Below are 288358 nucleotides of genomic sequence, written 5' to 3'. Positions count from 1 at the left end.
TTGGGTCTCATACACTGGCCTGTGTCATCTGAGGAAGAGCTGCTTTGGCCAAGGTCACAGGCAGGTGGAATAACAAGGCACCGCTGTGACCAGCCTTGCAGACAGGAGGGCTGTGAGAGGTGGTCAGAGGGATGTAAACAGCCTGGCTGAGGAATGTTGAGTCATTCTAGTGGGATGTTGTGGGGCTCCAGCTGGCCCGGTAACCTCGGCATTTGTCTCACATGGACTTTGCAGGGGACATTGTAGCAGCTATAAATCTTAGTCCGTAAATATTGGGCAGGCCAGAAAAAGAAGTAGCACATTTCTCTACTTTCTTTCACTTCAGCTGGTGGCAAATTCAATCTCGGTCATTAATGGGGTTCTCTATGTCACCTCCCAACTGCCAGGAGTGTGCCGAGGACCTGGCAGATCCAGAGCAGTGGGAAAGCCCTGGCTTTTGACCTGTGTTTGAGCCATAGGTATCTTCACTGTGGCTGGGATCTGACCTTATCATCCTAGGACAGTCATCCTCAACTCAGGGCAATCTCCCTCCCCTCCTCCCACCCCCTGGGGGTGTTTTTCTGGAGACATTTTTGGTTGTCACAACTGGCACCTGGTGAGTGGAGGCCACACACACTGCTGAATGCTCTGCAGTGCATAGCACAGTCCCCCGACAAAGCAAAGAATTATCCTGCCCCCAGAAGTGCTGACATTGAGAAACCTGCCTTAGAGACTCACAAGCCTCTATTTTCCCAGCTTTCTGACTTCTGACAACTTCACAGTCTGGGAACCTCTTTTTCTTTCTCTTCCTGTTGTTCTGAATGTAACTTCCCTTTGCATTCTTGTTATCTTCTAAGGTACCTCACCCTTCAAAGAGCTTAGTCTTTTACCAGCCACAGAGATGAACTGTGACAGGTCTAAGCCAGTTGTGTACACACCCCAGCGCTAGATAATTCTTGCTTCTCTTGCAGCTCAAGGTTGCCATGTGACACAGTTCTGGCCACTGAGATGTAAGGGGAGATGTGCTGGGGGCTTTTGGGACAGAGACTGCTTCTTTCCTGAGAATGTTCTGGAGAGGAAGCTGTCTGGTGTCAGCCCCTACAGCTTCCCTGCCTGGAGTACCTGTGTGGGGATGTGATAAATAGGGCTGTGGCAGCCATCTTTTTTTTTTTTTTTTTAAAATAAATAAATTTATTTATTTATATTTTTGGCTGTGTTGGGTCTTCGTTGCTGCACGCGGATTTCTCTAGTTGCGGTGAGTGGGGGCTACTCTTCGCTGCAGTGAGCAGGCTTCTCGTTGGGTGCTTCTCTTGTTGCGGAGCACGGGTTCTAGGCACGCGGGCTTCAGTAGTTGTGGCACACAGACTCAGCTGCTCCACTGCATGTGGGATCTTCCCGGACCAGGGCTTGAACCCCTGTCCCCTGCATTGGCAGGCGGATTCTTAACCACTGTGCCACCAGGGAAGCCCTGTGGCAGCCATCTTGAGACCATGAGGTAAGTCAGGAGACTCACAGAGATGTCTGACCTTGGTGAACCAATGAATAAAGCCTGGAAGCATCTACCTCTAGGCCTCTTGTTAAGGCACAAATATCCTTAGAGTTTAGACCATACTTGATATACTTGGGCAAGCAACTTAAGCTGTCTCTGTCTTGCTCTTGTGTGAGAAGGGAAGAATAAATACTTACTGCATGAAGTTGGTGTAGAGATTTAATGAGATGATGTATGTAAAACATATGACTAAGTTTCTAAAATATAATAAATATTCAGTGTATTGTAAATGCCTTTGTTACTGTCACTATTAACTGAATTAATCAGGGATGATATTGCAGGTCTTATGGGAAGTTTCTTCTAATGATTGATCCTCACTGGATTATCCAGCAAATATGTATGAGAGCCTGCCATGCTAATATACTGGAAATAGTAGGAAAATATTGAAAAGGAATAAAATTAGAGGGAAACAATACCCGAGAAGTTGTATATTAGATTCCATCAAAATTCCCTTTTATTTAAGAACAATATTTTGCAAACGTTAGTTTTCTGCATTCCTTATATTTGTCATATCCATTTACCATGTCCATGCCATAGTAGAATACCTGTGCTATTACTGACCAAGTTTTTTTTTTTTAACAATTCTTTTTGACGAAATGGATTTATTTTAAAAAGAAGCTTTAACAGAATCCAACAGCACATGAAAAGGATCATACACCATGATCAAGTGGGGTTTATCCCAGGAATGCAAGGATTCTTTAATATACGCAAATCAATCAATGTGATACACCATATTAACAAATTGAAGGAGAAAAACCATCTGATCATCTCAATAGATGCAGGAAAAGCTTTCGACAAAATTCAACACCCATTTATGATAAAAACCCTCCAGAAGTAGGCATAGAGGGAACTTACCTCAACATAATAAAGGCCATATACAACAAACCCACAGCAAACATCATTCTCAATGGTGAAAAACGGAAAGCATTCCTCTAAGATCAGGAACAAGACAAGATTGTCCACTTTCACCACTATTATTCAACATAGTTTTGGAAGTTTTAACCACAGCAATCAGAGAAGAAAAAGAAATAAAAGGAATCCAAATTGGAAAAAAAGAAGTAAAGCTGTCACTGTTTGCAAATGACATGATACTATACATAGAGAATCCTAAAGATTCTACCAGAAAACTACTAGAGCTAATCAATGAATTTGGTAAAATAGCAGGATACAAAATTAATGCACAGAAATCTCTTGCATTCCTATACACTGGTGATGAAATATCTGAAAGAGAAATTAAGGAAACACTCCCATTTACCATTGCAACGAAAAGAATAAAATACCTAGGAATAAACCTACCTAGGGAGAGAAAAGACCTGTATGCAGAAAACTATAAGACACTGATGAAAGAAATTAAAGATGATACAAACAGATGGAGAGATGTACCATGTTCTTGGATTGGAAGAATTAACATTGTGAAAATGACTGTACTACCCAAAGCAATCTACAGATTCAGTGCAATCCCTATCAAACTACCAAGGGCATTTTTCACAGAACTAGAACAAAAAAATTCACAATTTGTATGGAAACACAGAAGACCCCGAATAGCCAAAGCAATCTTGAGAAAGAAAAATGGAGCTGGAGGAGTCAGGCTCCCGGACTTCAGACTCTACTACAAAGCTACAGTAATCAAGACGGTATGGTACTGGCACAAAAACAGAAATATAGATCAATGGAACAGGATAGAAAGCCCAGAGATAAACCCACACACATATGGTCACCTTATTTTTGATAAAGGAGGCAAGAATATACAATGGAGAAAAGACAGTCTCTTCAATAAGTGGTGCTGGGAAAACTGGACAGCTACATGTAAAAGAATGAAATGAGAACACTCCCTAACACCATACACAAAAATAAACTCAAAATGGATTAAAGACCTAAATGTAAGGCCAGACACTATAAAACTCTTAGAGGAAAACGTAGGCAGAACACTCTGACATAAATCACAGCAAGATCCTTTTAGACCCACCTCCTAGAGAAATGGAAATAAAAACAAAAATAAACAGATGGGACCTAATGAAGCTTAAAAGCTTTTGCACAGCAGAGGAAACCATAATCAAGACAAAAAGACAACCCTGAGAATGGGAGAAAATATTTGCAAATGAAGCAACTGGCAAAGGATTAATCTCCAAAGTTTACAAGCAGCTCATGCAGCTCGATATCAAAAAAACAAACAACCCAATCCAAAAATGGGCAGAAGACCTAAATAGACATTTCTCCAAAGAAGATATACAGATTGCCAACAAACACATGAAAGGATGCTCAACATCACTAATCATTAGAGAAATGCAAATCAAAACTACAGTGAAGTATCACCTCATGCTGGTCAGAATGGCCATCATCAAAAAATCTACAAACAATAAATGCTGGAGAGGGTGTGGAGAAAAGGGAACACTCTTGCACTGTTGGTGGGAATGTAAACTGATACAGCCACTATGGAGAACAGTATGGAGGTTCCTTAAAGAGATAAAAATAGAACTACCATACAACCCAGCAATCCCACTACTGGGTGTATACCCTGAGAAAACCATAATTCAAAAAGAGTCACGTACTACAATGTTCATTGCAGCTCTATTTACAATAGCCAGGACATGGAAGCAACCTAAGTGTCCATTGACAGATGAATGGATAAAGAAGATGTGGCACATGTATACAATAGAATATTACTCAGCCATAAAAAGAAACAAAATTGAGTTATATGTAGTGAGGTGGATGGACCTAGAGTCTTCACCAGAGTGAAGTAAGTCAGAAAGAGAAAAAGAAATACCGTATGCTAACACATATATATGGAATCTAAAAAAAAAACGATTCTGAAGAACCCAGGGGCAGGACAGGAATAAAGATGCAAACGTAGAGAATGGACTTGACACGGGGAGTGGGAAGGGTAAGCTGGGACGAAGTGAGAGAGTGGCATGGACATATATACATTACCAAATGTCAAATAGATAGCTAGTGGGAAGCAGCCGCATAGCACAGGGAGGTCAGCTCGGTGCTTTGTGACCACCTAGAGGGGTGGGATAGGGAGGGTGGGAGGGAGGAGATATGGGGATATATGTATACGTATAGCTGATTCACTTTGTTATAAAGCAGAAACTAACACACCATTGTAAAGCAATTATAAAGATGTTAAAAAATAAATAAAAAGCAGCTTTATATCATCACTATGGTAAATGGAAAACCAACATCACTTGGCATAAGTAAAAAACAGCCAGATATAAATGCAATAAGATTCCCTAATGTTACTAAATTAAAACAAAATATTGATTTGTGTGCTACCTAAAATCGCCTTGTGCACCACAGTCATACCTATACTGCACTTAGAAAACCCTGAAGAGAATAATCGTACTTAGTGAAAACACTTAAAAACCACCTGAGCTTCATAAATGCTGCCAGCGTGTCTCGATATAGAAGTTAGACATAAATAATATGACTATTATACCTAATTATTCTCAGCAGATCACCATTCTTCGAGGAAAATCACTATGAAATATAGTGTGGCTTTCTGGTTAGCAATATTTTCCCCCTCCTTATTAACTTTATGAAACATTTCATCATAATCCCCAAGATATTTCACTGTGAACGTAGGAATCCAGTAATCCCTTTCAACAGTAATTTACTCTGCATTCACATTTACTTAATTTTTGCAGGTTATGGACTTTCTGAAAAATCAGTGTTACTGAACCAGCCTGTTTATGTTCGAAGTTATAAACTTTTTTCTTTCTTGTTCTGGAAAACTCTTAATGCTGCAGCTTCCTGTGAAATTCAGCATAAGATTCTGACACCTTTCAAATTGTCGACAGAAGGTTTACCCCCCGCCTCCACCGTCCCTCTGCCCTGGGATTTGGGGGTGTATGTCTCCCAAATACTGTAGGATACTGTAGGATACTGTAGGTCCCCAAACGTTCAGCCTCCCTGAACTTGTTGCTGAATTATTGCAGTTCCTTTTCTGATGCTGCCTCCCGCCCTGAACCAAGTGCATTTCTCACAATACGTTCCGATTCTTCTCCCGGACTCTGTCGCTCTCTATCTCCCTTTGAAAACAGTCTGAACTCAGCGTAGCATTCAAGGTTCTCCACAATACGATTCTGACCTGCCTCCCTAACCTTGACCTACTCATCTTCGGCACCTGGCCGCAGACCGAATAAGTACACTGGTCTCTGCACACAGCCCCACTCTCTCGTGTCTGACCTTTTTGTCCTTGTCACTCCTTCCTCCCGGACACTCCCTCTCTCAATCTTCTCCATCCTTCCAGAGTGAGTTTTTTAAAAAATAAATTTATTTATTTTTATTTTTGGCTGCATTGGGTCTTGGTTGCTGCACGCGGGCTTTTCTCTAGTTGCGGCGAGTGGGGGCTACTCTTTGTGTGGTGCACGGGCTCTAGGCACGAGGGCTTCAGTAGTTGTGGCATGTGGGCTCAGTAGTTGTGGCTCGCGGGCCCTAGAGCGCAGGCTCAGTAGTTGTGACGTATGGGCTTACTTGCTTCACGGCATATGGGATCTTCCCAGATCAGGGCTCGAACCCATGTCCCCTGCATTGGCAGGCGGATTCTTTTTTTTTTTTTTTTTTGATAAATTTATTTATTTTATTATTTTATTTTATTTTATTTTATTTTTGGCTGCGTTGGGTCGTCCTTGCTGCGTGTGGGCTTTTCTCTGGTTGCGGCGAGCAGGGGCTACTCTTCAATGCGGTGCGTGGGCTTCTTGTTGCGGTGGCTTCTCTTGTTGCGGAGCACGGGCTCTAGGTGCGCAGGCTTCAGTAATTGTGGCTCGTGGGCATTAGAGCACAGGCTCAGTAGTTGTGGCACACGGGCTTAGTTGCTCTGCAGCATGTGGGATCTTCCCAGACCAGGGATTGAACCCGTGTCCCCTGCATTGGCAGGCGGATTCTTAACCACTGGGCCACCAGGGAAGCCCTGGCAGGCGGATTCTTAACCACTGTACCACCAGGGAGGCCCCAGAGTGAGTTAATAGTCACTTCCTACAGGAAGACTCCCAGATTCCTTGTCTGTTTACTGCTTTTGGTCAATCTTGTCACTGGCTATACTGTACATTATTATTTGTGTACCTCTGAGGGTTTCTCCAGCCTGTTTCTAAGCTTCCTGGGTAAGGAAGTGCTTGTGATTCATTTCTGTATATCTGGGCTTGATTACAGGGGTGGCACATTGGGGTGATGACAGGGAATGGATAGTAGTGTGAGTGGGAAAGGGTCTGACTGAGATACAGCGGGGGTATGGCTAGCTGCCCCTGGTGGGGAGAAGGGATTCGGCCAATTATTGCCACGAGAGGATACAGCCCAGCGCTGTGGAGCCTCTGTTTTTCCCAGAGCGGGAGGCTGAAATCTGGAGTTTAATGTGAAGCCTCATCCAATGGGCCATCAGCACAGGGTCTCTGGTTTGACACTGTTGATATCCCAGCCTGCTACCTGCCTTCAGTGTACGTTATGGAGCGTGTGGACAAAGAATGTTGCCTGCAGTTTCAGTAAACAAAGGTTGTTGTGGGCATCAAGCAATCGGCCACTGCAGCTGCCCCTGACATTGCGCCCTGAGGGGACTCAGGTTGGAGAAAAATCGGATACTGGCCCCAGATAGTGAAGGTGCATATCCAAGGAATAATTTCAGTGAGCCCAGACTCTTGCATCTTCTCATACATGGGAAAACACTGTAATCATTAACTTGAGATGTCTGTTTCTTATGATGAGGAGTCATTTTTTGATCTTTGACTACATGGGTTTTTTGTTTTGTTTTGTTTTGTTTTTTCAGCAAAAACTCATATATCCTTGTTTCTCCTTTACCTCTTTAGAACAGTCCCTCAGAGCTATTTGAAAGGCTGCGATACCGGGCTATAGCCCTCAGTGAGGCTGCCAGATAAAACAATTCCCAACTTTTAGGTGGTGCATTTTTTTCGGTCAACAAGTGAATAACTATATATTGAATAATTTAGAAATGGAAATCAGCTCACCCCACTAGCTACCTTATCTGTCATGTGACACCACTGATTTGCTGGTGTGTTTTTTCACGCAGATGACTGAATTTGGCAGTAATGTAGGTGTAGTATATGGGGTGCTTACTCTGGGCGGGCCTGGTTCTAGGTCCGTAGGGGAGCGTGCTCATTTCGTCATCTTGACAGCCGTGAAGCAGACACTATTATTATGCTTGGAGGGATGCGGTGACCTGCAAGGTGGCAGACAGGGCTTGCATGGGGCCCAGGTGAGATTTGAACCTGGGGCATCACGTTGGAGTCAGGACCGAGCCACGAGGCATCAAGTCAAACCCCAGAGGACCCTGCTGGTCGGGAACAGAGAGCACAAAGCTGTCTTCATTCCAGTGTCCAGTGTAATTGTGTTGATTTAGCCCCATTTTGACCCTTATTTCTGGGTCCTGTGCTTCTGAGAGTTACTTAGGCCATCTGGATTCGTCAGGTTTGTTTCAGCATTCAGGGAAGCCAGGGCCTTGCAGATAAGAGGCTGGGGAAAGGCTAGGTAAACACAATTAAGCACCGTTAGAGGGTTTTGAAGGGCGAGGGGAGTGACAGTGAAGTGAGAGTAAATAATTAGGTTGGAGAGGAAGACCACAGACTGTGAGACTGCTGCTGTCCTGAGGCAGCTCATCTGTGAGATGAATCACAATTCAGCACCTGCCTTGGCTTCATGTCCTGGAGGAAAAACTCCCTCTGCAAGCCTGGCACTGGGGGACCTACGTTATCTGCCCCTGTTCCAAACAAACCCCATCTCCTGGAACAATTTTCTTTAATCTTCCAACTATTTGGACTCAGGCTAATAATAATAATAATAGCTAACATTTATTAAGGGATTATGTGCCTGGCACTATTTTAAGGGCTTTCTATGTTTTAATTCATTTAATAATCCTAGCCATTTATGAGGTAGGTCTATTATTTCCTTCTTTACAGATGAAGGAACAAGAGGCACAGAGAGGTGAAGGTTGCTCAGTGGGATATGAATCTAGACAGTGTGGCTTGAAAGCCTGGGCTCTTACTTCCGGATTGTGGAGAGTGTCCCCTTGGCTTACTGGCTCCTCTCTCCACCCCCCCATCAGTTGCAGTCTCTTCCCCCAAGGTAATGACTGCTGTCAGATAAGGGTATTGTGACCTGGCCCTTTATCTGTATTTACAGTAGTATCTCCCTACTTATTCCTCTCTAATCCTCTCTTCGAGGTAAATTTACATGTTAATTACATGCAGGTCGATTTCATTCTTCTTTGTGGTGGTGCTGGTGGTAACATATATATAGCATAAAGTTCACCATTTTAACAATTTTTAAGTGGACAGCTCAGTGGCATCATACTCACATTGTTGCACAACCGTCACCACCATCCACCTCCAGAATGTCTTCATTATCCCGAACAGACACTCTGTATCCATTAGACGCTAACTCTCCCAAGCCCATGATAGCCTACAATCTCACTCGTCTTCTGTAGCTCTAGCTGTGCCAGTGACGCCCCACAGAACATGGCAGAGCCCCCTGCTGTTCCCACCTACTGAAAGGCAGAAACACAGCCCTGGTGAGCTAGCCTTCGACTTTCTTCGTCTGTCCCAAGGCTGTGGCACAATAGCAACACTCCAGCTCCACCGTCTGCGTCTCTTGAAAAGTCCCCTCCTTTCCGTGAATACCAGCAACCCAGTGGTCATCCTTCCACAGTTTGTGCGATTTCTTCTACCAGAGTTACTACCTTCAGTAGTTTCTGCTTAATTCATCCCATCCATTTAGTTATTCCTACCTTGGTTCTGCCTCTTCCAGGAAGCCTTCCCTGCTTACTCCCACTAATTCTTATCTCTTTCTTTTCTGAACTTAATAATAATAATACTAAATAATAGTTTCAGGTGTGGTAAATATATAACCTTTAAAAATCCTTACACAAGCTCTTTGGGGGAAAACAATATGGTTATTTACATTTTAGGAGGACGAAACAGGCATAGAAAGGTGAAGTAACTTGCCCCAAGTTAATGCACTGACCAATGGCAGAGCCGGTTTCAAGCTCAAGCAGTAGGGCTTCTGAGCCCTGAAATTCATACGGTGAATTTCATGCCTCCTGCTTTTGCCACCTTGCTGTCTGAACTCTTCACTTTGTCACATCATCAGAAACCACCCAGCATCATTTCTAATGCAAAACAAGGTTGATGCCCTTCCCAAAGAAGCTGTGTCTTTTCCTTCCCTAGTGTTCTAGGTGGATAGCAGGTGCTTGTCTTTGTCTCATTGTCATCTGTTAGTCAGTCTACAGGCTGTTTTCCAGGAAGGAGGGTAAGTAATTTCCTGTCATCAGTGGAAGCAGGCTGATGGTAAAGGATTCTTAAGAAGACAGTCTTTCTGTTCGTGAAAAAGAGGAAAGGAGATACAACCAACTCAAGAGGCAGAATGAGTCACTGACCCTCACTTCCACAGGGGACTGATGAACAAAATTCATTTATTGAAAATGTATTGATACCTATAGATGTTAGACCCTAAAAACAGGCAAACAAAAACTCAGTCCCTGACTTCAAAGAGCTCACAGTGGGCAAGACTGGGTGGTCAAAATGCAGTGACAAGAAAGTGTGATAAATTCTAAGAACAAGACGTTACAGAGAAGGGATGTTTCCTACTCACAGGTGTGTGAGTGTACGTGAGCGTGTGTATATGTGAGAAAGTGTGTAAGGACCGAGGCATTCCTGGAATGAGGGAGTATACGGGAGTGTGTGAGTGTGTGTGAGAAAGCATGAGTAGGTGTGCATGTGTGTTATGCGTATGTGAATATGTGTGTTTGAGTGTGTGCTTGCCTGTGTGTGTCTGTGGCTAAGTGGTAGGGAAGTCTTCCTAAAGGAGCTGATTGTTTTCATTATCTGTTGCTGTGTAACAAGTGACAAAACCCAGTGGCTTAAACAGCAAACATTTGCTCACAGTTTCTGTGGATCAGAAATCAGGGCTTACTTGAGTGCTGGCTGCCATCAAGGTAGGGTCTCATCTGAAGGCTCAGCTGGGGAAGGATCGGCTTCCAGCTCCCTCACTTGGTTGAGGGCAGGACCCAGGTCCTTGTGAGCTACAGGACTGAGCCCCCCACTCAGTTCCTTGTCACAGGAGCCTCTCCATGGGACATCTCACCACGTGTCAGGTGGCTTCCAACAGAGCAGGTGAGCTAGAGAAGGTGACAGTGAGCAGGATGGAGACCGGAGTTTTCTTGTCACCTAATTTCAAAAGTAACATTCCATCACTTTTGCCATATTCTGTTTGTTAGAAGGGAGTCAGAGGGTGTGACCTACACTCAAGGGGAGGGGATTACACAAGGGTGTAACACCAGGAGGCAGGAATCATCAAGAGGCATCTTAGAGGCTGCCTGTCATCTGTACTTTAGCTGAACCTTTAAGGGTGACCAGGAGTTAATCAGGTGAATAAGGGTCAGAAGGGTGTTCTAGGCAGAGAGAACAGGGGAACGGAAGTACCGTTGGAGAAGAAAGCGCACAGCATCAGGGGAAAGCCGTGTCCTGTGTGACTGGCGTCAGGTTGTATGTGTGCTTGCACACATGTGTGGTTGCATTCACAGGCATGCACATACCTATGGTTACGGGGAGGCATGCGAAAACAGAGCTAGAGCGCGTATTTGTCATAGAGGCGGTATCACCAACAGGGAGGGAAAAATCTTAGGTATTACGATGATAAATGGTCCTCCAGAACTCAACCCTAGGTAGTGTATCTGAGGTATTAAATTTCATGTGGAAGTGGGGGCCAATTAGGAAAACACTGTCCAAAAGGATCCTTGGAGTGGGAGTGATAATAAAAAAAAGTCAAGAAACTCTGATCTAAAAAAAGTCAGAGAACCATTTACTGAATACTTATAATCTATCAGACATCGTGTTAAGCATTTTGTGTACGTTATATACTTCAATCTAGTAACAACTCCATAGTTTGCACTTTAGGGAGAAGGAAACTGGGGTGGGCAGCTTCTGATGATGTGGCCCCCAGTGATCCCCACCCTGTGGTGTTCACGCCCCTGTGTATTCCTCTCCCATTTAATGTGGGCTGGACCTAGCGACCAGCTTCTAACAAATAGAATATTTGTTAGAAGGTATAAGATGTCTTGTCTGAGATTAGGTTACAAAGATGGATTTCTTTTATAACCTAATCATGTAAGCGACTCTTCTGCCTCTTCTCATGTGGTTTGTCTGATGAAGCAAGTAGGAGGGACCCAGGTGGCAAGGAACCCAGGGCAGCTCCTGCCAGCTGTCAGCAAGGAGCTGAGGCTCTTACTCCAAAAGCTCCTGAGGAGCTGAATGCCTCAAACACCAGAGGGGTGAGCTTGGAAGTGAATCCTTCCCCAGTTGGCCTTTCAGATAAGACCACAGGCTGACACTTAGACTGCAGCCCATGAGAGACTCTGAGCAGAGGACCCAGTGAAACCACGCCTGGATTCCTGATTCCTAGAAACCATGAGGTAACAAATGTGTGTTGTTTTAAGCCTCTAACTGTTGTGGTAATTTTAAAATGCAGTAATATGTAATACAGAAACAGGCTCAGAGAGATGAGGACACTTGTCCAAGGTCACAAAGCTATGATCCCAAACCTGGTGTACTAATTCTCAGGTCAGCTCTCTTGATCATCCCCTCTGCGTCTCTAGCGTCTAGATCACAATGGCCTTAAATGCTTGGTGCAGGAGTGAGGTCCTTTTCATGAAGGCGATGGGAAGCTATGGAAGGTTTTGGCAGGGGGGCAATGTGGGGTAAGGAAAAGCATGTCTTCTTGAGTTGAATGTCCAGATTCTAGCCAGCAGTGGCCAGCTTGGGAGCCAGGGACATCTGGATCATGCCAGCAAGACCTTGGAATGTTCTCAGGAGTTAAGCTGAGGGTCAGAGGTAGAGAAAGAAATACCCCCTTGGTCTTCTTCCCATCACGGTTTCCTGAAGATGCGTGAGTGTTCAGAGGGAAGGCAAGGAGTCCAAGGCAGACTCAAGGCGCCGGCACTCTTTCCTGTGACAGTCCCAGAGACCCGAGGGTAGTGTCCTCTGAGTCGGGTGGTCACTGCAGTGGCCTCCATCACCACGCTCAGCCCATGCTCCCGGGCATGCAGCATATCTGCGACCACCCGTGGCCCCAGACGAGAGCCACTTGGGAGGCTGGCGCCTTTCATTTCCTTGTGACAATAGTGCAGGAAAATAGCTTTCTGGACTTGGCCCCGAACTGATAATTAAAGGAACGCTTTATCGCCAACAAGAGCAGAAGTGTCCACCAGTGGCCTTTCAGAAAAAGGAAAAAAAAAAAAAAAAAAATAGCCTCACTCTCTTAGTGTCTTTGTGTTCATATGGAAATAGCTGACAGGTTTGCGAACAGCCTCAGCTCTGTTTATCTCCTCTATGTTTCTGCCAGGGATGCAAAGGGACATACTTTGCAGGCTGAGAGTTTTAGTTCAGTTTCACGTTTCTGCATGAACCCAACGGTCCCATCTGTTCTCTCTTTGTCTTCCTGGGGCCATGTCGTTAGAAGATGCCGTGGGGTCAGCTGTAGAGGGACTAGGCAGACCTAGGCAAGGCCCAGCCATCAGAATTCGGGTGTGAGAGTGCGGGCTTTGCATTTAGATTGCCTCGGGTGCCAGCACTGCTTCCGGCATTTTCCAGCTGCCTAAACCTGGGCGAATTACTTGAATTTTCCAAGCCTCAGTTTTCTGACCTGTCAAATGGTTGCACCTACCACACAGGGCCCATGAGGATCAAAACGGAAAATGCAGGTAAAGCACTTGGCCTGGTACCTGGCACACACTGAGTGACCCCCAAATCTTAGCAAGATATTGATGCTAGTGGGGTTGGGGTGGGGGGAGTTGGGAGGTGGGATAGGGCAAGCCCATAACCCCCTAAGAGCACATGCATGGACGTCAGTCTGCTTAGTTGAAAGGCTCGATGTCCTGGGACTTCCCTGGCGGTCCCCTGGTTAAGACTCCATGCTTCCATTGCAGGGGGTGTGGGTTCGATCCCTGGTCAGGGAACCAAGATCCCACATGCTGTGCAGCATGGCCAAAAAAAAAAAAAAGAATAAATCTTTAAAAGAAAGGCTTGATGTCCTCCCAGGGACACCAGCTCTTGGACCTCCCTAAAAATCGGAGCTTTGTTGTCCTGCCTGTTCTCTACAAAGGGCAATAGCAATTGATGGTAATCAGATTATTAAAATGGGTGCCACGGCTCATGGAATCCATGTTTGGGATTAAGGAAACCGCCACAGGCTGGTTTGTATTTATCTTGGGTTGTTTGGAATGAAAGATCCACTTTGGGGTGTGTGTGTGTGTGTGTGTGTGTGTGTGTGTGTGTGAACATGAGATTTTTTGGTTTTGCGCTTAAAGATATAATCCTGACTAGAGGCTAAAAGGTCTGATGTGATGGAAGGAGCACTGCAGTGGGGTCTGGATGTCTGGTCTGAGGCTGACACATGTTCCACCGTCCTCTTGTCTCAGTTTCCCGAAGTGTGACAGGAAGGCATCTCTAACAGTTGTGTTGGTTCCACCACCTATGTCTGTATGCCTTTGGGCAAGTGGGTTCACCTCTTTCAGCCTTTGTGACATCACCTGTAAAATGGGGCTAATAATCGCCCCACCTCATGGGACTGTTGTGAGGGTCACATCAGATAATGCTTCTCCCTTCAGTGGGGTGTCATCCTTGACTGAGAGCACGGATGCTGGTGGTGGAGGAGAAGCTGCCTCTTAGTGGAGCTCCCCGAAGATAGAGCCTGAGAGGGGATTGCGCTGCCTGTGATTTATTGAGGGTGTGCCCCTGCAATAAATGGGGTGAGGGAAGGAGGATGGAGCAGGGGAAGAACTGAGTAAGGTGGTGGTCTCAGCTTCAGCTGAGCTTCAGCCCGTTCCCACTGGGGATGGGTGAGTGGGGTTCTGGCATGTGAACTGCACAGAACTGGTCCCACTTTGGGGCAAGAGGCTAGACTTTGTGACCCTGTGTCAGCCAGTGGTTGCTCCTGGGCTGCCTCCCGGGGTGGAGATGGGGGCTTCCTCGTGCAAGAAGGTAATTTGCTGGATTAGGAGGCAACTGGGAGCTGTTAGAAGCCAGTCCTTACTCATCCACAGTAGGGAGGGGTGGGTGCACGCCTGGTAAGGGGTGATCAGGGTGGGCACCATCAGGGCCCTCGGCACTTCTTCATTCCTAAAAGATTGAGGCTTGGTGGTCCTTGCTCTTTCTGTGAAAACTCCTGTGGGATTACGGCCTGTGACGGGGGCAGTGGCTGGCATATTGATGGACTTAGCCCTCCCAGGGGCGTCATCTACCTGAAGTCGATGTTTCTTCATTTCCACTGCCCTGATGGTTTCAGGTAGTGGAGATGAAAAGGTGTCTCAGCCCTTTGCACTGTCCTTCTCGTCCTTTGCTGTAAATGAAAGCAGGCAGAAACATTGCTCACACAGAGGCCAGAGAGATGAGAGCCTGGGGAAAAAGCACATTACCACAGAGACAGAGAAAAGGATTGCAGTCCCCAGGGAAGTGTGGGACCTTGGCAAGTCATCAGAAGGCTTCCCAGGGGTGTGACTAGAATTATCCTCTGTGCTAGAGGTTGAGCAATTCCAGTCCATGAGATTTGTTGCAATTTGGTTCTGTCCTTGCAGATAAAGTGGATGGGTGTTAGAATTTGACAGATGAAGTCCCCCTGGCTAGGGACATAACCGCAATGGGCTAGAAGAAAGCGTCTCGGGCTGTAGGGTGTGGGGGAAAGCTCTTGGAATCAGGGGAGATGCAGAACTGAGAGAAGCTGTGTCTCATAAACTAAAGACCTAAAATTGAACACAGCACCAGCCACCCTCAAATCAGAGATTAGCCTGGGAGCAGCCTATCCTTGTGTAGTTGGGGCGTGGAGCCCAAGGGGAAGTATTGTGGAGCAAATGTGTGGAATGGGAACTGTGCATAGACTCATTTTTTTGTCCACCCATCCATTCATCCTCCACCCACCCACCCACTCATCCACCCATCATCCATCTATCCATCCATCCATTCATCCACCCGTTCACCCAACCATCTTCCATCGATCCACCCACTCACTCACTCCCCACCCACCTACCCACTAATCCACCCATTATCCATCCATGTATCCATCCACCCATCCATCCTTCCACCCATTCTTCACCATTAATAAAAAATTTTTTTGAATAGTTCATACATTCACGTGGAAAAATTCAAATAAAACAAAAGAATAAAAGGTAAGCCCAAGACGGTAGCAACTTGGTTTTCCTCCCTAGAGAGTAACAGTTACCAGTTTCTTTTAGTTCCTTCTGGAAATGTTTTGCGCGCACACAAATGTATCTGTATGTACAAATGGCAGAAAACTATACTCTTTATTGTGTGCCTTGGCCTTTTAGCATATCTTAAAGACACAGATGGCAACTGTGCCAGCCTGGGCAAGTTTGGGGTGTGCCACGGGTGTTTCAAGAACCAGGGTGAGTGCAGTTTAATCACAGACACACGCTTTGAAAAGTTCTGCCGAGTGGCTTCACAGAAATCAAACATCAGTAAGATCTAATTTTTCACTTTCTGTCTGAGTAGGGACAGCTGGAGTTTCATTCATCTGCAATACTTGGTTTTAAATTGTTTTCTTTCCTGCTTCTCCAATCCCCCAAATAAATTAAGAGGGCATTTTCCATTTATGTTTCTGAGTAACCAGTTTTTCACAACAAAGCTGTTAATAACTTACCTGTTGGTATTCTAACAGCGTTCACACCTATTGCTAAAAGAGGGCTCCCTTTATCCACAATGTAATTGGGTTTTCATGCCCAATTCTTCATTTTCCCCAACTTTTATTTCAAACCTTTTCAAGTCTATAGAGAAAGGAAAAGAATTGTACAATAACCAGCCTTATGCCCTTCATTTAGACTCACCAGTTGTTGGCATTTGACATTTTGCCACATTTTTCATTTTTTCCCAAACTATTTGAAATTAGATTGCAGACATTATGATCCTTCATCTTTTAGGAGCCTGCATCTCCTAAGAACTAGGACGTTCTCCTACAAAGCCGCGATACCGTCATCATGCTCAGACATTTAATAATTGGTATAATAATTTTATCGAATGTAAAATCCATATTCATATTTTCCCAATTACCTTCTTATTGTTCTCTAAAGCAAATTTTTTTTCTTCCTTGACCCAGTCAAGGATCACACACTGCATTCAGTTGTCAGGTCTCTTAGGGTTCTTTAACCTAGAATGTTTGCCACATCCCCCTCCCCTAGCCTTTGTTCTTTCCACCCCCATGACATTGGCGTTTTAAAAGAATCAGCCAGCTGTCTTCTAGAATGTCCAATAACTTGGATTTATCTGATTATGTCCTTATGATTCGATTTAGGATAAACCTTTTTGGCAAATGTCATACACAAGGAATGTTTTTCACTTCCCACTGGTTCCCACTGGCAGGCACATCATGTCAGTTACTATCCATTATTGGTAATGCTACATTTGAGCACTGTTCAAGGTTGTATCTACTAGTAAAGGTACTACTTTCCTTTTATAATTAACAGTTGAGGCCATGTGACAATTCTGTTCCAAACAGCCTTTCCTCTATGGTTTTAGCATCTACTGATTATCCTTGCCTAAATCAATAATCATGTTGGCAGTTACAGTCTTCTAGTTGTGTTGTTCTTTGTACATTTATTATCTGGTATTCTTGTGTAAAGAAGCGCTCCATCCACCTGTCCATCCCACTCACCTTTAAGTTTCTTATTTTCAGTATCGTTGTGGAATTACAGAGTCTCTCCACTCCCCACAAGATTTGGCCAGTGGGAGTCCCTTCAAGGTGGCTTCTTTGACCTTGTGACATGCCTCCGTCAGTTCTGAGCACTTCCTTACTCTCTGACACAATAAGATGTTGCCTCAGGAATTGAATCAGTCATTTCTCCTTTTAGAAGGGGCATGGTATTTAGAAACCAGGATCTGGGTGCTAGGTGTGCTTTTTTTTTTTTGTGGTACGCGGGCCTCTCACTGTTGTGGCCTCTCCCGTTGCGAAGCACAGGCTCCGGACGCGCAGGCTCAGCGGCCATGGCTCACGGGCCCAGCCGCTCCGCGGCATGTGGGGTCTTCCCAAACCGGGGCATGAACCCGTGTCCCCTGCATTGGCAGGCGGACTCTCAACCACTGCGCCACCAGGGAAGCCCTAGGTGTGCTTTTTTGATACTGGAGTGTTATTAAGTCTAGATCTTTTGAGTGGAGAGCTAGGATATGTATATATTTATATCATGAGTTCATAGTGATACCACCAATTTTTCCTCATCTCTCCTCATTTCATATTTATATCTTCATTCTCCCACAGTGGGAACCCTAATTTCCAAAAAATTTAATATAGGTACTCATTTAATCTATTAAACAACACACACAGAATACTTTCAGAATTATTGTCCTGTTACCACAAATGTACTAAATCAAGTTCAGAATTTCTTTGCAGTTCTTTTTGCCCACCTGCTAAGGGTATCCAGTTGGAATGTGTGTCTAAAAGTTACTTGAATCAATTATTTTCTCTGTGGATTACATTATTTATTTGATGTAAGTTAGAGTTATTTGTTTCTGCTTGTATTCAGTCTTAGGGTTTGCTTCTTTCTACCCCTTTTAATTTAATTTACCTGGTTCCAAAGCAAAGCTATATGAAAAGTTATACTCAAAGTGATATCCCTCCCATCTCTACCTTTGACCCCATTCTCATCTACACACTATAGCAAATAATTTTCATTAATTTCTGGATTTTTCTTCCCATGCTTTGTTTTGCCAAAACCATCACACACACACACATACACACACACACACACACACACACATACACACTACTGTTTTGCACCTTGCTTTTTTCTCTTGACAGTGTATCCTGGAGATAACTCCCTATCAGCTCACAGGCTGATTCTTTTTTTTCGTTCAATCACTCTCCCATGATGGGAGAGATTTTTTAGATAATTTAGATTATTTTTCATATTTTACTATTACTAATAATACTATTATTATTATATAATAGTAATAATAGTAAATAGTATAATAGTATAATAGTATATATACTAATAGTATAATAGTATAATACTAAATAGTATTATTTAGTATTATTATTACTAGTAAATAGTATTATTTACTATTACTAATATTACTAATAATGCTGCAATGAATAGTCTTGTGCATATTTTTTCATATTTATGGCGTTATATCTGCAGGATAAATTCCCAACAGGGGGCTTTGGTGGGTCAAAAAGTAAATGCACATGTAAATTTGTTAGATATTGTCAAATTGCCCTTCCTAGTGATTGTACCTTTATGTACTCCTACCAGCAGTGTATGAAGTGCCTATTTCCCCCTAGTCTCGCCAGCAGAATTTGACGTTAAACTTTTGAATTTACCAATTTGTTAGAGGAGAGATATCTCAGTGTAGTTTTAATTTGCATTTCTCTTATTTTGAATAAAGTTGAGCATCTTTCTTTATGTTTAAGTCTCATTTATATTTATTTTCTGTGAACTGTTCATGTCCTTTGCCTATTTTTCCAAAAGGCTTTAGGTCCTTTCCTCCCCCCCTCTATTTTTTTTTTTTTTTTTTTTTTTGCGGTACGTGGGCCTCTCACTGTTGTGGCCTCTCCCGTTGCGAAGCACAGGCTCCAGAAGCGCAGGCTCAGCGGCCACGGCTCATGGGCCCAGCCGCTCCGTGGCATGCGGGATCCCCCCAGACTGGGGCACGAACCCGTGTCCCTTGCATCGGCAGGCAGACCCTCAACCACTGTGCCACCAGGGAAGCCTGAGATTTCTCTTTCTTTTGCATGTCTTTATTCAACTAATTTTGAAGACTTGATGTTTCCTTCTTCCCAATATTTCTTGAATCTGGTATTTCCTTTCCACAGACCCATGACTAACATCCTAGTCACTGTGCCCACACGGCTGTGAGATCCATTCTCCTGGATCCAGGTTTTTTGCTCCTAGGCTGCCTGAATGATCTTCTTAGACCTCTTAATATTGCTCTGAAAGTTTCAGATGTTCTATTCATTTTTGAAAAAAATGGGTTTTTTTTGTATGTTCTTCAGATTGGATAATTTCTGTTGACCTGTATTCAAGGTGAATACAACTCTTTCCTCTGTCATTTCCATTCTGCCATTATACTTGTCCATTGAGTTTTTTATTTCATATACTGTATTTTTCAGTTCTAGAATTTCTGTTTGGTTTCTTTTTGCATTTTCTTTTCCTGATGAAGTTTCCTATCTTTTTATTTATTATGATCATATTTTCATTTAAATCTTTGAGCAGTTATAGTAGCACTTGTGAATGGGCTACATTTTCCTATTTCTTTGCATGATGAGTAATTTTGTTTTATATCTTAGACATTGTGAGTATTATACCACAGAGACATAAGATTGTTTTACTTTTCCAAAGAGTGTTTGGCTTTTGGAGTTTTTTGTAGGCAGTTAACTTGGTTGAACTGAAATTGTAAAATCTGTCTCTTGATTGGTGGCTAATACCTCAGTTTATTTATTTATTTTTTTAACCCATACCTAGACTTCTTGGAGTCTTCCCCATGCTATTCAGGGATTAGACAGAGATTTGGGCAAAGTTTATATACAGAATTTTGGGGCCTTTCCTCTCTGTAGCTCTCCCTTTTAAGATTCCCCACATTCCTCACTTTCCAGTGGCTGTAGTTGCTTTGAACTCTGCCTTCCAGTTATTCAGGCCAGAAGGATTGTGGTTTTTCTATCAGAGTTTTACCTTCCCACATAGCACTGACTGTGGCCTGACCTTAGGCTAAAAAACATAAAAAGTCAGGAAACCTACTTCCTACCATTTCTTTCTTCCAATGTCACCTCCTCTCTAAAATATGCCTGCATTGGCTGACTTTCCAGTGCCTTCATGTAGTTGTGTCCTCTGCCCCCTGAATTGTTGTTATTTGTGGAAGAGTAAGTCCCATAGGAGCTGACTCAGCAAGAAGCAGAACTCTGATTAATTTTTTGAAAACATTTTCATCTTTTCCCTCTTTGTCAAGAACTGGCTCCTCTTTTACTTGTCGTATGTTATAGGTCAGGATGCACATGGCTAACACTTCAAACTACTTGCAGTTCACGTTGTCTGTTCCTCTGTCCATGGTGCCTTTACTGTGGGGATGAATCCACCCACAGAGTCTTTATTTAACCATGGAGAATGAAAATACCAATGCGCTATTTGAAAATAAAGATAATATTTAGAAGAATAACAAGCATGTCTAATTATTTCTAATGATTAGTATTTATACTTACTCAGTGGAGGATGTACTTAAGAGCATGTTCTAAAGGAATACAAACTCGTCAATACAATTTAGTATCATCTTATCATCTTGCATTCTTTATTACCCGATTGCTAAAATTAATTCTGGTTTTTCTTATTTTGCTTAAAGAAGTGCCCTTTTACCTACCTATACCCTAGCTTTAGGCTTGCTCACACGTTTCCTAGCAACTGGGCTAACGAATGCAGTAAATTTTTTTTTTGTATTCCAGTATACTATGCTATTTTTAAATACCAAAATACTGCCTTTAAAAAATGTAATACCGTTATTTTGGTATTTTAAGAAATCTGAAAGCTGAATCATTTACATCTTGAGATTTTAAGAGAGTTTTATGCTGCCTTGAATGTTCTAATTGAACAAAAGATCACTTGTTTAGAAAACATCTTTCTCATCTCCCTTATCCTCAAGAGAAGGAAAACAATATATGTATTTGACAAAGCAAAGCATGTGTTACAAAGATACTACTAATAAAAATTCTCCATGTAAGTGGGATGTGAACATGATAGCTTCGAAACTGATACAGGACACTCTGCAGCAACAGCTGCATCAAATGATTCTGTAACTGTATATGAAGAAATGAAAGAACTTGAAGGCGAGCTGGTAAAACAATTTCCTTAAAACAAAATTCCAGGCTCCTACCAATAAAAAGTTATACTCTGTGAAGAAATCAGTTATTCCAAAGGATCTCAAAGATATTTGAATATGAAAGTGTCAGAGGGAAATATTTGGATTAGCTAACTGTTTCCTCTCCATTCCTCTGAGTAGATGTTTTTAACACCTTGAAAATTTTTCACAAGAAGATGCTCGGGACTCAACTGTGACATCATTGATACACACTTTTATTTTTTATTTTAATTTTGCGGTATGCAGGCCTCTCACTGTTGTGGCCTCTCCCGTTGCGGAGCACAGACTCCGGACGCGCAGGCTCAGCGGCCATGGCTCACGGGCAGAGCCGCTCCGCGGGGCATGTGGGATCTTCCCGGACGGAGGCACGAACCCGTGTCCCCTGCATCGGCAGGCGGACTCTCAACCACTGCGCCACCAGCGAGGCCCCTCACACTTTTACTTTTTAATGATTGCATTTAAAGAATCATAATATTTTATTTAAAATTTTCCCAGTTACTAAAAATTCCTTTTAATTTTTTTCAATGTTGACTATGTTATTTCTGTTATATTTTATTAAATTGTATCTGCTAATAATTTGTATTAAAGTATAATATGTATTGCTTATATTTTCTGTGCTCATTGTAGTGCTTAACATTTTGTAATGTTTATACAGTTATGTCTTCAAATTATAGTGGATGATTCGTTTCGGTGGTTTAAAATAATTTTATTAATTCCAAACACTTTTTGATAAAATAGCCGTATTAAATACAAAATGCAGGTATAGTCATTTTCTGTTGGTACCTGTACTCATTTATCTGGCCACTAGTAGTATTATATCTGCTGTTAAATTCCTAATAGCATATATTTATCTGCACTCAATCCCAGGAAGGCAGGCTGGCAGAGGACAAAGTGCTCAGATCACTGTCATAAGAGGCCGTCTGGTGAATGAGAAAGAATGGATTCAGGTGTTAGACAGAATGCACCCTCACATTTACATCCCAGATAAGGAGTTCACTCCTCTGAGGCTCAGTTTCCCTGTCTGTAAGGCGATGATTGATTTTTGTCTACCTTGTGGGGTTATTGAGATTATTAAACAAGCATGTGTGCTAACATGGCTGTCTCCTCAGAGACGCTGACCTTGTTTGGGTCTTCTCCTCTCCCTCCTTCCCTGCAAGAGACTCTTTCTCTGCTAGAAGTTACCTGGCAACAGACAAGGAGTCTGGCGCCATTGCTAGAGTTGGGGTGTCACATGTTTGATGACACGTGGCTCCACTGGGGTCTTTGACAGCCCAGAGTGAGCTCACTACAGTGGGGTCAGGGGAGGTGAGACTGACAGAGGAAAATGTAGTAAGGAATCTAGAGTCAGAAAGCAACTACCCAGATTCACCTTTAATGTTAATTTTCTCCTTTGAATGCATCTCAACTGGAAGCGTAAATTGAAACGGTGGGAACTGCAATGTGGGAGCCTCTTCGTTTGTTTTTGGAAGTGCTATGAGGCTACCCGGAAGGAACCAATGGGGCTGTGAGCAGGTATTTGTTTTGAAGGACATTTCTGCGGAGTGGTAGGGAGGGGTGGAGAAGGGGGCATTTCGGCTGTTCCTTTGGAACTGAGTTGGACCTTGCAAGTGGCTTCGGGAAACCTCCAGTTGACTATTCTCCAGTGATACATAACACACTGTACCATCTCTTCCCTTGCTAAATAATTCAGAGGTCAGCAAGCTCAGCGCCAAGAAGGCGAGTATGTGGGTGTCATTGTTTGCAGTGATTCCAAGTTTATCCGATTTTTGCAAACCTTGGTCTGTTTATCTGATTCCATGCCATAAATCTAATTGGTTTGAAATTTTCAGCTGACAAACCGTGTCTTGTTCAGATGCCACCCAGGCTGTGATGAGCTCTCTCTACAACGTGCCATGCATCACTTCACCAAGTCCGTTTTAAAAATACTGGTGACATTGTTTATTTCATTAAAGCTTTGTGCCTGGGCTGGTTAAACAGACTCATCCACAGAATGGAGACGTGGATTACGAAGCTTTAACCCCCCCTCCGCCATGTCAAGTACATTTGTTCCACTCTGTTGTGAACAGGAACTCTCTCCCCTAACCACAAACACAATACTGGGCACATTGTAGGGCTGGTGAATCTACTTTTAGTCAAGATGCCTGAAAGGCTGATTATATCCAAATGTTATGGATGACTTTTATGGACATTCTGTCCATTCGTTCAAATCAGGACTCAATTCAATCGATATATATTACCCAGCCTTAGGATGGCTACTGTCCCTGCCCCCCAGCAGTGGTCCACTGGTCAAGTGATGTTGGTCCACCATTTTGAATGGACCAATTGTCTCCTAGGACTTGGACTGAGCATCCTTCACTCTCCGGCGAGGCACTTTCCTTGGCACTAGGATCCCAGAAGCTGGAACTGGAAGGGATCTAGATGGTCTGCTAAGTTGGTGGTTCATGATCTCTTTTGGGGTACAGGTCCCTTTGAGAACTTGATGAAAATCCTCTTCCCAGAAAAATGCGCATGTGCCTGTATTTACCTTTCATTCCAAAATACACACTGAGCCCCTGCAATGGCCCCACACCCTGTTCCAAATGCTGAGATACAGCAGAGAAGAAAGTGGTAAAAAGCCCTGAACTTACTTTCTAGGTTTAGGCGTGGGAAGGATAGACAAAAGTAGTAATTAATAAACAAATATATTGTATCCTAGAGTGTGATAAATGCCAAGGAGCAATGTATAGCCTGGGAGAGTGGCAGACACGTCGCTGGAGGAGGGCGGAGACGGTACCATGTTCTGCTGGCTCCATGGACTTACTTACCCAGAGCCCGACTGATAGATACTGACTGGAAGCCGGGCCACTGTCTGCAGGTCAGGACGGCGGATTAAAACCTGGCCAGAGGTGGGTGGAACGGATATGTCACAGTGACCGTGGGACTCTCTGTGCCTAAAGACTTCCTGGCGAGGCAGGGCAGGCCTGGGGAGAAGTAGGCAGTGGTTTAGGAGTGTCGAGACCACCCTGGCATCTATGCTGCGGGGTCTATACCTGCTCTCTGTCTTTCTCCTCCTCTTTCTCTGGCTAATGCTTATTCATTCTTTACATCCTAGTTTAAACAGCACATCCTTGGGGTGGGGTGGGGGGTTGCTGTTCCCCAGACTAGGCTGAGACCCTCCTCCCAGGCTTGCTCAGCACCCTGCACTTTTCTGTCATCACCATGTACCTCGGCAACTTTCTGGCACTCCCGTGTTTTCTGCTTGATTCCAGCAGCTGGACCGTGGCTTCGTGGCCCAGGGGCTGGTCTTGTTCTCTGACCTCAGGGTCTTGCTCGGTGCCTGGAACACGGCAGGGCCTCAGTACATCTCGAGAGGAGGAAAGAGTGAATATTGACAAAGCCTAACAGAAATGCAGGGAAGGTGGCTGACTCTGGGGAGGTGCCGGGGAGCGCCAGGCGGGGAGTTGATGTCAGTTACATACAGAAGGATGAGGAAGCATTTTCCAGATGGAGAACGAGGGCGGGCCTTCCAGGGAGAGAGAAGAGCAGGTGCGAATGCACGAAGGTATGGAACTGAACAGTATGCTTGCAGAGTGATTTGTGTAGCAAGTCTGGGGAAGGACGTCAGGGGACGGGGCAGGGGGTGGGGTCAATGAATCCAAAGTGGTTGGCAGAGATCAGAGTCCAAAGGACCTTGTGAGCTGTGTTTGGTTGTGGGCTTTACCCTGGGTCACTGGAAGCTACTGGATGTTTGTGAGCCCGTGGATGAGATGGTGAAATTTGTGTTGTAGAAAGATGACTGGGGGTGGTGGACTGGGGGAGGCTGGACTGGAAGGGTATTAATGCTCACTGTGATACATCTGGAAGCTAATTCCTGTCCTTTCCCCCAACTCCTGGGACAGGAAGCTGGATGATGGGCACCCACCATTATACCAGCCCTCTCTCCATCATGAGGGTCGTCATGGATCAGTGAAAGGGCTTCCCCATCCCCCTGGCTGCCATCTAAGTGGCTGGAAGGGGATTTACTTGGGGAAATCTCCCCTACTCCCAGCAGATGCGGGGGGCTGACCAAGGCTCCGCTCCCCTGCCTGGCTTCCAAGACAGCTTGAGCCGGGTCAGGAGAAGTCTGCATGGATCCAGGAAGGGCATGGCAGTCAGTGGGGCTGATTAAGCATTCAGGATAGGTTGGGCCTCCTCGGGGAATCAGCTGCTAGTTTCGGTACCTGTGGAATCCGTAGGAAGCAGCTGCCTGGCCACTCGTGCCTGGACATCAGGCTTTCAAGTAGAGCCAAACTTGAAGGTGGACAAAGTCTTGGACCCACCGTTTCTTGCGGGTCTGTTATGTGCCAGGTGTTGTTCCATTTCGCCCTCATGCAACCCTCCCCGGGACGTATTACAACTCCAATTTTCCAAAGAACCGAGGCATGGAGAGGTTCAGGACCTTGCCTGAGGTCACACCGCAGGTTCCTAGTGCAACAGGCAGAGCCTGTACTGGTTCTCCTGGACCAGCTGCAAACTTCTGATTTTGTCCCGATGTGTTGTCATCGCTCAGCCTGGTCCCTCTGCGAGTGAAACGGCCAGTGCTTATTAAACACCCTCACAGTGCCAGGCACTCTGCATTATGTTACTTTGAATCCTTGCAACAATTCATTTGAGGTGAACGTACTTATCCCCATTTCACAAAGAGCTGAGGCTCCAAGAGCTTGGTCAGGGTCACACGGCTGGTAAGCAGTGAAAGCAGGTTCGAACCCAGGCGGCCTGACTGATCTCAGGGTGGGGGGTGGGGGAGAGGGAGTGAGAAGGGTGTGGCAGCTTGAAGCAGGCCCCCAGTCCTCGCTGAAGGAAGAATTCAGCAAAGAGACAGAGCTTGTGAAGCAGATGAAGTGTTTATTAGAAGCGAAGAACACACCGGGGAACTTCGGGAGTGAGTTACGCCCAATGAGGGTGGCTGAGATCGTTTATATGTGGGCAGTCTTCCGGGTTGTCTCTGGCCAATCATCTTGCTTGTGCCCATACTTGGCCTGACAGGATCCTTCCTGGTGAGTGCACGGCATTCCTCAGTCAAGATGGATTCTGGGAGGTTGGCAGGTCACGTTGTGGGCTGGCAGTTCGTCCTTCCTTTGGCCCCTCCCTAGGCTGAGGACCTTCTCTGCACGTGGGTCTGCTGGAAAATCCCCTTGACCACAAGAATGAGAAAAATGTGGTTGCTTTGTCTTCCACCCAATCAGGGCTCTGCTCCTGCTGGTCTCTTATCTCAAGGTGTCAGCAGGAGACTGGCTGCAGCTGTTCAGCCTGGGGCCCATCTATCTCCTACCTCCTGACCTCAGCGTGGGAGCCTGTCTCACTTCCTCTTTCTCCCGCTATTGCTCTCTCTGCAGACAGCACTTCTTCCCATCTAAGTCCTTCCCCAGCCCTCTCTTCCTCCCCATTCCTTCCAAGCAGAATCTCCACGCTGGCACTTCTGCTCAGACCTGTCTGTTAAGGAGCATAGAAAGTGAGCGTGCGTGTGTTAAAATGAGTTAGCAGGTTGTTTCAGCAGAAGTCTCTAGACAGCAGTGTGAGATGCCGTTGACAGAGTCAATTACCGAAGCCCCAGGGACGGGCTGTTTAGCATCTTGAAAGAATTAACCAACCAGTGCATAACATTGCAAATGAACCGCCTCTTAATTATATCCGTGTTTCCATTACACACCCCATTGGGCTCCAGCCCCAGGCATCCGTGGCCCCAGGTTTATTAAATCCCCTTGGCCACAGCCAACTTCTCAGGGAGGACAGCGACACTGCACATGTGGGAACAACTACTCTGCTTGAACTATCAACTAAAATGTCATGTCTTTGCTTGTGGACATGTCTGCCAGAAATACAGGAAAAGAGCAAAGTTGTTTCAACAGGCTCCAGCCTTTCTGTGCTCCCGGGGAGCTGTCCTCTGCCAGATTCAATTCAGTTCCATAATAGTAGCTACCTTTGCTGGCATATCTCCTGTGCGCCAGGCACTTTCTGTAACTCTCACCTGCACGGTAGGTGTTGTTATCTCCCATTTTACAGGCAGGGAAACTGAGGCTTGAAGGTCATGGGGACTTGCCCAAGGTAATGTATTTGGTCAATTGCAACCAGGGTCTACCTGGTATCTGCGTCTGTGCGTCAGATCATACCACCCACTGCCCCCCGAGTCAACCCAACGTGTGTTTCAAATAACTCAGTTCTTGTCTGTGGTGTCCATACCTCTTACCACATAGTTAGAGTTTGTCTCAAACCCTATTTTATGCCAGTGGCAGTTTGGTGCTTGGCCCCAGGTTTCTGAGAAGTTTCTAGAGGCGTTCACTTCTGTTGTGTTGTGTTGGGTTCTGGCCTTTCTGGCCAGCTCTCTCAGCTGCCCCTTATTACATGGTGCCGATTCGGGGTTGACTCAGAAGGAACAGTCAGTCTTTCTGCCCACTTCCCACAGAATAACCCCACTCCCACCAGGCATTTTTACATGAATTGCAAAATTCAGGGTTGACTCGAAGAGGAAGGTGCATTTGTTTTTCTGGGTTTTTTGGGTTTTGTTTTCACTTTTTGGCCTGCCATGCAGCATATGGGAGCTTAGCTCCTGGATGAGGGATTGAACTCGGGCCCCTGGCAGTGGAAGCTCAGGGTCCTAACCACTGGACCGCCAGGGAATTCCCTAAGAGAAAGGTGCTTTTGTTATCCCCATTTTACAGATGAGGAAATTGAGGCTTAGGTTAATTTGCCCCAATTTTTTCTGCAGGTAAGTGTAGACCCAGGGCTTGAACCTGGGGCTGCTTGGCTCCAGCATTCCGATTCTTAGCCTCTAGACTGGGAAAGTATCGTCACACACTTGATTCCTCTGTGTATGTTCCAAGTCCTCACTGAACGCTGACTTCACTTTCCGAAGGTGGGGTCTCGTAGTGGTCTTTGGTGTCTGATATGGTGCAGTGCATCCAGAAGGCATTTAATAAGTGCTGGGCGGATGGATGACTAAACAAAATACGGTTGTTTGAGGCATAAGTTGTCTACTCAGATCTGCCTTGGAGAGAAAATGCTACCTAAAAGGGGATAGTTTGTGGCTCTTTTCTAGAAACCAGCCATTTGCACACCTCTCCCTGGGAGGCAGTGGATTGCAAAGCTGAGCCATCCTTTGGTCTGGTTTCATCAACATTTCCTTGTCTTTTAATTTGTGCTAAGAGGGCATGAAAAGAAATAAACAGAGCGATGTTGGGGGTGGGGGGGACTTCTTCTTGGCTCCCATGGTGGGGTAGGCATATAAGATGGACTGAGTGCTCTGCCATCCTCTCAAAGTTCACGCTGTTTTTACTCCAAAGTTGTTTTCCCACATGATTTATCGTGCTCTCTGGAAAATCAATTTTTTCTTCTCAAGACCACAGAAGAATCTCTGTGTTTCAAAACATGTTTGTGCCCTTAAAACTAACATATTCAGTCTTACTGCCTCTGGTTTCTGTAAGCAGGCCCATTCCATGCTATTTTTAGGGTGATTTCCAGAAAAATAATTTCCTTTTCACTGTGGACTCTGTCAAGCTGAGTGGAGTTATTTTCTTTGTGAAGTTGGATGAGTAAATTCAGTCCTAAAAGATGGGGATTTAAAACATTTCCTGCAGAGATGGGGCTCGTCGCTGTGTTTATCTTATGGATTAGAATAAAAAGAAGCTACCAGAAGGTCAGCGTGTCCATTATGCTTTGTTACCATCTATCAGGTCTATTTTCTTAAGTAGTCAGAGCTGTTTGCATGAATAATAATAATAGCTCCAGCAATAATTGCTTTTGGGTGCTAAAAATAGCCCCTTTCTTGGGGTTGGAGTTAGATGAACCTAGATTCAAATCTGGATAAGTTACTTAACCTCTCTGGCTTCAGCTTCCTGCTCTAAAAAGCAGGAAGACTAATAGTACCTACACCATCAGGTTCTGTTAGGGGTAAAGCAAGATAAGGCATGAGTATATCAGGATGGATGGATGTCTCCATTAGGTGCAGAAGGCACAGGACCCATGATTCTTTTAGGGATCCACAAAATGTTTCCATTTTACTTTTTTTAAATCATAAGAAAAATATGAATATAATAATAATAGATGCATAATAATGAACCCAGTCCAGATATACTTATCTTTATACCTGCATAGTCATACAATATAATCTTAAACATTTTTATGGAGGAAGGAGCCCATGAAGGCATGGGTGCTGAGGATCCATGAGTCATAATGCAGCCCTGATGTGTATCCATTGGAATTAGATTACCCAGTGACAGTATCTTCAAAGAATAGAAGTATATTTTTCTTTCGTGTAAAAGAAGCCCAGAAGTCAGCAGTCTGAGGCTGGTTTGGCAACTCCTTGGTCTTCAAGGCCCTGGACTTCTGTTTTTCTGTAGCACCTCCTTCAAGTTTGCCTCATGGTGCAAAATGGCTGCTGGAGCTTTAGCCATCATGTCTGCATTCCAGGGATCATGAACAAAGATGGGGCAAAGACAAAAGGGGCCTACTTCTCAGCTGGGGAAGCTCCCTTTAAGGAACATTCTAAGAATTTTTTGCACAACGCTGAACTTGTGATCACAAGGTGACAGCTTAGCTACAAGGCAGTGGGGGGAGGCTGGGAAATGTCAAGTTTTGGTTGGATGTATTGCTTTTCCAAACAAAAAGCTTATACCGAAGAAGGGAAGAATAGGGCCACGGTACACAACTCAGAAGTGAGGAGGCAGTAGCTCTCTCTATGGGCAACACCTCAACCAAGAGGGAGATAGGAGAGAACTGGGCAGACAGATTCCTCCTGCCAGGTACCCCACCTGTGGTGTGGTGCTTGAGCCAGGTCTGAAAGAGGAAGGGCATCCCTGCAGAGGTGGGGCTCCAATCACGTGAGAGGGTCAGGAAGGAAAGGATGGAGGGAATCCATCAGGTACATGAGCTCCGTATCCCATACAGCGGGTTCCCTCACTCCATAGGTCTCTGCTTACGTGACCCCTCCCCAGAGAAGCCATCCCTGACCACCGGCTCTCAGTCTCAGGCCTCCTTTCCCTCTCCTCCACTCCTTACTACCTCGGGCTATTTTTTCTTTATGGCGTATGTCATCACCTGTAGGTTTACTTCTGTGCTGTTTAGCTGCTCTGCTGGAATGTAAGCTGTCTGGGAGGCATGGATCTTACCTGTCCTGCTCATCACGGCATCCTGCTTCTGGCATCTCCAGCATGTCGTGCCTGGCGTGTGATGGGCGCTCATGCATATGGAATGACTGGCCTGATGTATGAATATTGAACACCGCGGCGGGGACCGGACTAGCTTCGGCTCTGGTACCCAGGCTCTCACACTCTCTTCTACACTCTTCACCTCTCTTGTTTCATTCATTGTCATCCAACAAAGGCTTGCTGAGAGCCTCCTCTGTGCTAAGTGCTGTTCTGGGCATGGGAACCCTGCAAGAAACAAAGGAGAAAGAAATCCTTACTCTTGTGGAGTTTGTTTTGTTTTGTTTTTTGGCCACACCGCGCGGCTTGTGGGATCTTAGTTCCCCGACCAGGGATCGAACCCGGGCCCTTGGCAGTGAAAGCGCAGAGTCCTAACCACTGGACTGCCAGGGAATTCCCAAGTTTATCTTCTAATGGGAGTGGGGGACAAATAAATATGTCAGCAGATGATACGTGGTGTGGAGAAAACCAAAGAAGAGAGGGGGCTAGCTTCTGGGAGTGGGGTGTGGTCATTTTATAGGGAGTGGCCGAAGGAAGGCTTCACTAAAAAGTGGAGCAAAAATCCAAAGGAGCTGGGGAGCCAGCCATGTGGACATCTATTAGAAAAATGTTCTAGGCAGCGGGAACAGTAAGTGCAAAGGGCCTGGGGCAGGAGTGTGCCTGGAGTGTCTGATGAACAGAGATGAGCCAGTGTGGCTGGTAGAGAGAGTGGGAGCCAGGTGGAGGGTGCCAGGGTCAGGGAAGATCACTTAGGGCCTGTAGGTCACTGTTGGAACTTTGGTTTGTTTTCTGAAGGCTTTGAGAAGCCATTGGAGAGTTTGGGGCAGAGGAGTGGCATGATTTGACTTTTGTTTTAAAAGGATTCCTCTGGCCGTGTGTTGAGGATTGACTGTACAGAGTGGGGGTGGAAGCAGGGAGATGAATGAAGAGGCTACTGCCTTATGAAGGTTAATTTTATGTGTCAACTTGACTGGGCAAAGGGATGCCCAGAGAGCTGGTAAAACATTATTTCCGAGTGTGTCTGTGAGGGTGTCTCTGGATGAGATCAGCATTTGAATTGTAGACAGAAAGATCACCAATATCAACGTAGGTGGGCATCATACAAGCCTTTGAGGGCCCGAATAGAACAAAAAGGTAGAAGAAGGTCAAATTTGCCCTCTCTGCTTGAGCGGGGACATCCATCTTCTCCTGCCCTTGGACATCGATGCTCCTGGATTTTGGCCCTTTGGACTTTGGACTTGGACCAGGACTTACTCCCTACTTCTCGGGCTTCAGGTTCGAATTGGAACTACACCACCAGCTCTCCTGATGGCAGGGCTCAGCTTCTATAATCATGTGAGCCAATCTCTCATAGTAGATCTCTTTCATTATATATCTACGTGTATATGTATCTCCTCTGCTTCTCTGGAGAACCCTGACTAATGCATGCCTCTTCTAGGGGAAAGATGACCAGGGTTTGGACCAGGGTAGAGGCAGAGGGGGACATGGGAAACTGCAGTTTAGTTTGACAGGACGGAATTTTCCCTTCTTTCGCTGAACACTTTCTTAGTCATGCCACGGATTCCCCCCACCCCCTGGCCCCACCTCCCCCGACAATCAAGTTCCCATGGGAGAGGCTCTGTTCCATTAGAGGTATATCCTTGTTAATGCCACACATGGGCAAGGCTCAATCCCCGCAATTCTCAGTGGGTGCAGATGTAGGAGTTTCAGTGGGCAGGCTCCAAGGTGAGCCTGCCGACAAGGTGTTAAAAATATCTGAACTTTCTTTACAGGACCTTTGGGCTGTCTGTTTGCCCCCAGTGCCCTCTGCTGCCTTTCACACCCTGTCAGTTTCACTAATTTCCATTATCCGGTTTCTGAAGAAGACACAGAAGGTTCACGTGAAGTAGTGTTGCTAACTCTACTCTGTCCCAGCTGGGATCCCTATTATACAAATAGGGATCTTGTTAACCCCATTTTACAGACGGGGGTAAATAAACTGATTCAGAGTGATGAAATGACTCACCCAAGGCCATGTGGTTCTTACTTGCTGATTACAACTCTTGGCTTCAAAGCTCTCTCCACTCCCGTCTACTGGGTTTGTAGTTGCAGAGAGTTGAGAGAGAATTCTCCCTACGCCAGACAGATGTCATACCCTGCTTGTCAGTAGATGATCCCAGAAACCGAGTAAGAGACGAGGGACTGTGTTTGTATTCTCTTCCAGCTCTCCAGTAAAGAAAGGAAAACATTCACCTGTGTGCTCATCATTTGCACCGTGAGACCCGGGCAGCACGCGGCATGGTCCTACTGCTTACAGCAAAGCGTTCACAGAACGGGTGCACTTAAGTTTCCCCAAATGAAGGGCTTCTCTCCAAAAGACTATCTGTAGCACGTGTGTGGTTGTCAGCACTTATTGTTACATTTTTACACCCAAAGTCCTGTACCTTCTTACTCCACGCTCCTGCCTAGCCCTGGTCCTTGAAAACAATCCTTAGAAGGTGGTTTTTAGTAAAATTTGTCATATTCAGAATTAAATTTCAGTGACTTGATGAAACCCTTGCTGGGGAGTGGGAATGCAGCAGAGTTGGAATTATATTCTCAAGTGTTCCTGGAGCCTGCCCCAAGTACCAAGGCATTCAGAAATGAAAAGGCATTTGCCCTCTGTGGGTTTCCAGGAAAAAAAGACACTGGGCAGTCATTTACCTTTTTCTGCAGTTTCCTAATTTTCTCAATCTGTTCCTATAGCAACCCTAATAGGGAGTGGGTTGCTAGAAAAACATTCGTTTCTATAGAAACAATTTGTTTTATAAGAGAAAAAGTTTACTTGGTAGCGCATGAAATCTAACATTAGGATTTTGGTTTTGTTGGTGGATTTTTTTTTTTTTTTTTTTGTCAGCCTGGAGAATATTTCCCGAGCCACCTACAGACGTATGTTGCATCTTCAAGCTCACATTTTCATCTCATAGTGTGTTCTTATATGGATTCTGGATGGAGGTTGCTGAATCTTAGTCCCTAGGGATCTTTGCTAAGAATATAAAATAAAATTTAAAAAAATTAGAGCACTTGCATGCTTATATACAAGGGGAAAGACTAAATGATCTCTTGAGACTTTTTTGTTGTTGTTGTAGCAATTTGCTGTTTCTCTTGACTTTCTTGTGAAAACCCTGAGGGGTTTTTACTAGAATCAGATAGGTGGTTTTGTTGCAGGTGACAGAAATCTAACTCAAAATTGGTTAAGAAAAAAAAAGGGGGCGTTTCTATTAGTTTTCATATTTTAGAAGTCTGGAGGTTTCAGGTAAGGCTGGATCCAGGGCTCACTAATGCCTAGTTGCTTTCCCTCACTCAGCTCTACCTTCCACTGTGTTGACTTCATTATCAGGCAGGCTCTTCTCATGAGGCCCCAGCAACTCCAGCCATATCCTCTGCAGCTTCCAGCTAAGTGTCTCCAGTGGAAAGGGAGCACTGTTTTTCCAATAGTTCCTGGAAAGGTCCTGGGAATGACTCTAACTGGATGACATGCCCACCCCTGAACCAATCACTGGGGACCTGGGGAATTAAATGAGCTGATTGGCCAGGCCTGGGTCAGGTGCTTACCTGTGGGGTCAGAGGTGAGGTCAGCACCTCCCAGCCCCCACGGACTCAGAGAGAGGGAAGAAATCTGTAGAGAAAAATCAGGAGGCAGAGCTAGATAAAAGGGGGGTTGGGTGTGATCCAGGCCCCAGTCAGTCACTCCAGTGGGTGATTCCAAATTGCTGGAGTAGACCCATTTCACCACATGCTGAAATTAGAGGGCTGGACCTTAAAAGCCCACTTCTTCCCAGCCTGGGCAGAAAGAAAGAGAGAGAGCCAGTTAGATTTTCCCTTTCCCAATCATCTCATTTTTCTAATTAACCTGCTACCAGCTCCACCTCGAGAACATCTTTCAAGATTTTTTTTTTTTTTCTCCTTCTGTAGGGAGTTGAAAAAAATCAGAATACATTTGCATGTTACCTAAAACATTCTAAACCCGTGTCTTATCTTTGTCACTGCACAGCCTTTTCTTTTCAGTGTTGGTAGCTGTAAAATTACCGTCACCTTCAGCCTCACCGATTCCTTCTTGAAAAGGTTATTGTGGACAGGGGTCCAAAAATCATTTGGAAACACAGCCTAGGTCTGTTTTTCAATTGTCTTTTTAACCCAAAGTTCAGCGATTTCTAGAAAATCACATGTCAGCAGAAGCAGCACATAAACAATGTCACATAGTCTTTTGGTGGGGGGGACATGTTCCCCGAGATGACTGAAGGTGTGAGTTATTTCAGGGAGGGTGTTGGTGTAATTACTGTTGGCCAGTAATTTAAATTAACTGGATTTCCAGGGTTTATTAAGAGCTTAAAATAGGATTGTTAAAATTCAGAGAGCATTTTAGTTTGAATTTAATTTCTGCTCTGGGGTTTCTTTCATTTTCAAAATGCTTTGTTTTCATTGTCATTAGTTTGCAGAGATATTTAAAATATCCTTAGGATTTTTTTTCCCTTGTTAATAAATTGGGTTAATGATTTCCATGGAGATTACTTCCAACAAAACTCTTGTATTTTAGCAAGGAGCTCTCCTGTTGGGATCAGATGGGAATCATTTGAAACCTTTAATCTCAAGATAAGACTAAGTGTTTCTTATGAATGAATCCCTGGGTCTCAGCGGGACATCTGAAAGGCCCTTCAGGATAGAAAGGCTTGTGCTTCAGAAGAGAAAACCTTTCAAGTAAGGCTCACAAGTGAGGGACTTTGGCAAGCCTGGTCGTAGGAAGTGTGCTCGTGTATGTGTGTGTGTGTGCATGTATAAAAAGGCATGCATGCATTGGAGGTGAGAAGAATTTGTGTTCTGCTAGGTGAAGCTGTCCTTTGTAATACTGAGAATGAAGGCTGATGTTCAGCTTGAAACTCACTCCAGAGGCCTTGACATCAGGGGAGATACAGAGTCACCCGGAGAAGCAGGGACCAGTGCTGTAAAGCAGGGACCAGTGCATCACAAACCTGGATGCACAGCCACATCGCCTGGGCATCTTGTTCAAATCCATGCACTGAAACAGTAGGTCTGGGGTGGGTCCTGGGATTCTGGATTTCTAACAGACTCCCGGTGATCCCTGGGCTGATGGTCCACGGACCTCACTTTGAGTAGGGAGATTGTAGATTGCGTCTTCATTTTGCCTTGATTGGGAAAGGGTCTGAAAATCAAATTCTGGATTCTACCAGACCTTAGCAGTGCTGGCTTTGGTGTATCTTGGGACTTTATGTCACACCAGAAAAAGAACTCCCATTTGAAGGGTAAGGCCCAAACACCGTCTAAATCAGAACTGCGAGGTGATGTCTTAATCCTGGTGAAAGAATCTGGCTGCAAATGGAGAGAGAGGGAGAGAGGGGACAGCTCAGCAGTGATTCAGACAAAACTCATCTTTCAAAGCAGGAATGGAAATGAAGCCTGTTGTTCCTTCAGAATTTCTTTAAGAATCTTTCTCAGCTAAGGGGACTGTATTCCCCGAGGGGGTGGAGATGTTCGGTAATGTCTTTGTTCATTTAGCTGAAGGCAGATTTCTCTGTTCTCCTTACTGGGGATGATCTTGTACCTGACTCTTTAGATAAGAGGAAGCCACAGTGAAGCATTTCATCAGAATTCTTGATGAGGTGGCAGATTCGGAGGGGAGAAGGCAGCGGGCACCTCTGAGATCCTGGGTGGGACAACAAGGTCGGGCAAAGAGTATGGACGCAGGGAGGCCTTTAATTGGGGCCACTGGTGAAATTAATCAATTGCACAGCCCGGACTTACAGCTTCAGCTTGAAGCCTATAAATCTCTAAGGACAGGAGGGACGATTCCATTCATTCACTCATGAAACATTTACTGTCTTTCTCTTACGCAAAGCACAAGCTCGTCAAACTTAGCTTGCAAGTTTCACTTGCTCCTCCAAGATCCACACCCACCTAAATTCCACCTCCCCACTGTCTCCACGTGGAAACCGTGAAAAACTTTTGCTCACTCCTCTGGGGAGCTGTGGGGCCTGTGGAATCATAGTCCGTGGAGTGAGGGAGAGGGTCCCCTTCCCAAAGTCCGTGAGGGCAGCAGCTGCCCAATGCCATGAGATGCCTGGTAGCTGTGAACAGAGCCTACCTGCCATCTACTCCTGGGGCTGCTACCTTTCAAGATAGAAGGGCCTGGTTAGAAGTCAGGAGGTCTGTGGTCCACTGAGGCCCTTGGGTTCATCACCTATGGATCCTGTTTTCATTATTATCAATGCAAATAGTTCTTTTTTCACAACCGTGGGTTTTTTTTTTTTTTGATGGATTTAAAAGCACCGTAAACCCTAAAGTGCCATGAAAACATAAAGATTTCTTACCATTTTGTGTAGGAAGGAGTGCCCAATGTACCCTCCTAGTTTGGTAGTTAAAGATGTGCTGGGACACTGGCTGTGGGTGGGGGTGAGGTGAGGTGGGTGAGGGGAGAGGGGAGAGAGAAAGTCCAGATTTGTAACAATTGCAGATTTCCTTGGTGTAAATACTCATATCATGGCTGATTTCTACTGTGGTTGCCACCAATGATTTAATAACCTGTTTGTAAAATTCTTGAATAGGTAATAATCAGAATTCCTGGATATTTAACAACTTGCCTTCTCAAGCTGGTAAGACCTAGCTCCAGCTCACCTGGTCCATCTCAGGTAACAGACAGCCTGGAATGGAACCAGATCTGCCTCGAGTTCTCTCTGTGATTTTGCGTAAATGACTAAATTATGTCTATTTCCTCATATGTAAAATGGGGATATAATAGTACCTGCCTCGTAGGGTTGAAATAAAGATTAAATGAGATAATGCATATGAGGCATTTGCCATATAGTAAGTGCTCAATAAATGGCAGTTACTATTATCTGTGCTGTGTATCTTGGTCAACTGATGGTGCCAGGGTCTCAATGGACACACTCTCACTGCAAGGTTACCAGTCCTGTCATCTGAAAGTTGTGGGCTCATCTCTTTTACTGCCCAGGCCCATTTTAAGAATCCAGCCTCTTACGAATCATTCATTCATCTCTCGCAGAGCTCGAAGCACTCCCCTTGGGTCAGGCTTTTTACGAACAGCATCCCAGTTAGTCCCCACAGCAGCCCTATGAAGGAAGGATACTCTCAATATTCCCATTTTACAGGTGGGACAGTTGAGACTCAGGGAGGCTGAATAAGTCTTACAGCTAAGAGTAAGGAGAGGTGAGATTTCAATCTAGAGTCCTTGGGTCTACACCCCACTCCTACTTTTTAATTTTATTTTATTATTTATTTTTTTGCGGTACATGGGCCTCTCACTGTTGTGGCCTCTCCCGTTGCGGAGCACAGGCTCCGGACGTGCAGGCCCAGCGGCCATGGCTCACGGGCCCAGCCGCTCCGCGGCATGTGGGATCTTCCCGGACCAGGGCACGAACCCATGTCCCCTGTATCGGCAGGCGGACTCTCAACCACTGCGCCACCCGGGAAGCCCACTCCTACTTTTTCAAAAGGAAAAACTTTTATTTAGAAGAATTTCCTGATTGTCTCTATTCTTAATTTAATTTCCATGCATAAGAGTCACCTTTTAAAGTATGCAACTGGATTTTTAACATATTCACAGGGTTGTGCAACCATCACGATGATCTAATTTTAGAGCGTTTCCATACCCCTAAAAAGAAAACCCAGACGCCCCCTCTTCTCTCCAAAGAAACTTAGAGACACTGGACATATCTCTGGGCTTCCACAGAAACCACCCTCCATTCAGCCAGCTGGGCCCATGGGTGTGTGTGTGTGGTGGGGGGGGTGAATGGGGGAAGCAGTCAAGCAGAAGCGTTTTGCTCCCATCCCAGGTCCCAGAAAGCTTCACCTGATTATACTGAGCTCTTTAGTCTCCCCTCCCTCCCAATGTGAAGAGGGAATTTTTAACTATTTCCAGGGCTACAGGCCATTCTCATTTTATTGCCTTGTCATCCCTCCAATCCCCCCAAACTTTCTTGGTTTGGGGAGAAGGCAGGCATGTGGAGGGCGCTAGTCCCTCCTTGCCTTTGTTCAAGCTTTTGCTCTCTTCCTTTATTCCCTCTGCCTCCTTTCAGCTGCTCATTCCAGTCTTCCACTATCATCTGATTTTAGGCACCAGGATGAAGGAGCAGTGATTGGGACCCCCTAGTGTGTCAATCAAAAATAGAAATTAATGAGTGGTTTTTCCAGACAAACCTGGAGGCAGCTGTTTGGTACTAAAAACTCAGGCTGTGTTTAACCCCTGGGGGGAAAATATGTATCAGTTGCAGTCTGATCATAGTATTGTCTAAACAGCCCTTTGAATTTGTAAATGACACGTTACACAGGTATTTTTAGCTCCTGTTATTTAGAAGCTGAACAGTTCCCCTCAACTCTGTGTTACACTTCTAACTTGATAATCTCTGGTTCTGTTAGTTTCACCTTCCTTTGGGCTGTTAGATATGCAAACTGCATTCATCTCCCTCACCTTCCAGACCTTTTCTTTGTTCCATGGTGGAAGTGGGTGTACAGGAAAAAAAAAAAAAAAAAGGTGGTTGGGCAAAATAATTTATCTTTGGTTGTTTTTGAGGCTTGAGATTCTTTGATTTGAAGACCCAGTGGTAGACCCATCTCAAGGCTCATGAAAGGTCTTCTGGGACCCTCATCCCAGTGCCCTTCAGTATTATTTCCTGGGTTGCACATTTAGACTTAAAGGCCAGTGCTTGACCTTGTTCACAAAACAAGACATTTCTCTCCTTTGTGGGCTGCAGGCCCTTTCCCAGGGAAGGAAGTCAGTGACTGCTTAGTAAATGAATAAACTTTGGAACCAAAGTGCCTGAGTGACTTCCCCGTTGCAAGAGTGCTGTAAACATATCACTAACCCAAACAGTAAGAGCTGGCTATGCGGCAGGTGCTGTTGCATGTGCTTTACGCTGCATGTGCTTTACGTGTACAGTCCTGTTATCTTCCTGTGACCACAGGTTTCTCACCCTCAGCACCGTTGACATTTGGGGTTGGATAATTCTGTTGTGCGGGGCTGCCCCGGGTATTGTTAAGATGTTGACAGCATCTACTGACCTCTACTCTACCCATTAGCACCTCCGTGTCCAGAATGACAACCAAGTATTCTTCAGACATCATCAAATGTGGCCTGGGGGAGAGGGGTTACCTGCAGTTGAGAACTACTGGAATGTTTGAGGGGGCAAAAAAAAAAAAAAAAAAAAGTAGCAGGAAAACAGTAGGGGAAGGAGAATTAGGGACATAGGAGTGAAACCAACACAGAGGAAAGGCGACGTGAAGGCGACGTGTGCGCACAGAGGGAGAAAGATATTGGGAGTTGGGATCAGAAGCCCTGGCCTTGGTTCTTGGCACTGAATTGGCTGTGGGCACCCTGGGCAAGTCTTTACCCTTCCTGTGCCTTGGTTTTCTCATCTGTAAAATGGGTATCTGCAGCACAGGATTAGTTGTAAAGAGCAAATAAATTCCCCGTTGTGAAAGTGCAATGCAGATCCAAGTCATTCTTTTCACTGCTACGTGTGTTAATGACACGTCTGTACACTCAGATCCATTTGCCTCTGTCAGCGTCAGCTGGGCTGTGGAAAGAGGGGACTCCTGAATTGAGTGTCCTCCCTGTGACGATTAGTAGTACAGCATTGCCTTCTCATTTATGATCAGAGAATAATTTGATGAAAAGCACGTTTAGATAAGGAACACGGCAAAACACTTGGTAGGGCCAGCCAGAGGTGAAAGCGTTTTTGTGGAAGGGAAAATTGATTTGGGATTTCCAGGTCTAGGTGCCTCTGGATTGCCCCTTATTCCTTTCTTCTTTTCTCTGCAGAATTCAGCTGCAGGAACTTTCAAGTAGTTTGGAAAATGCAGCATTGAAAATGACACTTGGCAAGTATGGCTTGCTGTCCATGGACTTAAGAAGCAAGAAATAGAGTATTTCTGTATTAAAAAAAAATCTATTTCAAGCCCGCCTCACTGGTTATTGGGGGCTCCCTGCACCACTCCCACCCCCATGCCTAGGGTAGAGAAAGCTTTGGGGGCCTTATATAGCCTGGAAGCCCTGGCCAGGCCTCTGCTCATCTGTCCACACGTCTTAGCCCTGCCAATCCCAGGTTTGCTGCTTCCTTCCTGCTGCTCTTGGTCAGACTAAGACCCTGTGACCATTCCTTTCCAAGGGCACGACACACTCCCACCCACCTACAACATGGCTAAGGTCCCAGACCCCTGCTCTGTTGAAGGACCACGGTCTCAAGACATCTTTCTAGGTCATTTCTCCCACTCCTCTCCTGTGTTCTTCAGGGGCAGTCATGTCCTCTTCTGATTTTCCAGGTCATATGACTGAATCCTGTCCACAAGCGATTTGTCCTTTAAAAGAGAGCCAGTGGCAAGATCGTCTTGCACACCCTTCCAGCTTTCCCTCTCCTGCAAACTCCCCCTCCTCCCTTCTCCCCCCAGCCCAGACAAGGAAGCACAGAACTGGTCTTGCTAGAATGGGGGACAGGAAAGTGAATACACAAGGAGAAACCCAGACATTAAAATTCCAAAAAATGGTCCTGCAAGTTATTTGTCATCTCCTGAATTCTTGGCCCACCTGGCCAAGGTTCCAAAGCATGGAAAACCACCCAAGGCTAGAGCCAGGAGGTGTGGACATGCTGACACTTAGCAGATGCTCAGTGCATGTTTGGTAAGTGAGAGAATGAATGGGGCTTTTTTTTCTAAGTTAGAAGGGTCTGCGGCCCCAGCCTCCTGTGTTCCATGCCCTCAAGTGGAAATTCACCCAATGGGTAAGATGTGGGTTTTGACATTCCCCCCAGCTACCTTCCTCATGTAACAAAGAGCCTTTTTTGTTCCCTGCTGTGCTGCTTGGTACAAGTTGGGGAAACTGCTCAGCCATGCCAGAGGGGCTTTTGCTTCTTTAATATAGCATTGCTGCTCTGACATTTCCCCAGCTCTCCGTCCCCCTCCATCCTCCTGGTTGTCAAGGAAACAGTTTCCTGGACAACCTGTTGACTTATTTGGTTGCCGAGTTTGTATTATCCAGTGTGGGGAGCTGTAGTGGAGAATTTTTTTTTTAATGTCACCAAGGTAACCGCCAGCAGCCGCTTAATTATAGTTTAGGTAAAGATGAATTCTCTGTTGCAAATGTTAGTGTATTTTTGGGGTGGGGGAGGGGGTGGAAAACCACCCAGAGATTAACATTCTCTAATTACATGCTTTCAGTTGTGGACAGTTCAGTTTTATTTGCAACTAAACTTGGCTTCATTCAGGATTAATTTTTTTTGTCCACTAAAAAATAAGGAAAACAAATATAACAAGGAGGAAGAAGGAATCAGCTTGGTAGGAAGCGGGCGCTGAGTGTGGAGGGTATGGCTGAAATGTAGGCATCGCCAAAGTGATGTCACTAGCGGCTGTTCCCTGAAATGTGAATTTGTTTGTGGCTCTGAGAGGTAGTGCGGTGTAGTGGTTGGTTATATGCCTGACCTCTGGAGCCAGACTGTCTGGGTTCAGGTCTCACCTGCAGCTTGCTGGCTGTTTGACCTCAGCAAGTGACTTAACCTGTCTGTGCTTTAGTTCCCACAGCGGTAAATGGGGAGGTGGGAAGGAGTTAATCTTTTGCTATAGGTGTGCCGTGAGGGTTAAGGTGTATTTATTAGGCCCTTAGAAGAATACCCAGCGTGGTGTAGGCACTCTACAGGATCAGGCATAATTACAGAGCCTCCTAGTAAACCATACTTTGCATATGATGGGCTACTGAGGAGGGAGAGATTACTTTTTTTTTAAATTAAAAGATCAAACCTTTAAGGAATTTATGAGTAACCTCCTTTGAGCTGTGTGTAACTTTGTTTTATGCTCTCTCCTTGGCCGCATGGTATTGATCAAACCAAGAATCAAAGTGGAGGCTTTGGGAGTTACCTAATGTTCCGAGAGTTTGGATTTGTTCCGGGTAAGCTCTTTGGGAGACTCGCAGATTTCTTGGACCCCGAACGGCTGGGATTTCAGGAAGTCCTCGGCGTGCTCAGCCTCCTGCCCCCAGGCCCGCTCCCAGGTCTGGGGGGCAGTCAGGCTGCAGAAGCACAGCGCTGAGGAGTGGGCTGCCTTGGGGGTGGGGACGGTCCTCTGGGTCATTCTGCAGACAGGTGAGCCAGAGGTGATGGTGATGACCCAGTTCAGCCCACAGCGGGGCATCAGAGGTCCAGATGTGTGAGCCCAGGCTGGCCTTCCCTTATGTTCCCAAGTTTCCATACCTATGAAATCAGGGAGTTTAAATAGATGGTCTCCAGTAGTTTTTCAAAGTTTAAAATACCGTGATTCTATAGGGGAAAAATGAGTCACAGATCCAGCATTCGCACCCAGGTCGCTCTGACTTCGAAGCCTGTACTTTCAGCCATGGTCCTAAACTCCTGCTGTCCTGATCGTTACTGAAACCATGGGCTCTGCAGGCAGAGTCCTTGGGTTAGAACCTGCCATTTTCTAGTGGAGCCACCTGGGCAAGTAATGTGTCTGTCCGTGCCTCGGTCTCCTCATTGGCCAAATAGAGCCAATAACAGTACCTACCTCTCAAGCTGTTGGAACAGGAAATAAAGACTCATAAAGTGCTTCTAACGGTGCATTCCTCCAACAAACGTTAGGTATGTCCTAATTAGTTGATTACACTGTAACAGCAGCTGCTCGTCTTAGCTAGTTGGTGGCATCGTGATGGCAGAAATAGCTAACATGCAGTCGGGCCTAGGCAGAGTATATTGTTTGGATATTTTCTCACTTCCCCCTAATCACCATTATATAGTGCTTCTAGAATAGAGTTCCTACATAGGTTTACGTATCATTAATCTCATTGTTTTATAACTTACGCTGTGTAGGCAGGTTTCTCTTCCTTCATCTTTATAAGTCTCCCAGTGGGGCCCTTTTGAGAAAAGAAACCTCCTTCAATTGAAATTCAGCTGCATGGGCCAGCCCCCATCAGATCTGCTCGCTAAGACCGCTGGGGAATACATGTTTTGTGTGTTTTCTCCCTCTTCCTGTGGATTATGTATACTTTCATCATTTTAGAACAAAGACCTGAGTAGCAACGAACGTGTCGGTCCAGAGCAGCTGGAGCAGTTGAGTTTGGCATCAAATGCTCTGTACCCACTGGGATGGATTAATTAAGGTACCCAAGGTTGCTTCTCAGGTCAGTGGCTTCAGAGCACGTGAAGAGCACGCAGTTACCCGGCTCTGTCTGTCTGCCTGCTCCCCGCCCCACCCCTGCCCCGTATTTTTTATTCATTACAGTCTTTCACAAGGAACAGCAAATCAATCAGGAGCACAAACATGATATCCGTCTCTGCTCACTCTCCCCTCCAGGGACCACAGAAGGTTCTTTCTGGGCATTGAAAATACATCTCACCCATTCCTCCATCCCATTTTTTAAAAAGCCTCAGTGTTAGGTTGAAAAGCACGTATTCCACCGAGATGATTGAAGAAAGGTAATTATGTATTATTAAATGCAAAAAAGAAAGAAAAAGAAAAAAGTGGTTCTATGCAACACCCCTGTGGCTTGGCAGAAATGAAAATAGCGAAGTGCTTAAATGGTTTTTCTGCCAGTGGGATGAATGGATGCTTGATTTGAGGTCATCAGCCGTGGGGGACTGTGCTCAGTGGGGTGGGGGGTCTCTGAGGACTGGAGATGGCTGACTCCGTTGTTGGGGCCTTTGCGAGGACTTGGGCTGCAGAAGGGAAGGGAGGATGGAATTTACAGAGGAGCTGCCTTCTTGTGTTTTGCTTGGCTCAGAAGGTGGGCAGTCTCTGTGTCTTTGGACAAGTCACCTAACCTTTCTATGTAAGGGAATAATAATACCTGACAATCAGAATCATTGTATAGGTTTCCAAGTGCTTTAGTGCGGTGTGGAAATAAGCTTGGGCAGAAGGGCCAAAGTGCCTGGGTTGGAATCTTAACTCTGCCTCTTATCAGCTGTGTGACCTTGGGCAAGTTACTTAATCTCTCTGTGCCCCCATTTCCCATCTGGAAAACGGGGATATTAATGATATATACCTATGTCATAGTTGTTGCAAAATGAGTTAATCCTTGTGCAGCAGTGAGAACAGTGCCTCCCAAGTACTCTCTTAAATGTTGGTTATTGTTATTACATCTCTTCCCATCACCAGTATTCAAACAGATGAAGGCAGTGAAACTGGCTCAGCTTCATCACCGAACTGCAAAGTGGAAAAAGACAGCATTTAAACTCAGGGCTTGGGATTTGAAATCTTGCTGAATTTTCTTTATGCCCTGCAGCTGCCTTCTGAGGGAGTTTTTAAAACAAATAAACAAACAAAAAACCCAGCACTGGTGATAGCTTGGTAACCAGGTCTAAACCCGGAGTTACGCACATGGTTAGATGACCGCGGGTTGAACTTGTAGAACCCGCCTTCCGGAACCTCTGCTTTTCTCTGCAAAAGAGACTTAGTGATGAGGACCTTGACCCAATATGGCTCAGTTACAAACAAAACCAAATGGTGAGCGGCAGGGAGGCCAGAATTAACCAGGCCACTGTCCACTGACCCTGGAATGTCAGAAGGTTTGGGACAGGAGGTGACCTCTACCCTGTATCTTTCCATAAGAAGCTGGCAGGTGAAGTTCAGTTTTCAGAACTTCCAGGTTCTCCGGGGCATCCTCCTTTTTGACCCTGGAAAAGGAAGGCAGCTCAGACTTTTCCAAGAGGGGCTTTCTCAGCTAAATTCACAAAGCGCATCTGCTGGGCGTCTACCTGTTCTGCTCTGCAGAACTCGAAAGAAGGCCGAAGCCTCTTCTTTGAAACAGAGTCGTGAGGGCCTCACATTGCCTTTTGATGAGTCCCAGGCTGGGGTCGAGGATGAAAGCACCTGGTGAAGTCGGAAATCCGCCCCCTTGGATGGCTGTGAGCTACAAAGAAGGGAAGGCGGCCTGACCGTTTATTCTGGGATTTACCTCTGTACCTGCCTGGTCCCAGGAGGCTTACGCATTGATGAGTGTCAACGCTTTCCTTGGGCCCCCGTGAGTCAGTTCCCCGGGGACCTGGATACTCTGCACAGCTCAGGAGACTGGCTCCGGGGAACCAAGGATGCTGTGCCCCTAGAAAGCTGCCCCACCCCCACTCTGCGTGGGGTTGTTTGGCGTCTGGGTGCCAGGAGTGTGGAAGGGAACCTGCCACTTGTCTGCTCAATACACATGGATGAGATGCGGGTGAGAAAACTGTTCACATTTGGAGGGAGTTCACTTCGTGTAAGTGCTTTTATTCATGTAACAAACAGTGTGGAGTGCTGCTGGGATGCTCTTTGCTTCCCAACATCCATCCTTTCCTTCCTTGCTAAACAAAATGGATTTTATGCTGTGTGGCAACATGCCCAGCTCCGGGTGAATCATGCTTGGTTTAAGGCTTATACCTTTTCTGTTTCTCATTTTTCCATCTTCCTGTGAAGCTGTGGATGGCTGTGAGGCCCATTTTAGACCAACGAAACCTATGTGGATGTCTGTTCTGCTGGCTCATGAGAAAGCTTCATTTTCTTAGATAGAAGAAGTAGATATGGGTGGCATACACCTCTGTCATGCCTTTTTTGTGCCTTGCCTGCAAATGTGATGGTTGGAGCTGGAGCAGCCATTTTGTAGCCGTGAGAGAAAGGCCAAGTGTCTTGTTATTCAAAGTGTGGTCCGAGGGCCAGATTGTTAGAAATGCAGAATCTTAGACTCTACCCCAGATCTACTGAATCAAAATTTGCATTGTAACGGGCTCTCCCAGTGATCTGTGTGTGCGTTAGAGTTTGAGAAGCCCTGCTTGAGCTGCTTGAACCATAGCCAATAAGAACCAACCTCTGAGTTTTTGGTCATGGGTTTCCTGTTACTTGCAGCCAAAAGCATTCTTAGCTGATTAAGCACTTAAAAGTTAAACAGGCTTATGTGAAAAACCACCCTAATTTACCCAAGAGCCCTGTGAATGAAGAAAGGACTATTATTATCCTCATATGATTTCCCAGCATAAGACAGCTGGTGACCTTGGTGAACCCAGGTCAGCCTGGCCTTTGTACCCGGGCACTGAAGTGGGATGCTGTGCCACATTTTCCACTGGAGCTCTGATGGAGGCATATCCTCTAAGCCAGCTGCACAGAGCCATCACTGCCACTCGCACAGGCCTATCCACTTGCCCTGAGCTCAGGTCTGTACTCAGCTGTACCCTATTTGTCTTGCTTTGTATCACTGGCCTTTCTCTTCCCTCAGAATCCTTCCATTTGGCTATATTGCTCCCCAAGGGCATCCTCTTGATGTGTCATTAATTTCAGAGTTCAGGGGAGAGTCCAGTACCCTGTGATCCCCCTCACCCAAGGCATATAAGCCTTTCTCGTTTATCACCTTCAGGTTTGTTTTTTTTTTCCCCGTACGCGGGCCTCTCACTGTTGTGGCCTCTCCCGTTGAGGAGCACAGGCTCCGGACGCGCAGGCCCAGCAGCCATGGCTCACGGGCCCAGCCGCTCCGCGGCATGTGGGATCTTCCCGGACCGGGGCACGAACCCGTGTCTCCTGCATCGGTAGGCGGACTCTCAAGCACTGCACCACCAGGGAAGCCCTGTCACCTTCAGGTTTTAAAGTCGGAGACCACCGCTTTAAGGAAGTGATAAGAATCACCTGGGGGAAGGCACAGGCACATTTAAAATCCAGGTTCTGGGGCCATAATGCTTGGAGGGTCTGAGCCAGTAGGCCTGAGGTGAGGCCAGAGGAATCAGCCTTTCTCGGTGATGGCTCCCCAGGTGCCTCTGAGGGTCACACCTGGAAGAGCGCTCCTCTGAGCTGGGAAAGTTTGGCAGAGAGATGAGGGTGACAGATGAAATGTCCTTCCTCCATCTTTCCCACATTTTCTACAGCCGCTTGATTAATGTGTTCTTTGGGTAGTTGCAGCCCGCTTGGTGTTGGCTGCATAAAAGTCCATGGAAATTCTCTGTGAATGCAGTTTTCCTGGGGAGAAAACTATCAAACACCTCTGTACCGCCCCCAATTCAGGCAGCTGAAGTTGGTGGGTGCGTTCCAGCCCTAGGCAAACGTTTGGAGATGGGGTCAGCTGGGACTCATCTGGGTTGGATGCAGAGTAGGAGGCCCATTCTGATGTGTGGTGTCAGGCGATCAAGAATTGAGGTCAAGAAGTTTCGAAATTAGGAGGAAAGAGTCTTGGGGTCTGTGTGAGGCAAAACAGCCCTGCAAAGGAAACCATGCCCTAATCCCTAGAGCCTGTCGGTATATTACGTTATCTGGCAAAAGGGACAGCTTATGTTGTTAAGGTTATAGACCTTAAAAGAGAGATTAGCCTAGAGTACCCGGGTGGGCCCAGTCTAATCACCTAATCCCTTGAAAGCAAATCAATGTCTCCAGCTGGAGTCAGAGAGATGCCACAGAAGGTGAGGTCAGATTTGAGGCCTGAGAGGGACTTGAGCTGTCGTTGCTGGAGGGGCCACATGAAAAACAGAAGGAAGAATGCAGGCAGCTATTAGGAGCAAAGACCAGCCCTGGGTGACAGCCAGCAAGGAATGGGGACCTCAGTCCTACAACCGCAAGGAACTGAATTCAACCAGCAACCTGAACGAATCTGGAAGTGGATTCTTACCCAGAGCCTTCAGTGAGGGATGCAGCCCTGCTCACACCTTGATTTTGGCCTTGTGAGACCCCAAGCAGGGGACCCAGTCCAGCTCACCTGGACTTCTTACCTATGAAAACCATGAGATAGTAAATTTGTGTTGTTTTAACAACACTATGGCAGACATAGAAAACCAACCAAGTCCCATTTCAGAATTCGGGAGAGGACCTTTGCCATGACGTCATCTCATTCTGACCCTCCAGTCTCACCTGTCCAGGTGGGCTCTTAAGGAATGAAGTCATAAAGCACAGGAAAGTCCCACCTGCACCTCACATGCTACCTTGGATTGTTATAAAACCCTTTTTCCTGGCTTTGTCATCCTTCCCCACTCCCCTCCTCCATTTTAATGTATTTCCTTGCAGTTATTTTTCTAATGCATTTTATTCACACGTTCGAGATGTGCAAGTTTGTATCCTGCTTTGCTCCCTCACATGAAATATTCTCACATCACTGAAGCCTTTGCATAAACCTCACTAATGGCTGCCTAATAGTTCATCTGATGGATGTACTGTAATTTACTTGTCCATTCTCCAATTCTTGGCCTTCAATATATTTCCTTCCCTCTTTTCCCTAATTATCAATAATTTAATTTTTTACCTAAAGATCCCCCAGCATTTTATATGAAATCCTTATCATAGATTCCCAGAAGGGGAATTACTAGGCCAAAAGGCACAACATTTTTTGAGGCTCTTGGTACAAATGCCAAATCACCTCCAGTTTCTGGGCACCATCTAAGCCCCTTAATTTCGCTCTCTAAGAGTGGGTGGGGCCACCTCTTCTCTTTTTGCCTCTTCTACTGCGCTCTGCGGGGCTGGGCACACACCGGGTGTCCCACTAGCTCTGGGCAGCTTCATCTTGTTCTTTGTCATCCTCATGGACTCATTACGACGTCTGATCTATAGACAGAAAGGGAAGGCGCTGGAAAGCTGTGTATCACTCACCCCATCTTGGAGACTCATTCCGCCATTAGCCTTTGTCGGAAACAGGAATCCCAGCCCACAGCCTTCCGGTGTGCACCAAATACTGCATTTTGTTGTTATCGATGCATTTTTAACCCCCTTCTGCCTTCTCTGAGCATTGGGCTGGTGGGAAATCCGGTCTTGGTCATCCTTGGGCTTTTTCTCACCTGGTTCTGTAAAATGTCTTGGGGGGCCTCTCAGAGAGCAACAGGCATTGTGTATGGAGGGGGCGCTCCTAATTACCAGGTATCATCTGAGAAATCCCTCCTTATGTCTGGAAGCTCTGTTGCCTCCAGAGAATGGAATTCTCTGTGAGGCACCCTACTTCGTTGGAGTCCCGCCAGACACGTGGAGCGGGGCAGGGACTGCCACTTTGCAGAGCTCTGAAGCCACGGGATGTCTTCTGTCTCTAGCTTTGCAGATTCTTTCATCTCTCTCCTTGTCTTGTGTTTAGTCCGTTTGGGCTGCTGTAACAGAATGCCATAACTGGGTGGCTTAAATAACAGTTATTTCTCACAGTTCGGAAGCCTGCAGAGTCCAAGATCAAGGCAGCAGCAAATTCAGTGTCTGGTGAGACCCCGCTTTCTGGCTCACAGATGGCCGTCTTCTCACTGTGTCCTCACGTGCAGAAAGGGTAAGAGGGCTCTTTGGGTCCCTTTTATAAGAGCACTAATCCCGTTCATGAGGGCTCCACCCTCATGACCTAATCATCCCAAGGCCCACCCCCTAATGCCATCACACTGGGGGGTTAGGATTTCAACATATGAATTAGGGGGGAAGGGGACACAAACATTCAGTCCATAACAGCTCTGAAACCCATCGCCCTTTTGCTGTGGCTAGGACATCCTGCACTCCTCTGCTGTTTTACCTGACTTACTAAAGGCAGAAAGAGACTTTGCTTTGAGGCAGCTTCTCTTCCCACCCTGCAACCGCTCCCCTCCACCCCAGGGCAGGAAGCACAGACGTGTCTTTGTGCCTTCCAGGTACAGGACCCGCCGAAAAAGGTAGGAAGGAAAAAAGCCACAAATCTATTTTTCAGGAAAAATTATTGTCATTCTCGGTAAAGACTCTGAGAAGTCCTGCAATAAAGAAACTTATCTAACTTCCTTTAACCCAGTTTTTCCCCACTTATTTTATCACAAGGTCCTGCCTCTTTCTTACCGTTCCATAATTTTCTTCAGACTTGTGTCAAATACACTGGAAAATACTGGTTTGACTTAATCACTGTATTGGTTGACAAATGAAGATACTGGGTAGATCATTTCACCCCATACCCATAATCTGACCCCTATATGAGGCAGAACATAAATATCTATCATCTGAGAGAATTTTCTAGACAGGGTGAAGTCAGTCAAGCTCCTTTTCAGGAAAGCCACGTTTTTGTTCCGTCAAGGGCTCACTGTTTGAAGGCATCCCATTTAAATTCTTTTTTACAAAGCAAAGAATCCAGTTTATCACTTGTGTATCTGGATCTCATGTTTCAGCTTTTGCATCAGCCTGGACTGTGGGTGTCTCAGAGGACCTGAGAAGCCATTGTAGAATCAGGGACCTGACCTCGCCCAGCCTTGGAGCCCAGTTTCTCTCTCTGAAACCCCGAGTCACATGGCCTTCCTTGCACAGGGCATGTCAGTCTGCAGGGCTTGGCAACCGCTCTCAAGATGTGAATTGTTGATAATGTTCAAGGAGACAGAATGTGACAGATAAAGAAATATCCTGTCTGAGGCTCTCTGAGAATAACTTTGACAGTGGGGAGGAGGGAGCGGAAATAGAATTTACTGAGACTGTTCCAAGCCAGAGAGTGAGATAGGTGTTTATTTAAAAATTATATTTACTCTTTAAATAAGTAATACATGCCCAGGACACAAAATTCATACAAAAATGTAAACATGGAGTGTCTCCCTTCCACGTCTATGTCCAGCTCGCCCATTACCCTCCCAGGAGGTGACAACCATCACGTCTTCTTGTGCCCCCAATGACATCCGATACCCAAAGAAGCAAATATGCAAATTAGGTGAACAGAAAATTAGCTCACTACACATACTGTTCTGCACCTTGGCATTTTCGCTAGAAGATCGTCCTGTGTCTGTTCATATAAGGGCTGACTTATTCTTTTTTTACCTGCTGAATAAATTCCACTGGATGGATGTGCCATGATTTATTTAACTGATCCCCTCTGAATACAATTTTACATTGTTTTTTAATCTTTTTTACACTTGGTCAGTGGTTCTCAGCTCGGGGTTGATTTGGCAGTGTCGGGAGAGATTTGGCAATATTGGGAGAGGTTTTTGGTTGTTACAACTGGAGGGGGCGATGCTACCGGCTCGTAGTGGGTGGAAGCCAGGGATGCTGGTAAACGTCTTATGATGCACAGGACGGCCCCACCACAGAGAATGGTCCAGCCCACAATGTCAGTCGTGCCGAGGCTGAGAAGTTCTGTGCTGGATGATCTCTCCAGCGTGTAGGTTGGGCTTGGGGAGTCAGGAGAGAGTGAAGTGTCAAGTCCAAAGTCACAGAACTGGAGCAAATGCTCGTGCCACGAGAATGCTTCCCTTTTCGGAAGGGGTGGGGGGCGGGAAGCTCCCGAGCGTATACCCCCACAGAGTCTAGAGGAGACGTGTCTGGACCACCCCCAGGGGGAAGGGCTTCTCTTGTCTCTCATGTACCATTTTTTCCCCCTAGATGCTTCCTGGGAACCCCAGAAGAGTGGGTAGAAGATGCAATTATCCTCAACAAACCAAATGCAGTCATTAAACAGAATCTTGAAGCTTTTAATTACCAGCATATTAGCATGTTACAAATGGGGAAGCAGCATGTCGTATATCATAGCAGAGGCATCGGGAAGAAAAACCTATTTTTACCCCTAATTAAGAGAATATTATGGAATAGTTAGAGAATTAATTGTACTCCAGTACATCTTTATAAGGAAGATAATTGGATAAAGATTGTTTCTTCCCTCCGACATCACAATATTTGCAGGCAGATGGCATTGTTCGGGCTGAGACAGTGTGGTGTATCAACACACGCCATCTCCTCCCTCAGAAGTATTTAATATGTTAATTGGCCTCCTCTTCGCAGGATATTATTATGATTATTTACATCTGCGCAGCACTTCATAGTTTTCAAACACATCCATGTGCACTGTCACGTGGCCTCATATGGGATGGCCAGGAGATTATTATGCCCTTTTGACTGGTGATAAAACAGCTCTGAGGGACTGAAGTGACTTGTCAAAGGCCAGGGGCTGCAAACAGGTGCAGCCAGGGTCTGAACGTGGGCCCACCCCTGAAACGTCGACTTCTGGACTGTGGGTGATTCTTCATTTTCTCTGCAACCTGGATGGTCCGGTGCAGCCCCCATCCCCAGTGGATGTGTGCAAAACATCCACTGGGAAGGGGGTAAGATAACGAAGGGGGAAGAGGGTAAGATAAAGAAGGGTTGGGGCACCACCTGTGCAGTCAAGAAGACCCAAGTTCAAATCCCAGCTCTGTCACTTTTGGCTGTTTGACTTTGGGCAAGTAGATGAATCTCTTTGAACCCCAGTGTCTTCATCTGTAGAAGAAGTATCATGATCCTTATGTCGTGGGGCTGCGGTCAGGATTCAAGGAAATGGTGCCCAGATGCTCAGCGTGGCTCCTGGGAGGAGGTGGATCACAGCTATCACTGTTACTCTGGCCTGAATTTGTGGGCTTGTCAAACGTTTCTGATTGTATCTGGGCTTCACGTGTGCACACAGCAGTCCCAAACGTGGGTGGCTTCCGTGGCCATGGTTTCTGACGTGTCCTCTGGGCTGCTGCTTGCCTCCAAGCCCTGCTGGTCCTGCCCGTGCTGGGTAGCAAGTCCCTTTGGTCTCTCTGGCCACCAGAGCTTCCCACCTTCATGGTAACCGGTCAGCCCAGCAGCTAAGACGGGGATGGGCCCTGCCTTTGCAAAATGCTCTAGTGGGGGATGGCCACAGTGGGCTGCGGGGCCCCCGATGTGCACTGTGCTCTGGTGGGGGGCACGTCTCTCCAAGTTATTCCCACAGCCTGTGCCTTCTTAGGGAAAGCCTGGCACTGAGCATGGGCTCACTGCCAGATGCGCATAGAAGCCAGCTTTTGAGAAAAGCAAGCTTTATTGCTAGGTGACGGCAAGGAGACAGGAGGCAGGGCTCAAATCTGCCTCCGCGATCCGGGGTTTGGGACAAAATGTAAGGGTTTAAGGGAATTTCAAACCCGGAAGCTGATCGGCTAGCCTCTAATCAGTCCACATAAGTGACGCGTGCTGCTGGAAGCCAGATTTTCCTTATTGACGGGCTTCTTGCTTCGTAAAGGGCTCTTGGTGGCAACATTTCTATTCTTGCCGTATTGCCGTAGACTGAAGATTCTCAGTTCCAGGGTCATGGTGACATGGAGACAGCCTGGAGACGTGGGTTCCCGTCTTGCACATGTGCTGTGCTGTCTCTGTGAAATAACTCAAGGTTTGGCAAATCAAGAACCTATTTAAGGAGGCAAAACCAGTTTAAGCTGGTCATTGTCTTACGTGCGAAGCCCACACGGTCAAGGCCACCTAACTAAGGTGCGGTCGAGTTCTAGATCTCGCGCTGTCCAAGAATAACGCCTTCCTTTCGAATCCCAGGCTCAGCTGCCGAGCTAGATCCCTTCCTTGAGATGAACTCTCCGGGAGCCTACCCCGGGCGGCAGTGGTTCTTGTCTGCCCAGAATCCCTTCCTCTCATTTCGGTAAACAAACCTCGCTTTTACCGTAAACTGGTGGTTTCCAGGGGAGCTACGTGTTCTTCACTGTCAACCTCTGTGGTTCAAGAAGGGTCAACTTCAGGGTGGTCCAGGTTGAGAATGGCAGCAGCAGCTGCGTCCTGGGTTTTTGGGTTGTGAGCTCGGTCCCGGCCACAGCTAGGGTGGCCTGTGTCGGGGGGCGCCCACGGCGAGGAGGGCTCCGCTCGCGTGTGGAAGGCCCTAGCGTGCCTCACGTGCTTCGTAGGGTGGGAGTGACCCTGCCGATCATCCTTCTGAGTTTGCAGCATGGAGCGCATAAGAGACCAGGTTCATAGTCCCTCCCCGTCTCTGCATCAGGTCCAATCCCTTTCCCTGGAGACAGTCACCATACTCTATGCCATAGCTCTCATGTGAGTCTGCTTGCAACTGGCAATGAAGATGAATAAGGAGAGCCTGGACCACGGCACCAATGATTTAGACCATCACTCTGCACATGGACCAGAAAACTATGTGGGACCTTAAGCTTACCTTCTTTACTTGCATCAAATTATGACCAGTAGACTGAGCTTCTATCCCTTTGCTTATGGCAAGGGATGGCTTAAGTAAATAACTTAGGTTGACCATGAAAAAAAAAAAAAAGGGTTAACTCCAGGCCCTTGGTTCCAAGAGTGGACACATGATCAGTGAGAATGCTTGTTTTCCTGGCCACAGATTGATTTACGGATTGGCGTGTGACCCATCAGGCCAATCAGAGCCAATCCCAGGACTTTTTAGGGAGTTATTTGAGAAGGGATGATCTTTCTGCTGTGTTTGTTCAGCGATAGTGTACACACCTGGGACCGTAGAGGCCATTGTGCAAGGACATGGGGCATGCCTTCTGAGAATGCAGCCAACACAGAGGATGACAGAGACCAGACATGGCCAGAGACAAATTCCTGATTATATCATGAACACCTGGATCCATCCATGCTTGAAGGTTGCAAGTGTGAGTTGAGTTTCAGTCATTTGCAACCAAATGAGTTCTGACTAATTCAGGGTCCCACAGCTGCCCCTAGCGTTTAAGCTTCTCTCAAGCCCTCCCCCTCCATCGACGGGCTGACTTCAAGTTCTTTTCACAGGCAGCCAAAAAAATAGATGCCTTCAAGAGGGGGATGCAGAGAGAGGGGAAAGAAAAAAAAAGTCTCCTAATTTTCAATGCTGAATCTCTCCAGCCTGGAGAGATTCACTGGATCTCTGGATAAAATTATCAGAGATTATCTCTGGATAAATCATCTCTGGATAAATTTATCACTGGATAAAATTCACTGTCTTGCATTTTATTAGGCTTCTTTTCGCCATTTATTTTCCAAGACCATCTTTGAAACTGGCCATTTTCAAGAGGCAATGACCTAGATTATTTTTTCATGATGGCTGCCCTTTTGCAACCTGGCAGATGTTAAATTAAAATTTTTATTACCTCCTGAAGTTAACATAGAAATTCATGTATTATGGCAGCATAAAGACCCATCTTTGGAATTCTCCTTTCATACCCCAGTCGAGAAAACTATCATTAGCCACATCCTAGCATCTCCTCCTTCAGCATCTCTAGATAGAGCTGGTGCTGTTTGTACAGCCCTGAACTTCAGCTCAGACACAAACTCCATTATGATACTTCTCTTGAATGCCCCCACCGCCCGGACACAGCCCCAAGCATGTCTTCATTTTTGTTTTGTTGTTCCCTGCCCTGAGCCCTCTCTCAGCACCTGTGACACTCTGTGCTCCGACTCGTTTATCTGTCTGTCTCCCTTTCCCAGCTCCTTGTGAGCACGGGGATTCTATCTCCTTCATACTAGAGTGTATAAGTATTCTGGTCTGGGTTTTATTCATTGGCTATCTCCCCTCAGCTTAGAACACTACCTGATACCTAGTATGGGCTCAATAAATACTAAATGCATCTCTGCATCCCTCATGCCTTACAGATGGCTTAGTATAGCAGATGGATGCAGGACCTGTAAGAAGGAAAGTTGTTTCCAGTGTCCCCAAAACCATGTTCTCCAAGGCACGTCCATCATGGGCTCTTCTCCATCCTTCCATCCGCTCAGACACCAGCTGCCTTTCTTTTCATTCATTCATTTCACGTATCCCCCAGACATGGGGGGTTTGACGCCTATGCTGTGTCAGGCGCAAATGGATGAACACGCACCTGATATTCTACATGAATGCGTTCAGTCTTCACCACAGCACTGTGACGAAGGTACACTGCTCCCCTTTTACCGACATGGAATCTGAGACTCTGAGAAATAAAAGAGACAGAGATCACCAGATTTAAGTGGTGGAGCTTGGATGAACCCTCTTTTTCTCCAATTATCTTACCCATGCATCTTATCTACCAGCTATTATAGCAGTTTCTGGAAAAGCAGAAGTTGGTGTCTTATATTTTGAGGGAAAGACGTAGTGAGGCCCCCAGTGGGCTCTCAGGAATAAACAACTAAAACCTCATTGCATGTGTTGCTCTGCCTTTTCTCCCTGCAGCGGGGACCCAGTCATCTCACCCTTTCTGGGAAGCAAAAGCCCCTCTGTGTTTCCTGATGGACCTGATTCTGAACCTTCTGGGTCCCTAGCGAACACCATTAGCTGTTCCTGACTTCAGGATGGAAGAGATGCCAGAGGGGCAGGAGAGCTTGTCACACTACCTAGAATGTGGCCACTTTCTACAGAGTTAACGTGAATCTAACATACCATTATTGCACATACATAACTGTACGTGACGGTGCTAAATAATTCAGAGAGGAAGTTGGCAGCTCAGTGCTTTTTAGTAGTAAATAATTCAAGTACTCTTTATATTTCCCCCACCCGTAGCTCAGTCTACCTGCCTGCTGTGGAGAGAGAAGCAGGAGTTAGAGAATAAAGAATGCAAGGCCCATGGTGACTAGAACATTCTCCCCCAGGCATGTTTACATAGTGTGGTGGGCAAGATGATTTGCACTTGCCCTTCGATTTAGGGGCAGCGTAGTTTGGGCTTTCAGCACGCTGGCTTTTGTGACATATTTTAAAGAGCCGGGGAAACAAGAAAACAATTTCCCCGGGCATTTACTCTGATTAAAGACTAGCAGGTGTGCCATTGTGTACCCACGCCTTTGTTAGCAATTTAAGTCTCTCTCAGCCAACTGTTCAAAGTGAGTTAGAGGCTTGAGAGCTGTGGGTGTCTCGAGCAGAGCAGCATCCTGGTATATAACGAAGGAGTCTGGGTTCTACCGTACTACCTGTGCAACCCTGGGCGAGTGATGAAGCCTTCCTGTGCCTCAGTTTCTTCTTCCATTAATGGGGTCCATAACAGTACCCCCATAGGCTTATCAGGAAGACCAAATGGGAGTATGCATGTGAATAGTTTAGCTCAGATCGTGAATGGGCCTGGAGGGTATTATGCCTAGTGAAATAAGTCGGTCAGAGAAAGACAAAAACTGTATGTTTTCACACATATGTGGAATCTAAAAAATAAAACAAATATAACAAAAGAGAAACAGACTCATAGATACAGAGAACAAACTAGTGGTTACCAGAGGGGGAGGGGTAAGGACAAGATAGTGAAGGGGATTAAGAGGTACAAACTACTAGGTATAAAATAAATAAGTTACATGGATATAATGTACAGCACAGGGAAAACAGTCTATATATATATATTTTTTGAAGATGTTGGGGGTAGGAGTTTATTTATTTTTGCTGTGTTGGGTCTTCATTTCTGTGCGAGGGCTTTCTCTAGTTGTGGCAAGCGGGGGCCACTCTTCATCGCGGTGTGCGGGCCTCTCAGTATCGCGGCCTCTCTTGTTGCGGAGCACAGGCTCCAGACGCGCAGGCTCTGTAGTTGTGGCTCACGGGCCTAGTTGCTCCGCGGCATGTGGGATCCTCCCAGACCAGGGCTCGAACCCGTGTCCCCTGCATTAGCAGGCAGATTCTCAACCACTGCGCCACCAGGGAAGCCCAATAGTCAATATTTTATAATAACTTTGGAGTGTAATCTATAGAAATATCAAATTACTATGGTGTACACCTGGAGTTAATATTATATTGTAAGTCGACTACAGAAAAAAAAAAAAGGTTTAGCACAGGGTCGGGCAGTTAGAAACGGCTCCATAAATAGGACCCAATGCCAAGAGTAAATCAAACTCCTCCCTTTACTAAGGAGGTCACTAAGGCTCAGAGAGGGAGATGATAAGCCCAAGGTCACACAGCTATAGCTAGCATGACGGGGACAGAAGTCAAATCCTTCAAGTCCTCGGTTTCCCATAGAAGTGAACTTATGACAGAAGGGAGGGACAGTGTTGCCTGGTGGGCTGGCATGTAGTGAGGAGACATTTTTTTAGCTAAAGAATTCTTTGGAGTATTAAGTTTTATCATATAGACTTTGCATTTCTCTGTTTTAGTATAAAATAACATTAATTTCTTTTACCGAACACGTATTTATTTAGCCACCATTAGGTACCTGGCATGGGGACTATAGCCATAAACAAGGCAGACTAGGTTCCAGTCGATAAGTAAACCAGTTGACAGACCATTTTATATTGTGGTAAGTAAAAAGGAAACCCTAAAATGGGGTAAGGAGCTAGAGAGTGACTGGCAGCTCCTTCTACTGGGGGCCTGGGGTCAGGGAAGGCTTTTGAGCAGGGACAGGAATTGTGAGAAGGAGCTGGGCATCGGTGAGCTGGGACAGAGCACGGTAGCAGAAGGGTCAGCATGTGCAAAGGCCCTGGGGTGGGGCAAATTCAATGACTTAACTTTCCTTTTTAAAATCCAGAATAATTTTCATGGCTGTATTACTTTTCTGTGACTGCTGTAAGAATTTATTACAAACTAGGTAGCTTAATAAAACAGAATTGAGTTCTTTCATAGTTCTGGAAGCCAAGAAATCTGAAATCAAGGTGTCGGGAGGGCTATGCTCCCTCTGGAGGCTCCAGGGGAGGATCTGTTGTTTGCCTTTTCCAGCCCGGGTTGCTGCCAATATTCCTTGACTTGCAGCTGTATCACCCCAATCTCTGTCGCCATCCTCACATCACCGTCTCTCCTCCCATCTGTCAAGCCTGGCTCGGCCCCAGTCTTGTAAGTAGATTTATAAGAGTGATTTTGTCATTAGATTTAGAGCCCAAGCAGATAATCCAGGATAAGCTCCTCCTCTCGAAATCCTTAAATTAATCACATCTTTTGCCATATAAGGTAATATTCACTCTTTTACCAAATAAGGTCGTATTCACAGGTTCCAGAGGAGAGGACATGGACATATCTTTTGGGGGCCACCATTCAGCCGACTATAACCATTGAGGAAGATGTGTCAGTTTCCAGACATTAAATTCTGGGGCAAAATTTGACCTGTTTTGAGTAGAGTCAAAAGGAAACTGTTTCCCGTTGTGTTAGCTATTTCTGACAACTTCAGCTTCTCAGTATTCAGAATTAGCTCAAAATATGCTGCGTGGACCCAGCAGTGTGGCTGAAACATGGACGTTTGCATTGAAGTCCTTGCAGTCTGTGCTTTCTCTGGTCCTGTTTTTATCTATGGAGGGCTTATGATGTGGCAGGCTCTGTGCTAACCAAACACACCCCTCGGGGAGCTTATTAAAGACAGGTTCCGCTCCTCTCATAGGAATGCTCCTTTAGTGAGGCTAGTTGAGGCCTGGGAATCTGCATTTTAAACACCCCAGCTGATTCTGATCCAGATGCAGGCACTCTGAGATCCCCACCTGGAGAGATGCTGATGTAAAGGGCGGGGGTGGGGGGGACTCCTGTTTAATTATTGGGGGCAGTGTTGGAAAAAATTTCCAGGTTCGCACTCTATTTGGTGGAGACACAATTGAAGTAACATATCCATTTGCAAGAAGGCTCAGGCGTCCTGGAATGCTTTTCTCGTGCAGAGGGCTCAGCTGGTAGAACGAATCCAACATAGGCATCTAAGGTTGGAGAGAGCTTTGTGGGGAGCCACCCAGGACAAGAGCACTGGACTCAGCTTGGCTCTACGTTTGCTGGCCCTGAGGTCTCAGCAGGTCGTTCCCCTCTGTGAGTCTCAGTTTCCCCCTCTGTGAACAGGACCAGCTGGACTGCCTTATGCACCTCACACCCCTGCCTTGAAGAGTCATTGAGATTATTGGGAAGTTACAAATCCCGAGCGTGTCTGGACTTTCCTGCTCTCTGAGGGCTGCCGTGTTAGCCTGAGTTGGCGTTTCTCAGAGGCTGTGACACTGGTGGTGCATAGGGTCCCCGAGACCACTGCCTGGGCTGATGGTTCCCTAGGAGGACTCAACATATGGTCATCCTTGCGGCTATGATTCATTATAGTGAAAGGATGCAAAGCAAAACCAGCTAAGGGAAAAGGCATGTGGGGCCAAGTACAGAGGAAACCAGGCAAAATCTTCCAAGGGTCTTTTCCCGCGAAGACCCCCAGGATGCGATTCGTTCCTCAGCTACGAGTTGCGACGATGCCTATGGAGGGTTGCCCACCAGGGAAGCTCCTTAGAGACTCAGTGTGCAGGGTTTGTACTGGAAGCTGGTCACATAGGCAGCCTCTGCCTGGCACCAGATTTTCAGACCCCCAGAAGGAGAGCAGGGGTCCAGCACAAACTATATCGTGTGTACAAATACTTCAGGTGTAGCAAGCCACCGTTGTCAGTTCATGGGGGTGGGACCCCTGCCCACATCTGAGTTCCCGTGTGTTAGCCCAGGATTGTGATGGCGGCCTGGGCCAGTGTGGGCCTCCTGGAGTCTCCCCTGGCTCAGTTTTGCAGGAGGCTTTGAGCACCATGGCCCCAGCCTGAGTCTCTAGTCCTCCTGGAGTGTTGCTGGGTTCCCTAGTAACCGCATAGCAGACTATTGCCTTCCTGAAGTTGGACAGGGTTGGATTTTGTTTTTTAACAAGGAAGGCCACTTTAAGATGAGGCTAAACAACATTGTACCACGGAGTGAAATGTTCCCTTCTCTTTTTCAGCCTGTCTGGTTATTTAGGAGAAAGTCTCTGCTCTTAGCGTCCTTAGTCTCTTTAGCCTCTTTCTAATAGTTGTGAATCAACTTTTATTTATTTTTTTAGCTTGATTGAGGTACGATTGACATAAAATTATAAGATATTTAAAGTGTATATTGTGGCGATTTGATATTACATATACATCGTGGAAGGATTCCCCCCCCAAATGCGATCTCCCTTTTATCTCTATTTATTTATTTAGGCCGTGCTGCAGGGCATGTGGGATCTTAGTTCCCTGACCAGGGATCGAACCCATGCACCCTGCAGTGGAAGCACAAGTTCTAACCACTGGACCGAAAGGGAATTCCCAAGATCTCCTTTTTTGGGGGGTGCTGCATTGGGTCTTCGTGGCTGCATGTGGGCTTTCTCTAGTTGCAGTGAGCAGGGATACTTTTCCTTGCGGTGCGCAGGCTTCTCATTGTGGTGGCTTCTCTTGCTGCGGAGCACGGGCTCTAGGCGCGCGGGCTTCAGTAGTTGTGGTGCACGGGCTTAGTTGCTCCGCAACATGTGGGATCTTCCCGGACCAGGGCTCGAACCCGTGTCCCCTGCATTAGCAGGTGGATTCTTAACCACTGTGCCACCAGGGAAGCCCAAGATCTCCCTTTTAAATGAAGACAGCAGACTGGAGGCCCGGATCAGCGTCTAGCTAGAATTTAATAATGTGGATATTACAAAGTGGTTACCTTCTATTTATGGCAAGTACTATATGGTATCAATATAACGTTTCCTCTTAAAACCAAAGCATTTAAGAAAAAAAATCACAATCCAATTCATGAAAAATAAAATAAATAATAGTACAATAGTCTATTGTGAACATGGTTCTCGAATGAGAGAACTGGGGGAAACAATGTGGCTGAGGCTCAAATTAGACCCAGAAGGGGTCCACAGAAGTTAGTGGGGGGATTCTCAAAAAGCACAGCCAAGCTGTTTCCCCGAAACCTGACAGCTGTGGGTAGGGCTGTTCATTTCCCAGTCCCTGCGCTGGTGAGCTGGGGGCCCCTCAACTCTTGCAGGGGAAGATGTAGCTGGTGCCTCCACTTTCCCCAGCATCCCATCCATGGTACGGGGCCAAGAGTGACCTGCCTGGGCTGGCCAAGCCCTAGAGCTGGGCCCAGCTCAATGCTCGGCAAGAAACTTCACTCAACAGGCAGGGACGGTGGGCCCTTGTAGGCCCTGGCCCCTCTGCTGCTACACGGTCTGCACGCCCTGGAAAGCAGCCCTGGCCAGGAACTGTGTCTCATTCACCGCTGTCCCCCAGGGCCTGAAACAAGCCTGGCACATGGCAGGCCGTTACTAAGTATTTGTCGACTGACTGAACTGATGAATGAATGAGCGGTATGACTCCAGAGCTGATGGCTTGAGCTGCTACTTCATCTGCGAAAGAGAAATAAAATACTTCTAACCATTTATTACTGATATCAACTTGTCCATTAAGATTTAAAGGCAGGGTCGGGCCAGGAGGCCTGGCAAGGGCAGGAGGTTTATTTTCAGAGCAATTCTAAGAGCCTCTGAGACTTTGCTGTGGGGCTGTGATGAGTTGGAGTCACGCTGTGAAATTTCACCCAGGTGGCCACGGGCAACACAGTGTAAACTTGGGAGGAATTGGAGCAAGAAGACCCCTGCAGTGGTCCAGATGATGGAGAGATGAAGAGAGATGGGGGATGCTGGTTTAAACCAATGTCAGGTAGACCCCTGCATCCTATCTTACTCCCCACAAATGCAATGGAGCGGATTTAAAGCCTTCAGAGAAATATCGTTCCCTGCCACGTCCCAGACCTTCCCCTGATCCTGGGGGACGGAGGAGATGGTCTACGCCGACAGCACTTACACACCCCATAAAAGTTAAGTGTATTTATACATAACAGGCAGGCCTGGAAAGCCCACAGTGCAGTAGTTACGGGAAGAAATGTAGCCCTCGGAAGAAACCTCTTAGAACAAGTGACATGTAGCCGGGGACTCTGTTTGGAGGAAAGGTGTCCCCTCTGTGGAACCTGAAAAGTTATAGTTCTACTTGAATTACTTCTAACTCACAGTGGCTCCAAGGCACGAGGTGAAACGGGTAAGGTGGCAGCATTTCCAGGTGAGTGAGGATAAACCATCATCCACAGAGCAACTTCCCGGCAAAGAGCAACTTCTTTTGGAGATCACCAGACATGAAGTGAGAACAAATAATAATATGAGGAAATACCTCTGGAGTGTTTGTATATGCCCAGCAGCGTTCCAGAGCATTTACATGTACTCACCCATTTAATTCTGACCACAACCCTGTGAGGCTGATACTAGTATCTTAGGCACACTAATAATTCGGCCAAGAAGGCTGCACAGCCAGGGTTCAAACTTGGGCATCTGGCTCCAGGCCCGTACATTTACCACCATGTGAGGTCAGGGACCAGTGCTGTCCCCGCCTGGCATCCCGATGGCCCTGGCAATGTGTTGGCCCTGCTGGCCAAATGCTTGGTGGCCTTTGCAGATGCCCAGAGCGCGTCTTACTCCTGAGAAGTGACACCCAGACCAGCTTGGTGGAAGCACTTGACGTGGATGATCACATTTGATTCTCACACCTACCCTTTGCGGCAAGGGCTGCGATTGTCTGTGTGTTACAGACAAGGAAACAGGCACAGAACGCGTATACACTTGGCCCTAGTCCCCACAGCTACTAGGCAGCCAAACCAGCCTGGACTTCAGGGCTGACCAAAGCCTTCTCTGTTTTTCTGAAACCTCCAGGCTGTAAGCCTTTGTTTCCCTATTTCAAAGCCAGACCAGCCTCGTTCATTTTTTTTTCTTTCTTTTTTTAATTGAAGTAGAGTTGATTTACAATGTTATGTTAATTTCTGCTATACAGCAAAGTGACTCAGTTATATACACATATACATTCTTTTTTAGATTATTTTCCATTATGGTTTATCCCAGGATATTGACTATAGTTCCCTGTGCTATACAGTAGGACCTTGTTGTTTATCCATTCTATATGTAATAGTTTGCATCTGCTAACCCCAAACTCCCAGTCCCTCCCTCTCGTACCCTATCCTTGTTCTTTTTATAGGCATTAAGACTCAGAGAGGTTAAACACTGCCTGAGTAAGTAGGGAGATGGGACTCAAATTCAGGTTGGTCCCAGTCCAGTGCTTACACTCTTTCTTCCCTTCCAAGCAGTTTAGACCGACCACGATTTAAAATTATGGGGCATCTCCCTTTTGAAGCAGATTTCCCATGGGGAGGTGTATGGTGATAGTCTCTGGCCAGACCAAGAACTTGGACTGGGGAGTCAGGGAGATGGGGTTCTAATTCTAGACCTGGCTCTCACCAGCAGCATGGCCACAGCTGGTCATTCTCCTCTCTGAGCCTCCGGGATGACAGTAAGAGCACCACTTCCAGGCTGGTCATCAGGACGAAGTGAAATAATCCCCTAGGGAAACACAGACTCCCAATGGCCCGGATTTGTGTCTGTGCTCCCCCAATATCCAAATCAGTAAGTGCTTGACAAATACCTCTACAAGAAAGGGAAGAAGGAGAGGGGAAGGGGGAAGGAGGGAGGAACCCATGTAAATGTGTCTATTTATCTGATCTCATCCATCTTCTGAAGAACAAAGGGGCAAAAGTAAGTCTACCCATTTCACAGGTGGAGCACTGAGTCCCTGGATTGTAAGGGACGGGCTGGCCAGAGCGAGCCCAGTGCTCACTCAAATAGATTTCTTTGCCTCTTTGTTCTTTACCATGACCTTTTTTTTTCACCACAAAATTTCAGAACTTCAACACAATGAAGTGCAGGACAAATAGGAGGAGAGGCATGGGCTCCCTCGGTTGCCCTGCTGTGCCCTCCCCGGCTGGGCTCCAGGACTGTCTGAGGGGAGCCAGGCATCTGGAGGCTGGACAGCCTCTGCAAGGAGGAGGAATTGACAGCAAATTCCTCCAAAAATACCACCTGCTCCTCCTGAGTCCTGGGCTCAGAGGACACACAGCCCTTGTAGACCCAGGAGTCGATTCTGATGGACTCTGCGTTTCATCTCAGAAATGCAAGACTGAAATGTCCATCTGCATGTTGGCCCCATGGAAGCCAGGCCTCCACAGGGCATTTCCCCTGGGAAGGGATACCTGTATGACTAATTTCTAGCTAATTCATCTTGATTAAGTCTAGTCTTGTTTCTAGAAGCTGAAAACCTGGTGAGGAGGCAAGCCTTAGCTGGTACGAACCACTTGGTTTTAATACTGGTTGTTAAAATACTGACAAAAAATTGTTTCGTTTCAAACCTCTTCCTCCACCCAGGCTGATCCCCTGGGAACTCCCCATTATCCAGCAGTGAAGGGGTTAACACCTCATCATTGTCTATTCTGACTGGTCAGTCCCCTGGTGGCTCCCACCTGTTAAATATTTAGAATATTACCCTGGAGGCGATTTATACAATAAGGAAACAAGCCACAGTATAAAATACTGCAGAATGTCACAAGGGGCAAAGCAAGTTGTAATGACCACTCATCCAATGGGCAGCAGATTTCTTTGGAAGATGTCCATCCTCACCACCCTGGGCCAGGCCCCTTCCTGTCTCATCTGGATTCCTCCTTCAGCCTCCTCCCTTCTTAGCCTTCTCCCTGGCCTCCTTGCCGCCACCATCAGCCCCCAGTCAATTCGTCTTCCACTCACAGGTGGAAAGACAAATCACCAGGACTTGGCTTAAAACCATCGGATGCCTTCTCAGGGTCAGGGTCAGGCCAAAGCTCCCTTTGGAGCAGTTCCTGCAATTTGAAGTTATATATTTTTGGGTTTTTTTTTTTTTTTTTTTGGTTTCCCCCGTAGGACCTCAAGCTCCACCAGGACTCCCCAGTGTTTCTATCCAGTGTCTAGCTCAGTACCTGGCACTCACGAGATGCTCACTAGATATCTGTTTAAGAACAGGAAGAATAAATGAATGGATGGATGAGGACTCCCTGTGAGGTCTGTAAGACCCTAGAAAGGACTGAAGTTTTTTCCTGGGTGGCTTATGACTTGTAGGCAGAGAAGAGACTGGCATTCAAGGCAAGGGGACAGCCTGGCAAGGGCCAGGAGGTGGGAGGCAGGTCACTTTAGCCCCTGCCCCCACCCCACCCCGTAAGGGTCCTTTAAGCAGGAAGATGGTATAAGGAAGGGATTGCAAGCCTGGGGCTCTGGCGTCAGAATAGCTGAGCTCAAGTCCTGGCTCCACCATTGCCAGCTGGTAATCTTGAGAAGGATGTCACCTTTCTCTGCATCTTACAAATGGGGACAATGGGGATACCTACCTTATACAGCTGTTCTGAGGACTAAATGGGATAACAGGTATGTAATAAATGTTAGCTCTTGTGTTTGATTCTAGGGAAAGAAGTAACACTTGCCAACCACTTTCTGTGCGGGGTGCTCTCTGAGCTGATCTTGTTAACTTTTCAGCAATCCAGCAAGTTTACCTGGTTGTCTCAGTTTGACAGATCAATTAGACATCCACCCCTGTGAAGCCCACTGTCTTCAGCCTCTGGTTTATTAAGGTTGGTCCAGCGCAGTGATGTTTGACCCTCACTGAGCCATGGGAATCACCTGGGGCGCTGTGTAAAATACCCACACTTGGGCCCATCTTGGCCAAATGAATCAGAATATCTGGGAGTGAACTGAGTGTCAGTATTTTTTGAAACTTCCCACGTGATCCTAATGGGCAACCAGGGTAAGAACCACTGGTCTAAGTTTGGGGTTGAAGACCATGGAGTTGTCACAGTAAGCCCCATGGGAATAGGGGTGGAGTAGGGAGGGGGCGTGGGGATAGGGGCTGTGAGTCACTTCTCACCCTGACCACTGACAGCAAAACCAGACAAATGACTCTACTTACCGCCCCGTGTGGGCATGCCCCAAGGTGTGGCTTCTAAGGGCTCAGCACTATTGCTTGATGGGGTCCACGAATCCCAGGCGTCCTTCCTTTTTATAGGGTTGTCTGCTGCAGGCAGCCAAGTTGTCTCAGTCAGCAAAGCCCCAATCTCTTTCAGAGTGGGGTGTAACAAAAGGGAACCCAGGATAAATGGTGATTTTCTCTGGGCCTGCCTGGGGGCTGACTTTGTTCCTGGTCCTTGTTGGAGGAGCTCTGGGGCCCAACCTGACTTTTCCTAAAACCTCGGGATTACCGCATTACGTTCAAGCCTCTCCCACAGCAGTTTGCAAATGGAGGTCATTTTCCTACAAAAAACAAACAAGATGCCCAGTTAAGTTGTAACTGAGCAGGACCCTATGGAGCCTTCCCAGGACAGACCCCTCTCCCATATCTACTGCTTTAGATCCACTCTGAAGTACTCAGATAATAGTATCTGATGCACATTTCCTTAGTTGTTTTACAGATGCTAAAACCCCTACCAAATGGAAGAAATTAACTGCTTAATGACCATGAGCACATAGTGCCCAGACCTCCTGGAGTCTAAGGACTGATAATCCCTGTGACACTGTCCTGTTACCTCACCATCAACCAATCAGAGAGTTGTACATGAGCTAATCAAATACCCTGGGAACTCCCTTCCCTCACCTGGCCTTTAAAAATGCTTTGCTAAGGGCTTCCCTGGTGGTGCAGTGGTTGAGAGTCCGCCTGCCGATGCAGGGGATGCGGGTTCGTGCCCCGGTCCGGGAGGATCTCATGTGCCGCGGAGCAGCTGGGCCCGTGCGTCCGCAGCTTGTGCTCTGCAATGGGAGAGGCCACAACAGTGAGAGGCCCGTGTACCGCAAAACTAAAGTAAAATAACATATATAAAGCACATACTAAGCTCTCAATAAGCAGTAACTGTTATTAGGAAACAACATCAGAAATATATTCAATATTTTTAAAGCATAGCCTTTATTTTTGCTAATTCTAAGGGTAATACATGCTAATTATGGAAAATTAGAAAATGCAGACAGATGTAAGAAAAAAACCTACCCACATTTCCACCATTCAAAGATAAGTACTTCTGGTGATTATTCTAGCTTATTTTTTTTTCCTTAAAAATGTACCTGTAGGGCTTCCCTGGTAGCTCAGTGGTTGAGAGTCCGCCTGCCGATGCAGGGGACACGGGTTCGTGCCCCAGTCCGGGAAGATCCCACATGCCGCGGAGCGGCTGGGCCCGTGAGCCATGGCCGCTGAGCCTGCGCGTCCGGAGCCTGTGCTCCGCAATGGGAGAGGCCGCAGCAGTGAGAGGCCGGCGTAGTGCAAAAAAAAAAAAAAAAAAGTACCTATATAGGTGCAGAAAAATCAGTTTTATGCTGTGGGTCCTGCTTTTTTTCCCCCTACTTAACATTGAATCATAATTGTTTCCCCTGTTTGTTAGAAATTCTTTGAAAATCTAATTTTCACAGTTTGGATAGATGCACATTTATTTAGCCAGTTTCCTCCTGTTGATCATGCAAGGTTTTGTTGCTGCTATAAATGGTATTGCAATGAGCTCTTTATCTTTTATTAAAAATTGTGTTAGCACTTGGTCAGACTTTCAGAGGCTTGTCGCGAAGTGTGGGCTTCCGGCTGCATTTCTGGTTGGCTGGCCCCAGCTTTTGCCAGAGTACTTGTGTCAACAGCAGATGGAAATGGATTTCATCCTTGATGGGTGGGCCCAGCGCTCAGTCTCTGCCTCTTGGAAGTGGGGCCTGCTAGCTTCTGAAATGTACAAACACATAATCCTTTTCTATCAAAGGGGAATCCTTTCTTTGGCCTCCAGACACGGTCTGCTCTGTTCCTAGTTGCGTGAGTGACACTTTCATTTATTGCCCTTTCCTTTCCTGTTTCATGGAACTGGGGAAAAAACAATCTCCTAAGGCCCTGAAGTCTTCAGATCCTTAATAAACCATCTCTGTTGGGACATCACTCCTGATCTTTTGCTAGGACAAAAGAAAACCTTAATTTCCCAGTGCTGAGTCTGCCTTTGCCTGCATTGATTACCTGCATTGATAAAGTCTTCCGATTTATGAGTAACCAGCTAATGGCTACATCCATTCTCCGGACTGTGCCCAGGGAAATCTTGGGGGGGGACCACCTCTTCATATGATGCTTGTATTAATCTACTTTTGGCCTCTCCTTGGTAGAAGGGCATTGACAACTTTTGATAACCCCATGGCTATTTGTCTTTGGGGAAATGGGACTAAATCCTAGGGCTGATCTCACTTGGGAACAAGACTGCCCAGTAACTCAGCTGCAGCGATGGTGGGAGAAAGGAATCTCTAAATACAAACCAACATACGAAGAGAAGAGCTGATCTCAGGCAGCAGTGGGGCAAACTGAAGCAATTCAGCCCTGTTTTATGTGTTTTTTGTTTTTTTTTATGTTTTGGCATTTTAAGTTCAAAGAGCATAGCTTGGTTTTATAAAATAGTTTCAGTCCAGAGGGCAGACCACATAAAAGTATCCAAAGAAGTCCTTATGGCTGGAGGCCAGTACGAATGGCTCTTTACCTGTTTTGCCTTCCATTCTTGCCTCAGAACCTTCTGAAGTGTAATTCTCAGAGCAGATTTGAGATACAGAATTGATTTAATCATGGGACTCATGTGAGTCCCCAGCACGGTTTCTTGCTTGTACTGATTTTTTTTTTTTCTAAATCGGTTGAGTTTAGAAATGTAATAATTATACCCAAATCTGCACAGCCATTTTTTCCCCAGAAAATTGATGTGATCTGCATGTGTTATTTAGCCGTAGGACATATTGGAGCAGTGCAGCTCTTACATTTTGCAGAGGTGTTGAATGCCTTGTTTGAGGTATCTGGGTCCAGGAGGGCGGCTGGGATGATTCAGGGCTTGTCTATTCCCAGGTGAATCACCATCTGAGGGGAAGGGCAGCAGGTACCAGTCCCCTTGGGCTTGAATCACAGCCTCAGCATGTGTCGGCTTTGAGACTTTGACAAGTTACTTCACCGTTCTGTGCCTCACTTTTCTCATCTGTAACATGAGGATAAGAATAGTCCCTACCTCACAGGATTATTTTGACCCATAAATGAATTACTATGCATTAAGCACTTTGAACCCTGCCTAGTTCATTGTTAGCTGTTACTTATTATGCTCCAAGTGGTATTTGGATTCTTTCAATGTGAGTCACTGTGAGCAGAGCCTCTCAAACTTTAATGTGCATATGAAACACTGTAGGTCTTGTTTAAATAGACTTTTTTTTTTTTTTTTTTGCGGTATGCGGGCCTTTCACTGTTGTGGCCTCTCCCGTCGCGGAGCACAGGCTCTGGACGCGCAGGCTCAGCGGCCATGGCTCACGGGCCCAGCCGCTCCGCGGTATGTGGGATCTTCCCGGACCGGGGCACGAACCCGTGTCCCCTGCATCGGCAGGCGGACTCTCAACCACTGCGCCACCAGGGAAGCCCTAAATAGACTTTTAAAAAATAAATTTATTTATTTATATTTGGCTGTGTTGGGTCTTCGTTGCTGCATGCAAGCTTTCTTTTTATTTTATTTTATTTTTGCGGTACGCGGGCCTCTCACTGTTGTGGCCTCTCTCGTGGCGGAGCACAGGCTCCGGATGCGCAGGCTCAGCGGCCATGGCTCACAGGCCTAGCTTCTCCACGGCATGTGGGATCTTCCCTGACCGGGGCACGAACCCGTGTCCCCTGCGTCGGCAGGCAGACTCTCAACCACTGCGCCACCAGGGAGGCCCTGGGCTTTCTTTTTTTTTTTTTTTTTTTAAGTAAAGGGTTTTTTTATTATGTGTAACACAAAGTTATTTAAGTCAATAAATTTTTAAGGAATTTCACACATTCTGATTCTTTCCACTGCCAATCACCTTAGTTCCTCCAAACTCATAAATCTTCAAGATAAAATATGGGCTTTCTTTTTAATTGCAGTGAACGGGGGCTACTCTTCATTGTGGTGCGCAGACATCTCATTGCGGTGGCTTCTATTGTTGTGGAGCACAGGCCCTAGGTGCGCGGGCTTCAGTAGTCGTGGCACATGAGCTCAGTAGTTGTGGCTCGCGGGCTCTAGAGCGCAGGCTCAGTAGTTGTGGCGCACGGGCTTAGTTGCTCCGCGGCATGTGGGATCTTCCTGGACCAGGGCTTGAACCAGTGTCCCCTGTATTGGCAGGCAGATTCTTAACCACTGCACCACCAGGGAAGCCCTAAATACAGATTCTTACTCAACAGGTTGTAAGTGGGGCCTGAGAGTCCACATCTGCAGCAAGGTCAGACTATAGCCAAGCAGCTGGTCATAGACCACACTCTGACATGCAAGGACCTCGAGAACTTAGATGAAAACTGCAGATTCCCAGGTCCCATCCCAGACCCACAGGTTCAGGATTATACTTGAGCCCTAAGATCTCATGGAATTTGCCTTGCTAAGTTTTAGACTGTTTTGGGACCTGTTACCCCTTCTTTTTTCCCTCTCATTTTTGGAATGAGAATGTCTGTCTTATGCCTGTCCCACCACTGTATTTTAGAAGCACATAACCTGTCTAGTTTCACAGGTTCACAGCTGGAGAAGAATTGTGCCTCCGGATGAATTGTACCCTGAGTCACACCATATCTGATTTAGATGATATTTAGATGAGACTTTGGACTTTAGAGTTTAGAGTTGATACAGGAATGGGTTAAGACTCTTGGGTCTGTTGGGATGGAATGAATGTATTCTGCATGTGAGAAGGACATGAATTTTGGGGGGCCAGGGGAAGAATGAACTTAGCTGTGTTCCCCCAATATTCATATGCTGAAGCCCTAAGGTGATGGTGTTTGGAGACAGGGACTTTGGGAGTTGATTAGGCATTAGATGAGGTCCTGAGGGTGGGGCCTTCATGATGCGATTAGTGCCATTATAAGAAGAGAAGCCAGACTATTTTCTAAAGGGTGGTGTCTAAAAATACATTTTTCTCTGTTCCTTTGCCAGTACTGAGTGTTATATATTAAAACCTTTGCTAACATTAAAAAAAAAAAGAGGCACCAGAAAGAATTTGTTTGGTCTCTGTCTGCCATGTGAGGACACAGTGAGAAGGAGGCCGTCTGCAAGGCAGGAAGAGAGCTCTCACCAGAACCTAACCATGCCAGCTCCTGACCTAGGCTTCCAGCCCCCAGAACTGTGAGCAATAAGGGTCTAGTTTTTAAGCCCCCCAGTCTGTGGTCTTTTGTTAGGGCAGCCCAAGCAGACTAAGACACTGGGGGTGGGGTTCAGGGGTCAAGTGCTTAACAAGCTTCCAGGTGAATCACATTCTCCAAAGTTTGGCTGGAGGGAGTTAATTTCACTGTTAGTGCAGGCATGGCTTGTTCAAAACGTGTATGTGGAATGTTTTGTTTTTTATTTACAGCTTAGGTTTCTCCCTCTCCCCCTTCGTTTTCCTTCTTCTCTCTCTTTCTCCCAGGGCAGACTGTATAGCTGGTAGTGGTAAGACTGCTCCTTCTGGTTTTGTCTCCAACTTTTGCCCCTCCATGTACAGCTGGGTGGCACCTCTATTGAAACATGTGTCATATGGAGACTGTGAAACAGGAACCCAAGGGCTGACTCAGGAAGTTGGCAGTCATTGACCAAGTCCTGACCATTCTGGGCTGATTGCTGCAAAACTTGTGGGTCGGGGTTCTAGAGTTATCTATGGTCTGGCCGTTGTCTGTTCATACAGCAGTAGTACCAGGTTACGAGTGTGTTTCCTCTTTGGTGTAATGAGCATCTTGACAGTAAGGACCTCTCTTGCTCTTTTGGGGATTTCCTCAGCACAGGACTTGACATATGGGGCTCACCAATGCTTGCTGAGTGGATGAATAAAAGAAAACATGCAGCCACCAAGTCCTGGAGCAGTGAGCCATTGCAAGCCATAGAAGCTCAACAGTTCAAACGTACTGGTCTGGGTTCAACCACCTCATCTTGATTCAAGTCAGCAAATATTAGTGATCATGAACCTTGTGTCAGGGCCCAAATCTGAGGCCTGGGGGGCAGGCAGTGAAACCAAATGACTATAATTTAAATTCTCTGTGAGCTTTCCCACTCATAGCTTATATTCAAGGAGCGATTAAACTAGAATTCAACCAGCTGTTCAATCAGTCCTTGTTTAAAAAAAAAAAGAAATTGGCTCTACATATCGTAGTTTATAAAATTATGTTAACCAACCTGATCTCATTTAATCTTCATAACAACACTGGGAGGGAGGTATTACTATCGCCCCATTTTAGTGATGAGAAAACTGAGGCTCTGAGAAGCTAAGTAACTTATCTGGCACCTGACAGAGTGGGAAGTGCACCCAGGTTGGAGCTCAGCCTATTCCCTAGGCTGGAGGTGGGGCACAGGAAGTAGGGCGTGGAGGGATCTGGGCAGGGAGGATAGAGGTGCCCTTTCGTGAGAAGGAGGAGGAGAAGGGATGCTACGCAGGTGGAAAGAGCTGATACCTCCACACCTCGTGCTCCCTCGTGTGGCATTGGAGGGGGTTGGTCTGTCACACCCTCAACACTGAGCACTTGAATGAGAAGAATTTTGTGAGTCTGTCAGATGGCAACAGGTTAAGCATGTGAGCAAATTGATAGATAAGGTGAATCTTATCTAACTCCAGGCTTTGAAATAAGCAGCCGGAAGGGAAGCAAAATCCTATGTGTGTTTGCACGCAGGCATTACTCGCCCCACCCCATCCCCGGCCCCTGCCCCCAGGCTTCCAGGTAGAAGTTAGCACCAGGCAGCTAACCCAGGGAGGGAGGGAGCTTCTTGGCTGCTCTGGGCCATCGGAGGGAAGGGGTGAGGCGCCAGGCATCCGGTTTAGCCCAGGCAGAGTTGACTGAAACCAGGCGGGTGTCAAATGCCACCCCAGGGTGGCTGGGCTGCCCGAGCTATGGACCAGACAGTCCTGTTCCGCCTCTGGGGCCTGGGATCCGTTCAGGCCCCCGGCAGCTGGGCGGCGCCCTGGTGGGACCAGTTGACCCCACATGCAGAGACCCACTGGGTAGATGCCTCTAAAATCTATGCTGGTCAGGACCCCACTTGGGGTATTTTGTACCCTTAGGGTTACCGTAGTAATGCAAGGATGCCTAAGACAGATTGGAACTGCCTGATGTTGGAAGAAATTCAATCTCACTAGTAGTAAAAGATAAGCACATTAAAACAAGATGTAGTTTTATTATTTTCCCCTGGCCAGAAAGCTTGGCCAAGATTAAAAAAAGATAACATCCCATGTGAGCTGGGGGCGGGGAAGCCAGCCTTCTCCCACACTGCTAGTAGGAGTGCCAGGGGGCTTTCGGGGGCATCACCTGTGACCCCCAGCCACTTTCCTCATAGGCAGTAACCTAAGAAATAGAAATTTGCACGAAGATGTATGTGCCAAGATGTGTTGGAGGAGTTAATATTTGGAGGACATTAATGTCCAACAAGAGGTGAGTAGTTAGAAACGTTTTGGTATATCTGCGTGACAAAATTCCAGGCAGTCATAAAATTGATGTAGAGCTTTATGTGTTGCTATGGAAAGATGTTCCAGATATACCGTTGGGTAGAAAATACAGGTTACAAAATAACATGCATAGTATCATCTCAGTTTTGCAAAAAACCGGAACCATCTGTCTACATACAGCTTATATATATGAAAAATGTATAGATGTTAATGTATCGATGCACATATGTGTATATATATATGAATGTATATATATAGTGTATATATGAAAAATATTAATAATAATTATCTGTGTGTGGTGGGATTATGGGTGAATCCTGTGCTTAAAAAAATTTTTTTAAGGGAAAGCAATTACTTGAACAACGCAAATGGAAAGTCTTTAGAGTCAAAGGCCTCACAGGCTGTAAGGCCTGTGAGGGTGGAGGGACGCATGGTGGCCAAGAGCCAGGGTCATCTTGGGCCTGGGGTGACTCCCGCTCAGACATGTTTTATCTGTGGGGCTCGGGCAGGGGATGTCAGCTCTCTGAACCTTGGTGTTCTCACCTGAAGCAGGGCATCTGACAATCCCTACTTCATAGTGGTGCTGTATGAAGTGGGGTGATATCTGTAAAGTGCCTGGCACATAGTAAGTACTCAATAAATCCTAATTAGATATAAATACACTGTCCATATGGAAAAATATCATAATCTCTCCCCTTCCTCCCTTCCTCCCTTCCTTCCTTGTATCTTCTCTCAAAATACACACACACATAATTCGTCCTGTATCTAAAAGAGCAGACTTGTTTTCTAAAAACCAGCTCTCCAAAGGTGAAAGTGGGAACCCCACCCCTGGAGGTATTCGAGCAGGTTCAGGGTGAACAGGTGGCAGAGGTGTGGCAGATGACATTTGAGGACCAGATGATTGGGTTGACCAGGCCATTGGAGCCCGTTCTGGTTCCCAGATGGAAGCCACCAGCAGAGTGGATGAGAAGATGGCCAGGAGTCAGGCCGCCTGCAGCTGCATCCAGCTAGCTCTACCCCTTGCCGGCAGTGTGAGATGCTGGGGAGGCATCTCTTCTCTGAGCCTCAGTGTTCACGGCGGTAACATAATCTCTGCTATGCAGTTATTGTAAGATCTAGAAATAGTAAAATCTAGCTCCTGCTCCTGTGATTATTTTTGTTCTGAAAACAGTGGAACTAGGACCTGAGCAAATATCCGTTCATTCATCCATGCCTGTGTTCCCTCCTTGCACAGAAGCTTATCCAGTGCTTTCTGTGTACCCAGCTTCTGTAGGCAGCAGGGCCCCTTTAAGACTTCAACATTCCACAGACCTGCTGCTATAGCGGCCCCCCAAATCTCAAATCCTCATTCCTACGGTCAGGCTTTATCTCCATGGCACCAAAGGGGAGTGCTCAGTCATGAAGCCAGGCTCCTTGCCAGAAAGACATAATGGGAGGCTTTGCGGTGATGTGCAGGCTTCCTTGCCCACGGGGTGGGAAACAAGGAAAAACCCTCCGACTGACTTTCGGATGGGAGGGAGTTGTCCAGGCTGTGCTAGAAAAGACGTGCCAGGATGAATATCCAAGAGCGGGCATCTCACACTTCCTGGCTCTCTGCTCCCCCCAGGAGTCAGAGAGCCAGACCCCACAGGCATCCTGCTTCTGAAGGACCATTCCTTCGTTCTTTTGGGCTTTCTGCCTCCTCGTCCTTCCACTTTGGGCTCAGCTGCAGCCTCACCTCTCTCTCAACAACATCCCCAACCCCCCTGGGCCACCCTTCCCCCACCAGCAAACACAGTCACACCTTCCCTGGGGCCTCATCCCTGTATCATAACCGTTGGCACGTGTGACCTTGTCCTCCACTGGACCCAGGCTCCCTCCAAAACGGGGCTCATGGAAGGTGTGGGGAGAAAACCTTAGAACCTTGATGTCATAGTGTTTTGCATGCGTTATAACGTGAAAAATGTAATTGAAAAGTGACATTCATATGCAATTTATAGATAATTAAATGTATTATTAACTGTTTAATTATACAACAAACAATAATAAACATATTTAATAATTTACCAGTTATAACAATATTTCATAAGTGTATGATTATTTAATGCCTTACAATATAGTATATATTTTATAATCATATTATATTTAATATAATAATAATTAACACATACTAATTATTAATATATATTAAATGTGGCTGTTCAGCATTTTTTAACTTAGGCATATGTGATCCAAAAAGTTCACTACCAACCATTGTAGACTGGGACCACTCAAGAGCAGTGGTCATGTATTACTTATTTTGGGGTTCTCTGTACAGGGCTTGTTCTTGGTTGGGGCTTCTATATGTTTGCTAAATGGATGAATCAATAAATAACGAGATCCAGCCATCCAGTTGGACTCCTGTCCTTTTGGGAGGCTGGAAGGAACTTAAAGGTTCATATGGAATAATCTAACTTACCTCGATTTAAAAAAAGCACAAATATTGGTGGTCACTGTCCATGGGCTGGGACCCACCTGTGAGGATTAGAGGTTCAGGGATAATGTGTCCCTGCCCTCAAAGAACTCACAGTGTAGCAGGGGTAGTAAGATAGATGTGACTGTAATCATTAAAATTCACAGAGAGTGAAATGCACCCCCATTCTCTTTTAATTTGAAGACTCATATTACGATCTCTTTCTCAACTTTGTATAACGAAGGGATCAGCTGAGTGTTTGCCAAACTTCAGTCATTCAAGTGCCCCACTGATGATTTTTGCCATGTTTGCAGAAGACTATATGCATTCAAGTGATATTTTCCTTTAACTTGACTTTAAATCGATTTATGGAAGAGGGAAGCTGTATCATTACCGTATCTGGAGAATAGGTATCCCTTACCCTACATAGAAGGAAACTCTAAAAATATATACAGCAGAGCTAATGTCTGACACTGCATGCCATATAACATTACAAGCACCTTACATGGATTAACTCAATTCTTACATCAACCTAATGATGTAGGTACTATTATTATTCCCATTTTAAAGAGGGGAAAACTGAGACTTGGAGAAACAAAGCAACTCTCTGGAGTCACAGACACTGAGTTGCTGGGGTTCCAAGGCAGGGGTCTGACTCCAGGACCACACAGGTGACCCCAAAGTAAGTACTTCTGCTCTGACCACTAGCAGATTCTATAGCAGAGGTTGGCAAGCTATAGCCAATCTGGCCTGCTGCCTGAGTTTTTACTGTCCCCAAGCTAAGAATATTTTTCGGTTTTAAATTTTGAAATGGTTGGAGGAAAAAAAATCAAAAGAAGCAGACTATTTCAAATTTCCGTGTGTATAAGGAAGATTTATTGGGACCTACCCTGCTCATTCATTTATTTACCATCTATGGCTGCCTTTGCTCTAGAAAAGCAGAGTTTATTTGAGAGGGAGACATCAAAGTCTAAGTGATTACTCTCTGGCCCTTTACAGAGAATGTTTGCTGACTTCTTGGTCTACAAAGAATGGGATACAATGTTTTGTTTTTAAATTCTAGTGGAAAACTATTGCCATGGAGCCTATGGTCTATGGGTTCAAGAGGAATCCTTAAAGAACTAAGACTCTCTTAGATACAATGAAAAGGATTGATTGAAAGGAATATCTTTCTTAACAGGTGGATTCAGTGTAACTGATTGCTGGGCTATCTTAAAAACGCTCCTGGCTCGCGTTTTAGAGAATCCTAGGTGCTCTAGGTGATGCCCAAAATCTCTTTCAGCTCAAAAAGTCTGTATTCCTGAGAGCTGGGCCATTATTTCTCCCAACGCCGTGAGCCCCTGGGAAGAAAGCGCTTCAAGACCTTGGCTAAAATCCTCCCCCTCTGTTTAGGGCTGAAGGTCTATTTCCTTGCTTAGGTTCATATAAACTGTGAGCTCTTCAGCGTGGCCAGGGAATTGCACCTTCGATGGAACAAGTTGAATCTGCCCAGCTGCAGTGGCATGCGTTAAAAAGCATCCCCAGTCCTGAAAATCCAATTTGGTTTCTCAAAATCTTCACTGCAAATATTGAGCTGGAGCAGAGAATTAAATTTGCTCTGGTTCAAATGTGGTTTGCTGTCATTCGAACAAAATGGGTCTCTCTCCCCTGAATTTGTACAACTTCCTGTTGGACATTTTGGTGGACTTGCCCAAAGAAAACGATAATTTGCTCGACCCTCATTTGCATGATAAAAACGACCCTCATTTGCTAGTAAGTTGATGCAGGTGGAACTAAACTTATTTAAACCCGGAAGCTAAGCTGAAACCACAGACTTCTGTTCTCAGATCTGGCGGCTCTGGAAGAAGGCTTCAGAGGTAAGGGGATACCGTTGTTTTTTTTTTTTTTTAAGATGTCCTTTGGGTGAGTAGACCCAATCTTTTTTGATGAACTTTCTCCTCGTTGTCTTTCAAACAAGGACACATTAAACTTGGCCTCTGTGTTACTTGGTTCTCCTTACAGGGACCCCAGGGCCCTGAAAAGTTGGCCTGCCCACCTCTTCAGCCCCAGAGAGGTTTAGCAACTTGCCTGGGGTCACTCAGCAGGTCAGTGGAGAAGCTGGAATCTGAACACAAGTCTAGCCCGTGCTCGCTCCACTTTGTCACACCTTGCAACTCTGTTAAGAGCCGAGACCCAGGGCAGGGGCTGCTTGCTCTCTGACTCCTTTCTGCTTCCTGCCTGTCTGGGAGATGGTGGGTGGGTCTGGGCCTGGAAGAGTGGGGGGAAGTGGATGCAGCTGCTCAAGGAATAGAAGGAAGAGTCCTCCCTCCACCCCACCCCACCCCTTTCTTTCTTTCGCATAAATGTTTATTGAGGATCCTCCTACACAGTGACTCTGCTGGGCTCTGTGGATACAGTGGTGAACAAAACAGACTCAATTTCTTGCCCTCCTGAAGCTCATATTCTAGTGCCGGGGAGGATAAACCCTCAGCAAAGCCAGCAGGTCAGAGCCGTAGTGATGTTGGATGCTGGCCAGTGCGATGGGGACAAGCTGAGCAGAGAAGGAGGGTTGAGAGTGTTAGGAGGGGGCCATGCCGTTAAAATAGGGTGCTCGGGAACGGTCTATGTGAGAAAGTGGTCTTCGAGGAGAACTGAAGGAGTTGCAGGGCACGTGATGCGGCTCTGGAGGAAGAGGGGTCCAGGGAGAGGAGACGGTGCGCAGGCCCCAAGGGGCCAGACCCGCCCGGTGTGTTTGGGGAACAGCAAGGAGTGAGTGAGGGGGGCTAGAGTGGAGCAGTGATGGGGGCACAGGTCACGTAGTCCCTGAGGTCAGGGGAAGGTTGTGGCACTTTATCCTGAGCAAAGTGGGAGCCGTGGGAGGGTCTGAGCCGGGAAGGAGCAGGACCCGTCTGGCTGCTGTGTGGTAAACAAGGGCAGAGGCGAGGACACCTGGGAGGAGGTGGTGTCATTGTTTGGGTGAGAGAATGGTGACAGGTGGGCAGGAGCGGACAGATTCCTGAACTACTCAGAAGAGAGACTGGTCTGGCCTGGCCTTGGTGCTTGATTTCACGTTGGGGAGGTGCTGAGATGAGTCAGGAGGAGGCCCGGGCAGCCTGGGCGCTGGGCCCAAGGTGGTGCCAGTCGTCTCTACAGTGACCAGATTACCGGGCTCCATCCCGTCCACTTCCCAAGGTGCTGCCTGAATGATCTTTTTTTTTTTTTTTTTTTGCGGTACGCGGGCCTCTCACTGTTGTGGCCTCTCCCGCCGTGGAGCACAGGCTCCGGACGCGCAGGCTCAGCGGCCATGGCTCACGGGCCCAGCCGCTCCGCGGCATGTGGGATCCTCCTGGACCGGGGCACGAACCCGTGTCCCCTGCATCGGCAGGCGGACTCTCAACCACTGTGCCACCAGGGAAGCCCACGAGTGATCTTTCTTAAATGGGGATCCAGCTGTCTTGTTTGGTTTCCCCCGAAAGCAGACCTTGTGACAAGGGTTTGAGCGCAAGGCCGTGGGGAAGGGAAAGAGGACACGAGAGGGTATGTTGTCAGGGCAGTTACCACGGGGGCGCCCGGGGCTCAGTCCAGTTGGGAGTCGTGTGGGACAGGGGGCCGGGGCATCTATCCACCATCTCTGTCAGCCGCTGGCTGAGGGCTTCAGCCTAGTGGGGCAGGGGCATTGTCCCTGGGCCCTTGGGGATGGTCCTGCTCGCTGGCCACGCCAGAAACAGTGCTCGAGTAGACTCGCAGGTGTTTGCACTAAGCAGCCTTATCCGGGTAGCGTGAGTGGCCAGGGAAGGGGGTGGGGCACCGATCGCATCTGCTGCAGTGGCCATTCTGCCACCTCCTCCAAACCTCAGTGGTTCCCTGTCGCCTTCTGGGTGACGTCCAAACTCCCGAGCATGTCCAACAATCTCCTTCAGTGGGTCTTGCTCCTACGGTCTCTGTGAGGCTCAGCAAATGGTATCTGTATAAGACCAAGCATTTTCAGCTTTGTTGGCCACAAAAGGTCTCAACTCTGCTCTTGTCGCATGAAAGCAGTCATAGGTAATGTGTAAACAAACAAGCGGGGCTGTGTTCCAAAGCTATGTTTACGAAAACAAGTATCACCTGCATTGGGCTCGGGAGGCTGTAGTTTGCTGACCCTTATACGATGGATGGGAAGCAGGCGGGTGCGTAGGAATGTGGGTATTATGAGAATGTTGTTAATGATAATTATAAATAATTACCGTCAAACAAAAGAGCTTTTAAACATGCTTCCAGGAAGGTAGGGCCCACCTGAACTCTAATTACACAGCACACACAGATCAGATCCAATTGCATTTCCTGAGTACTGTGTTTTCCTTCCGAAAAGTCTCCAAGCAGAATTTATACTTGAGGAAATTTAATTAAAGCCACAAAGAGATCTATGCTTATACAACTAACTGTCTGGTTTAGCCCACAGTTAATTGAAGTCATTGGAGAAGCATTTGAAAGTGGATTTTGTTCTCCTCCAGCCCGGGCCCAGGACCCTATTCTCGTCGTCGTAATCAAGTCCTGTGGTTCTATGGCTTCAGAGACCATCTGGCAGTAGCTGAGTGGATATTTAATTCCGTTTGTCATTTGGGGATGACTTTCTTGATATGCTGAGATTAGCTATTCTACCATCAAAGATAACTGTCTTTAATCAAAGGTCTCGGTAAAAAAACATTTAGCCTTCCATACAGAAGGCAGGTTTGCTTATCTTTATCGTTAGGATCCCAAATATGGATAAAAATTCTCAGTTTTTCCTTGTCTTTATTATATACTTCAAAATAATATTCTACTCTCTAGATCAGGTTATGGATTTGGACAGATCTGGGTTTAAATTAAAATTATTTACTTGAGAAAATCTCAAAGTTTTAGTTTCCTTACTTACAAAATGGAAACACCAAGTTCTTCTCACTCCATTTCCCACCCCATAACAGGGATAATCGCAGACATTTATAGAACATTTCTATGCGCCAGGCGCTTTGTTGAAAACATTACAATCATTATTTTATTAAATCATCCCAGTGACTTTAGGAGGTTGGAATTATTATGATTATCCCCATTTTAAAGATGAGGAAACCGAGGCACAGAAAGGTGAAGCATCTCATTAAAGTCACAGAACCAGTGAATGTCAAACCCAGGAACTGAGGACACTGTGATTGGGGGAGGCGCTTTGAAGGGACAGAAAGGGACCACAAATGGGACAGTTCTTGGCCTTTGGTAGAAACTCAGCATGTTACTTGTTGAGTGAATTGTGGGGAAACATGTCCCTTCTCTTGAATTGGTTCTCTTCTACATGGTGACCTTTTGGCTTATCAACCAGTCTCTCTCTCTCTCTCTTCTTTAATGTGGCTGGCATAGTGAGACTGGTCTGGGGTACCTCATGCTTAGGATATGCCCCTAAACCTTGGAAGTCCCCACAAGGTCATGGTGGGGCATAGAAAGAAGGACAATAGGGAGCAAGCTGCTCTAGACTTAATGGGAAAAGCAGAGGTATTTTTGAGGGTTCCATGGTGTATTAGGATATGTTCAGTTGCAAGTAACGGTTGCAAGAAACAGTGTCAATATGTAAAATAATCTGGAGGTGGGTCACTCCATGAGTGGTTCGGTGGCTGGACTGTTCTGTTCCACCATCCTGAATCTGTTGACTTTCCATCCTTAGGCTTGTCCCTTGGTCACAAAATAGCTGCCACAGCTCCAAGTACTTCATCTTCACACAATCTCATTAAAGCAGTAAGTAGGAGGAGGCCTTCTTCATGTAACTACTTCATCAGGGGAAAAGACCCTCACCATATCTCTCTTTGAGCCTCATTCTTTAGAACTGGGCTGCATACCTTGCCATAAGCCGATCAAACCAAGAAAAGGGAGTGAAATTACCATACTGGGGACCATCTAGTTTCATCCTCTCAGGCTAGGGAAGGGCGGGCATTACTTTCCCCGAACATGTTCAACCCTCACAAAATTGAGGTTCTGTAATATGAGTGAGAAGGGCAGGGACTAGCTGTTGGGTAGGCAAGGAATACATCTGCCACAAAGAGCCACGGGGTTCAGTGGGTAAGAAGCAGGTCATGTGCCCTCCTCTCACATCAGCCTAAAATGAGGGGCCTTGGCTCACCTGGATTAGAGACCCAACACCAGGAATGAGACCAAAGTCCCAGCTCATAGCAGAGTCCTCCAGGCTGGGTATGACCTCAGCTGAATGTGCCTCAGTTTCTGTAAAACGGTGATGGTTTTAGTACCTGCCTCATAGGGTTGAGGATTAAGTGAGTTAATCTGGTTAAGATGCTTAGAACTATGCTTAGCATGTAACACGAATTCTGTGAGTATTATCTGCTATGTTTCTTGGGACCAGGAAGATATGCAAGGTGGACGACCGTCTTGGTTTGTTCAGAACTAGCTGGGTTCCTAGGACATGGGACTTTCCATTTTCAGACCAGAACCATCTGGGGCAAACCGAGGGCAGTTGATCACTCCAGAGGGAACACTAATGAGTGAAGGGGGCTGGGAGTGGCAGAGGCAGAGTGGATATCATGTACCTCGGTTATCTCACTCTGCCTGGTAGTTGCCATCTTTCCTACCAGTGCAGTCAGAGCTGATTTTTCCAGAGAAGCCAGACAGCTGGACTTTTATTTTAAATCTCTGAATTTTTACATATTTTAAACATTAAAAAAAAAAATCCAACCACACTCCTTGTTCCAAACAAAACACGTTTGCCAACCACACGGGGCCCTTGGGATGCCATTTCACGTTTTCCTCCTCTCTTTTCCTTACATCCCTTACAGAGGGATGTTTCCTGGTTCTGAAACATGCATATTTTCTGCCTTCCAGTAGAGGCTCCTTAACTCATTTGTTTCTGCAGGAAGCACAAGACGGAAATTAAAGTAGAAAAATGTTCCATCAGTTTGGTGGCTACATCCACAAAAAGTTTTCCGTGATAAATATCTTTCCCAATCACTCATTTGTGAAAGCTGCATGATGCGGAAGTAAATGTGGGTGTGGGTGATTCTGTCACTGTCATGGTGGTTTGGGGGAAATAAACATTGTTCATCTTAGGTCAATGGGATGGGCAGGACCATCGGCTTTCTCTGCCTCCTCACGGCTACAGTGTCTGCAGACCTTTTTTTTTTTAATTTTTAAAAAAATTTTTTCTTTATAATATTATATTAGTTTCAGGTGTACAGCATAGTAACTCAGTATTTGCAGATTATTCTCCATTGTTGGTTATTACAATATGATGTGTATAATTCCCTGTGCTATATAGTAAGTCCTTGTTGCTTATCTATTTTTTATATAGTAGTTTGTTAATCCCAAACCCCTAATTTGTCCTTCCCCCTTCCCTTGGGTAACCACAAGTTTGTTTTTTATGTCTGGAGTCTGTTTCTGTTTTGCATATACATTCCTTTGAATTATTTTTTAGTTTCCACATATAAGTGACGTATAGTATTTGTCTGACTTATTTCACTCAGCGTACTATTCTCTAGGTCCATCCACATTGCTGCAAATGGCAGAATTTCATTCTATTTTTTATGGCTGAGTAATATTCTATTGTATACGTATACTACATCTTCTTTATCCAGTTGTCTGTTGGTGGGCACTTAGGTTGCTTCCATGTGTTGGTTATGGTAAATAGTGCTGCTGTGAACATCGGGTTGCTTATATCTTTTTGAATTAGTGTTTTCATTTTTTTCCAGATACATACCCAGGAATGGAATGGACGTTACATTTTTTTGCAGCGAATTTGTACCGATCCAATCAATAGCCTTCATTTCAGGAACTCAGAAGCTTCTGGAAGTGGGAGGATTTGCCCCATTGTTGGTGAGTATTAGGTCCACCTTTGTGAAGGTTCAAGGGCCCACTGACAATGTTTTGTGAATGCTTATGAAAAAGGGACCTCAATCCTTCTCCAAAACTCTTTCCATGTCTCTCAAGTCCCGGGCATCCACAGGAAAGTTCTCTCCTCCCCCACCTCCTCATTCTGATGCCCACACGTGTCCCTGTTCAGTCTTAGGGGGCAGGGGTGCTTGTGAGGATGCTCGGTTCCTCAGAGAGTGTTTATATTGGAAATAGGATCGCTGGTAAATGGGTCATCGTAACCCAATGGAACACATCCCAGGGGAGGCACTTCAAGCAGCTTGACCGTCTGGTCCCACTCACCTGGCTCCTCCCTGGTTAGGTGATAAGCCCTGGAGGGCTTGGCCCTTTGCTTTGGGTCTCTTGTGCTCTGGATACCCTATGTCACATCTTTTATTCACATTATTACCTGTCCTTTACCAATGAAGGAGAACTCCTCAAATTTCACTTCCTTGCACACAACCTTCATCAGTTTTGCCATATTTACATACGATTCAGGCTACTACTAACTTAATATTTTTTGTTTACGTAATGTCACATGAGTTTACTTAAAAGGAAACGAATGTAAATAGAAAGTCAAGATCATGTTCTAAAAATAGTATTTACCAGGAAACAGAACTACAGTGGAAATAATGTTATATACCATCTAGATACTGTTGCCTGAGAAGGCTCTTAACCTGAGACCTGCCCCTTTTTTGTTGAAGGGGAAAATGACAGCTGTTAGAGGACTGTTAAAGACATCCTGGCACCATCCTGAGCCTTTATCCTAAAGGAGGCTAGAAAAGGAGCCCCCCACTCTCTGATTCAATGCTCTTTAAAGTGGTTCCCCCACCATCCAAAGTCACTGGGGGTCATATATTTTGGAGGACACCATCCCAGCAGATACTGTACCTTCAGCCCCAGCTCTTTCTAGCCAGGAGATCCTCTACAAGGGAGTCCCTAGCCTGAGTCCTCCTTGAATCAGGAATTTCAGGCCCTGGGCAAATAGTAGTGCTGGGGCCATTGTCACAGTGGGTAGATTTTCTCGATGGACACTGGCTGTAGGGCTGAGAATCTGCAGAGTGGGATCCAGAAATGAGCTGATTTCAAAGTCTGTGAAACCCCACCTCAGCTTCTCAGCAGCCCCAAAGAGACAGACTTTGAGATGGGGGATGCTCTTCCCAACCTCACAGGCATCGTCTACAGACACAGAAAGCTACTCTGTTTGCAGATTGTTTATTCAGTTAACACATATTGAGTATGTGCTAAATGCCAGGCATTGTGCCAGCCCTGGGGGGATCCTGCAAAGCAGAGATGACAAAGAAGGAAACCATTCTTTAATGGATATAGAGCTCAAACTTGACTTTTGAGATGATTCTGTTCTTAACACATCGAGGTGCCATGTTCACCTCCGTAACATTTTCATGGGCAACTGAGGGTGTCGTGCTTCTGGCAATGGCTGTCTAGCTTGTCTTGGACCAGTCTTCCTGCTGAGGATGAATGGAAAACCCAAACCAAAAAAAACCCCTTTGAAGGCTTTAGCAAGGTGCTAAGGCAGCCAGGATTTGAGGGGCCAAGATCCCAGAAAAGAAGAGAAGCTCCCAGTGTTGAGTCTGATATTTCAAACAGTTTTCCCTTTGAGGCATTTGCCGATTTGGAAGCAGAGGCTGAGGCTGATGGGCTGAGCAGTGTCCTTGGCAGATTTATAGAGCTGGGGCAACAAACACTGGCTTTCAGAGCCTGCCAAGGAAGAAGGGCCCTGGTAAACAGCCTAGGATTTGAGCTGGAGCCCTGGAGAGCTGCTCCCTACGAGTAAAGATGAACTAGAAACAGATCCTCTCTCAGAAAGACTGAAGCCCAGCAATGAGTCATCTGAATCCCTGATTAAGTTGATCTCTTCCTAACCAAGTTGTCCACCAGAAGCAAAGGTAAATCTTTGGAAAGAGAGTGGAATATTTATTTGCTCTTCCTCACATCCTATTGCCCTGTATTTCATTCCAACCACAGCTACCAGAGCTAGCTTTGTACAGATGTCACTCAACAACACTACCTCAGCCTCTGCACATCTCTAACTTCCCAGGCCAGGGGTTCTCTGGTGCCTCTGCCTGTGGGAACCTGCCTTTCATTCATGCCCATAGATCCTGGAAGTAAAAGGGAGTTGTCCACTCACGGAGCAACTCTTGATCAATGGGATATGTGAGTTGGGGAATAAGTGCTTCTCCCTCCCATTCTTCAGGAAGAAAAGTTTGAGATACATTTACCTTTTTAAGGAGGTCTTGGCAGGATCAATCACCAGTAGCCCAAGGTAATGACCAACTCAAGGATGTACCCAGGAACTGGCTTTTTCTCTTTGCCCATTAATATTCTACTCAGAACCCCACTCCTGTGCTCTTGGATTACCACCCAAAATGAACTATCTGTATGCAGGTCAAGGTCTCAGCTTCTACTTTCTGGAGAATCCAGTCTAAGAAAATATGATGCAGAGGTTAAAATCCTCTACGTTTTCTACCTACAATGTCTAGCATACAATAAAAAAATTAAGCAGAAATACAAAAACAAACAAACCAAGATTAGAACAAAAACCAAGAGAAGATACAGGCAACAGAAATAGAACTGCAGAAAAATTCAGATATTTGTGTTATCTGACAATACACTTTAAGGTAAAAATATTACTAGAGGTAGAGAAGGACATTCCATAAGGACAAAAAGCACACTCCATAAGGAAGATATGGCAATTCTAAATCTGTATCTGGTAACAGCCCCCAAATCAACAAAACTAAAAGGAGAAATAAAATCCCAATCATGTTAAGTGATTTTAATATGCTTCTATCAGTAACTGATAGAAAAAAACAGATAAAAACAGCTAAGGATTTCGAATAGTCAATCAACATTATTAATAAGTTGGCCTAGTTGCCATATATAGAACATTGCACCAAGGACCACAGAGCGCACATTATTGTCAAGAGCTCATGGAACATTTAACAAAATAGACCACATGTTAGGCCATAAGGCAAATCTCAACAAATTTCAAAGGATTGAAATGACACAGAATATACTTTCTGACTATAGTAGAATTAAGCTAGAAATTAATCCAAAGATAACTAGAAAATGCCCATCTGTTTGGAAGGTAAGCAACCTACTTTTAAATAACTGATATGTCAAAGAAGAGATTACAATGGAGATTAGAAAATATTTTCAACTGAATGATAATGAGAAGATTAAGTATCAAAACTTGTGGAGATTTTTACTCAAACCAAGATGAAGTAACAAGGGCTGGATTTACCCTTCTTTAAATTACTCAAAAATTAGGGGAAAAGAACCCACATCTATCATATGATCATATATAACAGTGAAAACATCTCTGAGAGAAAGGAATCAATATGAGTTCTATGATTGTCTTGGCTTATTGCCCAGAGAAAGTTTTCACACTGCAGAATACACTGATAAATTGGAATTCACCAAAACTAGGAACTCTGTTCTTTGAAAGATACTATTAAGAGAAGGAAAAGACAAATCGTAGAATGGGAGAAAATACTAGTAAATTACTTATCTTATAAAGGGCACGATATATGAAGAACTCTGAAAACTCAAAAGATTTGAAAATATACCTTATCAAAGAAGATATGCCAATGGAAATAAGCACATGAAAAGATGTTCCAACTCATTATGCATTAGGGAAATGCAAATAAAATCACAATGAAATACCACTAAACACTTATGCTAATGGCTAAAGTGAAAGAAACGGACAATACCGAGTGTTGGCAAAGAGGTAGAGCAACTGCAGCTCTCAGACTTTGGTAGTGAGAATGTGAGATGGTAAAGCTACTTTTGGAAACAGTTTGGCAGTCTCTTTGTAAAGCTGAATATGCACTTATCCCAACCATCTCAATTTTAGGCATTTGCCCAAGTGAAATTAAAGCACATATTCACAGAAGAACGTGTGCACTAAAGTTTGCAGCAGCTTTGTTTTGTAATCACCCCAGTCTGTACACTGATGACGTGCACACTTCTCTCTCTGTGCATTATGCCTCAGTAAAAAACGAAAAAGTGTCAACTCGGGATGATATGTATTTGGGAAATTCATTTCATTTAACAGATCGTTCACTGGATGTGTTTTATGTACCAAGCACTGTGCTGAGGAAACAGTGAACAAGTTAGCCAAGGTCCCTTCCCATAAAGTGCTTATTCTGTGTGTGTATATGTGTTTTTATGGCAAATAAAGAATTAAAATTTACTCATGTTTGGCAAAGAGCGGGGTGCTATGGGAGCCTGCAGGAGGGGAAACTAACATTTCTCCAGTTAATGGGTTCTCTGCTGAGAACTGAAGGATGGCTAGGATTTAAGTAGGTGAAGAAAGGGAGAATAGTGTTGCAGACACAGGGAACAGCATATGCAAAGGCCCCAGGGAGGTGAGAGAACTTAGTGCATCTGAGGAACGTAAGGTTCATTGTGAGACGGTGACAGAAATGTAGAAAGGAGTGTTAGATAGTGGCCAGGGCATGCAGGTTTCTCCGAGCCATGCCAAGGAGCCTGGACTTTATTCTGAGGGCAATAGGGACCTATAGAAGGATGTTAATGAGTGAGGGGAGTTGATACTAGGGCTATATTTGCTTCTTGAAGAGATAACAGTGGCTTCTGGATGGCAAGGGTGGAGGTATGGAGATCCGTGAGAGGGATGCTACAGTCAGAGGTGATACAGGGAAAAGGATGGGCAAGAAAGTGGAGTTTGAAGATTTAGGTGGGAGAATGGGCAGGACCAGGTGCTGAGTTGGTTTGGCATGTGGTAGGGCTGATGGATGACACCTAGATAGTATTAGATCATTTTCAACAAGTGCTGCTGGAGGGGAGCAGGTGATGGGGGTGCACCAGCAGAGAAAGAGACTCAAACTTCATCCCGCTTTCACTGCACAGCTGCATCCATTATCTCACCGCTGCAGTTCTGCCACTCCTGGCTCATCTACATCCAATCTTCTGTTTACAACGAAGCCCCAGGGAGGCCGCTGGGCGAAAGCAGAGCCTGGCACTAGAGAAGCATCCTGACAGAATAATGTCAGCAAGAGAGCGGTGAGTTGTAGATAAAACTGAAATAATCTGAGTCCTGCATTTAAGCTGAGGAGCGAATTCAACTCCTCCGTGCCTCATTTGGGGGTCCTGGTATCACTTTCTGACCTGGACCCTCCTTCTGGACTGGGAATTGATTGGTAAGTGTTCTGGGTAATGTGGAATCTCCAGGAACCCGATTGTCTGGTACTTGGCAGCAGGGCCGCTCAGTTCCCGGAACCTCCTGGTGATAATGTCTGTGTTGACCATCTGTTGTTTTGGACAGCCTAGCCCACATTCCCTCTTCTTCCGGAAACAGCATCTCGATTTCCTTTTGGGAAAACTTCCCCTCCGTCACTCCCAGTCCACTTGGTTCCATTGGATCTGACCCCACTCCCAGCTGCAGATGGGAGGTGGTGGCCTCCAGCAGGCCAAGCTTAGCCACTCCTGCAGAAACAGAGGTCTTTCCATAAAGGTCCTGCAGGGACTGGGTGGGTCGTCTTCAGGTCATGTACCCATCCATGCCCCAGTCACTGTGGGAGGGCGGATGGGGCACTCTGATTGGGTGGACTTGGACCACATGCCACCTCACTGATGGAGGGGAGGGTTGAATCACAGTTGCACTGCCTCAGAAATGAGCTCCCCTCGGAAATGATGAGGGAAGGATGGTGGGTCACCTCCATCCCTGCCGCAGTTCACAGCAGCCTATGAGGAAGGCACTAATGCTACGTCACTACACAGAGGGAGGGGAGGCTCAGAGTGGCTCTGTCACTTGTCCCAGGTCACAGCTGGAAGCGGCAGACCCTCTTAATGGGGGAAGGAGAGGGCTGTAAGGAGACAGCTCAGCATCTGACTACATAAATAGCTCTGTCCTGTTCCATGAACCTCTCCTCTGGGGCATTTCGGAAGGTTCCTCTCCAGGTGTGAAGTGTGGCTCCCTGAGTGGGACCAGGTGCTTGGATTCTGGTCCCATATATGAAAGACGGTGGAAAGAGCCCTGATCTTGGAGTCACTCACTAGCTGTGTAAATTGGGCAGGTGCCAGTCTTTCTGAGCCTCCATTGTCCTCATCTGTATAAGGGGAGCAATAGCAGGATATCTGTCAGGATTGTTGGGGGGGATTAGGCGAGTAAATGTTTGCAGAAGTTTTCTGTCGACTGTGGTAGCCCCATGGGTTTGTTTTTCTCATGCTCTGGACACCTTCTCCACTCCCTTGTTGTTAAAGTGTAGCTGTATCCCAGTCCCCAGAGGGCTCTAGTTCCCTGCAAAGCAAGTGCTTATGTGATAAGTATGTTGGATGTCAAAGGGGTTAAGAGTGGCCCTCTGGGACCCAGAACAGCTAATAGTGTCATCCAGGAAGTGTCACAAGCGCTGTGCTACAGACTGCCCAACCTGTCACCTGACCCTCCCACTGCGCCTGGGGGCGGGTATGGTGGTTATGCCCACCTCACCGATGAGAACACTGAGCTCAGAGAGGGGGAGGAATGTGTAGGAGGACCCTCAGCTAATAAGGGGATGGGCTGGGGTTTGAACCCTGGTCTGTCAGATTCAGAAGCCTGTGCTCTTCGCTCTGCGATAGTGACAGGACGGATCCTGTCATGGTGGGGAGTGCTCCGGCGAGAAGGTTTTGACTGGGTGGGCGCCTTTCTTGATTCACTGGAACAGTCAAAATAGGTGGCTTCTTGCCTTTCCTACGCACTGGCTTCTCCAACATCTCGCAGAGAACTTGGGGTGCGACTTGGGGGAAGTATGAAGAGAGACTGGAAAGTCCTTGTGGCTTTATGGTATAAGTACTCAGCGTGACTGGTTCAGGAAGTCCGTGTTTATGAAACACCATTCATTCATTCATACGTGGGAGTCATTTTTTAGGGTCTGTAGGGGCAACAAAGAGACTGCAGTGCACATTCCTTACTGACATGGGCATCTGGTGTTTTGAGAAACCCCCTTCCCCACTTCTTATAAAGCTTAGGTACTCTGGGAGGACCCCGCCCACTCCTGTTCAGGTGGTCAGGGGGGTGGGTTGAGCACTGCGCCCCCTGGCTGCAGTTAGCCGTTCAGAGGAGGGTCGGCCCTGGGTCTTGACAGGGGGCACTTTCTTCCCTCTGGAGTTGTAAAGGTGATTGGATGTGAGCCTGGGGGTGCTGAGGGCTGTCTGGCCACCTCATGGGGAGACCCCGTCCACCGGCCAGCGTGGAGGACGGCAGAGCTAGGAGATGGAGAGTCCAGAGGAGAGATTTCTTAACTTACTGGGTGAAGTCGGGCATGTCTCTGGACTTCTCGATTACTGAGGCCATAAGCACTTTAAACAATCAACCCACTTTAAGTAGGGTTTCTTTCTTATGTACACTTGACCACAAGTTCTTTGTGATCTCATCTCAAAACCGAGAAGGAACATCCTTCTACTTTATTGTAATACTTGCGTGTACATATAGGTATTTTTGTCCAGTTTATGTTTAAAAGATTTTTCAGTATCCACGGGGACCTAGGTTCTAGTTCTGGCTTTGTCTCTAAGTCATAGCGTGAGCATGGGCCAACTCCACCTCCTCTGCAGGCCTCAGTCTTCCCATCTGTATAATGAATTCCCTGGGCCCACTGACCTCTTAAATGCCTTCTACTTCTACTCTTACTTTCTATGAATTTAAGACTAGTATCCGTGCGATGAGACAAAATAATTTTAAAAACGAAGTAAACGCTGGTATGTCATCTGCTGGGCTCAGGGTTCTGTTTGCTGGGGCAGACAGGAGAGTGATGGAAACCTGACTGGTTGGGGGAACAGGGATTTGTCCGTAGGAGGCCACGACAGCCTGGGCACGGGCTTGGCCGTCTCCCACGGACGTGTAAAGCATCGAAAATGATTAAGTCTGCCTGTAAAGCTCCCCTCACAGATGGCTGTGGGGCTGCTGGGAAGGAGATGTGAAACACGAGAGCGGTTGGCATCAGATCGGCCTCTGATACAAGCCTGGTGCTGTGAAGTTTTTAACACAGACCTTGAATGCCCACGACCTGCAGGGACAGAGGCCAAGATCCCAAACTAAGGAGATGAAAAAATGCCAGCCCCAGCTCCTCTGTCTCTTGGATTCTGGACGTACCTGCGGTGGATATGACAGTTAGTCTACAGAGACAGCTGAATTTTTTTCTTGAGTCATCAGTGGGACCCATCTTCCTGGGCTGAGTTAACCATTTACACTATTGCTAGATTGCATTTGTGAAGGAGAAAAGCATATTTGCTAGGGTGTGTTAGGCTGTGGGTAGCAAAAACCCTGATAACAGGAGCTGAAAGGATGAGAATATTTGCTCTTTTAACAAGAGGTCTGGAGAGCAGAAGTAAAAGGATGCCTCCTACCATAAGAGTGTCACCAGAGACCCAGACCTCTCCCTAGACACCTTTCTGAGTTGACCTTTTGTCCTCAGATGTGTCATCTCAGAGTCATAATATGGCTGCCAACGCTCCAGACACGTCTTTACCTCCTTCTAGGGAGGAAGCAGGGTCAGGCGAGAGGTTCGCTCTCTGTCAGCCGATGTCTTTTGATCTGAGAAGATCCACTTTCTAGTAGCCTTGGAGAGACCCACCTGCTCATACAACTCACTGGCCAGGATAGGGGTATACCCCACCCCGGGCTGCAGGTGAGCCTCGGAAAAACTGGAGTGCCAGGAGGCAGAGGAGAAAGGGGCTGACCGGGGGTGGGTGGTCAACCAGTGGTGGCATAGTGAGAACTCAAGCCCCTGATGGTCCCCCGCCCCCTGTCTGCTTCTCCACGGGGTGCTGAGTCAAGGCTGCCTTGGAGACGGCCCAGCCCCCAGTCCTCTTTTGACTCCACCACTTACCAGACAAATCTCTGTACAAGACAGAGATTTCAGCTTGTGGAACAGAGACTGGGGTAGAAATCCAATGGGCATGAACTGAAACCTCAATATTTTGGATCCAACTTTAATTTGATACCTGCAGTGCTCAACCAAAGCATCTCCCCCACCATGAGTCACCGTGTGTCTCGTTCTCCACCTACCGATGTAATCAGGCTGGACTCGCTACACCAGCTGCTGTAAACAAGCTTCAGAGTCTTAGTGGCTGAACTGTTTACTTTTCACTCACACAAATTCCGCTGTGGGGTTCATGCCTCTCCAGGGCAGCTCCCTGTGGAATGGCCCCTTCCATGTCCCAGTGCTTCCATCTTTCAGCTGCACATGGCTCCAGCGTCTCTGCGGCAGGTAGGAGGGCTGCAGGTCCGTGCACGGGGTCTTAGGTGCTTCAGCTTGGAAGGGACGCATCTCACTTCCTCTGCTCACAGCACATTGGCCAGAAGTGGACATATGGCCCCCGCCAGCTGCCAGGGGCTGGGAAAGGAGGGGTGAGCAGGAGACAGTAAATGTGTCTCTGCACCCGCCTTCCATGGTCTCCCGTTGCCCTCGGGATCGAGTCCTCACTCTGACCGCCCTGGCTTTTCCCTACTCCCTGCCACACACTCCATGCCCCAGGGATGCTGAGGTTTTTGGTCCTCAGGGTGGGCTTCCCTCATGCTCACCTCCTCCCCTTTGCACGTGCTGTCACTCTGTCCCCACCCCACTTCTCCTGGCTGATTCCTTCTCATCCTTCATGGCTCATATCACGTTTTACCTTGTTTTCCCCAGGTGGGACGGGGTACCTTCCGTGGGCTCCTGTAACTCCCTGCGTATAGACCATTGGGCATCACCGCCCAGTCATTTATTTTCCTGCCTTCTTGACTCTCTCCCTGCACTAGTCTGTGATCTGTGACCTGGTCCTGATAATTTGTAGGTGCCCAGCACCCAGCACAGGTGTTCACTGGCCATCAGTTAGTGAAAAAAAGGCAATGAATAAACTTTCCTTTCAGTGGGCTTGAGTCCTTGCGAAGTGTAGAATGAACAGAGGTAAATCAGTTCTGTCAGAGAATCTTCCAGTAGAGAATACAGCTGAGGATGGAGAGGAAACTGTGGGGCTGCCTCTTCCTAGGGAGGTTTGCTTCACAGCACCAATAGAAGCAGGGGGGCAACTTCCCCTCACTGAGGAATGCCTTGTACCGAGTTTTGTTTGCAGAAGTTTGCAACATCTCTTGTTAATAGATGGAAGCCCTTGTTTAAAGGGGTCGTGAAATCACGGCGATGAGCACGATGATTAGAGGCACAGGCCAGCTCTCCAATCCCAGCTCTGTCACCGAGAAGCCACGGGGCCTTGTTCTTAAGTTTATTTTTTATTGAGGTAACATTGGTTTATAACATTATGTAGGTTTCACGTGTACACGTTATGTTTCTGCTTCTGTATACCCAACAGTGTGCTCACCACCAAAAATTTATTTTCCATCTGTCACCATACAGTTTATCCCCTTTACCCATTTTGCCCTCCTCCTGCCCCTTCCTCTGTGGTAACCACTACTCTGTTCTCTATATCTACGTGTTTGATTTTGTTTATTTAGTGAGTTAGTTTGTTTTCTATATTCCACATGAGTGAAATCATACAGTATTCGCCATTTGTAATAAGATGGATGAAGCTTGAGGGTATTGAGTGAAACAAGTCAGATGGAGAAAAATGAATGCACAGCTTGGGGTAGTTGGCTGGAGTCTAACTCCCAACTCTGCCACTGGCTGTGAGGCTTGAGCTACTAACCTAATCTCTCTGTGCCTCAGTTTCTTTATCTGTAAAATGGGGATAGCCATAGCACCTATATAACTCATGGGATTGTCGTGGGAATTGAGTGAAACACATAAAACATTTTGAAAGTGCCTGGAATGTAGCAAACACTCAGTAAATGTTGATCTATATTCTAATTCTTATTATCAGATACTATGGCAGGTGCTGGGGACTCAGCAGGGAACAAGACCCTGTCCCTCCCCTTCTGGAGCCCGTGGGCAGCGGAGGGGTCAGGCAAGTAAACAGGCAGTCACCACCCAGGGTGGAAAGTTCCATATACAGATGATTAAGAGGGAAGCTGGTGTACGTGGGGGCCAGGAGCCAGACCTCATGGCTTGAGATTCTGGCCTCACCCTTACTGGGTGTAGAAAGGTGATCACCCACCTGACTCCGCGATGGATTGACAAACACCTGACTGCTTAGAGCAGCGCCAGCATCGTCTGCCTGCTCAGGAAGGTTAGGCGGACCCTAGCCTTTACTACGGACCCCCTGAGTGGAGGTCAAGGGAAAGCTGAAATTTGAAGAATGAGTAGGAGTTGGGAGGAAGTGGAGGTCAGGCTCAGAGGCAGGTGATGGTGGGGAGTGAAAGCAGCTCAGTGCGGCCCCAGCAGGATGTGCCGGGGAGGGAGGGAGAGGCTCGAGGCTGGAGATAGCGGGGGGCCACCCTCCCCAGACGGTGCATCTGCTCATTCCTATGGTGTTCCCCGCCTCCCTCTATGTCCACGCTCCGGGGCTACAGCAGTGCATAGAACAGACTTGGCTAAAGACTTTATGGGGACCTAATGGGGAGCCAAGGGAGGACATTAGGGAGGAAAAGGAAGTAAAAAAATGTGCTTTTAAGAAAGATGCAGGGGGCTTTCCTGGTGGCGCAGTGGTTGGGAGTCTGCCTGCCGATGCAGGGGACACGGGTTCGTGCCCCGGTCCGGGAGGATCCCACATGCCGCGGAGCGGCTGTGCCCGTGAGCCATGGCCGCTGAGCCTGCACGTCTGGAGCCTGTGCTCTGCAACGGGAGAGGCCACAGCAGTGAGAGGCCCGCATACCACAAAAAAAAAAAAAAAAAAGAAAGATGCAGAGGCTAAATCCGAGAGAATTCAGATCCCAGCACAGATATGAAAGGGGTCACCGTGGCCCTGTCTGAATAGAGTTGTCATGGTAAGGGCCAGCACTGCAGTCCTCTGCCCTTTTCCTCCATGTAGGTTTGCCATATAAGATGTGGGATGCCCAGTTAAATGTGAACTTCAAATAAACAACGAATAATTTTTTAAGTATATCCCCAGTATCGCATGGAACATACTTATACTAAAACATCTGCTCCTTCTGGCAGCCCTCCCTCCATGGGGTCACAGGCTGGAGCTGCCTGGCAGCCTTTGGAGGAGCACCAGGTGCTTTTGGGCTCACCCGAACTCATCCCTTAGCCTGATGAGGGCAGGATAACGTCTTCACAAGACAGAACAAGATGGATGCGGAGAAAAGTCAGAGGAGCTTCACCCGGGCTCCTGGGAGCCTCCCGATTGGCTTTTTTCCTGATTCCCAGGTGTCTGTCCCCAGCCCCACTCTGCTCCTGCAGAGGGTTGGTCTGACCCAACTTGGCCTTTATCCCCTGCCTGGGAGGGTTAAGGAAGGCAGCTTCCTCACTCAGTCCCGTGTTGATTACTGACCTGGTTTGTCCCACATCCCCTTGGGCCTGAAGGAAAGAGTGAGATGGATGCAGCACAGCCCTTTGTGCTCAAGGAGTTCCGGGACGCCAGCTGCCTGTGGAGCTCTTCAGCTGTCTTGCCAGGGCGGTCTTGCCTCCTGCTCCTGGCGGCCAGAAGCTGCCATTGCTCGAGTTGTTAACTTGCTGGCTGGCGTGGAGCTGAGCAGTGGGGTTGCACAGAGTGGAAGTCAAGAACAGGCCTTTGGGAGTCCATCATCTTTTGCTCTGAGCCTCAGTTTTACCACCTACATGTTCACGACCTCGGGCAAGTACTTCTCCTTCCTGAGGTTCAATGTCCGATCTCATAAGCTTGTGGGGAGTTGAACTGAGTAAATGCTTAACTCCACAGTGCCTGGCCCCTGGACAGGTATCTAGATGGACCGCTGTGGCACCGGCCCAAGAGGTTACGTCTCCACGTCACCAACGAGGAAACACAGGTTCAGAGAGGCGAAGTCCCAGGGTGAGCCTCTGCTAACCGGCAGAGCAGAAGACCCTGACTCACCTTCCTGAAACTCAGCATCAGATAGCGAAATGGCAACCCAGAAGGGTTCTCCGACTTGGAGCCCCTGGGCTTCTTTAAAAAGCTGAAATTCATTTGATTACAAGACTAATGCATATTCATCAAGGATAATTTGGAAAATGCAGTTTTGCCAAAAGAAGAAAATAAAACTCACCAGAGTTCTCACCACCCAGAGATAGCCACGGTCGACGTGCCGAGGTGTGTATTTTAAGACTTTGGGGAAATTTTTAAAAACCTAAAACAGAGATCCACTGCACTGCTTCTATTCATCGCCTAGCGTTGAGGTGGGGTTCTCAGCCTAGGACCGCTGACATTCGGAGCCGGAGAGTTCTCTGTCGTGGGGGTCTGTCCTGTGCATTGCAGGATGTTGAGCTGCATCCTTGACCTCTACCCACAGATGCCAGTAGCACCCCCCTACGTCCAGACAACCAAAAATGTCTCTAGGTATTGCCTAGCATCCCCTGAGGGGCAAAATAGGCCCCAGCTATGAATTGCTGGGTTTAGGGGTAGAGATTCTAAGTCAGCCATACCTGGCTTTCAACCCCAGCTCAGGTGTAGACTCAGGCAAGTTAGCCAATGACTCTGAGCCCCCACTGTCCTCATCTGTGAAATGGGGTAATATCTACTCACCTGGCAGAATCGTGAGGATTGAAAGAGGTGGCTCCTGAGACACGGAAGGCGTGCGGTATTAGGGAGCTGCCACGGCATCAGCGTCCTTGTGGTGGGTGGCTTCTCTGATGAGGGCTAGCTTCACAAAGACGCCAAACAAATCAACAACAAAACACTCAGCTGTGTTTGGAAGGCCCTTCACTCCTGAGCAAGAGGCACGGCTTGTCTCAGGATGGCTACAGGAGTTATGATTAAGAATATGCCTCTAGAGCCAGCTGGTCTGTTTTTGCATCCTGTCTCGGTCCCCAGCCGCTGGTGAAACCCGGCAAGCAACTGAACATTTCTATGCCTCGGTTTCCTCATCTGTAAAATTAAGGCAATGGTACCGACCTCATGAGGTCATGAGGATTAAATGAATCCACCCCATAAGTGGCTGTATTAATAAATATTATTATTACAAGTGCCCAGTCCTGGGGAGACAGTGTGGGAGGGAAGGGGCACTTTGGAAACCAGCAAAATGGGACCTGCCCCGGAGACCCACTGGGTAAGAGAGGGGCTCTAGAGCAAGGAAACAACCTCAACTGACCCTGGCAGGATCACTGTCCCTTGAGATCTGGGATACTGGAATCCACATGCCATAGGTATTTCAGCTTAAAAAATTCACTGTGGGCTCGGGAGCATGGTCGAGTGGCCGACGCGGAAGTTTTGGAGCTGGGGCACTGAAATTCTCAAGTGGAACCAAGAGTCTGTGAGCCCTGGCACCTCCACTCAGAGCAGATGAAGGACATTGACATAAGAAAGGAGTATATCATCCCCAGCTCTGGTTATAGAGACGTGCGGGAGAGAACCAGCAATTCAGGGCAGCACCGAGACCGCGAGGACTCCAAGTAAAAAAAAAAAAAAAAAAAAATTCACTGTGTCCTGGGGGCTCCTGAATGTTTTTTCTTAAAGTTTATTTTTATTATGGTAAAATATACATAACATAAAATTTACCATTTTAACCATCTTAAGCGTACACTGCGTGAAGCACATTCACAGTTATGCCCCCATCACCACCATCCACCTCCATAACCTTTTCATTATCCCAAAGTGAAACCCTATACCCGAGAAACAACAAATTCCCTTTACCCCTTGCACAGCCTCTGTAACCTGTATTCTACTTTCTGTCTTCGTGAATTTGACTACTCGAGGGATTTCATCTAAGAGGAATCATACACTCTTAGTCCTTTTGTATCTGGCTTAGTTGACGTAGCATAATGTCTTCAGGGTTCATCCATGTAGTAAGTAGACTCCGTCAGAATTTCCTTCCTGTTTGAGGCTGAATAATATCCCATTGCATGAATATGCCACATTTTGTTCATCCGTCAATTGATGGACATTTGGGTTGTTTCTACCTTTTGGCTATTGTGAATAGTGCTGCTATGAACATAGGTGTACAGGTATATGTTTGAGGCCTTGCTGTCAGTTCTTTCGGGTATATATCCAGAAGTGGAATTGCTGGATCATATGGTAGTTCTATTTTTAAATTCTTGAGGAACCACCGTACTGTTTTCCATAACAGCTGCACCATTTTACATTCCCACCAGCGAAGCACAAGGGTTCCAAATTCTCCACCTTCTTGCCAATCCTAAGTTTTTGAAACTCAGCCTCCCTTTGGATTTTTACACCCTGAAAATAGTGGAGTATGTGTAAGAGAAGGACTTTTCCACGCAATAACTTTGTTTTTTAAAAAGCATCAAATATTTCCCACGAGCAGTTGCAGGTTTGAACCTCACAATGCACAGCATGGTAGGCAAGGCTGAGACTGCTCTCTTTCTCCCAATTGGTCTCTCCCTTTTGATTTATTTTGAACCTAGGGAGAGGCTGAAGAACCATCTCAGGGAGTCTAGAAGATTCCAGAACTCAGGTGCCCTGAACCCTATGGGACTTTTCCTCTAGAGCAAACAGTTTACCTCTTATTGGTTCCCGGTTCACAGTACATTGCCTTGGGCTTGAAAGACTGAGTCGGCTTGCAGCAGACAGAGGCAGCAGGGGGCTGAGAAACTTCCTACAGTTTCACCCCCACTGCTCAGGGGGTGTGGACATTGCAGATAGGTCTTCAGCGGGGATCAGAAGGTGAAGGGAGAGGAAAAGCCCGTCGTAGAGTTCTCCCACCTGGACTCAACGAGCCTCTGCTTTCACAGATGTTAGAGAGGGTTGAGCCTCTATGGTTTGTTTGATGGACAAGATTGCACACATAATCCTTTCTCATCTGGTTGCTCGTTCACACCTTTCATCAGATAATGTCAGCAGGACAGTTTAGAACACATATTACTTTTTGGGATCTTCGTTCCTTCTTGTAGGTTTGAGTGATTACCATTTGGTGTCCTTTCCCTTCAGCATGAAACACTTTCTATAGCAGTTCTTATAGTACAAGTTTATTGGTGATGCATTTTCTCAGTCTTTGTTTATTTTAAATGTCTATTTTGTTTTCATTTTTGAAGAATAGTTTAACAAAGAATTGTGGGTTGACAGATTTTTTTCCTTCCAACATCATAAAGATGTTATTCCATTCTCTTCTGGGTGTTATTGTTCCTAATGAGAAATCATATAATTTTTCTATATGTAACATGTTGTTTCTCTCTGGCTGCTTTCAAGATTTTCTCTTTACGTTTGACTCTCAGGAATATGATTGTAATGTACCTATGTGTAGTTCTCATTGTATTTATCTTGTCTGGGGGTATGCTGAGTTTCCTGGACTTGTAAGTTAATGTCTTTCACCAAATATGGGAAGTTTTTGCCTTATTTCTTTCTTATTGTATTTATCTTGTCTGGGGGTATGCTGAGTTTCCTGGACTTGTAAGTTAATGTCTTTCACCAAATATGGGAAGTTTTTGGCTTATTTCTTCAAGTCTATTTCTAGAATTCCAATTATATGTATTTTAGGGCACAGTCTATTGTTCCACAGGTCTCTGAGGTTCTGTTCATCTTTTTTCAATCTTTTGTCTTTCTGTTCTTCAGATTGCACTGCTTTTCCAGTCCTGAACTCTGCCCTTTGACAACTCAAGCCAGTAAGGCTGCAGCTTTTTGTCACTCTGAGCTGCCTGCAGATTGGTGAGCACCCTCAGGCCAAAAGCCACAAGTATGCAAATCCCCCATATTCAATTCCTACCTTTTAAGGGTAGAGTCTCCTCTACTTTTGACTTCTGGTTGCTCTTCAGAGATTTCACGTAGTTGTTTTTAAAGTATACTGTTTAGATTTTATAATCATGTGTGGGAGGGTTAGTCCAACCAAGCTATACTCCCATTCCTATAGCATTTAATAACAGTGATGACAACAACCACCACGTGGAATTTGATGCCAGCAGAAGAAGTTGGACTATTTCACAAAAATCTGGTATTCCTATGTGGCAAAAACTGGTTGGAGTCAAACATGGTCACCCCTTCCCCCATGATTCCCTTGAAGAGAACATGGGTTTTCCAGTTTGCTGTTGCCCCCCTCCCCCAGCTCCTTTTTGTCTCCCCTAGACTAAGGCCAACTGTCAATGTCTTTGTATTCTCCTCAACATGGTTTTGTGGGCCTTTGTTTCCAATCAAATTCTGTTTCAGAGTTTTTTCTTGTAGTCCTTCCCAAGCCTGGGCCCAGTGCCTTATTCTTTAACCTACTTGCCTATCCCTCCTTTCCTCTACGATACTCTGCTCACAGCAGCTTTCTCTCTAAGCAATGCTCCGTGCTGTTGTATATCCCCTCTTTCCCTCTAATTCCCCCTTTCTTCCTTCCTTTCTCCAACATTATCTGCGCATTTCCTACGTGCTCAGCACTGTTCTAGGAGCTGGGAACACGGCAGCAAAGAAATCAGAAGGAAATCTTTGCCTTCGTGGAGCTGACATTCAGGATGTGGCAATGAACAATTCATAATATAGGGATAAGGTTGTGGAGAAAGGTAGACTGGGTAAGGGAATAGGTGGTGATGGAAATGTGCAAATGTCTTAGTGTCCCCGCCTCCTGTTTATTCTGTGCTTGTTCATGTTTTTCACCCTTCCAGTGACCAAAAGTGCTCTATATTGGGTCAATCCTAGCTTTTGCCACTTCTTACCTTCTTCCTTTGAGAAATCCCCCCACTGCTTTGCCTTATTTTTTCTTATCAGTAACGTGGAGCTAAGAACAGTACCTACCTCTTAGGGTTTTGGAGAGGATTAAATGAGCTACTACATGTGAAAATGTTTAACATAGTGCCTGACATATAGTAAATATTCCATAAATATTAGTCATTATTACTAAAGATATAAATCACCCAGCACAGTGCCTGACACGTTGTAGGCAATAAATAAATAGTAGTAATAGTTACCATTATTTCTCCATTTCTGGATACTGACATCCAATTAATTGTTTTTCCTTCCGCCAGGCCAGCAGTGTCTTGTCTCCCTTGTTGGAGCTAATGGAAAGGGGGCAGTAAAGATCAGTACGCCAGAAATTACACACTGGCAGCACCATTGGAAACCACCTGGGGAGAATCCAACGGGGAGTTAGGGCTGGAGGCGGCTGCTATTGGGAAGGATTCCACCTCCAGTCGTTATTGATGTGCGAAATCACAATTCAAGAAGTTAGAAAATGTCACGGCAGGGTTCCAGGGGCTGGACCAGTGCTACTGACCCAACAGAGTTAGGTCAACATTGGAGATGCTTCGAGACATGACAGTTCTTTCCTTCCTCTGTCCAACAATACCTTCTGTGCTCGTCCAATATGTTCTTGCCAAAACCCACTCCTTCTTTCCCTGCCATCTCTGGGCGGGCATTATTTAGCTTAGGCACATTTTACCTCCACCCCCTAATGAAGTCCTGATTCCCCTCTATTACCATCATCTGCCATTTCCCACATTCTCTGAAGAGCTCAGGAAAGAAGGCGTCAGAGTCTTGCCAGTCTGGCTGGCTTTGATCTGCTGTTCGTCAGTGCCTGGCATGCTTGGTGGGGCTGCTTTGATTTTGTTTTTCAAATTTCTGATGAGGAGCTGGCTTACAGGGAACACATCGTTAAGCGGAGCTGTCAGAAGGAATGGCTTTGCAGCACCAGATTGCTTGTAGGTGGCAGGTACCGAGGACTCGGTTCAGGCTCCACCTAAGTGGATGAGTGTTTACAAAGTACCACCTGTGGGCCGTGACTCAGCTACCTCTCCCGCTGCCACAGCCCCACTGTGGACCAGCTGTTCCGTTTCCAAGAAAAGAAGGGCCTGATATGTAAAATGGGGACATTGAAACCTTAGTGTTTCCCTTCCTTGCTGCGGCTTATATTAGTTATGAAAAGGTTCGGCTGTGAATAACTGAGACCTAAATAACAGTGGCTTAAACAAGGTAAAGGTTGACTTCTCTATCATGTCACAGCCCAGAGGGAAGCTGTTCAGGGATGGTAGGGCAGCTCTGCTCCAAAAAGTCCCCAGGGAATGAGGATCCGCCTAGCTTGTGGCTTCACTGTGCACGGCGTCCATTTCCCAAGGTCACCTCATTATCCAAGAGGGCTGTTGAAGCTCCTGCCATCATGGCTGCATTCCAGCCAACAGAAAGGAGAAAGAGCAAAAACTGATAACCCACTTTCTTGAAGGACTCTTCCCAGGAGTTGCCCACGTCTCTTCCATTCACATCCCAATTGGCCAGTGCTTGGTCACATGGCCACTCCTAGCTGCAAGGGAAGATGGGAAATGCAGTCTTTATTCCTAGTAGCCATGTGTTCAGCTACAAAATTTGTGAGCTCTATTACCAAGAGAGAAAGGACAATGGTCACTGGGGGAGAACTAGCAGGTTGTTTGGGAAAGAGTGATGATGCTATGGAAACCATTGCTGAATGCATCAGAGGACCTACAATTGCATTTCAGTCTGCCCTATCACTTCCCTGAGTTTCAATTTCCTCACCTGTAAAATGGGGATGACAGGAACTGCCTCATAGTTTGTGAAGGTTAAATGATATATTGTATTAGAAGATACTTTTTAAGGTTCTCCAAACATCTGCAAACACTCTAGGACACGCTGTGGAAATTCATTTCTGGTGCTGATAACATGCGTATCAAATCTGTGGAGGCTTCATATGAAAAAATATATACCTGTCTCCAGGCCTGCACTTGCCCAGGTCTGGCAGCCTGGGCTCTGTAGCTTCGATGTGGCTGGTTGGCAGGAGAAATTAGTTGTAAGGTGCCCAGGACCTGTTAGTGCTGGTTGTGGTGTCAAGAAGTCCAGATATGGTACAGTGAGGAGTTCTAAAGTGTGATGTGGGTACATTGGTGCACAAGATAATTTTAGATGGAACGCTTAAAACTTTAAAAAATAACCGTTTGTTTGTTTTAACGTATCATTAGGAACAAAGGAGAACTTGACCATCAAACCTGGGACTTTTATGGACATTAATGCTCAGGACAGACTGAGTTTTTATAAAGTGACTTTACTTAAAGGAAAACTAAGTAAATATTTTAATTGGTACTTGGCTTTGGCAGAAACTCAGATGAGAATTACAGCTCCAGCCACACCTTCCTTGATTTCAGCCGGGGGAGACCCTGAGCAGAGGACCCAGTTAATCCTTTCCTAGACTCCAGACCCATGGATGGAAACTGTGAGATAATAAATTTGGGCTGTTTTAAGCCATTAAGTTTGTGATAATTAGTTATGCAGGGGTAAGAAATTAATACACATGGTTAGAGATTAAGACTTGAGGAATGTCACCCACCTGGGCAAGTTTCTTAAACCATTTCAGCATTTGTAACATGGTGACAGAAATACATACTTGTAGGGTTTCTGGAAGAACAAGCAAGGAACTAAACGTAAGTTCTTATCTAATGCGTGGGAAATATTAAGCTTAATAGCTGTTAATTAGAACATAGGCTGTTCAATCAGTCCCCACGAGGACCGTAGTTGCCCAGTTCCACGACTCCAGGGACGGGCAAACCTTGGCAGATTTCAAATAAAGCTTCAGATTATGCCTTTGGGCAGAACTTCCTTTATGTCCTCCTAGTCGTTTAGTTTCTTGACTCTTAATTCTCTTCAACCATTTCAAAAAGGTCTGAATTTGGACCTAAGCCTGATGGCACATTTGAGGATGGAAAATTCTGAGCAGCACACCATCTTTACCAAGGAGAAATCAGAGGTTGATGCTTCTGTTTGTGGGGTCAGGAACCAGCACACTTAGGGGACAAAGCCTCCATTGAGTTTCCTGACGAATCTTTCTACTGCGGTCTGGGGGAGAAGCTCTCTGTCCAGAAGTTGGATGAGACAGCAATGCACTGGATCCCACATCAAAGTCTTTTCAACGTGCATTGAAAATAATTTCTTAACAAGATAAGTGTTCCAGTGAGGAAGTGTCTTCATCCGATTTGAGTTTTGCTAAGTAGGAAGACTTAATCAATATTTTAAGGCAACTTCATTGCAGATAAGAAATTGCCTGGGTCTCTAGTTGAAAAAAATTCCCAGCTCTTCAAGTCCCACACCCAGAGAGTTGGTTCAGGAAGTCTTAAGGAGTCTCCAGCTGTCTGCATTTATCAAGCCCCCCCCCCCCCGGGATTCCGGTGCCATTTATCAAGGACCCCCAGCGGATTCCGGTGCAGACAGGTATCTGAGGGCTGAAGGTGCCCTGGCAAATGTTTCACAGCCAGTTTTCTGAGAAACCGAAGCGCAATTTGTAACATTTGAAGATCTCAGAGGTGTAGATATTCCTACTATGGCTGATATCATTGAACATTGGGAAGAAATACGCAGTAGCATACTGTTACACGGTATCTCCATCATACAGTTACAATAGATGTAAATCACCCCAAGAGCACAAAAGTACTTAAATGTAGTAAAATAATTATGAAGTGGTGTGTTTTGAGTATTTATTATCTTTGTTTTTAATATAATGTATTTAAGTTTATATAATTTAATGGTTCACAGTGGCTCCATTTACCAACTCGCTCACCAAATTCCTGAAAACTTAACAGTAGGCTTTTGCAAACCAGTGACCTGAGGGACTCTGATTTGATTCTAGGTCAGTTACATGATTCCTGGGGGTGGGGCCCGGGAAGCTTAGCTTAAAACACTCCCCAGATGATGCTGACGTTTATCCGGGGCTGAGAACCACTGACCTAAACCCTTAGTGCTCTATGTGTGGTCCTCGGACCTGCCTTATCAACATCACCTGGGAGATGGTATAGAAATAGAAAATCTCAGGCTCTGCCCCAGACCTGCCGAATCAGAACCTGTATTTCAATAAGATTCCAGATGACTCCTGTGCACAGTGAAGTTTCGGTAACACCAATAAAGGTAAAGGATTCAGGGGTTCCCAAATGCCCTGGCTGTGACTGTCACGGATGTGCTTTAAAATGCAGATTCCTGGGCTCACCACCAGAGGTCCCCACTCGGTAGGTCTGAGGTTCCAGGGACCACTTTTGGGGTGGGAGGATCTTCCTGAGTGATCCTGATGTACTTCCGGGTCTGGGAACGTGCTGGAGATGATTCACTTCAAATATAGGATGGAAGGGAAAATCCAACCAGAGAGAGAGAAATTCTTCAATCTGACCTGGTAAACGCCTCTAGGTAAAGAGTGGAGAACACGTAACGATTGCGGAGATGCTGTTAATGAGGTCGTGGGCCTGGCGCACAGAGGATGCTCAATCCGTGGCTGCTCCACAAGCGCGGAACGGCGCCGGGTGGGAGGAGCGCAGACTTCGCGATAAGAGGGCCCGTCACTCATGAGAAGCCATCACTTCCTACCTTCTTTGTGCCTCAGGTTGGTCTTTGTGACATGGGGATGATAATTCCTCCCCTCACAGGGTTAAATGACACGATGTGTGTAGAGGGGCCGAGCAGCCAGCAGCTCGCGACAGCTGGGACCAATACGAAACCTCGGGCACGTGCAGCCGCGCGCGCGCGTGCATGCGCGCATACGTCTGTGCGGGCCTGTGGTCCTCAGGACGGGAGTGCAGGAGGACGGGTAGGAGGGTAGCAAGATACCTACGCTGGCTAACCCCAGAGCTTGATGCCGAGGTCAAGGGCAAACCGGAATGCCAGGGGAAGGGGAAAGGAGCCTGGCTAATTAGGCGCATAACAAAGTAGCGCCGCAATTCCTAGAGGACAGAAAGAATACAAAGCACATTGTTGCGCAGTGCTGGGTGAGAGAACGAGGGGGTGGTGGGAACTGGCGCCCCTCTGCACCCGGGAGGGGAAAAACCACCCAGTGAAGAGGCTGGGCGTCGACGCTTTACTTTAGTCTTTTCAGAGAAGGTAAGCCACTAACAGGTGCTGAGTGCTTCCCAGCCAGAAAGCCAACTGATAACAGGGACTGTAGTTAGAGATGCAGATAGCCGAAAGTGTGACACCCATGGGTCCTCTCCGGGCTCCTCAGTGAACTTGGCAGATATCACCCTGCGGCTTTTAGTCATGACTTTTGGAAAATGCACAGGAACCATCCCTGTCTCAGAGCAGTTTGCGGAGGGATGTGTCTGAGATAGAAGGCGGGTAAAGAGCTCCAGGCACAGGGAATTTAGAGAAGGGGCTGGTCTTGGTAGCAGCCAACCTTGGGAAGGTGTCCTAAGTCCTGGAGCACTGGAGGGAGCTCCTATTTGCCTACAGGAATTTGCGAGGAGAGGGGCCACGGCCGAGGAGATTCTTGTTAGAGCAGATCCGGCCCCATGAGGATTGGTGCACAGGCAGTAAGAGTGGAACTGGGGTAATGGTCGTGCATCTCAGAGATGCTTGAAGAGCACAGGTTTGCCCTACCTGCACCAGCTACTCCTGATGCAGCTCTTTGTCACTTTTCTATGTAATTTGCAGGATCCAGTGTGAAATGTAAGGCCCTGGTTCAAAAAGCAGGAAAAAAGTGGCATTAAAGGTACTAAAATATAAAGCTTTTTTCTGTGGTCTCTCTCTCTCGACTTGTCATAGTGTTTTGTACTTGCACTGAATGTTGTTCTAAGTAAAGCAAAATTAAATTTTAAATTAGCACGAGTTTTATGGTTCATCTTTATATCATGCAAGGCTGTTTAGAATGCAAATATAAGCATTCAACTCATGTGGAATCACCGAAATTACGTGATTTGCATTTATAGCTTATGCAGGAATAGATTTTTTAAAATTAATTTATTTTATTTATTTTTATTTTTGGCTGCATTGGGTCTTCGTTGCTGTGCGTGCGGGCTTTCTCTAGTTGTGGTGAGCGGGGGCTACTCTTTGTTGCGGTGCGCGGGCTTCTCATTGCGGTGGCTTCTCTTGTTGCGGAGCACAGGCTCTAGAGCACAGGCTCAGTAGTTGTGGCACATGGGTTTAGCTACTCCGCGGCATGTGGGATCTTCCCGAACCAGGGCTCAAACCCTGTCCCCTGCATTGGCAGGTAGATTCGTAACCACTGCGCTACCAGGGAAGCCCCAGGAATAGATATTTCATTCTTGCCAGGAGAGTGGACAAAACTAACTCAACTGCTTGTATTTCACTTCTGGATATGTGCACATTCTCCCAAAACGCTCTTTTTTTTTTTTTTTTTTTTTCCCTAACTGATGAGTAAGGAAGGCCTGAAAGGAAAAAGAACAATGGGTTGTCCTGTTTTTCACTTTCCTTCCATGGCATCGTTTTTAGTCAACGGTTTGCTAATATGTGAGTCACCACGTTCATTAAGAAAGGTTGTGATAGGAGGTGTTGATTCCTTGGTGTTGATGTTTCTTAGGGCATCACTGTCTCCTTTCTGTGTTTGAAGCTAGTCACCTGCACCATCCCCCAGCTTCACTGAAGTATAATTGACAAAGGAAACTGTACATATTTCAAGTGTACAGTGTGATGAGTTGATGTAGGTTTACACTATGAAATGATCACCACAGTAAGTTCATTAACACGTCCATCACCCCACATAGTTACCTTTTTTGCTTTTTCTGGTGGGAACATTTAAGATCTACTCTCTTAGCAAATTTTCAGTATACAGTACAGTATTAGCTATAGCCCGCACGAAGCGATTTTGGAACAGTTCTGTGCTCATGGGGCAGTTTGAATCCTCTGTGCGAGGCGTGGGGAGCACACATACTGCGGGCATCTCCTCTGCCTGGGCACCGGCTCCGTTGTCCCACTGGGCTTCACTTACAACTCATAAAGGTAAAGGTAAAATTATTAAGAACATTAGGAGGGTGACAGCATGTTGAACCCACTGCAGGGTCCCTTCTGAGCATGGGGCCCGTGTGGCTGCACAGATCACACACCCCGAAGCTGGCCCCGTCTGGGTACTGCTCCAGGTGTTGTGCAAAGCGGTGAAATAATCAGACCGGGTCTCCCCCGCACGGACTCATGTGCTAAGTGGGGGAGGCTCCCTGAAGTGGGAGTGAACGTGGCATGTTTGAGGGGCAGAAAGAAAGCTTGTGGGCATGAGAAACTTTTGGGTAACAGCAGAATGACAAAGTACTAATGAATGGGGGGCAGCAGAAGGAGTGAGGCTTTGGAGTCAGGGGGTCCTGAGTTCACGTTCTACTTCCATCCGTCAGCCACCAGGACGAGGACCCTGGGCAGGTTATGTTCCTCTTCTGAGCCCTCGCCTTTCACATTTGTACAATGTAAGGAAATAAAATCGTGCTTTGCTGACCACTTGGGGTTATTGTGAGAATCAATGAGAGAATGTATCTGGAAATCTTTTGCAAACTCTAAATTGTTATGGACTCATAAGGCATTAGCAAAGGAAAAAGGAGTTAGATGAATAGAAACAACATGGGAACCTAGAGTGACGATGAGGTGTAAAATTACGAGCAGTAGCTTTCCAATGTACTGACAGCATCCCAGTTACAAAATATAATGGAAAAGATCTCACAACAGGATCTGGACCTCCAAAATACCTGGGGATAAATCAGATAGGGAACTCGAAGAACCCTCGTGCAGATGTTCCATGATGTTCCTGGGGACACAGAAGGAGAGAGTGAATGGAGAGACACACTCTGCTCCTGGATGGGGAGAATCAGTAGAATAAAAGTGACGATTTCCCCATGTTCACCTTCAAATGGGATGCGGTTCCGATCAAAACTCTGATAAAATTAAGGAAAATAACAAAGATACAACATAGCTAAGAAATTTTGAAAGAGGAAATTAAAGGAGGAGCATTTGTAATTTCAGATATCAAAACAATGCTTCGCCCCTAACCAAACCCACAAGGCAGTAGCGATTAAAATAGCCAGGTACTGGCTGAGAAAGGGACCGAAGAGAGAGAGGTCCCAATGGGCTTGTGGGAATTTAGGAACTGATACCAATAGCATCCATAGTCAGTGGAGAAACGATTGTGCGCTGTACTAGATGCTTTACACGTTCTCTCACTTAACCCTAAGAAGCAGACACTGGTACCATCCCCATTCTGCAGTGAGAATTCTGAGACAAAGAGATTAAGTGACATGCCTGAAGTCCCCAAGCCAGAGAGGAGTGGAACCGTTTTCTAGCTGAGACAGTCCAGCTTCAGACTTCACAGTTTGAACTACCAAATTATTGTTCCATAAATGATGCTAGAATACTTGGGATCTCAATGAGGGGAAAAAGTGAGATTTCCCACCTCATAACATAGATCCCCTACATTCCCCCACCCAAATCCCAGTCTTAAACATATTAAAACACAGAAGTACCCCCAAATTTGGAAAGTGTTCATATAATTTGGTTTGGGAAGGCCATTCTAAAAGCCATGATATCGAAAATTATAAAAGATTGACAGATTTAATTACATACGACCTTTAAACTTCTCTATGGAAAAAGATATGAATCAAGTTAGAAGAAAAATTGCAAATCGGGGAAATATTTGCCCCCTACTTGACAAAGTCTTAATATCCTTAAAATGAAATGTAAGCACTCTTATAAATCTGTAAGGAAAAGTTAAACAGCACTAGAAGAGAAATGGACAAAGGTTATACAACAGGCCATTCACAGAAAAAGAATCATACGTGATCAGTAAACATGCGAAAAGATGTTTCTTTTCAAAAAATATATATCGATTTGACTTCAGACTGTTGAGGAGTGAGGGGGTGGCGGGGGGGGCAGGAGGGAGAGAGAGAGAGAGAGAGGTGGAGGGAGAGAGAGGTAGGAAATGGCCATATTGGTGAGAGTTTGGGTAAACAGAGAGCCTCATGTTTTTGGTGGGAGTGCTATGCCCTCTGTCTGGAATATTCTCGCCCCGCCACATCTATGTGGATTGCCCCCTCACTTCCTTTACCTCTCAAGGAGGTTCCTTGACTACTTCATCCCGCTCAGACTGCTACTTTCCCTCCCTTATCCAGCTATGATGTTCCCATAGCTCTTGTTGTCATGTGACACATTGTAGCTTTTGTATCTGTTGATTGTCTAACTTCCTTCTCTGGACTGTAAGCTCCACAAGAGCTTGGTTTTGTTCACAGCTATATTCCCAACACCCAGAAGAGAGACCAGCCTATAGAAGGTGCTCAACTAATATATGAATGCGTATGAAGGAATGGATGGATATTGGTGCACTTTTGCTGGAGGGCAGTGTATCAGTATCATCAACTTAACACACACCTCATTTTTGCCTAGAAATTCTACTCCTAGTAATTTATCCTACAGAAATACTCACAAGAGGCAAATTTTCTGTGTGTGTGTTTATTGCCTCATATGGAAATGACTCATAGGAAATATTTGTTTGAATAAATTCAGAGCACATTGAAGCACTAGAACACTGTACGATTTTTAAAAAGAATGAGGTAGCTCTAGCTCTGGCTGCAGTTGGAGACAGACACAGTATAGATGTGGATACAGGCATGGATACGGATGCAATGTCCTCAATAACTGGAGAAAGTTTACTCCACAATAGTGTGTTATAGAACGATTCCACTTTTATAAAAGCAGAATTTTTTTTAATTGAAATATTGTTGATTTACAATATTGTGTTAGTTTCTGGTATACATCAAAGTGATTCAGTTATATATATGTTATATAATATATATAATTATACATTATATATAATATATTCAGTTATATATATTATATATATAATATTATAGTTACGTATTACATATTTTTCAGATTCTTTTCCATAATGGTTTATGACAGGATATTGAATATAGTTCCCTGTGCTATACGATAGGACTTTGTTGTTTAAAAGCAGAATTTATACATATGCAATCTAGGTATAAATGTAGAAAAAAGTCTGGTAAGGCACGTAATAAACTGTAAACAGTGTTTTTCTCTGAGAGACGGATGGGAAACTTTCACTTTAAATTTGCTCGTTGAATTTTAAAATTTTAATTCAATGAGTGTTTCACTTTTTATTTTGAAGTAATTAATTATAGAGGCCCAAGCATGTGTCATTTTTGTAATTTTGAAATGCAAATGAAGAAGGCAAAATGTAGGGTGGAGAATGGAAGGGACTGGAACTTGATTCCAGTGGAATGGATCTGAAGTTTTTTAAAGAGGATGGTTCTAGAAATGTCAGCCGAGTCTGGTTAGTATTGGACATCACCTTCAACAGTTGCTGCAGGGTCCTTTTTCCAGGGTGCGAGCCTGGATAGAAAAGCAAGGACAATAGTTATGGTCGCTCCTGACTTCGGTGAGCACTTAATGAACAGGAAAAGTCTGAGTCCTCGTCCTTTCACAAACACATTTGAACTCTCTGACCTGCCTTTTTTTCGCCCTGAGAACCCAGCATCGCATCCTGAATGTAATGGCCGCTGCATTCAACAGATGTTAGTTGCTGATTGGGTTTGAGGTCCAAATGAATCCTTTAAAAAATAATTCAAATTTTATATGCAGGTTAAAGTTTTTACGTTGGCACGTTTTGCATGTGACAGACACCCGATTAATGAAGTATCTATGTGCCAGATTATTGTGTAAATAAGATTTGCACAATAAGAAGCAAAACTTGGATTTAGGATTGTCTGCAGAATACAACCTGTGGAGACACAGTTCTGATTGGGCCAAGTCCGGGGCAGAACGGAGCCATTCATTCAGCAAATACCTACTGATTGATTGATCTGTTTTACACACCGTTCTGGCTTTGCGAACAGAGCAGAGAACGGAGAGAGAAACATTCCTGCGCTCAAGGGATCTTCATTCTAGTTGTGGGGCAGCGGATGAAAACAGGGAGAGTAAATGCCTTATTTCTTGAACTCTAAAATGCAACCCCCCTCTCCATTTTACCCAGTTTGGGACTGGGGTACATTTGCAGCCGATAGAGCTGCGATTCTGTGCTTGCTCTTGGGAGGCATCACCGTGCTGTTGTTGTCGTGGCATGTCCGTGTGTAAACATCATTAGACCCATTCATACAGCTCTCACTTCTGCCGAATTATGTGCGCTGTTGGAACTGCATGTGTTAATTTCCATTTCAAGTGTCTTTAACACTACACTCTGATGCCGCATTGCTATTATGTATGCAAAAGGGGATAAGAATAGAACAGCAGGGCATTTTTGATGTTACTGAAGCGAACATGTTCGTTATCAGAGTGATAATTGTCATTCCATTTTTTATTGTAAAGCAACACTCACGTGCCTAATAGGCCCTCAGCAAGGAAAATGCAACTGTATGTGTTTGGTTATTGAAATAATGGTAGAGGGATCTCCTGCCATTAGCCCATCAGCACCAGTAAAGGCAAGAGAAACAGCCAGACCTCCTTGGAAAGATGAAAGAAAATTGAAAACATTGAAAGGTTGGTGGCACTGATTTTATAATGGATTCAGGACGGTTGTTAAGGAATCATGTCATTTAATTGGCCACATTTATTTTCATTTTTAGTGGGACATAAACTAACGGCGTGTCTCACAGCAAACGACATCTTAGATGCCCGGAGAGATGATGGTGTGACAGATGGCAATAAGTGTTATGGGGAAACATAGCACAATTCCTTGTGTAAAGGGTTAAGAGCTGGGGATGTTGTGATTTTAAAAGTATGATCAGAGAAGACCTCATTATTATTGTAACTGGTGGTGTTATCATTATTAAGGCCAAATACTATGTCTTACAGAGAACTTTATCACTCAAAGTATGGTCCGTGGAACCAGTCATTATAATTTTAGAGATAGCTGATGCTAACTTTGAATGCAGTGAATCCAGATGGAAGGTCTTTGGAAGGCTGAAGAATGCTTCTACTCGCTTCAGGAAAATTGGCCTGGAAAGGAAGACGTCTTTGGTCCACATTTTATTGAGTTGATATATTAAGTCTCAGTCAGTCCAGCCCACCTAAACATCTGATCTCACCAAAGTTTCATCTACTACACAGTTTCTACACCACATTGGCTTTTATATATTCAGTGTTTGTAAAGGCATTTACTTATGTTGTGTGTTTTGTTTTATATTTTCATGGTCTGCCTCTAACATTTTTGCCTTAGAATTTCACTTTTGACCATTGTCCAATATTAATTACATCTTACAATGGGGGTTGCCTGTAAACACACCATGTAGATAATGCTGTAGCCTTAACATTACTTGATAATTTTTCCCATGTTTACAAAAATATGTAACAATGACTGTCTAACACCCCGTTAAATAGGCAAATCGTAGTTTACTGCTATGATACTTAGAGGGTTTATTATTATTTTTTTTTGAAGTATAGTTGATTTACAGTGTTGTGTTAATTACTTTATAAAAGCAGAATTGATTTTGTGCGGAATTGATTTTGTACAGCAAAGTGATTCAGTTATGCATACATATACAATCTTTTTTTAATATTATTTTACATTTTGGTTTATCGTAGGATATTGAATATAGTTCTCTGTGCTACACAGTAGGATCTCGTTTATCCATCCTATATATAATAGCTTACATCTGCTCACCCCAAACTCCCACTCCATCCATCCCCCAACCCCTCCCCCTTGGCAACCATATGGTATTTGTCTTTCTCTTTCTGATTTATTTCACTTAGTATGATAATCTCTGGTTGCATCCATGTTGCTGCAAATGGCATTATTTCGTTCTTCTTTATGGCTGAGTAGTATTCCACTGTATATATGTACCACATCTTCTTTATCCATTCGTCTGTCGATGGACATTTAGTTTGTTTCCATGTCTTGGCTATTGTAAATAGTGCTGCTATGAACATAAGGTAGAGGGTTTTACTATTGTTGACAGTGATACAGTGAGCATATTTCCTTGTCACCGTCATTGACTCTGTGGGCAAGTGTGGTTCTAACTGGACTGCATTGCTCAATTTGACTTCAGGATTCTTGCAGCTGAGGGCTACTCCTGACACATCCAAGGGCAGGTGTAGTAAGTGGTCAGTAACTACTACCAAGTGACGGATAGGTGAGTAAACAAGTGGTTTGAGAATCTCAACCAGGTAGTAAATGACTCTCCAGAAACTCTGGGGAATTGTTCGACTTCGTGTCTTTGTTGACGACCTGGGTGAAGGATTTGAGAATATGGCTACTAAACATGTAGATAATATACACGAGGAGGATGAATATCCTCGAAGACAGAATTCAAAGAGCTTTGAACAACTGGAGAAACTGGTATTCAGAAAAGGGTGAAATTAAGTTCTACTGTTTTATGAACAAAAACAATTGTTTCCACGTAGAGTAGGAAGGACATAGGTTTATGGAGCCAGAGAAATGTGTGTTCAAATCCTGGCTCTGTCACTCCCAGGCTGTGTGACCACAGACATTCCACAACTCTCTGAGCCTCAGTTTCTTCATCTATAAAGTGTTGACATGGGCCCCAGGTGATTCATGGTGATTCATTACCTCTCATGGTGTTGTTACTCTAAGGACCAAACGAGTTAATACAAGTGAAGGGTCTGGCTCAGTTCCTGGCACATAGCAGGTCCTCAATAAATGTTACTTAGTCTAAATAATGACCCCAAGCCCCCAGAGAAGAGCCCTAACAAAACTTGTGCAAAAGCCACCTAGAGGCAGTATAAAGAAGTGTGGATCAGGCATCCCCCCAAGTTGAAGGAGGGATGATGGCTGTGGTGACTGTCCCCCAGATGAGTCAGCACGATTCTGGGAAGGCATTACGAAGGCTGTGAGGCCAGGAAGTCCTCCCGTATCCTGCATTTATTGGAATTCTGAACCCAGCTTTGGCCACACATTCTAAAAAGAGCACAGAGACGCGGGAAGGAGTCCAGGGAGGTGTAGCCAAGATGATTAAAGGGTTGGAAAATGGGTTCCATAGAAGGAGTTTGAAGTCAGAGTAACTCAATTACTAAAGCCAATTTAAAGAACAATGTTTAATGTGATGCTAATATACATTTAATTTTATTTACTCTTTTACCTCAGGGGCAGGCAGTAGAGGTAATCATATTTCCCATTTCACAGCATGCCGTATTAGTTATGTATTGCTGTGTAACAAATGACCACAAATTCAGCTTAACTCAGTGTAATTTCACGAGCTCACAATCTGTGTAGTTTCAGGAGTTTGGCACAGCTTAACTGGGTCCTCTGCTCAATGACTCTCAAGGCTGGATTCAGAGTGCCAGTGGGGTACATGGCTTTCTTGAGCTTGGGGCTCTCTTCCAAATGCATGTGGCTGTTGGCAGAATTCAGTTCCTTGTGGTTGTAGGACTGAGGTGCCTCTTCCTTGATGTCAAGAGGTCACTCTCACTTCCTAGAGGCCTCTGCAGTCCCTTGCCACGTCCTCTCAGGAGGAGTGGCAGGGCTGTCACAATATGGCAGCTTATGTCTCCAAAGCCAGCAGGAGAATTTCACTCCAGTCTGCTGAGAGGGAATCTTATATAGCATGTTATCACCAGGGAATTGGCTATCTGGCACCTTTGCCATATGCTGTATTCTAATTAGAGATGATACTTGCCCATCACATTTGCCACCTTCTATTGGCTGGAATGGAAGCAAGTCACAGGTCTTGTTTGCACTCAAGGGGGGGGGATCACGTGAAGGCAGGACTCATTGGGGCTGCCAGGCGGGCTGTCATCATTTGCCATGCAAAGCCCCTTCATTTTTATTTTTCAAATTTATGTTTCCTACCTCACTCCTGGTCCCACGCACATTCCCTGCTCGCTGCCACCCCCATCCCTGGCGTGGGTATCGTGGATGTGATTTATGTACTTGGAGGCAGGCGTATATTGTAAGATGTTACTGTGGTTCTAGTGTTCATGTACTTTTAATTTATAGGGATGACTTTCTGTTATAAATCTCATTCTGTTTCTTTCTTTTTCACTCGACATTAGATTTCAAGATTTATTCGTATTGCCATATATAGTTCATTGCTCTAAATACACTTTCAAATGTGAAAGTGGGATCCTACTATGCATATGGGCTAATAGCTTGCTTTTCACTTTTCATATGCCTTTGACATCCTTCCATGTCAGTTCACATTGATTGTCCTTATTTACTTTTTTTTTTTTTTTTTGCAGTACACGGGCCTCTCACTGTTGTGGCCTCTCCCGTTGCGGAGCACAGGCTCCGGACGCGCAGGCTCAGCAGCCATGGCTCACGGGCACAGCCGCTCCGCGGTATGTGGGATCTTCCCGGACCGGGGCACGAACCCGTGACCCCTGCATCGGCAGGTGGACTCTCAAGCACTGCGCCACCAGGGAAGCCCCCTTATTTACTTTCAACACTGCATACTTTTCCATTGAAGGGATTTATTTAATTCCTGCTTCCTCATGCCTGAAGAGTGTTTTGGAGGGATTGGTAGAATGGGACAGAGGGACACTCCTGGGGATAAGGTGTTCCCATCTCAGGACTGGAGGTCCCTCGCTGCCTGGGAGTCACGTGGTTGCCGACCTCTGCTGCTCCTCCCTCGGGCTCAGTTCCCCAGACCGTGGGGAAGCACAGGGCTAAATCTAGTCGTCTCAACCCAGTGCCCACCTGGGTCCAATCAAGAGCATCTCTCTCCTCCTCGCCTGGATGTGAACAACAGCCCCAAGCTAATTGGCTCCTGGCCAGCCAATGGGTTTTCTGGCTTTAGGTCAGGGTCCCGCCTTTAGTCCAATCAGAGGGAACGGTTAATATGTTCAAAGCCCCAGTGGTGGGTTGGTTAATTCACTCTAGCTGCCGCTGCCTTTAACCACTGCAGGCATTTGAGTTTGCAATCCTGGCCTTTAGGTCAGCGCCTCTCAAATCCACATGAATCACCTGGGGCCCGTGTCAACACGCAGACTCGGATTCTCTCTAAGGCTCAGTCTTAATACTGCTGACACTGCCAACCAGGGCGATGATGGTGACCTGAAGTTAACAGTTACTGCATCTGCTATGAACCAGGCCTCACCAGTGTGTTAAGGTGTTCAATTTTCAGTAACCTTTGGAGACGGTGTTTGGATAGCCCAGTAGAGATAACCTGACTTGTTCACAGTTAGTACAGAACTAGACCTGGATTCTGACCAGGTCTACCTGACTCTAGAGAGTGTGATCTTAACCCCTTAAGGAGTTGGGGAAGCGAGACATGAACATTCCAGAAGCACCAGAGGCCCAGGCAGTAAAGGCTGTGGAAGTGGGAGTGGAAGGGAGGAGGTGTTCCTGGGACTTGGGGTCCGGGAACAAGCACTTAGGATGGCTTCGAGGGCTGGATGACATGATGTCTACCCAAAAAGGCCACATGATAAACTGACCCACATCAAAGAGACTGGCTAGGGGCTTCCCTGGCGGCGCAGTGGTTGAGAATCTGCCTGCCAATGCAGGGGACACGGGTTCGAGCCCTGGTCCGGGAAGATCCCACATGCCGCGGAGCAGCTGGGCCCGTGCGCCACAACTACTGAGACTGCGCGTCTGGAGCCTCTGCTCCGCAACAAGAGAGGCTGCTGATAGTGAGAGGCCCGCGCACCGCGATGAAGAGTGGCCCCCGCTCGCCGCAACTAGAGAAAGCCCTCGCACGGAAACGAAGACCCAACACAGCCAAAAATAAATAGATTTATTAAACAAAAGGCTGGCTGCTGTGGTTAGGAAAATGTTTGCAGCTATTAATCTTTAAATAGGAGTAAGTTCATTCACCCTCAACAAACGTGGAGTTCCTAATGTCTCTGCTCTCCGCTCACAGGGAGTGTGGGGGACAGAGGAATAGCACTGATGAGAGTTGACAAAATAAATGAGGAGACTCACTTAAGAAATAGAAATTTTTTAAAACATTTATTTTATTTATTTATTTTTGTCTGTGTTGGGTCTTCGTTGCTGCACGCGGGCTTTCTCTAGTTGCGGCGAGCAGGGGCTACTCTTTGTTGTGGTGCGTGGGCCTCTCACTGCGGTGGCTTCTCTCATTGTGGAGCACGGGCTCTAGGCGCGTGGGCTTCAGTAGTTGTGGCTCACGGGCTCTAGAGCACAGGCTCAGTAGTTGTGGCACACGAGCTTAGTTGCTCCGCGGCATGTGGGATCTTCCCGGACCAGGGATCGAACCCATATCCCCTGCATTGGCAGGCGGACTCTCAACCACTTGCGCCACCAGGGAAGCCCAAGAAATAGAAATTTAATAATAAAAATATCAATAACTTATCAAGCACATGTGATGACAACAGGAGGACACTTGCTGAGCACTTACAATGTACCAGGCAGGATTTTAAGGGCTTGACTCGCATTAACCCATGGCCGCAAGAATCCTAACTGGTAGGTACTGTTATCCCCATTTTCAGGCAGGGAAGAGAGGGTCAGAGAGGCTAGGTGACCTGCTCACAGTTGCACAGGTGAGAGGAAGCAGAGTGATCTTTCTGACTCTTCTGCTCACCTGCAAAGACCCTATGAAGTAGAGACACTGTAAGGCAGCGTGAGGCCAGGGGTGTACCCACTGGTACTCAGATTCCAGAAAAGGCACCTTATGGGCAGGAATGTGTCTTGTTTGTTGCTGTAAACAGAACTTCTGGCACTATAAAATGATTTTTAAAATACCTTAAATTATTTTTTAAATGAAACCAGTAGTGAAACAGTCCAGAAGGACTTCTGAGAGGAGGAAGTTTTTGGATGGAGCTTGAATAATGGGTGCAGGCCCAAGATGGAAGGACAGAAGGAGATGTGCAAAGAGAGCTCAGCTCATCCCGGGGCTGCCCAGGAGACTGGCAAGCAAGAAAATGGGGGATTTTCAGATGGTCAGGGAGAGAGGATGATGGCTTAAAACCAAATAATCTCTCATCTACCCACCCGGCTGTGACAAATGGGCAGTCATTAGCCAGAGCCCCTGTGGGCTGGGCAGGCTTTGTCATTGTTCTGTCTGCTCCTTGCCTTCTCCCTTCCTGTGTGTGTGTGTGTGTGTGTGCGCGCGCGTGTGCAGTGCCAGAGGCTCAGCCATTGCAAAGACAGAAATAACTTCAGCAACAAGGGAGAAAGAGTGTGAAGAGTGTGACACCCTCCCCTCCTCTGGTCCAGGAGGAGAAAAGCCAGCCAACAAGCTCTGAGTAGCAGAACCCGAATCCACCCATTGTCCTAACCTCATGAAGGACCCTGGAAACTTCTCCCCAAGTCTGCGTAATGTTGTTCCAGCAAGAAAATAATCTATGGTGATTCTGTTGCCCTGAGCGAGTCCTGCTGGGGCTCCAGTGGGACAGAACACATGACTTCTGAACGACTGAAGAGTGAGGAAGACGAGCTTCTTCCTGGCAGTCAGAGTAGCTGAGAATCTGATTTTTCTCTCCAAGTTCCTTTCTGCTGTTGCTTAATTATCCTACCTCATTTGACTGTGGATTTCCTTCATGAAGGGGGTGGTGGCCTGCTTTGGCAAACTCCAGGGACTGGATCCTTTTTTGGGTCCCGTTGCTGACTCACCCGCTGATCTCTTGAGAGGGGTTTGGTCTGTTTCCAAAGTTTTGTCCTTTTGCTCCTGGGTAGGTCAATGCTTAATATCTTCTGGTTGTTTAAAGAGTCTTCTGGGTCTCTTTTGATTCATGTCTGAGACAGTGGGGCCCAGATACCTTTAGTTTCTGCTTGATAAGTGTGTTTGTGGCATTCTGGATTCAGGAATCCTCTGTCCCATCTGTATGCGTCTGTGCCTGCTCTGCTGTCTCTGAGGTGTGATCTTTCAACAGTAGTAACACTGACAATATAATGATAGCTGCAATTTATCAAGCGTCTATTAAGCCCCAGGTACCTCACTGAGAACTTTATTTACTCCTTACAGAATACTCATCAAAAGATGGATTATTGGCGGAGAGCAATAATCAGTGAGACTAGATCTAGAAGCAGCAGGTAGCATCTAATTAAGCTTTACTGGGTGCCGAGGAGGGGTAGCATCCTCTCTCTCCATCCTCTCCACAAGCCTGAGAACTGGGTGCTGTTTGCATCCGTGTTTTAGAGATGAGAAACCAAAGCTCAGGGAGCTTAAGTAACTTACTCAGTGTCTTCTAGCAAAGAAGTGGCAGCGCTAAGACTTGAACCCACATCTGTTTGTCTCCAGAGCCCCTGCTCTTAACCACTATGCTGATTTGCCTTCCTGGGTACGTGACACACGCAGCGGCTCTGATAAACTCACCTGTGATAATGTGGCAGTGGAGGACGGGCTAAGGGTCCCATCCTCGTCTCTATGGTGGATACTTTAGGGTGCTCGCTGGAGAAAGAGCAAGTCGCAGTTTGCTTTCACCCAGCTTGGCCAGTGGGCTAAGGGTGACCCAGGACCCTTGGGAAATCTGGCCACAAAAGGGAATGATTGCTGGGCCTATGTGACTCCTCGGAGGCTATGGAGGTCTCAAGGGATGGGAGAATTTATTGAGCATCCCCTGTGTCGGAAGCATCCCCTCTAGAATCTTGTTTAATTTTGACAACAGCAGTATAAAGAAAGGTATCATCACCCCCAATTTTAAAGAGAGAACTGAAGCTTAGAGAAGAGAGGCCACTTGCCCAAGGTCACCCCACCAGTAAGTGGAGGTGCAGGGCAAAGTTCAAGCCCCAGCCAGTCACTTCCTTTCCCTCATCTCTTCCTTTACCAATCACACCCATGGACCAGTCCATTTAATCATCGCTGGCCATGTGTTTATCACGTGGAAGGTGGCCATTCTGGTTCTCCAGTGTGGTGTAGGGCAGAGGTCACAAAATGGCAGCCTGCCACTCAACTCCAGGCCACAGATTTGTTGGGGTTTTTTCCATTTTGTTTAAGATATACTTTACGTACAGTAAGATTCACCTTACTCCCAGATAGCACACAGTTCTGGGAGGTTTGACAAATACCCAGTTGTGTAATCAGCACCACAGTCAAGACCCAGAGCATCGCCAGCCCCCCTTCAACAAATTTCCTCCTGCTGCCTCTTCACGGTCAAACCCTCCCCACCCTCAGCTCCTTGCACCCACGGGTCTGTTTTCTGTCCCTGTAGTTTTGCCTTGGCAGGGTGTTGTATAAATTGAATCACACAGCACGTGACTTTTGAGGCTGCTCCTTTCACTGGCCTGAGGCAGCTGACATTCCTCCACATGTTGCGTGTATCTCTGAGTAGCTGCTGCCCCATTAGGGGACCGTGTGTTCCCAGCCTCCCCGGCCCCCACCGGGCCTGCATTCACTTTACCTGCCTGTCCCAGAGAGCACTTGAGTCTGAGGCTTCCTGAAAGAGTGCTTGAAGGCAGTGTGGCTTTTGGAAGCAAATGACTGGGTGAAGCCCTGGTAACCACTTGCCCTTGGGCCCCGTCTGACTGCACCTCTCCAAGCCTCAGTTTCCCCATCTATAAAATGGGGGTATCCCTACCTGAAAGAGAAATTGGTGAGGGTTAAAGAAAGTAGTGCATGGTAAGCACTTAGCCTGGTACCTGGCCCCTAGTAGGTGCTCAGTGAACCCTTGATCTGTTCATGGTCACGAGTGGCTGAGACCAGTGTTCTGTGGGGCAGTCTGTACACAGTAGCAAATGGCCAGTGTGGGTGGGAAGGCTTAGCCACTTACTAAATCATGCAGTGGCCTTCCCCAGGGGGGACATTAATACACCTGCTATACATCAAGCCCTGCTCTTAGGGCACAAGTGGGATCTTAATGGATGAAAAAAAAAGATTCACAGCAGTGGCACCATGCATCACACTTTGTTGGCTGTCCAGGGCTGGGCCCTTGTTCTAAGTCATAGGCAGCCCATTAAGAAAATCTGGAAAAGCCTTGGGGCTCTCAGTTCTGTCCCTTCCTCCCATCTTAGCCTTTGTTAATCATCTCCCAAAAGACCTTTAAAGAAGAAGAAATGGCAAATAGCCTGGCTTTTCCAAGCTGCTGGTCCTTTCTAGTATTATCCGTTTGCCTCTTTCAGAAGCTGGAATTCCATGGAGTTAATGTGTGAGGTGGAGGGAGACTCTTGGAGAATTATCCAGAGAGGAACAGGGATGGGGGTGGCCTGTGCCCTGCTTCTTCTGTGTGGCCAGACTTGCAGAAGGAAAAAAGCTCCTGTGTTGGGGGATTTCCTGATGGCAAGACCTCGTGGGATGCCACGTCGAGCACAGTAGCAGATACAGCCATTCCTGAAACAGTCATGTTCTGCCGCTTGATGGTGAGCTAAGCGTTCATCACTTGCCTTGTCTCCCTGGACTGTCACGTCCCCCTTGATGGGGAAAGCAGGGCCGGTGTTAGCATCTCATTTTATAAATCAAACTGAGATTCAGAGATGCAAGGTAACTTACTCAGGGTCACACAGCAAGGAAGCAGTGAGTGGTCCTTCTGACTCCTGCTTTTTCTGCTATAGCACAGGTTGGGCCTGTGATGGGATTTGACTACTGGAGAAACCATACAGGGTTATCATCTGCCTGTACTGCAGCAGGATTGCCAGAAACCTCCTCGGGGACAGAGGCTGCATCTAATCCATTGTGTGTCACTCCCCTTCCTCATCTTCCAAGGTATCTGGACCCCACTAAGTGTCTGATCTCAAGCAGATGGCTTCTCTTCTTTTTGCATCATCTGTAAAATGGGTATAACCGTCACTATTAATGTGCTGTGCATGCAAGACATACTCTGTAAATTGACAATCCCCCTTCCCATCACATGCTCATCAAAAAGACCTTTGGGACCGGGTCCAACTGGTTTGGGGTTGTCGAAAGCATCTCATTTCTCCTTCTGGTTAGTACTTGGCATCGTTGGATTCTAATAATCGTTTAACTTTGACAAGCGCTTAACGTCTTTGACCTGAGGAATCCTTTTATCTAGGACCCTGTGTGATTGAGCGCTCCAGGCTTCTGAGGCATTTTTTGCCAGTTCAGAGCCCTGTGGGAGCACCTGTCCCAGTCAGCCCGGCTGCCATAACAAAATAGCAGAGTCTGGGGGGCTTAAACCACAGACATTTATGTTCTCACAGTTCTGGAGGCTGGAAGTCTGAGATCAGGCTGCCAGCATGGTCAGGTTTTGGTGAGAATCCTCTTCCCGAACTGCATCCAGCCACCTTCTTGCTGTGTTCTCACATGGTGAAGAGAGAGCTCTGGCGTCTCTTCCTCTTCATATAAGGACACCAGCCCTTTGGGTTTAGGGCCCCACCCTATGACCTCGGTTAACCTTTATCACCTGCTCACAGGCCCTGTCTCCAAATATGGTCACATTGGACGTTAGAGCTTTGACATGAATTTAGCGGAGATGATTCAGTCCATAGCAGCACACTTTTTTTTTTTTTAAAGCTTTACTGAAGTATAATTGACAAATGAAAAATATGTATATTTAAGGTGTACAACGATGTTTTGATATACATATACCTTGTGAAATGATAAGTGCAATCAAGCTCATTAACACACCCATCACCTCACATGGTTACCAATTTATGTGCGTGGGTGGGATGAAATCATTTAAGATCTACTCTTTTAGCAAATTTCAAGTATATAATGTTGTTAACTGTAGTCACCATGCTGTACATTAGATCCCAGAGCACATTCATCCTGCATGACTGAAACTTTGTACCCTTTGAGCAACATCTCCGCATTTACCCCACCTTCCCAACCCAGGCGACAACCGTTCTCTTCTGTGCTTCTATGGTTCCACTGTTTTAGATTCTGCATGTAAGTGAGTGAGATCGTGTAGTATTTGTCTTTCTGTGTCTGGCTTATTTCCTCTGGCAAAATGTCCTCCAGATTCATCCATGTTGTTGCATATGGCAGGATTTCCTTCTTTCTGAAGGTGGAATAATATTCTATTGTGTATATGTATGTGTATACACACACACACACACCACATCTTTATCCATTCACCTGTCAATGGACACTTAGGTTGTTTCCATATCTCGGCCACTGTGAATAGTGCTGCAGTGATCGTGAGAGGCAGCACCCTTGCTTTGAAGCTTTGTTTTTTTGAGATAACCTGGTAAAACACATAAAAGAAAGGCTGCCTCTGCTTTTGCAGATGTGTACTTGAAAATACAAACTGCTTCTAGAGTTCTTCAACCTCCAGACTTCCCTGTGATCAGCTCAGAACTCCATGTGAAGAGTTTCCGTTGCACATTTGTCTGTAGGGGAGGTATGTTATGGTAAAGTGATTAAGTTGGAGACCTGGCACTGCTACTCACTAGCTGTGTGACCTTGGACTAGTCACCTTACCTCTCAGAGCTCCAAATCCTCATTTATAAGAATAAGGCCGTCCCTACCTCACAGGGCTCCTATGAGGAATAAAAGGGATAGTTCTCTGGAGTTAAACAGACCCCAGGTCTCCCCTAGATCCTTACCTCTATGCCTCAATTTCCTCATCTGTCAAACGGACATAATTATAGTTACATGGGTTTGCTGTAAGGACCCTAACAGATAACACAGGTAAAGTCCGTAGCAGAGTGTCTGGCACATCATGGTAAAAGTTCAGTAATCATTAGCTCTTATTACTGTGAACAGGACTGTCAAGCCTTGTGTGGTTAAGCTCATGGAGATGAAAGTGGAGAATGCTTAGGTGTTTGCATATGTGTATGCAGACTCCCTCACACATGTCTGAGCCAGCAACACAGAGCAGGTTTAGAATTTGGAGGCTAGCGGATGGGGGCCTGAGAGCCACCCCATCAAGCAGGCTTTGGAAATGTTCAGCCACCTCCCGTGTGCTCTTATGAACATTACTTAGTCTTTCTGAGTCTTGGCTTTTTTGCTGGTGGTGTGGTCATCATTCATTCATTCGATACATGTTCACCAGGACTTATCATGTACTAGGCGCCACTGCAGACCCTGGGGATGAACCAGTGAACTAAACAAATGAAGAGTCCTGCCTTCCTGGAGCCTAGCTTCTAGGGGTGGGGACGGGGGAGACAGTAAACATGATAAATGAAGAAACCATAGTATGTTTGCAGGTGGGAATGGCTACAGCGAAGGCCTGGAGGTGGGATTATGTCTGATGTGATTGAGGAGAGGGTGACAGGAGATGACACAGAGAAGAGAAAGACATGCTGACTCTGGTGAGGCCAATGGCTTTTACTTTGTGAATAATGAGAAGCTATTTGAGGCTTTTGAGCCAAAGAATGACATCTTATTTACATTATAAAAGGGTACTTCAGGCCGCCTCGTGGCAAGTAGACTGTATAGGGGTCTGTCCAGGCGAAGCTGATGAGGGCCATAATGTAGCAGTGGAGGTGGGGAAACGTGGGCAGATTCTGATCGTATATTGAAGGTAGAGGCGACAGGTTTGGATGGCGGGTGGCAGGGAGATGTCAAGGACGACCGAGGTGACGTCCCGTGTTTTGACCTGAGCAACTGGGGCTGCCATGTTGAGATGAGACTCACGAGGATGCAGGCTGGGGCGGGGGTGGGTCAAGAGCTTGGTTCCAGATCTGATCCTTTTAGACATCCAAGTGGAGGTGTCAGAGGGGCAGTTAGATTTATGGAGAGCCCTGGCCTGAAGGTAGGCATTTGGGGGGCATCAGATGCAATGTAAAAGAGATAGTCCTGGGGCTTCCCTGGTGGAGCAGTGGCTGAGAATCCACCTGCCAATGCAGGGGACACGGGTTCGAGCCCTGGTCCGGGAAGATCCCATGTGCTGCGGAGCAACTAAGCCCATGCGCCACAACTACTGAGCCTGCACGCTAGAGCCCGTGAGCCACAGCTACTGAGCCCACGTGCCACAACTACTGAGCCCGTGCGCCTAGAGCCCGTGCTCCGCAACAAGAGAAGCCCTGACTCCCTGCAACTAGAGAAAGCCCGCGCGCAGCAATGAAGACCCAACGCAGCCAAAAATAAATAATAAGTAAATTAATTTAAAAAAAAAGAGAGAGAGTCCTGGTAGAGAATTCCTAGGAGGATGTCTGAGGACTTGGCCCTGGGACCCTCTGGTGTTTAGCTGTTGGCGGGGAACAAAGGAGACTGATCAGGAGTGACCGGGAGTGAGAGGAGGGCGAGAGAGTGGTGCAGGGAGAGGGTGTTGTCCTGGAAGGCAAGTGCAGCCAGGATTTCAAGGTAGACAAGTGTCCACCTGTGCCAGTGTGCTGATGGAGCAGGATTGGAAGTGAGAATTAACCGGTGGATTTGCTACACGGAGGCCCTTGGTGAGCTTCACAAAAGCTGCCTCCATGATGGTAGGAAAGAGAACTTGAATGGAGGGGGCTCAAGAGACAGGGGGAAAGAGGAAGCAGCAGATAGAGTCAACTTTGTGAAGGTGTTTATCTGTAAAGGGGAGCAGAGAAATGGGATGGCATCTGGAGGAAGAGGTGGGTCTAAATGGTGAGCGAGGCCATCAGCTGAGAGTGGGGATGGAGAGGAGGAGGGATGAAATACCCACCGAGCCACCCCTCAGTCATTGTGGGGAGGAGAGGATGCAGCCCACAGAGGTGTCTAGCATCGTTGTACTCGGTCAGACGTTTTACTTGGAGAAAGGAATTGCCTAGGATTTTTATCAATAATAACATTTCACAGTGTATCAGTAAACATTTCCATCCAGGTTTTCCCCATCGCCAAAGGATGCTTTCAAATAATTGAGAGATTAAAAATATATATATTTCATTCCAACGTGTCCCATGTTTCCTGAGCATATGGGTGGATGTATGTGTTTTGTTACCAAAGGAGACATGAGATTCTGTTTCCAGGTGTGTTTGAGTCTGTCCCCCATACCCTCCCTGGGCATCTGGGACCTTCCCCTCTTTTGTGTAATCAGATCTGCCCCCGGCTTCAGCTCCTCCCAGTTCCTTAATGCATTTCTGTCTTAATGCTTTGCTCCCTTGCTTGCTTTCCATCCTGCCTGCCAGCCCCACATCCAGGTCTCCATCAGTTCATAGTTGATCTAATAGAAGCCTCTCCGAGCTTCCCTGGCTCCGGAGTCTCCTTGCCCCTATTCACCCTGCCTCAGAAATATTGAAATACTGCATCCTCCATGCTGCTAAAATGCGGTGGTGTCTTTGGTTCTGCAGCATAGAATATAAATTACACGGCCTGAGTTCACCTCATTTCCCCCAGACACATTCTGTGCTCAGAGAAGGTTGATCTCACTGTCCTCTGAACACCCCAAGTTCTTTTCACTCTTTTCTGCCTTTTCCCTCTTCCCGTTGCTCTTCGGATGAAACCTAATTCCTCACTGTGCCCTTCAAGGCTGTGTGCCTGCCGTCTGTACTCTGCTCACGTCTCTGACACCAAACAACCCCGACCCCCAGCAAAGGAGCACTTTCCCATCCCAGGACCTTCACACTTGCTATTCCTTCAGACCGGGATACTCTGTCCCATCCCTTCACGTGCCCACGCCTTATTTACTCTTCAGCTTAATGTCACCATTGGAAAGACCTCTTAACCTTTCCGTCAAAATCTTCCACCCCTCCACCTTATTTCCTTCATGGGAATGGCCGCAGTCTGAGTTGATCTTGCTGATTTGTTTATCATCTGTCCGCCCACTGGAATGTCAGTTCTATAAGGTGGGAGCTCTTGCCATTCACGCTCACTGGCGGGTCCCCCGTGCTCAGGGCACATATGGTTGTTCAACAGATAGTGCTTCAGAGATCGGTTGAACTTAACCCCACATTCACTCCCCTTCACACAGGAATTCAGCCCTGACCACCTTATGTGTTGCTCATTTCTCCTGTGTTCATCACCAAATGTGGCTGTTTCCTATGATTTGTTACTCTGGGACACTCCCAAAACTCCGTTCACAGCTCTCAGGTACAGTCAAACTTTGATGAGGGAGGCACATCAACTCTGTTTTACAGATGAGGAAGGGCAAGAGTAGGGAAGTCTGTAGCTTGATCCCAGCCCCATTACTGCAAATGATGAAGCTGTTAATTGGTGGGGCATGATGGGGCATGATGGGGTATGTGATGCATGATGGGACATGATGGGGCATGATGGGGCATGATGATGCATGATGGGGCATGATGGGGTATGGTGATGCATGATGGGACATGATGGGGCATGATGATGCATGATGGGGCATGATGATGCATGATGGGGCATGATGATGCATGATGGGGCATGATGGGGCGTGGTGGGGCATGATGGGACGTGATGGGGCGTGATGGGGCATGATGATGCATGATGGGGCATGATGATGCATGATGGGGCATGATGGGGTATGGTGATGCATGATGGGACATGATGGGGCATGATGGGGCATGATGATGCATGATGGGGCATGATGATGCATGATGGGGCATGATGGGGTATGGTGATGCATGATGGGACATGATGGGGTATGGTGATGCATGATGGGGCATGATGGGGCGTGGTGGGGCATGATGATGCATGATGGGGCATGATGGGACATGACGTGACTGTGTTAATTATCTGAGCATCATGTGGAACATGTTTTCAGCTGTCAGACTCGATATGCTCTTTTGATAACAGCTATTTGGTAACATCCCCTTTGCCACCCTAAACTGATGTTCACAGATTATACAATTTACATATACATAGTTTAGAAAATAACAACCATAACATAAAGGAAATAAAAGGAAAATAGCTTATATAATATTGTATATTTAAGTGAATGTTCTCTGACTAAAGAAAAGCATAATGAAGTGGTCATATGCTTTCACTTAGTACATAAAACAATATTCATTCGAATCGCTTTGGCGCTTTTTATTTTGTAGAGAAATAGGGCTACGCACACTCACTGTGTGAATGTGACAGCCACAAACACAGACCAGCACAGGTGTGCTATGTCGTGACTCAAATACCAAAGGTGATGGTGCATGCAGGGCGTGGGGCAGCTCTTCCTCCTGCGGGGCTGTGCTGTGCGTGCCAGGGCAGCCAGCACCCTTGGTCCTCACGCTCTAAATGCCAAAGGTGCCCCTGCGAATTTCTAAAATGCCCTACTCAGGGCAGTTCCATCTCCATCGATACCCACAGGTGCGGGGGAGGGGTTTGAACCCTACACAGGTGGAAGGATCGCCCTGTGGGGTCCCTGAGCAAGTTGGCCTCACTGAGCCTCTTTTTACTAAAAAGAGGGGTGGGTAACAAATCTTCCCTCTGGAGCGTGCTTGAGGATGAAATGACTGGACGTGTGTGCTTCCCCTACCGCAGTAATTCGACACACAGCAGGCCCTCAACACCTGCTCATACTTTTCTCTGTACCTGGGCAAAACTTGTTTTACAAAGGGCCAGATAATAAATATTTTAGGCTTCGCAGGCCATATGGTCTCTGTTGCAACTACTCAGCTCTGCCATTGCAGCAGGTGACACGGAAACAAATGGGCATGGCCATGTTCCAATAAAACTTTATAGAATTGCGGGAGGGGCTGGATTTGGTCTATGGGCTGTAGCTCTCCGATCCCTGATCTCTCCCCATGGCATGTTGGGATGCCACATCATCTGTCTGCAAACCTGGATTAAAATCTCCCAGGAGTCATTGTTTTTAAGTTTTATCATAATAAGTCAGGAAGAAGAGGGTTATCTGGCGAGGCTGGAGCAGGCAGGCCCCAGAGGCAGTTGCCAGAGATTATGAAGTATCTACAAAGTGCGGCCACTTCTCATCTCTAGCCAGCTGGCTTCAGGGACCCATGTGGGGAGAGAGAAGCAGGGCTGCTAATGATCAAGCCCAGTGAAGAGGAAATCATCTCAGGATGAGAGCGTGGGGAGGCAGAGTGAGACCCCGATGCAGGGGACCAAGCCTTGAATGGAGCGGGTGGCACATTCCCAGGGTTCCTAAAGTTCCCTAGCATTGCAGAGGGAAATCCCAATTTCTCCCTTGCCTTTGTTTTCTAAAATTCTCTTGTCCATCCCATGCGAAAGAAAAAAAAAAGTTGAAAAAGGGTCAGAGATCATCCAGCAAGCAGACCATGTGGTGTTAATCTCAAAGAAAGTGTTATCTGCATTGACCCCCCCTCTCCTGCCACCTGCGCCTGTCCTAGGATTTCCACTTAAAATTTTGATGGCAGGCCTGGAGAGAGGAAGCCAGAGAGGGGAGATAAGGTAGTTCAGAGGCCATGAACTGGCAGTCTGCCAGACAGCTTCTGCCTGAGGCTAGGTTTGTTTTGATATTCACAGGAAGGGTCTGCCTGCCTAAAAGAAAATTAGGTTCCCACACAAAAATCCATCTTTTGAGCATCTCCTGAAAATTCAGAAGCCCTGGGGACTCCAGGACTGTGTCCACTCAGCAGCAGTTGACGGATGGGCAGGCGTTGGGAGTGAGGTGCAGGCTGGCCAGTTGCTAATGCCCCCAACCTTTGTTGTCCCACATCCCGCCTGCTTCCTCTATTGGGGCCTCTGTAGGCATTTGCATTACGGACTCTGTCAAACAAGGTCTTTCTTTAGCTGCACACTGCCTGGAAGATGAGGGCTGGCCTGGCTGAGGCCACCTGGGCTCCCTACAGCTGATTCTTTCTGGGACAGATGGAAGAATGGGTCTAAAATGCCCAGCTCATCTGCTCCTGCACGGCTTAATCCCCTTGGTTGCTTCCCATTGCTTTTTGGACAAAGACCCATATCCTTAACATAGCCTGCAGGGCCCCAGTGGTCTTGTCTCTGCCCACCTCCCCAGCTGCCTTTCTCCTCCCGTGCTCCCCCCATGCCACCTCAAATGCCATACTCCAGACATGTTGATCTTCTTTTAATTCCTTAAATAGCTTGTTGGGCCCTTTTGTGCTTTTATTAACCGAGATTTTAAATGTACAACTTTGCTGAGACTCACGACGTTCTGGCCAATGGGATGACACAAGGCCACCTTGAGCTGCAAGGAAACTGGGAAATGTAGCCTTTCTTCCAGGAAGCCATGTTTTGGTTGAGGTTGACAGAAACTTAAAACAAGCAAGAGAGATGCTTGTTTCTCTCATATAATGACTAGAGTGTAGGTGCCCAGGGCTGGGATGCATGACAGCTGCGCCGTGTTGGTGATTTAGATGCCCCAGCTCTTGATGCTCTGCTGTACGTGTCCTCCTGATCCAATATGGCAGCACATAAATACCAGGCATAGAGAGAGGAAGGAAAGAGGGAGGGAGGGAGGAGGGAGAGAAGGAAGGAAGGTGAGAAGGAGAGAAGGGAACCAAGGGGGTATGTGCACCATGTCTTAAGGAGAGCTCCTGGAAGAGGCTTCACAGATCTGTACTTCTCACTACATGGTGGCCGATGGGATGACACAAGGCCACGGTAAGCAGCAAGGAAACTGGGAAATGTACTCTTCATTCCAGGAAGCCACGCGCCATGGGAGGAGGCGTAGCTACCACATGTACGCAAGGGCCTCCAGCAAAGGGCCTCCAGCAGTCTCCGGTAGTCTTTATGTTCTTTACCACCGGCATTGTTAGAAGCAGGATTTGGATTTAGAATCATCTGCCCCCAAAACTGTGCTCTTGACGATTTTGCTGCGTTGCATCCTGACAAACAACACACACAGTAAGCATGTAATATATGCTCATGGAGGAAAGAGATGTGGACTTGGGTTCTCTTGGGAAGTGTTGGTCTGGGTAGGCGGGCTGCTTCTGTAATTTTCTTAGAGTAGGATGTTAGGTGAGTCTTGGAATTTGTAAAATCTTAAAACTGGAGGAAATGGTTCTTCTTTTTAAATTTAATTGATTTAAGTTTGATGCACAACCCATAAAATGCACGCATTTCAAGCACGCAGCTTGAGGACACATGTAAACTCTCCCGGAACAGTCACTTCAATCAAGATGTAGAACATTTCCATCACTTCAGAAAGTTCTCTTTGTGTCCCTTTGTAGGCTGCCCCTAACTCCCACCCTACTCCAGGGAATTACTACTTCATTTTCTATCATTATATGTTAGTTTTGCCTGTTCTCAAGCTTCACATAAATGGAATCACACCGTTTGGGCTCTTTTAGGTATGATTTCTTTAGCTCAGCATTTTTTCTGCGTAATCCATGTTATTGCTTATGTCATTAGTTAGTTCCTTTTTATTGCCAAGTACTGTTCCATTTTATGACTGGATCTCAGATTGCTTATCCATGTACTTGTTGATTGACATTTGGGTTGTTTCCAGTTATTGGCTATTATGAGTAAAGCTACTATGAACATTGATGTACATGTCTTTTAATTTTTTTTCTCTTGCATAAATAAGAGTGGAATTGCTTAGTCATATGATCAGTATATATTTACTTTTGTAATAAACTGCTAAACTGTTTTCCGAAGTGGGTTGACCATTTTACATTTTCACCAGCCATGTGTGAGAGTTCCTTTTGCTCCACACCGTCACCAACACTTGGTTTTACCAGGTTGTTTTATTTTTTAACTTGCCCTATTCTAATGGATTTGTAGTAATATCTCATTGTGGTTTTAGTTTGCATTTCCCTGATGACTAAAGATGTTGAGCATCTTTGCACATGTTTACTGCCATTTCTCTATCTTCCTTTTTGAAGTGTCTGTTCAAATCTTTCGTTCATTTTATTACTGTTTTTTTGTCTTTTTATTGAGTTGCAAGAGTTCATTATATATTCTGGGTACAAGTACTTTGTTAGATGTAGTGTATTTTGAATATTTTCTCCCATCTGATGGCTTGCCTTTTGATTTTCTTAATGGGATTTGTGTTGAGCAGAAGGTCCTAATTTTGATGAATTTATCCAATTTTTCTTTTATGGTTGAGGCTTTTGGGTCATGTTGTAAAACATACTACGTGTGTGTCGTGTAGATATCAGGAAATGTTTGCTCCAATGGTTAACTCTTTCAGAGTGGGAGTTGCTTGCAAATCTGTGAAGACGTGACCTCCCTGGGCTCTCTCTGGTTTGGGGGTATGTGTTGGAGACTGCTCCCCACTCTGACCTCTAACACCCTAGGGGTCAGGCTAATGAAGGGCCCAAATCAGTGAGTATCTCTGTGTGTGGGGGGGGATGCACTGAAAACAAGCAAATAGTTTTCATCTTCACTGGGTGAGGTTTTTTCCAGGCGCATTCTTGGCCTGGTATTCTCAGGAAATGTTGCTCCATAAATATTGAATTTTGTCGTTACCCTCTGCACACGCCGCCGGTAACTGCTTCCTAGAAATGAATTTGGAGTTGTGCAGTAATTACCCCTGGAAGTGTTCATTCAAGTCTGAGAGCAGATTAAATAATGAATAGGAATGTCATTTCTTAGTTCCAATTTAGAACCCTTGTCTCATTATTTTTCTGGGTGAAATCGGATGTCTGGAAGGGGAGAAAACTTGAGGGAAGGAGGGAAGTGGGTCTGGAGCGTGAGGAGGGCGTGTAGACATACTGCATGATGCTGGAAAAGGGGGTACTGGCAGTGGGGGCGTTGCCCCTCCAAGGTCTGGGCTGGGTAGCAGGTTTACAGGGGCCGAGAAGGTCAGGAAGACTTAGGGATGTGCCCCCAGGTGCTGCTGTCCTGGCCTAGAGACTATCACCATTTCTCATGCCTTTGACATTTTTCCCTTAGAGAAAACTGCAAAGTGCAGAAAAGCATTAAAAGGGAAAAAATTCATCCATTGTCCTACCATCCTATTAGCATTTTGGAGCATTTCTTTCCCCATGCTTTTTTCTTGGCTGAGATAGTTTTTTTTAACATAACTTGAGACCATACTATAAATACAATCGTATCTCCTGCTGTGGGTGTTGGTTCACCTTTAAGACGGGAGCATTTTGAATAGGACTGCAGCCGCTTTATGAACTGCAAGTTCAGTGGGCTCCGGAATCCTTGTCTTTTCCACCCCTACATCCCCAGCAATGTACCGGGCACTCAGCAGGCGCTCAGCAAGCACGTGTTGGAAGAATGCGTTACTTTTAGTGCCTGTGTATCATTCGTTAATAACAGCACCGAACGGAATAGGGTGCTTGTGGTGTGCCAGATACATGCTAAGAGCTTTCCAGAGTTTACCCTGCGCATCACCCTCCTGAGACTATTCTTTTCTTGGCTGAGAGCACAAACCCTGGAGCTCGTCTGTTCATGCTTGAGAACACATGATTTGGAGCTGGACTATTTGCATTTGTATCCCAGATCTATGACTTTTTAGCTGTGTGACCCTGGATAAACCACTTAACCTCTCTAAGCCTCAATTTCTTCAGGTATAAACAGGCTGTAATACTAAAATCTACTTTGTCAGATTGTCACAAAGATGCAGTAAAATAGCTCAGAGCCTGGCAAAGAGAAATTGGTTTGGACTGTTAGCTCTAATTAATATGATTCTTTATCTGGGTGACCTTGAGCAAATCACTTTACCTCTGAGACTTAGGGTCCTCTTCTGGAAAAATGGGGAGAGTGGTTGCGATCATTGGAATGAGATAAGACATGTAAAAAGCTGAGCCCAGACCCTGGTTCACAGTTGGAGCCCAGCAAAGACTAGTTATTAACATGTACTAACCATCAAGATCTATGGAGCTCCTACTTCTCCTTCCAAACCCTTCCCAAGGGTCACCTCCTCCAGTTGTCTCTCCTGATTTCTCTTCTCCCCCCACCCATGTCTCCTCCACATTCCTCCAGTGCTCTGTGCCACCTCTATCCTAGCACCCCGTGCTGCCCTGTCATCTCAGTTTTAATCTGTCTGGAACCCTGCCGAACCCTAAACTCTCTGAAGGCAGGGACCACCCATTATTCACCACTGCATCCCCAGACTCCAGTGTCTGGCACACAGTAGGTGCCCCACAAAGCATCTGTGGAGTGGAACCATGATGGGAGCAGTCAGGGAAGACCGTGGGGGAAGCCGGATGGAGGGTGAGAGCAGCCGGATGGAGGGTGAGAGCTTCTGTTGAGTCATCTCAGAGGGGAGATGTCAGCAGAGGCTTCTGGAAAAATGAGCTGCTTGTCATAAATTCCAACTCTGTTTGGTAATGTTTGGCCAATCTGTCTTTTCCAGACTTAATTTAAAATTGGATGGGAGGGAAAGAAATTTGTCTGAGTGACTCCAAGTTAACAAGCTGTAATGATGCGCTGGGAACTGTGTAGTTTGGAGTCATCGATTTGCAGGGAGAGAAGAGGGAAGTGAAAAAAGAACTACTGGATGTTGGGCGGGGTTGTCAAGGGACAGAGGAGAAGGGATTCTGGGTTTCGTCAGTGCTTCTAAGCTCTGGATGCCCTATATTACTTATCTTTAAAATAAACTTTACAGAGTATAATTTATATACAATACAATACACCCATTTTACCTGTACAGTTTGGGTTTTGACAAATGCATACACCCATGTAACCACAATCGCTATCAAGATATAGGACTTTTCTGTCACTCCAGAAAATGTTCTCGTGCTCTTTTGTAGGCAATCCCCCTAGCTCCAGCACCTGCTCCTGCCTTTTGAAACAACTGATCCTCTTTCTGTCGCTACAGATTGCTTTTTCCTGTTTTAGAATTTTGTACAAATGGCATCATACCGAATAGACTCTTTTGTATCTGCTTTCTTTCATTCAGCATATTCACAGTCAAGATCCATATTATGTTTTTGAGATAACATTTAATTCTGCTTCCCAGGTAATCCAGCACAACAGATGTGTTAGCTGTGGGTACATTTTTACTCCGATTCTTTTAATGCAGGGTTTAAGTGCCCTCTCCTCCAAGATACCTTCCCTGACTTTCCCCCAGCAGTGCTGGCCCGGTTGATGGCAATGCTGATCATAATTGCCATTTAATAAGTCTTTATCATGCTTAATAGCATTTGCTTTACAAAGGTTATGCTATTATCACAACCCTCATCTGAGTCAGGTATTATTGTCTCTGTTTCAAAGAAAAGGAAATTAAGGGTCAGAGAAGTTGACCAACTGAGCTAACATCACACAGCTAAAGAGGAGCAGAGCCAGAGCATGATCCAGGACTCGGACTCCAAGAACTGTGCTCATGACCGCTCTCTTATAGTGCCTTGCAGGTGGACTGTTTTCTTTACCTATAACCTAATAGCTCCTTCTTACAGTCCCTGTCACACTATTTTATAGTTAACTGTTTTACTATCTTTGCTTCCTTATCAGCCTGATTTCTTAGTTGCAAATGACAGAATCCACTCCAGACGTTTAAATAGAAAGAAAATGTATTAAAGGAGATGAGGCGGTTCTCAGAATCTCTAGGAGGGCCAGAGGCAGCTCAGAGGCTACACAGTAAGGAAAAAAGCTAAAAATCTCACTGAATAAAGCCTCTGATGCCTCCAAAAGCCAGACACCCAGAACTAGTTTCTTTGGGCTTCTGTGTCTTCAGTTGCTCACTTCTGAAATGAAGTACCACATGACGATGTCGGATTGGTGAAGCCTATGTCACATAATGATGTGCTGGTGCAAGGAATGCTGGGAGACTGAGCCTCTGCCTTCTGCCATGGAAAGGCAGAAATTCCCCCAAACATGGGAAGGGGATTAAAAAGGAGCTGGACAGCGAGGAAACATGACAAGTGTCCATCGCATTTCCTCCTAGAACATGACTTCCTCTAGGGCAGGGAAGGCATTTGGTTTATTTCTGCATCCCCAGCAGCTAGAACATGGCAGACATAGTGTAATTACCAAGGAAGCAGATATTTAGCAAATGCATGGACAAGGGGATGGATGAATAAGTACAGATTTTTGACGTAGAGAAGACCTCCCGGCATAAGGAAGACCTCAAGTCATCCTAGAGGAGGATGTATTGAGTCGTTCTGAGGAATAGTGTCTTGGCTTCAGACTTCAGTCATTCCTTCAAGAGTTGAGGATGACTCAAGCCTGGGGGCATCTCTTGGTCCTCAGACGCAGGACCTTGAAGCGCCTTCTCTGAATGAGGTAGCTCCACAGACTGATCCAGACACGAGTAGGAGAAGCCACTGATATTTACCCAGACAAGGTGTCCTTCCTCTCTGGAAGCAGCATGTCTGTCACAAACGGAGGGACAGCCTGTTGTGTGCCTTGCCCAGTGACAGGCATTTAGGAGTGAGGAGGAGGTGGAACTAACATTTATTGAACACCTACTATGCTCCAGGTGCTCTGTATTCCCTTAAGTCTTGCATCAGTCCTTGGAAGTAAGAACTCATATTCCCACTTTATAGACGAGGAAACTGAGTCTCAGGGAGACTGAGTAACTTGCCTGAGACCAAGTGGTTGCTGTGGTTTTGAATTCTGTCTCTGCTGCTCCACTTTTTGATTGAAATCTGGCTCTGCCACATACTAACTGTGTGAATTCAGGCTAATACTTAGTCTCAGTGTCCATATCTGAGCATTGGGAATAACAATACTGATTTCATGGTGTTTTATACAGATTAAATATGATTATGCATGGAAAACACTTAATGTGGTGTTTGACATAGTAAGGGCTCAAAATGGATGTCCAAATGTTTCAGCACAATTTGTGTAAAAGACTATCCTTTCTCTGTTGAATTGCCTTTGCCTCTTTGTCAAAAATCAGTTGACTATATTTGTGTGAGTCAATTTCTGAGCTCTTGTTTCTGTTCCACTGATCTATGTGTCTATTCTTTCACCAATACCATATCATTTCAATTACTTTAGCTTTATAGTAAGTCTTGAAACCAAGCAGTGAGATTCCTTCAACTTCATTCTTTCAGAATTGTTTTGGCTGTTCTAGGTCTTTTCCCTTTCCGTATAAATTTTGGAATCAGCTTGTCTACATCTACAAAAGAGTTTGCAGGATTTTGATTTGGATTGCATTGAATCTATAGATCAAATTGTAGTAAATTAACATCTTAACAATATTGAATTTTTCAGTCCATGAACACAACATGTCTCTCCATTTATTTAGACCTTTCTGATGTCTTTCATCAATGTTTTATAGTTTTTAGCATATAGATCCTTCACATATTTTGTTAGAGTCATACCCAAAAATCTCATTCCTTGGGTGCTATTATAAATACTATTGCTGAAATTTCAAATTCAAATTGTTCACTGTTAACATATAGGACTATGATTTATTTTTACTTACTGACCTTGCTGAACTCATTTATTAGTCCCAGGAGCTTTTTGTAGATTTCATCAGATTTTCTACATAGATGGTGTTAGGTATAAATAGGAACATTTTCCAATCTATATGCCTTGTATTTCTTTTTCTTGTTTTATTGGATTGGTTAGAACTTACAACAGGATGTTCAATAGGAGTGGTGAGAGAGGAAACCCTTGCCTGGTTCCCATTCTTAGGGGGAATGCATTCTCTTACCACTGAGTATGATGTTAGCTATAGGTTTTTTGTAGATGCCCTTTACTAGGTTAAGAAAGTTACCTCTATTCCTAGGTTGCTGAGGGTTTTTAACATTAGTAAATGTGGAATTTTGTTGAATGCTTTTTCTGTATGTATTGCGATGATCATGATTTTTCTTCTTTACTTTGTTAATATAGTGAATTATATAAATTGATTTTTTACCAGTTGATTTTTGGATATTGAAATAGGTTTGCATTCTTGGGGTAAATGCCACTGGCCATGATACCCTTTTTATATATTTTATATGCTGTTGGATTTTATTTGCTACTCTTTTGTTAAGGGTTTTTTCATCTGTGGTCTTGTAATGTCTTTGTCTGGTTTTGGTACTAGGGTAATACTGGCCTCAGAAAATGCGTTAAGAAATATTTCCTCCTATTCTATTTTCTGGAGATGATTCTGCAGAACTGGTATTATTTCTTTAAGTGTTTGGGAGAATTTGCCAGTGAAACCGTTTGAGCATGGAGTTTATTGGGGTTTGGGGGAAAGTTTTCAACTACACATCCAGTATCTTTAATAGATACAGGACAACTGAGGTTATCTATTTCTTCTTGAGTGAGTTTTGGTAGTTTGTATCTTTCAAGGAATTGTTCTGTTTCATCTAAGCTGTTGAATTTATGAACATGAAGGTGTTCAGAGTGTTGTCTTATTATCATTTTAGCACCTGTGGATCCAGTGGTGGTGTACCCTTTTTCATTTCAGATATTGGTAATTGGTTTCTTTTCTTTTTTCTTGTTCAGTCTTACTAGGGTTTATCAATTTTATTGATCTTTCCAATGAACCAGATTTTGGTTTTCATCACTTTTCTCTATTGCTTTTGTGTTTTCAATTTCATTGATTTATTCTTTAATCTTTATTATTTCCTTTCTTCTGCTTGCCCTGGTTTTAATTTACTTTTTTCTCTAGTGTCTTGAGGTGGAAGCTTTGGTTACTGATTTTAGATTTTTCTTCTTTTCAAAGGCAGGCATTTAATACTATGAATTTCCATCTAAGCACTGCTTTAGCTGCATTCAACAAATCTTGATATGTTTTATTCTCATTTTCATTCAGCCCCAAATTTAAAAATTTCCCTTGGGGTTTCCTCTTGAGTCTCAACAAGTTGTTTAGAAGTATGTTGTTTAATTTTCAAATATTTGGGGATTTTCCAGATATCCTTCTCTTATTGGCTTTGTGAATGAAAAGTGTTGCCTGCCATATCAGTAAATAAAGGATGTTGCAGCCATCAAGCCACTATACACAACCCTGCCAGGAAACTCAGGATGGAGACAGAGGGGGCTGCCTGCTGCCAAGTCCTCGGCCACTGCAGCCCCCCCACCCCCACCCCCACCCAACAACTTTGCACTCTGAGGGGACTCGGGCTGGGAAAAGCACAGGATGCTGGCCCCAGATAGCTAAGGTGCACATCAAAGGAATGATTTCGGTGAGCCCAGACTCTTGCATCTTCCCATACATAGAAAAGTGCTAAATTCCTTCATTTGAGATATCTGGTTTTCTTTAGTTAACAGTAATGTTTTGAAGTTCCAACTACCTGGTCTTTGTTGCAAAAACTCGTCTATGTCCTGGCTCCTCCCTTGCCCTTTCAGAACAGTCTCTCAGAGCTGTCTGAGAGGCTGCATCCTGGGCTTAAGTCCTCGGTTTTGTCTGCCAAATAAAACATAATTCTCGGGCTTCCCTGGTGGCGCAGTGGTTGAGGGTCCGCCTGCCGATGCAGGGGACACGGGTTTGTGCCCCAGTCCAGGAAGGTCCCACATGCCGCGGAGCGGCTGTGCCCGTGGGCCATGGCCGCTGAGCCTGCGCTTCCGGAGCCTGTTGCTCCGCAGCGGGACAGGCCACAACGGTGAGAGGCCCGCGTACCGCAAAAAAAAAAAAAAATAAATAAATAAAACACTTAGTTAAAAAAAAAAAAAAAAAAAAAACAATTCTCAACCTACAGGTTGTGCATTTTTTCAGTCAACAGCTTCTAGTTTAATTTTGTATGATCATAACTTAATTTTGCAAGAAGAGAATTTGAATGATTGCTATTGTTAAGGTTTGTTTTATTGTCCAGATTATGGTGCATCTTGGTGAATGTTCCATGCACACTTGAGACAAATGTGCTTTCTTCTGTTGTTGGATAGAGTGTTCTATAAATATTAATTAGGTCCATTTGGTGGGTCATATTATGTAGGCCTTCTGTATCCAAACTGATTTTCTGCCTACTTGTTCAATGAATTACTGAGAAAGGAATGTTGAAGCATCCAACTACATTGGTGGATTTGTCTATTTCTCCTTTCAGTTCTATTACTTTTTACCTCATCTATTTTGATGTCCTGTTGTTAAGTACAGACACAGCATTGTTAGGTCTTCTTGGACAAGGGGCACCTTTATCATTATGCAATACCCTTCTTTATCCCGGAAATAGCCTTTGTTCTAAAGTCAGCTTTGTCTGAAATTAACATAGCTACTTCAGCTTGCTTTTGGCTGGTGTTTGAGTTTCTGGTACTTCAGATGTGCCCACCAAAGGAGCCCAGGGAGGGGCAGGGGGAAGAATCTCTTTTTGTAAATATTCAGCAGTCAATGCATTTGCACAGAGCCAGGCTCAGTGCAAGACAGGAAACTGGAGTGGGAGTGCCAGTGAAGCCCGGCACTGGCGGGAGAGCAGGCACCTGCATGAGGTCTACGGCCACCTCCAGCCATGTCTGTGGTTCAGTTTTTCAGGCACGGCATGAGGCCACCGTGGCTTCCTAGGCTCCTCTGTCTTGGGAGTTTCATCATTCTGCATTTCTAATCTCTTTTCACAGTCAGAAGCACTTGGTACCCACAGGAACTCACCTTTCAAAGTGATGCTTTGTGTGTCCACAGGAGGAAAGGTAGAGGGATTAGCTGGAGATGTAAATTTTATAAAAAAAAGAAGCTCTTTCATAAACCCCACTGCTGTGTGGAGTTTATTCAAAGTGCGCTGTGAGGGGAAAGGGAAGCTTTCTAAGTTTCAACAGAAAACACACAAAAGACTAACGCGGATAATAGTGACCAAGGTCATGCCTGCAACAGTGATGCTAAATTCTGCACCTTGGTCTCTGGCCAATTCCTAATTGTTGATATTCTCTTGGGATTTTAGCTACAGGGGTGGAGAGGGTAGCAGGGAGTGGAGGGGATGTTACTACAGTCCTCATCTATATTCCTCACCAAAAATAGCTTTCCAATTGTAATTGAATATAATTGGAGACAGAGGGCTGGCTGGAGGCTAGCTAACTGTCTACCTTCAGAGCCATGAGGTGTCGGGGGAGAGATGGGGGAAGGTGGAGGGTGGGTAACAGGGTGGAGAAGGAAGGCTGTGTCTGCTCCAGTTCTGCTCTGTTCCTAACTGTGTTGGCAGTAAGACTAGGGTCAGACAGGCCTGAGTTCAAATCCCACCTGCTAGCTGGGCAACTTAGCTGTTCTCTGCCTCAGTTTCCCTATCTGTAAAATGAGGTTAATAACATACATTTAGAGCATGTTCGTGAGGATGAAGTAAGATAGCCCTCTTCTGTCCTTGCTTCTCAAGCTTCTCAAAGTCCAGCAGCATTGGCTTCCCCTGAGTACTTGGAGGAAATACAGACTTTCAGGCCCTACCCAGTGTCTGCATTTTAACAAGATCGCTGGTGATTCCAATGCATGTTGAAGTTTGAACTGTGCTACCTTGATGCCATCTTCTTCCTTCTATGCTGAGCCCATCACATTTTTAGGGTGCTGAGTTTTCTGTGGTCCCTGCCCTCTGTTCTCTAAGGGTTTTTCCTCCACCCACGTGAAACAACACTCAGAACATGAGCATTTGAAGATGGCGGTTTCCTGTTTCTCAGAGGAGCCCCGACCTCAGTCTAGAGTATTATGGCTGAATTCCCTCCTTCCACCTGGACCCACCTGCCCCCAAACCAATAAGTCACCGACACTTTGTGCATCTATTAACATCTGTGAATACATAGCCTTTTGACAACCTGGGTCACATTTTCAGATGTACCTAAGGGAACCTGCCATTTAAAGGAACCCACGGTGAACACTTCTGCAAAGCAGATAATTGCCAGCTAATTCATGCATTTTACAAAGCTTGAGTTTTGCATATTACGGTTTTGGAACAAAGCAGGCTGAGCTGTTGGAAGCTTTAGTTCTTAATCAGCAATATTCAGGATAAAAAGGTTTTTTTGGTGTGGGTGGAATAAGTCTTTTCTCCCAACCTCAGTGGGGCATCCGAATCACCTGTGGAGCTTTATATCTTTACATTTTAAAAGTACATAAGTCTTAAGCCACGGCTTGGTGATACTGACATATGTATACACCTATGTAGATAAGATATGGAACATTCTAGCACCCCAAAACTTCATCTGTCCCTTCCTGTTCCATAATACTTCCCCAGAGGGTAACCTCTCTCTGATTTCTGTTGCATAGATTCATTTTTCTTGTTTTTGAATTTCGTATAATGGAATCATACAGTCAGTATTCTTTCATATCTAGCCAGAATCTTGGCTTCAATCAAGAAAGAAATGAAAAGTCCAACAAAGCTACATTTTCTCCTCCACGGTGGTTCTCGTGCTTTGGCCTTCATCAGAATCCCCTTGTTCAAACACAGGGCTTGTAAGGACACAGTTTGCTGGACCCCACCCACAGAGTTTCTGATTCAGTAGGTCTAGGATGGGGCCCAAGAATCTGCATTGCTATCAGGGACCACATTTTGAAAACCAGTGCCCCAGAGCAATAGCCAATCCTTGGGCAGAATTGTTCTGGTCTGATTTTGAAAGAGTATGTAGGATCCTTTTGCCTTATATCTAAGTTGTCGATAATTTTTCTATATATTTTCCTCCTGAGATGCAAGTCACCCCTTCACTGTTTTGCCTGTTTGGGGTAAGACGGGAGCCATTGATATCAGCATTTTTCAGCAATCCTGGTACCTTGATTTCTTTGACAGTCTCGGGTAAGGGGATAATTAATTGAGACATTTCTGTTTTCAGTGGATTTTTAATGAAACAAAATACCTTGTTTCTACAGATAGCAGTCCTGAGGCAAAAGGGGAAGAAAAGGAACATTTTTAAGCCTTTGAACGGGCTTCTCTATAAAACTCCCTCCTTGAGCTACAGGCTCCCAGCTCACCGCAAACCCCATGGAAGTCACCTCCAGGTTATTCTGACTCAGTGATGAAACATAAAAAATTAGGTTTGTCCTAGGTCCTTTGCTTCTCCTTCCCAGCCCAGAGAGAGGGGGGCAGGGTGGAGACCCCAAGCAGACCTCAAGGCTGTGTCTTAAGGGCACTGAAATCCCCCAGAGAGTGGAAAGCACCCGGGATTGTTAACTCTCCTTTGAAGAGAAAGATGAAAACCTAAGTCTGATGACTTGGAAGGAAGTTTTTTCTCTCTAATTTTTTGAACAAAAATCATTTCAACATCCAAAGTTTTTTTTTTTAAGGTTTTTCCCATTTCCTTATTTTTAAATGCCTTCTGGCTGCACGCTATCTGCTAATTTTTCACAGTGGATATTTCTTCCCATAACTCAGGAGCCCACACCCCACCCCTCTGCCCTCCGTATCTATTTCCAGAGATATTTTCCGCTAAATTAACGTTTTCCCATTCTAGCAGATTCAACGATTCCCTTTATAACATGTTTTGTAGGGCCTCTTTTACCCTCATGAAATAAAATTAATAGACATACAACTTATCTATACAATTTTATATATGTGTGTGTGTGTGTGCTGCCCTAAGTGTAACTTAGTTTATTAGTAATTTATTTGGGAGAAATGAAATGAAATGAATTTCTAGTAAAATACTATATACTGTCAGTAAACAGATGCTCCTGTATAACTGCTAGAAGATTAAAAAAGAAGTACTTTGTGCTGACACCTGTACATAGCCCTAGAAAAACAGCAGACAATAGCTACAAATCCAGATATAATGGCCGCTCAGATAACATGGTTGGCATTTCTGTAGGTGATGTGATTTTGCAAAATGGCGAATAACTCTTTCTAAAAGTTTAAAATACAAGGAGGTACAGTCTTAATTTGTATTTACATGATAGTTGACTTCCTGGAAAGTCCAGGATTCATCAAAGTCATGTGAAAAATCCTTTTTTATATGTGAACAGGAGTTAAGTTCTAGGAGTTCATATCAAACACTTTTTTTCCCCATGTGCAAGTCAGGTGGGACATTCTAAAATTGTGTGGGTTTGGGGACAATTCTTTTTGTGGAGACGTCTCACATATTGCAAGTCACCTAGCATCCTCCTCCCCCTCCCACCATCGCCAGTGGAGTGTCCCTATCATCGTATCAACCAGTACATTTCCAGATTTCCAAAGTGCTCATTCAGGCTGCAGGTGGTGATGGAGTAGATGTGAGAAAACCATTGAGATGGCTGTTGTCTTTATCAAGGTGAGATGTCCTGATGGCCTGGACTAGGTGCTGGCCATGGAGACTGAGAGAGAAGTGGGTGGATTCTGGAAGCAGCATCTATAGGACTTTGATCTGGTGTGGGATACATGGGGGGAAGAGAGGGAGATGCCAAGGATAACTTGCAAGTTTCTGCCTGGAGCAACTGGGTGGTCCCCTTTACTGTTGTGGGAAGGACTGGAGGAAAGTCAGGGATGGGCAGAAAGATCACCAAACCCACCTTGGACATTTTAAGTGTGAGACACCTGTGAGGGAGCAAAGTGGGGCTGTCCAATATGTACTTGATTTGTGAGTATGGGCTTAGAAACTAGACACAGGCATAGAGACCCAGTTTGAAGCCCTGGGGATGGATGAGGTTTCCTGGAAAGAGGGTACAGAGGGCTAGTTGAAGACGGCACAGCCTGGGCCCCAGTGAACTCTGACATCCAGAGCTTGGGCAGGGGGAGAGAGCCCCAGGGTCCTCCATCTGCCACTTGTATAAGTCACATCTCCCCAACTCAGTGCTGAGGTCTTTGATGTGGGTCTGTGATTAATATATCACTGTGCCTTGTCAAGCACCCAGCACGCGCTCCCTGAAGATACAGCTCCATGCGTGTTGACTGACTGGCTGTCGAAAGGTACATATTGATCACATTATATTGACCCCATTTAGCATTTTCACATTACATTTGAAAACAAGATGAAGCCAATCTGTGCATGCCATTTGTTTCCCCAGCCCTGAGGACATTCAGAAATCCTGAGTCAGCTGTCTGACTGGGGCTAAGTTGATGGTGTTCCAAATTGCAATGCTGGAGGGAGCAGCAGCTGGGGGTCCGTGGGCTCTGACTAAAAGACCCACAATTAACCAGATTCACTTCATACCTCATGGAGGGGAAATGCTGTTCATTTTAATTACACATGCCTGCAACATTGTGAGGTCTTAAAAAGGAAGAGAAACCTCTTGTTTGGGGGTCCTGGAAGTCCAGGCCACCAACTCGATGGGGGTATTATGAGATTCTATGATAGCAAATGTATCAGTCACCTAATGCCATAACACTGCCGCATAACAAACCATTCCCAAATTCTGTGGCTGATAAGACTTCCTAATTTTTCTTGCTCATGTGTCTGTTGGGTTGCCTGATCAAGGCTGGGCTCTCTTGGGCTTGGCTCCAAACTGTGTTCTTTTTGAAACAGAGGCTACTTGAAGTGTGCGCTTCTCATGGCAATGGCAAAGGTCAGGAGCATAAACCTAACTGCACATAAGCCTGTGTTTGTGATACATCTGCCCAAGTCCCATTAGCCAAACAAGTCATATGGTTGAGCTCAAGGTCAAAGCATGGGGAAGTACAGTCTACCTCTAGTGGGGAGGACAGCAAAGTCATATGGACAGGGGGAGTGGTATGAACTGGGAACCATAATGTAACCTATAAGAGAAGGGATTACGAATTCCCATGACTACCAGGACCAGGCAAGGCATCATAAAGTAGTAAAGATGCTGGGTGATATTGATGCAGGGATATTTTCAGTCAAGAAAGATTTGGCCATGTTCATGACATCCACAAACTTATAAGATCTATCTCATGTTTCTTGGAATCATTTGGCCACCACTCTTACATTTCCCCGCTTCTGATAGAAACATGGGTACAGAGAATGACTTTTCTACCTTAAGAATGCTAAGAGCACTGAAAATGGGTGGTGCTGGAGAGGCAATAAGGACTAGTAGGGACTGTGGCAAAGTGGAAAGCATGCGCCTGTCTAAAGGATGCAGCTGCCACTTGCTTTCAATCCACTGTCGTCAGATGAGAATGCAGGCTTAGCGTGGCCTGGTCTCTGAGATGTCAAGAGAAGCTGAAAATCCAGATTTTTTTTTTTTTTTGCTGTACGCGGGCCTCTCACTGTTGCGGCCTCTCCCGTTGCGGAGCACAGGCTCCGGACGTGCAGGCTCAGTGGCCGTGGCTCACGGGCCCAGCCGCTCCGCGGCACGTGGGATCTTCCCAGACTGGGGCACGAACCTGTGTCCCCTGCATCGGCAGGCGGGCTCTCAACCACTGCGCCACCAGGGAAGCCCGAAAATCCAGATTTTTATGTGAAATTTCTGAACTTTAAAATGTTGAACAAACAGAATCCATTGAATGGTAGGAAAATGACTATTGGCTACCATCTTATAACGTCTATCCTCTAAGTTTGGATTTAGGAGGCTGATGAGAGCGATGGCAAGAGTTTTGTTTGTTATTTTCCTGCTCCCAAGGGGCCACAAGAAGAACAGTGGTTTCTGGACACATCTCTGAGGTCCCAACAGCCAGTTTCCCCATTAGGAGTGAGGTCAGTGAATTCAAAGATGCTAGAATTCTTTCCCTCTAATTCTCTCGTTCCCATAAAAATTCAATTCCACTTCAACTGTAAGGCATAGTGAGTCCTGATTACTATATAAACATTATATACAATTAGAGTGGGGTTTCAGGAACCAGGCCAATTCTCCCCCGGAACATACACTGAAAAGCACATTTTGAAAGGACAAAAAATGCTTTTGGCAGGGCTGTTAATATGACAGCTCCCAGGGCCATTTGGGTCGTTTGTTTTTGGGTCAGGGTATAGCTTCTTCCTGGGCTCTTCGCTCTAGAACTTGGACCCAAGCCCTTCTAAGAACATCAGGGTGTCTTTCTGGAGATTATATGCAGAGTGATTGTATTTCCTGAGCCAGAGACAGGACACACATGGTTAGCTGAGGACCTTCCTGTAATTTACACATCCGAAAGGCTGACAGAAACATTGAAACTCAGAGGGAGATGGAAGTGATACTTGGTGATAGGATGGCGGGGTGACACTGGTGTCCTCGGATCCTCTCCGGGGGCACAGCCCTACTGATGGAGGGGTCAGGTGGTTCAGCCTCTGGTCCTCCTCTGGTAACTGGTCCAGGTGAGACCCTTTCCTCAAACCTGAATCTCAGGGCTCACTAGTTTCCCACGCAAGGCGGAGGTCATAGAGCTTTCACCAAGGCCAGAGGACCGGAGCCAGAGAGAACATTTCCCCCGAAACTGAGCATGCTCGGGGCTTTAACCGAGACCTTGCCTGTATCCACAGCGCATCTCACCTCTCCACCTGACCCTGGTGATCCAGCGCACCAGTTGACCGGCTGTCCCCTGAATGTGCCGTGGCCGCTCATCCTTCTAGGCCTCTGCGGGGTTTGTGTCCTCTGCTGGGACCACCATGGCTTCCTTTGCCCATCTGTTAAGACCTTGTCACCGTGGTCTGATTGGGGCGCTTTCTCTGCTGCCCATCCCCCGCAGAGCCCGGCGCCCTTGCCTCTGAGCTCACTTCTCCCCAGATGCCGGGGCTGAAATTGCTTCCTGGAGCTTCATCAGCCGTATCAGAGGCCAGAGTAGCAATGGCTTGAACCAGGTGTATTCATTTTCTCCTCTTACTCTTGTAATGTTACAGGGGTAAGCAGTGCAGGGCTGGTGTGTGCTTGCTGGTGCAGGGAGCCAGGTGCCCCCTATCCTATTGATTCCTATCGCTCCACCATTCCTGGGCAGTGTCTTCATCTGTGTAGATCACTCACTGTTACCAGGTCGGAATTCCAACCAGTAGGAAGGGAAAAGAGGGGAGAGGGCATGCCCCCTTCCATTAAGGTTCCCAACTGGAAGCTGCACTTATTCATTCATTTATTTAACATCCATGTACTGATTATTTTTCACCTGCTAGAAGCTGCTTTAGTTACCGGGGATTCAGCAATGAACAAGACTAATAAAAGGTGGTGTCCTTTTACTCTGCTAGTATGGAGTGTCCATCCTATTGGTGGCAGAAAGATGTTAATAAACTAAACTAAAATATATATGCTAAGTAGTATGAAAACTACCAGAAAGAGGAAACTTACTTCTTGGGAGCTTCCAGTGCAGGGAGGGTACTTGGGCTGTGGAGGGAGATTGTACTTATAACAGTCGACAGAGGGCTCATTGGTGGTTCCCAGAGGTGATAACCCAGAAGTGCAGTGCTCTCTCCTGCAGGTGGCGCCCCTGAGCTTGTGCAGGGCAACCTGCCTTCGTGATCGTGAGGGATGCTGCGGCCTGGAGGGGACAGGCCTCGGACTCTGAAAGCCCATTTCTCTGCTCCCCTTGGAGTCCTCTTGACAGCCTGGAGCGCCTCTCGTATCTTATCCAGAGGCTGGATCATTCTTATCTTCAACAACGGAGAATCCATTTCCCCAGAGCCTGGATCATTCATGTTATCTTCAACAACAGAGAATCCACTTCCCCCAAAGTCTCGTTTCATTCATTTTTCAGAAGCAGAGGCTCATCTCTCTCTGCTTGGATACAAGCCACTCTTGTCACTTCTTTTCTGTTTCCTCATTTGAAGTAGCAGGCGCTTCCAACTTCTTATTTTTCTTTTGGTTCCCACGTTTGACAGAGAGCTATTTGGCTGCATGACACATCTCTCCCCGTTTCTTTTTGTCTTGCCCCCAGCCCTGCAGCCACTGTGCTGCATCCCCTCAACTAAAGTAGAGCAATAATGATACTGATAAGTATTGTGATAGTTAAATGAAATAATATGTTAAGTAAGGTTGCCAGATTCAGCAAATAAAAATCTGGGACACCGGTGCCTAATGCGGTTGATAAACAACTTTTTTCAAGTATAAGCATCTCCCAAATATTGCATGGGACATACTTACACTAAGAAATACTATAAATTTTTATATAAAGTTCAAATATATATATTTGAACTTTATATAAAGTTCAAACTTACCGTGAATACCCTGTACTTAACCTGACGATTCTAATATAAGGAGCTTAACAGAGGGCTTGGCATGTAGTGAGGGTAAGCGGTAATGACAATGATGGGGATACTGATGACGTTAATGTATTCTGGTAAGTGCCTCCCCCATGGTGGGGGTGGGGTGGGCATTCATAAGAAGGGAGTCCTAGAACAATCAAGGCTCAGACTGAGTCTTGAAGTTGTCCATTTATTCAACAAATATTTATTGAGCATTTATTATGTACCAGACTTTGCTCTAGGTGCTAGGGATTCAGCAGTGAAACAAAACAGATAAAAATAACTCTCCCCGCTGGACTTGAAGTTATTAGTGGGGAAAACAGTCTGTAAAGAAGATAAGTAAAATATCCAGCATACTGGGTAAAAGCCAAGGAGAAAATATACGACAAAAAGGGGGATATGGGGCTTCCCTGGTGGCGCAGTGGTTGGGAGTCCGCCTGCTGATGCGGGGGACGCGGGTTCGTGCCCCGGTCCGGGAGGATCCCACGTGCCGCGGAGCGGCTGGGCCCCGTGGGCCATGGCCGCTGAGCCTGCGCGTACCGGAGCCTGTGCTCCGCAGCGGGAGAGGCCGCAGCGGTGAGAGGCTGTGTACAGCAAAAAAAAAAAAAAGGGGGGGATATGAAGTGTTGGGGTGAGTTGAAGTTTTGAGATGGGTGGGAAGCGAGATCTTATTGAAAAGTCAACTTAAGACGTGAAGGAAATGAGGAAATGACCCATGCAGATATTTAAGTGAAGATCATTCCGGACAAGGGAAATGGCAAGTGCAAAGGTCCTGAGGTTGGAGTGGACCTGATATGCCCAAGAAACAGTGAGGAGCCAGTGTGGCAGGAGCAGATGAGTGAGGGACTGAGAGAGGAAATGCGGGGCTGCATCATGCAGGATCTTGGGGGACACTTGGCTTTTTCTCTGAGTGAGATGGGACCACCTGAGAACTTTGAGTGACATAACCTAGCCTGCATTCAAATAGATCCTCTGGCTGCTTGTGGAGGATAAACTGTGGGGCAGAAGCAGGAAGACCAGGGAGGACGTGACTGCAATGGTCCAGGTGAGAGAGGATGGTGGTTTGGACCGGGGTGGAAAGTTGTGGATACATTGTGAAGGGAGGATTGGTAGGATTGCTGATGGTTCCAATTTGGAAGAGAGGTTGAGCACAATGTAAGTCTGACTTGAAAGAGCTGGCGAGATGTGGAGAAGGGAGAGATGTAATGGTTGAGGGGACCTTTGCCCAGTGAACTGAAGAGCTTGTCAGGAGAGCCGGGGACTGGGAAACATCTTGGAACAAGGATGTAACTTTCAGTTGCACGTGGGACAACCTGTGTCTTCATCCTCCCACCCACCTCCCTCTGACGGTGGTGCTGGGGAGATGTCTGCTGTGCATCTTGCCTCCCTGACCGCCGTCTAGCTGTGACCTGAATTTCCTCCGTGCGAGGAACGCACTTTGCTGCTCCAGACGTTTGCACCTGGCAGACTGTGTTAAGAGAGATGTGTTTCAGAGCAGCAGGCAGGCTCCTCGCCCTGGCAGAGAGGTCCCCTCCCCAACAGGAAGCAAATGAAAATTTCCTGGGCTGGCTGGGTCTAGCCACTGTTCCAGTTGTCTACTGCTCATCAACAAACCCCCAAACTTAGTTGCTTAAACAAGAGTCATTTATTTGGCTCATGAATCAGCCATTTGGGCAAGGTTTGCCTGGAAGGCTCTGTCCATATGTCATCAGCCAGGGACACTTCTGTTGGGGTTGAAGGACCTGCTTCCAGAATGTGGCTGCCAGGCTGGTGCTGGCTGTGCTGGGGGCTCAGGAGGGTCACGAGCCCTGGGTCCTCTTCAATATGGTCTCTCCACATGGCCTGGGCTTCCTTGTAGCCTGGGGGCTGGGATCCAAGGAGGTGCTGGATGACCCAGGCAGAGGCTGTGTTGCTCTTATGACTTTGCCTAAAAGTCACGTAGTGTCATTTCAGCAACACTGTTGTCGGAGGCCGTCATGAAGCCTCACCCGGTGTCGAGGGAGAGAGGCACAGACCCCACATCCTCATGGGAGAGGAGAGCGTGTGAGTGGGAAGTACTGGTTTTGGAAAATACAATCTTCCGTAGCCACCCGCTTGAAAACTGACTGGGAGCAAAGACTCTGCCTGAATCCCAGGCAAAGGTCCTTGCTCAAAGAGACGACTGTAGGCCTCACCCCAAGGGAGGTCCTAGTCTGACTTAGGGGACCCTGTGCTACTCACAAGGGCCGAGTGAAGGACTCCGCAGGTGAGGTTGGTGCAACACAGAAGGGCTCCCAGAAGGAAAGGAGTATGAACGGGGATTTAAACTTTAATACATCATTCTACTTATCATCACAGCTCTGGTCCAGACCTTCTGGAAGCTTTTTACAAGAATGAAGCCATTTAATTCTTACGGTCTGCTTCTGAGGTAAGGACTCCTTTGTTCAGATAAGGAAACTGAAGCACAGAGAGGTTGAGCCACTTGCTCAAAATTACACAGCTAACAAGCTAATACGAGCTGGACCGGCTATGAGCCCACTATACTGTACTCTCTCCAATACTGTAGCTTGAAGTCATAGATCTGCCGTAATGAATTAATTTACACAGGAAAGATGGCATGGCCCGACGAATGGCTTGACACAAATGCTAAGGAAAGGCCTTGGCCCTGCAGACAATGGTTGGTGAATATGCAAAATTGATAACTTTCTAAGGAAAATGTTTAGAGTAGGTTGTATCACTGAAATGTTTTCTCCTGCTGTAACCAGTGGCTTTCAATCCTGCTGATAAGACTTCCTCTATATGCACCCATTAAAAAACATATCATATTTCTGTGGGGTTCCATTTTACATAAATGTTATCATGCTCTGTTATGACCTTGTCAAAATCAAGGGTTTCTCCAAAGGCCTAATTTTGGCTCTTTTGAAATAAGTGATGCACAGAAGGCTCAAGACATTGAAGGATACCAGAAGAAAGCCAATTAAGGATGGTTAACTGTTCCTTCCCCCCAAATCAGTATTCAGCATGATCCGGAATATGACCCCCCTGGCCTTCAGCCTCTGCTGGTGAGCTTTCAGTTCTTTATTCCAAATGTCTGAATATCCGTCTCCTCTCCCTCAACTCAGACAGATGCCCCACATCAGGTTTCAGAGAGGAAGACGATCTCTCCTTTTTATCAGCCCTCCCCCACTCGGGCCCCCGCCCCTGGTGGACAAGGTGGCGGCAATAACGGGCAGTCACTGTGTTACTAACCAGAGGCCGATTCCACAGGCAGCTTCGCTGGCGCGCGCCGCGCTCTCCCGCTCCCTCCCTCCCTCTCCCTCCCTCCTCTCCCTCTCCCCCTCCCTCTCCCGCTCCCCCTCCCTCTCCCTCTCCGCCCTCCCTCTCTCCTCTCCCTCCTCCCTCCTCCTCCTCCCTCTCTCTCTCCCTCCCTCCCTCCTTCTCTCTCTCTCTCCCTCTCCCTCTCCCTCTCCCTCTCCCTCTCCCTCCCTCCTTCCCTCTCCCTGTCTCTCAATAGGGACGATGAATAGCAAGCTGCCATGATCTCTGGGGGGAGAGAGAGAGACTCTTCAGAGGACCTTTGTAAGCATTTCATGTTCTGCATGTGGCAATGTGTATAAAGGCCTTTGGAAAATATTTAGTGATCGTAATTATTTAAGGATAAGCCTCAGTGTGGGCTAATCTGATTTGTTTCACATCTGATAAGAAAAATCATTCATTGCTATATGCAAGCAGGAGACTTCAGTCCCCTGATGGGGAAAACTGCCTGAGGGTTTTCCCCCAAACACCTTCTCTAACACTGGATGTTGGAGAACTTTCCTTGTCAGTTTGCAGAGAACTCCCTCGCGTTTTTAATGGCGGCCCAGTAGTCCACATTTTGGCAAGAGCATATTTTATCTGGTTGGTATTGAGGTACATTTAGCTTTTTAACAGAGAGACAGGAAGGGATATCAACTAAGAGCCTTGGTTTCAAGTCCAACCTCCAGCTGTGTGATATTGGACAAGTCACTGGACATCTCTGTGTCCCAGTTCCCTTGTCCTGTAAGTGGGGATAGTCATCGCGTCTGTCTCACAGGGGGTTAAAAGAGGTGTTACATGCAAAGGATGTAGACGAGCATCTGGGACATAGTTAATGCTCAGTAAGTATTAGTTAGCAGGACTAGTAGTGAGAAATTTTTTACTGGAAAAAGGAAAAATTCACAGTGCAGCAATTTAAACGCGTTTTGCACACTTCCTGGTCTTCATGTTTCCATGAGTAGGGTTTGAAAGCAGTTTTAAGAAACTAACTAGGTAAAACTAGCTCATATCTGTTAATGATATCTATTTTAGAAATAGAAGAAGAAAATTACCCACCTAATTACTTTTACTGTCTCTGGACTATTTCCAGTGGTGGTTCTTTCTCTTTCCTTTTTTTTTTTTGAGGTCTAGTTCTGTCAGTCTTTATTTCTGTGCATGTGTAATGGGGGTCATACCAAATTGAGTTTGCATCCAGATCTTTTTCTCTTCTTATTTTAATTTTTTTTAGTTTTTTCCCCCAGCTTTATTGCAGTATGATTGACAAATAAAAATTGTATATATTTAAGATGTACAATGTGATGTATGCATGTACATTGTGAACTGACAACACAGGCAAGCTAACTCATCCATCACCTTGCAGAGTTATTATATGTCAGTGTGTGGCGAGAACTGCCCTCAGCAAATTCCAAGTATACGATATGTTATTATTAACTATAGTCATTATGCTGTACGTTAGGTCTCCAGAACTTATTTATTTGATAACTGAAAGGTTTGGTCAGTGTCTCTTATGCTTTTGTTTGATTCCCCCCTATTTTTTTGAGGCATCAGTGGTTTAATGGATGGGGGAACTAACACATCTGAAGCGAGGTCCTGGAGCAACACCCCACTGTGTACACCCCACCGTGTACAGCGCATGGCAGGCAGGACATGGTGGGAGTCTCTGCTCCCGAGGGGAAGGGGAGATTACCAGTTATAGGGGAATTGACGTCAGGTGGGCTCATTAGTTACCAAGGAAACCAGTAGAGGGGCACACGCCTCACCACCCCTTTGATGAGCTGTCACCGGCTGGGGCCTGGGACAAGTCTGTAGGAAGGGCAGTCTTGTGAGTAGGGTGTAGATGAAACCGGCCCTGCATTACCCCTATTTAGAGCAGACTTAGCAGCATGAAGAAAGAGGAGGGGGCAGTTGTGTGAAGGAACATGCCCAGCACAAAAGTCAGAAACAGAAATTTCAGTACCTTTCAATCCACCTGGAAAAGAGACCACTTGTCTTAAGGTTTGAAATTACCCTCATCCTCTCCCAGGTTAGAATGATTGTAACCCGAGGGGCCTTCATGACGTTTGGGGTTCTCCTTCCCCGTCAGAAACGTTGTGTGTGTTTGTAGTGGGAGCATGTGTGCGTTTTACATTTCAAACGTTTGTCACTGGAGAGCTTCTTCCAACAGGCCCCTTCGCAGAGCCACGCCAGGAAACTTCTCGGAGTTCAGAGGCGGGCATTGATTTCTGAGAGCGCATTAAAGGGGTGCTTTTGATAGAAGAATGATTCTCGTCTGCTGAATAAAAAAAATCGTCCTCATCCATAATGCATGGTCCTTTAGGAGAAAAGAGAGAAGAGGGAGTCTAAATCTAGCCTAGGCTGGAAAAAGACAGCGAGTGATTGAGAACCATTGAGAACAGGCTGGCTGCTTTTCTCACTAATTCCTGGTTCCCTCCCCCCTTGTGGAGGAAGCCCCCAAATGGTGGCTCGAGGGGAGGGGTGCCGGTGTCAGGAAGAGCTGCAAGGGCATCTCTTAGGTGGTAAGGAAGAGGTAACAAAAGACAGACAGAGACCAGACACTTTAGGAGATGTTTTCCATTCAAATATTCTAGATCCTAAGGAGGTTCTTATTTTGGGATCCTCATTTTGGCTGTAGTTTTCACCAGCTGAAATACAACTACAGAAACCGGGGGAGGGGAACATCCCCACTGGCCTAAATATATCCCCCAGACGCAGGAAGGAGCCTATTTAATGCGCTCAGCGGCATTTCTAGAGTCTGCTGCTGTCCATTCACTGTTGCTCCTTATTTGTTCAATCCTGGTGACAGTGGGGGACTTCCCAGGGCCCTCAACTGCTTGGAAAAGGTTGAGTTTGGAAACATCACGCGAGTATGTTTGTAGTGGATTGAAGTGTCCCCCAAAGAGGTATGTCTAATTCCTAACCCCCTGGTACCTGGGGGTTAATGTGAGCTTAATGGAGACAGGATCTCTGCCGGTGTCATTAAGTTAAGGACTGAAATAATGGTTTTCTGAATAGGATTCCAAATCCAATGACTGGTGTCCTTACAAGAAGAAAAGAGGACACAGAGGAAAGATGGCCACGTGGAGACAGAGGCAGAGAATGGGGTGATGTGGCTACAAGCCAAGGAATGCAAGGAGCTCCCAGAAACTGGAAGAGGCAAGGAAGGATTCTCCCTTAGAGCCTTTGGAGGGAGTGTGGCTCTGGTGGCACCTTGATTTCAGACTCTGGCCTCCACAACTGTGGGAGAGTAAATTTCTCTTGTTTTAAGCCAGAGGTTGTGGTGACTTGTGAGAGCAGCCATAGGAAACTCATACAGTGTTCCAGGCCTAAGTCCCTCTGGCCTCATTTTGTCCCACTCTCCTGTCACTTTGAGCCTGATTGGAGACCAGTGGGAGGGACAGCGCCTGCTAGTGTTTATCTAGGGGGACAACATGCAATGTTTCTTTGGATTATTGTTTTGGGCTTCAGTTTTTTTTGGGCCGCCCCGTGCGCATGTGGGATGCAGGATCTTAGTTCCCCGACCAGGGATCGATCCCGGGCCCCCTGCATTGGGAGCGCAAAGTCTTAACCACTGGACCCGCCAGGGAAGTCCCCTCTCCTGCTACTTTTATGCTTCAGCCACACGGGCTTTCTCGAAATGTCCAGTTCTTTCCCATTTCCTTCCCCGACAGTGTCACCGTGCGCTGTCCTCCTGGCTGCTGGCTTCTACGATTGACGCCATCCCCTCCTTTCACCTTTCAGAATGAAGCTCTCCTTTCCAGGCACCACCCTCACAGGCCGGAGAATATTCCTCCCCCAAACTGTACCATGGACTTACCAGAATGACAGTTTACTGGTGTGATCGACCTGCCTCTCCCACCAAGCCATAGATTCATTCACTCAACAAATGTTTATCGAAGCCCTACCATTATGCAAGCGCTAGTCTAGGCAGGGGTGATAGAGAAGTTGAACTTTGTATGAGAAATTTTCTTTTTAAAAAAAAATATTGTGGTTCTTACAGATATTGACAGCCTATACTTATATGGCGGCAATGCAATGTTCATAGCAACATTATTTACAGTTGCCAAGATATGGAAGCAACCCAAGTGTCCATCAACAGATGAATGGATAAAGAAGATGTGGTATATATATACAATGGAATACTACTCAGCCATAAAAAAGAACAAAATTTTACCATTTGCAGCAACATGGATGGACTTGGAGGGCATTATGCTAAGTGAAGTAAGTCAGACAGAGAAAGACAAATACCGTATGATATCACTTAAATGTGGAATCTAAAAAATACAGCAAGCTAGTGAATACAACAAAAAAGAAGCAGACTCAGATTTAGAGAACAAACTAGTGGTTACCATTGGGGGGTGGGCAAGATAGGGATGGGGGAGTGGGAGCTAGAAACTAATTGGTTGTAAAATAGGCTACAAGGATGTGGGCTTCCCTGGTGGTGCAGTGGTTAGGAATCCACCTGCCAATGCAGGGCACATGGGTTTGATCCCTGGTCCAGGAAGATCCCACATGCCGCGGAGCAACTAAGCCCATGCACCACAACTACTGAGCCTGTGCTCTAGAGCCCGTGAGTCACAACTACTGAGCCCACGCACCACAGCTACTGAAGCCCCTGTGCCTAGAGCCCGTGCTCCGCAACAAGAGAAGCCACTGCAATGAGAAGCCCGCACACCACAACGAAGAGTAGCCCCCGCTCGCCGCAACTAGAGAAAGCCCGCGCGCAGGCGACGGAAGACCCAAACACAGCCAAAAATAAATAAATAAACCAAATAAATTTATAAAAATATAAATAAATAGGCCACAAGGATGTATTGTACAACACAGGGAATATAGCTAATATTTTGTAATAATGGTAAATGAAAACCTTTACAAATTGTATAAAGAGTACAAAAATAAAAAGAATTAGATGAGAAAACATGTAAAGAGCTTAGAACAGTGCCTGATCCACAGCAAGAGCTCAGTAGTTTCTAGTTGTTGTTATGGTTTCCGTTATTAAGAAGTTATTATTGGAGAAAAGCATATAGCCCAAACAGAGCATGACTGAGCCAGATCCTACCTGAGGACCCCCTATTCTTCTGTAGTACGAGGGAAGAAGGAAGGAAACTGTTGTCTGTGTGGAAACATGCACACAGCTCTTTGCCTCTGTCTGCAAGTCTCTGGCTCCCGGTCTGTGCGTCACTCTCTGTCTCACACACACATCTCCGCAGCCCCCCGTCTGCCGTGTCGCCCCACATAATTGACCATGGCAGCCAGCTTTCCCAGTGGTTCTGAAGCCCCAGGGAAAGTTCTCCTAATCCATTGCCTTCCAGGGGTGGGCTGGCAGGAACAGCAAGCAGGGCACCTCCGACAGCTGCACCAAATCAGCACAGACTTGGTGGTTTAAAGCCACACAGTTCATTACCCTGTGGCTCAGAGGTCACAAGTCCAAAATGTGTCATCAGAGGTGTGTTTCTTCTGGAGGCTCCAGGGGAGAATCCATTTCCTTGCCTTTTCCACCTTCTAGAAGCTGCCTAAATTCCTTAGCTCCTGGCCCGGCATCACTCCAGCCTCCGCGTCGGTCATCACATCTCCTTCTCTGACTGCGACCTCCCTCTTATAAGGACACTTGTGATTATGTTGCTCCCACCCAGACAATCCAGGGTCATCTCCCAACTCAAGGTCCTTAACTTACCCCCATCTGCAAAGCCCCTTTTGCCTTGTAAGGTAACATATTCAGAGGCTTCTTAGTTCCCTGACCAGGGATCAAACCCACGCCCCTGCAGTGAAAGCGCAGAGTCTTAACCACTGGACCGCCAAGGAAGTCCCCAGTTGTCAGTGTTTAAAGATGGGCAGATTTCACGTGAAGGTGCTCATCCCAGTGTCTGCAAACCTAGAGAGCTCTGGCCACGACGGGCTGCAGCGAGTTCCTGCACCCTGCAGCCCACCCCTCCCCACCACCTCCCACCTGCTGGCAGGTCTCTTGGTGTGCGGTGGCTCCCAGGGCACAGAGCTCCACACCTGTGCTCAGGGATCTTGGCCAACCAGCTGAGGGCAGAGGGCTGGTGAGAAGGATAAAATCTTATTTGTCCTAGGACACGTAATGTGGGCTCATTGCTTCTCCTCCCAGGTCTCCAATCCTAGCCTCAGTCACTCTGCAGACCAGAGGGTGCAGAGAAAAGGAGCATCTGTGCCTATGTCCTGGCTCACAACCCCCCAGAACTCCAGCACCTGCCACATGCCTGGGCCTTGTGCTGCCACACAGCACTGGGAGTTAGAACGGTGTAGAGGGTGTCTGAGTTTCCTTTGCTGCCGTAACAAGCTGCCACCGACAGGGGGCTTCAAACAGCAGCTATTTACCTCTCTCAGTTCTGGAAGCAAGACGTCTGAAATCATGGTGTTGGCGGGGCTTCACTCCCTCCAAAAGGCTCTAGAAGAGAATCCATTCCTCACTGCCTTGGGCTCTGGGGGCTCCTGGCATTCGTAGGCTTGTGGCCACGTCACCCTAATCTCTCTGCCTCTGTCTTCACGTGGCCTCCTTCTCTTCTGGCGTTCTGCGTGTGTCCCTCGAGACCCCCTCTGCCTCTCTCTGATAAGGACACGTGTGATTACACTTAGGGCCCACCCAGATGATCCAGGACAAGTACCTCCTCTGGAGAGCCTTAATTTAATCACAACTTTTGCCACGTCAGGTAATTTTCACTCTTGTACCATGTAAGGAAATATTCACTGGTTTTAGGGATGGGAAGGGGGCATGTGTTTGGGGGGTAAGAGCAGAAGGGCAAGGCCTCGGGTCATAGTTGGAGTCAAATCCAGGTTCTGATGATTGATTCCTGGTTGCATGACCTTGGGTAAGTTACTTTACCCTTTTAAGTCTCTGTCTCCCTGTCATTAAAATGGGATTAAGAATCCAACTTGCAGAGTTGTTGCAATAATTCAACCAGCTGATGTGTGGATGGCACACAGCACAGCGCCCGGCACTTAGCAATCATGGGGTCCATGTGAACAGAAAACAACGTGTAGACGTCCAATGCTGCACATTCTCTTAAAAGACTTGTGATGTTATACCTCTGTATCTTACGTGAAATAAGTTGAATGTGTCTGCGCCTTCCCAGGACAGGGATGTTTTCTCCTTTCTGGGGGAAATAGCTGAGAGCAAGCAGGGAAATCAACACGCGTGTCTCTCCTCCCTGATGTTTCCCCAGCGCGCAGTTCTACTCAGATGTGCTCTTGAGTTTTATTCCTGCTTTGAATCTTCACAGCTGATTGGCAGCACCTGTTTTCTGGATGGGGGAACCAAGCTGCAGAGAAGTGAAGTGGCTGGCCCTGCCTCACCCAGCCAGTTAGTGGGGGATCCTCCATCCCTGGACCCTGAACCCAGTGGGATGTTTGCACTCACCATGCAGTGTCAGGAAATTGCTTCCATCTTCTCCCGTTGTTTTATAAGCAATTTGGGGAGAGTGAACTGAGTCTAAAACTTTGCCTACCTGCTGACTGTAATGAAACCAGTTGGAGAGAGGCCCACGTGTTGTTTGGAGTCCCCTGGGCACGTTAAACCAGCGGTCCCCAACCTTTCTGGCACCAGGGACCAGTTTCGTGGAAGACAATTTTTACATGGGCGGGGTGGGGGATGACTCAGGCGGTAATGCGAGCGATGGGAAGCAGCAGGTGAAGCTTCGCCCACCGCCTGCCTCTCACCTCCTGCTGTGTAGTCTGGTTCCTAACAGGTGGCGGACTGGTAGTGGTCCGTGGCCCGGGGGTTGGGGACCCCTGCATTAAACCACACTCTTGCTAATAGAAGCCAGTACCCCACTGAAACACCAACGGAGCTCCCCTGAGTGCCCCTGTGTCATTCTGGAGAGTGAGGCTGCCGCTGTTTGCTTCTGGGAGCCGGGGAACTGGCCCCTAAGAAGCCTCAAGTCTCTTTAGGGATGTGATCGACCTAATTCTCTCAGACTGGGGGATGCAGGAGGGTGTGTTGGCCAAAGAATGCCATGGAAATCCTCCCTGGACCTTCTATATGTTTCTTTATAAGACTGAAATGTTTCTGAACACGGGAAAGGAGACTTGACATATCAAGCAGGGTTCCTTTGGTTGCAAGCAACAGAGAGTGACTTTGCATAAGGAATTCGAACACTATGGAAGTGTTCTGGATGGAAGGAAAGGTTGGAACATGAGGTTGGGGGGAAAAATAGAGTCCTGCAGGTCCAGCAGGTTCTTGGTAGCAGGATTGGCCTGATGGTCTCCTCTGGGAACCAGCCCTGAAATGAGCTACCTCTGTCTTCCCTCTGAGTCTTGTTTGTATGATGTCATCGTTTTTGAACACTTCCTCACTTTCTGCACAGCAAGGTATTCAGGCTCACCTTGTAAGTGTCCTGCTCTGACCCTGGATTCAGCCATTTCTCAAGGAGCGCTGGTTCCTTTCAGTGGGGAATGGTATTTAGAAACCAAGATGGGGTTTAGATGCACCCATTGCTCCCGGGATGTCAGAGCTTCTTAGCCTGTCAGTGGACAGAGCAACATGCGAGTGTGTGTACATGTCTATGTATAACCTAATATGAGTTTCTACTAATATCTTTAACTCCAGCCTAATACCACAGGGCTCCTCTTTGCCTCCCACGTTGTATCTTCCATCTCCCACCTTGGGAAACCGGGCTTTCAACACAATCAAAATATTCACTCACTTAATCCTACAACACACACAAAATAATTTCAGAATCGTTGTACCCAAACCACTGCAACACCATGACTGCTAAACAGAGTTTAGATGCATTTGAGTCCTTTCTTGTCATCAAACTGAGGGTTGGTAGCCCAAATACTAGGTCTAGAAGTTACTCGGGTTAGCAGTCGCTGTGTGATTATGTGATTGAAGTAAAGCTAGTTCCTTTATTTTTATTCAGTTTTAGGAGTTTTCCCTATTCTTGTTGATATATTTTCTTATTATTATCTAAGACATTATCAAGATTCCCGAAGACTAGACCACGTAAAACAGTGGCTCAGTAAAGCATGACCCCCTCACCTGCCCCTTCTACGATGTTTTCACCACCCCTACAGTTTCATTAGTCTTTGGTTGTCAGACCTACAGTACTTCCTTTTTCACTGCTGTTCCTCATTCCACCTCACCCTGTGGAGGTTTGGGGAGCCCCACAGACACCTGGCAAGCCCTTTGGTACCCTCCACCCCCTCCCACAGAGGTCGCCATGGCTCAGACCAGCGCCATCCCTCCCTCTCTTGATGCTCCCTCTCCATCCCTTGAAATCTTTCTCTGGTCCCCAGGACAGGTGATGTTAAAAATACCTGTGAGTGTCCTCGTTCACAGACCCCAGTTCCTGGTGGCCCTGGGGCTTTCTGCTGCAGTGACTCACCAGCTGATCCTGGGAAACAGAATTGTCTGGGTGCACTTGGTTTGCAGCAGGGTTGACAGATTCTAAGGGAAGGGTGCTACAAGTGGATTCCAGGATATAGACCTTCTTGAAGGCATCCTGGAGAATATTCCATAGAGGAGGCTTTAAATTAAGTGATGTTCAATGTATTATAACAGGAGTGGGGAGGGGAGTTGACTGCCCTGCATATATGCCGAGTGCCCCCTTCCCACTGTGCCCCCTCCTTTGCCTTGAGCCAGCAGCACTAGTTCTCTCTCTGCCTGTTCCCCCCTCAGGTCTCTGTGCTTGCTGTTTCCTATACCTAGAATTATCTTCCCGGAGATTTCCACCAGGTGGGTCATTCTCATCATTCAATTCCAATGTCACCACCTTGGAAAGGCCTTCCTGACTCTATTAGCTCAGGCTGCCATCACACAAGACTGGGCGGCTTGAACAACAGAAGTTATTGTCTTACAATTCTCGAGGCTGGAGGTCCGAGATCAAGGTGTCTGCAGGTTTGGTACCTTCTGAGGCCTCTCTCCTTGGCTTGCAGACGGCCGTCTTCTCCCTGCGTCTTCACATGGTCTTTCCCCTGTGTATGTCTGTGTGCTACTCTCCTCTTCTTATAAGGACACCATCATATTGGACTAGGGCCTGCTCTAGTGACCTCATTTTAATTTAATGATCTCTTTAAAGACTCCAAACATCTGACATCAGACACAGCCACATTCTGAGGTATTGCCAGGTCAGGACTTCAACATAAGACTTTTGGGGGGAACACAGTTCAGCACATAACACGGACCGTTCTATTTAAACTGCTCCCATCCTGCCCCATCGCTCTTTATCCCATATCCTGTTGTGTCTTCTTCAGAGCATTCATCACTTTCAGAAATGACCTTAACCCATTATTTGATAACTTATTTATTGTTTATCAGCTACTCTACATTGGTGCTGTCCAGTGGGAATATAACACAAGTACAAAAATCACCATATATATAATTTAAAATCTTCCAGTTGCCACATTGAGAAAAAGGAAAACAACAAAAATGGGTGGAATGAATCTTACTAATATATTTTTTTAATCCCCTGTTATCATTTCAACATGTAATCAATATGAACATTAGTAATGAGATAATACATAGTTTATTGGACTAAGTCTTTGAAATCTATTGTGTATTTTATACTTAAGAGCACATCTCAGTTTGGGCCAGCCACATTTTAAGTGCCCAAGAGCCACATGTGGCTTGTGGCTCCGGATTGGGTCACACAGCTTTAGAATTTGAGTTCCAGGAGAGCAGTCCCTTACTGCTTTGGTTTGACACTGTCTCCCGGCCCAGAGTAGGTATTCAATATTTGCTGAATGACTGAGTGGGTAGAAATGTGTTATGCACACGATATGCTTCCCTTCCCATACCCAAGGCAGACTTTGTTAAGCAGAGTGGTCTCTTGGTTCATCAGACTTGGGAGAAGATCCTGAAATCCTACAGTAGGTGCTCCCCAAAGGTTGGGACTTGTCATGCAAGTTGACTCTATTCACCACGTCTGACCAAATCCATACCCAGGTTGCACGTCCTTGTTTAGCGCTAGTATTTTGACTGTTAGGTTTGCAGCTTTGTAGCATGTCTGGGGCATATGCATTACCGGCACGAAACTAAGACCCAGATCCGTGTGTCCCAGGAAGCCCCCTGCCCAGGAGGGGTGCCGAGGGCAGTAGGTTCCGTGTCCATCTTGTCAGGCTGGCAGGTAGTTTGACGTTGGGTGACTTTCTTGCTTCCTGAGCATTTATCCTCTGGAGTAAGAAGCAATCGCAAATTTATTATTATTATTATGTTTTACCTTGGAAAGCCTACCATACTCCATTTTGCCTGGATTCTTATTCCTCCTGTTGCAGTGTTGCTGAACTTGATGTTGTACTTGAATCATGAATCAGCTCTTAACCATGCTTCTAAAATCTTATTCCCAGCCTAGTACAAGCAGACCCAAGCCGACACATTATTTATGAGTCTAATTTAGCTCACTGCTAGTACAGCTTTCCTGCTGGAGTCTGCATGATTTGTTGGAGGTTGCTTGCATATAGAATTGTTCATGTGTTTGATCACCTGGAGGATGCTCACAGCTGTAGCAAGCCCTGCGGCCCTGTTTTGCAGCCCCCGTCTCTCCTGGGTTCCATGGGAGCCCTTGAGGGGCAGCAGGGCCAGGCCGAGTAAGGCCTTGCCGGCCCCGGTAAGGACTTGGGTTTTGCCCCAAGTGTGCTGGGAGGTCACTGGAGGGCTCTGAGCGGAAGAGGGACGTGACATGACTCAAGTTGGACAGGGTCCTTCTGGCTGCGAGAAGGTGGGAGCAGGAGACCCAGGGAGGAAGGAGGCTCCTGCGACAGTCCAGGTGGGAGAAGATGGCAGCCTGGCCAGGATGGAGGTCCCGTGGCGCCTCTTCCATCACCTTCTGTCACCTTCCCCTGGAGGTGGGAGGAGGAACGGGGCTCATCACTGCAATGCTGGGATCTTCTTGAGGAGTTTCAGGGACTCTCAGTGATCTACCTGCCAAGTTCTTTCTGGAACATGCATAAGGATGAATGAGATGCCTGCTTGGAAGTTGGGAATGTCTTTGGGAAGAAGGTTCTTTTCTACTGATCTGGAGTTTGTGGAGAGTATGAAATTATTTGAACCTAAAAAAAAATAAATCTAAGGATTAGGCTGATCCTGCCAAGAAGCAGTGTGTAGTCAGGCTGGAGGAGTAGAGGAATGTTCCAGAATCCTTTGAACTCCCAAGTCATTGTCCTGCTGCTGCCTGAAATGTCACCATTAGACCCCTTGGGGCCAAGCAGTGCCCTGGTCCTGCTTCCTCTTCTCCCCCCACCCCACGCCAGTTTTTCGGTGCAAACACTGCTGGGCATGCAGTTGCGTTTTCTGTGTTTTTCCGGCCACAGTGACATGAAAGCAGTAGGACCACAGCAGGAGGAATCCCTGAGTGAGAAGGGCAGGCGACAGGAGGGACACTCCTGGGATTCTTTAAAATCGCCGTGAAGAGGGGGTAGGGCTGCTTAGAAGACTGTCTGGCACAAAATCTGTGCCCGGTAAGTATTTGCTGAATGAACAAATAAACTTATAGCTCCAGTAGCCCCGAATCTCTTCATAGTGTTGGCATCTCTTAGTTTGATTCTTAGGTGAGAGATTCTGGTTGGTTCTCTTTTCGGCAATGGCATACCTGCCACTAATGGGGCTTCTAGAGAAGGACAGAGCCTTTTTGACTGGAAAGAGAGGAAATGCCTGTATGTCATTCCCTTGTCAAAATCTGAAATCACCTCCTATAACCCACAGAATAAGTCTATGAAGTCTTCACCTTGATCTTGAAGCCCCCTGGAGCCCAGCCATATCCCCTCTCTACTCTTTCGTCTCCAGATTAACCTAGTTCTGACCTGTCTACTCCCCTGTGTTCTCACCTTTGACTTGACTCATCCCTTTCCCCACCTGACACTTTTCCCCTCTTCTAGCCTCACACAATAAGCTTGGAATTCTTCACTTTGTCTAACTTTTTGGAAGAACTTATATGAGACAGAATTGACTCTTCCTTAGTGTTTGGTAGTGCTCAACCTACAAAACCGTCTGGCTCTAGGGCTTTGGAGGAGGAGAAAAGAGGTCTTTTGTTGTTGTTGTTGTTTGCGGTACGCGGGCCTCTCACTGTTGTGGCCTCTCCCGTTGCGGAGCACAGGCTCCGGACACGCAGGCTCAGCGGCCATGGCTCACGGGCCCAGCCGCTCCGCGGCATGTGGGATCTTCCCGGACCGGGGCACAAACCTGCCCCCCCCTGCATCGCCAGGTGGACCCCCAACCACTGCGCCACCAGGGAAGCCCGAGAAGAGAGGTCTTCAAATGCCATTTAAAAATTTTCTTGAACATACTACCAATGCTATTTTAGAACTCCTATCTGCTTACTTTAATATCTGGAACATTTGTGGGCCTGTTTCTATATTCCCCTTTTTCCTTTGGTCTTGTTTCTCGGTATGCCTGGTGACTTTTGACTGAATGTTGGACATTGTGTATGAAGAATTCCAGTCTCTGGGTTGCGATTTCCTCCAGAGGTGGGTCACCCTGTCCTCTGAGAGGCAGCTGGTGTAGGAGGGACTGAGATGACTCTGGTTACCTCCCCTTAGGGTGTCATCCTCTAGACATCCAGCCTGTGATGTTATCTAGGGCCCATCCTCCTTGGCAGGTCCTGGACTCAGTGATTTGCCCGCTCAGTACTAGGAGCTGGCCCCAAACTGTGCTCTGTTTTCCAGGTGGTTTTCTTAGGGCTCTTGCCATGTGCAGCTTAAGAATTCAAAATATGCCTTAAGGGGAAAACCTTACAGTGATGGGCTCACTGCTCTGCACCTTTCATAAAATATGCCTTAAGGGGAAAACCTTACAGTGATGGGCTCACTGCTCTGCACCTTTCATAAAATATGCCTTAAGGGGAAGACCTTACAGTGATGGGCTCACTGCTCTGCACCTTTCATAAAACATGCCTTAAGGGGAAGACCTTACAGTGATGGGCTCACTGCTCTGCACCTTTCATAAAACATGCCTTAAGGGGAAGACCTTACAGTGATGGGCTCACTGCTCTGCACCTTTCATAAAACATGCCTTAAGGGGAAGACCTTACAGTGATGGGCTCACTGCTCTGCACCTTTCATAAAACATGCCTTAAGGGGAAGACCTTACAGTGATGGGCTCACTGCTCTGCACCTTTCATAAAACATGCCTTAAGGGGAAGACCTTACAGTGATGGGCTCACTGCTCTGCACCTCTCTTCTTCAGGGATCTTGTACCATCAGCTCCTGGATGCTTTGCTGCTCAGACCTCCAATTTGTGACCCCTATGGCCACATGTGAGGGGCAGAAGGGCAGAGGAGCTCAGAGGGTGGGCCCTGGAGCCAGGGGGCCTGCCTGTGAGGTCCAGCTGTGCTGCTTCCTAGCTGTGTGACTTTGGGTGAGCTCTTAGACCTCCCAGCCTCCCTGATGAGTAGCAATAAGAAGATTGTTAAGAAGATTAAATGAGGCTAATTAACAGGTGTAAGGCTTAGGGCAGCACCTAGCAGCAAGGTGCCTGCTAGCATGCAGCTTCCCACCGCACTGCCTGCTTCGTATGCCAGGGGCTCTGCTCTCAGGCACCCACTAAATGGAGCCTGAGAGCCGTTCATCCAAGGACACGCAGCTAGGATGAGCTAGGACCTGGCACTTTTCCTGCCCACGTGGTCTCCCTTTCTGGAAAATGTAGGGGCATCAGGGTGAGAAAGGGAGTGGTCTCTCCAGCTCTAAAAGGCTGTTCAAGCCCTGGGATTCTGCAAAAAGGCTCTGCCTGGAAGACCTAACATCCTTCCACACCCCACCCTTGTGTCCTGACAGCTTACTGGAAGAGCCAGTGGGTGACAGAAAGTTGCCACATGGTCACCATCTGAGGACTCTCCAGGGTTCTTGTGGGACAGGAAGTGTGAGTGATTCTATCCACTCACCCGGGTGCACAGCAGAGCTGGGCAGCCTCCCCACGCAAGCAGTGGCCTTTCAGTGTCACTCCTGCAAATCGCCCTCTCACTCCTCCCCCATCCTCGCCTGCCCACCCCGAGCAAGAAGCGTGGGGAGAGGCTTCTGAGGCAGAGCAGCCCAAGACTCAAGCTTAGAAATGCAGTGGGGTTTTTTTAAAAAATAGCTTCTGACTTTTTGGAAGCTGTTTTTATCACTTCTGGGTCTCTTTCAGAGCCTCTAGCAATGCTTGCGTTGTTTTGGGAGGTGGTGTTTTCTGCTGGGAAATTTGTTTTGCCACCTCTGTGTGGTGTGATCTTGAGTAATGAAAAGAACACCTCACATCAGGGAAGTGTTGTTCATGCCTCTCCGTGCCCAGTCATCCTGAGGAGGAGGTGTGTTTGGTTCACCCATTTTATAGATGACTAAGCTGAGGTCGGGAGAGGAGAAATTTGCAGGTGACGGTAGCCTGCTGAGTCATTTGTGCAGAGGTATTTAGCAACAGTGAGCTGTGGGGTTGGAGCAGGGCCCAGAGACCCCAGCTGTGCCAGGCACTGGCCACTTACCTACAGCATCACGGGAAGGTCTGGGGGTATAGGGCAGCCCTGGGGCAACAGGAGAGCATTCATATCTCAGGGCAGGAGTCACTTACCAACCGGTGTATGTTATTTACAGCTGGTGCCAGTATATTGTATTCAGGAGTCTTGGGTTGCAAGCAACAGAAACTACCTCTGGCTCATTTAAGCAGTAAGGGACTGCTGCCGTAACAAATGACCATGGACCGGATGGCTTAGACAACAGACATTTATTTATCACAGTTCTAGAGGCTGGAAGTCTGAGATCAGGCTGCCAACATGGTCAAGTTCTGGTGAGGGCCCTCTTGCTGGCTTGTAGACAGCTGCCTTTTCCTTGTATCCTTACACGTCAGAAAGAGGGTGAGCTGTCTGTTCTCTTCTTATAAACGACACTTAACCCCATTCAAGGGGGCTCCACCCTCATGACCTAATCATCTCCCAAAGGCCCCACGTCCAAATACCCTCACATCAGGATTAGGATTTCAACATATGAATCTGGAGGGGTCACAAACCTTCAGTCCATTGCAGGGACTTCACTGAAGGATATGGGGGTGGCTCACAGCATAGATGGGAAGCTGACTAGCCAGGCCCAGGAAAGGATGGGGGTCAGAGAACTCCAGGAGCCTCTATGGCAGGAAGTCTTGGGCAACCCCTTTGCAGTACTGCCCTAGGGCAGAGCTGGCTTCAGCATTCTGGTCCTCACAGCATCCAGGAAACGGCCTGGTTGGTCCAGCTTGGGTCACGTGCCCGACCTTGCTTGAGAGAGGGCAGCGTGCCTTGACCGACAGCCCCACTGTGTGCAGTGGTGGATCAGTGATGCTCCAAAGAAGTACTGGAGTGTTATTACCAGAAAAAGGAGCAATGGAAGCTGAATAGGCAAAAGCAACAGATGTCTGTTGCAACTGGAGTGAGAGCAGATCAGAGAATGTCTGGGCTGGTCAGCCCTCTCATTGGGCCCAGAGAGGTTCAGAGATTTTTACCTGGGATCACAGAGCAGAGTATTATCACCCAGACTATCTGGGGCCAAATTGGTGGGTGATCTTTTCTTCGCCAAACACTGCCTAACTATGAAAACTTTACTTTAACAAACAGGCTCAGTAGGTATTGACTAATCTTCTCTGTGTTTTCACTGTACACACGTTGTGTGTCAGTCCCTGTGTGGTTGCCTTGGACTCATTTTCTCAAATCACCCCCACAGTACTCCTCCTGGAGTAGATCCTGTTATTACTGTTCCGTTTTGCAGAGAAAACAAAGGCTCAGAAGGATCATGCATCTTGCCCAGGTACTGGGGCAAAGAATTTTTAAAAGAAACGTTTTATTAAAACACATATTTAAAACAAAAAATCACATATTTAAGAAAATTGTACACATCTTAACTCTTTTTTTTTTACTTTGACTCTGCTGCATGGCTTGTGGGATCTTAGTTCCCCGACCAAGGATTGAACCTGTGCCCCGCTGCAGCGAAAGTGCAGAGTGCTAACCACTGGACCGTCAGGGAGTTTCCCAAATCTTAACTCTTCAGTTCAGTGAATTTGCACCCGGTGCCAGGTGACCAGCCCCCAGCTCGAGCAACAGATCCCGTGTCCCCCTGCGTCCCCCTCCACCCTGCACTCCTGATTGCTAAAACTAAGGATTCGTATTGCCTGACTTTGAGTTTTACGTAAATGGAATCGTATACACATGCTCTTCTGTGTCTGGCTTCTTTGAGCTCAAAGTTACGATTAAATTGCTCCATCGCTGTCCTGTGCGCTGTCCTGTCCTGCGCTTAGCAGCATCCATGACCTCTACCCATGAGATACGTAGCACGCCCTGGCTGTGACGACAGAACTGTCTCCGGACGTTGCCATATGTCCCTGTTGGGGCAAAATGGCCCCGGTTTGAGAATGGCTGCACGGAAGTACTGCGCTGTGTGAGCATGCCACGTTTCACTGACCTAGTCTGCTGATGGATGTGGGGGTCCTGCCCAGCTCGGGGTTATGGAATAATGCTGCTGCCACCATCCTGGCATATGTCTTTTGGGGAGCTCTCTGTTCACATTTACATGGGCACCTAAAAGTGAACTTCTAGGAAATAGGATGTGCATATGTTTAGCTTTATTAGATTTTTTCTGCCACATTATTTTTCCAAGTGGCTGTACCACTTCCCACCCCACCAGCCACAGATGAGAATTCCAGTTTCCTCCACATCCTCACGAGGCTTGACTTTGAACTGTGGGTTTCTGAAGGTTGGGGCCTGACTCTTAACTCCTTTTGGTGTCCCCACTGCCTGACAGAGTAAATCACACACAGAAACACTGGTTGCTCAACAACCAAAGACACGAATTCTGTCTTTCTGCTCAAGGTTCTGTGATCCTGATGGCGCAGTGCTCAGCTCTGGCCACAGGGGAGCATTTACCCCTCGGGAGCGGCTCCTTCCTGCGGGGATGACAAGGTCTTTCTCCCCTCCACCCGCAGCAGCTCGTGAGCTCTGGGGACGAGGCCACGGTTTCACTTTCTGTGAATTCCATATCCTGACACAGCTGTCAAACCCACGTGTCATAACTGTGATTTCAAAGGCTCACTGACACCATTTCCAAGCTTCGTCATTCAAACAAGACTTGTCAATCACATGAGAATCAGCTTCTCCCTTTATGCTGTGGCTATATTTTTACGGCAAGGTGGGGCTCTTTATGACGCTGTTGAGCTGTTCCAGCTGTTCTGCATATTTCTTTTTTTAAAATTAATTAATTAATTTATGGCTGTGTTGGGTCTTCACTTCTGTGCGCGGGCTTTCTCTAGTTGCGGCGAGCGGGGGCCTCTCACTGTCGCGGCCTCTCTTGTTGCGGAGCGCAGGCTCCAGATGCACAGGCTCAGTAGTTGTGGCTCACGGGCCTAGTTGCTCCGCGGCATGTGGGATCCTCCCAGACCAGGGCTCGAACCCGTGTCCCCTGCATCGGCAGGCGGACTCTCAACCACTGCGCCACCAGGGAAGCCCCATTCTGCGTATTTCTTAAATATCAAGCATGATGAAGGCAGGCGTGGCTTCCTCCTGGCCTTCCCGGCAGACATCGCCACCGCTGTGCCGTCATCATTGTCGTCATCCTCATCGTCACCACGCTGCTGATCCATGAAGCTTTATATTTTTAGAGCCTTTTCACCCATACGATCTCATTTGATCCCCACAATAAATCTCGAAACACGAGCAGAGCAGTGAACCTCCTTTCACTGGTGAGGAAACGGACAGGCAAGTAAGTTGAGACTCAGCTGCCAGATGGCACTGGCTGCTGGTGAAATCAAGTCTCATCAACCTGCATACGTTCGGATGCTCAGGTAGAGTCCGATTTTTCAAACTACAAATGCAGACTGCAAAAAATTTACACTTCTTTTTCTCACAGTTGACCTCAAACTCGCATTCTGCCCACTGGTGGAAATTGTAATCAAGTCAAAGGAGTCATTTCCAGGTTTTGTTCTTGGTCGTTTCAGATTTAAACACAGCTGTTTCAGGATTCCTTCACGCCCCATGCCCAGGGTGGCACGTGTGTTTGGAGGGGCTTTTGTTGGGTCGAGATGAGAGGGAGGGAATGTCTGCTTTTCTGCCCTCAGCATCCCCCATGCTGACCACGGCCACTGATATGTGAGTCCTTACTGGTCTCCAGCTGATGGACTGACACCAACCTTGTCCCACCATGAGCCCTTTTCTGTCCACTGACCGACTCTCTACCACTTCCTTGCTTTCCTCAAGGGCTTGGGAAACTTCCAGATGCCCCCTGAGCTCTCTGGGGCCACAGGAGACGGGAGGTCGCATGTTCTCTCATGCTGCCACGTTGGTGGTGAGGGAAACCTGCAGGATCTCGCTGGTCACTTGCGAGCATGTCCGTAAACTCTCAGGTGATGTCGCTCTGTACCTCACTCGCAGGTCTTGATGGAGACGGGAGAGAGGAGGGTCCCTTTAAGTGACAAACTAGTTCTTCTCTCTGAACCTCCCAGAATCCACCAAGCCTATGGAATCATGTAATTTTAAAGACACACTCAACTCCATCACATATGTCTTAGAAGGTTTTTCTTTTCCCCACTGTTGAAAGGTACTGCCTTTTAAATCATCATTCATCCTTCCTAAATATTATTTTTGGTTTATATATTGTTTATTTTTGTGACTTGTTAGGTCATGAACATTGGCTTTTGCCCTTTCTCTTGACCTTGATCTCTGCTGGAAATCTAAAGCCTACATTTTGAGACTCTCAGTCTGAGAATGTTTCCTCTTAACTTCGGCTGTTGTTGCTTTGGGCTCTCCTACCAGAGGCAGTAAGCTCAGTTTGTGCCCCCAGATGTGGGGAAGGGTGATGTCTCCTCTCCAGGCAAAAGTGATTTATTAGAAACAATAAGTCACAGGCATCAACAGCAAGACATCGCCTGCCTACGGTAATGATGCTGAGTAAAAGGTTAACAAGCATTCAACGTGCTGTGAAAAAAACGTGATTCAGAGAAGGCTCTCCGTTCAGGTTAATTCCAGGAGGGTTGTACGAGCTTTGAGAAATCCTCAGTATTCCATCTCACGCTGAACATAAAAACAGGAGCAACAAGTGGAGTGAGCACCCTGTGGTTATCCCCATGTCTGTGCCAGGTGCTTTTCCGTAGTCACGTGGTCTTTCCTTGCCGAGGCAGAGCTGTCAGTGCTCCTGTTTTACAGGTGAATTGAAGGGACCTGATCAAGGCCCCAGAGAGATTCAACTCCAGCCTGTAGGACGCACGCTGGCCCTTGACTCAGGTTTGGGGCCTCCCTCCTTGACGTTCCAAGAAGCTGGACCCGATGACCCTTCCGTTTTCTCTCTGTCACTAAGGGGTAAGCAGTTTTACTCCCTTTGACAGTAACTGCTTCCAGTATCACATGTTCAGGGTGAAAATGCTCTTCGTGGGCAATGTGGTTTTAGCACCACTTTTTTTTCTTTTTAATTTATCGTTTCAAAAAAGTAAAGTGACGGGACTTCCCTGGTGGTGCAGTGGTTAAGAATCCACCTGCCAATGCAGCGGACATGGGTTCGAGTCCTGGTCTGGGAAGATCCCACATGCTGTGGAGCAGCTAAGCCCATGCGCCACAACTACTGAGCCCCCACGCAACAACTGCTGAAGCCTGCACGCCTAGAGCCTGTGCTCTGCAACAAGATAAGCCACCGCAGTGAGAAGCCCGTGCACTACAATGAACAGTAGCCCTGGCTCCCCGCAACTAGAGAAAGCCCGCGTGCAGCAACAAAGACCCAACGCAGACAAAAATAAATAAATAATTAATAATAATAAAAAAAAGTAAAGTGAGGAATGTGCAAGGAGCTGGGTTCTTAACTCCAATAACAGCCTCGCACCCCTTCATTCCAGGGGCTGGTGCCAGGGAGAAGTGTTAGGAGAGACTGAGAAACAGGAAAGAAGGAGCCCCGTGCAACTTTCAGGACCCCAGTAGGTTCTTGATGTTGGTGAACTTTAGCGCCCTGTGGGGAGTTTGCAGAAAATGGCAGAACTTGGACCTCAGCCCACAGCTTTCCATTCCGTAGCTCTGCGGCGGGTCTAGAAGTTAGGTTTTTCACTAGTTCCCCACCGGCCCTTCAGTGCAGGAGACCTGCAGACCTTGCTTTGTGGAAGCCGACACCAAACCTTTCATCCCTGCCAGTAACAGCCCCGAGGCCAATCTCAAGGGGACTCTGGACTTTGAACTAGCTTCAAAGCGGTTTGGTGTAGTGGGACCTCATGAAACCTGGAGCCAAATCCAAGCCTCATCTTAAGCAAGTCGCTGTCGCTTCTCTGAGCCTCGGCTTTATCACCCAGAAAACAGGGACTCGCCCATTCCTTCCCACCATCAGCCCTCGGAGCCTACTTGTGCCAGGTGTTATGCTGGCTTTGGAAATTCAGCAGTGGGTGATGCACAGAACCTGCCTCACCTCCATGCCCTCCTCCACCAAGGAACTCACTGATGCAGGGGAACAGACAAGCAAGGTATGGGGATCTGGGAAAGGCTGGAGGAAATTGCAAAATCAGGAAAAGCTTCCCTAAACACCTAGAGCCGAAGCTGAAGCCTGAAAGACTTCAGAGTGAGCAGAGCAGGGGGAGAGCCAGCGTGCTGCACAGAGGGGCAGCCACTGTAAGCGCCTGAGCGGAGCGAACTCACGGGGAAAATTTCACCTGGTTCCTTGTGGCTGGAACACAGCTGGGAGAGGTTAGGCTTGAGGAGTGGGCAGGGTCTTGTCAGCCTCGGGAAGCTTGGACTTCTTGCCCTTTGGCGAAGGGGACCCCTGAGAAGGTTTGGATCAAGGGACAGAGAGACGGGGAGCAGAGGCGGGAAGACAGGTCAAGAGGCTGCTGCAAGAGAGTAGCCAGGATGGACGGTGGCCTGCTCTAAACAAGCAACATCACAGGTGGAAAGAAGCAGGCTGGAGAGGTAACGGGGAGAGGATCAAGTCAAGGAGACGGATGTAAGTGGAACAGGAAGGTAGGAGCAATCTGGGCACCCTCTGTGCTTAACATCTAAAGCAGTGGTAGATACTCAAAAATCATTATTGGATAAATGAAAAATTGTGCGAATTATCTTTGTTCTCAACCCTGTCTGGTTATGAAGAACAGATGAGATCTTCATATAAAAGCACTGGAAACTTGTACAAATTCAGAAAGTGGTTCAGCTACTAAAACAGAGTCCCAAAATAGTAACGGCTGCAACATAATAGAAGGTTCTCTTTCTCTTTCATGCAACAGTCTGTGTAAACATATGGGGCTGATAGGGCAGCTTCACAGTCATCTGAAATCCAAGCACCTTCTCTCTTGTTGGTCTTCCATCTTCCATGCATAGTTTCCATCTCATGGCCCAATATGGCTGCTCTAGCCCCTGCCACCACATCTGCATTCCATCCATTTTATCTGTGTGCCAGCCAGTGATAAAGGGGAAAGGGCATGCACTTCCTTTAAGGACATGACACAAAGTTGTACACATCCCTTCTAGTCATATACTTTGACCAATACTCAGTTATACGACCATACTCACCTGCAGGAGAGGCTGGGAATTGCATTCTTATTCCAGCAGCCAGAGTCCCAGCTAAAACATGACGATTCTATTTCTAAAAGGAGAGAGGAGAAAGAACTCGGGGAGACAAATAGTCGGCCACAGTACTCATCATTTGAAACCCATTTAGCAAATTCTAACACTTGTTAAATCTGGATGGTATACGCATGGGGTTGATTAGATTATTATTCTCTGTAGTTTTCTGTGTGTTTGAAACACTTGATAATAATAAAAAGTGCTATATTGAAGTGAGCATCTCCACCATTTATCTCCATTTTTCTCTGTCTCTGCCAGTTACTCATTGTGATTTGTTATTTGGGGCTACAAATAACAGCATATCTGATTAAGAGTAACTTAAAGAAGAGGAGTTTGTTACTCAACAGGAAGCCTGAAGACTGGGGCTTCCAGTGTTCCATTAGCAGTTCATTCGTGTCAGGATCCTCATCAACTCAGTGGTTCTCTAAACCTTTCTTCATGGTCCCAAAACAGCTGCCACAGTCCAGACGTCATCTATTCACACCACTGCATCCAAAGCACTTCTCTCGACCTTGGCACTGTTGACATCTGGGGCACATTAGTCTTGGTCGTGGCACCTGTCTTATGCATTGTAGGATGTGGCCTCTACCCACTGGATGCCAGTAGCACCACCCCCTTAGTTGTGATCATCAAAAATGTCTCCAGACATTGCCAGATGCCCCATGGGGGACAAAATCACTCCCAGCTGAGAATAACTGGTCCAAACTAGGAAAGAAGGGAAGGAAAAAGGAAAATATTTTCTCGGTGCAGCTTGTTCTCTCTTCAGTGAGAAACACATTTTCCAGAAGCCCCAGAAGACCTTCCCCTTGACTTCCATGGGCCAGGGTAGGTCACATGCCCACGCTTTACTGCAAGAGACCCTGGAATGCAGCTTCTGCCATTTTCTGCTATTCTAGGAGGGAGTGACTCTGCTAGGGAAGGAGGAGGATGGAGATGGCTGTGGTGTGTGTGCTCAGCAGCATCCGTGGGATGGGATTTCACAGGAGGGACCAGGTATCTTTCCAGAGGTCTTTAAACGGGCGGTAAGGACTGTCTGTGGAGACAGCCTGACTTGAAGGATGCTGCTCCTTGATGTTAGCGTTACGTGCTTTACACCATGGACGTGATGAATTGTCGCCTCACCTCTGTGGGGAGGGACTATTTTTATCCCTCTTACAGAGATGAAGACATGAGGCTGAGAAGGATGAAGCCACTTGCTACAGGTCCCACAGCTCCTGAACGGGGGAGCTGGGTGCTGTATCTGTCTGTCTCCAAAGCCCACGTGTGTCACAGAGTCCTGTCAGGGGACAGAAGCCACACCAGCTTTTTTCACAGAAAGAATTAGTATAAAGGATTGTGAACTGTGTTAAAAAAAAAAACTCAAGAGGCAACAAGAGAACATGAAGGTATCACAGAGGAAGCAACTTCTGGGAGCAGCTGCCACGCCAGGGCTGGGGGGACAAGGAAAGGAGCTGTTGAAGCCTGCGGGAGGGTCACCACGGGCTCGGCCCCGGGCCTCTGAAGCAGGCACTGGCCAGCTGGTGCTGGTGGCCCTGCACAGCACAGAGAGGCCGGCAGCGGGACTCTTGGAAAAACTACAGATGGGAACAGACTGCTCCAGCTGCAGTGAAGATGTACTGGGAAGATGCTGAAGCCAGAGCTGGACCAGGAAACAGACAGGACAGAGCGTATGCTCCTGCATCCTCCAAGCCTACCAGCCGGAGGAGAAGGAAGGTGGTTTTCAGAGACCCAGCCCAGCACCACAGGGCAGAGCACAGAGAGGTGAGGGGCTCAGGAACAATCCTTAATCAGCTCACCGGCCAGCCTTCTTCCCTCCCTGCCGGATGCTGGGAGCTAGGAGGGCTTCCCGGAGAGGGCAGATGATTGGTTATCTGCAGGGCTGGGGCCAAGAGATAGGCCTTCAGGATCCTTCGGTGCTCAGGGGGCCAGCTTGAGAGGAGATGCAGCAGGGCCACAGATAAATCCAACTGGCCGCCGGATTTCCAAACTCCCCAGTGCCTTGCTTGATGTCACATGGCTCTCAGCTGTCATCATCCCATTGAAGCTCCTTCTGCTACATCTTCCTGTACTGCAGAAGCTAGACAGGAAAAAAGGAGCCACTTCCCTGGTTCCTTTGCACCTAGGATATTTGGGACGCGATTCTGCTCCTCTAGCTGAGATTTGAAGGATGGTGAGGCCAAGGCCGTCCGTCTTCCTGCTGCCTTGGGTTTTCTGGAACCATCCAGTTTTTTCATAACTGCATTTCAGTGACCATTCGCCAATTATGTGCAAGGTTTAGGGGTCTTTGCAGAGGTGAAGGCTTCTTGTTTCCAGGATCACAGCTTCTACTGTGTGTTCTTGAAGCCAGAAGTTCTGACAGCTGCATGTGGGTCGGCACTTTCCTGATGGAGGTAGGTTCACCAGCTTCCTTGGTGGGGCAGTTCTGCTGTGTTTTTCCTGGAAAGCCAGCCCAGAGACTGCTCCTTTTGAAATTCCAGTGGCTTTTGTAAGCACGTATTACCTTCTAGTAATTTCTTTTTTAAAAAAGTAGGTAGAGGGGCTTCCCTGGTGGTGCAGTGGTTGAGAGTCCGCCTGCCGATGCAGGGGACACGGGTTCATGCCCTGGTCCGGGAGGATCCCACATGCCGCGGAGCGGCTGGGCCCGTGAGCCATGGCCGCTGGGCCTGCGCGTCTGGAGCCTGTGCTCTGCGGCGGGAGGGGCCACGGCAGTGAGAGGCCCGCGTACCGCAAAAAAAAAAAAAAAAGTAGGTAGAGGGGCTGCTTGCTTCTGCAGTTGAACGCTGACGACTTCAATCATGCCCGTGATCTTCACAACAACACTGATTCCACCTTACCGATGAGAAAACCGAGGCCCATAGTAGTTCAGCATCCGGCTTGAGGTCACACTAAGTAGTCAGTATTAGTGTCAGAACCACAATATGAACCCAGATCTCCTGCCCCCTAACCCTGTGCCTTCCCACGTAATCCCAGGAGGGTGTGATTTTTAAACTGTAGTGAAAGTGCAGTCTGAAGCCCACATTTCACTTGCAAATCAGAAACCACTTTTGTACTGAATTAATTTGAGCCTGATTCTTGTTTGTTTCAATTGCATGATTACAAAGGAATAAATAATGATTCTCCTATCAGGTTGAGTGGCTATGATTGGCAGGGCCCCGCACACACACACAGTAGCTCCACGGCGGCTGCAGGTGGGTGCCCTGTGCTGTTGACCCTTGTCCCCAGCCCCGGGCATGAGTGTAGGACAGGATGGTACAGAAGGGTTCATGATTTCTCAGGCCATTCAGTGCCAGGTGCTCGGCCCCGGGGTGAATCACATGATTGTTGACCATCTGTGTGCAGTGCGGGTGGCCACACCCTGGTACAGATCAGAAAACACCATTCTTTAAGGTCACAGTTGATCAGCAGGTGCATGGGGTGGCCGTAGTTTTGACCAGCTCAGCCTCCTGTCCTCGCCTTGCTGGTAACAGGGTGACAGCACCCTTGTTTTCCTTTGCAGGGGGCCTTCCCATCCTCAGGCCACGTGAGGTTTCTATCGCAGGCTCCAGGGGGAAGGCCTGACTCAGGCCTGAATAAGTACCACATTCCATCCCTGGATTACAAGGATTTGGTCAGGTGTTAACCTGTGGCCCAAGTGAGCTAAAGGAGAATTGGTTCTGTGACTTCTCTTGAATTATTGGGAAAGAGAGGGTGGTTCTTTCTGTTGGAGTTAAAGATGCAAGTATGGATCTGCTGGGGTTAGTTACCACAGGCAGACAGCCTGTCAAAAGGTGGAAACCGGGGAGGGGCAGTGGGGAGGTAGAGCCAAAAGAGAGAGAGGAGACAGATTCCCAATGACATTGTTTACAACACTGGATCCAGCCCTACCTGAAACCATCTCCTCCCACCATAGGTTTCTCAGTTATGCAAGACAGTGAACTCCTCACTTTGCTGAAGCCAGTTTGAGTTGGCCTCTTAGTTACTTTCACTTCACTGTATCCTGACTGCTACACAGATCCTTTTTCCAGGGGTGTTCCATGTTCTTTCCACCAAACCAAGCTGTCCCGCTACCTCCCACCCCAGGTGGGTTAAGCTTGGATTGGTCTAAACTACAAATGACTGAACTTCTCCAGGATTGCCAGCCTAGCTTCTCATGTGGCAAACACTCAAGATTCAGTCTGTCATGCTTCTTTTATTTCTCCAGATTTTTATTTCTCCAAATTAACTTAGGATTGGCTTAAGATGACACCTACCAAGTTGCCCTGAAATCAGTGTCCCCCTCGTAGGGCTTTTGCTCTCTGCTTCCCTGGATTGTCAGTGGGAAGGCCTCCTGGAGGAGGGGGACAGCTGAACTGAGTTTTGAAGAGTTTTGCATTATTAATACATTAAAGAGCAGGAGAAATGCCCTCCAGGGAACCATCAACCTGTGTGAAGGCAGATACAAACAAGAACAGGGTGAAGGCTTGGAGTTTGATGGTGAGGTCAGACAGCGCCACCAATTTTTTTTTTTAAGACTTTCCATTAAAATGTCATATATAGAGAGAAAAATGTGCATATATGTGTGCAGCTGGGTGAATTTTCACCAAGAGAACACATCCATGTCACATGCCTATGGATCCAGAAGCAGAGCATAATCAATGCCCATGAAGCTACACGTCCCTTTTCTGTCACTATGCCTTCCAGGGGGAAGGTCTGTCCTGACGTCTCACGTCCACACCCTGGGCTAGTTTTGCCTGTTTTCAACTTTATGAAAATGGAATCAAGTTTTTCCTGTCACTGGCATCTGTTATTCAGCATTGTGAGGTATGCACATCCTTATCATCATATGTAGTTACATGTTGTCCATGCTCAATGTTGTAGGGCAGGGTTCAGCAAACTTTTTCTATAAAGGACTAGATAGTAAATATAGGAGTCTTCTCAGGCCATTTGATCTCTGTCACAACTACTCAACTCTGATGTTATCATGTGAAAGCAGCTATGGACAATGTTTAAACCAATGGACAGGGCTGTGTCCTAAGAAAATGTTATTTACAAAAACAGGCAACCTGGATTACAAACAGAGTGCCGTAGTTTTCCAACCGCTGCTGTAGAATATTCCGTTGTGTGAATATACTACAATTTCTTCATCTATGCCGTTGATGAGTTTTGGGTTATGTTTTAATTTGAGACTATTTATGAATAGTGATATGAACATTCTTGTACATGTGTTTGGTGAACATATGTTTGCATTTCTGCTGGGTATGTTCCAAGGAGCGGAATTGCTGGGTTGTAAGTTGTACATATGTCCAGCTTTAGAAGCTGCTGCTCAGTAGTTTTGCAAAGTGGTTGTACCAATTTATTCTCCTCTATCTACAAGCAGCCGTGTCTGCATCCCAGTTGCTTCATTTCTTTGCTAACGCTTGGCATTTTCACATCAACCTTTCAGGTGGGTGCATACTGGTATCGCTTTATGGTTTCAACTTGCGTTTCCCTGATGAGTAATGCAGCTCAGCTCCTTTTCATGTGTTCATAGCCGTTTTGGATATCTTCTGTGTGAAGTACCTCTTCCAATAACTTTTTATGCCTTTTATTTGCATAAATTACCTTCTGCCTCGACGATAAGTCTTGCTGTCTCCTTCAGGGAGTGTGGCTATTTTCTAAACTCAGGAGTCTTCAGGAGCCCATGTTATGCATATGTTACTAATTTGTCTTTAATTCTACTGTGAGATGTTTGCCCTCTTAAGAATCTGTTTCAGGTTCTTTTCCCTTAAGAAATTTTGATCCTATGCTTGCATGTGTAAGTTCTTTCCCAATTCTTCTTCCTTCAGTACACGATAGCTGCCAAATAGTTATCTTCTCTTCTTTATCTACCACATTTAGACAAAATAAAACAAACAAAACTATCTCTACTTCAACCTTCATGGGTGCTTTGATTTTGAGCTCTCTCCCTACTTCCCAAATCCATCCTTCTCTCCCCCTGGTAGTTCTCTTCTTCCCCACTGGAACTCCCACTAGCCCCTCCTCATCTTATCTCCTTTATTGACTATTTTAATGAATTAAGAAAAAGCCCCATAGCCAGTCAGACAAGTTTCCTTCCCAGAGAGCAAAGGCAAGTTTCCTTCCCAGAGAGCAAAGGCAAAGCTGATAGAATTTTTCTTTAGAATTTAAGATGACAAGGCTGTGAATATTCTCATGACTGCCTGTCTTTGTCTTTGCCACTGGTAGGTTCTGTGTCCATGCCAATAAATATCGTTTTGAACGTTTTTAAAAATGGAAAACAAGTTAGGGGTCTCTCTTATTTGATTCTTGCAATTAAGGACACTGAGCCCATGACTACCGTGGGAACTTATTTTCGAGGACTCTGCTTCCTGAGGACTAACCACGGGGCAGGTACTATGTGTATCAGGTGTCCCTAAGATCATCCCTAGGTTTGATGATTTGCTAAGAGGATTGAGCGTATAGTTGAACTCAGGGCTTCTTGTGGCAAAAGGATACAGAGGGAAATCCACAAAGGGAAAAGGCACGTGCAGCAAAGTCCAGGGGAAACCAGGCACAAGCACGCCGAGCCCTCTCCCAGGGAGTCACAAGACAGGCATAATTTCTCCAGCAATGAGTTGTGACAACACATACAGAACGTTACCTTCCAGGGATGCTCATTAGGGACTCAGTGCCCAGGGTCTTTACTGGGGCTGGTAAGTAGGCACTCCTTGCCTGGCATGTACCAAATTTCCCTGAAGGGAAACAACTGTTCAGCAGAAACCACATTGTTTGTGCAGATAGTTTAGCTATCCTTGTCAGGGAATGATGGGAACCTTCCTGAAATCTGCCTTCCCAGATGCCAGCTAAGGGCCAACTTTGTAAGCAGACCTTTCAAAGGACGGCAGCCAGACCTGCTATGATAACTCATTTTGGCAGAGTGAGGCGTTTGAAATTCACAAACCCTCCCAACAACCTCACAAAGCTGTACAATCATTATCCCTATTTGGAGGAGAAAAGACTAAGTCTCAGAGAGGGTGGAGAACTCTACTAAGAGCTAATAAGTGGTAAAACCTGGACATAGACGAAGTGCAATTACAGACCGTGTTGTTCTCACCTGCCCCACTGCCTCTCAATTCTTTCATCTTAATATTTAACTGTGTAACAGCCAACCTTTGCTGAGTCTTTTCTATGGGCTAGGCGCTCTGCTAAATGCTTCTCCTACAACAGCTCATTTAAGCCTCTTGAGGGCGTGTGTTATTATTATCCCCATTTTACAGATGAGAAAACTGAGGCACAGAGCTATTGAAAAATGAACATCATCAGGCCGTAATAATTGTGGCTATGTGCTGGGTTCTTCCGAGGTCCAGACACGGTGGTAAACATTTTCCATGCTCATTAATCTTCATGATATCCTTATAAGATAGAACTGCGGCAGCTCCAGAATTGGGGATGGGAAGGAGTTAGGGATGGCAGTCTGGCTGGAAGGGGCTTGAGGTTTATATATCCCTTTACCTAAGACTGAGGAAACCCGCCTACCCGTGTCAGGGGTGGGGGTGGGGGGAGCCTCCAGGGAAGTAGGCACTGCTTTTGTCCCCAGTTTATGGATGAGGTTCAGGACTAGGAAGTAACATGCTTAAGCCACACAGCAGCTCCCGTGGGTGCCCTGGTTCCACTGCCCCAAGGCACGTTCCTCCGGCGTGGATCTGCCAGCTTTGCCCAGCTGCTTCTCCTCAGTGGCCTCTGTAGAGCAAAGGTGAGCTGAGGGTGGATCTTAATGGAGCAAAGCTAGTATGAGGAGAAGATCCAGAGTTCCAGAAAGCAAGCCTGATGAAGGGCTCCGGGAGTTCAGAGGAAAGTGAGGCAGGTGCTTCCAGGAGAAGCACCCGGCAACTCATTCACGCAGTCCAGAAGGAGGGGAGCCGACTCAAGGCTTTGATGAACTTTCAGTGCGAAGTGCCCTGTTTCGTTAGGCGGAGATGGGCCCCACGTGAGTTCTTCCTCATCCTCTCCCACGCCTACCTTTGCCCCACCCTGGCCCCCACCCATCAGAGGAGGAACTTACTTGAGCGAGGGAAAGGGCTCCTTGGAACCCTTGCCCTCAGAGGAGAAGACGTGGACCTGGCTGAGGCAGAGCAGCTAAGGACTTCTGCAAGCCCAGGGTGCTAACTGGCGCTTCTAGCAGATACGAGAGAGGGAAACGAGGTAGAAAACACAGGGCCAACCAGAGGGCTCTGCTGGCTCTACTGAGTCCCTGCCATGTCATGCACACCTGTCCTGAGGCGATACAATTGGTGAAACATGCCCCCCTCCCTCCGAAAACTGACAACCGATTCTAGAAAGTAGTGGCTAATGTTATCGTGCTAATCACGCAGTGTAGTGTGGTGTTGAGTGTATTTTCAGGGAAGAATTCACTTTATTATTTTTTAAGACTTTTTTTTTTGATGTGGACCATTTTTAAAGTCTTATTGAATTTGTTACAATACTGCTTCTGTTTTATGTTTTGGTTTCTGGGCCCAGAGGTAGGTGGGATCTTAGCTCCCTGACCAGGGATCAAACCCACACCCCCCTGTGTTGGGAGGTGAAGTCTTAACCACTGGACCACCAGGGAAGTCCCGAGACTTCACTTTAGTTTAGAGCATCGCGGGGCCTGAAGCTGCTGCTTCCGTTGCATTTTCCCTGCGGTTTGCAGAGAAATGAAGTAAGGCCGCAGAGATTGCCAAGGTGGGCACTTGCAAGGACTCTGGAGGCAGCCCTTGTGAAGTGTGTAGGGTCGTTCCAAGGGCAAATTAACGCTCAGTGGAGACGCGACTTCTGTCTACGTTTGAAGGCCCATCCCCTCAGCCAAGCACCCGGCACACAGGGGTGACTAAACTAGGGAACCGAGGACAGCAAGGTGCTACCCTGACTTTCCAGTTCAGGCCAACTTTGGGTAGGTCACTTCGGTTCTCCAGGCGTCAGCTTCCTAATCTACAAAATGGAAATAACCATCCTTCCTAAGGCTGTGGTTAAATGAGACAATGAACAGCAAATGTGGGGCACTTCGCATCTGGCACCAGAAAGTGGTTCAGAAACGTCAGGTGCTGCTTCTGCTATAGTGACCACAGGGTAATACCGAGCAAAGGACGTGAGCGCAGCCCAGTGATGGAGGTGGGAGGAAAGGCTTCCGTATCAGCTCAGGGGAGTCTGCTCCGATTCTCACCTCTGAGAGCAGACAGTGGATGTTTGCCACCAACCCTTCCTTCCCTCCCACCTTCCTTCAGCTCCTGGAATTTCCTTCAGGTATTAAATACCCCCCAGGCAGCCAGGGCCTTGGTGAAAGCTGACTCCACCCCCTTGGTCCGGCACTGAGCCCCGATTGGCTTACAGAAATCAGCACTGTCCATTTCCTGCCCAGTCATTGGTTTGCAGGCAAGCACGTGACCTAGCGGATCCAATCAGGGTGCATCTTGTTTGAACCTGCATTCACCAGCCCTGGATGTGATGTGGAAAGGCGTAGCTGCGGGATGCAGGCAGCCTTGATGAGGATGTTGCTGAGACGGGCAGAGCTGAGGAATAGAAAACACCTGGGCCACATGTAGCATTGTTAAGTCTCGGGAATCATCCAACCCGGAAGCTGGGTCTTACGTGCACTTTCCGTTTGGACAAACCAGATCTCCTCGGTTGCGCCAGCCAGTGCAAGTTGCCTTTCTTGGTTACTTGCAATTAGAAACACCCTGTCGGGATGCACTCCTGTAGGTGTAATTGTTCAGCTTCCACGTTTGCCTTGCAGAGGACAGTGACCTTTCTTTATCCTCTGTGTTCGCAGCTTCTCGCCAGTGTCTAGGACACCTCAGGCACTTCATCATCGTTTGTTGAATTCATAGGACGTCACTTACCTCATGGAACTTGTAGTCTCCTTGAAAAATGAGACACATGTGTCTGAATCTAAATAAGATGTGAGACAAGCTGGGACCAAGGCCCTGCGCTAGTTCTACAGGAAATCGATGCTGTCATACTTGATCTTCCTCCTTGAAGCGACCTTATGACGCTGGACAAACAGGACAAGCAGCAGATGCCAAAGCCACCCTTATGGACCAACTGGGCTTTGGGAAAATATTCATGGAGACCAGGGGCGGATTCTTTCCTTAAAAGGTAAGTTGGAATTTATTGAAAGTAGGAGACAGGCCCCATACAAAGTGTCCGTTAGAACACCTTTGGTTCAAATGGGGCAGAAAAATTGGTCACAAAAATGGCTTAAGCAAAACAAGAGAGAAAGGGAGGGAAAACGTATTGGTGTGTGAAAGGAAAATCCAGGGGGAGCTCCACCTTCAGGGACATAGTGAGCAGAACCTTAGCTCTTCTCTGTCACCCAGAACTGCCTTTCTCTGTGTTGACTTCAGTCTCTTGCTCTGCCTGGGAGCAAAATGACGGCGGCATCTGCCACCACTACATCCCCGTGGGCTCCCAGCTGCATCTCCTCTACCTCATTGGCCCAAGGGCCCATCCCAGTACCAGTCACTGTGGCTGGGTGAGGGTCATGCTTTGATTAATTTGGGCTTTGGACACACGCTTCACCTCTTTGGGAGGGTCTCATTGGCTGGTCCCTAAGACATTAGGGAGCACTCTTGCCAGAAGGAGCGTGAAGGGTCCTGGGGACAAAAGCAAGAGCGATGGACAGAAAGAGTGGAAACAAAGATATTCACCCATTTTCACAGCACGCACGGTGGAAGGCCTACCATTCCTCAGACTGTGTGCTGGGACTGGGACAAATGAGGGACAGGGCTTGGCTTTGAGGAGTTCACAGCTCAGAGGACAGGTGAGAGTTTATTCCTGTCTGGCTTAATATAAGGACGAGGCACAGAGCTGCACAGGACCTCTGGTGTCTCCCAGCCCCTTTATCCCTTCTCTTTCTGTAGGAAGATGGAAATCCCTTCAACCCTTATCACAGTGTCACGTGAATGTGCTTAGGATTGGACCAGCTTCTTGTCCTCTCTGCTTCAGTTTCTGCATCTTTAACATCAGGATTATAAGAGCATGTCCCTCCCAGGGCTGTAGAGAGGGAGAAGAGACGTGGTGCCTGGGAAACACTGAGCATAGCACCAGGGGCCGAGTGAGGGCTCCCTGAAGGTTAACTCTGTCCTGTTTCGTTGGGGTGATGTCAGTGGTATTGGGACAAGTCTGCCTGTAACGTGCTTCTTTTTACTCTTCGTGGAGGATGGATGGAGAAGAAGTTAGAGCCAGACTGCCTGGCTGTGGGTTTGTGTCTTAGTCTGCTTGGGCTGCCATAACAAAGTACCACAGACTGGGTGGCTTAAACAACAGACATTTATTTTCTCACAGTTCTGGAGGCTGGAAAGCTGAGATCAGGGTGTCAGTATGATTGGGTTCTGGTGAGAGCTCTCTTCCTGACCTGCGGCTACTTTCTTGTCGTGTCCTCACATGGCAGGGATTGAGAGGGGTGGAGGAGGGACAGGGAGGGAAGGGGAGGGACAGAGAGAGACAGACAGATATCTCTTCCTCTTCTATAAGGTCACAGTTCTATCAGATTAGGACCCCACCCTTATTATTTCATTTAACCTTAATTGCCTCCTAAAGATCTTATCTCCAAGTATAGTCACACTGGGGGGGGGGCGGTTAGGGCTTCAACATATGAATTTTAGGGGGACACAGTTTAGTCCATAGCCAACAACTTAACCTTCCTAGACCTCAGTTTGCACATCTGTGTCTCATAACAGACTTATAAGACTTATAAGTCTATTATGTGTATATAGAAAGTACCCAGTATATCTTCATCGCTACTCTTTTTTTCTCTTACTAACTAGCAACCAAGGACTTTGATTTATCTCAGCCCCCGACAGCATCTGGCTCCATCCCCAGCACACAGTGCGTGTTCAGCGATTGTTGGTTTAGTGAATCCATAACGTATTGCTCAGTTTGCACAGTGCTGTGTGCACTGGTGAGATGTTGGGGTATCAGGCCACTCTGTGTGACACATCAGCTAAGATTCAGATTCAGCTATTGTTACAAAGAAACCAAAATAACAGTATCTGAATCAAGGCAGTTTATTTTTCCATCACATGACAGTCTGGATGAGGTGATCCAGAGCTGGGACAGTGGCTTCATGGCATCAGGGACCCAGGCACCTTCCCTGTTGTGGCTCCGTGATGCCTCGGATATTCCTCTCATTTGAATAACCCAAGATGGCTTCCTCTCATCTGCATGGTCCATGTTCCAGGTAGCAGAGCGGGGACAGAGATGAAGGAAGAGTGCACCACTTCCCTCCAAAGGCATCGCATTGAACAGAGCTTGGTCATGCAGCCATGCCTAGCAAGGGAGCTGGGTAGTGTGGTTGCCGGTTGGGCATCCATGAGTTCCCTCAGAAAGTGGGGATTCTGTCACTAGCAGAGACAAGTGGGGATTGGATATTGGGGCACAGTTAGCAGTCTCTGCCCAAGACTTCTGCTTCTCCAGGGGCAAGGGCTAGATCTCTGCCTCACGGATGAAGAAGAGCCCAGGTGGGAGGTGAACTGGGATTTGTCCAAAGAGAGATGTCCTTTAGGAAGATGAAGGCCGTGGAGAAGGTCTTGTTCGCGAGCCAACACAGGATCTTCAGTCAACCAGGACCCTCCCTTCTCACCCCTCTGCTCTGGGACCCTGCTAAGGCCCTGCCCAGGTAAAAGAAGAGGCAGTTTCATTTATTGTCAGATCCCCAGGCCCATCAAGGAGATGGAGGGGATGTAGGCCTGGCCTGCAGAGCTCTGGAGGGACCCAAGGCGAATTGCGCCTCTGCTTCCCTCTGAGTGGGAGACGTGGCTTCAAGGACAAGGAGAAATTCCGAAGTCAAGAGGAAATAGCTTCTCTAGGTGGTACCTTCTTTTAGAAGCAGAGCTTGCTTCCTGTTCCTCTGGGCAGCCCCAGTGCTACATGAGGCCTGGCGCATAGTAGCCATGCTACTGAACAAATAATTTCTTGCAGTTTTTCCTCCACTTCTTTAGACTTCAAAGACTTGGGCTCAGGAGGTGAATATTGCCTTATGATTTATTTTAGTCACTCAGCAACGTGAGGCCCAGTGCCTGGCACATAGTAGGTACTCAGCTGTACGGTTTCCCAGCACCTCTGGAAATGCATCATGTATCATCAGGCCTTTGGAAAAGGAGCGTCTCCATCCTTACAACCTCCTTGCTATGGAGTCAGGGCTGACCAATTCTTAAACATGTAGAAAGGGAGAGCGGTGATAACAGCTTTAATAGCAGTGATCACCAGCTGAGCACCTACTGTGTGCTGGACTCTATGCCAGGTGCTTGACAAGTTCTTTCAAATCCTTCACCAGCCCTTCAATGTGAGGATTATTATCTCCATTTTCTAGAGGTAACTGAAATGAAGTGAGAAATTAGCTCATCCCTTTGGAGCAGAGATTGGCAAACTATGGCCCATGGGTCAAATCTGGCCCACCACCTGTTTCTGTAAATAAAGTTTTATTGGCATACAGCCACCGCCATTCATTTACATAATGCGTGCAGCTGCTTTCCCACTACAACGGCGGAGTAGTTGCGACAGAGACCATATGGCCCGCAAAGCCTAAAATATTTACTATCTGGCCCTTTACTGAAAGTTTGTCCGGTTTAGAGGAAACATGTGAATACTTTCTTTTTGCCGGGCTGGAAATCAGACCAGGAAAGGCTTTGCAAGCCATGGTGAGGAACTGAGCCTTGTTGGGCTGGTAGAGCCTTGTTGGGCTGGTAGAGCCCAAATTGTCCCTGCAGGAGGCTGAATGTGTGTTTCAGGACAACCAGTCTGGCTGCTGAATGGAGAATTACTAGCAGCGAGCGAGGGAAACCTATTAGGAGTTTGCTGAAATAATCCAGGCAACAGAAGGCTGGGCTGAAAGGTCCCGGTGGGGTGAGAGGTTTAGGAGGGAGAATCCACAGGACTGGCAGTGATTATCTGGAGGTGAGCGGGGGAGAGAAGACTTAGGGAAAAACTTCAGTCTGGGGAGGGGTTAGAGGTGACATTCACTGAGCTAAGAAACCAGGAGGCGGACGAGCAGCTGGTGTGCGGAGCAGGGAGTTTAGTTTGGGAGGTGTTGAGTTTGAGGTGTCTGCTGGATGTCTCAGCCGAGATGGCCAGCTGGAGGGTGGCCCTGTGAGTCTGGAGCTCAGGAGGGAGTGCCGGGTGTGCCCTGGAAGGTAGAGAGTTCAGGGTCCCCGGCAGGGAGGGCGTAAAGAATGGACTGAACAGTGGGGTGCGATTCAGACCTGGGGCCGAGTTCTTGAAAACCCAGGTTCTTGTCTCTCCAGCACCACGCTTTTCCTCGCGTCCTCCCGAGACCACCTCTTGAGTGTCGGGTGGAGCTGCAGCCAGGAGGGGCGTCCGGAACGAAGCAAAACCCAGCCCATTCCCCAAACAGGCAGGCCCTACTCCTGGCCTCAGAAGCAGGGAGAGAATTGTCTGTCTACCTAGAGTCAGAGATCCCAGGAGAACTAGAGGCTGTCACTTTCTGAGAACTTGACACCTGTCACACTGACGAGGCCTTTCCTGGTGCCTCGCACCCCCAGCTGTGTTTCTGCTCTGAAGCGAGGCTCTGGGGAGCTGGGCTGCCCCCCGCATAGGGATGCTTTTCTGGAGTTGTTTCCTCCTGTGGGCTCAGGTGAGCGCTTGCCTGCTGGAGAGAGCCGGAATGGGCCCCAGCCTGTCCCCGGGTACCATTTTGAGTATACACGGCGTCCAGGAGGCGTGCCTGATACGGGTCTGGAAACGGATGGCAAGTGGGAGGCCTCCTACATGCTGGAAATTCTTTGCACCTTAAAGAAGGCTGAGGAAGTCTTTCTCCTCCAGAGATATGACTGCTACCTCAGACTTATTTTTTGCCTTGAAAGATTTCAAGGCTGTCTGATTCTTGGAGCGAGGGGAAGCAGGGCCTTCAAAACAGCCTGGTTACCTCCAGCAGAGAGCGGCTCAGGAGCCGGGAAGATGCTGGTTTTCCTGGTGAAATCCCCGGTTGACTTCTGGTCAAATCTGCCCTGGAGTTTTGTTTACCTTCTCCCCTTTGTCGCGGAGGATGTTGCCCTCTGTGCCCCTGGCTGCCTTACATGTCTCGACTATCTCACAACTGATTAATGTTCTACGAGTCAGAACCATTTTGGCGACAAGCAACAAGTGCGAGTCCAACTGTCTTAGGCACAAAAAGGAATTTGTTGGCTTGGTTCACTGAGATTTTTCTGGCATGGCATCTACTTCAGGTAAAGCTGGATCCAGGTGCTCAAATGATATCAGCAGAATCTGTCTATCTCTGGGCTCTGCTGCCCTCTGCGCTGGCTGTATTCTCAGTCAGACTGTCCCCACGTGGTGGGAAGATGGCTGTCAGCTCCAGACTTCATCTACCTGGTTTGGCATTTCCCAGCAGAAAGACAGTGCCTCTTGGCTAATTAACGTGCAGGGAAAGTCCTGGATTCAATGTCAGTGGCCCCAGCTGGAGTCATGTGACCGTTCCTAGCCAATCACTGTGGCCAGGAAAATACTGCATTCTCCTTGGCCAGACCTGGGTCACACGTCCAGCCCTGGAGCTGGAGATCAGGACGACTCCATCAGAGCTACAGGGGCTGCGTGTGGGGCAGGGGTGGTTCTCCAGAGGTGACACACGGTTCTCTTTCCAGAAGGGGGTGTGCAGGGGGCAAGCGGAAATAACAGATGAATAACATTATGCTTGATACCTCAGAAGAGGAAGGTGGAAATAGTATCTGTGAACTGGACTGGCACAAAAGGAGGAAGTACTAATGGTGGATTGTTGTATGTAAGGCAGCCGTCTGCATGGGGATAGGCCAGGCGTTGGAGTCCAGCGGGGGCGGGCGTCATATGTGTGTAGGGACTGGGAGAGGGAGGTGGGGGGACCCAAGACCTGGAGCATGAGGAATAGAGGCTCTAGAATGGGGTGGGGAGTCAGGTCTCCAACTTCCTCCTTCTATTTCCTTCCCTCCCTCCCTCCTCCCTCCCTCCTTCCCTTTTCCCTTTCTTCCTCCCTTCCACCCCAAATGTTGGAATGCTTGCTGTGTGCCAGGTATGCCATTGGGCACTAGGAACACACAGATGAACAAGATGGAAATGTTCCCTGCCTTTTAATGCTCATCTTCTCCTGGGGGAGAGATAATAACAGATAAATAAATGAGATCGGTTTTGAGAGATGAGCTAGAAAGTGACTGAAGTGTGGGCAGCTGCTTTCTCCAGGGTAGTCAAGGAGGGCTTCTTGGAGGAGGTGACATTTGGGCAGAGGCCAAGTGATGAGAAGGAACCAGCCCTGGGAAAAGTAGGGGTGGGAGAGGGAAGGCCTTGAGGTAGCAAAGAGCCCTGGGTAGGGCAGAAACAGCCAACCACCCACATAGGTAGAGCCTGGGGATGGAGAATGTGCTAGAGGCCAAAGTAGGGCTGGGCGGGAGCAGAAGGGGCAGGCGTGGAAGCTGGGCAAGGAGGTTGGATCTCAGGGCCGCTGGAAGGGAACTGAGCACCACCGCCTGCTGGTCTAGATGGAGGGGAGTGATGGCGATGGAGCCGCAGTGGCTGTGGCCCCACCTGATAGGAGAAAGAGAAGGAAGATCAACATCCTTCAGCCAACTCTGGACCAGCTGCCATGTACCTGTGTCCCTTAACCTTCAGAATGACCCCGTGAAAGGCAGGTCCCCATTTTACAGATGAGGAAACTGAGGCTCAGAGGGTTAAGTGGCCCGGGGCCTCTTGCCAACCTGTAATGGAGCTATCATATGAACTCAGGTCTTTTCAACTCCCAGACTCTTCCTCCTACATGGATCTGCCTCTCACCACGTGGATTGCGAATGAGGCAGCAATCCAAAAGTGATTCATCGCTTCTCTTTTCTTCCCACCGCCCCTCATTTCCTTTCTTAATTTCCACATTTCTGAGCTGAAACAGGCTGGTATTTCAATTTGCCGGTAGCAGAGTAGCAGATGGGGGTGCGGGCAGCACAAAGAATGGGAGGCTGAACCCCACCTGGCCTCTGAGGCTGACCGCCGCCCCCCCCAGGCCAGATGCTCCCACAGCCTAAAAGATGGGGAGGGGCATCCACCAGCGACCGCCCCCCCTTCCCCAGCTCCTGAAGTGGTTTTGGAGTAGGAAAGAAAATATGCTTCTTCTAGCACGTAAATGTCAATTTACTTCATGCCTTCCTTTTTTTATCAGTGCAATTGGAAAGTAGCTGCTATCTCCAAAGGAACGGTGCTGGTTTCATCTTCCAAATGCCACCACAGTAGGGATGGCACAGGGCTTAATAGAAGATTATTTTTTTACAGCTTGTGATCTCCCGAGTCTTTGAATTCTGATATCATCTTAGCCAGACATACGAGAGGACGAGTGGAAGATTGCCATCATAAACAACCCATGTATCCTGCATTATGTCCACTTTTAGGGCCTCTTCACGAGAATCCTGAATTCTGGGATGCTGGGGTACTTGACATGGGCTCGGGCTTGAGGAATTTACTGCGGAAGAAGGAGTTCCTATTTCACCAAGACATTTTGTAGTAGATGTCTGTTGATTTTTTTCTGCCCAGTCACTTCTGAAAATAGGACTTTGATTCCCTGGGGGCATTACTGCCACCTCTACCCTTGATTCCTGCATTTTGGGTGGGGATGAAATCCACCTCTACTCCCTCACAAATGCACATTTTAGGAGTGGCCAAATTACCCAAGCCTGGCCAGTGGATGTATTCTCTCTCCAATCTACCTTGGTGATTCAGACATGAACAGGAAACCTAAGCCAGGCCACTTGGATTGGGGACTTATATAAGAAAAGGAACGAGGAGTCCTACTAGGAACTGGCTGAATGGGTAAGAGGCAAACTAGGAGCTGCTGGCAACCAGAGTTGGGAGAGTCTTTTTGATAATGAGGCCAACACAGAGGAAAGCAGAGCTAAAACTTGAGGGAGAGAGAGAGAAAGATGGAGTTCTGATGATATCACTTGAACACCTGGATCCAGCCATTCCTGAAGCTAATTAATTTTGAACTAGATATATGAGTTCATAAATTCAGTTTTATGGCAAGGGCACTGACTAATACTCCTACCTGTTGGTGTGATCCTGGCTGCATGGAGCAACTTTATCTCTGAGTTTCCACCCCCACCCCACCACGTGTTGCTTCAAAGGGACAGCTCAAAACAAGAAGGAAGGGTAGGGTAGGAGCAAAGCATAGGCATTACTCCTTCCCACCAATGCAAACCCCATGGGGGCAAGGGGCAATCTCTGCAAGGTTTAGGTATTCCCTGGGGATCCCTGAGAAGGATGTTCAAAGCATAAATGGCAAGGCTACATTCTGGAACAAAGCTGGCAGTTGTGGGGAAGGGGCAGGATTCTGGGGACCACAGAGTGGAGAGGCTTCTCATGGCCCTCACTCTTGCTTTAACACAGGGGCTCCCAGCTTGCAGTCAGTAAGACTTCCTTACAGATACCTTCATTCTGCTTATTCACTCTCAGAATTGCACTTCAACTCAGCAAACGTTGACTACAGACCATGCCAGGTGCTGGGAGTTGATGGACTTGGGTCCCTGGTTCCTCCATCTTTGTCCCTTAGTGACTGAGTAGTGTTGACAGGGTCCCTAACCGCTCAGAACAGGAATAACAATATCACCCACTCAAAGGACTGTTAGGAAGCCTTAATGTTCGGCTGCAGGTCTGGCAAACAGTAAGCAACTGATGAGCGTTTGCCAGCATTTCTGTTCCAGAGACGGTTGTATCCTAGTCCTCGTGCGTGTGTGTGCGCGCACGCGTATGTGCATGTGTGTTGGCGTTGGTGGGGGGAGGATGGGGGTGGCTCAATTTTTAAAGAGCTATGTAAATGGATTATTTCTATGTTGTGGTAAGAGGGACAAGAGTCACAAGTACAAACAGCCCCAGGATCCCAGAAGGAGAGGTGTTCCACCTATAGGTGGGATTCAGGGAAGGCTTCCTGGAGGAGGTGAGCACTGAGCTGAGTCTTGAGGACTGAGTAGAAGTTGAACCAGAGAGTAGCAGGAGAGATGCTTACAGGTGTAGCATGAGCAGGAAGTTTGCCCAGTGTTTTGTTACTAGACAGTGGAATATGATGGAAATTGAGCACCAGAGGGTGAATTTAGAAAGGCGAACAGGGAAAGATGAGTTCGGGCTAGAACAGTACATGGAATCACGCAGAAGATCTGCACGCATGGGTGAAACACAAACGATCAAATAAAACAAATGCGAGCCCAGGTGCACTTTGTTTAAGAAAAGAATATAAGAAGTACATATCCGGATCATACAAAATGATATTCAGAGAGGCAGAATTAAACTCCTTATCCTTTCCCTTTTTTTTTAATGTTTATTTATTTTGTTTTTAGTCCTCCATTTTATACACATCAGTATAGACATGTCAATCCCAATCTCCCAGTTCATCCCACCACCACCACCACCACCCACTGCTTTCCCCCCTTGGAGTCCATACGTCGTTTGTTCTCTACATCTGTGTCTCAATTTCTGCTCTGCGAGCTGTTTCATCTGTACCATTTTCTAGGTTCCACATGTATGCGTTAATATATGATATTTGTTTTTCTCTTTCTGATTTACTTCACTTCGTATGACAGTCTCTAGATGCATCCACATCTCTACAAATGACCCAATTTCATTCCTTTTTATGGCTAATATTCCATTGTATATATGTACCACATCTTCTTTATCCATTCGTCTGTTGATGGGCACTTAGGTTGCTTCCGTGACCTGGCTATTATAAATAGTGCTGCAGTGAACATTGGGGTGCATGTGTTTTTTTGAATTATGGTTTTCTCTGGGTATATGCTCAGTAGTGGGATTACTGGATCATATGGTAATTCTATTTTTAGTTTCTTAAGGAACCTCTATACTGTTCTCCATAGTGGCTGTATCAATTTAATTTCCCACCAACAGTGCAAGAGGGTTCCCTTTTCTCCACACCCTCTCCAGCATTTGTTGTTTGTAGATTTTCTGATGATGCCCATTCTAACTGGTGTGAGGTGATACCTCATTGTAGGTTTTTTTTTTTTTTTTTTTGCGGTACGCGGGCCTCTCACTGCTGTGGCCTCTCCCGCTGCAGAGCACAGGCTCCGGATGCGCAGGCTCAGCGGCCATGGCTCACGGGCCTAGCCGTTCCACGGCATGTGGGATCTTCCTGGACCGGGGCACAAACCCGTGTCCCCTGCATCAGCAGGCGGACTCTCAACCACTGCACCACCAGGGAATCCCCCTTTTTGTAGTTTTGATTTGCATTTCTCTAATAATTAGTGATGTTGAGCAGCTTTTCATGTGTTTGTTGGCAATCTGTATGTCTTCTTTGGAGAAATGTCTATTTAGGTCTTCTGCCCATATTTGGATTGGGTTGTTTGTTTTTTTAATATTGAGCTGCATGAGCTGTTTATATATTTTGGAGATTAATCCTTTGTCCAATGATTCATTTGCAAATATTTTCTCCCATTCTGAGGGTTGTCTTTTCGTCTTGTTTATGGTTTCCTTTGCTGTGCAAAAGCCTTTAAGTTTCATAAGGTCCCATTTGTTTATTTTTGTTTTTATTTCCATTACTCTAGGAGGTGGCTCAAAAAAGATCTTGCTGTGATTTATGTCAAAGAGTGTTCTTCCTATGTTTTCCTCTAAGAGTTTTATAGTGTCCAGTCTTACATTTAGGTCTCTAATCCATTTTGAGTTTGTTTTTGAGTATGGTGTTAAGGAGTGTTCTAATTTCATTCTTTTCCGTGTAGCTGTCCAGTTTTCCCAGCACCACTTATTGAAGAGACTGTCTTTTCTCCATTGTATATCCTTGCCTCCTTTGTCATAGATTAGTTGACCATAGGTGCGTGGGTTTATCTCTGGGCTTTCTATCTTGTTCCATTGATCTATATTTCTCTTTTTGTGCCAGTACTATATTGTCTTGGTTACTGTAGCTTTGTAGTATAGTGTGAAATCAGGGAGTCTGATTCCTCCAGCTCCACATTTTTCCCTCAAGCCTGCTTTGGCTATTCGGGGTCTTTTGTGTCTCCATACAAATTTTAAGATTTTTTGTTCTAAGTCTGTAAAAAATGCCATTGGTAATTTGATAGGGATTGCATTGAATCTGTAGGCTGCTTTGGGTAGTATAGACATTTTCACAATATTGATTCTTCCAATCCAAGAACATGGTATATCTCTCCATCTGTTGGTATCATCTTTCACTTCTTTCATCAGTGTCTAATAGTTTTCTGCATACAGGTTTTTGTCTCCCTAGGTAGGTTCATTCCTAGGTATTTTAGTCTTTTTGTTGCAATGGTAAACAGGAGTGTTTCTGTAATTTCCCTTTCAGATATTTCATCACCAGTGTATAGGAATGCAAGAGATTTCTGTGCATTAATTTTGTATCCTGCAACTTTACCAAATTCATTGATTAGCTCTAGTAGTTTTCTGGTGGCATCTTTAGGATTCTCTATGTATACTATCATGTCATCTGCAAACAATGACAGTTTTACTTCTTCTTTTCCAATTTGTATTCCTTTTATTTCTTTTTCTTCTCTGATTGCCATGGCTAGGACTTCCAAAACTATGTTGAATAATAATGGTGAGAGTGGACATACTTGTCTTGTTCCTGATCTTAAGGGAATGCTTTCCATTTTTCACCATTGAGAATGATGTTTGCTGTGGGTTTGTTGTATATGGCCTTTATTTTGTTGAGGTAGGTTCCGCCTATGCAGACTTTCTGGAGAGTTTTTATGATAAATGGGTGTTGAATTTTGTCAAAAGCTTTTTCTGCATCTATTGAGATGATCATATGGTTTTTATTCTTCAATTTGTTAATATGGTGTTTCACATTGATTTGCGTATATTGAAGAATCCTTGCATCCCTGGGATAAATCCCACTTAATCATGGTGTATGATCCTTTTAATGTGCTGTTGGATTCTGTTTGCTAGTATTTTGTTGAGGATTTTTGCATCTATATTCATCAGTGATATTGGTCTGTAATTTTCTTCTTTTGTAGTGTCTTTGGTTTGGGTATCAGGGTGATGGTGGCCTCTTAGAATGATTTTGGGGGTTTCCTCTCCTCTGCAATTTTTTGGAAGAGTTGGTGAAGGATGGGTGTTAGCTCTTCCCTAAATGTTTGCTAGCATTCACCTGTAAAGGCTTCTGGTCCTGGACTTTTGTTTGTTGGAAGACTTTTAATCACAGTTTCAATTTCATTACTTGTGATTGGTCTGTTCATATATTCTATTTCTTCCTGGTTCAGTCTTGGAAGGTTATACCTTTCTAAGCATTTGTCCATTTCTTCCAGGTTGTCCATTTTATTGGCATAGAGTCACTTGTAGTAGTCTCTTAGGATGCTTTGTATTTCTGCCGTCTGTTGTAACTTCTCCTTTTTCATTTCTAATTTCATTGATTTGAGTCCTCTCCGTCTTTTTCTTGATGAGTCTGGCTAATGGTTTATGAAGTTTATCTTCTCAAAGAACCAGCTTTTAGTTTTATTGATCTTTGCTATTGTTTTCTTTGTTTCCATTGCATTTATTTCTACTCTGATTTTTATGATTTCTTTCCTTCTGCTAACTTTGGGTTTTGTTTATTCTTCTTTCTCTAGTTCCTTTAGGTGTAACGTTAGATTGTTTATTTGAGATTTTTCTTGTTTCTTGAGGTAGGCTTGTATCGCTATAAACTTCCCTCTTAGAACTGCTTTTGCTGCATCCCCTAGGTTTTGGATGGTCGTGTTTTCATTGTCATTTGTCTCTAGGTATTTTTTGATTTCCTCTTTGAATTCTTCAGTGATCTCTTAGTAATTTAGTAACGTATTGTTTAGCCTCCGTGTGTTTGTGTGTTTTACGTTTTTTTCCCTGTAATTCATTTCTAATCTCATAGCACTGTGGTCAGAAAAGATGCTTGATATGATTTCAATTTTCTTAAATTTACTGAGGCTTGATTTGTGACCCAAGATGGGATCTATCCTGGAGAATGTTCCGTGCGCACTTGAGAAGAAAGTGTAATCTGCTGTTTTTGGATGGAATGTTCTATATATATCAATTAAATCTATCTGGTCTATTGTGTCATTTAAAGCTTGTGTTTCCTATTTAATTTCTGTTTGGGTGATCTGTCCATTGGTGTCAGTGAGGTGTTACAGTCCCCTACTATTATTGTGTTACTGTCGATTTCATCTTTTAGAGCTGTTAGCAGTTGCCTTATGTATTGAGGTGCTCCTATGTTGGGTGCATATATATTTATAAGTATTATATCTTCTTCTTGGATTGATCCCTTGATCATTACGTAGTGTCATTCCTTGTCTCTTGTAACATTCTTTATTTTAAAGTCCATTTTATCTGATACGGGTATTGCTACTCCAGCTTTCTTTTGATTTCCATTTGCATGGAATATCTTTTTCCATCCCCTCACTTTCAGTCTGTATGTGTCCCTAGGTCTGAAGTGGGTCTCTTGTAGACAGCATATATATGAGTCTTGTTTTTGTATCCATTCAGGAAGCCTGTGTCTTTTGGTTGGAGCATTTAATCCATTCATGTTTAAGGTAATTATCAGTATGTATGTTCCTATTACCATTTTCTTAATTTTGCAGGGTTTGTTTTTGTAGGTCCTTTTCTTCTCTTGTATTTCTCACTTAGACAAGTTCCTTTAGCACTTGTTGTAGAGCTGGTTTGGTGGTGCTGAATTCTCTTAGCTTTTGCCTGTCTGTAAAGCTTTTGATTTCTCCATCAAATCTGAATGAGATCCTTGCTGGGTAGAGTAATCTTGGTTGTAGGTTCTTCCCTTCCATCACTTTAAGTATATCATGCCACTCCCTTCTGGCTTGTAGAGTTTCTGCTGAGAAATCAGCTGTTAACCTTATGGGAGTTCCCTTGTATGTTATTTGTCATTTTTCTCTTGCTGCTTTCAATAATTTTTCTTTGTCTTTAATTTTTGCCAATTTGATTACTGTGTGTCTCGGTGTGTTTCTCCTTGGGTTTATCTTGTATGGGACTCTCTGCACTTCCTGGACTTGGGTGGCTATTTCCTTTCCCATGTTAGGGAAGTTTTCCACTATAATCTCTTCAAATATTTTCTCGGGTCCTTTCTCTCTTTCTTCTCCTTCTGGGACCCTTATAATGTGAATGTTGTTGCGTTTAATGTTGTCCCAGAGGTCTCTTAGGCTGTCTTCATTTCTTTTCATTCTTTTTTCTTTATTCTGTTTCATGGCAGTGAATTCCACCATTCTGTGTTCCAGGTCACTTATCCGTTCTTCTGCCTCAGTTATTCTGCTATTGAGTCCTTCTAGTGTATTTTTCATTTCAGTTATTGTATTGTTCATCTCTGTTTGTTTGTTCTTTAATTCTTCTAGGTCTTTGTTAAACATTTCTTTCATCTTCTCGATCTTTGCCTCCATTCTTTTTCCAAGGTCCTGGATCATCTTCACTATCATTATTCTGAATTCTTTTTCTGGAAGATTGCCTATCTCCATTTCATTTAGTTGTTTTTCTGGGGTTTTATCTTGTTCCTTCATCTGGTACATAGCCCTCTGCCTTTTCATCTTGTCTATCTTTCTGTGAATGTGGTTTTTGTTCCACAGGCTGCAGGGTTGTAGTTCTTCTTGCTTCTGTTGTCTGCCCTCTGGTGGATGAGACTGTCTAAGAGGCTTGTGCAAGTTTCCTGATGGAAGGGACTGATGGTAGGTAGAACTGGCTGTTGCTCAGGTGGGCAGAGTTCAGTAAAACTTTAATCCACTTGTCTGCTGATGGGTGGGGCTGGGTTCCCTCCCCGTTGGCTTTTTGGCCTGAGGTGACCCAACACTGGAGCCTTCCCCTGGCTCTTTGGTGGGGCTACTGGCAGACTCTGGGAGGGCTCACACCAAGGAGTAATTACCAGAACTTCTGCTGCCAGTGTCCTTTTCCTCACGGTGAGACACAGCCACCTCCTGCCTCTGCAGGAGACCCTCCAACACTAGCAGGTAGGTCTGGTTCAGTCTCCTATGAGGTCACTGCTCCTTGCCCTGCGTCCTGATGCACACACTACTTTGTGTGCCCTCCAAGAGTGGATTCCTGTTTCCCCTAGTCCTGTTGAAGTCCTGCAATCATATCTGGCTAGCCTTCAAAATCTGATTCTCTAGGAATTCCTCCTCCCGTTGCCGCACCCCCAGGTTGGGAAGCCTGACGTGAGGCTCAGAACCTTCACTCCAGTGGGAACCTTCACTCCAATTATTCTGTGGTATAATTGTTCTCCAGTTTGTGAGTCACCCACCCAGCAGTTATGGGATTTGACTCTATTGTGATTGTGCCCCTCCTACCTTTGCATTGTGGCTTCTCCTTTGTCTTTGGATGTGGGGCATCTTTTCTGCTGAGTTCCAGTGTCTTCCTGTCGATGATTGTTCAGCAGTTAGTTGTGATTCCGGTGTTCTCGAAAGAGAGAGTGAGCGCATGTTCTTCTACTCCGCCATTTTGAACCAGTCTCCCTCCTTATCCTTTCTTGATGCATTTTCACTGTGATATAAATTAGAAGGCTCCATGTTCAGGTCATCCACAATTAGTTAACTGCCCCTTTTTTTCTTTTCCTTTGTGCTCAGTCTAGTTTCACTTGCTCACAGGGCGCTGCATGCAGAGACTTCGGCCTGGCTCTTCAGGCCTGAGTTCCTAGTGCAGAAGGGCTGTGCTGACCCTTGGAGGGTTTTCTAATGAGGAAACAGAATGATCATACTTGAGTTTTAGGAGGTCTACCCCATCCTCTGTGTGGTGGGAAGATTAGAGGGAGAGGTGCCCTTTGAGGGAGGAACTTATTGGTGGCATCTGGACAAAAGCTAGTGTGGTCCAGAACTGAGCAGAGGTGATGGTCTAGAGGTGAGGGGCAGAGCCTGACACATATGGGTGGGAGAGGGCTCAGCTGGACTAAACATCAAAGCACCATTTCCCTCTGGTCCTTGGTTTCCTTTGACTGTGATTTGAAAACACATCACATGTGCCTTATAGAATGATGGGCTGTTTACCAGGATCTCTAAACACTGACATCATCTCTCCCTAAATGAGCCTCACATTTCTCAGCCAGTCTTCCATATCTGGGCATATTGTGCCTTGATCAACAGTTGTCTTATTTTCATTTATTTTCTGTCCCCAAATACTGATCTCAACTCTTAGCTATAGATCTGATGCTTCCAGTTCTTTATATGTGTATGGCCCTGGACCACTTACCAAATGCTCTCCTGTACATTATCCCACTTTATTTTCACAGAAACCCCAGGTAGTAATTAGGATGGATATCATGGTGCCCACTTCAGAGATAACAGAACAGAGGAGCTGGGAATTTAAGTGACTTGCCCAAGACCATACACTGAATACCTGAGGCAGGTATTGAAAGCCCAGTCTTTTTTAAAATTAAACTTTTTAACTTTGGAATATAAACCTTTCACCACTGGCCAGTATTATATTATTAAACTGTATAAAAACTTAATATATATAAACTATATAAAAATAATAAAACTGTATTAAATATCACATTTAGGTTAATGTCTGCAACTTGAAGACCAGTTAGGGAGTTTGTTGACACTATATTTTTTGGCATTTTTTTAAAGTTTGGGGTAAGGTTTGCAAGTATCTATCAGAGGTTTTGTTTGTTTCCTGTGCTAGTTGCTTCAGCAGTAAGTTAAATTTTGAAAGATTTATTTTTGTTTTCTGGTTTTTTTGGCGGTACGTGGGTCTCTCACTGCTGTGGCCTCTCCCGTTGCGGAGCACAGGCTCCGGACGCGCAGGCTCAGCGGCCATGGCTCACGGGCCCAGCCGTTCCGCGGCATGTGGGATCCTCCCGGACCGGGGCACGAACCCGTGTCCCCTGCATCGGCAGGCGGACTCTCAACCACTGCGCCACCAGGGGAGCCCTTGAAAGATTTTTGAAATATAGCGAGGCCCCTCTTTTGCTGGGGTTAGAACAGTTAAGGCAGTGTGGGAGACAGCGTGGATTCAGCATCTCTTCCCCCTTCCCTCTTGGCTGTTTCCTGTACATAGGGGCAAGAAAGCTACCAACCACTTTTTCCCAGAATCCCTTGCAGCTGGAGTTTGTCAGATGCACATATATGAGATTTGCTCCCCTCTTTAGATAGTTCACTGTGTTCTGTTGTAATATTAAGCTGCTGTGACCTAGCCCGTGTTCACAGATGTGTTTCTTGGACAAACTAAAGGAGATGTATGGAGTCTCATCGTGTAAGGGGATTAGTTTTGAAAGTTAGTCTGTACGTTTAGTGCACATTAAATGCACATGTGGACACGTTTTCATTGACTAATGACCAGAAACTTTTACCCCAAGCAAAAACTGCTCAAGTGACTGAATTACACACAGTGCAAGAATCTAACAACTAGCTATATCAGAACTGTGTTTGGCTGCACGTAGCAGAAACCTGACCGACAGTGGCCTAAACAAACAGGTGTATGTGTGCAGGCGGGATTTGTTCTTCCACATAAGACGTTCAGAGGTAGGTCATTGCTGTTGTTGATTCAGCTGCTCAAAAGTGACATAAGGAACCCGAGCTTCTTTTTCTATGTCTTTCTGCTTTGCTTTCCTTAGTGTTTTGGTGTGTTGTTTGTTTTTTGGTTTTTTGCCTCATGGTCTAAGATGGCTCCTGCAGCTCCAGGCATCACATCTATGCTTAAGGCAAGAAGAAGGAGAAAAGACTCACCTTAGCATATCAATCTTTTTTAATCAAAATGACAACACTTCTTCCGGAAGGCTCCACATTAGACTTCCTTCCGGGTCTGATTAGTCAGAAGTAAATCGTGGGACCACCCCTAGCTGCAAGTGAACCTGGGAAATTTGGGGGCATGATTGTCACAGTTGCTTTAAATTAATCATGGCCTACTCTTTGGGCTAAGCACATTGCCTCCCTGACAAAATTAGGGTTCTGTTAGCGAGGAAGAAAGAAGAATGGCTATTAGGCAGATCGTTAACTGTGCCCACCATACCAGCAAATATTTTCTGAGCACCTCCTAGGGGCCAAGCATCGTGTTAGGCCTTCTAAGGGATTCCAGGAAGCATAAGAAACAGTCCCCACCCTCAAGTCCTTGAGTCAAGGAGATGTATCCATCGGGACTCTCTCAGTTGTAAGGGGACAGAAACGCAACTCAAACTGACCTAAGAAGAAAGGAACATATAGGTTCATGTAAATGAAAAGTCAGGGATAAGTGGCTTCAGGCATGGTTGGATCCAGCTATTCATATGTCATCAAAAACCATCTGTCTCTGGGCTCTGCTTTTCTCTGTGTTAGCTTAATTCTTAGGCAAGCTTTCTGCATCGAGTGACAAGGAGGCTGTTAGTGTGAGTCCCACACACTCAGTAACAGTGGGCACGGCTCAGGTCCCAGGCTTGGCATCCTTCAGCTAGACCGGCCAGGTCTGAGTTCTGCATCCATCCAGACCTGAGGGTGGGGTCAGCCCCACCCAAACCCTATAAACCAAGAGTAGGTGGGATTGCCTACCTGAAAGGAAGCTGGGGCGCAGTTACAGAAAACAGGCAGCCTCTTTTCTGGGAGGGATGCTGGGTGGGGGAAAAAAACAATGAGATTTTCAAAAGAAGACAAGATGTAAACAGGTGAGAAAGTGCCTAAGCCATTCAGCAGCAGCGAATGGTCCAGACGAGAGGCCAGTTGTCCTCCCTGCAGCTGACAGACGTTGCTTAGTGACGCAAACACACGGGGGCTTTGCTTGTCTGTTGAGAAAGGCTTCGTTTTTATTGCTTCCTCCCTTCTGGGTTTGGCCAGGATGGCCTGAGCTCCCGTGGCCCCACTTGCACAGGATGTCAGCCGCAGCCGACACCAACACCGCTGTCGCTGAGCCTGGGCAGCCACAGCTGCCTTAATGACGAAGGCAGGCACTGATTATGGTAGTTTATAGTCGTTTCAGCTGTAAAAGCTGATCCAGAGCAGCACGAGCGAAGCAAATTCACGAGCCTCAAAATACTGTGATGAGATGTATCGGTCACATCAGCCCAGCTCTGGAGTCTTAGTCTCGGGTGTACGCATGCTGCTTCCTCCCTGACCCTGCTAAGTCCGTCACTCCCACCCAGATCTGACCACTTCACTGCTGAGTGGCCCTCGTCTGTGCCCGTTTCCTGATCTGGAAAATGGAGCTACTATAACTATAGGATGCATTTCCTCTGGCCAGAATCTCAGGGCACTGGAGCAAGGCTTTAGTAGGATAAAGCACACTAATTTCTTTGCCCAGTGCCCAGCCCCAGGTGAACTCTCACGTTGAGTGTGGGGAGGAAGAGGAGATGCGCGTGCAGGCAGAAGAGTGCCTTGTATTCAGGTGACCACAGTTTACAAGGAGTATCTACACACATCATCTCATTTCATCCAGCCTGGCAGGTATGGCCACTCCCGTGTTGCAGGTGAACTAACTGGGGTTCAGAAAGGCCAAGCAGTTTGCTCCAGGTCACACAGATCTGGAAGTAGCAGAGTCAGGACTGGAACCCAGACCTTCCGACCGCAAGCACCAGCGTCAGGAATAACAGGGTCAGGAGAGTGAGGCACTCGCCTTGGGTGCACAGTGTAAAGGGGCGCCCAGCTCAGTGATAAGACAAGTTATATTAGAATGCAATATTAAAAAAAAATCAGAGGGCTTCCCTGGTGGCGCAGCGGTTGGGAGTCCACCTGCCGATGCAGGGGACACGGGTTCGTGCCCTGGTCTGGGAAGATCCCACATGCCGCGGAGCGGCTGGGCCCGTGAACCATGGCCGCTGAGCCTGCGTGTCTGGAGCCTGTGCTCCGCAACGGGAGAGGCCACAACAGTGAGAGGCCCGCGTACCGCAAAAAAAAAAAAAAAAATCAATGCAAAAAAAAAAAAATCCACAAGGCAAAATATCAAATTCTGAAACAAAAAGCAGGATCATTCTGAATGGTCTTTCCTTTTGCTCAGACTCCAGTACAGCTGGGCACAGGCTGTGACTGACGCTGTACTAACTGCAGGCTCCCCTTGCTGGTGGCCGAGGTGGCCCCGGCAGCCTCAGGCCTGCATCCTCCTCCATGAAATACAGACAGAAGCTGTGAACTGGATTCTCGTCAACCCAGACGAGCAGGCCTGAGCCTCCTGCCCATCTCCAGAACTGGGAGTGAAACCTGACCCACCCGATCACATATGGTGACCGCTGGGGAGGGATGGCACCCCCAGATGCTGCGGTGCTATTTCAGTTCTGAAAAGAGGACTGGATAGTACACGTGCAAAAGGACGGATTCTACTGCAACAGAGCAGTGCCCAACGCAAAGGACTTTTGCTCCAGTGGTGGGAGAGCAGGCTTGGGGCAGAGCCAGACTTTGGCCTGAGATCCTGCCTGACGTCCCCAGGTTGGCACGGGTCTCAGAGGCAGCTGGCACTTGGGTCCTTTTCCAGCCCTGGTTCCCCGGAGTCTCACACTTCTGCTCAAGGCTGTTTAATCCATGGTTAACATTTTACCCTTGCCTCCTCCTCTTCCTCTTACAAAGCAATCTTGCTGAACTTTCAGGCCAATTAGTTATAATTCAAATCTCTTTTGATCAAACCTGTCTATTTTTGCACTAATAATGAATGGGTTTGTGCCGCAGTTCCTCCCCACAGCAAAGAGTTCTGGGGGAGGAAAGCACGATGAGCATCCTTGTTTCCTGGGGAAGGAGCCCAGCAAGGCGTAATGAGGGGCCCGGGGCAGACATCCAGCAGGGCTGGCAATGTCTCGTTGTGCAATACAGCAAGGACGGCAGCAAGTTTCTCCTAGAATGTTGCTTCTGGGAACCTCATCTTTGCCATGAGGGCAGGTGGGATGCTTGGGAGCCAGGGCCGAGCAGACAAGGATGGCCAGAGTCAGTGGAGAGGTTGCATCTCTATCCACAGTCTGCAGGAGCTGAGGAGCAGCTGCCACCTGGTCAGGGTCTGTGCTCTCCAGTTTGCCGCAGTCCTCACCACTCCCTACTGTTTTACATCCTGTGTTCCTCATTTATAGTACCTGTCTTGCTATTGCAGAATTCCTGTCTTCTCTTCTCCCCCACTGAGACTAAGCATTTGGCATCCTAGTATCAGAATACCTGAAAACATCACAGGGAAGGAGGGTCATTAGCTCTCAGATCCCCCAGATCAGCCTTTAGATTGGTTTTCAGCAAATGTTTGCTTTCTTCCTATTTCCCAAGCCTCTGTTGTAGGAGTATATTCCCTGCCCCACTGCCATTGGGCTTGACCTTGTGATTTGTTTCAGTCAGTGGAATGGGGGTGAAAGCAACAGTGTGCCAGTTCTGAGCCTAGACCATAAGATTAATCTCATATTTCCAATTGCCCTTCTGGTAGCTTCTAATTTTACCCATGAACATAACAGACACTTGGATCATGGCTGCTCTTTCACCCTGGATCCTAGAATAAACACACATGGAGAAAAGCCAGTAAGTTCTCCTGCATACCTTTGAGCATGGGAATCAATGCTTATTGTACGCCACTGAGTTCTGGGATGGTTGTTACACAGCAAAAGCTGACAGATACAGAGCTTATGGTCTTTTGAGGTTCGGGGAAAGTGTGGTAGTAATGAGCCTTAGTGGTATTGGGATAAAGGCACTGAGTTGGGGCCAGATCAACCTTGGCTTGACCCTGATAGGATCTTATACTTATCAAACCTTATGACCTTAGGCATGTTCCCTAATCTCTGTGCTTTTGGGGTGTCCTCATGTGATAAATGGGTGCAGTCATCCCTACCTCCTTGGGCTGTTGGGAGAATTGGCAGAGATTGTATCTAAAGCACTTGAGATGTAGTAAGTCCTCAGCACCTTAGTTTCCTTTTTTTTTTTTTTTTTTCCTTCCAAGTGTTGGCAAACTGTTAAGCTTTGAGTCTCTGTGTCACCAGAAGCCACTTGATAATAAGCTTTAGATTTAAAGGCTCTGGAGTGAGGCTGTCTGGCTCCAATTCTAGCTGCACCGTTTACTATCTGGATGACTTTGGGCAAGCTAATTAACCCCCACCCCCGATCTCCTGTACCTCAGCAGGAAATGGGGGGTGACATTTTTTAGCTCAGGGCTGCAGGGGTGGGAAGATCCCCCGAGACAGGACAGTGCCAGGAAGGCAGGCAGGTGGTGCCCCATGACAGCAACCTACAGCCACAGCCGCTGTGGTTAATTATGCAGGACTGCAGCGTTTCTGTCCTACCTCGCCTCTCTCTCTCCTTCTGGCCAGTGTTTCTCCAAGTCAGAACCGTGTGTCACAAAAAGGACACGGATGGGGGAAGGTAGGACTTGTTAGAATTCAGACTCCTGGGCCCTGTCGCTGACCCGTAGAGTCAGTTTCTCCCAGGATGGGCCCAGTAACCTCCATTTCACGGTCTCCCTGTGGGTTGTTTTGCACACTGGCCTGGGTGGTCCACCTCATCCTAGCACCAACCAGGCTTCCACCCAGAGGGGTGGGCTCATCACTGGCCGGGTGGCTAAGAGTCAATTCAAGACTCAAGTTCGAGGTTCTTTCTTCCAGGCAAACCAGAGCCACACTCTCTGTTTGCACTGTATTTTATTTTTTGTCCACAAAATGTGCCTGGAGTAGTTGCTTTTCTCCATGTGCCTCGGTGGTATTGATTGTGTTCCCCAGAGGCTACCTGGTTAGTTCAGAGAAGTGGACAGGTTTCCAGGAATGGCCCGTGGGAGTCTGGGGTGACCCACCCTAGGTCAGCAAATGATGGCCCAACCACCAAGTCCAGTCCCCTGCTGGGTTTTGTGCACCCTGAAAGCTAAGGATGGTTTTACATTTTTAAGTGGTTGGAAAAAAAATCAACACTTGCAGTTGATTTCAATAATAGGAGACACTAAAGGAAATAATACCCTCCCCCATCAGACGTTCTCCCTATTACTAAACATGTATTATTTTATAAATTGCACTCGGTCGTTATTATAATATTTTGAATTTCATCAGTTAAAATATATGGAGATTCATTTTTTTAATCTTGTAATATAAAACATAATACCTTCAATTTTGCCCTTTGGCCCAAGGAGCCTAAAATATTGACCATGTGGCCCTTTATAGAAAATGTTTCGCAATATCTGGTCTCCTCTCTAGGGAGAGGCTTCTTGGATTACTCAGCTAAATCGGAAGAGTCAGGAAATCAGGCCTCAAAACTCAAAATCAGGACTTCCCCGGTGGCGCAGTGGTTAAGAATCCACCTGCCGGTGCAGGGGACACAGGTTCGAGCCCTGGTCCGGGAAGATCCCACATGCCGTGGAGCGACTAAGCCCGTGTGCCACAACTACTGAGCCTGTGCTCTAGAGCCCGCGAGCCACAATTACTGAGCCCGTGGGCCACAACTACTGACGCCCACGCGCCTAGAGCCCGCGCTCCACAACAAGAGAAGCCACCGCAATGAGAAGCCTGTGCACCTCAATGAAGAGTAGCCCCCGCTCGCCACAACTAGAGAAAGCCCGCACGCAGCAATGAAGACCCAACGCAGCCAAAAATAAATAAATTTATTTTAAAAACCCAAAAACCTCAGAATCAGAACTGCCTTCTGACATCAAGGGGATTCTTTTTGTTTTAGTCTTTTCCAGAATATCTGTAGCAATTTTTAAAACATACCCACACACGTCAATAGAAAAGAGGAGTTAACAGGACCAAATGAAAAGTACTGTTTAGAAAACAGCTTTCAAAAGCCTGGGTGATGAGACGTTAGGGAGATGCCCCCAGCCCATCACCCTCCTACCCACATCCCGCCCCACCCTCCAGGTATCTCTGCGCCTATATCCTTCCCAACACCAGCTTGGGTTGTGGGATTGGGCTTTTCCTCTTTCCCACTTGCCTCCCCTTTCTGGAGTCTGGAGTTGCTTAAGGCAGATGGTCAGGAACATTGTTTTATGATGTAGCTTAAGGCAGGAAGAGATGGTGAAGAGCCCGTGGGCTTCACGGGGCCTGATCCCCACTGCTGCCCACTGATTAACCCACCCCCTAAGAGACCCAGCCGCTTCGTAGATTCCCCATCCTCAGTCCTGAGCATCACGTGTGTGGCTTTCCCTTCCTTTCTCTCCTCCACCTTCGGAATTTGAAGCTCCTCCATCCCATCCTCCAGGTGAGAACAGAAAGCAGAGACTCAACAACAACCCATGATGCTGGCCAGGAAGAGAAGAGGCAGAACCGAGAGGAGGGGGTTGAGGAGAAGCACCCAAAGCACTGAGGGGGAGAGGGTCCATGGCGTGGCCACCTGGGCTCCCGACACCCTGGAAGCATCGTGCCGGCAAGTGAGCCCCCAGGTGCAGGAGCAGCTCCTAAGTCCCCACCCCCATCACGGACTCAGTGAGGTTTGGAATCTGTCTCTTGACTCTGAGATGGAGAACCAGTGGGGCATTATTTCAAAAGTCTGTGTACTTCTTTGCTGGGGCTCAGCTCCCCTGACCGCCATCCCCTTCCAGTCAGCTGGGGGGCAGGGACCAGGAGAGCCACAGGCACAGCTGGCCAGAGGGGCGGCAGTCAGGCTGCTTGTGTGTGAAACCCTCTGCCTCTGACAATGTGGGACCCAGAGCCCGGAGAGCATGAGTCTAAGTAATGATTTATAAACACGCCACTTACAGTTTACCAAAAAAAAGAAAGGAATCATGCCATAACATTATCCTAAAATGTGCTTTTCTCACTTTTCTGGAGTCTTCCAGTGAGCGCAGCCTTATCCATTGAATGGCTCTGTACTTTTCCAGTTTCCGCTGGGTACCAGAATGTATTTTACCCACACCCCCACCGATGGACATTTGGGTGGTTTCTGTGCGTGTGACCATGTGTGTGCACAACACATACCGTTGCAGTGATGCCATTCAAACACTGTCCAACATAAATCTTACTCAGGCCTAGATTCTTAGTAGTGAAATTTTGGGATAAAAGGGGCTTTGAGTATTTCATTTAAACTGATTCTGTCAAATCATTCTCCAAAGAGGCTGGACCACTTTGTACTTCCAGCAGCAGAGTATCTGGGAGGTCATTTCCCAGTTCCATGATAAACACCAAATATGATCCACGATCTCAGTTTTAGCCAATTTGTTAGATCTTTTTGAAAATTAGTAACCGTGTCAGAATTTGCACTTGTGAATTATGAGTGTGCTTTTCTATCTTTTTACATATTTTTGGCTATGTGTATTTCTTCTATGAATTGCCAGTTTATACCCTTTGTTCATTTTTTTTTTTTTTTTTGAAGATGTTGTGGGTAGGAGTTTATTTATTTATTTTTGCTGTATTGGGTATTCATTTCTGTGCGAGGGCTTTCTCTAGTTGTGGCAAGCCGGCGCCACTCTTCATCGCGGTGCGCGGGCCTCTCACTATCACGGCCTCTCGTTGCGGAGCACAGACTCCAGACGCGCAGGCTCAGTAGTTGTGGCTCACGGGCCTAGCTGTTCCGCGGCATGTGGGATCCTCCCAGACCAGGGCTCGAACCCGTGTCCCCTGCATTAGCAGGCAGATTCTCAACCACTGCGCCACCAGGGAAGCCCGCCTTTGTTCATTTTTATTCTGAGTTGATTGGAATTTTTCTTGATGTGCGGTAACTCATTGCATATTAGGAATACAAACCATCTGTTGTCTTAGACTAATGCTTGTCTCTTAGGCTCTCGTTTGTCTTTTATGTTGTTTATAGAATCTTTTGGTGTATAAATATTTCGAATTTTAGTTGTGAAGGCTGTAAAGCACATAAAATATTCCTCCCCTATATATTCTGTTTTCTGTTTTGTTTTAGGAAGTCCTCTCCTACCTAAGATTATACAATTACCCTCAAAGATGTTCTTCTGTCACTTTCACAGCTTAGCATCATCATCTAAATCATTAATGCATCTGATTTCATGTCTGCGTGTCATAGAACCCAGAAATTTATTTAGCTGAGATATCACTTGGAGAGGAATAATAAGTTCCTCTACGTCAGGGATCAGCTAACTTTTTCCAAAAAGGGCCAGATAGTCAATATTTTAGGCTTTGTGGACCATGTGGTCTTTGTCAGCGGTGATAGCTTGAAAGCAGCTAATATGTAAAGAAGTGGGTGCGGCTGCGTTCTGATCAAACTTTATTTACAAAAGGAGGTGGCAGGGCTTCCCTGGTGGCGCAGTGGTTGAGAGTCCGCCTGCCGATGCAGGGGACACGGGTTCGTGCCCCGGTCCGGGAAGATCCCACACGCCGCGGAGCGGCTGAGCCCGTGAGCCATGGCCGCTGAGCCTGCGCGTCCGGAGCCTGTGCTCCGCAACGGGAGAGGCCACAACAGTGAGAGGGCCGCGTACCGCAAAAAAAAAAAAAAAAAAAGGAGGTGGCAGGCAGGATCTGGCCCTCTGGCTATAATTTGCTGACCCCGGCCCTATACTCTTTGGTTTTGGACTATCCCAGTGAATTTTTGTTATGATTATGTTGCTTGCAAGACTTGACTGAAGGCTTTGTGTTCCCCCCAAATTATTATTTTGAAGCCCGAATCCCCCCAATATGATGGTGTTTGGAGATGGGGCCTTTGGAAGGTAATTAGGGTCACCTGCACCTCAGGATGTGAGCGCGTTCGGAGATTGTATTTAAAGAGGTGATCAAGTTGAAATGAAGTCATTAGGACGGGCCCTGATCCAATCTGACTGGTGTCCTCATAAGGAGAGATTAGGACCAAGACACGCACAGAGGAAAGACCATGTGACAAAGACACAGGGAGAAGATGGCTGTCAACAGGCCAAGGAGCGAGGCCTTGGAAGAAACAAGCCTGCAGACACCTTGATCTTGGACTTCTAGCTTTTAGATCCTGAGAAAAAAACTTCTGTCCTCTAAACCACCTAGTCTCTGGTACTGTGTTAGGGCGGCCCTAGCAAATGAATCCCCTCTACCTCGGCCTGGGCAGGAAACCCCGGCCATATACTCAGCCAGGCCCTGTGAAGGCAGGGGGTGTGCACGCTCTGGCCTTTGGTCCTTAGAGGCTCTTTGGGAATAGAAACAAGGATTAATCACGGAAGGGGAAATTTCCTCTGGTTCTCCTTTCTGCAGAAAACTCATGGACGTGAGTGCCAGGGAGAAGTAGATGGTCTCTCCCTCCTCCAGAGCCGGCAGGGGGAGTGGAGGTTGGGGGACGCAACCAGCTCCAGGAGGACAGAGAGCTGGGTAGTATTCCTGGGCCGGCTTCTCCGTGGCTTTTATTGTCCACTTTATAGAAGTTCACGTCTCAGCATCTTGGGGGCTAAGCCATACTGAGATGATCCAGCTTCGTCTGTAGTTTATAACTCAGGGAGGCTGCGGGCCTGGCTGCATGGTTTGTCTCTGATACGACCCATCCAGAGGTAGCTCTGGTCCCGTGGCCCCCTGGCCACAGGCAGGTCACAGCCCCCCACCCCCGCCACGGGCAGATCACCCAGGGGAGCAGTGCAGCTCTGGGGTGTCCACGGCCCACCTGTACCTGCAGGACACACTGCAGCCCGTGTGGCCTTGTAGCAGGCAAGTGAGGACCTGGTCCTCATTCCACTCCATCCCTTTCCTGCTGTGTGACCTCAGGCATGTGGCTCCCTCTTCCACAACCCACTTGCTGCGTTTTCATGGTGCCGGGTCTGGGGTGAGCTCACCTTCCGGGTCCTAGCCAGCTCTAACGCCCCGTGCTGTCGTGCTCTCATGGCCAATGTCACTGTTATGGCAAGTAACTTACCTCTCAGAGCCCCAGCTTCCCCATCTGTAAAGGCGCTATAATAATAGATCCTCTACTGTAGGCTACTAAAGATTAAGTGATACTTTCCACGTGTGTCTTAGAGGGTCTAGAACAGAAGCGTGCAGAAGACATTAGTTATTTCTATTTATTGTTATTGTCCTTTAAGATTCATTCATTCAACAAATATTTCTTGTGTGTCTACTATATACCAAACACTTCTTAGGAGCTGTGGATACCCCCTCATGGCTCTTACATTCCCAAAAGGGGAGTCAGATGATGAACCAATAAATAAATGAACGTATAATGTGAAGGGAAGTAAAGGAAAATTAAAGAGTAGAGGATGGCAGGCATGGAGCTGTTGAGATAAGGTGGGCATCTGAGCAGAGGGCTGAAAAAAGCAAAGGAGGGAGCCATGCAGCTTTCAGGGATTGGCCAACTATAGCTCACAGGCCAAATGCAGCCTACCACATGTTTTTGTAAATAAAGTTTTATCGGCTCACAGCCACGCCCATTCATCGTGCATTGTCTGTGGCTGCTTTTAGCTGTAAGGGCAGAGTTGAGTTGTTGTGACAGACCATAAGGCTTACAAAGCCTAAAATATGTACCCTCTGGTACAAAAAATCGTGCCAATTCCTGCTCCAGGTAAAGGGAACTGCAGGTGCAAAGGCCCTGAGGTTGGGCATGTCTGCTGAGCAGTGCACATCACACAAGTGCTTCCATTGCCTGACTCTCTGGGCCCCCATGTGGTCAGTTGCATGTGGCTTTGCAGCCCATTAAGATTAGAAGTGATGCTGCAGGCCTCCTATGGACCCTGTACCCAAGCTAATGTAACTTGGTGGTGGGGGAGGGATACAGTAGGAACCTACTAAATACTTATATGACATAACAGCACTTTAGAGCGTTTTAAAGCACTTATCAGTTAGTGCTGTTCCTGTCATTAGATGATTATTTTGGCCTCATGCAGAGCCCACTAGAGATTGTGTGGGCTCCTTGCTTGTGTAATAGCTTGACTAGCTTCCTATTGTTTCTAAGAGGCCTCTCTTCTATATATTTCTGTATATATATCCTCCAAACCACAGACCCCTTCTTTCTAATCAGAACACCATCTGGGAAGTCAGCCACCTGGATGCCTCACATCCTACTTCCCTTGTTCAGGCATCTAATGAAAACCCACTGAGATCCAAACATCTGCCAGGAACTCTTCCAGACAATGGGGATCCACCATGAACGAGACAGACACAGTCTCTGTACTCTGAGTCTGGGATGGTAATAGGGTGGGCTCAAACTCAAAAGTCTACAGGGGCCATGGCAGGAAACATGAGGAGTGGGCTAGGGCCAACCTTCAGCCTGTTTTTGAGATCACACCTCACCTGAAGGCCTGTACGTTTAATTATCTTTTTAAGACTGTCTGGGGGTAAATAGCATTCACTTGCAAGTCCATTTGGCCCCTAGGAAGCCAATGAGCCCTCATTTGTCTGGTCTTGCTTGAGTGGTGAGAATGCTTAAAGGAAGCTTCATTCAGGCCCCATATTATCTCATGAGTAGCCTGGTGACCCTCCTCACTGGGGACAACCACAACTTTATACTCTAGTCCCAGAGTCCTGGAGCTGGGTTTGGCCTGAACTTGGGGTCAGTTAGGATTACAGTGGGCTTAAAAAACATAGAAATGTATTTCTCACTCACAGAAAAGAAGTCTAGAGGTAGGTTCTCCAGTGATGGTGTAGTAGTTCCACAGTCTTTGGTAATTCAGGTCCCTTCCAACTTTCTGCTTACCATCCCTAGAATGTGGCCCTTTCCTTCATGCTCCAAAATGACTGCTGGAGATCCAGCCATCACATATATGTTCCTCTGTGCACCTACACAGGGTCCTTGTCATCTGCATAAATTTGTATAGGGAATCAGAAGTTACCATAACACATATTCACAAATGGACTGAGCATTTTTAAATTGGCTCCTAATTAACTATTCTTCCTTGTTTCATACCAGCTGTCTGTCCCTATCCAAATGTGTTAGTCAAGCTTGTCCTCAGTGTTGGATGTGGCACCAGACAATACTATATTTTTTTTTTTTTTTTTTTTTTTTTTGGGGTATATATGGGCCTCTCACTGTTGTGGCCTCTCCCGTTGCGGAGCACAGGCTCCGGACGCGCAGGCTCAGTGGCCATGGCTCACGGGCCCAGCCGCTCCGCGGCATGTGGGATCTTCCCGGATCGGGATACGAACCCGTGTCCCCTGCATCGGCAGGCGGACTCCCAACCACTGCGCCACCAGGGAAGCCCCAGACAATACTATATTAATTACAAAGTAAAACTGGAAATATTGCCAAAAATGTAGGATTCCAGGGCTTCGCTGGTGGCGCAGTGGTTGAGAGTCCGCCTGCCGATGCAGGGGACACGGGTTCGTGCCCCAGTCTGGGAATATCCCACATGCCGCGGAGTGGCTGGGCCCGTGAACCATGGCCGCTGAGCCTGCGTGTCTGGAGCCTGTGCTCCGCAACGGGAGAGGCCACAACAGTGAGAGGCCCGTGGACCACAAAAAAAAAAAAAAAAAAAGTAGGATTCCATGAAATTGATAAAAGTTATGTTGGAAAACTACTTGATTTCTATCCAAATACTTTGACAAGCCAGAATCTGGTGGAGTTGATATATTTAAAAAACAAGGGATGCAAGGATTCTTCAATATACGCAAATCAATCAATGTGATACACCATATTAACAAGTTGAAGAATAAAAACCATATGATCATCTTGATAGATGCAGAAAAAGCTTTTGACAAAATTCAACACCCACTTATCATAAAAACTCTCCAGAAAGTCTGCATAGGCGGAACCTACCTCAACAAAATAAAGGCCATATACAACAAACCCACAGCAAACATCATTCTCAATGGTGAAAAACTGAAAGCATTTCCTCTAAGAACAGAAACAACACAAGGATGTCCATTCTCACCACTACTGTTCAACATAGTTTTGGAAGTCCTAGCCACGGCAATCAGAGAAGAAAAAGAAATAAAAGGAATACAAATTGGAAAAGAAGAAGTAAAACTGTCACTGTTTGCAGATGACATGATAGTATACATAGAGAATCCTAAAGATGCCACCAGAAAACTACTAGAACTAATCAATGAATTTGGTAAAGTTGTAGGATACAAAATTAATGCACAGGAATCTCTTGCATTCCTATACACTAATGATGAAATATCTGAAAGAGAAATTAAGGAAACACTCCTGTTTACCATTGCAACAAAAAGAATAAAATACCTAGGAATAAACCTACCTAGGGAGACAAAAGATCTGTATGCAGAAAACTATAAGACACTGATGAAAGAAGTGAAAGATGATACCAACAGATGGAGAGATGTACCATGTTGTTGGATTGGAAGAATCAATATTGTGAAAATGACTTTACTACCCAAAGCAGATTCAATGCAATCCCTGCCAAATTACCAATGGCATTTTTTACAGACTTAGAACAAAAAAATCTTAAAATTTGTATGGAGACACAAAAGACCCCAAATAGCCAAAGCAGGCTTGAGGGAAAAAAGTGGAGCTGGAGGAATCAGACTCCCTGACTTCAGACTATACTACAAAGCTACAGTAATCAAGACAATGTGGTACTGGCACAAAAGGAGAAATATAGATCAATGGAACAAGATAGAAAGCCCAGAGATGAACCCATGCACCTATGGTCAATTAATCTATGACAAAGGAGGCAAGGATATACAATGGAGAAAAGACAGTCTCTTCAATAAGTGGTGCTGAGAAAACTGGACAGCTACATGTAAAAGAATGAAATCAGAACACTCCGTAACACCATACAAAAAATAAACTAAAAATGGATTAGAGACCTAAATGTAAGACTGGACACTATAAAACTCTTAGAGGAAAACATAGGAGGAACACTCTTTGACATAAATCACAGCAAGATCTTTTTTGATCCACCTCCTAGTATAATGGAAATAAAAACAAAAATAAACAAATGGGACCTAATGAAACTTCAAAGCTTTTGCACAGCAAAGGAAACCGTAAACAAGATGAAAAGATAACCCTCAGAATGGGAGAAAATATTTGCAAACGAATCAATGGACAAAGGATTAATCTCCAAAATATATAAACAGCTCATGCAGCTTAATATTAAAAAAACAAGCAACCCAATCCAGATACGGGCAGAAGACCTAAATAGACCTTTCTCCAAAGAAGACATACAGTGGCCAAGAAGCACGTGAAAAGCTGCTCAACATCACTGTTAGAGAAATGCACATCAAAACTACAATGACGTATCACCTCACACCAGTTAGAATGGACATCATCAAAAAATCTACAAACAAATGCTGGAGAGGGTGTGGAGAAAAGGGAACCCTCTTGCACTGTTGGTAGGAATGTAAATTGATACAGCCACTATGGAGAACAGTATGGAGGTTCCTTAAAAAGCTAAAAATAGAATTACCATATGACCCAGGAATCCCACTACTGGGCATATACCCAGAGAAAACCATAATTCAAAAAGACACATGCACCCCAATGATCATTGCAGCACTATTTACAATAGCCAGGTCATAGAAGCAACCTAAATGCCCATTGACAGATGAATGGATAAAGAAGATGTGGTACATATATACAATGGAATATTACTCAGCCATCAAAAGGAACGAAATTGGGTCATTTGTTGAGACGTGGATGGATCTAGAGACTGTCATACAGAGTGAAGTAAGTCAGAAAGAGAAAACTAAATTCATATATTAACACATATCTGTGGAACCTAGAACAATGGTACAGATGAACCTGTTTGCAGGGCAGAAATTGAGACACAGATGTAGAGAACCAGTGTATGGACACCAAGGGGGAAAGAGGTGGGGTGGTGGTGAGATGAATTGGGCGATTGGGATTGACATGTATACACTGATGTGTATAAAATTGATGACTAATAAGAACCTGCTGTATAAAAGTAAAATAAAATTCAAAAAAATAAAAATCAAAGGAGAGAAAAATTGAAGAAAATAACAGGATTAACTGCTTCAAACAAGAACTGGCAAAGTTTAAGAGTAGCCTTTGGGAAAATCGATCCAGCCTTGAAATGACCCTTTTCATAACGTGATTTAAACATCAAATCTTGAGTAAAGGATGTTGTTTGTGTTGCGCTAGAAAAAATTTTGTCTCCTGGAAAATTACTCCAAGATAAAATACTGTTCTGTTGTTCACTCTAAGAATTTAGCACATAGCTTTAATTATAACTTAAAAATTTTACAGGTTTTTAAACAGTTTTCTTAATTTTATATTGCATATTTCAAAATAAAGCATAGCATTTGTTGTTGTTACTTAACTATGAAATTTCGATCCAAGTTTTAAGTGGAATCTTCTTAGGAGGTCATTTTTCTTGTATCAGTTTCTTCAGACATGAAGAACCCCCCATACTTTCCAGTATATGCATCAGAAATGTGGAATTCACCTGCTGCCATGCTTTGTCCAGTCCTGAACGGTCGTGACCCATTGTCACCTGTTTGAAGTATGGATTTGAATAATACACCTGGGACCATTCCACCTGGCTGCTGGATGAACCTAGCCCACTGCCCAGCATCCACGCCTTAACGAGACATCCTTTTTTAAAAGATCTACTTTACTGAAATATAATTTAACATACAATAAAATGCATATTTGTAATGTGCAGTTAAATGAATTTTGACAAATGTAACAACCACCCCTAGATCAAGATAAAGGACATTTCCATCACCTCAAAAGTCCCTCATGCAAAAGTCCCCCTTTGCAGTCAACCTCCTGCCCCTTCCCCACCTTAGACAACCACTGGTCTGATTTCTGTCATTATAGGTTACTGTTGCCCATTCTAAAACTTCGTGTAAACAGAAACGTAATGGTATGCACCTGGCTCAACCCATTTTTGAGATTTATCTGTGTTGTTGCTTGAATCATCATTTCCTTCCTTTTCGGCACTAGGTAGTATTTCATGGGTACAGAGAGTGACATTACCACGTGTCGGCAAGGATGTGGAGGAAAGCTTCTTGGCGGTTTCTTATGGAGTTAGACATACGCTTACTCTGTGCCCCAGCAGTTCAACTCCTTGGTGTTTACCCCAGAGAAATGAAAATATACATCCTCACAAAGACCTGTATCCAAATGTTTATAATAGCTTTACCCATAAGAGCCCTCAAATGGAAACAACCTCTAATTGTCAGGGTCCAGTCAGGAGACAGAAGCCACACCAGTGTGAAACAAAATTCCTGTTGTATGGCAAGACAAGAAAAATTTAAACATAAAAAATTTCCCTTGCCCTTTGTTCTTCTCTCTACCCTCTACGGTGCATTGTGTATCTGCATTCTGCATGGACCGTACCTCCCCCATCAGCAGAAATACCTGCTCAGCCATAAAGAGCAGTGTTCTAGCATCAACAAGACACCTCCTGAAAAGATAACATTCCGTCTTGATCTTGTAAGGGGCCACGAAGACGCTTAGACCTCGATGGTGTCCACTGTCAATAATATGTCATTTAATGTACAGCCCTCTGTCTCAAAAACTTTATATAACTGTGCCTTGATTTCTAATGGGCAGAACAGTTCTTGGAGCGTTCTGAGATGCTCTTTCCGGGTTATACTCCTCAAATTGGACTCGGATAAAATTTTTCATTTCTTTCTTAAAGCGACTGATTCATTTTTCATCAACACCAGTAATCTGAGCATTAACTAGGAAAAGGCAGTTCACTACTGAAGGGGTAAAAGAGGGTTTTAAAGGATATAGAAATGGCAAGTCCAGAAAGCAGCAAGTAGGGGCTGAGGGAGCGTGAAAAGGGAAAGCAGCAGACGTTCCCCTACCCACAGGCAGAGAGTCACACCTCTCAGGGGGAGAGGGTGCAGCTGCCGCAGGGGACGTGCAGCCGCCAGGGGGTGCAGGTGAGACCGTCCTGCCGGATGGTCTGGAAACTTGCTGCAGGGCGTGTGGGCCAGAGAGCTGCTGGGTGAGTGCAACTGACCTGCACGTGCATCTGCTGGCATCCAGACCACAAAACCGTCACAAGACCTGGAACCAGGATGAGAAGTCCTTCTCTCTCACTGTGGATCGCAGTGCCCCTCCAGTTCCCTCTACCGATGAAGCCTAGCATCAAGCCAGCCTGCAAAGGAGAAATGTTGACAGAGTCCAGCTCCAGTGGCACAGAGTCGGGCAGAGAGGAGGAGGTTTGGTGCTGAGAAGCAATAAAGTGATAGCCCATAGCCCCAAATTCCATCAACTGGGGAATGGATAAAAACCCTGCTGTGGGGCTTCCCTGGTGGCGCAGTGGTTGAGAGTCTGCCTGCTAACGCAGGGGACACGGGTTCGAGCCCTGGTCTTGGAGGATCCCACATGCCGCGGAGCAACTAGGCCCGTGAGCTACAACTACTGAGCCTGCGCGTCTGGAGCCTGTGCTCCGCAACAAGAGAGGCCGTGATAGTGAGAGGCCCGTGCACCGCGATGAAGAGTGGCCCCCGCTTGCCACAACTAGAGAAAGCCCTCGCACAGAAACGAAGACCCAACACAGCAAAAAATAAATTAATTAATAAACTCCTACCCCCCAACATCTTCTTAAAAAAAACAAAAAATAAAAAAACCCTGCTGTGTCCATACAGCGTGATTCACTTTTGTACCTTTGTGCTCGTCTGAGCCACTACCCTTGTGTAGTAATAAGAATTGCTTTGAACCTTCAGAGAGGAAGTAAGCAGCTCTTCTGGGATGATGGGTCTCAGATGGTGGAGGCGGAAGGTCAGCTGTGGTGCTGACGTAGCACCAAAGGCATAGTGTTTAACCCCGGGGACTCCGGAGTCACACAGTGCTGGCTTCCGATCCTGCCTTTGTATCTGCCAGCTGTGTGGCCTTGGGAAACTCACTCAACCTCTCTGAGACAATGTTTCCACCTCTTAAGGTGGGAATAATAATAGTACTTGCTCACTTTGTGGTGTTGTAGGGATTGAATGATAAAAAGCAGGCTTCAAAACACCACAGCCGGTAGCCCAACCCTGTCCACCTGCCCGTTGCTCTTTCTAAGGTCCACGACCTAAGAATGTTTCATTCACCCTCATTTTTAAACGGTTACATTTTAAACCGTTACGTAAGTACCTACATAGTAGCCTCAATTTTGCCTCTGGCCTGCAAAGCTTAAATGATTTACTATCTAGCCCTTGAAGAAAAAACTTATCAACCCTTGATACAAAGCATGTGGCTAGAGAAAGTGCTCAGTGGATTTTAAGTGGTGCTGATTCAGCTCTCAAGGAGCTTAGGTCTCCTCAAAGGCCTTCCTGTGTAGCCCTCAGGAAAGTCAAGCATGCTTTACAAACAGCCATGGATAAGGAATACTTAGATGGCACTCACCGTGTCCCAAGCATTGTTGTAAGTCCTGTGCATACAGCAACTCAATCCTTATAACGCCCCCATGAGATAGGTACTATTATTATCCCCATTTTAAAGCTGAAGAAACAAAGGCACAGAGAAGAGTGGGTGTCTCCCTAAGGTCACACAGCTGTGAGCGATGGATCTAGCTAGCATTCAGATCTTGTAACTACTTTGTCCTGCTGCACTTGACAGAGCTGGGGCTGCCCCTAGAGGGCGCTCAGTAGATATCCGTTGACTGTACACATGCGTGTGGTCTGAGGGCAGAAAGTAAACCAGTGAATTGCCAAGCTTGTAAGAGAGGGACTTAGGCGCCCATTGGAGCCCGGATGCCTGGTAGTAACAGCTAGGGGCACAGATTCCACACAGCCGCACAGGCCCCTGCTCTGACAGTCTAGCCTCTTCTGACCCCCATGAAACAGAACATTTATTGCATTCAAGATGTGCCCTCCTTGCACATGCGATCATACTGTCTTCCCTCTGAGTCCATCAAGTAGCTCCAATTGTTACATCCACTTTCAGATTGAGGAAACACAGGCACAGAGAAGTTAAGTGATTGGCCAGACATCACACAGCTGACTCATGGTGGTACCGGTTCTCACACCCAGGTCTGTGTGACTGCAGGGCCAGGCCTTTTAGCCACGGTGCAGGGAAGGGAGACGGTCATTGGCTACTCAGGGCTATTTATGAATGTGATGGCTAGCTTGAGTTTTCACAGGAACCCCAGTGAGCAAATCCTGAATTTACACAACTGTGTGATGGGGGCCATGATTCACATTTCCTCTGTGAGCCTTCCCTTTTAAAAGCATGCCCTTTGACGCGTCTCAGCTCTGCAAAAGTTCACTGTTTGTCTACTTTTCCAGAAGCCATCGGCTGGGGGAGTCAGGGTTCACCTGTAAGCTAAGACGGCACGTGGGCAGCCAGCCACTCATGCATTTCGATGGCATCTGAGGGAGAGATGCTGCTACTCACAGCATAATTCAATGGAAGGCTCCTCCCCGGGAAGGGAGTGTCAGTGCCAGGAATGACATCAAAGGTAAGACAAACGGATGATGTCTCAGGGGAGTGGGGCGGGGGGAGATGGGGATGGTGTGTGTGCTGGAGGGAAGGAAAGAGGTTGGGAAGGAGAGAGAAGAACGCTCAGCCTGCTGTATCCGGAGCAGCATTTGTTTGGTGGCTTGTTTGGGGTTAATTTTGCTGCCAATTATCTCGGTCGAGCATTTTATAATTGCAAAGAACAGAAACCTACTCAAAGGAAATCTCGCAAAAGGAAGATACATTCGTTCACTCGTTGAGTATGATTTGTGGACCTCCTCTGTGCCACACACCGTGCCCTCCAGGTTCTCATGGGGAGGCGGGTCAGTAAGCAGGTGCCACATAAACAAACAAGGCAATTGCAGACAGTGCTTTGTGCTCTGAAGAGATTGAACAAGGCGTGTGGCGAAGCAGGAGGGCAGGGAACTTGCCTCTGGGGAGGGAACCTCTGAGCTGAGGCCTGACTGACAAGAGCCAGCCATTGGCAATTTGGGTGAAGAATTTTCCAGACGGAGGGATTAGCAAGTGCAAATGTCCTGAGGGAGGAATGGACTTTACGCCGCAGAGCAACAGAAAACAAGGCTGGTGTGGCAGGACGGAAGGAAGGAAGGAAGGAAAGGGTCAGGAGACCAGGTCGGGGAAGGGCCCAGTGGCCTCCGTTTGGATTTTATCCTGGGAGCAGCGGGCAGCCATGGGAGGGTGAGAAGGGCCGATGGGTGTGAGAGCCTCTCTAGGAGGCATGGGAAGTCCGGAGGTGGGCCCAGGCCGTCTCTCTGCTTGGTCACCTCACAGTCTCAAAGTGGCCACCACGGCTGCCAGCATCCGAGGCCCAGAGGATGCCGGTAAAGCAAACAGGAAGCAGAGCCTTTTCCAGAAGGCCCAGCGAGCTCCCGCATTTATGCCCGTGACCAGAACCGAGTCAGGCGGGCATCCCAGCTGTGAGACAGGCTGGGAGACAGAGTGTCCAGTGAGGAAAATGGCCCCAGCCCGCCGTGGTTTATCACACAGGCTGGGCCCGTGGAGCCACTGTGACAAATTAGGATGCTAAGGGAGAGAAGGAAGGGAGGACCAGCCCTTGACCCTAGCAGAGAAGAAATCTCTGGCCAGGGTACTCAGTTGTAAATTAGAGGCCTGTCCAAAGTGGGGGGAAACAGCCAGGAGGGGGGCACCCCCCAACTTCCACCGCCCACCGTCCCGGGCTGCAGTTGGGCAGGAAGTTTCCGGGTCCGGGAGTCAGGGGTCTGGCCGTGTTAGGAAAGGCAAGTGCTCCCTCTAGTGGCTCTGCGGAGGTGAGCCCAGCATCCTCCCCAGGGGGCCAGAGCTGGAGGCCGGAGTTGGGATCCCTCGGCTCACAGATCCTGGAAGGGGAAGGGCACCAGTGATGCTGGTGAGAGCTAACACTTATGGGGCACTTAGGGTATACCCTCCATGCACCTTACAAACATTAACTCGATCCTTTTGACAGCTCTACGAGGTTGGTCCCATTCGTGTTTCTGTTTGAAGGATGCTGTCATTTGCCCAATATCATAGGGACAGGAATTGGACCCACATCCGTCTCACATAGAGGCTGTACTTCCAGCCAGTGGCTTTGGGGCCAACAGACTACAGCCCAACTATTAACCACTGGGGGACCATCCCATGGATCCTGAATTACATATCCTTATTATTTTTAACTTGCTTGTTCAAAAAACCTTGTCTGAGTCTTCTGGGGGACTTAAAGTCGTCCATGGATGGAGTTTGGGAATCCCTGGGATTGGATATGAAATGCCATGTGCATCTCTGCACATTTCCCTGCAGAGAGGCCCAGAGCAGCCATGAGACAGGCAAAGGGGCTGGGACCCAAAGAAGTCACAGAGCCTCTGTTTCGTGTTGTTTTGATGTCTTGTTTACTCTTTCAAGACTTTCGGAGGTGGGTGGGATGGAACTGATTAGGTATGCTTGTCACAAAGACTTGTCTGTGCCCTAACTGACTTGTGATGGGCTTGGGTCTTGCGTAAACTGGCTTTCGTTTAACTCTGGAAACATCTTGATTTTGACGCCTAACCGGGGCCTCTCAGAGGTTGAGGACAGCAAGAGCCATTTAAAATTTTTAAAAGATTTAAAGCTACAAGGGATGTGAAGATTGTGGTAGATTTTAAGTTTTTATGTTTAATAAAGTAAATGCTTTTCAAATAAAGTTCAATGATGACTCATCTAAGTTACAGATAATGGCAGAAGTCTAAGGTGGGGAATTCTATGACTAAATGGCCCAGGCCAAGTTGCCTTCCAGCCCTTCTCCCCACTCTGTAAAAGGCACCAAGTAGCTGAATTATATCAACCCAGGTGCTGGATTCGAGCAGAAATAACACAGCATCTGTTATCTTAACAGTTCTCGGAGAAGCAAGGCCACTTCCGCTGCAGACAAGCGAGGTCCTCTGGGTGGGGGCATTCTGGGGCCAGGCAGAGGGGAGAGTGTGAGGATGAGGAAACCTCTCACCTCCCCAAGTTGAATTCTTGACCACCTGGCCTCAGAGCTTGGATTGAGGTTATTCTCGAGCCCCCAGCCCTCATTCAAAGGATGCACCGAAGCTCATTCCAAAATCAGAAGAAATGACTTTGAATTTCCACCTGTTTGGGCAATAATGGGAGGAGTTTGGGCTTTGGATTTGGTTTCGATTTCTGCCACTTCGGGACTGTGTGACTTTGGGTTAAGCTCTTTGAACTTCTGATTCTTCCCCTTTGTGGTCGGGTTGAGAATGGCCCCCTCCCCAGGCAGCTGGAGGAGAAAGTGAGGTTTGTTCAGCCGATGTTGAGAGTGGGTCCCTGAGCGCTGGGGATCTGCCTGGCGCTTGGGACTCGGGGACACGAGCGTGCCAGCCCTGACCTCGGGGTCATGGTGTTAGCATAGGAGACGCGTGGGGCATTGGGGTTTCTAGAAGATCAGCGCAGAGGTTGGGAACATAGGGCAGCGCTGCGGATCCCACCACCTGTGGCTCAGAGAAAGAGTCCTGGGAAAAGGCTACCAGTTCATTGAGAAGTTGGTCCTATAGGCATAGAGATGACCAGTAACGTCTGCCCACTCTCAAGAAGCTCGCAATCAAGTAGAAGAGGCTGGGGCTTCCCTGGTGGTGCAGTAGTTAAGAATCTGCCTGCCAATGCAAGGGACACGGGTTCAAGTCCTGGTCCAGGAAGATCCCACATGCTGCAGGCAACTAAGCCCGTGTGCCACAACTACTGAGTCTGCACTCTAGAGCCCGCAAGCCACAACTACTGAAGCCTGTGCACCTAGAGCCCGTGCTCCACAAGAGAAGCCACCACAATGAGAAGCCCGTACACTGCAACGAACAGTAGCCCCTGCTCGCCGCAACTAGAGAAAAGCCCGCACTCAGCAGCGAAGACCCAACGCAAGCAAAAATAAATAAATTAATTGATTTTTTTTAAAAAGAAGAGGCTACCGTGCAGTGTGTAAGAGGCACAGAAAGAGGATGAGGTTACCCAGTGCAGGGCTGACTCCTGCAGGCTCCTATAGCTGCTGGGTTTGGCCAATGGGAGGCCCTGCAGGAGGGAGAGAAAAGCAGGGGTATTTCTTCTCTTCCTTTATGCCTCAAGAAGCAACTCTGCAGCCCTCTGGGCCCCAAATTGCCAACCTTTTCAATTTTTCACAAAAAGCTTTGAATCTAGATTTTGTGTGAAATCTTCCCATTTGTGAATATTAGCACTAATTGTTCAACTATTATGCAGACTTTTCTGGCTCCACAGGCTGAGAGTTTGTGACTTTTGGACAGAAGGCCCATGACACTCTCTTCACTTTAAAATTTCTACGACTCTTATACAACTGCTATGGAGAATAAAATTGTATACACACATATCCTATGAAAAGCCAGCTCCACCCCTACATACCGTGGAAAAACTCACTCCATGTACAGGAGCCACGCTCAAGGATGTTCATCTCAGCATTGTGTGTACACACGTGTAATAGAGAAACGTAGGAAGCTATCCAAGTGTCCATCAACAGGAGGACAGAGAAGTGCCTTGTGCCATATTTACAGTGAAAACCAAGTACAGCTACGTTTATTAACATGGACAAATCTCAAGACATCATTTTAGAATGACAAAAGCATAGTATTTTGTTTTTGTATAAAAAGTTTATTCATATGAAGTTTGAAGCATGAAAAGCAATAACGTGTATCATTTATGTACAGGAGCATATGTTCTGTAAATGTAAAGGCAACTATGGGATTGTTTGTTACGATTCAGGAGGTGCTGACGGCATCTAGTGGCTGGAGGCCAGGGATGCAGCTAAACATCCTGCCGTGCACAGGCCAGCCTCCCAGCCAAGGATGATCTGGTCCAAATGCCTGTAGTGCTGAGGTTGAAGCCTTCAAGGGGGCGGGGAAAGGGGAGGGTATAGAAGCCACTTGGAATATCTGACATCTCATATAAGACTTGCAAATGGGCTGTCATGGCTTGGAAGCATCTTCTAAAGGCCAGCTTTCCTGTAGTTCTGTCAGCAGAGACCTGAGCTCAACTCCACAGGGCTGCCATCGCTCAGCCCGACTCGCTGCCACGGGGTCAGAGCTGGTCGTGGGGGCCAATCTGGAGCCCCTACAAGGACGTATTGGGACAAATTCCTGCACTGGCTTTCTTACCCACCTGAGGCCTGATTTCACACTTTAGTAAGAAATAGCATGTTAGAGCCTCACAGCAGTCACTGGCCAGAGCGAAAGTTATCCCCACCATGTGACAGATGAGGAAACCGAGGCTCAGAGAGGTGAGGCCATTGCTGCAGGACACACCACTAGTAAGAAACTTGAACTCAGGCCTGAGACTCTGGAGTTCAGAGCTGTCCCTGCAGACACCACCTCTCAGGCCCAAAGTCTCCAGGGTCTGGACGTTGGGACAGTGCACTCTAAGCCATGGGTTAGAGGAAGTGGGAACAGATTAAAGCTTTTCTTTGCATGAGCCGATGTGTAATCGTCACAATCCCTATACTTTACTGAATCCATCTACACACAGAGCATTATTCAGTCCTCCCCGAAACACACGTGAAAAGCTAAACGTTGTTATCTCCATTTTCCAGAAGGAAATAAGATGGAACCTGCCCAGCATGACCCGAATAGAAAGGGGCTGAGGCAGAATTCGAACTCAGGGCTCTGGTTCCATACCCGGGCGCTGCCCTGCTGCACAGTGCTGCCTTCACTTCTAAGCTGCTTTAGTCCCTCTTGTCCCTTTTGGACCAGTTAGGACCTCGATATCCTTGCCGATTTATTTCATATCTTAGGAAATGGAAGTGCCCACGAAATAAACTTGAAGATTTCAGACTTTTAGCTAACCTGTGCCTTAGCTTTTGTGGCTCTGCTGAAAGCATTTCGGAAAGGTTTCAGAGGAACTGTGTGTGTGTGTGAAGAGAGTTGAAATACTGTTTGCTCAGAGGGGTGTGGAAATTTTTCTGGTGTTTCGTTGGTTACATGCTCTTCTAGGGTGCTAGCGATGGCTCCACCAAACCCTGTTAGTCGTATTTTATAAATTTATAAATCTTTCGCCTTAAACCCCCTCCACTCAAAAATCCATAGAATTGGAAATCAATCTTTGTTTATGGCAAGTCCGTTCACAGCTAATTCCTTCCCACAACCATCAAGTCCATCTTTGCTTGATGCCAGAAATAGAAGCGACCGGGGTTTGGTGGGCAGACGGAGGGGAACCTCTCACAGACATGCTGGGTCTGGCGTCCTCGGGGGTTGCCCTTACGTCACGTCTCGGACACAAGCCGCGGTGATGTCACCTGATGCCACGGTGCAGAACTCCCCTCCGCGGTGTCTGTGGTCAGCCCAGGGCCCAAAAGTGTCTCCCTTCCTGGGTTTCGGTGTCCCGATGAAGTCAGATTTCCTGGGCCGTGGATCCAGTTACCGATAATTGCCTTGTGAACTGGCAGATGCAAAAGTAAACATTTCTAGAGCCCGAAGTACACGGAGCTCTGGGGGTGGCCTGCCAAGAGGAGCCGGGAGAGAGCTGCCACGGAAGCGATCTGGGCGATGTCCGTGTGGCGTTGATGGGGCCTTATGCTCTGGGTCTAGAATATTCACGCCATGGGGAAGCCTGGCCCGGGTGAAGGGTGGGCGGTGGTGAGCTTTCCCTGACTTGTAGCGTGTGGGGAAGGGAAGGATGAGGCCTCTGTGCTGGGGGCAGGCCTGCGTCCCTGGAGGAGTGTGGGCTTTCCACAGTTACACAGAAAGCAGATATGGCAGTGGGAGGGGCCCCTGCCAGGAGTGGCAGTGAGTCACTTTTTCCACCACCTCCTGTCATCTCTCCAAGTCTGCCGTCTCACTCTGTGGCTGCTCTATAGGGTGACAGCAGAGCCTGCCCTCGGGCCAGAGGGGGGTCCCGAGCCAGGTTAAAGGGACCCGTGTCCTTCCCACTGACCAGGTGTGAGGAGAGTAGCAAGACCCCCAGACAAAGAGCTATCATTACATAAGAACAAAGAATAAAATCCTAATTCCCACATGGCCCTACATAATGTGGGCCCTGCCGAGCACCCTCCTGCTTGCCTTCTACACACCTCAATCCTGATATCTGCCCCCTGCTGTTTCTCAGATTCCTCAGGCTCGTTCCCAGCACCATACCTCAAGGTGTTTGCACAGGCTGTGCCCTCTGCCTGAAATGCTGGTCTCAGGTCTCTGCCCAGTTGTCACCACCTCAAGGAAGCCCTCTGTGATCACTCTATCTAAAATACCATCCCCATAATTTTATTCCATCCCTCTTACCCTGTTCTCCCCCGCCAGAGCCTTTGTAGTTACCTGGCATGATGCCATGTATTGGATGACTTACTGATGGTCTGTCTCCCCCACTAAAACGTCAGCTCTATGAAGGTGGGGATTTTTGTCTGTCTTGTTCACTAGCGTGTCCTCGTGCCTGAAACAAAGCCTGGCATAGTAGATGCTCCATAAAGAGAGGACAAATGTGTGAATGAGTGTTGAACAGGTAATACACAATCGGAGAAGAAATTGTGGCGCCGTGAGCTGGAATCCAGGGCACCAGGGGCAGATACAGCTGTGCTTGCCTTGGGTTGGGGAAACTGGCAGGGGACGGGGGGTGGGGTACCGTGAAGAAACTGGAATCATGGTCTTGCCCCTCAGGGGAGGTGATATTTTACGAAATGTACCTGTGGCAGGAGAGACGTGTGAAGAGGAAAGGCTTTGGAATCTGACTGCTTACGTTTAAATCCCAGCCTTACTCCTTCCCCACTCGCTGTGTGAGCCTGAGCAAGTCAGACAGCCTCTCTGAGTCTGTTTCTGTATCTGAAAACTAGACCTAATAGTACCACCTTACAAGCGATTTGGGGTGGATCTAATGAAACAATACAGCTAATGCATATAGCCCCATGCCTGGCTCATGGTATGCCTGCAGTAAGTGTTAGCTTTAGAAAGCTTTGGTTGTGGGCTTCCCTGGTGGCGCAAGTGGTTGAGAGTCCGCCTGCCGACGCAGGGGACACGGGTTCGTGCCCCGGTCCGGGAGGATCCCACATGCCGCAGAGCGGCTGGGCCCGTGAACCATGGCCGCTGAGCCTGCGCGTCTGGAGCCTGTGCTCTGCAGCGGGAGAGGCCACGACAGTGAGAGGCCCACGTACCGCAAACAGAACAAAACAAAACAAAAAAAGCTTTGGTTGCATGAGGGACTGTCTTAGCCCTTTCGGGCTGCTATAACAAAACACCATAGACGGGGTGGCTTACAGACAACAGAACTTCACTTCTCACGGTTCTGGAGGCTGGGAAATCCAAGACCAAGGCACTGGCAGATTTGGTGTCTAGTGAGGGCCTGCTTCCGGGTTCATAGATGGCCGTCTTCTCACTGTGATGAAAGGGGGAAGGGAGCTCTCTGGGGCCTCTTTTATAAGGGCATGAATCCCATCATGAGGGCTCTACCCTCCTGACCTAATCACTTCCCAAAGGCCCCACCTCTTAATACCATCGCATTAGGGGTTAGGATTTCAACATACGAATTTTGGGGGGACACGAACATTTGATCTATAACCCCACTCAGCATCTGGACCGAGGAGGAAGATTGAGCCATTTGTTACTCTGCTTAGACATTCACAGTCCGGCAATGCCAAATATTTAACTGTTTAGGTCATGCTTTTTATTTTTCTGGGAAATATTTTTACTTGCATGACACTCTTTACTGAAAAATGTAGAACTCTTAAAAGGTAGATACAGTTGTAAAGCCTAACAGCTTTTCACGTGTTTGGTGCCTGTATGGTCTGGAGATGGGTGTGTTAATCAATGCTGTATAACAGATGACCACAAACTTAGTGGCTTTGAACAACACCCAGTTAAAACGATCGCAGTTTCAGTGGGTCAGGAATCCAGGCACAGCTCGGCTGGGTCCACTGCTTCAGCATCTCAAAAGGATGCAGTCAGTGTCAGCCAGGGCTGGGGTCTCCTCTGAAGGCTCGACTGGGGACAGGTCTACATCCAAGCTCCCTCACGTGTTTGTTGGCAGGATTCAGAGCCTCAGCCCCTCACTGGCTTCTGGGGGGAGCCCTGTCGGCTCCTTATCACATTGCCCTCTCCGTAGTGAAGCTCTCCACGTGAGCTGGCTGTTGGCCACGTAAGCCTCCCTGGCTCTGCTTCATCACAGCCAGCAAGGGAGAGTCTGCCAGCACGGTTGAAGTCAGATTTAATCACAGTTGGGACATTTCCCCCAACACTGAGGTATATTCTGTTGCTTAGACACAGTTACTCAAGGGGAGGGGATCCCTCCAGGACATGAAGGCCAGAAAGTGGAGATCACTGGGATCATCTCAGAAGCTGCCGAAAACAGGGAAGAGCCTGGCAGGTGTGAGCAAAGGCTTAGCTGAGTGGGTTCGTGGTTATCACCTCCTGTGATTTGTAACAAGGTCCCTGAACCTGCCCACACCTCTCCTCAGGTCATCTCACAGTAAGCCATCTTTGTTCAGGAAAGAATTGGTCTTTCTTAGTTCACGTCAACAGGGGACCAGTAGACACCCATTGCTTGAGGGTGGCTATAAAGGAATTTCTGTGACCTGACAAAGGCAGGCTTCTCACCATAAAGACCTAGTTCTTGGTGGTGGGGGTGAGGGGGCACTGGATTGCTTTGCACGTGGAGCCAGGGTCTCTAGGGAATGAAGGGACTCAGATACCCAACCATTGCTCTTCAAGATTTGAAGTCAGGAAAGCCCATCCGAGTGGACTCTGAAGCTCCCACCTAACACCCACTGACTAAGAAGGACAAGAAACCTACATGGGAAGTCATCAGCAGGACAGGAGCACCTGGCCAAAGTTTGAGAGCCCAAGTGAGCTTTGGGGAGGGCTGCTTCCAACAGGGCAGGTAGGTAAGCTGGGATCCCTTCAGGCCCCAGCAATCCTAGTACAATTGGTCTGGGATCGATGGCTGATCACTAGGAGAGCCAGGATGGATGTATATATCCTATGTTCAACAGTGATCTCTAGTGGCAAGGAGAATCAATGCATGTGGTGGATGGTTCAGACTCACCGGTTCAGCTGTTTGGAGGCAGGGCTGGGCCCCCTTGGAACCAAGTAAATCCCGGAGTTCTTGGACATTGGGAGTGGTGAGGAAGTAAGAAGCCCAGAGGAGGTGTTAGATTTCCTGCCAATGAAGCTGAATTTATTTACTGAAAGCATGAAAGCAATCAGGAAGTATTTGGGTACCTTACTGGTCGCAAAGATTATAGAATAAACCAGAGGTTAGCAAACTTTTATTAAAAGATCATATAATAAACATTTTAGCTCTGTTCCACCCAATGAACACTGCTCTGGTAACATGGAAGCAGCCATAGACAATAAGTGAAAGAATGAGCATGGTTGTCTTTCAATAAAACTTTAGTTATAAAAACAGCCAGCCAGCCGTGGGCCATAGTTCGCTGACCCCTGGGATAAACAGTTGAGGTCAGTCTTTCCACCTTTTAAAATAGAATAAATAAATTTTAATTAATTAATTAAATTTCATGACTAAACGAAAACGTTCATAAAATGTTCTTTCCTCTTTTGGTTAACTGAAATCTCATTCCTCCATGGATTTGCTAATTGTCCTTTTCTCCTTTAAATAGAATAGAGGCTCACCGGCACATTTTCGAATTGCTATTTCTTTCTTTGTATAAATGGGGAGTTATTTATTAATGATTATTTTCTCCTTGAGGCTGATGGAAGCTGAATCACGGATGAGGTGAAAAATCAGCTTTCATCTTCTGTGATTTATGCTCAGTTCGGTCCTTTTCATGCATGTATGTATGCACACACGTACAAGCTTAGGAATGTACTATTAGCGGTTGTAAAAGTGAAGTTGCTCATCTTCTGCTCTGAGAGTCTGGAAAAGTTTATGAGCATCAAATAGTACCCGCTGGCATTGTCCGACAAGACACATGACTTCCCAGCGAGTGGCCACTTCCCTTCAGTCTAGCTGCGCGCTTACAGTACAGGCTCAAGTTGGCATCAGGATTTTCCACTAGATGGTCCGGTCTGCGTGCTCTGGCAGCCAGCTCGGAGGTGTTCCTGCCCTCAAAGCCACAGACAAGTCCAGGGCCCCGGGGAAAAACCACCTAGTGAATTGGGAGAGGAGTCTGGGTCACAGGCAAAGGGATCCCCTCGCAGTCCAGCCCCTCTGCACCTCTCCAGACAGACCTGCCAGTTGTCTTGAGTGTCTTTCTTAAAAATTTCAAGCAGAGCTTTTAACCGTGATGTGTAGCACATGTAGGTGTTCCTTACATGCTCATAGATTTTGGATATAGGTATTTGAAAACAGTGGAGCTGTGAAAATAGGGTTAGATTTTTCTATTTTAAAGTATATGAAATGAGAATTAGCCTCCGATTATGGGATAAGGGTTTGGTCAGAGAAAGAAAATCAACGGGAGGGATTTATCCTGGGAGTTTGACCTTATATAAATATGAGAGCTGGTTCGACAGCATACGTGAGCCTGTTTCTTTTTCTTTTTCTTGCGGTACGCCGGCCTCTCACTGTTGTGGCCTCTCCCGTTGCGGAGCACAGGCTCCGGACGCGCAGGCTCAGCGGCCATGGCTCACGGGCCCAGCCGCTCCGCGGCATGTGGGATCTTCCCGGACCGGGGCACGAACCCGCGTCCCCTGCATCGGCAGGCGGACTCTCAACCACTGCGCCACCAGGGAAGCCCGAGCCTGTTTCTTTGAACATGAGGCTGGGTGTCAGCAGGTGGCCGCCACAAAAGCAAGATGGATGAGAGCTGAGAGCAGCTGAGGATGAGGAGGGAGCCGCAGGGACAGACCAGTCGCCCCACCCAAGTGACCCGCCGCAGGAGACGGTCTTCATCACGGAACCAAACAGGCACCTGCCCAGGATTTGGAGAAGCTGAAAGAAGATGCCCAGGCGCTGGAGGCTGCGGGCTTGCTGCTGCCCCAGGCCACCCAGGTCAGCCCACAGAGGAGCAGCCACAACAGCGCCCACGGCGCCCACCCTCCAGGCGTAAAAACTGTAGATCTGCTTCTCCACTTTTACCTTCCAGATCTTGCCTCAAATGTCTCCTGTGGCCCATGCTAACCAGAAACTATGCAGAGCAAGGAATTCTGGGAATTCCAACTTCGCTGAGTTGACACAATCCGAATCCACCACAGTTATTACATCAAAAAGTAAATGGCGGTGAGTGAATTGATTGGGGCTTTTATTAGAAATGTCACTCCCAACTGTCAGTTTTAAATGTAGACATTTAAAACATTTACGAAGAAGTTCTTGTGTCATAGGAAAGGCGTGGAGGTCAGAAAACCTAGATTCTGTTTTTTAGAATTACTAGCTGTATGACTTAGAACAAGTTACTTAATCTCTCTGAAACTGCATTGCCTCACTTGTAAAATGGGGATTAAAAATATCTACTGCATACAGATGATGTACACAAAATTTAGCACAATCTACTGTAGTAGGTGCTGAATTTATCAAGGCACATAACAGTGTGTGGTGCTGTTTTCAGAAGGTACCAACCCATCTGAGTCTCTCACTAAACTGTGGATCCATGAAGTCCAGGGTGATGATTAAGTGATGAGCATGAATGAGTAAATGAACTATATCCCTGGGTACTAGGCAGAGTAGATGTGGTTACTCCCATTTAGAAATAACAAACTAAACTTCGGTAGTTTATCAATTAAATGTCTGAGCCAGGACTTGATGCCTGACCTTCTAACGTCTAACCCAGCGCCCTTTACAACACAGCCTCATGTCTCTCCTGCCTATTGGAACACTGTGGGAGTACTATGAGAGAGTAGCTTTGTGTTCAGAAGCGGTTGCTTTTTCTTTTATTTCCCCATGATTCCGAAGTTGTAGCGAATGGTTGGAGTCCTTCACAGGCTGCCCAGGGAAAGGACTTGTTGGAGAGCCAAGCTCCATCTCTCCTCAGAGGAGTCTGTATGTTCTGCTTTGGCTGAGTTCCACCTGGTCCCATTCATTCAGTCAATCATCCAACAAAATGGATTAAGAATGTATTATGTGCCAAGCATTGTTCTAGAAACTGAAGACACAGCAGTGAACAAAACAGATATGGTCCTGCTCTCGTGATATTTACATGCTTCCAAGCTGTGGTAGCCAGCCTCCAGGATGGCCCCAGTGCTTCTTGCCTTCCGGTGTTCACACCCTTACGTGGTCCCCTTCCATCCTGCATAGGGATGACTGATGTCACACACACACACACAAATATAAAGGGGTGATGGAGGTGACTTCTGAGGTAAGCTCGTAAAGACATGGTGCCTTCCATCATGCTCTCTCCTGAATCCCTCCCTCTGAGGGAACCCAGCTGCCATGCTGTGAGGATGCTGAAGCAGCCCGGTGTGGCAGGGTCCACAGGGTGATGAACTGAGGCCTCCCACCCACAGCCATGTGAGGGAGCCATCTTGGAAACAGACCCTCCGCCCCAGTCAAGCCTCTGAATTAAACCACAGCCCCAGCGACATCTTGACTGCAACCTTAGGAGAGACCCTGGGCCAGAACCACCCAGCTAAGCTGCTCCCACGTTCCTGACCCATGAAAACTCTTAAGATAATCAGTATTTGTTGTTTTAAGCCATTAAGTTTGGGAATAGTTTGTTATGCAGCAATAGATAACTAATACATAGAGAGAGACAGACGATGCCCCCAAATAATGGCAGATTAAGGTTAAGTGCTATGGAGAAAAATAAAGTAGGGAATGGGACTGGTGGGGTGGAGGGAATTGCACTTTTAGATAAGGTAGGCAGGGAAGGCCTCACTATGAAGGTGGTGGTTGATTAAGGACTGAAAGGAGTTGCAGGATTTAACTGTGTGGAAAAGTCTTCCAGGCAGAGGGATCAGCAGGTGCAAAGGCCCTGAGGCCGGAGCTTGAGTGTGTCAGAGGATCAGCAAAGAGGCTGATGTGGCTGGACCAGGTGAAGCGGGGAAGATGGTAAAGATGAGGTCAGAGAGATGATAAGGGGCCTGACTGTGAGGCATGGGAAGCTCTGTGCTGAGATGATAGTGGCTTGTGACCTTGGGTATGTCTCAGCGCCAGGCATGACCCTTCCCATGCATTGCTTCCTTCGATCCTCACCAAATGGGATGATCCCCATTTGCCAGATGAAGAAACTGAGGCCCACGGAGGTTATATTACTTACTTCAGACCACACAATCAAGTCGTGACAAAGCCAGGAATCAAACCCAGGTCCTCAAATCTGTGGTCTTAATAGCAGCTGGAATTTGGGTGGGGAGGGAAGATGAGGGAGCTGTGTCTGTTCCCCTGAGGAATCACTACACTTCGTGGTGCTCTTTGTCTGAATTGGGGTCTGTTGAATCCGTGTTGTGGGAAGTTAAGTGTTCGTGCTTCAGGCCCTGGATTGAGCACAGGCCATAAATGACCCATCAGGGTGGAATCCGGGTTGGGCCCAAGGTTCTGAGGATCAGCAAGGAAGCTTGGGGCAGCTCCAGCCCCAGGGGAAAGCAGGACCAGCCGAGGCCCACTTGGCAGTGGGGCGTGCCAGCTTTGGCGCTGGCTCCCCACAGACAGGCATGAGTCACTGCGGGACAGCACCGCTCGGTCTGCCTAGGACGCGCTGTTCTGCGGGGACCACAGCTCCCACTGGGAGCCAGGGCCAACCGGGCAGAGTCTGTGGAAAAATACTGCGGTGGGGTACACCCTGGCACTCTGCTGTGTTTTGTGCTGCCCCAAATTCGCCCGTGGCCTCCTGCCAACCAAGTGGGATTCAGTACATTGGTTTTTAAAAAAAAAAAAAAAAAAAAAAGCCAAGAGAGCAGTTTTTGAGAAGTCCCAGGCCCAGCAGTTAGGCTTGGCTGCTTTCTCTCTCTCCAGGTTAGAATAGCAGCATTATGTGGACCGAGTGCTGGGTATTGGACCAAGATGTACATGATTCGGTCTCATTCAGTCCTCATCTCAGTCTTACGGAGTTGCGCCTTTATCATTCCCATTGTCCAAGTGTTGAAACAGAGGTGCAGAGAAGTGAAAAAACCAAGGTTTAGAGGGAGTTTTCACACTGTGCATTCCTTCCGGGAACCTCTCCAGTTAATTCAAAGTCACAGGGAGGGGCACGGAGGGAGCTGAGGGCACCCACCCCTCCCCACTTCAATGCAAGCAATCCGTTCTTCTTATACGTGGGACTTCTGGTTAATAGTATAAATAAACAGGCCTCCCCTTGTTTATTTGTACTAATAATGTAAAGTACACGAGGTAGACTCTTAGTTGCCTACTCACTATGTATTTTTCCCTTCTTCACTAACAGAACCTCAGTTTTATTTAGTGTGGCATTGTGTCTATAGCTAAAGGACCCCAATCCCAGCCCTGCTTATAGTGTAGGTAGCCAGTGAGATATAAGCTGAAGTCACCAGATGGGGCTTTTAATAAAGGCTCTTAATGAAGAGTTTTCTTCACTCACTGGAAGGTGAGCCCTTTTGGTCCCTTCCTCCGTTTGTCTCCTTTTTCCTGCTTGGAACTGCAAGTGGAGTGCCTGGAGCTCTGAGCCACTTTGGACCATGATTCTTCATTGAACATGAAAGCTCGTGTGAGATGGTTGATCAGGAGCCTGGGGTATTAATGGTATTACAGCATTGCTGTGCCAGCCCCTGCCCTCTCCATGAAAGGAAATGAAGCTCACACGTTAAAAGCCGTAATTTCAGTTTCTGTTATATTCAGCTGAAGTTAAACTTATAAGGCAACGTTTATTTACCTTATGCTGGTCACTGAGCTAAAACTGAATGCACATAATCACTTTGAACCCTTACAGTAACCTGATGCATTAGGTGAGCTCTGGACCCAGGGAGCCTAGATTCCAATCCTTGCCTCTTTCAACTTAGACAAGTGACTCCATCTCTCTGCACCTCATTTGTCTTTGTTCTAAAATGAGAGTATCAGCAGTATTATCTACCTCGTCAGGTGGTTTAGCAGATTAAGTGAGATTATGTACATAAAGTATATACCCTGGCACATAGTAGGTGCTCAATGAATGTCAACTAGTTTTTAAAATTTATTTTATCGAACTGTAGTTGATTTACAGTGTTGTGTTAATTTCTGCTGTATAGCAAAGTGATTCAGTTAACACATTCTTTTTCATATTCTTTTCCATTATAGTTTATCACAGGATATTTGAATATAGTTCCCTGTGCTCTACAGTAGGACTTTGTTGTTTATCCATCTATATATAATAGTTTGCATCTGCTAATCTCAAACTCCCAATCCATCCCTTCCCCAGCCTTTGGCAACCACAAATCTGTTCTCTGTCTGTGAGTCTGTTTTCTGTTGTAGATAAGTTCATTTGTGTCATATTTTAGATTCCACATATAAGAGAGATCATATGGTATTTGTCTTTGTCTTTCTGACTTACTTCACTTAGTATGATAATCTCTAAGTCCATCCATGTTGCTGCAAATAGCATTATTTCATTCTTTTAATGGCTGAGTAGTATTCCATTTTATGTATGTCCCACATCTTTATCCCATTCATGTTGATGGACTTTTAGGTTGTTTCCATGTCTTGGCTATTGTAAATAGTGCTGCCATGAACATAGGGATGTATATATCTTTTTGAATTATAGTTTTGTCCAGATATATGCCCAAGAGTGGGATTGCTGGATCCTATGGCAGCTCTGTTTTTAGTTTTTTGAGGAACCTCCATGCTCTTCTTCATAGTGGCTGCACCAATTTACATTCCCACCAACAGTGTAGGAGGGTTCCCTTTCTCCACATCCTTTCCAGCATTTGGTATTTGGATATTTCTTAATGATGGCCATTCTGACTGATGTGAGGTGATACCTCATTGTAGTTTTGATTTGCATTTCTCTAATAATTAGCACTGTTGAGCATCTTTTCATGTGCGTGTTGGCTATCTGTATATCTAATGAAAGTCAACTATTATCCCCATTATATAGATGAGGAAACGGGTAGATGGATACAAGTTTCCACAGCCCAAGTGAGGAGGGGACAGGAGTTTGAATTCAGACAGAATTCTGTTACAAATTAAAATAAATCAGATACTCACTATTAGATGGCCTGTAAGGATTATTCTTATTTTAAGTTCTGTCTAGTCTAATGTTATACGCATCTGTGAAATAATGAATATGAACTAATATATGTCACTGCTTTTCAACTAGTGAAAAAACATTTGGTTTAATGTTTTTTTGCGGCCTCTCCTCAAACCAGCAGAACCTCTGAAATAGGTTGCCTCTTTAAAACATTGGGTTTAATGTCCCAGCTGTGTACTCAGCGTGGACAGGGCTGGGAATACAACAAAGAATAAACTGATAAGATAGAGTTCTGTCCTTCAGGAGCCCCCAGTCTGGTGAGGCAAAGGGGCTCATCAGCAGGGCTCACAACCAGTAATGTGTTAAGTATCATGCAGGGATTCCCGAGCTGTATGAGCTCAAAGAAGGGGCTCCTAACCCAGGAATCAGATGAAGGCCTCTGAGGAGGCATTGACATTTAATGCTGAAGAAGGTGTGGTAGACAGCTTCTGCCATGGCCCCTGGTGATCCCTGCCCACCTCGTCTATTCACATCCTTGTGTCACCCCCTCCTCCGTGTGTGCCTAGACCCGGTGACTTGATTCCAGAGAATAAAATGCGGCAAAATGGGGACTTCCCTGGTGGTCCTGTGGTTAAGACTTTGCCTTCCAATGCAGGGGTTGCGGGTTCGATCCCTGGTCGGGGAAGCTAAGATCCCACAAGCCTTGCGGCCAAGAACCAAAACATAAAACAGAAGCAATATTGTACAAATTCAATAAAGACTTTCAAAATGGTCCACATCAAAAAAAATTTTTTTTAATGTGGCAAAATGATGTGAATGTCGCTTCCAAGATTAGGTTCTGAACTCTGACTTCCATCCCACTGGCACTCCCCTCTTGCCGCTCACTCTGCCAGCTGCCGTGTTGTTGCATGTGCCGTAGAGAGGCCCACATAGTGAAGGAGCTAGGAAGACTTCTGGCCAATGGCTTGTGAGGACCTGAGACCCTCAGTTCCAACACCCCATGAGGAGCAGAATTCTGCCACAGTCATGCCAGGCAAGCGAGGGGCCTACTCAGTCAGGCCTTGGGATGACCCAGCGCCAGAGGACCCAGTTCAGCAGCGTCTGATTCCTGACCCCTAGAAGCCTGAGATTTTAAAAATGTTGCTGTTTTAAGTTACTCTGTTGTTGGGGAAATTTGTTATGCAGCAACAGATGACCTCTACAGAGGGGCAGGAATTAGCCGTGTGTCAGAAGGAAAGAAAGGGAGGGTGGGAGGTCGTTCTGGGTATGGGGACCAGCTGTGCAGAGGCCCAGACGGAAGAGAGAATGGCTGGATTAGAGAGCAGGCCACAAATGTCCATTCCATGAGGTGAGGAACCTTCACCTGTTCACCCCGCCACCATATCCCCAGTGCTGGGAATGTGAAGAGTGGGCATGCAGTAGGTGCTCAATAAATGTATGGGAGGTGTGGTCAAGGGAACTGAATGCAAAGAAGAATCTTGGGAGGAGAGCTCAGGGCGCATAGCGAGGCCTCCTGGCCTCCACTCTGAGCCTGGACTGGTCCTCGGGCCCATGGGAGCCTTGGCTGGCAATTCAGTGGGCTGATGGCCGCCCAGTGAGGATGGCCTGGACACTGGGCCTGGAAATAAGGCTCAGGAGGAGAGGGGGAGGCTGACACAGGCCTGCAGGCCAGGGATGGCCTGGACCAAGCTGGCCGTTGGGATAGGGGAGACCCGTGACCAGATCTGGGGCATCTATTGGAAGGACAGCCCATGGTACCTGCCCATGGATTGGATGCATGGGTGGAGGGGAAATGGGAACATCAAGGGACACTGTTTTGGTCAGAGTGACCTGGTGGATGGTGGTGCTGCTTTTGGTGATAGAGAATATTACAGGTGACCCCTGGGCAGGTCACTTAGCCTCTGTATGCCTCAGTCTTACTCATCAATAAAGTAGGGTTAGTAACTCCTACCTAGTAGAGCTGTTGTAAAAATTAAATGAGATGATGGCTACAAACACCTGGAAAAAAACAAGACACACACATAATTTATATGTAGTCTATGACTTATATATTATATGTGTGATTTTCTTGAAGTGTAGTCGATTTACAGTTACATTAGTTTCAGGTGTACAACATAGTGCTTCGATATTTTTATAGATTATGCTCCATTTAAAGTTATTATAGAATATTGGCTTTGTTCCCTGGGCTGTACATTACATCCTTGTATCTTATTTATTTGTATTATATTAGAACCCTGGAGAAGGAATAACTTGGGGTGCTGCAGGGGCACCAAGAGAGATGTTCACTTTTGGAATTTTTTTTCTCCAGTTTCTATCCCTGGGAAGAAACAAGCCACTCAAAGGAAGTAAGAACCCTCTTGATGAAAACTCACTTTTGCCAGTTGTGGCAAAGGCAAAGGACATTAGGTTTTTGCTGCCATCTGCAAATGGCACCCTCCTGAGAACGGCCTCTCCTCAAACCAGCAGAATCTCTGAAATAGGATGCCTCTTGGAACGATTAAGTTTGGGCCCACTTGCATCTTGACATCATTCAGGGTCTGAACGTTCCGTCTCGCCACTACAGATGTATAGATTTCAGGGTTCCGAGGGCTAACGGGGAATCGTGACATACTTGTGGCTCAAGTCATCTCTTAGCTTTCAGGCCCAGTCGTGCTCGCTCACATAACACATGGCTCGGGAGCTTGATGTAGGTACCAGCTACCCTGTGTGTCCGATATGTGTCATGTCAGTCCCTCCGATGTTAAGTTCCTGATTGTACGTGTCATCTGTGCAGTCATTCTAACTCTCCAGATCAAGAATTTCGCCTCCCAGGAACAGTTGGCAATGTCCAAAGACATTTTTGGTTGTTACAACCGTGGGGGATGGAGTGGAGAGGGGTGCTACTGTCATTTAGGGGGTGGAGACCAGGGATGCTGCTAAACACCCTACAATGCACAGAACAGCTGCCACCACAGGGAATGATCCAGCCCCACGTGTCAGCAGTAATGACATTGAGAAACTCTGCTCTAGAGCTACTTGTTTGTCGAACAAATTCTGAGTGCCTACTGTATGCCAGGTCCCATTCAGCCCTGCAGGTAAGACTGTGAATGAAACCAGTGAAGTTCTTCCCCTCATGGAACAAACATTCTGATGGAGAAGACGGATAAGAAACTGGGGTACAAATTAGTACATTTCCTAAGATAATTTCAGATGATGAAAACTGCTGTGTGAACAGGGTCTATGTGTGTTTTCACACACAGTTGTTCCCTTGTACTTGGCACAGTGCTTGCCATGGAGTAGGGCTCAGTGAGTTTTCACCGATTCCGCAGTGACTAAGACCCTGCTGTTGGTTAACTATGTGCCCTTGGGGCAAGGTCATCTCCTCGTGCCTCAGTTTTTTCATCTGTAAAGCGGGGATTATCACAGGACCCACCTGGTAGAATTGTGGCGATCAAATGAGAGGATATATATAAAGGGCTTGAACATCCTTGCCCACAGTAAATGCTCAATAATGTTAGTGACATTCATTCATTCATTCATTCCTCCCCTTTGCCATGGGGTCAACTGTAACAGTCTTTGCTCTGACTCCTTGGTTCCATCTCTGCCCTTCACCTTTGGCAGCTGTCATTGGTTACAAGTGCCCAGAACAGTGTAATAGGGCCCTCCAGCTGGTATGAGAAGGATGGTGACAAAAGGACTTGGAGAGAAAAAGGAGCATGGTTGAACGTAGTCCATGTCACCACTGGGGAGGTGCACAAATGCAGCTTGTTGGTGCTTCAGGGGCGTCATGGCGAACATCCGTGGGGACCATTTTTTCATGTCCTGGCACCCTGGTAGCTTACACAGGTCCCCAGCTGGCTTCTGACCTCCTAGTAAGGTTTCCTCTTCTTCCACTGCCAACTTTTTCTTCTTATCTGTGTCTGCTTCCCAAGGGGGAAACTATGGCCTAAGGTCTCGGTTCTCCACCTAGGTGAGTCAACAGCCTTTTGGTCAAAGTAAGAGGAAATCAGTTTGAAATGGACTTAAGCCAAAAAAGGAAATGCATTAGCTCGTGTAACAGAAAAGTCAGGGCATGGCAGGATTCAGGATGCAGTGTTTCCAGGAATCTCTCTCCCTTGATCTCATTTCCTCTATTTTGGCTATATCCTCAGGCAAGTACTTCCAAACACGGGCTTAACCTCCCCATTCCATCCCCACCAACAACTCTGGACTCACATTCAACAGGTTGAGGAACCTCAGCTGAAAGAGAGCATCTCTTTTGCAATAGTTCCAGCAAAAATCTTGGGGTCAACTGCGATTGGCCCATCCTGGGTCAGGTGTCCATTCCTGAACCAATCCCTGCAGCTGTGAGTATGTGGTGTTTTGATTGGCCAGGCCTGGGTCATGTGCCTGCCCTCTGGTCTGGAATAGGAGCAACTCCACCCATACAGTCTAGATTGAGAACAGAGGGGAGGTGTCACCCCAAAGCAAAATCAGGGTGCTGTTACAAAAGGTAGCCCAAACCACAGATGCCATCTGTACCATCTGATTGAGCATAAAACCCAAAGGCTGAAGTCCCCAGTTCTTCCCAACTTAACCGAGTGGTGGGTTAACACTGTCAGCCAGCTCTCTTTTTTGGTGAGCAGATGTCAGCGTGGTGGCATTCCCATGAAAGACAGAAGGCTTCAGGAAGGATAACGCCCAGCTGGGCCCAGCAATCTCCCCAGTGCCAAATGCTTCCTGATATCAACTGGACATAACACCCACACCCATCACCTCTTCCCTGGAATGACCTCCTGGCCTTTCCGTAGAGCAGAAGGTTCCGTGGATCTCCTTCTCCACATAAAACTCACCTAAATTTGGAAAACAAACTCATGAAACCAGGTTTAATCTCACAAAGTAAACTCAGGGTGAAATCTGACCTATTTCTTTTTTTAAGCGAGAGATTTGGACATGCCTGCAACTGTTTTGCTGGTTGTTTTAAAAATTTAAATCCATTTGTATCTGGTGTTTTTAAACTTCTTCCCGTGTTATCTGCTTTAAAATAAGAACAAGAAATAGAAATGACTCTGAACTTTCTCCTTGTTCGGGTTGTTAATGGAATAAATATAATAAAAGCGTACAAAACTAAACATCATGCAATTAAGAAAAACAACGCTTTTCAGGAGGGCTAACTTGAATAGAAACTGTGGAATAATAAGAATAGTAGTAGTATTAGTTCAGGTATATTGCACATCTATGAACCAGGCATCGTTCTGAGCACTTCATCAATACGTGCTAACTTCTAATATTGTCCCCATTTATGGATGAGGACACTGAGACACAGAGAGGTGAAGTGATTTGGCTAGGGTGACAGTGGCTGCTAAATGATCGAGCAGGGATTTGAAGCCGGCTAGTCTAACTCCACTGGCCCACAGGCCTAGGACAATCTGGTTCCCAGCCATTGCATCTTAAGGTGACTCACTCCTTCTAGATGGCTGAGAGCTTACCCCACTTGAACCTGTTTTCAGGTTCATTCAGCAAAGGCTGCATTTTATGACTGCCTGATGTTTTTGTAGTTAAGGCTGAACCCATATTGGTAAATGGACTCTCTCAAAATTCTTCCTCTGCCAAAGTGCTGTTAAGCATGCAATCCTCAAAGCACTTCGCATATACAAACTTCAAAGCCAATTACATCCAGCCTGACGTGACCGGAGGGGCACCTCCCAAGGCTCTGGCAGAGATGACAATTGGCAATGGAGCTGTTTTCTTAATGATGTTTCATTTTGATCAAACCAGAAAAAAATGTGCATACTGCTCAAAAGGCTATTTACGAACTCCAGCTATGGCCACTGACCCGCATCTAATTCTGCTAATCACACAAACACAAGTTTTATCCCCATCCGTGGAATACGTTCCCAGCTCACCCCCACCTGCCACCCTCCTTCCCATTCCCATACTCACCCCCCCAAGACAGCACTTTTGTTTGTCACTTACAATTGCTGTAATTAGTACTGTCTGCACAGCAATACCAGTCCCGTTCCCTTTTCTTGCTCCTTGTCCCAAGATGTGCCAGTAAAACAGAGAGCTTTGAGTTTCTGTAAAGTCTAAACAATCTCAAATGTGCAGGGCTGCATTTGTAAAAAAAAAAAAGTTCAGAGGATGAGTCCAACTTCAGATTTCCATCTATAAACAATCTATATCTGTTAGGATTAGGATTCACTAAATATAACAGAACGCCCCCCTCCAATATGTTATGTCTTAAACAAGATCAAAGCTTTAATTATTCTCTCATAAAAATATCAGAGATCCAGATGACTGTCTTTCTGTTCTGCCATCCTCAGCATGTGGCCACCAACTTCAAGGTCATCTTATGATTCAAAGTGGCTGCTTCAGTTCCAGGCTTCACGTCTACCTTCTAGGAGAGCAGCCAGAAGAAACTGCAAAGCCAAAAGGCCCTCACACCCTCCCTTCTACAGAACCTTCATGGTAATAACGCCCCCCCAAGTTCTTTTTATGTCTCCTTGGTCAAGTCATAGTCATGTGGTCATATCTAGCCACAAGGGGTGCTAAGAAATGTAGTCTTTGGACATTGGCTCGCAATCAGCAGTCTCTGTTACCATCAGTGATGTAGTATGACTAGATCAGCCCAGGAGAACTGGAGTTCTGATCACCCAGAACAGTGCTTGGGGACCAAGGAGTCCCCTGGTGCTTCCTCCATCATTCATTGACCCTAAGTCTTCATTACCTGGGACAAACTCCCTTCTTCCAGATCTGGAGATAGGAGTGACTTATTGGTCCTAGGTAAATTGGCTCAGCAAAATGAAAGGAGCAATCTCCTTCTGTTCTCAGGAGTATGTCTCCACTCCTGTGCCCCAGAGGCAGCCATGATCTCTCTAGCTGAGAACCTGTCCCCCTCTTTCACAATCTGCTTGACTCTACCGCACCTACTCCAATAGAAAAGTATTTCAAGGCTCTGCTTTGGGTTTCTTTATCTCCCCCCCAAGGTGGCATTGCCAACGTATTGGCTCTTCTGCTGTCTGTTTTACCTTCCTTCTCTTATTCTTAATGCCCCATCAGCTCTTTCTAGAATCCTAGAGATTGGCTATAGGGTGGCGGGGTGGAGCTCAGAGGAAGTGGGATCTCCTTCATGGGGAGCCCAGTGGGATGGCCATGGTGGGGAGGGGTAGACAGTGGAGTTGATCGGGAATCACTGGGACTCAAAGACCAGAGGGGAGAACTTGGGTTAAAGCAGAGGTGATTTTACCCCCTGGGAAAGTTTAGCAATATCTGGAGACATTTTCCATTGTCACAGGGTGTGTTCTTGGCATCTAAAGGGTAGAGGCCAGGGATGGTGCCAAACACCCTACAGAGTAGCGCACAGGCCCCCACAGCAAAGCATTATCTGGCCCAGAATATCATTAGCATTGAGGCTGAGATAATCTGGCTTAAAGGGAGCAGAGGATGTAGCTTGATAGTTAAGAGCATGTGCTCTGATGTCAAAAGCTCGGGCTCAAATCCCAGCTGTGACACGTGGCAACTTTATGACTTTGAACAGGCCCCCTGACCGCTCTAGCTTGTCTGCACATCTGCAGTATTGGGGGCTTTCTGAGAGCTGAAGGAGATAATCCCCATAAAGTGTGTTGTCCAGTACCTGGCACCCACACCTCCCTCAAGTTTGCAGAGTGGGATTGAGTGTGAGAAATACTTAAGTATACATCAGGATTGCCAGGCTGAGGTTTATAAAATTTACATCCCATCATGCAAAGCGAAAGAAAACAAAAGGTTGATTCTAAAGATGAAAAACAAGAAACAGAAATCTCACGTGATTTTGCAAGTACCGCTCCAGGCCGAACCAAAAGGCGAGAAGGAAGTGCCATTCCACCGAGCTGTGTGCAGGAAGATGGCGGGAACGCTGGCCACCCGGACCCTCTCCTCCTGCACTCCACAAACGCTCACAGCAGTGCTCCTCTTAGGAGTGTTTGAGGTTTGGACGGGCCTTCCCCTGTCCAGATTTCTGGTTAAATTTGGTCTCACTGAGCTGAGGCTATTTAAACAAAGACTTGACGCAGAAGAGAGAAGGAAACGTTTGAGAAATGTTTCCAGAAAGAGCGATCCAGGCAGAGGAAACAGCAAGAAGAAAGCCCTGAGCAGAAGCACAGCTGGTATTCTGGAGCAGCGAGCGGCCAGCGTGGCTGCAGCAGAGGAGGTTGGAGCGCGGTGATGCGGGGAGACCTGGGGCTCTGGAACTTCACTGGGACCTTCGCTGTACTCTTATTTAGATGAGAAGCTACTGCGAAGTTTTGAGCAGAGCAAGGACTTGATTGGCCGGATTTTGACAGAGTCCTTCTGCTATTATGTTGAGCATGGACTGTGGGGCATCAGGGAGGGGCAGGGAGCCCAGAGGAGGCGGCCACGGGAGTACAGGTGGGAGGCGATGAGAGGAAAATGGGGCGGGGGGTGGTGAGGAAGATATTCGGGGTATATTTTGAAGCTGGGACAGTAGATGTTTGGCTGATGGCTTGGGGGTGGTTATAAGAGAGAGAGTCACCATCGAGAGTGACCCCAAATGTTTTTGACCTGAGAAACTTTGTCGTGGGTTCAGTAGTGCCCCCCCAAAGGCTGTGCCTGAGTTCCAACCCCTTGAACCAGTGATAGTGACCTTATTTGGGAAAAGGGTCTTGCAGAGGTAATTAAGTTATGGATCTCAAGATGACATGATCCTGGATAAAGGTGGACCCTCAATCCAATGACAGATATCTTTGTAAGAAAAGGAGAGGACACAGAGACACACAGAGTTGGGCATGGAAGATGGGGGCAGAGATGGAGTGATGCATCTACAAGTCAAGGAGCGCCAAGGATGGCCAGGCAGCCACCAGAAGTTAGAGGGGCAGGACGGGCTGGATGTGCCCTCAGTGCCTCCAGAAGGAACCAACCATGTGGACACCATGACATCTGACTTCCGACCTCCAGAACTGGGGGAGAATAAATTTCCATCGTTCTAGCCACATAGGTTGTGGTACTTTAGTTTTAGCAGCCACGGGACACTCATACAATGGGAAAGGTGGATTTGCCACTGATTGAGATGGAGCCTCTAGAAGGAGGTTTGTGTAAAAGCGGTGGAGGGTGGGAACCCTAATAAATCCTGTGCAGGGAAGCCATGAGCATCAAATGGAGTGATGTACATCAAGTGCCCAGCATGCCTGACCCCTGCTGTCACACTTGGAACCTTCTCGCCTGACCTCCTCCCTCCTCCGCTGTCTGAAACGGCCCCTACCTTCCACTGTGCCCCGTCATCCCGTCTGATTTCCTTCCCAGCACTTAATACTCTTTGGAATAATCTTATTCTTTGCTTGTTTTTTGTCATCTATTTCCCTAACACCAAGGCTCATACTTGCCCTAAACTGAAATTTGCACGAGGTTGGGGGCTTTCTCTGTTTTTATGTCATTTTATCTTTCATTTCTTTGTTTTGCTCTTTATGCGTTGTTTTCTTTTATGACTCCCCAGGGGTCAGAGCAGTGCCTGGTCCACAGCTGGCCACTGGGAAGCAGTCCTTGAAGGCAGTTAGCTGGTGTTTGGTGACTGCATTCCCTTCTGCATCTCAGACTGATGGGTGGGAACTGTTAACTGTGGTGAAGACCCTCCCGGGCCACGTATTAAAAAGCATAACATTGAGGTTCTGATTCACTAGGTCTGGGTTAGGACTTAGAAATCCACGTTTTTAGCAAGATCCCCACACGATTCTGATGCGAGTTTGCCAAAGTGTGAACCCCTTTGTTGGGCTAAGCTCTTCGAACACATCCTCACACTGCAAAGGGCAGAGAGGCTCTGGAGTTGAACAGAGGTGGAACTCTGTCACTTACGAGCTGGTGATGACCTTGAACATGCCACTTTACCTTTGGGGGCTTAAAAAACAGCCTTTATTTATTCACTAATCTCATAAATCTGCAAGCGAGGCAGGGCTCAGCGGGGACAGCTTGTCTTTGCTTTACATGGTGTCAGCTATGGTGGCTTGCAGGAAAGCTGGCATCAGGAATCCCTGAAGTCCCACTGGCTCTCACAGCTGGTGCTGGTGCTGATGCTGGTGCTGATGCAGATGCTGGTGCTGATGCAGATGCTGATGCTGATGCTGATGCTGATGCAGATGCTGATGCTGGTGCTGGTGCTGATGTTGATGCAGATGCAGATGCTGGTGCTGATGCTGGTGCTGATGCTGATGTTGATGCAGATGCAGATGCTGGTGCTGATGCAGATGCTGGTGCTGATGCTGATGCTGATGCAGATGCTGATGCTGATGCTGGTGCTGATGCTGATGCTGATGTTGATGCAGATGCAGATGCTGGTGCTGATGCTGATGTTGATGCAGATGCAGATGCTGGTGCTGATGCAGATGCTGGTGCTGATGCAGATGCAGATGCTGATGCTGATGCTGATGCAGATGCTGATGCTGATGCAGATGCTGATGAAGATGCTGGTGCTGATGCTGATGCTGATGCAGATGCAGATGCTGATGAAGATGCTGGTGCTGATGCTGATGCTGGTGCTGATGCAGATGCTGGTGCTGATGCTGATGCAGATGCAGATGCTGATGCTGATGCAGATGCTGATGCTGATGAAGATGCTGGTGCTGATGATGCAGATGCTGGTGCTGATGCTGATGCAGATGCTGGTGCTGATGCAGATGCTGATGCTGATGCTGATGCTGGTGCTGATGCTGATGAAGATGCTGGTGCTGATGCTGATGCAGATGCTGGTGCTGATGCTGATGCAGATGCTGATGCTGATGCAGATGCTGGTGCTGATGCTGATGCAGATGCTGGTGCTGATGCAGATGCTGATGCTGATGAAGATGCTGGTGCTGATGATGCAGATGCTGGTGCTGATGCTGATGCAGATGCTGGTGCTGATGCAGATGCTGATGCTGATGCTGGTGCTGATGCTGATGCTGATGCAGATGCTGGTGCTGATGCTGATGCAGATGCTGATGCTGATGCAGATGCTGGTGCTGATGCTGATGCAGATGCTGATGCTGATGCTGAAGGTGGCTGTGCGTTCAAACAGCTGGGGCTCCCCAGGCAGCTCTCTCTATCTCTGGGTTATCTCCCTTCTTGGTATGTCAAGTGTGGTGGCTTTAGGGTGGCTGAGTTTCTTACATGGCAGCTCCAGGGCTTCAAAGGTACATGTCCCAAAGGCAAACTACAGAAGCTGCGTGGCCTCAGAAGTCACTCTGTGTCACTTCTGCCACATTCTGTGGTTAGAGGCAGTCAAAAATCCATATAATTGTCACATCATGAACTATTATTCTTTTTTAACTTTTCTTCCCACCACTTAAAAATGTGAAAACCATTCTCAGCTCCTGTGTGGTACAAAAACAAGCAATGGGCCAGATATGGCCCTTGGGCAGTAGTTTGCAGACACCTGAACTAGATAACCAGCCTCGGGGCCCAGACCCTGGTTTGTTTATGGAATTTGGGATGCAGTGAGAGAGAAGTGAGGGCCAGGAGGCCATCCCGGGGACCATTGCCAAGCTGGAAATTATGGAGCTGTTCCCTTACCCAGCCTGACTACTCTTCACAAAGGCAACAGCCTCTGCCTCTGGGGGTGTGGCCTCTGGGTTCAGGAAGTTGAGAAGTGCGGTCATTCCTCTGTGGCCTCATAAGTAAGCTATGGCCTTGGGGGTGGAGGGTGGGGAATACCAGTTGGATTCAGAGGTCAGCTTGTTGGGAGGTTCACGAGCAGGTAAGAGCTGCCCCTTGGGAGATGCACGCCTCTTCTCAGAGCAGTAGACGCCGTCTCCTCACCTCTCCATAGCAGATGTCCTCATCTGCAAGAGGGGGTCGGGGGGAGAATGTCTGCCTTGTAGATACGCTGGAGGATTATTAATTGATATAGTTAAAGGGCTTTATTGAGTCCTTGGCATAAAGCGAGCACTCAAAAAATGGTAGCGGTTGCTATTTGGGGTAGGCAAAATAGTGTTGTTAAGAGCGTTGGCCTCACAGATAATCTTGAGTTGAACCTTGCTAGCTGTGTGACCTTGGCCAAGTTACTTAACCTCTCTGAGCCTTAGTTTCCTATGGAGTTAATAAAACCAGCCCCTCAGGACTAAACCAAATCATGCATGGGCTGTGTTCATGGATTGAAGGGAGTAAGCAATAAGTCACTATCAATGTGATGCTGATATTATTATTGTTAGGCTGAGTAGAGACTGCCTACCTCATTGGGTGGTAGCTACTCACAGTGGATCATGATAGTATTCATTGTTGCCATTGAAACACTCTTTCCCTCAAGCCCTGAGCTTGATGAGATAGAGACACAAAGGCAGTTAGGGACCAAAAACCCTAGCCTTATTCTGGTAAAGCCAGCTAGAGGAAAGGCAGGTCCCTTTCCACTTCAAGTTACTGTCTAGAAGTTGGGGGGTGCCCCTTTAATTCACAGGAGAAGGCCGAATTAATCACGTGACCACACTAAACGCAGGGGCGGATGGGAAATGTCGTCATTATTCTGGGCAGCCCAGTGCACAGTGAAAATCTTCAGTTACTGTGGAAGCGAAGGGGAACGGATCCTGAGGTTCAATCAATCACAGTCTGTTGAACATAGGAGAACAACAACAACAAATTCATGATGGAAGGTTGGAAAACGGGCCTTGGATGTGTGGCCACGGTCAGGCTTTCTTTCTACTACTGCCCGGGACTGAATTTTCAGGGGTCCGGACACAGGCAGAACTGGCCACTGCAGGCTTACCCACAAGGGAGAGGGAGGAAGGGGGTGGGGGATGGAGAGTCCCAGTAAATACACAGCTATTTTTCTACCACCAATTGGGTGTCACTCCTATTCCCTTAGGAAGGAGAGTTGTGGAAACGTTTCTTCAGAAAGGGCACAGTTTCCTCTGCATGGGCTGAGGCAGGAGTAAAGAAGGGGCATAGGTCTGCCTGCATTTGTCTTTAGACCTTGTATAACCCTGACCTATCCCTCCCCTCAAACCCCCAACCAACCTTCCTCTGGGTGAGTTAGTAGTGGAAGAAATTTCTGGAAAGACAGATCAGTGCCAGGCTTAAAGTTCCCTCCATTTCTGGATGAGTTTTAGAGCCTGGTTCCCTTTGCAGTGGTCGGTGCTTGTGGAGTGTTGAAAGCCAGGGAGACACACATAGGACAGATGCTGCTGGAGAAGGACACGTGAGCGGAGGTGCACGTGGGGCAACCGGCCTGTCTGCCTGCCAGACCAGAGAGGTAAGGGTTTCCAGCTCCAGGTGATGGGGTGGGGTTAGAAAGGAGGCTGGCAGATTGCTCAGCCCCTCCTAATTCATACCACATCTGCTGATGACTGTGGCTTCATTTCCGGAAAAACCTCCCCTAGGGGCTGGGAGAAAATCTCCATGAAATCTGGCACCCCAGGCTTGCGGCTGGTGGATGGGGGAGGTGAGGCCAAGTGAAAAGAATCTGGGCAGGTGCCAGCAAGAAACTGGGGCCACTGGAGGGCATTTGGGAGATGTGAGCGAGTTCGGGCTCAGGGTCCACGTATCTGTGTGGCCTCAGAAGCACTGCGTGTGCCAAGTCATGGCTCCCGAAAGGTGGACATGTGGCCCTGGTGGCACCAGGGACAGTCAGGTGTTGCATTAATGGACATGTTTAAGAAAATGGTTATGCACTTTCATGTTTGCCTTCTTTCTATGACAAATGGTACTAATATATTATCAATAGTAATGATTTTAAGCTTCCTTTAAAGTACATTTATTAAGCGAAAAAATGAGTCAACTTAAATACACACATATTTATCTATCTGTCTATCTATCTATCTATCTATCTATCTATCTATCTATGTAATAGTGGAGCTGGTACTCAGATGTGGCCCAAATCCCAAGGACCGGCTGGGATGGCTTGAATTTGGCAAGCACCAGTGTGGGTAGTGCTGAGTCCCCAACACAGATCTCTGGGTACTTTGGGGAGTGCCCAAATATTTTAAGCGGATTTATAATAAAAGAGGGAAACTGAAGCACTGGTCGAAGTGGTTTTGCCAGGGCCCGTCATTAAACAATCTCCCCACCAGGAGGTGCCAGAAAAAGGCTATCAGCAGGCCCCGACTGCCTTGGGAAGGGGCAACCTTTGTCTTCGGGGCCTGGCTGTCTGTCTCCCATCCCAGAGCCTTTGGACGCACCCCCAATTCCTCCCCTCTACCGCCCCGTGTAGAACATTTCCGTCCCATTCTTGAGTACCTTAGCAATTTGGGCTGGCGTGTTGCTCCTCCCTGGAGAGGCGTACTTGTGGTTTAACCTCCAAGTACAGGACAAAATACTTGGGTTTTGGTTGAAAAGTTCACAGCAGCATCCAGCGGGTGTAAGAGGGGGTTTGTGTTTGGGATGTTTTTAACCCTCTATAATCATCCCAGAGCCTCACAGGCCAGTCCAGCAATGCAGTGCCCTTCCCCAGCTCCCCAGTACGACCACATAGTACAGGACGCCTCGAATCTGATTCCCTGCTCGGCCACTGATGGGCTGTGTGACCTTGAGTGAGTGACTGTGCATCTCTGAGCCTCCATTTACTTGGGATAAAAGAGCAGCAAGAAAGCCAGCCTTCCAAGTGTGTTGTGAGGCTGCAGTGACCCACACGGAGCCCCTCCACTGACATCAGCCTTCCGTGCGGCCTGTCACCTCAACAGGTACCCTCCTACTCACCTTGGAGGATGAGGCCAGACTCTGATCTCCTCACCCACCCTGGAAGATGACGGAGGTTGGTACCACAGGAGAACAGCTCAGGCCCATTACTGCGACCACCCATCTAGGTAAGGAAAAGTGGGCAGGGTTCAAGGGATGTATGCATATGGATGTACATCATAGTAATATTTGTAATGATAAAAATTTAGAAGCAATCTAGATATCACTTCTCATAAGATTTACTCAATAAATCACAGCACTGCCATAAAGGGGAACACACTTTATGTTTACTGTACGTGTGTCTTTACTGAAAATGGTGGTTGACCACTCAGCTTTTACACCCCCCTTCCTCTTTCTTCTTGCCAACCCCACTTTGTTTAGGTATTGATCCCTTTCTGATGCAGCCGTGAGACTCCGGGGAAGCTGACCCCACCCCTAGATCCAGCAGAAAGCTCTACTTAATTGAACCCAGGGGTCGGCAAACATATTCAATAAATGACCAGATAGTAAATATTTAAGGCTTCGCAGGCCACACAGTGTCACAACTAATCAACTCTGATGTTGTGACAGGAAAGCAGCTACAGATGACACATAAATAAGCTTGGCCGTGTTCCAATAAAACTTTACTCACAAAGCCAGCAGGCCAAAGGTGGCCCACCCAGCCTAAGCCAATGGTAAACATCTAACCCCCATCGTGATTGGTTCAGAAACTCAATCTGACCCCCGTCAGTACCAAGCGTAGCCCTGGTGGGAGTTACCGGTCTGACCTTTCATGAGGAATGACCGGGAGGCCCTTTGTGGTCAGAGCAGGGCTCTCAGAGGAGGTGACAGTGGATCTGGGACCTGAAGGTGAAGAGGCAGTCACATAGGAGCTGTGGATGGGATCCTAGGTGCAGGCAACAGCAGGTGCAAAAGCAAGAAGGCTTTGTTCTCAGAAAGAGGCCCAGTGCCTGGGGCAGAGTGAGGGAGGGACAGAGCAGGGGGCAGAAGACGGGCTAGTGCTGGGCCGGCTGGCCTGCAGGGAGCGTGTGCTGTGGTCTAGGCAGAAGGGAAGCCATTAGAGAATTCATCAGAGAGTTTCCGTAAGTTATCTGGTGTCACAGGCCTCGAGAAACATCCAGAAAGTTACATGACCTGCGTTAATGGTCGTTATCTCTAGGAGATAATTGTCCATTCACATTTTGCTTGACTGTGCTTCTTAATTTGTCCACAATATACGTATGTTGAGAGTCAGAAAAATAAACGTGTCCTCAGCTTCATGGCTGTGCAGCTTGTGCTCTTGCACAAGGCCCCGTGCTCAGATAGGCCCTGCACTTGGCACGTTCGTCATCTTAAAATTCCTAATAAAGTTGTCCTTGAATTTGTATTTTTTACGTGAAGTCCGATGGGACAAGAAGCGTGCGTGTACGTGCCCAGAGGAGATGCGCGCCGCGTGCACAGCTCCGTTCCATTCCATACGTGTTCGCTATTCCCCGTGACATCAGAATCCCCGGGTACCCACCACACGCGGCAGGTCAGTGAGACTCAAAGCAAGTCCAAGGCAAGTGTGTTACCTACATAACTGAGCCGTACTGGGGGCGCTGTCAGCTTTCTGTCAGAACCACAACTTGCTTTCAATGCAGAAAGAAGGCAAAGGCAGAAAGAAACACGAACAACCCAGCAACCCCCCCCTCACGCGTGTTACTTCCTTGTATTAGTCAACCATTTACACTGAAAATGATGACTTGGAAGGAAAGGGGAAGACAGTATGAAACCTACGGTTCCTTCGCCTGTCAGTCCTTCCTTACTCACCAGTAAGCGGAAGGTGGAGAGTGTCTGTAGAATGTACCAAGAAGTGAAAGACCCTCGCCCCTCAGTGTCGGGGGTGGACTGTTTCCAGGACCTGCTGTGGATCCAAAATCCACGGATGGATTTTGGATAGATCCATCCAAAATGTGACTGTGACTGATGGATCCGTTCTATCAGCCATTCTATCCTTGGTTCTGCATCTGTGGATTCAACCAACCGGGGATCGTGTGGGTTTTTTTGTTTTAGGTTTTTTTTTTTTTTTAATGAAAAAAAAGTCCTCAATAAGTGGACCTGCACAATTCAAGCCCATGTTGTTCAGGGTCAACCGTAAAACAGTTGAGTTCATTTTGTGCGGCGTTTCCACTCCTCTGGTACCCATGCATATATGAGCCAGGAAATAGAAGTTGTGTGATTTTGGTGATTCTGCTTACAGGTTACATGCTCTTCTATTTGTATTTAGTGTTGGGATTGTGCCATATAAAAAATAATGGCAAAAATGCATGCCATTCATGAATTTAATATCCTATGAGTTTAATATAATTGAATGTAATAGTTTAAAATTAAAATGTTTCCCTGTACTTAGAACATTAAGTTGGGAATAAAAAACACCGTAATAAGTCAAGAGAGAGAGACCGCAGAAGAAAGGGAAAAACCTTTATATTTTAGTACCTTTAGTACCTGTAGCAGCGCTTTTTTTTCCTGCTGTTCGAACCAGGGCCCTGCGTTTTCACTTTGCACTGGGTCCCACAGGTTGTTTAGTGAGTCCCGTGTACTCTGGAGAAAGAAACAAGAGGAGAAATGTTCAAGGGTGCCGAGCAGGGCTTGGCCAGTGAGGGGCTGGCTCTGAGCCCAGGCCTGGCCTCCCCTACCAACATTTGCAGAGAGGAAGGAGCTGGGAGATTTGTTTGCACTCAGTCCACTTCGTCAAGTGGCCTGGCAGGCATCAGCAGTAACTTAGACTTTATCACAATATTTTCTTTGCCTCCCCAGACTGCACCTTCACCCTGAAGGTGAAGTTTGGGGAGGGGGAGCGGCTGCTCTGAGCTCACTCCCCGGGGTCCTCCTGGAGACGTACAAGCACAAAGAAAGCTCATTCTTCTGCTCTTAAAAACAATCAGGCCCTTTCCCTCTGTTATTTATTTTTTCATTTTAAGTCCAATTTAGAAAGAGCTGGGGGCCATGACTCAGTCCTTCCTCGCGCCCCTTGGAGAGGCTGCAGACGGGAGCATGGGGCCCAGCTAATCTCCAGGAGCAATATTTATGCCCCTCTGAGAGGTGGAAGGCAGACACTGCACTGTCAGAGCAGCCAGGAGCTGTGGCCCTGGGGGAGCCCAGCACCCTCCAATAGGGACAGCCTCACCATCGCCAGCTCAGCTTCCCCGCTAGGCTCCTTGGCTTCCGGGGCTAGCAGGGCTGGGGAGCCAGGGCAACAGGTGGCCAGGTGGCCTTTCCAGGGCCTGAGGGAGGGGTGGTGCCAACGGTACCCTCAAGCACCTTCCATGGTGCCCCTCCCGCCCCGCCAGGACCAGATGGGAGCAAGCATACTCTGGAAGGAAGCCTTGTGCCTGGGGGGCCCTCAAGGATCAGGAGGAAAGGAATTGAGAGCAGGAACGCTGTCTGCTCCAGACGGTGGGATGATGTCACCCTCTAGGGGGTGGGGCTGTGACATTTACTCACTGGGCCATTCTGAAGCTTTCTCCAGTGTGGCCATCCAGCACACAGACAGAGTAGGGGAAGGAGCTTGGCTTTGCCTTCCCTAGGGGCAAGTTTGAATGCCGGCCCCCAGTCTCTGGAGCACCGCCTTCGTCTGGCTGATACAAGGAGGGCACATAGAGGTACTCCATGCATGTTAGTTTTACTTATAATCAAGGTGCCCCAGAACCTAAAATGTCCCGATTTTTAAATGTCAGTGTGTCAGAGACTGCTGTTTGTCCCCCAAATTTATTTTCTCCTTCTTCCTGGATAATGGCACTTCTGGATTTTAGCTGGGCTCAGCTAAAATCCAGAAGATGGATAATGGCCATCCCGAATAAGCTACACCTTCAGCAGCTATATGGTCTAGAAATATAATGTTATTGTTACGAAGGGGAAAGAAAAGGGATAAGCTGGTTTTGCTAATAGATTAAAAATTCTTTTTAAAAAAGTGTATTTTATTGAAGTACAGTTGATTTACAATGTTGTGTTAATTTCTGCTGTATAGCGAAGTGAGTCAGTTACACATATGTATTCTTTTTCATTACGGTTTATTACAGAATATTGAATATAGTTCCCTGTGCTGTACAGTAGGACCTTGTTGTTCATCCATTCTGTATGTAATGGTTTGCATCTGCTAAGCCCAGCCTCCCACTCCATCCCCACTGCACCACCACTCCTGCCTCGGCAACCACAAGTCTGTTCTCTGTCTGTGAGTCTGTTTCTGTTTCGTTAGGTAAGTTCATTTGTGTCGTATTTTAGATTCCACATACAAGTGATATCATATGGTATTTGTCCTTTCTCTTTCTGACTTACTTCACTTAGTATGATAATCTCTAGGTCCATCCATGTTGCTGCAAATGGCATTATTTCAGTCTTTTTAATGGCTGAGTAGTCTTCCATTGTGTATATGTACCACATCTTTAGCCATTCATCTGTTGATGGAAATTAAGGTTGCTTCCATGTCCTGGCTATGGTAAATAGTGCTGCAGTGAACATTGGGGTGCATATATCTTTTTGAATTAAAGTTTTTGTCTCTTCCAGATATATGCCCAGGAGAAAGATTGCAGGAGCATATATGGTAACTCTATTTTTAGTTATTTTTTTTGCGGTACGCGGGCCTCTCACTGTTGTGGCCTCTCCCATTGCAGAGCACAGGCTCCAGACGTGCAGGCTCAGCGACCATGGCTCACGGGCCCAGCCGCTCCGCGGCATGTGGGATCTTCCCGGACCGGGGCACGAACCCGTGTCCCCTGCATCGGCAGGTGGACTCTCAACCACTGCGCCACCAGGGAAGCCCTATTTTTAGTTTTTTAAGGAACCTCCATACTGTTCTCCATAGTGGCTGCACCAATTTACATTCCCACCATCAGTGTAGGAGGGTTCCTTTTTCTCCACACCCTCTCCAGCATTTATTATTTGTAGACTTTTTAATGATGGCTGTTCTGACCAGAGTCAGAAGAGTCAAAACTACTATCTCATTGTAGTTTTGATTTGCATTTCTCTAATAATTAGCAATGTTGAGCATTTTTTCATGTGCCTGTTTTCCATCCATATGTCTTCTAGGAGAAATGTCTATTTAGGTCTTCTGCCCATTTTTGATTGGGTAGTTTGTTTTTTGATATTGAGTTGTATGAGCTGTTTCATATATTTTAAAAATTAATGCCTTATCGGTCACATCGTTTGCAAATATTTTCTCCCATTCTGTAGGTTGTCTTTTCGTTTTGTTTATGGTTTCCTTTGCTGTGCAAAAGCTTTTAAGTTTAATTAGGTCCCATTTGTTTGTTTTCTTTTATTTCCATTACTTTAGGAGATGGATCTGAAAAGATCTTGCTGCGATTTACATCAGAGTGCTCTGCCTATGTTTTCCTCTAGGAGTTTTATAGTATCTGGTCTGACATCTAGGTCTTTAATCCATTTTGAGTTTATTTTTGTCTGTGGTGTTAGAGAATGTTCTAATTTCATTCTCTTACCTGTAGCTGTCCAGTTTTCCCAGCACCACTTGTTGAGGAGACTGTCTTTTCTCCACCGTATATTCTTGCCTCCTTTGTCACAGGTTACTTGACCGTAGGTGTGTGGGTTTATTTCTGGGCAAGGTAGGGTCTCTTAAAGATGAGGGTACAAAGGTTTATGGCATTGAGTATGAAGTAAGATATGCTTCGCCTGGGATCAGTGAGAAGCTCTGGGTACCTGGGGCCAACAGGAGGCACAGGGACCTCTGGCATGATGCATTTTAATCACCCACCTCCCATATCAGACACGATAGAGAGGGGGATACAGATAAAGAGGGAAGGGGGTCTGCCCCTGAGCAGACACCCAGGTAGCGGCAGCGCTGGGCCTTGAGAGAGGTGTCTGCACGTAAAACAGAAAATTGAAATATGCAAGGGACCCAAGATTCCCTCACTCACGGGCTGGGTAACCCTCCAACTCCTTTGTAAGTAGCCTTGATGGGGAGATGCCCAAAGGGTCCCCAGGGTGTGTTGAAATGGGGTGGGGAGCCTCTCAGATTTCGCAGAGGGCCCGCCCCTGCAGTTTTCTGATCACAGCTGCTCTTGAGGGTCCCCTGGCCCCAGGCCCCCTTCAGCACACCTGACTCATGCCTCTGTCATCACAGGAGAGCTGTTCTCCCAAACAGAGGGAAGAGGCTGCAGTGTGCTCATGGGCAGCTGCAAATGAGGGGTCTCTGAGCTACCAAACGTCAGCAGAGCAAAGACTCTTTTTAACCAGAAGAGTGAGGCTTAGGAGGTTAGAAGGATGTCCTGACAAATCATTACTTCCCAGCTTGACCCACAGGTCGTGGGTTTCACCGTGTACTCTTCTCTTCTGAACCTAAGTCTTTTGAAGATGGAGGCAGGAGCACAACACATAGGAACATATCCTGGCTCTGCTACTTACTAGCTGTGTGACCTTAGATGATGTACATAACCTCTCTGAGCCTCTACTGCCTCATCTGTAAAACGGGGTTAGATAGGAGTAGTTCCTTGGCAGGGTTGTGAAGATTAAATGAGTAGTGCACAAATCTCATTTGTTTATGAATTTTCATTATGAGTGTTGGATGAAACACTACAAATGGCTACTTTTGTTTTCTTATGGACAGTGTCCTTAACTAGTGTGTTGGTTTCCTATGGCCACTGTAACAAATTACCACAAACTTAATGGCTTAAAATAATGCAAATTAAGGATCTTACTGTTCTGCAGTTCCAGAAATCCTAAAGTCGAGGCCAAGTTCCTTCTTGAAGGCAAGGCTCCGTTCCCTTGCTTGTCCAGCCTCCAGAAGCCTCCTGCCTTCTTGGCTTGTGGCTCTTCCCTCCATCTTCAAAGCCAGGAGCATCTTCAAATCTCTCTGTCATCACATCTCCCTCTCTGACTCCAACCCTCCTGTCTCCCTCTTAAGGACCCTTGTGATTAATCCAGGATAATCTTCTCATCTCATAATCGTAACTTAATCGCATCTTTGAAACCCCTTTTGCCATGGAAGGAAACACTCACAGGTTCTGGGGATTAGCATGTGGACACATATAGGGGGCCATTATTCTCCTTCCACAACCAGTGATAGTGATTAAGGGAACAAATGGGCCTGAGAAGCCATCTTTAAGGTGGCTGTTTGGATTGTCATTTTCTAAGATATGCAACAAAGGCTCAAATAACAAGGGTTAAAACAAGATTAATATCTTTTTTCTCTCTCTCTCTCTCCTCCCCTCCTCTAGCTCTCTATCTGTCGTTTTCCTCTCTTTCTATCAGGTCCTCATTCTCTGTGACCTGATGCTCTGCCATCACTAGGGTGCTCCAGGTAACTCTCCACCCACACCTGCAGACTAGCCAATGGGAAATGGGGGGAGGGGAGAGAGAGAGAAAAAAAAACCCTCCCAACCCTCTTCCTTTTATGGACATACCCAGAAGTTGGAGCCTTGACTTTCAGCACCATCCATTGACTGGAACTTGGCCACACAGCTGCAAGGAGGGTTGGGAAATATGGTCGTTCTAGGTGGCCACATGCCAGTAAAAATGGGAGTCCTAGTACTAAAAAGGAAGGAGAATGTTAATATTAGGAGACAAATAGCAATTCTGCCATAGGGCTGAGAGAGGAGAGAAAACGGAGATCTCCGTCACAGACATGGGCTGGAGGGGAGAATAAGCAGCTCCTCCCAGGCGGGAAGATACAGAAGCACCCATCACACACACAGTTAATAGCTTAGTCAGTTTCTAGTTTCGTTCCTCCTTCCTAAGAGGACCCCTGCTTTGGTCAAGATCACAAAGCACTTGGCTAAAAAGTTTGATCTCCCAGTCTCCCTTGAGACCGTGAACGTGAGCAGAAATCTGCTGGGGATATCTGGAACAGCTTTCAGCTTCCTGATAGAAACACCCTCCCTTCTCGCTTCTCTGGTCTTCCTCTTCCTACCAGAAGCTCAGGAGTTTCTGCAGGTGCAGCAGCATCTGTCAGACATGACAAAGGGGTACCCAGGGGGAGCCTGGGTCCTTGATGACACTGAGCCCCACCATCTGTGGACTGCCTACTGCAGACTTCCTTCTAGCAGAGAAAAGCAAACCCCGTGTTTGTTTACTCCTCTTTGCTTTGGCAATTTGGGGTCTCCCTGGCCTGACTGTTTGCCCTCTGCCGTTGTACATTATAGTGGGGCTCGCTGGTAGGTGTGCTCTGCCCACATATACACAGCCCATGGCTTATCCCACCATCCCAAGGAGAGGCCCCTTGGGAAAGGAAAGCATATATAGTTGCAGAAGAAACCCATGCTTCTTACAGTCATTAACCAAGTTGATCCTTTATTTGTAAATGCAAAACAACATTTAAGGGATCTCAGGAGACATGGAGAAAACAAACATTACAAAAGGGAAATATCAGGGCTTTCCTGGTGGCACAGTGGTTAAGAATCTACCTGCCAATGCAGGGGACATGGGTTCGAGCCCTGGTCTGGGAAGATCCCACATGCTGCAGAGCAACTAAGCCCGTGCACCACAATTACTGAGCCTGGGCTCTAGAGCCCACGTGCCACAACTACTGAAGCCCGTGTGCCACAATTACTGAGCCTGCGCTCTAGAGCCCACGAGCTACAACTACTGAGCCCACGTGCCACAGCTACTGAAGTCCACACAGCTTGAGCCCGTGCTCCGCCACAAGAGAAGCCACCGCAATGAGAAGCCCGTGCACCGCAACAAAGAGTAGCCTCCACTCACTGCAACTAGAGAAAGCCCGCATGCAGCAATGAAGACCCAACGCAGCCAAAGATAAATAAATAAATAAATAAAGCATTTTTTTAAAAAAGGGAAGGATCAAAGTGGATAAATGGAATATGTCACTCTAGAATAAGCAAAGAGAATTCAGGGAGAAGAAAAATCATTTTCATTCTACTTTGTATCTTCAGGAGGATTCAAGAGACAGTGCACTGATGAGAAGAGTTTGTTGTGAAAATGGAATAGTCAGAGAAGAAGGAATCAGGCTTGAAAATGAGAAATAGGATTACATTTGAAAGTTTCAATGAATGGGCTGAGAAATAAGACATGGCCAGTGATAAAGTTAGTGATCTGGAGGACAGAATTGAAGAAATCTCCCAGAATGTAAAGAGACGAAGCTGGAAAATGTAAGAGAAAAGTTGAGACAAAGAGGATAAATCCAGGAGTTCCAGATGCTATGAAATGGGAATTTCAAAAGAAGAGAGAGACTGGAAGGGAGGAAATAATAAAAGAAATGAGAGGAACACTTCCCTGAACTCCAGGAAAGGCTTGGGTCCTCAGATTACATGCTTCACCTGGTTCCATTTACAGTGCATACCTGTAGACCTCAGGGAAAATTTTAAAACATTAAGAAAAAAGAGGCGGGACTTCCTGGTGGCACAGTGGTTAAGACTACATGCTCCCAATACAGGGGGCCTGGGGCCAATCCCTGGTCAGGGAACTAGATCCCACATGCATGCCGCAACTAAGAGTTTGCATGCCACAACTAAGGAGCTGGCAAGCCGCAACTAAGGAGGACATGTGCCACAACTAAGGAGCCTGCCTGCCGCAACTAAGACCTGGCACAACCAAATAAATACATATAATATATTTTTTAATTATTAAAAAAAAAAAGGGCTTCCCTTGTGGCGCAGTGGTTAAGAATCCGCCTGCCAATGCAGGGGACACAGGTTCGAGTCCTGGTCCAGGAAGATCCCACATGCTGCAGAGCAACTAAGCCCTTGCACCACAACTACTGAGCCTGTGCTCTATAGCCCGCAAGCCACAACTACTGAAGCCCATGCACCTAGAGCCCATTCTCCACAACAAGAGAAGCCACTGCAATGAGAAACCCGCACACGGCAAGGAAGAGTAGCCCCCGCTCGCCACAACTAGAGAAAGCCCGCGTGCAGCAAAAAAGACCCAACGCAGCCAAAAATAAATAAAGTTTTTAAAAAAAGAATAAAGAGGCTACCCTACAGACTTTTGGAAATAATAATTTTTAAAGTGGTAAACTACCAAAGATTGAAAATCAGATTAACACCAGATTTGTCATCTACTCGGATGTCAGAAGATGATGAGGATACGTCTTCCATGTTCTGAGGGTAAAAGAGTTTCAGTCTAGGGTTCCTTATATAACTAAACAAAATAAAGATATTCTTAGACATCGAAGAATTTAAAAATTCACAGTCCATGTACTCTATTTGAAAACATTGCTCAAGGATTTATGTCAACCTCCTGAAAAAGAATCTAAGAAAGAGGATGGCATATACATTATTTAAAAGTGGCAGTTGACAACTGTACAGAAGAGGCAAAGAATACTAGAAAGAAACTAAAATACTATGTGTTATACCTGACACTTGGAAGATTCTCCTTTGAGTGGTAAAGTTTCAGTGACTCGGAATCATATTTCCTTCTGCATGGGTTCATTCACACTTAATGAATATTGCTTACTTGGTGATGTCAGTGCTGTTTATTAGTTTTCAGTTTTTAGAGTCAGCCTATTGACAATTCAAAGAAGATTTAGTTCTAAATTCTAGAGCAGAATTATGAGAAATAATAGTAACACATTGAGACATTATACAGCAGGCACTGTTCTAAGCACTTAGTGTGAATTAACACTTTTAATCTGCATGACAACTTTATGAAGCAGAAACCATCATTATCCCCCTTTTCATTGAAAAGGAAACTGGAACACAGAGAGGTTAAGTAACTTGCTCAAAGTTACACAGCAAAACGTGGCAGAGGTGGGATATGAATACAGACATACTGACCTCAGGGTCCACGAAGTAAAAATAATATAAATAACGTACATAAGAGGGAAGGGGTAACAACAGACAGAAGTCAGAGTAACTACTCTATTTTCCTTATCTTTCAATGGAAGGAATTGTTCAATACAGTCTAGGGTTGATAAATCAAGAAGTAGAAGTAGATATACTGTTAAAGGTAAACTCTACCATCAGAAAAACTAGAAAACCCAAGCCAAGAATTGACACCCCTGGGGAGGTACTCAAGTACTCTGGTGGAAGGAGATATTTTGTGTTATGCTTTACTTTTTTTCCCCCCTCACATATTTATATTCTGAGATACTACATTTGTCTTCATGTTTGCGGCGAATATTTTATTATTGAAAAAAATATTTTATCATGTGCATGTGTTATTGCTATCATTTTAGAAACGAGTTCAATTTTCCAAAAAAATTAATTTTCTAAATGCGGTGAGCCATCTTGACAACTCCGAGCAGAAGTTACCCGTCTTGGAATAACAGTCAGGGTGGAGGGCCAGAGCCCACCTCTAGCCGCCGGCTCAGCCCATCTCCTCAGTTCTGTCCAGTTCAGCTTCCCTCCCACTCCCGGGAAAAGTTTGTCTGGCAAAGTCTTCCAAGCTCAGAACCTTGGCAGACGCAACATTCCAAAAGGGAGACCAAGAATCCTGGGAAATGGCTGTGTTCGCCCTTCTCCCCCAGGGCAACTGTGTTGGTTGGTGGGCTCTGGGAAAATCTAGAAGAGGAATTGCTGACACTGCAACTCAAATCGTCATCAGGGGCATTTAGCACATTTGTGAAACCCGACTTAGGTCTGGCAGCATCCTCCAGCTCCCTGGAAGATATTGTGGGGTGGCAGTCCCTGCAATGTTGGGGTCTCTTCACACTCACCCCTTGACTGCTCCCTGGGTCTTCAGTCCCTTGGCCTCTTGGCTCCTCCACCCATCAGTGTCAGGCCCCAGAGCCCCCTCCAGAGTCGCTGCCCTGGCTGCAGGCCCCTCCAAGGGTTCCAGACTCTGCCCCAAGCAACTACACCCCTGCGGTCCTCGCCGTGAGTCACGGCAGGTCTGCTGTGCCGCCTTCCTATCTGGCGAACCGGAGATCACCTTTAATTCCCTCCAGCTGGGCTCTGCAGGACTGAGATAATCTGTTCTGGCACAAGAGGAAAGCAGAGGGTTTGTTGTGTCTTTGTTTCATTCAAATGGTTTGGATGATGACTCACTCCATTTCTTCTTTCTTTCTTTTTAAACCAGGGCACCGTCTAGAAGTCGTTTTTGATTAGAAGCTGACCTCAGAAGTACGCTCGCATCATTCTGAAAACATCTGACAGCACCACAGAAACCGACGCAGAATGAGAAAGGACACAGTGGACGAAGGCCAGGACCAGGCCTTTCCCACACGGCTCTCGGGGCTGTCATTGGCCTGAGTCAAAGTTGGGATGCTGTCCCCTGTCAGACCCCCGGATACCTGCATTGACGTGGGGCCAGCTGGGAGTGATAGTGGTGACTGTCATCATCGTGGTCGTCATCGCATGACACTGGCCGATACTACTGAGTCCTTATTACGTACGTACGGCCCATGCCGTTCTAAGGGAGTTATCCATTCTCGCAGCATCCTGTCAGGCAGGTACCACTTGGCTTTGCGGTCTGAGTGGCATTGTCAGGTACTGCTCAGAAGCTGGGAGGTCAGGGTGGGTAGAACCAGCGGTCTCTTAAGGAACACGAAGCCCCGAGGCAAAGCCAGCTTGGCCCTGAGGGAGAAGCTGTGAACCAGCGAGGTGGGAGCCGGTGGCCAGAGGTGGTGAGCAGGGCGTGAGAGGGGTCCAAGGTCAGTGTTAACAGCAAAGGGAAGCAGGAGGTTGGCTGCACCCAGGTGGAGGGCAGCAGAAAGCTGTGGCTGACCAAGGTCATGGCTCTCATTCACTGCTATGCCTCCCCTGTGTGCCAGCTGGTAGGCAGAGAGGTGGGCATGAAGCATTCACTTCCCCAAGTCCACAGGCTGTTGGAAGAGACAGGCTAGGAGAAACGGAGTGGGAGAAATCACCTCCAATCAGGGCATTCTGGAAAGCTCCCAGCGGGAGGCGGCTTTGGCATTGAGCGGGGCCGGGGGTGGGGGTGGGGGGGGACAGGACCAGCACAGGAGGGGAGCGAGCACCTTGTGTGTTTAGGTGAGTTAAGCACCTGTGAGGAAGAGGTCGCTCCACGTGGCAGGGGTGTGAGCTGAGGGAAAGGGAATTCTAGGAAATCCAAAAGGTGGGTGAGAAAATACTGTGAAGGTCTGATCATAGTAGCAAGGATGACTGATACTGCAATAGAGGCCTGGCGTCTGGCATCCCTGTCGGGGGGAGAGGCAAGTGCCCCAAAGGCCTGGAGAGCTGAGCTGGCCACTCCTCTGTGAGAGCAGCTCCTTTGATTGGCCCCTAGTGCCTGCATCTCGTAAGCCCTTCTGTGGGTGTTTGAATATTGATGAAGCGTCCATGGGTGGCCAATGTGTTCGTTTCCCGGGGCTGCTGTAACCAATTGCCACAAACCAAGTGGCCTAAAACAACCAAAATTTGTTCACTTACAGACCTGAAGCCAGAAGTCCAAAATCACAGTGTCAGCAGGGCCACGCTCCCTCCGAATGTTCTAGCTAGGGAGGAATCCTTCACTGCTTTTTCCGGTTTCTGGTGGCTCCAGGTATTCCTTGGCTTGTAACCTGAGAACCCCAAAGGCTTGTAGCCTCTGCCCCCATCTTTACGTGGCCTTTTCCTTCTCTTATAAGGACACTTGTCATTCGATTTAGCCCCCCACCCCGATAATCCAGGATGATCTCGAGATCATTAACAACGCCAAGAACCCTTTTCCCAAATAAGGTAACATTCACAGGTTCCTGGTGGATATTTGGGTGGGGGACACCGTTCAACCTACTACAGCCAATAAGGCCTATTTCCCCCCATCAAGTGGGAGCTTCCTGAGGATGGAAACTGTGCTCCTTCCTTCCTTCCTTCCTTCCTTCCTTCCTTCCTTCCTTCCTTCCTTCCTTCCTTCCTTCCTCCCTCCCTTCCTCCCTCCCTCCCTCCCTCCCTCCCTCCCTCCCTCCCTCCCTCCTTCCTCTCTCCCTTCCCCTTCCCCAAATATTAAGGGAACATCTGCCATGTTCCAGGCTCAGTGCTGGGTCCTGGGGAGACTGAAGCAATGCACACAGATCCAGTTCCTGCCCTCTCAGAGCTGACTTTGCAGTGGAGGGAGGTAGACCCAACAGAAGCAGTTACACCATTGCTCATGGCAGGTAGAACTACAAAAGAAGGGGGGAGGGGCAAGATCAGCAGGGTTGGGGGTGGGTCAGGGTGGACCAGCTCCAACCAGGGAGGTCAGGGAAGGCTTTGCAGAAGACGTGACACATAGCTGGACCCTGGATGCTGAGAAGGACCAGGTTGGAACCTCCCTCTCACTTCCTGGCTGTGTGATCTTGGCCAGTTGCTTTACCCCTCTCTGCCTCAGTTTCCTCGTGTATAAAGTGGTGATGGCGAAAACACAGTCTCCTGGAACCATCCTGAGGACTGGGTGAGTAAACCCGTGGGGAGCCTTCACAGCTGCAGTGTTCCCAGTACTTGCTTCATAAGCCATAGCTAATCCTCCTAAAAGAATACTTAAATGTTAACATTATTGGCACACTGGCAGAGAGCCATGCACCAAAAAATTTTGTTAATAATTGAGGAATATTTATTTTAAAAACCAAACAAACAAAAAGGACCTAAAATTAGTCATCATGCAAAACTCTGGAACGTCTCGGAGTTCCTTACTCTTATCTTACAACTTGACTTGGGGCTTGTTTGAATCAGGTTGGGGGCCTGGGACACCTATTCTCTTTAGGGTTTGGGGCTTGAAATCTTTGTAAAGGCCTGGCAGAGGTACCAGGGGATGTTGGCCACTCTTTTGGGCAGAGCAAGCTGAGTCCTTGGAACTTTGGGACCGGCCAGCGGAGCCAGGGGTCTCCTACATCGTGTTGACTTGGCAGATGGATGGAGGTCAGGCTAAAGGTGGTCCTGGGGTGAGAAGGGGCAGAGAAGCTGGGGCACTTGCAGGAGGCCCACGGAGAGCGCCAGGCCCGCAGGCATCTCCTCCCATCTGGGCCTCTGGGATCCGTCCCTCTAGGGGGCAGTAGGGCTCTACCGAGAGTCCCTGTCTCGTCTTGCAGGGGCCGGGAGGAGCCTCTCGCCTTAGAATGTGCCTCGGTGTCAAAATCAAGGGAGATTTCTTTCTTTTTTTTTCTTTTTTAATTTTTATTGGCGTATAGCTGCTTTACGATGTCGTGATACTTTCTGCTGTGCAGCAAAGTGCATCGGCTCTACGTATATCCCCCGCTTTTTCAGATTTCCTTCCCACTTAGGTCACCACAGAGCACATCAAGGGAAATTTCTGCACCGACTTTGCCCTGGCTGGGCCCAGAGGATATATCTTTGCACATTCAGATGTCTGGGGGGGAAATGCTCATTAGGAAGGAAAGTATTTAATGTCACGGTAACACGGGAATGTTTCTAAAAGTGGAAGCTGACAGCTGTACCCACTTAGGGGGCACTTCGGGGTTCCAGCCGCCAGGAGGTCAGCCTCATCCAGCCTGATGGGGAAGGAAGTTGGATTTCTAAGGCTCGTGCTATTCACAGGGAGAAGACGTGCGTTTCCGCACTGGTGTTTGTGGCCAGGTTCAGGTTTTTAGACCCTGAAAACAAATCTCCTTGACCGGTTCTCCCCCAACTGCTGCTCCTCCCGTCTTGCTGGGGGAAACAGGGTAGCCCCTGGCTGTGTTTTGATGTAGGACTGTGACCCCAAAGATCCGAGACTCATGGGCGGCACCCCCCCACCCCGTGGTGTGGCCTTGTGGTCCACTCTGGGGGCAGGGGCAGGGGTATGGGTACATCTGCATGGGGCGCACACAGTCCTGGGTTCAGGTCCTAAATCTGCCACTTCATGCTGTGTGGTCATCAGCAGGGGTCCCCATGGAGCCTCCCACCTCGCCTGAAAAACAAGGAGAGACCTGCCCTGCAGGGTGACTTATTTCTGGACGTGACACGATTCCTGGAACGGGCCTAGTGGGGTGCCAGGCCCACCCTGACATTCACCATCACACCACCAGCCACCCTTCCAGCTCCCACCCCGCTGTCTACTCCAGCCCACCTTCCCTGACCTCTACCACTTCCCACTTCCCTGGCACTCCATCCCTTCTTTGTTTACTGTTTACAGTCTGTCTCCAGCTGGAATATGAGCTCTACCCTGCCTTATGCAGGACACATATTCAACATCAATAAATATTGTTGAGGGACTTCCCTGGTGGTCCAGTGGTTGAGTTGCCATGCTTCCAGTGCAGGGGACGTGGGTTTGAACCCTGCTCGGGGAACTAAGATCCCACATGCCGTGAGGCCAAAACCAAAACCAAACCAAAACAACAACATCAACGATGAAACATATATACGTACACATACGTACACGCGTACATAAATGTTGTTGAGTGCACGCATGAGGGAATGGGAGCTCTAACCCAGTTGTCTGGGCCTCAGTTTCCCCGGCTGTGCAGTGAGGATGTTGCTACTAGAAGTCTCTAGGTGGCTTTGGATGCATCAAACCCTTGTGTGAGCACCTGGCCCAGGCACTCAGCAGGTGCAAGTTCCTGTCCCCGGTTGTCGGCTTTATAATACAGTCAGGAGAACGACCCCTCCACCAGCCCTCGAGGGCAGCCACACAGACTCAGCCAGTGAGGCCTGAGCGGGGTCTCTGCACACTGGATCCTTCCACACACCAGGCGGGGAGGCCCAGGTCAGGGAGGAGGACCCTGAGGCTCAGAAAAGTGGCGTCACTGGTCTGTGTAAGCGATGCGCAGAGCCTAGGACCATGTCCGCTGTTCTGCGTGAAGCAGCCGGGGGCTCTCACTGGGGGAGGAGCTGGTCCATGGTGGGTGACAGACGCTCACCCATGGTGGCCAAGAGCAAGGGCACACGGGTGGATGTGGACGTGAGTCCCAGCCTGACTGCTCTTGGCTGGGTGGCCTCGGCAGGTGACTTCACACCTCTGAGCCTCAGTTTCCTGTCGGGTGGGGTGATGGGAGCCCGCCGCTCTGAGAGCTGTGGTGAGAGAATAACCAGCGCAGGAATGAGAGCCATTACTGTGCTGAATACAGAGTCGAGCAAAGGAGTTGAGGGAAGCAGAGTAACGGCCCCTCAAAGACATCCACGCCCCGATCCCTGGAACCTGTGAATGGATGCTACCTCGAGAGGGGGATTAAGGTTGCAGATGGAGTTAATCTTGCTAATCGGCTGACCTTATGATCAGGAGACTAGCCTGGGGGATCCGGGTGGGTCCCGTGGAACCACAAGAGCCCTTAAAAGTGGAAGAGGGAGGCAGCGAGAGAGGCTGGACCTGCCACCGCTGGCGCTGAAGACGGAGGAAGGGGCCGTGAGCCACGGCACGTGAGTGGCCACCAGAAGCTAGAAAAGGCAGAAGAACCCTGGAGTTTGCAGAAGGAATGCAGCCCTGCCAACACATTGATTGTAGCGCAGAGGCTTCTGACCTCCCAGACTGTGAGATAGTGACTCTGTTGTCTTAAGGCATAAGTATGTGGTAGTGTGTTAGTGCAGTTATAGGAAACTCACGGGAGGGCTGCGTCACGGCAGCCTCCACCCGGCCTCCCTCTCAGGAGCAGAACATGGCAGAATGAGGATCAGCCTCAGACCTGCTGACGGGGTTGAATCTAGTAGAACCCTGGCCCTTTGTAAATGAGAAGAGACCGTCAAGATCATCTAGGTCCACATTTCAGAGCGGGATGTCCCCCGATTAGTCCCGAGCAATGTTCTGTTCATAACGGTCCCGTGGGTCAGTCGGTTAGGAAATGCTGTGTACACTGTCTACCTTTCAAGCAGTCACAGTACTCTTTTGTCTCTGAGAGGCTCTGAGAAGGCCTGGAGCAAAACGCAAAAAAGGTTTTCTAACTTCCACTCAGCACTTCCAAAGATACTGTAGCATAAACCTTCTTCCTCCAAGTCTTCCCCCCAGAACTTGTACTAACAACTCAACAAAGCTTGTGTTTGGTGGATGGGCTGATCTACTCAAATCAGTTCATGAGACAAACGGAGAAACTGAAGCCCAAACAGGTGGAGGTGCCCTGGAGAAGCAGTGCAGCTTCAACCAGCCACACGGCCCTGGGCAAGTCACATCACCTCTCGGAGCCTCTGATTCCTGATGGATGAAATGCAGACAAGAGGGCCTGCTTTGCAGAATACCATGGATAGCTGTCTCCCTCCGTTGGGGCTGCTATAACAAAGTACCATAGGCTGGAGGGCTTGAAAACAACAGAAATTTATTTCTCACAGTTTCAGAGGCTGGGAGTCTGAGCCCAGGATGCCAGCATGGGCAGGTGCTGGTGAGAGCCCTCTTCTGGATTGCAGACTATCCATTTCTCCCTGCGTCCTCACGGGGTGGAAAGAGAGCTCTCTGGAGCCTCTTATGTAACGGCACTAATTCCACCCATGAGGGTTCCACCCTCAAGACCTAATTACCCCTAATTAGGCACCTCCTAATACCATCACATTGGCAGCTAGGCTTTTAACTTGAGTTTTCGGTCCGTAACCAAGGAAGTGGCCGTTGAAGCGGGCAGCACCCACCCGGTAGGTAGTTAGGCAAGAGTAGGCACTATTTGTATTCGTTTCCCATCGTTGCCACAACAAGTCACCACAGACTTACTGGCTTACAACACAAATTTATTATCTTACATTTCTGGAGGTCAGTAGTCCTAAAATCAAGATGTCAGCAGGGCTGGTTCCTTCTGGAGGCTCTAGAGCAGAATTTGTTTGCTTTGTCCAGCTTCTAGAAGCTGCCCTTGTTCCTGGGCTCACACCACTCTGACCTCTGCTTCTGTCATTACGTCTTCTGAGTCTGACCCTCCTGCCTCCCTCCTATAAGGAACTCTGTGACTACAGCGGGTCCACCTGGATAATTCAGGGTAACTTCCCAATCTCAAGGTTCTTCATCACAGCTGCAAAGTCCCTTCTGCCTTGTAAGGTGACGTATTCCCAGGTCCCAGGGATAGGATGTGGACATCTTTGGGGACCACTATTCAGCTGACCACGCCCAGGATGCCTCCTTTGCTGGCCCTGCATTCCTCCTGCCGCAGTGCATTCTCTCTCTCCTTTGCTCCAGGCTGGACACCAAAGGAGTGATTTAGTTCTAACCTGGGCTTCTGGTTGAGTCAAGTGCAGGAGAAAGTTTGCATCTCCTCAGACATCCCCCATCCCTCTCAGACCATCACCCCCAGGCCATGCAGGTTGCAGTGGAAGAGCATCTTAGAAGGCAGGCTGCAGCCAAGGATTCCAGAGAAAACTGACTGCAAACTGTATCCCTTCATTCATCAAATATTGGAGTGCCTGCCAAATGCCTGGCCTCTCTTGGTGCTGCAGGCACAGGTGTGGACTGGACAGACCGGGCCCTGCGCTCAGGGAGCTGACTTCTCATGGGGAAGAAGGACAGTCGGGGAGAGATCACATAATAGGCACCAGATCAAAAACAAAACAGCAGGGTATGAAGATGGAGGATGGTGGAGGTGTGCCCAGTTTGCCATATGGGGCTGGTGAGGGGGTGGGCCACGGAGGCTGAATCCTCGGATTCTAGGTTTGGCAACGGGGTTGATGGAGATGTCATCTTCAGAGAGGGGTTCACAGGAGGAGAGCAACTTTTTGCAGGCCTGCGGGGAGGTGATGAGTTCCGTCCTGGGTATGACAGTGTGATGGGCCCAAGGCCCATCTACATGGGATGTCAGTGGGTGAGGGAATGTCTGAGCTGGAGCTAATGAACATGGGCATTGTTCACCTCGGGGTGGGTTCCCCACGGAGGAGAAGACAAGAGGACCTGGGGCCGACGCCTGGGGAGCCTCCGTTTGGGCTGCAAAGGACGAGGAGCTGATGGGTGGAAGCAGAGAGACAGGTGCACGGGTGCCCAGAAAGCCAAGAGCGAAGGAAGAGGCTCACAAGGTGGAAAGCAGTCAACAGGGCCAAACGCTGCAGAGAAGCCCAGGAAGGGAAGACTCGAGAAGAATCCGTTTGGCTCAGCTGGAGGAGGGCCCCAGTGGCCTCTGTTGCAGCCATGTGCCGGGGGCAGAAGCTGCAAAGCAGCGGCGGAGCAGTAAGCAGGAGTAGAGGAAGCTGGGACAAGACGCGTGAACAGCTCTTTCCTTGGCCGGGAAGTACGGAGGAGTCAGGCCAGTGGCTGGAGGTGGCTGTGGGGGTGATGGCTTTTTCCATCTTTATTTCTGGGTTATTTAGGCAGGGGACACCTGGCTTGTTTAAATGCTGATGGTAGGGAGCCAGGAGAGGGGGAGGTGAAGATAAAGGGGAGGGGTTGACCAAGGTGCGAAGTGGGCGGAAGGAGGCTCCTCCAGAATCCCAAAACGGGGGTGGGACAGCCATCTGGGAGGAAGGAACCAGTGCGGGAGGCCTGTGGGCTGGGGGCAGGAGGAGTGTACAGCAAACACGTGGGCACTGGCTCTGGACTGTGCAGGGATGGGCAGGTCACCATGGGGCTTTAAATCTACGAGTGATGCGGTCCGATTGGAGCCTGAGAACCAACATCTGGCAGCTGAGTGAATGGGTGGAAGAGGCCCATCAACCTGTTAGGGACAGGGCTCACAAGTGTCCATCTCCTTTGTGGAGGTGCTGGTGGAAATGGCCATCTTAACTCAAGATGCAGAATATTTTGGGAGGTGGTATTCTTGGAAGTTTAAAAACACAAGATCTAGGGGATAGACTGGGTTTGGATCCTGACTCCCTTCCAACAAGCTGTGTGACCTCGGGCTGGTTACTTGACCTCTCTGTGTGTATTAGTTGCTTATAGCTGTATAACAGACTACCTCAAAACTTAGCAACTGAAAACAACACCCGTTTAGTATCTCACAGTCCCTGTGAGCTGGGAAGCCAGGAGCCGCTTAACTGGGGCCCTATGCTTGGGGTTACTCGTGGGGCTGTGATCGAGGAAGTGGCAGGGGCCCGAGTCTGCTCAAGGCATGACTGGGGAGGACCCACTTCCAGGCAAAGTCAGCGGCTGTTGGCAGGATTCAGTTCTCCCTGGGCTGTTAACTGAGGCCCTCATTTCCTCACTGTCTGAAGCCAGAAGCCACCTTGAGTTCCAAGTGGAGTTTGTCAAGTAGGCAGGTGGATAATTGAGTCTGGAATTCAGGAGAAGGGTCCAGGCAGGAGATATAAATGTGGGAGTCCTAGGCATGTAGATGGTATTTAAAACCATGCAATCGGTTGAGGTCACCAAGGAAACAGGTGCAGATAGAAAACACGTCCAAGGGCTGAGCCTGGGGGCATCCCAGTATTGGGAAGATGATGGGGAACCAGCAATAGATGGTAAGGAGAGGCCGGTGGAAAAGAAGAAGGCCCAGTGGAAGCCGCGTGAAAGAAGCATATCAGGTTTAACCACCGATTCTGCTGACCAGTCCAGTGAGATGACCATGGACAACTGACTGCGTATTTAACAACAACCTGGGGTACTAGTCACTTTGACAAGGTGGTGTCAGTGGGTGTGAAAGCTGATGGGAAGGAGTTCAAGAGGGAATGGTAGGGGAGAGGCATGGGAGAGAGTGGATACATGCAATATTTCAAGGAGTTTTGCTGTAAAGGAAAACAGAGAAAGAAGACGATGGTTGAAGGGGAATTGTAGGATCCACAATTATTTGTTTTAACAGATCTTTATTGGAGTGTAATTGCTTCACGATACTGTGTTAGTTCCTGTTGCACAACAGAGCGAATCAGCCGTATGCATACACATGTCCCCATATCCCCTCCCTCTTGAGCCTCCCTCCCACCCTCCCTATCCCACCCCTCTAGGTGGGCACAAAGCACCGAGCTGATCTCCCTGTGCTATGCGGCTGCTTCTTCCCACCAGCCAGCTGTTTTACGTTTGGCAGTGTATATATGTCGAGCCTACTCTCACTTCGCCCTAGCTTCTCCCTCCCATCCCATGTCCTCAAGTCCATTCTCTATGTCTACCTCTTTATTCCTGCCCTGCAACTACGTTCATCAGTACCATTTTTTTTTTAGATTCCATATAGAATGGCCATTATCAAAAAATCTAGAAACAATAAATGCTGGAGAGGGTGTGGAGATAAGGGAACCCTCTTGCACTGTTGGTGGGAATGTAAGTTGATCCAGCCACTATGGAGAACAGTATGGAGGTTCCTTAAAAAACTACAAATAGAACTATACCATATGACCCAGCAATCCCACTACTGGGCATAAACCCTGAAGAAACCATAATTCAAAAAGAGTCAAGTACCACAATGTTCATTGCAGCTCTATTTACAATAGCCAGGACATGGAAGCAACCTAAGTGTCCATCATCGGATGAATGGATAAAGAAGATGTGGCACATGTATACAATGGAATATTACTCAGCCATAAAAAGAAACGAAATCGAGTTATTTGTATTGAGGTGGATGGACCTAGAGTCTGTCATACAGAGTGAAGTAAGTCAGAAAGAGAAAGACAAATACTGTATGCTAACACAATTATTTTTAAGGTAGGGGAAATAATTGCATGTTTCTTTTCTGATCGGAATTATCTAGTAGAGAAGGAGGCTGGGCCATGTCTTGAGAAGGTGAGAGGGGACGGAGGGGGGTGGTCTAAGGTAGGAACAGGACGGTTTTTGAAGTGTCACGAGGCAAAGCCAAGCGAGCACAGGGGCCCTGATGCTGGTGGGGCAGGTGCGGTGGTAGGAGCTCACGGCAGCTCTTTCCACCTGCTTCCATGTTCCTCCCAAAATAGGAAGCAAGGCCGGGAGAAGAGAGGGAGAGCGGCAGGAGGAGGCGCTGGGAGTTTAAGGAGAGAGAGAAGATGTGAACGAGTCATCCAGGAGAGTCAAGAGTGGAGGACAGGAGAAATGGACGCTGGTGTCCAGGCAGTGACGGAAGCCCATGCATCACTGGCGGTCACGGGTATGCAGTACGTTTGTGTTTTTCTGTAGCCAAGTTCATGGGCACAGAGGAAACTGAGCACTGGATTTAACCAGCTTGGGAGGGTGCGTGATGCTTCACCATGGGATTTAAGCTGGGAAAGGGAGGAGGGAGCACATCAAGAGAAGGACAAGAGTGAAAAAAAAGGTCGAAGGGCAAAAGGATTATAGGCGGCAGGTGGGATGTGGGATTATTGGAGTCAGGTGCTGGAGAGAGAAGCCAGTGTCAAAGAGGGGGTGCTTAGGGCTTCCCTGGTGGCGCAGTGGTTGAGAGTCCGCCTGCCGATGCAGGGGACACGGGTTCGTGCCCCGGTCCGGGAGGATCCCACATGCTGGGATGTGGAGTGGCTGGGCCCGTGAGCCATGGCCGCTGAGCCTGCGCGTCCGGAGCCTGTGCTCTGCAACGGGAGAGGCCACAGCAGTGAGAGGCCCGCGTACCGCAAAAAAAGAAAAAAGAGGGCGTGCTTGAGACCGAGATGATGGGGGGAGGTGCTACAGTTATTGGTAATTTCAAGGCCTCCAGCCATGGTTCTCAGTGCTGTCCTAGGAGCAGGCATCACCTGGGACTTCGCCGGGAAATGCAGGTTCTCTGGTCTCACCCCAGACCTACTGAGTCAGAATCTCCGGGGGTGGAGCCAGCAATTTGTGTTCTCACGAACTCCCGCCTCTCCCCGCAGGCTTCCTGATATGCATGAAGGCTTGGGAACCACTGCGCTATAGAGTAGAATGGCCAAAGGAGGAAGACACGCGTCACAGGACCAGAAGAATTTAAGAAATTGAGAGGTCGGGAAGGGAAAAGGATTCTTTAAGGAGCGTGAAATTGCTGAAAATTAAGACAGGGGTACAGAGACTTCCCCGGTGGTCCAGTGGTTAAGATTCTGCCTGCCAATGCAGGGGGTGTGGGTTGGATCCCTGGTCGGGGAGCTAAGAGCCCCCATGCTGTGGGGTACGGCCAAAATTTTTTTTTAAAAAAGGGGGTACAGCTGAAGAAAGTGCCCGGACCCAGGAGCTAAAGTCACCAAGCAATGAGGACAACGGCCAGGTGGAGAATAGTCTAGAAGTGACAGAAATCAGTAAGGAGGACACCTATCCCAGAGCCCAGTGATATAAGGGCTGTGGGTGATAGCAGCCCCTCTGCGGGGCATAGCGGGCAGGACAACGGCCCCCCAAAGATGTCCACTCATCCCTGGCACTTGTGCGTATGTTACCTTACACGGCAGCGGGGACTTGGCAGGTGTGATTACTAATCTCGAGATGGAAAGAGTAGCCCGGATTATCCAGGTGGGCCCAATGTAATCACAAGCGTCCCTATAAGAGGGAGGCCGGCGAGTCAGGCGGAGGAATACGCGGCGGGCGGGGGGGGGGGGGGGGTAGCGGTCGGGGTGATGCGGTCGCTGGCTTGGAAGATGGAGGGAGGCCCACCGGCCGGGAAGCGGATTCTCCCCTCGAGCCTCCGGAAGGGACACGGCCCTGCGGACACCTTGAGTTTAGCCCAGTGAGACCATTTTGGATTTCTGACCTCCAGAACCGTAAGGTAATGAATTTGAACCACCATAAACCATTATGTTTGTGATAATGTACCATAGACGTCTGCGAGGGAAGCGGGGGCCTCAGGAGGGTGGTGGGTTTCAGAGCAAAAACACCAGGCACACTTGGGAGGAAAAAACTGAGAACGTGGGGTTTTGTTTACGGTGGGCCGTGAGATGTGGAGGGCAAAGAAGCTGCGACTGTGTTTTGGGAGTTGGGGGGGGCGGGGGCAGAAGGTGGGCTTGCAGAGCTAAAAGAGGGGCTAGTGAGTGGGAGAAGCGGGACTACTTGAGAGCCTGACACCAACAGGTCTAAAGAGCGAAACGATTAGCCCTGAGGGTGAGGACATGGGCGCTGGGTGACGGGAAGCGGCGGCCTCTGGGATCCCCACTTCCCGATTCTCAGAGGGGCCCGGACCTGTTCTGAGAGCGTGGGTCCCCGTCGGGGCAGCAGTGGTGGACGTCGGAATGACTCTGCAAAGCCCAGCATGGGAGGCGGCAGTGCCTCCAGGGTGCCCTGGCTCCTTTGCATCACCTGGAGGATAAATGAGAAGGTTGGCTCGGGAGCAGCGGGGCTGCAGGTGTGTCTGGGGAGGACCAGATGGAGGAGAGCCGCCGCCAAAACGCGTTAACAGTATATAACTCGTTGAGCAGGAGTGCCTCGCCTGCTGCAGGTTCCCGTTACCTTGTCAAACAGACTCCCCGGGGAGGTCGCGGTTCACATTCGGCTTGTAAACGGCAGCTGGCCGGCCGCCCTGCTCTTACCTGTCCCCGAGGAGCCGTTGAGCCACAGCAGCTAGCATTTTACAGGCGGGAGGGCCACGGGTGATGGCAGGAAGCCAGAAGGCAGATAAGAGCCTGGCAGGCTCAGGCTCCGAGGGAGCGATGGTCTTTATTGCTGTCTGCAGCAAAGGGAACTGGTTCTTTCTAGAAGCCAGCCTGGAGTCCACAGATGTGTAATTAGAAGTGAATGGGGCTTCCCTGGTGGCGCAGTGGTCGAGAGTCCGCCTGCCGATGCAGGGGGCGCAGGTTCGTGCCCCGGTCCGGGAAGATCCCACGTACTGCGGAGCGGCTGGGCCCGTGAGCCATGGCCGCTGAGCCTGCGCGTCCAGAGCCTGTGCGCCGCAACAGTGAGAGGCCCCCGTACCGCAAAAAAAAAAAAAAAAAAAAAAAAAAGTGAATGAACTGAGCCATATGGGACAGAAGAAAGGTTTCTCTTGAGTGAGATGTTTAGGTTTTAAAAATGTGTTAAATATTAGGAAAGGATTAATTTTCCATGCATTCCAGATGAATCCATTGTTCCCAATGTCACTTGCATGTGTGAAACTTGGACACGTTTGTTCATTCAGTACGTAGTTCCAGAGGGCCTACTGAGGGCAGGCTCTGGGCATATGGCATTGAACCCGAACAAAGACTATCCACGCTCACATGGGATTTACAGGTGTAAGAGACAGATTGTAAACCAGCAAACGGGTCTGCAAACAGGAGAATCCTGTATATGTCGTGGTGGGTGTATTTGTGGGCAGGGTGGAGGTAGATCCCACATTCCATGTTGTCAGGGAGGTCTTCCGAGGATGAGAGGGTTTGATCTGGGGACCTGAGGGTTGCGGGAGAGCGGTTCCATGACCCTCAGGGGTCAGAGCATTTCAAGTCTTGGGAAAACTGAGGCCGAGGTGGGACAGGGTTAGGATTAGGCAAGGAACAGAAGAGAGGCTGACATGGAGGAACAGAGCTGAGTCTAGAGAAGTGGTAGGCGGAGAAGATTGTTGAAAGTCTTGGCAGAAATCTGGATCATTCTAAATGCAAAGGGAAGGTCTCAGTCCTGTCGCTGGTGGGTTACTGAGGCTCTTGCACTGTCTCAGACCTGAGTGACTAAACTGCCTGTGTTTTTGAAATTAAAGTGATACCAGCAAGGTGGCAGAATAGGAGGCTTCTACCATCATTCTCCCACAGAACATTGATTTCTTTTTCAGCTTTATTGAGGTGTGACAAATGAAGTTGTAAGGTATTTAACATGTACATCATGAGATTAAAACTGTGAAAGGATTCCCCCATCTAATTAATTAACACATCTATTACTTCACATATTGATCTTTTTCTGAGTGTGAAAACCTTCTAATTGTTAGCAAATTTCAATTACACAATAGCAATGTGAATTACAGGCACCATGTTCTACATCAGATCCTCAGAACTTATTTATCTTACAGCTGAAACTTTGTACCCTTTTACCAACCTCTCCATATTTTGCCCAGCCCCCAGAAACCACTTTTTTCTGTTTCTATGAGTTTGACTTTGTTCTTTCCTAGATTCCACATATAAGTGAAACCATGCGGTATTTGTGTCTCTGTGTCTGGCGTATTTCACTTAACATAATGTCCTTTAGTTTCATCTGTGTTGTCACAAACAGCAGGATACCTTTCTTTCTCATGGCTGAATGATATTTCATTGTGTGTGTGTTCGTGTGTTTAAACATATACCTACCACATCTTCTTTATCCATTGACAGATACTTAGATTGTTTCCCTATCTGGCTATTGTGAATAATGCCACAGTAGGGAACATGCGAGCGCAGATCTATCTTTGGGATCCTCTTTTCATTTCCCTTGGATATATACCCAAAAGTGGGATGACTGGATCATATGGTAGTTTCTATCTTTAATTTTTTTTATTGAAGTACAGTTGATTTACAATGTTGTGTTAATTTCTGCTGTACAGCAAAGTGATTCAGTTATACATATATATATACATTCTTTTTCATATTCTTTTCCATTATGGTTTATCACAGGATATTGAATATAATTCCCTGTGCTATACAGTAGGACCTTGCTGTTTATCCATTCTGTATATAATAGTTTGCATCTGCTAACCCCAAACTCCCACTCCATCCCTCCGGCACCCTCCCTCCCTCTTGGCAACCACAAGTCTGTTCTCTGTGTCTGTGAGTCTGCTTCTGTTTTGTAGATAAGTTCATTTGTGTCATATTTTAGATTCCACATATAAGTGATACCATATGATATTTGTCTTTCTCTTTCTGACTTAGTATGATAATCTCTAGGTCCATCCATGCTGCAGATGGCCTTATTTCATTCTTTTTTATGACTGAGTAATACTCCATTGTTTATATGTACCACATCTTCTTTATTCATCCGTTGGTGGACACTTAGGTTGTTTCCGTGTCTTGGTAATTGCAAATAATGCTGCTATGAACATAGGGGTGCATGTATCTTTTTGAATTATAGTTTTTCTGGATATATGTCTAGGAATAGGATTGCTGGATCGTATGGCAACTCTATTTTTAGTTTCTTGAGGAACTGCCTGTTTTCCATAGTGATTGTACCAACTTACATTCCCACCAACAGTGTAGGAAGGTTCCCTTTTCTCCATATCCTCTCCAGTATTTATGTAGATTTTTTTGATGGCCATTCTGACCAGGGTGAGATGGTACCTCATTGTGGTTTTGATTTGCATTTCTCTGATAATTAGTGCTGTTGAGCATTTCTTCATCTGCCTATTGGTCATCTATATGGTTTCTTTGGAAAAATGTCTATTTAGTTCTGCCCACTTTTCAGTTGGGTTTGTTTTTTGTTGTTGAATTGTATGAACTGTTTATATTTTGAAGATTAATCCCTTGTCGGCTGCATCATTTGCAAATATTTTCTCCCATTCTGTAGGTTGTTTTTTTCATTTTGTTTATGGTTTCCTTTGCTGTGCAAAAGCTTGTAAGTTTGATTAGGTCCCATTTGTTTATTTTTGCTTTTATTTCTGTTGCCTTGGGAGACTGATCTAAGAAAACATTGGTATGATTTATGTCAGAGAACGTTTTGCCTATGTTCTCTTCTAGGAGTTTTATGGTGTCATGTCTTACGTTTAAGTCTTTAAGCCATTTTGAGTTTATTTTTGTGTATGGTGTGAGGCTGTGTTCTAAGTTCATTGATTTACATGCAGCTGTCCAACTTTCCCAACACCCCTTGCTAAAGAGACTCTTTTTCCCATTGTATATTCTTGCCTCCTTTGTTGAAGATTAATTTACCGTAGGTGTGTGGGTTTATTTCTGAGCCCTCTATTCTGTTCCATTGATCCATATGTCTGTTTTTGTGCCAATACTATGCCATTTTGATTACTGTAGCTTTGTAGAATTGTCTGAAGTCTGGGAGGGTTATGCCTCCTGCTTTGTTCTCTTTCCTCAGGATTGCTTTAGCAATTCTGGGTCTTCTATGGCTCCATATAAATTTTAGGATTATTCTTGTTCTGTGAAAAATGTCATGGATAATTTGATAGGGATCACATTAAATCTGTAGATTTCTTTGGGTAGCATTTTAACAATAGTAACTCTTCCAATCCAATCTTTAATTTTTTTGAGAAACCTTCATACTGTTTTCCATAGTGATTTTACCAATTTACATTCCCACCGACAGTGTATAAGGGTTCCCTTTTTTACACATCCTGACCAATACCTAATATCTTTGACTTTTTGATAATGGCCATCCTAACAGGTATGAATTGATATCCCATTGTGATTTTGATTTGCATTTCCCTGATGATTAGTGATGTTGAGCACCGCTCTATTCTGTTCCATTGATCTGTGTCTGTTTTTATGCCAGTACCATACTTTTTTTTATTACTATGGCTTTGTAATGTAATTTAAACTCAGGAAGTGTGATGCCTCTGGCTTTGTTCTTCTTGCTCAAGATTGCTTTGGTTATCTGGGGTCTTTTGTGGTTCTATACAAATTTTAAGATTGTTTATTCTATCACTGTGGAAAAGTACCATTGGAACTTTGATAGGGTTTGCATTGAATCTGCAGATTGCTTTGAGTGGAATGGACACAGGATATCCATATATTTGTGTCATCTTCATTTTCTTTCATCGATAACTTACAGTTTTCAGTGTACAGATCTTTCACCTCTTTAGTTAAATTTATTCCTCTTTATTATAAATGGGATTAATTTCTCTTTCAGATAGTTTGTTAGTATACAGAAATGCCACTGATTTTTGTTTATTGACTTTTGTATCCTACAACTTTACTGAATTTGTTCTAATAGCTTTTTGGTGGAATCTTTAGAGTTTTGTATATCATATCATCTGCAAATAGAGGATGAGTCTATAGAAATATAAAGGATTGAGTCTATAGAAATATAAAGGACTACTGTGAACAGTTATACACCAACATATTGGATAACCTAGAAGAAATTCCTAGAAACTTACAACCTGCTAAAACAATTGTGAAGGAAGAGAAAATCTGAAAAGACTAATTACTAGTAAGGAGATTGAGTAATCAAAATTGCCTGCTTTGCAGATGAAATGATCTATTTAGAAATCTCTGAAGACTACCAACAAATCTGTTAGAGTAATGAATTCAGTAAAGTCGCAGGATACAAAATCAGTTGTGTTTCTATATACTAACAATCAACCATCCAAAAAACTAAAATGATCCCATTTACAATAGCATTTAAAAAAACTCAGGAATAAATTTAACCAAGGAGTGTAAAGATCTATACACTGAAAATTATAAAACATTGATCAGAGAAACTGAAGACACAAATAAATAGAAAGATATCCCATGCTCAAGGATTTGAAGAATTAATATTATTTAAATGTCTATACTACATAAAGTGATCTACAGATTCAATGTAAACCCTTATCAAAATTCCAATGGCATTTTTCAGAGGAACAGGATTTTTTTTTCTAAAATCTGTATTTAACTACAAAAGTCCCCACATAGCCAAAGCCATCTTGAGCAAGAAGAACAAAGCTGGAGGCATCACACTTTGTGACTTCAAATTACATTACAAAGCTATAGTAATAAAATGGAATGGTATTGGCATAAAGAGACACACAGATTAATGGAACAGAAAAGAGAGCCCAGAATAAACCCATGCATATATAGTCAACTAATCTTCAAATTCACTAAGATTACACAATGGGGATAAAGTAGTCTCTTCAATAAATGGTAGTGTTGAGAAAGCTGGATAGGTACATGCAAAAGAATAAAATGGACCCTTATCTCACACCATACACAAAAACCAACCCAAAATGTCTTAAAGACTTGAATGTAAAACCTGAAACCATGAGACTCCTAGAAGAAAACATGGGGGAAAACCTTTTTGACACTAGTCTTGGTAATGATTTCCTGAATTTGGTACCAAATGCACAAGCCCCCCAAAAAAAGCAAAAATCAGTAAGTGGGACTACATCAAACTAAGAAGCTTATACACAGCAAAGGAAACCATCAACAAAATGAAAAGGCAACCTACAGAATGGGAGAAAATATTTGCAAATCATATATTCTGTAAGGGTTTAATATTCAAAATATATAAGGAACTCATACAACCCAATAGCAAAAAAAAAAAAAAAAGTCTAATTAAAATGGGCAAAGGACCTGAATTTTCCAAAGAAGACATACAAATGACCAACAGGTATATGAAAAAATGCTCAGCATCACTAATCAGGGAAATGCAAATGAAAACCACAGTGGGATATCACCCCACAGCTGTTAGGATTGCCATTATCAAAATGTCAGAGTAAGTGTTGGTGAGGATGTAGAGAAAAGGGAACCCCTAAAAAAAAGAAAAGGGAACCGCTATACACTGTTGATGGGAATGTAACTTGGTACAGCCACTATGGAAAACAGTATGGAGGTTCCTCAAAAAATTAAAGATAAACTACCATGTGGTCCAGCTATCCCACTTTTGGGTATATATCCGAAGGAATTGAAAACAGGATCTTGAAGAGATCTGCACTGCCACATTCATTGCATTATTCACAATAGCCAAGATGTGGAAGCAACCTAAGTATCTGTCAATGGGTGAATAAATAAAGATGTGGCATATATATATGTACACACACACACAATGGCATATTATTCAGCCATAAGAAGGACATCCCACTGTTGGAGACAACACGGATGAAACTGGAGGGCATTATGCTAAGTGAAATACACCAGACAGAGACAGATACTGTATGATCCCACTTAAATGTGGAATTGAAAAAAGTTGAACTCATGGTCCAGTAAGTGCCCTACATATGAACCTTCAAGTTGCAAACTTTCAAAGATGCAAACATGCGTTCACGTGTCCAGTCACATTAAGTTAGTTCACGTGTCTGGCGTACATTTTCACGTGCGTGCATCCTCTACAGGTAGTTGTGTTTTTGTGTACTTTACAGTATTGTATACAGTATATTTATTTCAAGCCCAGGATGTCCGGAAGCAAACGTGAAAGCAGCAGTGATGTAGCCGGTACTGCTAAGAAGCATCAGTTGTATTGTACTTTTCAAGGTGCTGTAAGATTAAAAATGTTTTATTTTTTATGTATTATTTGTGTGAAAAGTATTATAAACCTATTACAATACAGTACAATATAACCGATTGTGTTAGTTAGGTACCTAGGCTAACTTTGTTGGACTTATGAACAAATGGGACGTACGAATGCGCTCTCAGAATGGAACTCATTGGTATGTAGGGGACTTACTGGAAGAGAGTAAAATAGTGTTTACCGTGGATGGGGGTTGTGGAATCAGGGAGATTCTGTCAAAGGGGGCAAACTTTTAACTTCTGAGATCAATAAGGTGTGGAAGCTGAATGTACATCATGGTGACTAGAGTTAATAAAAGTGTATACTTGAAACTTGCTAAGAGTGTGGATCTCAAATGTCCTCACCACCAAAAAGAAGGTAACTGTGTGAGGTGATGTGTGCATTAAAGAGCTTAATTTTGGTAACCAATTCACAATGTTTAACATATATCAAGATACTACGTTGTATATCTTAAATATACACACTTTGTCGATCATACTTTGATAAATTTGGGGGAAAAAAGTAAATGCAAAGGGCAGTTATTGGAAGGCTTTAAGAGCAGGTGTGGTATGTTCTGCCCACTGTGCAGGCAGTGAGGGTAGGCGTGAACCAGGGCAGTCAAGAAGCGGCTCTGTCGTCCAGGGAGAAGATAAAGGTGGTCCAATGGGCGTGAAGCAGAAAGGTGTGATTTCAGAGATGGATCCACCAAACGTTGCTGACGTGTGGGGCCCAGGGACAGTGAGGGATCCAGGGTCACTCCCAGGTTTTTGACACTGCAGCTGCTTAGATGGTGTTGCCGTAAACCGATGGGGAGGACAGGGTGTACTAGAGGGTTGTGGGTGGGAAGAGGAGATTGGGAATTAGGAAGATCGGGGGCATGTTGAGCTAGAGATGCCTCCTGGTTATCAGAGTGGAGATGTCACACAGGCAGGTGCATGAGTCTGGAGTGTGCATGAGAAGGTGTACTTAAAATCTGGTGCCAAGATCGTCCTGTGAATGCTTTTCCTCAAGAGCTGTCCTGATGGTATTAACTACAGAGGGCTCTTTATCAGCAGCCACGTGATCTGGGGGTCTTTCTTGGGAAGCCCCATCACCTCATAGAAAGCCCTGAGCTGTTCCCTCCCTGCTTAAACAAAAAACAAACAAACAAAAAAAGCTAAGATCCAATTGTCACAGTGCTTTGTGTCTGGAGTTCAGTGCAGAATTTGAGTTTAAAATTTCTAGTAAACCAAGAATTCCTGGAAATCCTGGGATTGGGCAGGGGTTTCCATCTCTTTGGTGATAACTCCACATTGGGCCATTTACCAAGCTGGACTGCTGAATTTTACTGGGAGGGTGAAGGCAGAGACAGTTTCGAGTGGAAGCCCTTTTTGGAGAAAGCTTGGTGCAGCTCATCACAGCTCCCAGAGCTCCTCAAACAAAAGAAATGACTTTGCTTTCATTTCTTAATGGTCCCTGTGGTCTGTGCTTCCTTCACGGGATTATTTCATATTCAACCTGCTCTTGCCAAGAAACCAGTTTCCTTTCCATTTACGAACCTGAAAAGCCTGTGTAGGAGTCAGCATTTTGTTTGCTCCTGGAAGTCTTGTAACTTCTTAATTTCCCACTTGTCACTAAGCCAGTGTCATATATCTGCTCCTTGGTACAAAAGTACGCCATGCGGCAGGTAGCAAGGGACATCGACAGACTTGCAAAGTCTCCCCAAGAAGGAGAGGCTGGACGCCCCAGTGTGTATTTCCTTTTCATTTCAGGATTTGAAAACTGGATAAGCTCGAGTTTGGGGCTTTAACTATCTAGTTAACTAATTAGGTAGCTAGTTAATTATCTAGTTAGAAAAATTCAAGACCTGTTGTCAAAGCTCTGAATGCTTCCTTCCAGATATTGGAAAAATGAGGTCCAGCCTTGGGTGAATGTTAAATCTATTAGCTAATTGATGGGAGGTTGTATTGATAGCTAACATTTATTAAGCACGTACTGTGAGGTGGGGACTATTATCTTCATTTAACGTTTGGGGAAACTGAGGCCCAGGCTGACTTTTGTGGTATGTACCAAGTGTAGCTCACAGAAATGTAGGACACAGACTTATTTTTTTAATGACTATAGTTTTATCTGTACAGTTTCATATTTGTATTTTGTTATGATTCTGGGTTCTATTTGGGAAAAGCAACATAAGCTTTTCAGAAAGTGAGTGAATTTAAAGAGAACTGGTTGTATACAGGTACAGCAAGAAATCATGAGGGGCAGAGTTGCCCCTAGGGTGGGTGGGCGGGTGGGCAGGCGGGCCTGGGGAAATCTTTTTTGTGGGGCTCCTGTCTTTATGAGCGATTTGAGTCATCCTCAAATCAATGTTTCAGCACCGTTCTGGTGGCCCAATCTCGCCCGATCCCACAAAAAAATAAAAAACCTGTGCTGGCCATTAAGGAGCAATCTGCTCACCAGGAAGCTGGGACCCTATAGGTGCAGGTCCTGGAGCTCTTTGGGGCATCTTGTGTCCTGTTGACCTTGTGCCCCAAAGGAAATGGAACGAGCTGGCCCCATCTGAGGGGGACCAGGGGCATCTCAAGCCACAACTCACACAGGACCCTGATATGCTTGGGACACCCTACCCCACGTGGTACTGCTGGTTCCAGGCACTGGAAGGGGGCTTGGGAAATCCCCAAGAAGGTATCCTCAGCGTAGAGTTATGGTGGGGTGAAGCGGTCCCTGAAGTACAGGGCCTGGGGCTGAGACCCTGCTTCCCTAGGGTTTAAGGGTAGCGCTGAAGAGTGGGATGATGTTTGAACCGTATTACATTAAGACTTTAAATAGAAATTTTTTTCCAAACCTCGTAGATGCTTTAGCTATAAGGAGAATGAGCTGCTATAAGGAGGAAGCCAGCTGGAAAATTCTAGTGTTTATAATATCTAATTCTGTTTGCGGGTTTGATGGTAAAAGATAATTTGGAGGGAACTTTGGAATTTTGTAAGATATTCAAGCAGAAGACTGTTTTGCTCCGCCCAGTTCCCTGTAAATGCTCCGGGACCCCCTGCGAGCAGACCCAAGGCGGACATTATAAATGTGTTTACCTGGATGCTACTCCTAAAGAGGTCTAGAGACACAGATTATAGCAGAGCTGCGGTGGAGGGAG

The 288358-nt window shown here is 46.8% G+C and overlaps 2 long non-coding RNA genes across 2 annotated transcripts; both read left to right on the top strand.

Moving 5' to 3' along the window:
- Window positions 1-84179: 84179 nt before the first annotated feature.
- Window positions 84180-266519, top strand: LOC116739488. The gene is made up of 7 exons (XR_004345600.1): window positions 84180-84305; window positions 89232-89384; window positions 185585-185910; window positions 222545-222717; window positions 252205-252328; window positions 253755-253877; window positions 265693-266519. It is a non-coding gene; the product is annotated as an uncharacterized LOC116739488 (long non-coding RNA).
- A 164-nt stretch (window positions 266520-266683) lies between these two features.
- On the top strand, window positions 266684-267709 carry LOC116739489. The gene is made up of 3 exons (XR_004345601.1): window positions 266684-267117; window positions 267224-267293; window positions 267584-267709. It is a non-coding gene; the product is annotated as an uncharacterized LOC116739489 (long non-coding RNA).
- Window positions 267710-288358: the final 20649 nt, after the last annotated feature.

Source organism: Phocoena sinus, chromosome 15 (genome assembly GCF_008692025.1).
Source record: "Phocoena sinus isolate mPhoSin1 chromosome 15, mPhoSin1.pri, whole genome shotgun sequence".
Taxonomy (NCBI): Eukaryota; Metazoa; Chordata; class Mammalia; order Artiodactyla; family Phocoenidae; genus Phocoena; species Phocoena sinus.
The sequence above is the reverse complement of the archived record's forward strand: the minus strand, read 5'-3'. Positions and strand labels throughout refer to the sequence as shown.